Here is a 257,638-nt window from a genome sequence, read left to right as displayed (position 1 = left end):
CAGAGAAGGAGGCTCCACTACACTCCAAAGTAGTTGCTTATTACACTGTCTAACTGCTCTTACCAACAGGAACTTCTTCCTAATATTTTGGTGAGATCTCTTTTTCTGCAATTTAATTCCATTGTTACATGTCCTAGTCTCCAGAACAGCAAAAACCTGCTGACTCCAACCGCAATATCACATCATTCTGAATATTCAAACATGGCTATTGTGTCCGCAGTCATCTCTTCTCTTGGCTAAGCATGCCCAGTTCCCTAAGCTACTCATCACAGAGCTTGTTTCCCGACCTTTCACCATTTTGGTCATCCTTCTCATTCCAGCTTGTCAATGTCCTTCCTGAACTAGAATCATAGCATCATAGAATCATAGAATAGTAGAGTTGGAAGAGACCTCATGGGCTATCTAGTCCAACCCCCCGCTAAGAAGCAGGAAATCGCATTCAAAGCACCCCCGACAGCCTTTGCTTAAAAGCCTCCAAAGAATGAGCCTCCACTATGGTGCCCAAAGCTGGATACAGAGTTCCAGGTGAAGTCTGATCAAAGCAGAATAGAGGATACTATTACTTCCCTTGAACTAGACATTATACTTCTATTGCTTCAGCTCAAAGGCTTTTTAAGTTGTTGCATCATACTGTTAACTCATGTTCAGCTTGTGGTCTACTAAATCTTTCACATGTACTGTTTCCAAACCCATCTTATATCTGTGTGTTTCATTTTTTTCAGCTTAAGTGCAGTACCTTGCATTTCCCCCTATTGTTATATTTGGCCCAGTTCTCCAATCGTTTGAGTAATTTTGGATTGCGATCTTGTCCTCTAGCCTACGTCTCTTAATTTGGTGTCATCTACGAATTTGATAAGCATGCCCTCTATTCTAGGCAATGGCAAACCCTCTCTAAACAAATATTGCCAAGAGAACCTTGTAATAGGTTTACCTTAGGGTTGCCTTAAGTCTGAAACAACTTGAAGGCACACAAAACAAACAAATGACTAACTCTACAATGCAAATGATTTGCATAGCTTGTCCCTAGGGAAATTTCCGTCATTATTATTACTATATTTTCAGCACTCAGTGGAATCTCAGTTTTTACATAATCTGGATAGCTGCCTCATTCAAAGAAATGATGTCACAAGAAAGTGTATTTCCCGTGTGTTTATTTTGTGACACATCATCATCTGCAACTAGATGCCCCAGAGCAAGGGAATTATCAGATCACAGTGGTGACAGGTGTCTTCCATGCCTGTGTAGTGATGAATTCTTTATTAAGGTACATTTACGCTGTAGAAATAATGCAGTTTGACACAACTTTAACTGTTATGGAATCATGGGACTTGGAGTTTTATTAGGTCTTTCGCTTTTTCTGGGAAAGAGAAGCTACAAATCCCAGGACTCCATAACATTGAGCCATGGCATTTAAAATTGTTTCAAATGATGTTATTTCTACATGTAGCTGCACCCTTAGTTTCCAAAATACGAAAGCTTCATCTCCCAAAACAGATTAATCCCTTAGCGCAGGGATCTTCAAACTTTTTTAAACAGAGGGCCAGTTCACTTAGCCAATAGTGCTTGATACTTGGTGATAATAAAAATAAACTCGGTGATGAAATGTTAGGAGGGCCAACACAGAAAGTGAAAACATTACTCTGGAGGATCCTGGGAGTTCTAGTCCAAAACTTCTCCAGGATTTGGCTCAGCAGCATCAATTGTCATCATTGTGTGTGTCAAATACCTTGGTATGGCCCACTAGAGTTGATATTTCCCCCCATGTCAACCTGTACAATTTGCTATGAATTGATGATGACAGTGGCTCGGAAGTCACCTTTCATTTTTATTTCCCCTTGATTTCCCAGAATGCTCTTCCAGATAATGAGGAAATTAAAATCATATTAAGCTACTGCTACCTGGTGAGAGGAGCCCCCGGTGGCGTGGCAGATTAAACTGCTGAGTTGTTGAACTTGCTAACTGAGAGGTCAGTGGTTCGATTCCGGTGAGCAGGGTGAGCTCCTGCTGTTAGCCCCAGCTTCTGCTTTTTTGAAGTCCTCTTTGTTTCTTTCACCTTGTCAAGCCATAATCTCACCAGGTAGTAAAAATAAAGGTTTTCCCCTGACATTAAGTGTAGTCGAGTACAACTCTGGGGGTTGGTGCTCATCTCCATTTCTAAACCAAAGAGCCGGCATTGTCCTTAGATATGTCCAAGGTCATGTGGCTGGCATGATGTCAGGACCCAGGCTGCAGAGCACCAATAACCATGCGCAGAGGCCAGAATCTATCTAATATCTTTATTAAAGGAATATATAAAGTCAATAAAAACAAGTGAAGAATATAGTTCAGAAGTAGACCTTTCAGGAAAGGTCAAATATAATCCAGGAAAACAATGTCCAATATGAGATATTAAAGTCCAAAGTTATAATCCACTTCACCGAAACACACACTATTTGACAAGCAATAGTGTGGGGAACTGTCCATAGTCTTTGAGGCTCAACGTAAATCCGAAGGAAACTGGGAAACAAGGCTTGAATCAGAGAAGCAAGGTCCGTGGTATAAAATGCAAGGCAAGGCAAGACTTGAAACTTGGCAAGATCAAACTTGAAACAAGGCAAACATGAATCAAAAACTGAGTCCATAGAAGTCCATGGTACAAGGCTGGGCTGGAAACTTGATCCGGGATCTGGGAACTGGAGTATGAAGTCTACACACGATTTCACTCCTCAAGCCGACGAATTGACTCCGCAAGGATTCCTTTGCGGGCAAACACCTATATAGGATCTTGTTTTCCCGCCAAGGAACACTTTCTCTGGGGAACAAGAAACGAAACCTATACTGTGTCCAGATGCATGACTCCTTAAAGTTTCCCAAGGGAAGCAGACTTAATCAGCTAATTGTCTGGCAGCTATCCTGGTGCTCCGGCGAGTCGCCTCTCGAGCGCCCCTATCTTGATTATAATAATCCCGGCGAGAAAATGGGGGAGATTTCTGCTCAAGGCTTGTTTGGCTGACTTCTTGTGGGCAAACATCTTGCAGGTGCAAGGGCTCCAATTCTGGCTGAAACGGTGGGAAACCCAAGTTTTCCTCTTCATCTGCCTCAATAGTACCAGGAACGGGACTACATGGCCCATGAGTCATCACACATGACTGCATAGAGCACTGTTACCTTCCTGCCAGAGCAGTACCTATTAATCTACTCACATTTGCACGTTTTCAAACTGCTAGGTTGGAAGAAGCTGAGGCTAAAAGTGGGAGCTCATCCCGTTCTCTGGATTCAGTCAGCAAGTTCAGCAGATCAGGGGTTTAACTCACTGTGCCACTGACTAAACAAATGCCCAGCTACAAGAAAGATATTTCCAGTCGCCTGCCATCAGCAAGATTATGATAATCAGAAGCCGGATCTTTGCTGCAATTCCTCCTTGCAATGTCAGTCATTGGTGGGAGAGGACTGAAAATATCCTCCTTGCAGCTGAATAGATCCCTATATAAACACCTCTAAAATGGGGTATATCTTAGAATAATGGTGTGTGTATGTATATGTGTATATATATTGTATCTGTTTTCTGTAGGTGTTATTGAATGGTGGTGTACATCATCCAATTGATGGTGTCTTAGAATTGAGGAAATACGGTAATTATGCATATAGACCTGAGGAGCCACTGCTGGATATCTTTTATGCACAAGGCTAAGAGTCTGCCACTCATTCATGATTCTCAGAAATTCATCTCATCAAACTATTAACCATGATCAAACAACCCATTGCCTAATGATACAAAGAAGCACTGGCTATATCCCTTGAGTGAATATATACTTACCATCTCTGCAATTGCTGAAGTCCCCTTTGAAGACTTGTTTGTGAAGGTGTCGCAAGAGCTATGTTATGAAACTTTCTCATTTCTTCTGGAGCCTTTCAGTGAAAGATGGAGTTCAAAGATAAAACCCTGTAAATGTAGGTAAAGGCATCTCTCGTTCCTATCATGATAACCTGTGTAATAAAGTCTGTAGAAAGAAGGTCATTGAGATGGACAAAAACATGGTATGTCCTCTCGGAGTGCTTTATCTGGGTATTCCTGTATGCAGGGAGTAGTACTAAATGGCCTTTCCGCCTCTGTAATTCTGTGAAACCAGCTGATAGAAATCTTAATACGTACTCAATAACCCAAGTTACATCGATTTATAAAAGATAAAAACAGAAAGATAGCATGTTGGTGAACATTAAAATATGTGTTAAATTGTACTTAAGAAACTATTGACTTTGGAAACTCTATCCACTATGAGCAACAGTGATTTTCCACTATGATCACTCATCCAACCCTTCATGCAAAACTCACATTTTTCTCACCTGCTCTTACTTCTCCAGGCATTGATGCCTTTTATGGGTTTCAAAACCATAGGAATGAGGTGGTCTACTACAATGCCTACCTATCTCATCTCTTTATTACTTTCTAACCTCACCAGTGAACTCTTCACCCAGAATATGTATACCCTCAGGGCTCAGTTGAAACAACATATTCAAGAGCTAAAATTTGGTTCTAGCCATTACAAAGGCTGCCCTTGAGTCTGGCTGTATAGAAGCCTATATTTGTGGGTTATCAAGACTCAATTGTCTATTTTTAGTGAGAGACTTTCTTTCCTTCTTAGAGTCTCTGGTAAATCATTCCCACTGCTTGTGTCCCCCACCCCCATTTTTTTTTACCAGTGAGAGAGGAACTTTTTATAGTTTGTATTTTTAGTAAACATTAACTAAGTTTAGAAATTGGTAATTCGGGGCAGCAGCAAAATGTTGAAATGTGGTATGCTGCTATCCATTTCTTTTGCCTCCCCCTTATACCCAATAGACCAGTGGTTCCCCAGGCGCTTTGGCCTACAACTCCCAGAAATCCCAGACAGTTTACCAGCTGTTAGGACTTCTGGGAGTTGAAGGCCAAAAACATCTGGGGACACAAAGGTTGGGAACAACTGCAATGGACTTCTCTACCCTTCTTCCAAGCAGTCAGAATTTCCTGCTCACTTAGTGTGCACATACTCATTGGATTGTTTCTGAGCCCATCTACTCTGCAGGATTGGTTTTCTAAAAGGTTTCTTATTTGTCTTGCGCTTCTAGGAAACATTGAGTTCTTCCAAGCTTCTTAACACTTCCCTCTTGCATGGAGGGCCTAGACATAATTCTGAGCTTGATGGACTTTTCCATAATTGTGTAACTTGATGGATTTTTCTTGGTACTGACACCACAATCCATCATAGAAAAGATTTGTTCATATCCTGAAATGACTGCTATGAATACTATGTTTCTGAAAAGCAACCACCTTTTCTACATTTGTGTTGTCGAAGGCTTTCATGGCTGGAATAACTAGGTTGTTGAGCATTTTCCGGGCTGTGTGGCCATGTTCCAGAAGCATTCTCTTCTGACATTTCACAGAGAAGCCACTGAAATCAACAAGAACATGGACAATTTCAACAGAAAGGAGGAAACAATGAAAATGAACAAAATCTGACTATCAGTATTAAAAAAACTCTAAAACCAGAACAGTAAATAAAGAACAACACTCTGAAAACAGAGGAATTCCAGACATAAATCAAACAGGGGCAGCTAACACCTCCAAACAAAGGATTCCACCAAGCAGGAAGAAGCCAGGCCATGAAACTGACAAGACCATTAATGCTAATCAGGGTGATTACAACATTCACAGTAGCCTCCAACAGACAATCTGGACCACAGATATATAAACTTCCCTTGCTTAGTTTTCCAATATACAGTACCTCACAACTTCTAAGAATGCCTTCCATAGATGAGAGCAAAACGTCAGGAGATAATGCTTCTGGAACATGGCCATACAGCCTGTTAAATGCACAAGAACCAATTTTCTACATTTGTTTAATAAGCAGAGCCTGAGCACCATACAGGTTTGTTAACAGTTTTGTAAATTTGTAGCCATTAATCAAGAGATCGCCTGTTAATGTCTTGATTTTTCTCTAATTTAATGGAGCAGCATGTCTGTAATCATTCAGCCAATTATTAGCGAGCCTAGTACATATATCTTTCCTAAAGTAGACTTTAATATTTTTTCCAGATGCAACATTTCATGAGGAAAATTCTTGGAAAGTTATGTGAGATACTTAAGAAATAGACATTTAAAAGTTTCTTCAATTCCCAAGCTCAGATGTCATACATTTTAGGACTGAATGAAATGCAAAACAAGGTTTTTATTTTCTTTGATCCTGTGCTCTAATGTCTAGATGGCATAGTTCAAGGTTGCATCGAAACTGTGAATTGTGAATAGGTTCGACCCTTAGGGGCTTGCAAATCCTACCAGAAGAAGCAATAACTGCCCCTATCTTTGCCCTTCGCACCAGGTCTCCTTCCTTCTTATCTGTTCCTCGGGAATATGGTGGTTGTTGTTAATTGCTGCCAAGTTAACTTTGATGTATTGTAACCAAATAAGACAGTGTTTCTCAAACTGTGCTCCTTCAGGTGTTTTGGACTTCAGCTCCCAGAAATCCCAGCCAGCTTACCAGCTGTTAGGAACTGTGGGAGCTGAAGTCCAAAACATCTGGAAGAGCACAATTTGAGAAACTCTGCTATAAGGATTTGGAAATTCAAGGTTGCGACTTTCTTGAGTCTATCCATGTGTGGAATTCTTCTGTTCCTATTAACTCCCACTTTATAATGCACAGTCTTCATTTGTACTGAGTCTTTCCCCGCCCCCTATGGTCAACCGAATTGCACAGAAGACCAAGAGCAAACACATCACTAGGCATCATTACATCTTCCAGTGTAATACTATGGTATTCATGAGAACCATAGCATTCTTCTATTCCCACTGCCTCCCATTTTACAAAGCACTGTCTTCTTTTCTAATGAATCTGGTTTTCTATTATCAGCTCCCAGAGGCATTACAGGTTCTCCAGCATGCTTCTATGGTATTCTAACTTCTTGGCATATAAACAGAAAGCATATTCAATAAGCTTGTTTACTAAGTGGACCTACTGTACATACAAAACACCACCATTGTTACCACTGTCTCCCACTGTGATCACTACATTAGACACAGCTTGGAAGCTGGTGACTCTCTTACCATTTACCTCAACCCTTCAAACTTAGGACTGTTTTGCCCAGAATCATAGCTTTGGAAGAGACCCCAAGGACCATACAATCCAACCATCTGCCATGCAGAAGCACACAATCAAAGCATTCCCAACAGATAGTCATCCAGCCTGGTATTCATCCATTCATCCAATGCGAGAGATCCAACTGTGAGAGAAATAAGGTCGAACATTGTGAAAGCCATCCACTGCATGACTATCAGCCTCCTCCCACCAGACTCAAATCAAGGAAGGGCTTCATGAGAACCACCACTCCTCTTGATGTTCCTCCAGCAGCAGCAAGGGTGCCCCCTCTGGGCAGCTAAACCTGGCAATTCCAACTGGATGGCCCCCCATGAGGGTCTGCCTCCAGGGGCAAACCAAGAATGGGCAACTTGGAAGTTCCTAAACAGACTGAGAAGCGGAGTGGGCAGATCTAAAGACAACTTGGCAAGGTGGCACTACCTGGAAGAATATTCCACTTTGTGTGACTGTGGAGCTGAACAAACAACTCCGCATATGTATGCTTGCCCACAATGCCCTGCCTCATGCATGGAGGAGGAGTTGTTTAAAGCTACGGACAATGCGGTTGCTGTTGCCCGCTTTTGGTCTAAAACTACTTAGTTGTTTGTGATTTCCTCTATTTTTTTCATCATTTTTAAAATGTATTTGTTATGCAATGCTTTTGACACGAAATAAAGTCATCCAGCCTGTTGAAGTTGGGATGCTTTGGTTCATTCATAGGTAATGCAAAAATATCTAGTTGGCCTGCCTGTTTTCTTGAGCTCCTTTACATTCCTTATGTATCACCTAAGCATTTTCTTTTCCCCAGCAACCCTGGGGAGATGTTGCTTGCAAAGCACCAGCATTGCCCTTGGGTCTGGTTGTTCCTGTTCTCCAGTCCAGTCGACTCTGCTTTGCTTAAACTGTAATTCAAACCTTAGCCGGCATAGCGAGATCTCTTCGTCTTGGGACAAACTGATAGACCTGGCCTTTGGCCGTGTGCCTCCCATTTAGGTAGTTGAAAGAGTCTTTTTTAACTTGCTGGATTCTGAAGCCTGACTGTTTATCCTAGCATAATCAGATATAGAGAAAGGAGATTTGAATTCAGCTGGTATCAGTGAAGATCCAAAGAGTTCAGTTAATCTAGGGAATGAGTGACCTGGTTCTTTGATCTTACTATGTTCTTTCTATCATCTGTTAGATAAATTTAGGGATCCTTCATTGCCTGCACATGCATTGTGCTTAACTGAAGTTTCAAATATTTGCAGATTACCATTGTTTATATTCTATTACCCTACAATCAGATTGTTGCTTTGCTGGCATGTTTAACTCACTTCAGAAGAGAAGTCAGAAGAGATTGGTAGAATATGCTCTGGCTTGTCTCTCTTTAACAGGGAGAGTCTGGTCCCCTTCTGCTTATACAGGAAATGTAGAGACATTGATCAAAAAATGGTTAGCATGGGTCACTACATTTTTCCTCTGAGGTTTCAGTTTCTCACCATTTAGTCTTTAGACATTAAATAAATGTGGATTTGCTTATGGTTTGCACATTCTGTTTTATATACATTGACTGAGATTTTAAAATTCAGTATATTTCAATGTAAGGAGGAAGGTGTGAATCCAGCCTCAGTGTTGAGTCCATGGAATACAATTGTCCCTCCACATCTACGGTTTTGAATCTTGAGGATTAGATTATTCACAGATTTGATTTAAAATATTAGACTCAAGTGTCTTAAGATCACATTTATTCCCTTCCAGATATTGTTGATGGTAAAGCTCTCTGTGTATCAATTTGCAGGTTTATTTTTTAAAGGATTTGGGTGCATTGCTGTATGGCTCCAAGCTATTTCTGACTTACAACAACCCTGAAGTCATAAGTGGACTTTTTCATCAAGTGGGGATTTGAACACTAGTCTCTTCACCACACTGAAGAATTAATGCAGTTTAACACCACTTTAAGTATGGCTCAATGCTACGGAGTTATGGGAGCTGTAATTTTATAAGGCCTTTCAGTTTCTTTGGTGCCTTATCAAACTAGTATTCCATAGCATTGAACCACTGGAGTTAAAGTGGTGCTAAACTGCATAAATTCTACAGTATAGATGCACCCAATGTGGCCCACAAAGGCTTCCAGGGGCAGGAAATAAGTCATAAAGATTGACACATTATTCAAACAGTTTACTTTAGTTGGGAGTTGAAGTGTGATGAGGCACCAGCATTCTTTGGCATAGTTTTGGACTATGAATTAGATACATCTACATACATACTTTAAAATTAATTGAAAAAACTTGGAGGGGATGGCTGAGGACACATTTTCCTTCACCCTTGTTCACTATTGGCAACTCACTCAAAAACACCAAGTCGCCAAGCAAGTTTGGCATTCTGAATAATAGCTCAGCCTACTCAGCCTAAAGGCTAGTCCTGCTTTATTCTCTTGCTCAATTTTCCAATGGATTAATGGAAGTATATAGTGCTTAATAGAGAGCCAGCATGAGGTAGTGGTTTGAATGTTGGACTACTACTATCAAACTCAGAGGAAGGCAAAGGTAGACCCCCTCTGAACAAATCTTGCCAATAAAACCCTATGAGAGTGGTTTGTCTTGAATTGGGAACAACTCAAAGGTACAAAACAACAACATGCTTAATCCTCTCAACAGCTTTGTGAAGGGTAGTCTTCAAATCCACAACTAATCCAAAATCATCTGGGAAGCAACATGGCTGAGCTGGAGTTTTGTATTTATTCTTGTAAATGCTCCTTCCTTATTCCAAAATAATCTTGAAGTGGCAGAATCTTGACTTCTTTTTTAAAATGTTCCGTGTACTTTGCCATTTCTCCCTTGCACCTCATGTTATCAGAGCTGGGGAAAATCTACTCCAGCATTACAACTCCCACTCTGATCATACTGCCTGGGAGATTCTGAAGCAAGTTGTCCTTATTTCATTTCATTTTAAATATTTTTTTTCTACTTCTGCTCTGCCTAACTTTCCAGAGCATTGACTGAGTATCCACACTGCAGAATGATTGTATTTTGGCACTTTCACTCCCATGCCTCCTACAAAATCCTAGATCTTGTAGTTTGGCGAGGCATCAGCCCTCTTGACCAGGGAAAGTTAATACAGTACCCCCCCCCCCCCAAAAAAAACATATAACGGGATCCTATAGGGTGGGATAGGTATGGGCCCTTCAAGTGGTGCCAAACCCTGCAGCATAGAGTGCATTTACACTGTAGAATGAATGCAGTTTAATATCACTTGAACTGACCTAGCTAAATGCTATGGAATCATGGGACTTGCAGTCTGGTAAGGCACCACACTTTTTGGCAAAGAAAGCTCCAGTGATTCTTGTCATTGTTTATGACACCCTTTCACATATTTATACATGGCTATCATATCTCCCCTTAACCTTCTCTTCTGCAGGCTAAACACACCCAGTTCTTTAAGATGCTCCTCATAGGGCATGGTCTCCAGACCTGTAATCATTTTAGTAGCCCTCCTTTGATCACCTTCCAACTTGTCAATATCTCTTTTGAATGGTGGTGCCCAAAATTGGACACAGTATTCTCGGTGAGGTCTAATCAAAGCAGAATATAAAGGCCCCATGACTTCCCTTGATCTAGACACTATACAGTACTCCTTTTGATGCAGCTCAAAATCCCATTGCTTTTTTTAGCTGCTGCATCACACTGTTGGCTCATGTTCAAATTGTTGTCCATGAAAATTCCAAGATCTTTTTCACATGGACTGTTGTCGAGCCATGCATCACCCATCCTGTATCTTTGCATTTCATGTTTTCCGCCTAAGTGTAGTATCTTACATTTGTCCTTGTTTTCAAACATTCTGTAAGTTTTGACCCAGCTCTTTAATTTGTTAAGGTCATTCTGAATTCTGATCCTGTCCTCTGGAGTGACTGGCTTGACCTTGAAGGAGCTGAGGTGGCGATGTCCGATAGGGAGCTCTGGCGTGAGCTGGTCCAGGTGGTAACAAAGAGTCGGTAGCAACTGAACGAATAAACAACAGATCTCTGGAATATTAGCTATCCCTCTTAATTTGGTTTCATCTGCAAACTTGATAAGCAGGCCCTCTAAACCTTCATCTAAGTCATTAATAAAGATGTCGAACAGAACTGGGTCCATGACCAAACCGTACGTCACTCCACTAGTCACTTCTTTCCAGGATGAGGAGGAACCATTGGTGAGCACCCTTTGGGTTCAGTCAGCCAATTACAGATCCACCTAATAGTAATATTGCCTAGCCCACATTTGTCTAGTTTGCTCGCAAGAGGTTATGGGGGACTTTGTTGAAGGCCTTATTAAAATCAAGATACGTTACATCCACAGCATTCCCTGCATCTACCAAGCTTCTAATTATTGAAAAAAGGGATCTGATTAATCTTACATGACTTGTTTTTCAGAAATCTGTGTTGACTTTTAGTAATCATATCATTCCTTTCTAAGTGATTGGAGACTGCCTCCTTAATGATCTGATCCAGAATCTTTCCTGGTATTGATGTCAGGCTAACTGTACAATAATTGTTTGGGTCTTCTTTTTTTCCCTTCTTGGAGATAGGGACCACATTTGCCCTCCTCCAGTCTGCTGGGACTTCTCCTGTTATCCAAGAATTCTCAAAGATTATTGCCAATGGTTCTGAAATGATTCCTGCTAATTCCGTCAATATTCTTGGATGTAATTCATCTGGCCCTGAAGATTTGAGATCATTTAGAGCAGTGGTTCTCAACCTTCCTAATGCCGTGACCTCTTAATACACTTATTCATGTTGTGGTGACCCCCAATCATAAAATTATTTTCATTGTTACTTCATAACTGTAATTTTGCTACTTTTATGAATAGTAACATAAATATCTGATATGCAGGATGTATTTTCAGTCACTGGACCAAATTTGGCACAAATACCCAATATGCCCAAATTTGAATACTGGTGGGGTTGGGCGGGATGGTATTGTCATTTGAAAGTTGTAGTTGCTGGGATTTATAGTTCACCTACAATCAAAGAGCATTCTACACTCCACCAACGACGGAACTGAACCAATCTTGGCACACTGAACTCCCATGACTTGTGTAATTTTAAATGATGTTTTATAATTGATGTTTTAATTATCTATTTTAATTGTAATTTGTTTCTATAATTGTTGTATTGGCATCTAATGATTGCTGGTTGTGAAGCCACCTTGAGTGTTGCCCCCACCCCCAGGGGGTGAGAACGCTGGGATACAATGTATGAAATAAACAGAAAATACTGGAAGGGTTTGGTGGGCATTGGCCTTGAGTTTTGGAGCTGTAGTTCACCTGGCTCTTCCAAAAGGCCTTCGATGTTTAGTTGTTGCTGGATTGATCTATCTGTCCATTCCATAATAGTCCCATTGTTGTTGTCTTGCCATTTTATACCGCACTTTATTGTCCATTCAACTGTGAAATTTCCTTTTCCCATTTCGTAACACTCTGCATTTCGCCTGGGATCTACGAATTAGTCTCCTGTTTTTAACACTGTATCCTGCTTGTTGATTTTAATGATTGTTTTTATTGATGTTGGTGTTTTTACTGGGATAATTGTTTTATTGCTTTGTTACTGTTATTTGTTTGTTTTATCGGGCCAGGCCCCATGTAAGCCGCCCCAAGTCCCTTTGGGGAGATGGGGCGGGGTATAAAAATAAAGTTATTATTATTATTATTATTATTATTATTACATCCAGAGAGAGCACTGTGAACTGGACCAAACTTGGCACAAAACTCAGAATGCCCAAATGTGAACACTGGTGGAATTTGAGGAAAAGATCTTGATATTTGGGAGTTGTAGTTGCTGGGATTTATAGTTCACTACAACTCCACCAGTGATGGAATTGAACCAATCTTGGCACACAGAATTCCCATGACCAACAGAAATACTGGAAGGGTTTGGTGGGCATTGACCTTGAGTTTTGGAGCTGTAATTCACCTACATCCAGAGAGAGCACTGTGGACTGGACCAAACTTGGCATGAATACTCAATATGCCCAAATGAGTTTGGGGAAAATGGAGTTTGGGAAATAGAGGGAGAAAATGTGGAGGCAGTAACAGACTTTGTATTTCTAGGCACGAAGATTACTGCAAACGTAGACTGTAGCCAGGAAATCAGAAGACGTTTACTTCTTGGGAGGAGAGCAATGACCAATCTCAATAAAATAGTGAAGAGTAGAGATATCACACTGACAAGAAAGGTTCGCATAATTAAAGCAATAGTATTCCCCGTAGTAACTTATGGATGCGAGAGCTGGACCATAAGGAAGGCTGAGAGAAGGAAGATAGATGAACTGTGGTGTTGGAGGAAAATTCTGAGAGAGCCTTGGACCGCAAGAAGATCCAACCAGTCCATACTCCAGGAAATAATGCCCTGCTACTCACTGGAGGGAAGGCTATTAGAGGCAAAGATTAAGTACTTTCAGGGCTGTAGCCAAGGGGGAGGTTTAGGGACTCAACCCCTCTCCCCCCCTCCCCCCAGAAAAAAACCCCCAATTTACTCATGATTTTTTTTTTAAAAAAACTCACAAATTTTAAATGGTTAACCAAATGCACATGAGTGTCCACTGAAGTTTATGGATGGAGCCTGATTTCTCAATTATTTTGCGTTATGGAACTACTCTTCATGATTCGCTAAAAAAAAGTTTCAACACCCCCTCCGCGAATTTTTTTCTGGCTTTGGTCCTGAGTACTTTGGCCACATAATGAGAAGACAGGAAATCTTAGAGAAGAAAATGTTTTGTGTGTGTGTGTGTGTGTCAGGAGCGACTTGAGAAACTGCAAGTTGCTTCTGGAGTGAGAGAATTGACTGTCTGCAAGGATGTTTTGATGTTTTACCATCCTTGTGGGAGGCTTCTCTCATGTCCCCTCATGGAGCTGGAGCTGATAGAGGGAGCTCATCCGCGCTCTCCCCGAGTGGGATTCGAACCTGGGAGTTTGCAGATCAGCAGCCCAACCTTCAAGTCACAAGGCTTTAACCCACTACTCCACCGGGGGCTCCAGAGAGGAGAAGGATGCTGGGGAAAATGGAAGGGAAAGGGAAGAGGGGTCGACCAAGGGCGAGACGGGTGGATGGTATCCTTGAAGTGACTGGCTTGACCTTGAGAGAGCTGGGGGTGGCGACGGCCGACAGGGAGCTCTGGCGTGGGCTGGTCCATGAGGTCAGGAAGAGTCGGAAGCGACGGAACGAATAAACAACAACAACAAGACTTTAACATTTGGGAGTTGAAGCCCAAAAGACATGGAGGGCCGAAGTTTTCCTGTGCCTGCGTGAAGACACCCTAGGTCTGAGCCCTTTCCCCGAGAGGGTGGGGGTCTGACCCACCTGGCTGTGTCTCCTTCGGCCCCTTCCTCCCTCCGTCCTGCGATCAACAAGTCCTGCCAAGTGACTCGACGGGGGGCGGGCCTGGAGGCGCGCACTTTGCCCGCCCCTTGGAGGCAGCGCCCTCGGCGGCCTCTCCACTGGAAGAAGCGCCGCCTGGGGCTCCAGCCTGCCTCCTGCCCCTTCAGAAGAGCCAGCCAAAGGCTTCCCAGGGCGACCCGTCCTCCCTTTCCTCCTCCTCCGTACATATACCCAGCGCCAAAGGAGGAGCGGCAGAAGCAGCCAGGAGCAGAGGCGGCGGGGAGCCGCTGCGCCCTTGCCTCCGCCCTCTCGCTCTCTCTCCCCTGAGCGGGCTGTACAATCCTCGGCAGTGTCCTGAGACTGTATGGTCAGCTCAGGGGCGGCTCGACGGCGTCCTCCTCTTCCTCCGCCGCCCCCACCAAGCCAGCCCATCCGACGGCAAGAGCGCGGAGGGAAAAAGCGCCAAGAGCGCAACTGATCTCTGTCCTCTCCAAGCTCGACGCGCGCTCTCTTTCTCTCCTGCGCCCGGACATCTTCGCGGAGCCAAGCAAGGATCCCGACGGACGGGAAGCCCCTTCCTCTCGGGGGACCAAGCGTGTCAGCATCCCAGCAAGCAGCAGCCCCGCTTCCCAGGATGACAGCCGAGAAGGAAAAGAAGAGGTAAGGGAGGAAAGGAGGAGGAGAGAGGAGATGGAGCGGGGTGCATGGCCAAAGTTCTTGCGCCTGTTCTTTGAAACCAGGGAAGCTCTTCGGATGGTTGAATTCAGATGGGATCTCTCCCCTGTCATCTCTTTCCTAACTCTTCCCAATCCTGATCAGGGCCATCGCCAGAAAAAAATTCGGGCTATTCGGAGAGGTTGAAACTTTTTTTTTTAAGCGAATCAGGAAGAGTAGTTCCATAGTGCAAAATTAGAAATCAGGCTCCATCGATAAACTTCAGTGGACACTCAGGACAGAGAAACGTCAGTGAGCACTCTTGGGGATTTGGTTAACCAGTTAAAATTAATGAGTAAATCAGGTTTTTTAAAAATGAAAATTTTCGGGGGGGGGGGGGTTGAACCCCTAACCCCCCCCCCCCCCTTGGCTACAGCCCTGATCTTGACCAGCCTTTGAAATGAGGGAGGTTGAAGTGGGACTGGATCTCTCCTTCCCCATCTCCAGTGGGGCTTTGTTCTAACCCCAAATGCAAAATGGTCCAACCGGTGTCTTATTTTGCTTTATTTAAAGTACAGGGGAGTCTAGTTTATCCAACATAAACAGGCCCAGCAGAATGCTGGATAAGCAAAAACACTGGATAATAAGAAGGGATTTAGGAAAAGCCTATTAAACATCAAATTTTGTTGTGATTTTACAAATTAAGCACCAAAACATCATGTTTTACAATAAATTGACAGAAAAAGCAGTTCAATACACGGTAAGGTTATGTAGTAATTACTCTATTTACGAATTTAGCACCAAAACATTGCAATGTATTGAAAACATTGATTACAAAAATATGGACTACTAAAAATTGATGCCAAATAAAGACAGAATTGCATAAAATTAACTACATTGTCAGAGGTTCAATCCATAAAAGTTGAGTCCTGTGAAGATTTTTAAAAATCTGTGATCCTTGCCTGCCTAGAGAAACAGCTGTGGATCCGGGTGGGAGGCAGACTGAGTTGGATAATAGAGAACGTTGGATGAGCAAAGGTTGGATAAGCGAGACTCCATTGTACTTTCCTTCTGCGTTCTGCTGCATCCACTTCTCTGAAGCTTCAAGACCCAGCTGCATCTCTCTTTACTGTAGAATATATGCAGTGTGACACCCCTTGAATTGTGTTGTCGAAGGCTTTCATGGCTGGAATGATTGGGTTGCTGTGAGTTTTCCGGACTTTATGGCCATGTTCCAGAAGCATTTGCTCCTGACGTTTTGCCTACAACTATGGCAGGTATCCTCCATGGTTGTGAGATATATTGGAAACTAGGCAAGGAAACTAAACCAGAGAAGTCAGCCATAGCAGAATACTTGCTGAACCACCCTGGACACAGCATATTATTTGGGAACATAGAAATACTGGACCATTCCGACAACCATTATGTCAGACTACACAGAGAAGCCATTGAAATCCATAAGCATGTGGACAATTTCAACAGAAAGGAGGAAAACATGCAAATGAACAACATCTGGCTGCCAGTATTTTAAAAAAACTCTTAATTCAGGACAGTAAATAAAGAAAAACACTCTGAAAATAAAAGAATTCCAGACAGGAAACAATCAGGGGCAGCTAATACCTCCCAACAAAGGATTCCCCTAGGCAGGAATCAGGCAGGCCTTGAAGCTGCAAGGCTTTTCAGTGCTAATCAAGGTGATTAATTGCACCATTCACACTTGCCTCCAATGGACAAGAGTTCTTTCCCCCACCCTGTACCTTCCACAGATAAATAAACCTCCCTTCCCTAATTTCCAATATACCTCACAACCTCTGAGGATGTCTGCCATAGATGTGGGCGAAACGTCAGGAGAGGATGTTTCTGAAACATGGCCATACACCGGAAAACTCACACCAACCCACCCCTTGAACTACCAAGGCTCAGTGCTACAGGATTTAGGCTGTTGTGTTTTTACAAGTTCTTTAGCCTTCTCTACCTTGGCAGTTTGAGCAGCATCAAACTGCATCCATTCTACAGTGTAGATGCTTCCTTAAAGTGGATTCTTACCTTCAGTGGTTTCCTTATCTCAAAAGGGCATTTTCTAACCCAAAATGGACAAGGACAGGGTTTCTCCATAGTCCTTTTGGTCAGCCTTTTAAAGATCAAGATGGTGACTGTTGACTATGACAATGATCATATACTTTAAGTCCTGATATCTGCTGGGGTTTGGTTCTGGGATACCAAAATCCGTGGATGCTCAAGTCCAATGATATCAAATGGCATAATAAAGTGGCTTGCCCTACAAAAAGCAGCCAAATCTCAATTTGCTTTTGGGGGGATTTTGCTTATCCGCGGGCGGTGGAATACGCGAATAGGGAGGGCACACTGCATCTCTGCCTTGCCAAAGATAAAAGTGGGCCTCAGGGCGGTTTATGCACATGATGTGGAAATGCGAACAGGCACAATACTTCTGGCATACTATACAAAACGTGTCAAACCAAATATTAGGAATCGATTGAGTGATAACAAAAGAAATGGCAGTCTTATTACAAAGAAATTGTATGGGAAAATACAGGGAAAGGAAGCAAATAACTGAGTGCACACAAGCGGTTATAGTATTAATATTAGATTAGTATTTGTATAAGACAAATCAAAGTGGACAGTAAACAAATGGTATTAATATATGGTGGATCAAATAGAATTTGAAAATATGGATGTAAAATTTAATGGTTCAAAAGATAATGAAAACAGAATGCGAGAAGTTGTAGAAAGATTTTTTTCATGTCAGGAGCAATTTAAGAAACTACAAGCCACTTCTGGTGTGAGAATTGGCTATCTGCAAGGATGTTGCCCAGGGGGCACCCGGATGTTTGATGTTTTACCATCCTTGTGAGAGGCTTCTCTCATGTCCCCACACGGGGAGCTGGAGCTGACAGAGGGAGCTCAACCCGCTCTTCCCAGATTCGAACCATCGACCTGTCGGTCAGCAGTTCTGCTGGCACAAGGGTTTAACCCATTGCACTCCCTAAAGAAAGATGGAATCAGGTCAACAATTAAATTATGAATAAGTCTAGAGATCTGGCCATAAGAAATAGGATACAAATGTTACATAGTATCTAAATCCTCAAATAAGGATTAATATATAAAAGAAAATAATCCTTGCAATGGTGGGTGTTGTAAATGTTGTGTATGTGTCATAAAATTATATCTATCTATCTATCTATCTATCTATTTAATATTTTTAAAAAGGGGGGAAAGATAAAAGTGGGCCTCCCTGATCACTGGACAGCTCCAATAACATGCATTTTGGAGAGAGTGCGTTGTTTGGGGGGAGCAAGGAATTTATTTGTCCGAATGGATCGATGAATAGGTTGTCTCCCTCCCATTTCCTGCTTTGTTAATATTTACCAGGCATTTTCAAATAGCTATAGTTGCAAATTGAATTATGTTGTAACTCACCTCCAGGCTTGGAGAGACATGTAAGAAATAACATTGATGAGGATGAGGATGTTGAGGGTGATCTGGCCAGCCATTGTTGAAATTCTTTGCTTTTTATCAGTAAGATTTCAGCATGGAAAGACTCATATATCCCAGTCATATCATACAGTCAGTGTAGGTTGGGCGAAGAGGCTGAGAGGGGCTTTGATTCAGGTGGGAATCTAGGCACCTTTTGGGCATTTTGGACACCTATTGACCCCAAAGTGTGCCTAATTCATTTTCTACACTCTACTTCTTAGCCAAAAAGCCTTTCGGCATTTTGGTTGAGATTTAAGCATATTATTCTGACATTATTAAGTGTGTTATTAGTTGTCTTTAAAAGCTTCAAGGTGCCTTATTTCAAGGAGTGGAAAGAAATGCACCTAATTTAGGTTATCTTTGGGCGCATCTACACTGTAGAATAGATGCAGTTTGTATCCACTAACTGCCATGGCCCAAATTAGTGGAATCATAAGAGCTAATGGAATCAGGAAGCAGCTAGGCTTTGAAGCTGAAAGGCCATTTAATGCTAACCAAGGTGATCACACTTTCCTCAAACAGACAAGAGTTCTTTCTCCCACCCTGGATATTCCACAGGTATATAAACCCTCTGGGGCCTCTGGTGGTACAGTGTGTTAAAGTGCTGAGCTGCTGAACTTGCAGACCGAAAGGTCCCAGGTTCAAATCCCAGGAGTGGAATGAGCACCCGCTATTAGCCCCAGCTCCTGCCAATCTAGCAGTTCGAAAACATGCAAATGTGAGTAGATCAATAGGTACCACTCTGGCGGGATGGTAACGGCGTTCCATGCAGTCATGCCAGCCACATGACCTTGGAGGTGTCTACGGACAACGCCGGCTCTTCGGCTTAGAAATGGAGATGAGCACCAACCCCCAGAGTCAGACATGACTGGACTTAACGTCAGGGGAAATCTTTACCTTTACCTATATAAACCCCACTTGCCTAGTTTCCAGCAGACCTCACAACCTCTGGGGATGCTTGCCAATAGATGTGGGCAAAAGTTCTGGAGAGAATGCTTCTGGAACATGGCCAGACAGCCTGGAAAACTCACAGCAACACATAAGAGCTATAGTTTGGTGGGTACCAGGATTCTTTGGCAAAGAAGGCTAAAGACCTTGTAAAACTATTACTCTCAGGATTACATAGCATTGACCCTTGATAGTTAATGAGGTGTCAAACTGCATTAATTCTACAGTGTTGATGCACACTTGGACGTTGCATTCCAACATCTCAAATAGCGGGAGAAATGTCAGATCTTTGTGCTGTCTCTGCTGTGGCACATTTTGTGACCTGTGCACTTTCAAAACGTTTAATTTGACTGACGTTCTCTGCAATACAACCCTGAAAGCCAAGTACTTTCCTTGCTTGCAAGAGGATTCAGTCCTTTAAAGATTTCCTCTACTTTAATTTCCAAGTACGATGCCCGGGGGGGGGGGGAGGGGCATTGACAGGTCCGAGCGGCATCCCCATTAGTTGTGTATCAATAGTAACTTACTATAGTTGCTCCAATAGTAATCTCAGAGTAGCCACACTGAGGTCTTCAGCAGGACTGAAGATTTGGGCCGGATTTGTGGCTGCGAATTTTCCCCCTCAGCCGCTTAAGCTGCGGGGGAAAGGGCCTGAGGCTGTTAGCAATGGTGGGAGTTGAGTCCAAAACATCTGGAGGGTCAAAGTTTCCCCATGCCTGGTCTACAGTGTAACTTTTTCAATCTTCCAGCAGCATTATATAAGTTTAAGACTCTACACTGTAGACACATATAATGCAGTTCAGTGCAATTCTATGTAGATGAAGCCTGTATCTGAACTCTTAAGGTGCCACAACATTCTGGTTTGTTTGAACTAATAACAGCCTGGCAAAATTCCTTTTGGAGAGCTTTCTCTTCCAGGATCCTCATGCTGCTGGTAGATTCTGAGAGGTATCATTCGAAATAGAAAATTCGCCAAACTAAATAGAAATGCTGTACGTTTCTGAGAATTATCTTTTATTTCCCCACTGCTCATAATTACTAGAAAGTGCAGTAGAATGAAGGTGGATGATGGGAATGCAGCATCCAGTGTTAGATAAGAAGAGGATGCTCACATATTACATTGAATATGCATGTCAGTGCATAGTTTTGGTTGTTGTTTTCTTGGCAAGATGCATTCAGGAGAGTGCGTGTTTCTATGAGGCTGAGAGACTGTGACTCACCCAAGGTCACAGAGCCGTTGGTGGTGCAACGGATTAAACCCTTTTGTCAGCAGGACTGATGACCGAAAGGTCAGCAGTTTGAATATGGGGAGCAGGGTGAGCTCCTGTCTGTCAGCTCCAGCATCCCACATGGGGACATGAGAGAAGTATCCCACAGGATGGTAAAACATCCAGGCGTTCCCCGGGCAACATCTTTGCAGACGGCCAATTCTCTCACACCAGAAGCAACTTGCAGTTTATCAAGTCACTCCTGACATGTAAAAAAAAACCAAGGTCACACAGTGAGTTTCCATGGCCAAGTGGGAATCAAACCATACTCTCCAGAGTCATAGTCCAATTCTCAAAGCGCTATTGAATGGACATTTGTTCAAATGATTGTGAACCAGTGTGAGAAGGAAAATCACTTGAGAGAGGAAAAGTCACTTTGCAGGACTTTCCCCAAGGGAGTTGTAGTTTGGCAAAGAAGGCTATAGACTTGTAAAACTACAACTTCCATGATTCTCCATAACATTGAACCATAGTGCTAAAATGGTGTCAAAACTCAGTGGAACTCTCTGTCCCAGAGTGTGGTGGAGGCTCCTTCTTTGGAGGCTTGTAAACAGAGGCTGAATGGCCATCTGTAGGGAGTTCTTTGAATGTGATTTTCCTGCTTCTTGGCAGGAGGTTGGACTGGATGGCCCCCAAAGTCTCTTCCAACTCCAGGATTCTATGAAAATGCATTAATTCTTCACTATTGACAAGGTAAAATCATCTCCAAGGCATTTAGTTGCCTTCTTCACATTGAACTGAGTGGATATTGCTAAAATAAATTCTAAGATAACAGAATATTCTTGCTTCGTGTTTTTACTTTATTTAGAGTGTGATTGCATCAGAATTAGACATTTTGAAAGCCTATTTTTAAGCATACTTTTAAGCAAACACAGTTCAATCCTACACACACTGTTTTGGAAAGTCAATGAAGCTGGGTTGAAGGTCCTTTACTCCTAAGTAAACTGAACACACAATTGTAGTCCAAAACCCCTCCAGAATGAAACCAATGTGATATCTTTCTTTCCTAAGCCAGCTTGAATAGTTCCCTTAGTTTTGAAGCTCATTCTCTTTAGAAAAGGTTTTACTGGATATTTTATTGGTTTGACCAAGCCAGTGGAATGGAGTGAGTCAGAAACCTGATCAAATAGTAAAACTTTTAGATTACAGCCTCTCCTGTGATTGTAACTACTCTCTTGCAATGCTTTTACAGGAAGATGATTGCTTTTGTTGCCTTTTTATGCATTCATACAATACAGTTTGGGCACGTTACCAATTTTGTCTTGATAAAGGCATTACCACTCTGTAAAAGAAAAAGTTAAAGAGAGGGAAAGGGAATGGCAGTTCCAAAGGTAGGTCAAAGGTGATATGTATTACGCAAATATATATTCCTGTTTCAAGACTGGCAAATAACAACTTTTAGAGAGGAAGACGGGAATATCTAACAAAATCTAGTACTGTATATGAATACTGTAACTTGCAAGTTGTATTGCAAACCAAAGACTGGAGAGAGAAATGCTGAATGCTTGATTTAATGATTCCAGGGTTCCGATCCATTCAGATCCCAGATCTGGAATCATTATAGTTGAATTGATTGTCAATTGTTTTGGGGTTTTTTTATTGCTAATTTGCTTGTACAGTGGGTCCTTTGTACCCAGTGGGGTTCCAGGATCCCTTGTGGATACTAAAGCCTTGGATGCTCAAGTCCCATTACATTTAGTGGCATAGTAAAATTGTGTCCTTTCTATAAAATGGTAAAATCAAGGTTTGCTTTGTGGCATTTTTGAGAATATTTTTAAGCTGTGGATGATGGAATCTGTGGTTGCAGAATCTGTGGATGTGGAAGGCCGATGGTATTTTCATTTGTGAGGTTTTACTTGTGCCTGTTGACATCTTTGGCATTCCATAGGCAACATTTTAATCTTTGGTATAATAGCAGTGCAGAAATGTAGAACCTTTTTTGTCCCGTCAGAAGCGACTTGAGAACATACTGCAAGTCACTTCTGGTGAGAGAGAATTGGCTGTCTACAAAGATATTGCCCAGGGGACATCCGGATGTGTTACCATCCTTTTGGGAGGCCTCTCTCATGTCCCCGCAAGCTAGATCTGATAGACGGGAGCTCACCCTGTCTTGCAGATTCGAACTGGCAACCTTCAGGTCAGCAGTCCAGCCACACATTGCACTACCCCGGCTCCTTTTTGTAGGCACTGCCTTATATTAAATCAGAACATTATCCACTCCAGATATCAGCAGTTCTCTATAGTTTTAAGCAAGATGGCTTCCTAGCCCTACCTAGGTGGAGCTCTGTAGTAATCCATGGTGATTTCCCATCTGAATATTTATCCTGTCCTAATACTGTTTAGCTTCTAGAATCAAATGAGATCAGATGTATTCAGTGTGAGATGTGGATATGTCTCTTATGTCTTGAGTCCCTATTTTGGAAGAAAGGCGAGATAAAAATAAAGGAAATGCATAACAATTAAAATATTTGTAGTTTGGAATGCAAGGAATGATCAGAAAGTGATTCAGAAACCAATGTGGACCCCTCCCTCACCTCTTGAGGTCCAAATGGCACTGAAGTCAGTTTCATTATGATGCCGAGTTTGATAAAGAGATTATGATGATGATGATGATGATTACAGCTTGGACATCTATTATCCAGAATTCTGAAATACTTCAAAATCTAAAATTGTCCACATAAGTGGCTGAGATGTTAGAACCCTTGTTTTCTGATGGTTTAATATACACAAACTTTATTTTATATACAAAATTATTACAAATATTGTACACAAAATTCCCTTCAGCCTATGTAAATGAATCATAGGTGAATTTCTTGTTTAGACTTTGGTCCCAGCTCAAGATATTTCATTATGTTCATATACATACAGCTATTTTCAAATTGGGGTGGGGGTGTGTGTGGAGGGAACCCAATTCCAAAACATTTCTGATCTCAAAGGTGTTACAATCTCAATAACCTGTGTAGATGATTTTGGATTTTGGATTATTTTGGATTTCCAGAAAACGGAGGCTCAACCTGTAGTGTTCTGTTCTTAATATCATTTGATATTTATACAGATAATGAAGCATTATGCAATATCCTTAATACATGATTTCTTCAATCTGTTATAAAGAGCAGGATTAAAGTAGGCTTGATATTAGATATCTATATTCTGTCTAATAAATGTATGTATGAAGGGGAAAATACATCATAATGGGATTTGAGGTTCAGATCTCATATTGCAGAAAGAGTAGTTTTCAGGTAAACCATAATCTCTTGGCCTCAGTCTTTTGTCTGTGAAATGGGGTTATTAGTTTTTGGCTCCAGGGTAGTTCAGAGGATTAGCATGTGACTGTATGAAAAATTTTGCAAAAGCATTGCACAATTAAGTTTTGATATGTATTGATATGATACAGGCAGTCCCCAAATTACAAATATCCGCCTTAAAAATGGGAGTAAGACAACAGGAAGTGAGAGAACTCTACCCCTAGGAAGGGAATTTCACCATCAAGATGGTTTCAAAACATTGATCTTATTTTAACACCTGATTAATCAGTGGAAGTTATGGATTACTCTGTTAAATTGGGACCATTTTTTCTTAATCCATTTCAATTCATTTTGATTAATCCCTCAAACTTACACTGCTAATTTTACATCTACATCTTTGTAGTCTTATTATGGAGAAATGCCTTAAGCCAATCAATCCCTCAGACGCCTGTTTTCTGGACTGCCTCAAATTTCACAATAAATACCCACATAGAATCCGCCATCCCTGAAAGCAGAAATCCGGGCAAAGTCCTAAGGCAAAATAACACAACTCTGTGTGTCTAAGCAAAAGCAAGCCCAAGTACTGCAATCCAAAGCGCTTAAAGCCACAATCAGATACTCGTTTATCTGGTAGTAAACATGAACAGGATTGCAGCCTTTAAACACAGTTTGGAATATTTTCCACCAGCTTTAACAGGACTTAACTTTGGCTCAGCTGTCTTTTGAAAAGAGGATCCGACTGTTAGATTGCCTGCCTTGGAAAAATAAAACCAAGAGAAAACTTTCTAGTAGCTTCAGATCTTCTGTGTCCATATCTTGTATGTCCTGTTATCTAAGATAAACAACATAGATGTCAATTATTTCTTTTCTTTTGGCCTATTGGCCAAAGATCTCTGTTTACAGCCAGGCACACAACCTATTCTTAAACTTGAATAATAGAAACAAAGAGAATGACTCGATATACACTATGCCAAGTGTCTTCATTTTACAGAAACAGTCCTGATTAATTCTCTGTCATTTCACTTTTTCAGCTAAAGTATCCCAGTTTTCATCTCCTTTTCCCTTTGTCCACAGCTTACTTCAATAGCTATAAACTGAATTCAAAGTGCCATATAGATTTAATAAATTATTTCATCTTCTTTGCCAAAGAGTATGAGTGCCTCACCAGACTACAACTCCCATTTCCATAGCATTGAACCGTGGCAATTAAAGTGGTATTGAACTGCATTATTTTTACAGTGCAGATATATCTTCTGTGGGGAAGAGGAAAAGGGGGTGAAAATCTTGCCCTTCCTAGTTGGTGCAGGCAAATGCAAACTACTGCAGTCTCTATTATTCATTAATAATTTTTGCAGACTTGACCATACTCTGGTGTTATTTTCTCAAGTCAGAGAGCATGTTGGCACTTGATTCAGAACAGAAATATGATGATGATGGTGGTGGTAATGATGATGATAATGTATATGTATGTATAGTTTTGAAATCTGTCCAGTGAAGAAAGAAGAAAGCTGGTAGGAAGAAACTAACTCATTTGGAATGTTCTCTAAATACTGAAGATTGCTAAAAAGACAAATGAATGAAGCCTGGAATAAATTAAGCCTGAATTTTCACTAGAAGGCGAAATGACTAAATTGAAACTGTCATACTTCGGAAATATCATGAAAAGACATGACTCAGTAGAAAAAATAATAGTGCTTTGTAAGGTAAATGGCAGTAGGAAAAGAGGGAAACTACTACACTCAATCAAGAAAGCCATGGTTTGAGTCTGAAAAATTGGAGCAGGGCAGTTGAGGATAGTGTGACTTGGAGGTCCCTCATTTATGGCATTGCCATAAGTCAAAGTGTACATGACAGCAGTTAACCACACTGACACCACACTAAATAACTATCACTTGGCTACCCTTCCATGACACCCTAAATCAGCTGCACCAAACCCCATACCACAGATTTGAAACCAAGGCCTCTTGACCTCTATGTAACATTTGCATGGGATATTGGCATTGCTTCAGGACACAGCAGAGTAATTGGAAGTGGGCAGACCTGTTTGGTTGAGAGAACAGATATCTGCATTGAACTTTAACACATTTGTATAGTTACTGTGTACTGAATTATCTTCCTCCCATAACTCTACCCTTCCATGCCTTGGGACGGTACATCACTGCAAAAGAATGATAGTGATGATGATAAGTAATAAATATATAATAATTATACACCTAATTAAAATAATAAATATACTGTAATAAAATATATAAGGCTATATATCTTATATATAGTGGTGTGGTGATGCAATGGGTTAAACCCTTGTACTGCTGAACTGCTGAGCTGAAGGATGGCAGTTTGAATCTGCAGGACAGGGTAAGCTCCCGCTGTTAGCCCTAGTGCCTGTTAACCTAGCAGTTTGAAAACATGCAAATGTGAGTAGATAAATAGATATCGCTTCAGCGGGCAAAGGCAAAAAGATGCTCCAAGCAATCATGCCGGCCACATGACCAGGATGTGTCTACAGACAGCGTAGACTCCATGGCTTGGAAATGGAGAAGAAAACCTCCCCCAGAGGCAGAGACGAGCACTACCTCCAGAAGCCAGAAATGAAGGAAAAGTCTTTGCCTTTGTCTATTTGTGCATCTCATTATAATAAGCTATTGAATGTATGTGTATGTTTATATACTGTAATCCTCTCTGAGGCTCCATGGAGAGAAGGGAGGAATATTACTATTATTATTATTATTATTATTATTATTATTATTATTATTATTATTATTATTATTATGCCTTAATCTATGCTGTAGAAATAATGCAGTTTTATACCATTTTAACTGGCATGGCTCGATGCTATGCAGTCATGTGATCTGGAGGGTTTTCATGCTCTTTAGCCTTCTCTGCCAAGAGTGCTGGTCCCTCACCAAACTACACCCACCATGATTTCATAGCACTGAGCCATGCCAGTTAAAGTAGTGTCAAACTACATTCATTCTATAGTCTATATGCACCCTAAGAAATTTACCCAGTATTGCCTAGGTTGATGATTTTTGCTTATAATTTGAATGAACTAAAGTTTGGTCGCAAAATTTGTTTGAAATCAAGTTCCTGAATGAAACATAGCAATTTTAATAAATGGCAAAGTTTAGTGATCCATGGATCTATTTGTATCTAAATGCTTGCTTGGGATGCCAAATCTGAATTTAAGTATCAGCTTTGGTCTGTAACTGTTACTACAAACCAAACCATTCACCCCCCCCCCCCCCTCTGAAGTTTTGGGTCCAAAATCTTGCTACAGTCTCTGCTTTTGTCCTGTAAGATAACATAACAAATTAAGGCCCCTTCCACACAGCTGAATAAAATCCCACATCTGCTTTGAACTGGGATATATGACAGTGTGGACTCAGATATCCCGGTTTAAAGCAGATATTGTGCCTTGATATTCTGGGTTATATGGCTGTGTAGAAGGGCCCTAAGTGACCCTGATGAAGCATGCAAAGTTTAATGTGGATGTTTTTCTTAGTTGGCGATACTTCATACCTCAAAGGGTTTTTTTTTTTTACCATAAATTGATTAATAGTTAATAATTTCAGTATGTGCTTGTTGTATTTGTTTGTTAGGACTTGGTTATGGAAACCTATTGGTTCATATTAGCCAAGTCATAGGGTGCATCTACAACCTTATTTATCAGCATAATGTTTAATGCAGCAGTTGGGAAAGGTAGATGTTAAGCATTGCCTACAGGGACTTGGTTATGGAAACCTATTGGTTCATATTAGCCAAGTCATAGGGTGCATCTACACGGTGTAATTAATGACATTTGACGCCACTTTAACTACCATGGCACTGCTATGGAATTGTGGGAGGTGTTGTTTGGCAAGGTGTATTCTTTGGCATAGAAGGCTAAAAATCTTGGAAAGCTCTCCCATGACTATATAGCATTGACTATATATAGCAAGTGATGTCAAACTGGATTCATTCAACAGTGTGGATACACCCCAAGGCTGCAATCCTAGACAGATTTAGCTGGATGTAAAAACATTGGAAAATAGTGAGGCTTACTTTGGTGTAAGCATATATAGGATAGCACGAAGCATTTGATTCTTAATCCTGCCTCTCATTACACTTTGGACTAAAAGGGCCAGATTCTTCTTTATATAGACTTCCTGTTTTCTTTTGAAATTCCATTATCCAGTGTTCTGAGAATATTGTAAGCTGTCTTCTTGAGAGGTCTTGATTTTTCACTTAGTCAGAGTCCCAGGGTGCTCTTAAAACTACTTAAACATTTCGTTGCTGTTCCCAAAGGCATACACAAGGCCAGGCAGATATTGTTGCTTTGTCTACTAGGATCAAGCATTAATTTGAATTATTGGATTCAAATTGTTCCAAATGTTGGCTTGATTGAAAAGACGAAAGTTCAATGACTCTGCATTATCACTGCTCCTTGTTTTGTACTTGTCTTTTCAGTCAATGTTGACAATATCTTTTTGCTTTCCATGAAACAGTTGTTTGGGAAGATGTTAATGGGTTAGTCAAAGGAATATCAGATGTTGCAATCCAGGCTGGATAACCGTGGTTAAGCCCTGCTACAGTCCCTAAAACTGGACCCAATATATGAAGATGCTGGAAACTGCTCTTCTAAGGGTGCATCTACACCAGTGGTTCTCAACCTGGGGTCCCCAGATATTTTTGGCCTACAACTCCCAGAAATCCCAGGCAGTTTACCAGCTGTTAGGATTTCTGAGAGTTGAAGGCCAAAAACATCTGGGGACCCCAGGTTGAGAACCACTGATCTACACTGTAGAATGAATGGAGTTTGACAACACTTTCACTGTCATGGCTCAATACTATGGAATCCTGGAAGTTGTAGTTTGGTGAGGAACCAGCACTCTTTGGCAAAGAAGGCTAAAGACCCTTTAAAACTACAATTAGCAATTTTCAGTCTCTTTTAAGAAAGGAAATGATTATTATTGTGATGATGATGATGATGATGATGATGATGATGATGATGATGATGATGATTAAGCTGATCTGAGTCTCTTAAGAGAGAAAAAGCATTTCTCTTCTCAGGGTGGGTATCTTTTCTCGTAGGGGTTTAAGATCCTTTAGTATTTTCTACAGCAGTGGATAGGCGAGATTAAAGAAATATTAAAAGGTGTGTGTTAACTTGTACTGTTTAAATGGTTGGTGTCCAAAAGTCTTTTCTTTCTTGTAAACTGAATTACTGAAATGATAGATGAGTCACGTGGGTGTGAGGTAATATCTTCCAGAGATGGCATACTGATGTGTGTGATACTACAACATGCAAAAGTCATTTTAGAAATTCCATTATAGCCGCTAAACTAGTCATGTTAACTGTGCGCACTGGAATATATTTTCCATGGGGTGGGATGGAAACATAGTGATATGGTTTATCACCTCCAAAGTCCTTTGAATAGAATTCATAGCATCAAACTTGAGTGTTATTTCCACTCTTTTGTCAATGTGGGCAAGGTTGGATCTACCCTCTTTGGGTGGCAAGCTGTTGGGTGCATCCCATTCATCCTGAGGTCTGAAACCATTCCCTCTCTCTTGGTGAGCAGAACAATGTTTCCTTCTCTTGAACTAGCCTGCTTCCCTCAGGTATTGATAATTGTGGGTGAGTACTGGATTCTTTCAGCTTGCTTGGTACAGTATAATCCTTGTATTTGTGGGACCAGGACTCATGGTTTTTCCCATGTCCAAAAATCGTATATTATCTAGAGTTATTTTCTAGGTCCTCTAGTGTAATTTTATGATATGGTTCTACCAGAAGTTGATTATAGAGTGATGCTGAAGGAACTATAAATGCTGAAGAGGTGTTATTTCTAATTATTTTCTATGTCTTCCAGTGTAATTGTGTAGTGTGCTTTCAATGGAAGTTGACCATAGAGTTGCAGTGAAGGACCATGACATTCTGGAGGGGTGTTCTCTTTAGACATTTTGTAGGTTTTCCAATGCGATCCTGTAGTATCCTTCCTCCAGAAGTAGCTCCAATCAATAGGTTTCACTGTTATCTGTGGTGTTGTGTTTCTACAGTATGTCCAGAAATGGATCCCACACAATGGGGGTTTCACTATACTTAGTTTGGAATGGGGCTATGCACTGAGGTTCATCTAACATTGCGGTAAATCCTACTGTGGCCCATATGTCTGCTCATAGGCTTTGCCCATATTTTGCCACAAAAATCCATGAGTTCAGTGTATACAAAATAAAACGTCATCCAGTAAAATAATCATGAGAATTTTTGCTTGAGTGGATTCAATAGTACTTGAGTTCTAAGTGTTCTAGAATGTACAGTTTGTTCACTTGGCACATATTTGTCATCTGTGATAAAAGGGCGCCTGAAAGCCATCATTTCAAGAGGTTCTGAAGTAGTTTCAGTAAATGTCATTTTGCCCAAGTTAAGCTAGATGGTTTGCATTTGATTTTTACTCCTGATGAGGTTAGCTAAACATAATGGCATCAATAACGGTCCATGTTCTGTGCACTTTTAATTAGAAATATCATGCTGCTTAGTCTCACGCTCACTTTGTATGGCAAATCACAGGCTGATCCTTGAAATATCCCACCTCTGGATAACATTATCAATGAATCTCCTGGCCATGTGTGTTCACAATTAGATTTCCCTCCATGTAAACAAATGCTTGATGTTATCAATCCAATTAGGTTTTGTAGTATTTTAGAGCTTTAAAGGTATACTAAGGCACTGTGAGTTTTTGCTTAAATTGCATTTTAAAATGCAAAGTTCTCACCGCCAACTTAGAATATAGAGTTTTAATTTTCCAAAGATTTTTATGTACCATGTTTTCAGCTACAGCTAATTTGCCTATTTTTGTTTGCACAGCATTATCACTTAATCTTAAAATTATGTGGAATGTAAAACATGTCAAAATATGTAAAAGAGATTGTATTGGAACAGCAGTAGTAACAAAACTCAATAAAGAAAAGGAGGGTTAATCAGAGAAGCAAAAGAGTCTGTTTTGTCCATCCATCCTCTACTGCTCCAAAATGAGATAAAAACTAGGATGAACACCAGAGCAAAGGCAATTAGTAAAATAAAAGATGTATGATTTAATACATACCATCTGATTAATCATTGGCAATGGCATAAGTATTTCAAAACTCATCTTACTATGATTAAATATACTAAAGATGTTTAGCATATACTAATTAAAAAGCAGTGTTGTGGAAAATATTGTGGACTAAAGTTCAACATTGTGTTTAGATCTAGGCATTAAATGGATAAAAAAAATGGGCATCACCTCGTATAATGTTCACATATGTTAGTCTCTATAGAGCCAATGTGGTGTCGTGGTTTCAGCAGCAATGGATGAAGCCTCTGGACGACCTTGGGCAAATCACATTCAGAGGAAGGCAAAGGCAACTCTCCTTTGAAAAAAATCTTGCCAAGAAAACCCCGTGGTAAATTTGCCTTGGAGTTGTCATAATTCAGAAAGGACAACAACAGTGTTAATCGCTGTGCTGAGAAATAAAGACATACAATTGTCAATACAAAAAAACATAAGGAGTGGAAACTTTGACTCAGTAGGTTTTCCAAGTGTGGATAGTATCAGACAATTCTGATTTTTTTTCCTTTAATATATCTTTTATCTTAAAGTTAGGTTAAACCATCCTTCAAATAAAGCAAACCTATATCACTGGCCAAGACACATTTTGATGACTCAAATGTTAGACCTGTTTCTGGGTATATTTGACCTGCTGATTCCAGAAATTGTACCAGTTTCCTCCTATCAGCTCTACCATATTTTCCCAAAAATAAGACACTGCCTTATATTTATTTTTCCTCAAGAAGACACACTATGACTTATTTTCAGGAGATGTCTTATTTTTATATCCATGGCTAGTATCAAGCGCTCAGAAGGTGTGATGGCCATATGCTGCTACTCCTGTGAGGGAGGGAACACTGTGGCACCCAAACCCTGCGACAGCAAGAGATGCGGCCCACCCACTAGTGCTCCGGCATCCTCCTCCGGCATCAAGAGTGCAGTGGAGGAGCTGCGATCTATTGAAAGTCAGCCCTCTTCGCCTTCTTGCAGTGTTTCCCTTTACCGGGGCTTGCTTTCTCCTGCTCTCTCCATTTGGGAGACTTTGGAGTGCCTTGTGCCATTCCCTTGCTTGTGGAAGACCTGCAGGGATGGGACCATCCTAGTCTCTCTTGGGAGGGAATTCCAAAAAAGCCTTTCCCTTGTTCTCACCAAATGTGTTTGAATATGCTGTGGGACAGAGAGAAGGCCCTTCCCAGAGGATTGTAGATATTTGACAGGTTCGTAGAGAAAGATATGGTTCTTCAAATATTTTAGTCCTAAGATGAGTTTAGAACCTTTGTGCTTCACCAAACTATATGTCAGAGGGTTCCTTAGGCAGTTAAAGTCATATGATAGTGCTTTGGCATAATTGTGTGGTGTGAAAAAGAGTCTCCTGTCTCTAAAAGGGAACATTGCTTTTTGCATCAACCAACCCAACAGAGCTTGGAAATGTTATGTTTGGACTACAGCCCCCAGAATCCCCCAGTGGTTATGCTGACTAGGGAAAGTGCACTGAGCTATTATCATGATAATTTTTCAAAACATTGGATTAAATATCGAGCCAGTTTAATACATTTGGGTTTCCTGGACTGTCAAGTGGTTTATCTCTTATTGATGTCATAAAGATTTATATTCCTTAAAGATTTATAGTCCTTAAATAGGCTTACAGAATTATTGGTTTGTTATGGCAGAAAGATTTGATATATCATCTAATTTTATCTTGTTCACTGTTTTGGAACACACTTACTGCTTAATAAAGATTGCCTTGTGCCAGAATCTGAGAAGATGAAAGTACTGGTTATCCTATGTGTTCATTCTGCTCTCCAGTTAAGGTGTTGTGAGTGGCTTTTTTCTCACTAAATTGCTTATTTGAATTAACACGTCAGCTGTTCCATGGCATAGGTGCATACATGTAGTTTGTCTTAGTTGTAGCTTTTGATTTGCATGTAGGTGTGTTTTTACTATCTATAGGCGGAGATGCTTGTCTGACAAAATTTACACTTATTCAAAATACACAAAGAGGCTTATCAAATCGGCTAAACCCCTACTATTAAGGAGATTTAACAGCTCCAGGGTTTTGTATTATGGGTGCATCCTAGCCAATATAGATTGGATGAAAACCCCTTCCCACATATAGAGCTTGGAGAATTTATTTTATTGTATTAAAACACCCATAGTCCCCAGCCATAGGGCTGGAAGGGTGTGCAGAGCTTCAGAGCTCTGTTTCATAATTTGGAGATTCGGATGAATCGTAAATACAAATCTCCGAATTACTAATTGGAAAGAACTCCTCTGAAGCATTTACGAATCAAAAGACAAACCTCTGAAACCTTCAGAGAGATAGTTTTGAAGGTTTTATTTTCAATGTAACACTCTGTTGTCTGTAATTGTCTGGGGTGGGAGGGGGTGGGCAGATGCATGCTGGTTTTTTCTTGTCAGCAAATCAGAAGAAGAAAGCCAAATCGCACAGCTTTCTGCAAAGCTGGTCTACTTGGTAATTGCAGGAGAGAGATAAAGACATGCTCTTTGGATGTTTGTTCTGTTTCTGTGTGTTTCTTAAAACTTAAAGTTATATTAGCTTTTTGAGAATTCTGTTTCTTTCTGTCTCTTCATCCAGTCTATAACCTTCCTGTGTTGAAATTGTATCCAACTGGAAACTGCAGCACCATTCTTCTGGCACAAGCAGAATAAACGTAGTTTGGGAAGGCAAGGACCTCTGTAGCAGAGTATAAAAAAAAGCTCCACCCTAAACTACATTTACCAGAATTCTGCTCATGCCAGAAGAACCAAGCTGCCCACATTAAAGCCACGGTGTAAGTTAATCACATGTGCTTAAATGTAACTAGTATAGGGTTGAATGAGAGAGATCCTGGGAAAGCTCAATATCTCCTTTTCTAAGGACTTTATCATCCAAGGTTGATCACACACAATTATGGCAGGATAAAACTGCCTTTGAATAGTGCTTGCTGCATGATGTTGTGTTTCTTCCATCATTGCATTGCATTTGAATCATCATTTCTTTTCCATTGATGGTGAAATTTTTTTAAATCAATCCAATTCTGTTGCAGCAAAATTGTAAGAGGGGGTATAGAAAAACATATTGACAAAGAGCATGCTCTGGGTTCGGCAAACATGGAAAGGAAGTGAGACTGTGGGGGAAACTGTTCACAGAAATTCACATCGACAAAGTGCCAGCATTGCAGAATTGCAATGAAGTGTGAAAATGATTGTTCAAATAATGGTATGTTTCTGTTTGTTTGTGATTGTGACAAGATAACACACTACTGTAATAAAGTCCTCAGAGATTCTTTTTAAAAAAATCAGATTCCCTTTCTACAAAGAGAGATCCCATTTCCATTCATGTTCATCATTTTTACAATTTAAGCAACTTCTTTACCATCTGACTGTTAAAATTAGTGAATCAATAGATGTTTTGGCAAATAATAATAATAAAACTTTATTTATACCCTGCCATAACAAGGAATACAGGAAGAAAGTTCTATAAGAAACCACCATGTTTCTGGTGACAGAATTGCTTGTACATTTAATTCATTTTCTGTTGGAGAAATCAAAATTGTCTGTGGTTTTGGCCCCAACCGTAACCCTTTGTCTTGGCTTAGATATGATATGTTTGTTTGTACAGGACTCCTTTTTACAAAGCTCGCTTGCATCATGTAACCTCAGTCCTCATCTGAACCTATTACTCTCCATAATTAACAATGGTAATGGCTCATAATTGTTGGGAAGGTGTGGTTAAAGTATGAAGCCTACGCTGTCTTGCAATCTGCATTGCAACTTCTCCTCCCACCAGCCACCCGCGTTTTTCTATGTAAGCAACTGGGCAAGATTTAATTTTCAAATTATCTATATGTTGTTTCTGAATGTGACCTTTGTATAACATCTATGTAGAGATTAAATACCATTGGAAACAATTAGCTAGGTATGTTTCGAGGGCTTAAAGCAGAAAGAGTATGTCATGTAGATAAGACATATGTTGTTGTGGTTGATGATGGCCATAGATTGATGTTGTCATGTTGAATCTGTAGAATGTGATGTACAAAGTAGGTAAAACAATGCCTTGATAGAGTTGATAGTGTGGCATAGTACTTATCAAGGAGAGTGTATAAAACTCCTTTGGTGATTTAATTCAGTTGATGTTTGATTGCAGCTCTAATTGTGTATCACTTCATTTATTTATTTCCATTTAATCGGTATCCGGTGTTTTTCCCAGCATGGGATTCAAGGTGGCTTAGTTTTGATGGGGAGAACATGATATTATTCTTGAGAAGAGAACTAAACATTCCAAGTGGTGTTCATGGGGCTTAAATAAAAAGCACAAGATGAAGAATACAATTGGCTGTTGATATCTGTTGAGATTTGGTTCAAGGACCCCGTGTGGATAGCAAAATCCATGAGTACTCAAATACCATTATATATCATGGTGAGGTAAAATGGCACCCCTTTTATAAAGTAGCAAAAATCAAGGTTTGCTTTTTGGATTAAAAAAATTCAATTGATACTGAATCTGTGGATACTGAATCCGTGGATACGAAGGTTGACTATACTCATTTTTTCTGCATAGAAGTCTGTGTATGTAGTTATGTAACTATTATGCTGAACAGAAAATTCAATTACCACAAAACTGAAAATTCGCTAATGACTTTTCTGTATAATATCTGCATGGATTCCTTGATTCTTGCTTTGGTGCAAGTGCCCTTTCTCTTTACTAAAAGGAAGGACATCACTGTGGAAATGCATTTTTGGCAGGATGTGTCTTCAGATTCTGAAAACTGGATGGAAAACATTTTGGTTGATAATCATACGATTAGTGCAACTTTTCACAAAACTAATTTAAGATATACAGTTTCATCTTGGTACAGGTTGAGTATACCTTCTCCAAATGTTGGTGTATTCCAAAATCTGAAATACTCCAAATTCCAAAATTGCCCATATAGGTGGCTAAGATAGTAACACATTTGATTGCTGATGGTTCAGTTGTATATAAACCTTGTTTAATGCTCAAAATTATTAAAAATATTGTTTATAAAGCTACCACAATGTGCAAATGAAAGAAATTAATTTTGTGGTAAATGTGGGTCGCATCTCAAAGAGAACTCATTATGTATATACAAGTATTCCAAAATCTGGGGATAAAATCCAAAATTCACAACACTTCTGGTCCCAAGCATATTGTGCAAGGGATACTCAACCTGTATTCGATGCAGCATCTTTGTTTGTGTTGGAGGAAGAGGAGTTGTGAAAAGGATACTATATATTTCACATAGAATTTGAAAAATAAAATATTTTATGGATCACAGAATGGTTAGCAAGGATGTTGAGTGGGGGATTCTGAGATTTGTAATCCCAAAAAAGTAAGATCACCAATATTTCATTTCACACCTGATGGCATACTCAAGGAGGTCTAAATTGATCTTTAGATCTCTTTGAGTTTATATTTTTGTTTTGATGGAGGTGATTAGAGGCTGAAAAAAATTGTTTCATTAGTTGGATGAAGACCAAAGTTGGAATGCCTTTGTTCTTTGCTATAGTTTAGATCAAAGAAACTAAGTGCATTTATAAGGGTTTAATGAAGACATTTTCATTTTTAAAATAGCATTTTGAAGGCTTTGTGGTTTCCGCCTGAAGCACCCCTCCTGCTATACATTCTTAGTAAACTTGCTAACACTCTTCTTCCTAGTTCAAGGTGTTCATTTTAAAGAAATTCATGTTTATTTTGCTTTTTCTTCAGAGAGTTCAGAGGAATACATTACTTCCCTTTCACACATTTTATTCCCAAATCAACCTTGTGACATAGATAAAACAAAGAGATAGTGACTGATTCAGGGTTATCGTATTTGAAGAAAGAGGACACATTAGCTGCTTCAAATTACTGATTACCATAAAGATACCCCTACTATTTAAAATGTGATAATTACTGCTAGAAATATTCCCAATCTTCCTTGAATTTAAATGACAACAAGTTTGCCTCTTCTGTATCCATTGATGATCTCCTTTTGTAAAGGAAAAGCTTCCCAATGGTCTCCCACTGGGAGAAAAGCAGAAGGGAAACAATGTAATGTGAAAAGTTCCAACCAAATATGCTATTATTGTGCTGTAATTAAGATTTATAAGATTCTAGGATTTATATGTGGGAAATGGAGCAGTGATGTCATGAGATAAATCCTGTTGTTATCCTGCTGTAATAGCAATTTCCTTGCCTTGTGCGATAAGGTCCGAGGACTTATTCTTGGGAAATATATTATCCAAAGCTAGATTTTTGTCACTTTTAAGTACAACAGACCAGGTTAATTAGTTCTAGTTATATTATCCCCATTGCATCATATGTTTAATGGTGACTCAACAAATAAATACCATATGTCTTTGAGTCTAAGATGCCATCGATTCTAAGACACACACTAATTTCAGTACCACTAACAGAAAAAAAAATCCCATAAAAAAGCAAAAAAACAACCCGATCTGGGATTTTGGATCATGCCATTTTAATGTTTACATTAGGTTTTTTAATCTTGTCTTAATGTCTGTTGTTTATATTCCATTTTTATGGCCTTATTGATTTTAATGCATAGTTATAGGTTTACTGTTTTAGATATATGATTTGGTTTTACATATATCTTAGGCATTGAATTTTGCCATTATGTTGTAAACCTCTTTGAATCCTCCCTGGGGTGAGAAAACTGGTATATAAATACAGTGTGTGTATATGTGTGTGTGTGTGTGTATGTGTATATATATATATATATACACATACATATACACATACACACACATACATCCTGTCAATTCACTGGTACTGCTCTAGTCAGAATAAGCAATAGTACTGAGCTAGTCATTAGATATGTATAAAGAAAACTGTGTTACCAAAAAAGTAGAGAATCAGTTCATTTGAATTATTATCTTTGAAGAAAGTCCTTTTAAAATGTATCTGATGAAATCATTGTAGAGTTTCTCTTATTTATTACTGGTATTTATTTCCCGGTTTGCTTCAACATACAAAGAAGGAAGCATCTAACCCAGCAACCCCCTACAGTACTGCTAATAAGCTAATACACCAGCTGCAATCTTTCCTAGATTTGGAGGAACTAAGTATGGTAGTGTACACATGGGTAACTCCAAGGTTGGACATCTGTAATGCACTTTACATTGGGCTACTTTTGTATCTAGTTTGGAAACTCCAATTGGTTCAAATTATGGCAGCCAGGTTAGTTACAGTGAGTATATTACACCCATATTAAAGTCACGCCACCAACTGTCAGTTTCCAAACAAAGTATAAAGTATTGGTTTTGACCTTTAAAGCCCTACATGGTTTAGGTCCAGGTTACTTACAGGATTGCCTTCTCCTGTACAACTCACCCTGAACACTTAGGTTGTCTACGAGGCGTCTGCTCCAACCAGTCAAAATCCGACTGGTGACCATCACCCAGAGGACCTTTTCATTGGCCGCCCAAAAATATGAAACAACCTGCCAGAAGAGCTTCAACAGCTCAATGAGCTGTCAGAATTTAAAATGAATCTGAAGACCTATCTCTTCTGGCAGGTCTAACTAGACAGTTTTAATCATGAATTTTAAATGCATGTCTTGCATTTTAATCATTATTCTGTGTATTTCAATATGTATTTTGTAGAAATGTGTTTTAATATGTGTATTTTATAGACTGCTTATGATGATTATGTGTTTTTAGCTAGGTTGTAACCCGCCTCAAGCCTCAAGGAGAAATAAATTAAAAATCATAATTAACAATAAAAATAATTAACTATACAAATCCTCTTATTCATGTTTATTTTTCAAAACTGGACTCCCGTAAAAGTGAAAAAAATGGTCTCTCAAGGCATTTCTAGGTCTTCCAGCATGATTGCTAGAATCTGACCATAGAATTGCTTTGGAGGACCTAGAGATTCCTAGTCAGAGCACTTTAATCAAATTCATGAATAATCAAATCTGCAGTCAAATTGACTAATGACTGTACAATGTATGTAATCCTTTCTTGATGGAAATTCTAATCCACTATCAATAGCAGTTTTATCTCCCTGCATTTGCGGACATTACATAATACTTTCTCAGCTTCAAGAAGTCTTGTGGCATCTTCTATCAAGTTGTAGTAACTTCACTTCTAAAGGGTGTTTAAGAATAAATATAATAAGATCTGTGAGATCCCGTTGTACAATATTGCTGCTAAAATGTAGAAAGCCCCATACATATGCCATATTGAATTTTGACTTCGGAGCTACTTTTTGTTCATGTGAATAGTTGTCATATCTCGAACACTTTTTTCCATTGTGCTTTGCTACCTACATTTGTTTTTCCAAAAATTATTGTTAATGGAAATCAAGTGGTATTTCATTGTCAGGATGTATTCCAACTTTAGATCGCTGCCATTTTAAATCCATTCAATGTATATGTGGTGAGCAAATACTTCTCAACAAGAGCAGGATATGAACAACTTTGTTTGCTGTTTTGGCCATGATGCATGTAGAGGAGAAGGCTATTGTTTGATTGTTTGGAAGGTCACTGTGGAAATGCAATATTGAGTCTGTGGAAGATTATGACTCTGAAAACCACAGCAACAATTGCTCTCTTACGCAGAATGAGCCAGTGCGGTCAAGAGGGAGCACTAAATTCAAATCCCTGTTTAGTCATGCATTAAGTGGCCTTGTTAGCAGTCATATCTATAATCAGTTTATTTTTATAATGCATCCTCCATAAATACATTTTATTAGAGCAGTTTACAGAGGATAGTGTGAGTCATCTAAATACAGTAACAGCACAGATCAATGTTAACTATAATACAGAAAATATTACTGCTGAGAATCTACATTGTGTAGCACATGACGGTTGTCAATACTAACTTTCTGATGTATAACAATATTGTGGAACTGATTGTGTATCTGCCAATGAACCTGTATATTGTCCATTTGTGCAACCAAGAATGCACAAAGGTTCTTTCTGCAATCTAAATGCATAAAGAAGTGCATAGAAAGCATTGATGACTGCACCAGCCAGCAAGTTGCAACCAACCTGTTGCTTTGTCCCAGTGACACTAGACATACGAATCAATAACTGCTACATTTTGTTTAATAGTTATGTTCTTTTTTGTAATAAATTTTTACTGAGGGTTTTCAAAAGTATAAAAAAAAAGGTAGGGCAGACTTTGGAAAAAGGGATAGGGGTAAAGGGAATAGGGACATGGGTAGGAAAATGGAGGGGAAAATAGGGGTGTAGGTTTGTACTTCCATTCTTCTTCTTTGCAGTACAATAATATGTTTTAAAGTTCTCGTTTGTGTTTAAGTTTTATATATCTTCGCCCTTTTCTTCAGTCTATTTCCGGGACCATCCCTTCTTTCCATTTTTTGATTTTTTATCAGTTTGTTTTTTTCTCTTTGAACTATATTTTCATGTATTCCTTAAAGGGTCGCCAGTCAGTCGGTGCCATAGGTCTATCTATCCGTCTCTTCATAAAAAATGTTAATTTGTTCGTATTCATAATCTCCATTATTTTATAGTTATGTTCTAATTAGGACTGATGATAGTATTTAGAACCCATGTGAAACAATTACATTTGCACCAGTTCACATACACAACCATGAATCGAATATGTTAATTGCACAATAGCCAAAAAGGTTCAACTGAATGTGTAATGAAATTTTCACATGTGTATGACACCAACAGGACCCCAGACTATATTTTGTAATAGAACTCTGTCTACTGAAAACATCCATACCATTTTTAGGTACTGAAAGTTGAAATTAAGCATAGAACATACTTTGTTGGCACAGTCAATATCAGTTACATCAACACTGTTTCCACATTAAAGAATTTATTTGGCAATTCATCTTAAGAGGTTTAACCATAAAATATCTATCAACAATAAATAAATCTAAACTAGCAGCAAGAGAGGAATAAGTGCAATGCAAATATGCTTATTCCCATAGAGTTTATTTTATAAACGCTTTAAATTATTATCTGTATTTTATCATTTTATTGTGTTATATTTTATGTATATTTGCTTCTGTTTTTATAATTGTATACGGCATCGAATATTTGCCCTTTGTATGTGTAGCCTTCATCCAAGTTAGGACTGTTATGATATATTCCTGGAGCAGTCTTTATTAAAGTAGGAATATTCAGGAATGTATCCACACTGCATAGTTATATCAGCCTAGTTGCACTTTAACTGCCATGGTTGCTTCCCATGGAATCCTATGAATGTAGTCTAGTGAGAGACTTGGATTTCGTTTGCATCCTTCCCTCACCTGTAGCATTAGCATTCACTGTCACAGAATTCTGAATATTTTACTAGATTAGAAAATATAAGACTTCACAGAGTTTAGAGAAAAAGCATTGAACCCCTCTACCTTTTCCACCATGGCGCCACTTTTGGGCTTTTTTGAATGCCTAGGCAGGGAAATAGTGGTGGCATTTGTTCTTCTTCATCTCTATGAATGACCCCCCCAACCTATCCACAGGTCATAATGTTGGTCTTAAAACCTGCCCTTGACTTATTTGGTAAGACTTGGTTGCAGAGTTTTCTTTGTTCAGGTAAAGTCACTTTGAGCAGTATAAGTGAATTGTTTAGTGTTTGTAGATTCCATGAATGCAAGCAATGCATTCATGGCATATAGCAAATACTGAATGGGCACTCCCACCACTCCTGTCCTCATCCCCCACAAGAAAAACAGTTGGCACAGAGAGAGAGGGGGACCTGGGTTTATCTGATTTCCGTCAGGTACACAACGTTCTGGATCACAGCCCACTGGCAAAAACATGTGGAGCATTATCCTCTGTAGCACTAGGAATGTTCTCTGCTCAAGTTGGCGCCAATGACCGAGGTCTGCTTGTTAGCCGAAGTTCACACAGACTTCTTGCCAGGCCTGCCCAGAATACTGTCTCCTCAGACTTCCTGTGGTCTTGCATAATATTTCCTTGCTGCTTGTTATAGCTGTATGCGGCTTGGTTTGGTTGCTCTTGTGCTGTTAATGTGGCACATATCCAAAGCTTGATCCTTCAGACGTCTTAGCCAAGAAAGGCTGCCTTACCTGAAGAGGGTCATTTGTGGCAACATTGTCTCGTGAAGATGGTTACAGCTTGAGGCTTAGATTCAACTGTGTTGGCTGTAATTTTGGACCACATTTTGGGAATATTTTTAGACTGTAGCTCGCAGTATATGTTAGCTGCTCAGGGATGTTGGGAATTGAAATCCAAAACGGTTTTTTTTCTTTTTTATGAGCAATATTTTTTATTTCATTTTCACTGTTTTATGACATAAAAGAAGGGGGAACAAAGGAAGAGAGGGAAAAGATGGGCAATAGTAGAAAAATATATTATGTTGGTCATGGAGTTTTGTTAATAAATTAATTTTATACATGATTCTATTGTATTACCAAGTGTGTGAAGAGGGGGAAATTGTTATACATATTCTTTAACATGTAAAGGAGTTCCATCTACAATATCTTTCATTCCAAAAGCAAATGAATTCTTGTCATCTGGTATTCGTGGTGATTCTTTTAGTATCCCATCGTTTTTCTTATCCTCCTCTGAGCCTGGGTAATAAGTGTTCCTTCCAATTGTTTTATCAGTTTATTTATACATGCTCAATTTCTCCTTTAGTTTTAATAATATCCACCTATTAACGTATCTCAAAGCCGGTTCCTTTGTTAATATGTTAATAATTTGTATATACTTATTGTATGAATCTATCTTCTATGCAGAAGATAGACAAAAAGTTTTTATCTGATTGTGTGTGTGTGTGTGTGTGTGTGTGGTGCAGCGGATTAAACTGTTGAACTGCTGAACTTGCTGACCGAAAGGTCGGCAGTTCAAATCTAGGAGCAGGGCAAGCTTCCGCTGTTAGGCCCAGCTTCTGCCAACCTAGCAGTTCAAAAACATGTGAATGTGAGTAGATCAATAGGTACTGCTTCTGTGAGAAGGTAACGAGGCTCCATGCAGTCATGCTGGCCACATAATTTAGGAGATGCCTACAGACAACGCCAGTTCTTTGGCTTAGAAATGGAGATGAGCACCACCCCACGTTCGGACACGACTAGACTTAATGTCAAGGGAAACCTTTACCTATATATATATATATGTCTTCAAGTCACCTGCTGAATTGACCTTTGGCTGTTTTTAGGATCTTTCTGCAGTGGGTCCAACTGAGGCTGCCACTTAAATATATGTATATGTGTTTTTAAGGGTGATGCAGAGATAAATGGGGCCCCTGGTGGCACAGTGTGTTAAAACGCTGAGCTGCTGAACTTGCGGACCAAAAGGTGCCAGGTTAAATCCTGGGAGCGAAATGAGCACCCGCTGTTAGCTCCAGCTCCTGCCAACCTAGCAGTTCAAAAACATGCAAATGTGAGTAGATCAATAGGTACCACTCCGGCAGGAAGGTAACGGCGCTCCATGCAGTCATGCCAGTTACATGACCTTGGAGATGTCTATGGGCAACGCCGGCTCTTCGGCTTAGAAATGGAGATGAGCACCAACCCCCAGAGTCAGTCACAACTGGACTTAATGTCAGGGGAAACCTTTACCTTTACCTTGCAGAGATAAATCCAAATACGTTATGGCTGTAAAGGTGGCCCTAAGGCAGTGTTTTCTTGGAAAGATTTGTTTACAGAGGGTTTGCCTTTTGCTATCCTCCAAAAGCTGAGAAAATGTGACCTGTTCAAGGTCACCCAGTGGGTTTTGGTGGCTCAACAGGAATTCATACCTGTATCTCCAGAGTGGTAGCTCACATCTCAAACCACTACCTCATTGGATCTGTGCTGGTGCTGTGGTCCAGTTAAAAAAGTGACATACTGGCATAAGTCACCAGAAGAACTCTGTCATGTGCCTGTCTTTCTATGTACTTATGTATGTATCGCTCCCTCAGCTATTAAACACACACACACACACACACACACACACACACACACACACACAGAGAGAGAGAGAGAGAGAGAGAGAGAGAGAGAGAGAGAGAGAGAGAGAGAGCTTTGAGGATGTGGCATATCCTTTGTTAAATCTTCAGTACAAGGTCACAGTACACAGAATGACTTGGATTGTTCTAAGATCTACCAAACACTGGATACTGTGGAAATGATTTTGCTATTGGCAGCTAAACAAGGCAGCTGGAGTGGAAGGCTTTGTTCCTAAGCTGTAGAGTTCTAGATGTCCAGAGCCACTGAATTCATTGGGACTGCTTCCTTCCCCTCCCTGCAAAAAAGATATTTGCAAAATGGAAGAGCCAGTTTTTTTCCTGTTCTTGAGACCTTTTGTTATCTTGAACAGCCTGCAGCTTTAAGTGACGTGCAAGCTGACGGTGCCATATAAACAATAACAGCAATGTTTTAAGACTTTCTGTTTTAAAACACACCTTACTATTTAGGATAAGAAAAGGAAGATGTTTGTTTATTACGTTTGTATGCCTTTTTTAATTTCAGAGTGGGACACTTGGCAGCTTCCATAAACAATACATTAAAATATTTTCTGTATAATTTAAAATCATGTCACATGCATTGAAAATCAATTAAAACATACAAAAATCAGTAAAACATGCCAAACAAATGTTCACGATGTTCCTGAAATAATAAAGAAAATATATCTGGGTGTGGATTAATCCGATTAGTGACAGTTAGAAATGAAAGAAAGAAAGTGTGACATCTTCCTTTGTTGAACTATTTGTGAAAAGCAAACCAGGTGTCTACAGATTAAAATGTCAACAAGGTAATGAAATGCAACAGTTGTTCAGAATTCTCTCCCCGCCTTGATTAATGTCTGTACCCAAGATTTTAAACACTTTTAATAAATAAAATAATAAATATTTGGCAAATGTCAGTGTAAATATAACCCAGAGTATCTCTCCTGTATCTTATCGTTATGAAACTGAAGGTGTTTTGGGCGCATGAATTGCATAATGGTCAATGAGCTGCGACTCAGTCAGCAGTCAAACAGAGAGCTGTGTGTTGCTCTTCTGAAATGACTGCCTTCACAAGGGACAGCACTTACATGACTATTGAGGAAGCAGAATTGTTTGTACAAGTATTTTTATTATAGTATATAGTGCCCCAGCAGGATTCCAGTATAAATTCTGACGTCACCATGAGAATCCTATCACGTTGAGCATCTCTTATCCAGAATCCCCAAACCCAAAATAATCCAAAATTGACCACATGGATGGATGAGATAGTGCTTTCTGGGGGTTCAAACTTTGTTTAATGAGCAAAATTATTAAAATATATTATAGAAATTTTATTTATTTATTTACAGCACTTTTACCCTGCCTTTCTCATCCGAGGGGACTCAAGGTGGCTTCAGGTCATGTGTATAAGGTGTACATGAACCATAAATTGATTTGAATAATTGTAATGTGTGCATTATTTTTATAGCTGTGGGTTTTTATCTGTGTGCTTTACATGACTTTATTTTTTATCTGTTGTATCAAAACTATGATGTATCCTGCTTCAGTCCTTAGAGAGCAGTAGATAAGAAATAAAATTATTACTATTATAGTTTAGACTTGGGTCCCATTTCCAAGGCAACTCATTGTAGGTGTACATGCAAAGACAAGTATTCCAAAACCCAAAAAATTCGAAATCCAAAATACTTTTGATGATTCTAAGCATTTTGGATAAGGGATAGTGTACTCAGCCTGTATTTTCTTTTGATGTGAGTGATGGTAAATTATCCAGAACCAAGAGTTCAAAAAGAAGTACTAGAATTGTGTCATACTTAAAATAAGAAGTGGCAGATTGACCATGAAGTCAAAACAGGTTGTTAAAAGTGGGTCCCAAGTTTTGAGCCACAACTGAGAGTGCATTCTAAAAAGCTTCAATGATGTTACAGGCCACTCATCCTATAATGAAATAGTATTTGCTATGTTGAGTTTATACTTTGGCAGCGATCCTACATTGAACAAGGAGAGAATAGTATAGTTGCATCTTTTAAACAACACAATTCGAGGGGGAAGGAGTGGAAAAGCCTGTCAAGAGAAAAGGAATTTCGTGAAAACAGTCTTCCTAAATTTATTGGTTGATGTGAATTCTTCCTCATCAGATTGACTTACAGGTCTATGAAATTATCCCTGCTCACGAACGTACAGTCTATAGGTGTGCTTCTCAAGTTCTCAGATGTGATGAATTGGCCGTTGTTTTTTACTGTTCCAGGGACAGGTGCTAAATTTGTGAGCATTAGATACAATTGTTTCTTTCTTTCCTGGAAATTTGCCAGGGAACACCAATTTCAGTAGCAATGGTCTAAAGGACAAACACAGTACAAAAGGAAAAAGGATAATGAGGAAAAAGGAAATTAAGAAAAAGGAAAAGAAGGCTCTGGTTATATGGCTCTTGTAACGACAACTCACAATGCAGCTGTAATGCATTCTAGGAATTCTAATGCAAAATTACTAAAGTGGACCTCCATATTCAACCAACGAATGTGTTTTGGAAGGGCCTTTTAAATGCAGAGGTTAAGTGAGGTTTACACTGAGAGATGTTTGTGCGTTTTTCTTTGCTAAATATTTTTGGAGTAGTACGTAGCTAGTCCAAAATAATCTGCTTTCAAAGACATGGAAACACCCTTGTTTTGCTTATGTAATAGCTGTATTGCACTTTATGCCAGTTCTAGTTAACACAGGCATCACGTCTCAGCAGTAAGCAAGTTGTTCAAACTTTGTATCTGTTCCGAGTTTCCTTGCACCAATCGCTCATCTGTAATTGTGGCATAGAGATACTGCTGTCCCCCACAGGCCTGTTGAGGCAGATAATTCTATGTCTGAAGATGCCTGAGCCCAAAGATAAAAGGGAGTAGCTTGTTACAGGCTGGACTTTTTTGCCCATGTATTCTGACATCTTCTCCGTGATGACATTCCCACCCTCTCTTTACTGTGACTTTTAAATGCAGAAGTAAGAGTTTGGGGGGAAAGTAGAGTTTGGGAAAAATTTGGAGTGTAACTCCCAGAATCCTCCAATCAGCACAGCCAGTTGCAGCCCAAAAACATTATTTTTTTAATATCTGCGCAAAACATGGTGGTGGAGAGGGGGAAAGAAAAGATACATAAACCCCACCTGCCTAGTTTCCAACAGACATCACAACCTCTGAGGATGTCTGCCATAGATTTGGATGAAACGTCACGAGATAATGTTTCTGGAACATGGCCATACAGCCTGAAAAACTCACAGCAATCCATATAATAATCCATGGGTAGGGTAGAAATTATCTTTGCTTGTTGTGTGCCTCCCAAGCATTTCTGGCTTATGGTAATCCTAGGGAAGCCCTATCCTGGGGTTTTCTGGGGCTGAGAGTATGTGACTCTGGCTCAGAGGAGAATTAAACCGAAGTCTCCAGAGTCGTAGCTCAAAGGACTATACAATTGTGTTACCTTCTGGGAACTGTAAACTGAAGAGCTTCACGATTCCCTTAAGGCAGGGATCCCCAAACTTTTTAAACAGGGGGCCAGTTCATGATCCTTCAGACTATTGGAGGGCCGGACTATAGTTGGCCACCAAGCAATAATAATAATAATAATAATAATAATAACAACAACAACAACAACAACAACAAAAACAACAAAAAGAGAGTTGGAAGAGACCCTTTGGGTCACTGAATCAAATCCCCTTCTGCCTTTGTGCATTGAAAGCACAAGCAAAGCACCCCTGACAGATGGCCACCCAGCCTCAATGTTAATAATAATAACAATAATAATAAAAAAGAAGGTTGGAAGAGACCCTTTGGGCCATTGAATCCAATCCCCTTCTGCCTTTGTGCATTGAAAGCACAAGCAAAGCACCCCTGACAGATGGCCACCCAGTCTCAATGTTAATTAATAATAATAATAATAATAATAATAATAATAATAATAATAATAATAAGAGTTGTAAGAGAAGAAGAGACCCCTTGGGTCATTTAGCCCAACCCCCTTCTGCCGTTGTGCCGTGGGGGCCGGATAAATGGCTCTGATGGGCCGCATCCGGCCCCCGGGCCTTAGTTTGGGGACCCCTGCCTTAAGGTATCAAATGAAGTGAGGTGTAATTCACAAAAGCTAATGATATAATGTATTTGTTAGTATCTAAAGTGCCACCAAACTCTATGCTGCTTCTGGTGCAGGAAGAGAACACAGCTACTCACTGGGGGCCCATTCACACTACACAAGTGTGGTATTATATTCTACTTTAGCTGCCATGGCAACATCCTATGGAATACAGGGATGTCTAGTTTAGTAAGGCACTTGGATCCTATGGCTGTTCATCTCTTAAAGTATCGATCACAGGATTCTATAGTTTATTGTCATGGCAATTCATGTCGTGTTGATAGCTTATTGGCTTTTGATTTGGCAAAACATAATTTTGAGTAGAATTCCCACATCTCCACCTAGACCTTCTTCTCCAGGTGTCAAGGTGAGAGGAAGAAATCTCAGAGTGAAAAGTATTCTTAGGGTATAACTAAATTTGCATGGGGTGCAACGTTTTTTCTTATAAATGGCTGTTTTGATTTGTGTGCCACCAAACTGAAGGACCAACAAGAAGGGACCACCACTACCTGCATTTTTCCATATAGGTAACTAGTGTTGGGACTTGGAGTAGGAACTGAATTTTCATTGCACACCATGGTTTGAATTCTGATCTTATGTCATTGTATTGCTATGTAAAAAGCAAAAAAAAAAAAAACCCCAAAGCTCCCAGATGAATGAAAAGTTATTATTCTGCATCTTAGAAATGACATATTTTGTGGTCAGAATCTAAATCACAATAGCTTCCTTTCTGCACATGCATAGTATTTCTCTTCTATTATGCATACATCAAACAGCACTTAGACACATTATTTGCTCAGGCTTTCAAATCGTATTTGTCTGGGATGTTGCATCCTTGTTTTTCATTGTTTCAAAGGAAAATAAACCCATTCTTAAAAATGTAAGAAGTCTTTCCTTCGATGCTATCAGGAAAGGGGTTTTTTTCCTCCTCACCTAACTGGACTACAGCAATAGCTGCCCATAATTTTCATAGCCTGGCTTTCACATAAAGATAACATGCTGCGTATAATTAGCAGCACCCTGTGATATGGATTGTTTTATGAAGAGAAAGGTTACTGCCTTAGAAGGAATAAAACAAAGTTATATTTGCTTTTTCTCATATGGGAAAATCTAATCAAGCCCAAAGAGGAATTTTTAACAGGTATAGAAAGCAAGTACAAGAAAGAGTGGCTAAAAAAAATTGGTTTATCAAACTGATATACAGTCACCTATCTGCATTCACTGGGGTTAGCAATATAGGGCCCTTATGAAATTGAAAAACTTCAAATAAAGGGTTTTTTAAAACCTGAGAATCCACAGCTATAGGAATTTCTGGGTCCTCCAGCATGTGAAAAGCAGCAGCTTTCTGATTAGCTTTTTCTATAGACCCAAATTATGGAATGTTCATTGAAAGCAAAGGCAGAAATATTGCACTGGTTCATTTGAGAAGTAACATGATGGGAACTGTGGGGTGTCAGATCAGAAAATACTAGTTTAAGGACCCTGGAATTCTTCATTCTTCGTTTTCAGATACATTTATATTGTTTTGTATGGTCTGCTCTGTAGCAACTGCCCATATTTATTCCCTTAAGTGAAAACAAATAGCATCTGAAACAGTTTATTCAGGCTGTTTGGACATAGCTGATAGCTTAAGTGTATCTCTATGGATCCAGCTAGATCCCCAGGATTCAAGTCGGACTTCCAATCCTGATGAAATCCTGCCTACTCTACAGGGTTGTACAAACAAACAAGATAAGTTGTTCAATGATCTTTTGCATGCTTTCAGTGCTGTTCGAAGGATTACTAATTGGTATATCTCATAGCAATAAAAGGCCTTTGGAAGAGCGTGACTTCTGTGTACCTCGGCTATGTGTGCAAAACAAGGCAATTGGGACATTTGTGTTCTAATGTTCTGAAAAGGAGGTCACTAAAATATTAACATTGTAGAGAGGCATTGTTTGTTTATTGGATCCATCAGACAACATAACTTTTAGTTATAAAACAGTTTATCAAAAAGGTTTTCATGTGGCTGCATTTATGGAAGCAACAGAAACAGGGGCCGTTGCTTCTTTTAATGTGTGTGTGTAAAATGGAGTGGATCTTTCTGGCTTATTTGGGAATAGGTATTTTTTGCACACATGCTTGGTTCTGGTATTTCATTGCCAAACATGAGAGCTATGGATGACTCTTGGTAATGACATGCAGGTGAGCTCTTAAGATGTGATTAAGTATAATACATGAAGCGCCAACCACAGTTGCTCAGAATGCTCTGAGCAATTATGGCTTCATGTATGACGCTTTACCTTTAACACTTTATCCTTCAGATATAAAGTTAAATTGAAAAAAACAATTTAGAAGATCTGTTTTGAGAACACACACACACAAAACCTTTTCATCATTCAGTTTTTTAAACTCTACCAATTATTAGCACTTTTTTGTCTTCTTCATTCAGGGTTCTGAAATTCTCCTTCATCTGCGATCACCATAATCACCATAATATTACTATTAGCAATCAAATATTTGGGGGAAGAGGAAGCTATGCCTGTTCTGCTTCTATTTCTCCTTCCATGCCTGCCTGTGCAATCCTTCTACTCAAAAGCAATCTTGTGTATGTGAGCACCTTCAAAATGCCCATTAAACTGTGGTGACCCCATGAATTTCATAGGGTCATGAGATTTTTCTATAAAAACTGTATATGTGTATGGAGTATGCTTTCTCTTGTTGACTTATGGTGGCCCTATGAATTTTATTGGGGTTTCTTCTGCAAGAGAGGTGGTTTTGCCCGTTCTTCCTTTGAAATATATCTTACAATGCCTGAAATTGGTCAGACCACACCTGGAATACTGGCCACTGCAATTTAAGGGGGATGCTGACAAGCTGGAAAGCGTCCAGAGGAGGGCGACTAAAATGATCAAGGGTCTGGAGAACAAGCTCTATGAGGAGCCGTTGAAAGAGCTGGGCATGTTTAGCCTGCAGAAGAGAAGGCTGAAAGGAGGCATGATGAGGGCCATGCATCAAGATACGAGGGGATGTCATAGGGAGAAGGGAGCAAGCTTGATTTCCAGGAGACTAGGATGTGGAACATTGGCTTCAAACTACAGGAAAGGAGATTCCACCTGAACATTAGGAAGAACATCGTAACTATGAGAACTGTTCAGCAGTGCAACTCTCTGCCCCGGAGTGTGATGGAGACTCCTTCTTTGGAGGCTTTTAAACAGAGGCTGGATGACCATCTGTCAGGGGTGCTTTGAATGCAGTTTTCCTGCTTCTTGGTTGGAAGTTCTCTTCCAACTCTAGGATTCTATGCTTCTATGATTATTAATTAATTGGCAGTCTCCTCTCTAAGTACTCACCAGAAACAACCCATATTGCGATGATGATGATGATAATGATGGTGATGATGATGATGATGATTATTAATTCATTTCTATCCCACCTTTCTCCCATGGGTGGGATTCAAAGCGAAGTACAACATATAAAATTCAGATAAATACATTATTGAAACCAACTTGAATTCCTGAGAGTCCAACCTATCCTAGTTGGGAAATAGAATGGAAGAGACTTAAAGAAGGAAAGAGAGGAAAGCAATGGATGCAACCAAGGGAAGAAGGGACAGAAGGAGAAAGAGACAGAAGAAGAAGATAGAAGATGTGATGATGATGCCTTACGATGTATTTTATGATGATTATGTTTGGGTCTTGGTTAATGCTTTTAACTATTTTGCTCTGTTAACATGTTTTAATCTTGTACTGTGTTTTAATTTTTGATTTTTGATACGCTGAATTTTTTGTTCTCTGGGCTTCGTCCCCATGTAAGCCACCATGAGTCCCTTTGGGGAAATGGAGGTGGGTTATAAAAATAAAGTTGTTGTTGTTGTTGCTGCTATTATTATTATTATTATTATTATTATTATTATTATTATTAGATAAGGAATGAAAGTCAAGACAAAATATTTAAAGTATTGGGAAGTGGGGATAAAGGAAAGAAGACAAGTGTAACTATTAATTGCGAGGAAGGAAGAAGATATTTAGTAAAAGTTAAAGGTTTTTCCTGACGTTAAGTCCAGTCGTGTTTGACTCTGGGGGTTGATGCTCATCTCCATTTCTAAGCCAAAGAGCCAGCGTTGTCTGTAGACACCTTCAAAGTCATGTGGCCGGCATGACTGCATGGAGCGCCGTTACTTTCCTGCCAGGGCGGTACCTATTGATCTACTCATATTTGCATGTTTTCGAACTGCTAGGTTGGCAGAAGCTGGAGCTTACAGCACTCACTCCACTCCCCAGATTCGAACCTGTGACCTTTCGGTCTGCAAGTTCAGAAGCTCAGTGCTTTAACACGCTGCACCACCTGGGGCTCCATTTAGCCAAGAGTTAATGAAAGGCCTAGGGAAAATCAAACCCCCTGCCATGCAGGAAAGGAACAACCAAAGCACAGCTGACAGATGGTCATCCAGCTTCCATTTAAAAGCCACCAAGGAAGGAGTTTCCACCCCACTCAGAGGCAGATAGTTCCACAGCTCGAATGGTGAAGAAGTTCTGACTAATGTTCAACTGGAATCCCCTTTCTTCTCATTTCAATCCATTACTCTGAGTCCTAGCCTTCAGAAGGAGGAAGAAAAGAAGAGCAAGAGAGACTCAGGAATAAAGGGTGAAATGAGTATAGCAGGAGATTGTAGGGGATGGGAAAGGTGTGCGCCTATGAGATATGTCAGTTGTACAACTCACATTTCACCTCAAGAAGGAAAGCATGCTGCAACCTCAACTATTTAAGGCACCATAAGGAAAGTGGGAACAGACCTAGGAAAGTTAGCAATACAACAGGGAAAACTGCAAAGCAGAGGTCCTTTAGAACCATATTCTGCAACCTTCTGTTCCAAAAGGTACATCAGGGCGCCAGACAGTCAAATGACGTGCAAAGAAGTTGAGGCTTGCTTTGTGGCATAACTGTTGCATATATGCAAATTGGGAGAGTTACAGTTGTTTCTTGATTGATAACAATCTCCAGTGAACAAATTACCTACAACAGAATTCTTAGGGCGAGGATCACAATAGAAGGTATGAAAATATGGAGGATTAGTACTTGTTTCTAGTTAAAACTAGGGGCAGGATAGCTAGATATTAGCTCCTGTGTGCATACTTACGTCATGGTTGGAAATAATGCCTTCAAAGCCACCCCACTGAAGGATAAACATCTGGGAGAAAAAAAAATAGACCAACAATTCCTTTTACCGTATATATTCAAGTATAAGCCAAGTTTTTCAGCCTTTTTTAGGGCTGAAAAAGCCACCCTTGGCTTATATTTGAGTGAGGGTTCTGGCTGGCTAATATTCGAGTTGGCTTATACCCGAGTAGATAGGTAATCTGTATTGGACAGTATAATCTTATGAAAGTCTTATTATTATCTTAAATTAAAGTTTTATGGAAATATTCAAAAACATTTACCCAGGCCCGGCCCAACACGGCACGCTGGCCACGCCCCCGCGTTGGGCGCCACCTTCCCAGGGGCGCTATTGAGTCCCTGGGAGGCGGGGCCACACCTGGCGGAGGCGGGGCCATGTGGCGCGGCCTGGAAGGACTCCCACCTCATGCAGCCTGGCCGCCCAGCCAGGGCGCACCCTGTGGGAGGCGGGACCGGCCACGCCTCCCATGGCGCGCGCGGGGTTACGGCACGGGAGGCGGGGCCAGTCCTGGCCACGCCTCCTGCGGCGCAGGGGTTGGTGCTCATCTCCATTTCCAAGCCGAAGAGCCGGCGTTGTCCGCAGACACCTCCAAGGTCATGTGGCCAGCATGACTGCATGGAGCGCCGTTACCTTCCTGCCGGAGTGGTACCTATTTATCTACTCACACTTGCATGTTTTCGAACTGCTAGGTTGGCAGGAGCTGGGGCTAACAGCGGGCACTCATTCCACTCCTGGGATTTGAACCTGGGACCTTTTGGTCTGCAAGTTCAGCAGCTCAGCGCTTTAACACACTGCACCACCACCAGGGGCCCTTTTATTGGTAGCTATTTTTATTTTTGAAATGTACCAGTAGCTGCTGCATTTCCTACCTTCGCCTTATACTCAAGTCAATATGCTTTCCCAGTTTTTTGTGGTAAAATTGGGTGCCTCAGCTTATATTCGGATCAGCTTATACTCGAGTATATATGGTAATTTGAAGGATCAGCCAGAGAAGTCAATAGTTCTGGTATTGCTGAGCTATTCTGTTTCTGATTTCCCATCCTGTAAAGTTTTGATCTATAATTCCCAATACAGCTTAGGTTCAGGTCATCTAAAAGACAGTATCTCCCTGTACAGACCTGTCATTGAACAGAATACTGAAGGTAATGCGGTATAATCAGCATGAGTAATAGGCATTGATATCTCTATCTTCCTCAATATAACTAATTTTATAATGCCAGCACTGTTCATCATGATATACAGGGTGCAAAAAGACCATCCTTTTCATGTAGCCATGTGCCCTGTTAAAGTCAATCGTATACCCAGTTTCCTAAAGAGTTGCTGTGTTCTCTTTTTATAGTTATTTTTTTTATCAGTGTTGTCTTTTGTTTAGCCATGTGGTCTTTTATTACCTGCCACTCCTTTTCCTGTTCCCTATAATCTTGACAGACACATCTCTGTCTTCCAGCAGAGTTAAGAGAGAGAGAGAGAGAGAGAGAACTAAAAGTACTTCCACATTACACAATTAAAATGTTATGATTCCTTGTTAATTGCCATAGAATCTAACTATAGATTCCTGAGATTTGCAGTCTAAGGAGGAGTATTTTGGATTGGGACAGAGACCTTTGGTGCCTCACTAAGCTCCAGACACCCAGGGACTCTGCAAGTTGCCATGCCAGGTAAAGTGAATTCATTGTGCTATCAATTGCACAGTGTAAAGGGGTCCAGAAATGATGATGTTTGGACCACATCTAGTTTGGACCAACTAGATCATTAAGGCAGCATGGTCAGGTCCCCCCCCCCTTCTAGTTGTGATAATGGGCTGTCCCAATATCTGGGAAGCACAGTTGAAGAGTATAATCTCCCCTCCAGTTAAACAAAGTGTTAATGATGTGTTGGATTTATATTGCATCTAATCAAGACAGTATCACAAAGGAGCAACAGAGATTACAAGAGATAATGGCCTAATGAGGATGACCAGTTTGGGAAGAAGTGTTAAAGCTTCATTATTCCAAGTAAGAAGTTATAAGAGGCAGCAAGAGATGTATTCTTTGAGACTGAGGCTACCTGCCTCGTTTAGGGAGTTTGACCATAGGCCCTTCCAGACAGCTGTATAAAATCCACATTGAACTGGATTATATGGCAGTGTGGACTCAGATAACCCAGTTCAAAGCAGAAATTGTAGATTATCTCCCTTGATTTTCTGGGTTATATGGCTGAAGGGCTCTAAGTCGGGGGGGGGGGGGGGGAGGGTCCAGTCTCCCATGTTCCCATGAACATCCAAGACCCAAACTTCATCTCCATCATGAGTAAAACAGAACTGTTTAGCTAATCACAATTAGGATTATGTTCTTTTAACCACGGCTGAATATAGTTGTAAGTTTGTAATTACTCCTAAGTAACACTGGACCAAGTTAAGCGAGTTTTTGTTAGCATATCCTGATGGTAAATGAATAACTCATATTCACAAGGAAACGGGAGTTAGTGGCACACAGAAAGGCAAGGTCATAGGGTTTCCACCATGTCAAATCAGATTGCTGCACATGAATTTTGTTTAGTACTCAGTGAGTGGGTTACTATCATGCATATACGACAGAACCTTTTTGCCCTTTTTCTCTAGGATTGCTAGTCCAAACCTAAACCTGAAACCTAGGGATAGTCCCTGATGATGTCATTGCATCTTATCATTCAAACGCACACAGAGAGAACACATATTGTATGTATTAAACCAACCTTGTATATAAATCGAGGGCAGGTTTGGGGGCCAAAATTTTGGATTTTTGGATGACCTGTGGATTACTTAAGTGATCCCTCGTTGTCTGAGTAAGATGGCCCTCCAAGTGTAGTGTCTTGGCAGTGGGTACGTAGGTGGCTGTGGAGCCCTATTCTTGACCTGCATGTTCTTCCACAGTGAGGATATCGATTTCCAGGTGGAAGGTGGTCCTGGCCAGGGTTGGCTTGACGTGCCTTCCTTTTGAGACGTTTCACCCTTTCCTTTTCTCCCTATAGATTAATTGAGGGTCATTCTGCTGGATGCTACCTTTTTCAGAAAACCCAGAAGTGATCCACAGCAGAAAGAGTCCAGGTGTTTGGTGCCTCTTTCAGGACAGGTTAAGCTCTCCCCTTTCTCTACTCTACTCAGAGAAGGGATGCTTCCCTTTTTCTTTTTCTTTTCTTTCTTTTTTTTTTTTTTTTTTTTTTTGGCTAGGGGTTACAATAAAGTACTTATGTTAACTAGTGGATAAGTTGACCCAGGTTTTTTGGATGGATTTTGTGATTAAAATTTCTGTACTTATACTTGAGTATAAACAGGATTATCCTGTTTGGAAATAAATACAGAAATTTTAACTTTAAAAGGCTGTTTTCAGATCAAGGTGAAATGAGGGGAGTATTTATTTTACTGACATTAGGAGATAGGATGAGGAACATTTAATTTAGTCTACTTGTTTCTATTCAAATTTTGGATGCAACACAAAAGGTCTTCTGGCACCACAACCGCTGCATGGGAAGGAGGTTGTTAATTAAGTAAATACATAGACTCTCATGGAGAATCTTTGGAAGTTGCAAAGAGAACTCAATTAAGATTTGTAAATTGTAGCATGTTGCTGTTCTCCTAACTGAGGTGAAGTTTTGTACAGGGCCCTCTCCTCTTGCCTGCAACTGAGACCCCATCTACACTGCCATATCATCCAGTTTCTGAATCCTGATTATCTGCTTTGGACTGGATCTTATGGGAGTATAGACTCATATAATCCAGTTCAAAGCAGATAATCTGAATTCAGAAACTAGATTATAGACCGTGTCAATCCAACCTGAGTCCAGGAAAACTGGAGGATTCGCTCCATTGCTTCCTGCATGGAGGAGAGTCAGAATTAGGCCTTAAGATCTAGCATCCCTCTTCTTCTCCCTGCATACTTCTACCACATGCCTTTTCAAAATGTGTTGTGAAATGTCTTGCAATTGCAGAGGCTTCAGGTGGGACCATGTGAGTCCAACCCAATGAAATGTTTTATCAGCAGAAGGGCAGTAGTTGGCTTTCATCCCCTGATTGCATTGATTCATGCAATGTGTTTGTCTATTGTTTTATTATTTAAATCTGTACTCAACCTTTCTCGTAACAGACCATGACAGAGGTGAAATATTACACAAAATAACATTTAATGACATTACAAGATAATCACGATCTGTATCTTGTCTTCATCATATGGAGAAGAACTTTTCCATCGTTGCTGCAATAATGGTACAAAATTGGTGAAGTCATGCATGCCTACATTTAAAATAGGGGTAGTTTTACTTTTGCAACTCTGATAAGATCCTGGATACAGATCATGGCCTTTGCTTGTCTGCCAACAAGTAAAATTCACTTTGCATGGATTCATCTGATCAATGTTTATTTAAAATGGCAATGGATTCTGAAAAATGTACTTCAGAAGAATACCTTTGACAGCAGGAAAGTCAAATAATTCTCTCTCTCAAAAGCTGTAATTCCATGTTACATAGCAAAACATCTCTTTGAAATTCATTGTAAATTTCCTATTGCCTATTTTCTTACATTCTTGTGTGTCTGGGGCTGATATTCTCTCAGCAAAATTCAGTGCAAATAGCCAATCATCAAAACATGGGGCAGGTAACACTTTCTGTGGGTTTAAACATACATCATCCATAGTGCTTGTTTCCATCTTTAGAATGCAAAGCAGTTAGGTTAATTAATCCTTCTACCACCATCCAGCAGTTAGTGTAAGAATTATTAACTTGACAAATCCATCTAGCAATATGGTAGAAGTACTGAGCTTAGGCATGCCTGGAATTCCTTCTGTACTGAAAAGTACTTAACCCCCTTTTCTATTGAGATTAGTAGGATCCAAGTGCTTAACTTGGGGAGTATTATGCTTGGATACCAGAATCAGTGAATGCTCAGATCCTATTATATACAATAGCATAGTAAAATGATACCTTATATAAAATTGCAAAATCAAGGCTGGCTTTTTAAAATCCATTTTTTTGTGATGGTGCATGTAAGCTGTGGATGGCTGAACTGTATATACAGAGATCCTAACCGTATTTTCTGCTGTCTGTTATTTGACCATCATTTCCACAACAACTTGAACCTGGTATGTTTCTGACTTGGAGGAAAGAGGCATTACATTTGGGTGGAGATATCCAGATGGTACCATACTAGAATCAGAAAATAGCAAAAACTTGGAATGATTGCCAAAGAAAGAATAATAAAGTTAGAATTATAGACCACAAAGGGTATTCAGTCAACCCCTGCCATGCAGGAAAACATTAAAACATCCCCCAAATTCTTCCTAATATTCAGGTGAAATCTCCTTTTCTGTTGTTCGAATCCTATGCTCCATGTCTTAATCTATGAAGCAGCAGAAAACAAGATTGCTCCATCTTCAAATGTTTGAACATGGCTGTCATGTCACTTCATAATAATAATAATAATAACAACAACAACAACAACAACAACAACAACAACAACAACAACAACACTTTATTTGTGGACTGCCCTATTTCCCTGAAGGGTTCTCAGGGCTGTTTCCAACATATATGGCAAACATTCAATGTCATAAAGGAAAAAACATACAAACAAATTACATCAAAACTGAACACATCAAGCAATATAAAAGCAACCTAACTTTAAGCTTAATAACAGACAAAAATAACCTGAAGATGAAACTTAAATGACCCATACAAACATAAACACATAATATAAATTTATCACTCGATAAAAACATCTTAGCATTTCAAGCTAAATATACCAAGGACCTTATGCGACTCTTCATAAAGCATAGTTTCCAGGCCTTTGACCATTTTGATCACTTTTCTCTGGACATATTTTAGGATGTCAATGTCCTTCTTGAGTTGTGGTGCTCATTGCTGGACACAGTGGGGTCTGACCAAAGTAAAATAGAGTGATACTTTTGCTTTCCCTTATCTAGACATTATATTCCTATCGATGCAACCTAATTTCATTGACTGTTTTGACTGTAGCATTACACTGTTGATTCATGTTCAGCTTGTGGTCTACTAAGACTCCTAAATCACTTTCACATCTTCTGTTGTCAAGCCAGGCTCTGTCGATCCTATGTTTGTGCATTTCATTTGTTTTCTTTCTAAGTGTAGTACGTTTCATTTCTTTTAGTGAAATTATTTTGTTAGTTTTGATCAACTTCTCAAATTCCGATCCTACTGCTTCTAATTTTAATATCATCTGCAAATCTGGTAAGCATGCCTTCTGTTACATCAAAGGTGTTGAAAAGCACTGGGCCCAGGTCAGTTCCCTGCAGCACCCCACTGGCCGCTTCTCTCCGGGATCATGAGGAGCTATCAGTAAGCACCCTTTGGGTTTAGGTGGTCAACAAATTACTAATCCACCTAACAGTAGCATTATTTAGCCCATATTTTCTACCTTGTTTACAAAAAATATCATGAGGACTTTGTCAAAGGTACGCTCCATATAGACTAGTATGCCTCTCATCTACCAAGCTTGTATCTCTATATAAAAGTGAGAGATAAGGTGCATTTGGCATGACTTGTTTTTGAGAAACCCATATTGACTTTTTGTGAGCATGGCTTTCCTTTCTAAGTGCTTACAGATTGCTTGTCCATATTTGGTCTAAAATCTTTCCTGGTAGTGAAATCAGCCTAACTGGCCAGTACGGTAATTGTTTGGGTCCCCTTCTTTTCTCTTTTCTAAAGATAGAGACAGCATTTTCCCTCCTCCAGTCTGCTGGGATTTCTCCTGTTCTCCAGAAATCCTCAAAGATGCATTGCTAGTGGTTTTGAAATTGCCCTGCCAGTCCTTTTAATGCTCATCTCATCTGATCTGAATTTGTTTAAAGAAGTCAGATATACTGTACCTCTTAATCTGGAAACTATCTTGGACTGAAGTTTCCACTGTTCTCACTCTTGGCTTCTCTGGCTGCGGCTGATGGGAGATGAAATCCAACAAATGTGGAGGGTCACATAGTTCCCACACCCACCGTGTATGTTACGTCAGCTTTTATATTATGTCTTGCTCTTTAGAAGAACTGGCGGATATATGACTGTGATAATGAAGACTCATGTAAATACGTTTGGGTTTGTATATGGTTTTTGAGGTTATCCTGAACTGCTTTCATGTTCTCTCCGTGGTCACAGTGAACTCAGTGGGCTCCCATGGGATTATTAAATAGGAAGAAGGTTCAGTTTGTTCTGTATAATTAAATGTTGGGAGCTCTAAATGGACAACATGTGCACCAGGCATTTTAAGTCTTTGGGAAAGCTTTGACTTTTGAACTCCTTGTAAAGGAAGAGTGGGGCAGGGAGGAACTCAGAAGCTCAGCTGAGAGCTTAGTGCTGTAATGCTTGCCAGGCAGCAACCAAGCGTCCCTTTCCTTTTTCACTACAACTTCTTATTTTCTAGAATTTTCATTTCTTGTATGACTTTTTAAGTATATAAAATAGTGTTATATCTGAATGAAGGAAGGGGGGAATCCATGCAGAGTTTAGAAAAATCACCTTGCTAAACTATAATTCCAAGGTTCCCCACAAAGGTAACTTTTCATTAGAAAATAGAATTACAATAGAGTGTCACTTATCCAAGCTAAACGGGGCGGCAGAAGCTTGGATAAGCGAATATCTTGGATAATAAGGAGGGATTAAGGAAAAGCCTATTAAACATCAAATTAGGTTATGATTTTACAAATTAAGCACCAAAACATCATGTTATACAACAAACTTGACAGAAAAAGTAGTCCAATAAGCAGTAATGTTATGTTGTAATTACTGTATTTACAAATTTAGCACCAAAATATCACGATATATTGAAAACATTGACTACAAAAATGGCTTGGATTATCCAGAAGCTTGGATAAGCGAGGCTTGGATAAGTGAGACTCTCCTGTATCTATTTTGTTTCATATGCAGGATATAAGTGGGGGATCTGTTCTGAGAATGAGATGTATTGCTTTTTAACTTATTCTGACTTCTTACATAAATAGGAATGAACAGTGAGGTGGCTACATTTTCTGATGAAACTGAAGTATTTGGAATGAAATATGAAAGGGAGCAACAAATGACTCCACTCTCTATTACTTTTAGATTATAACATCCAGAATCCCCGATGCTAGCAGGGATGCTGGGAGCTGTTGTCCCAGGAAGTAATTACTCCATTCTCTGAAATTAATTATATCCCATTAAGTTTGGGTCTAGGTAGTGAGAGAACCCCTTTTGCCCTTTTTTGTGACCTCTTTTTTTAGAGATAAATAAGCTTATATGTTAATAAATATTAAACTTTGAGATGCCTCCATTCATTTGCATTGAAATGAATGTCTTAAAATATCTGAATTAATTTTCTTACATTCCATACATACTGTAATCCTTCTTTGTATCTTTGGGGTGTTTGCTGTGTCAATTTAAAACTTTTCAACATTTTATTGCAATTTCTTTATTACTTTATGCCAGTTTCAGATAAAATTACAAATAACAGTAGTAACGCAACATTGTATTTTAGCCAATGAAAAAGTCTTTATTCTTGAGATTTTTTTTTCATCTATTTAAGGCACAAACAAGCACAGATGGTTAATTTGCAGAATTGATAGTTTTGTAATGTAATGATCACATTGTTCTGAGGCTTTCCTGGTTCAGACCAAATGCCATTCTTATCTGGCATCCTTCACAGATTAGTCAACCACCTGTTCATTTATTTATTTTATCAACTTTATATCTTTGTGGGAGTGAAAGAAATATATAGAGGCAAGAGGGCCACCCATCAAATGCCACATCCTTCAATCTCAGGCTTTAGCACCAAAATCTCATTTTATGCAACATTGCAAGAGTCCTTTTTTGTTTCTTCTTTCATTTTGAGATATATAAAAAATTTGGATGAAGTTACACTTCAAAAATGTTCTGACATATATACCAATTCAACTTAATAACAAACCTACAGAGCCTGTCTTGATTATAACTTAGGAAATGCCTGTATATGTGACTGAAAATTATAACTAGGTTCATCAGTATAGCTAGAGTTGGCCTGTAATATTTTATAACTAGTGACAGAAGAGCAAATTGCACTTACTTCTCATGCTAAGAGAAGGTGCATCATACTCACAGCTGGCCAAATCATGTTGGCTCATGGAGCATAAAATCTCACAAGCATCTCTCACAATTTCTAGCAACATGTGCATGTATAAATGAATTATATAGCTAACAATTTATTTTTCTTTCACGATTTCCAAAGTCTGTTGCCTGAGGCATCTGTCTCATCTAGCCTAATGGGTTTTCATCTTTTGAGTATGACTTGCTAGAATATGCTTGCATCCAGTGGTCTTTTAAATGGGGGATGGCATTGTACTTGAGCCTAGCTGAAATGTAAAGCGATTCCCGGTGTTTAGTTCCTTATTGCTAATGTTAAGATGTAATGTGTTTTCCCTTAGGCATCTGGGCTTGTTTTTAACTACTCATTTAAAGCAGGACCTGGCTGGCAGAGTCCTATCTTGTGCAATTGGTGGAAATTTCCAATAGGTTAAATAGCTTTGCATCTGTGTTAGCCTAACTAGGACTCTATTAACCCAGCATGGTATAGTGTAGCCAGTACAGTGCAGTGGTTTGCATGTCAGACGATGGCTTCGGGGACCAGGGTTTAAATCAGGTATGAGTAAACTTTGGCCCTCCAGGGGTTTTGGACTTCAACTCCGACAATTCCTAACAGTTGATAAGGTGGCTGGGATTTCTGGGAGTTGAAGTCCAAAACACCTGGAGGGCTAAAGTTTGCACATGCCTGGTTTAAATCCCTGCTCAGTCTTGGAAACCCACTACGACCCCTCCTACACTGCCATATGAAATCTGGATTATGGCAGTGTAGACTCATAATCCAGTTCAAAGCATATAATATGGATTATCTGCTTTGATAATCTCTATTTTATGACAGTGTAGAAGGAGCCTAAGGTGACTTCAAGCAAGTCATATTTTCTCATAGGAAGGAAAAGATAAAGCTCCTTTGAACAAATCTTGGGGGAAAAATACTTGTGATGAGTTCAATTTGAGGTTGCCATAAAACTGCTTAAGGCATACAACAAATTTGACCACTAGAAGTAACAAAAATATTTTTCATTGGATATCCCAACTAATAGAATAATATATAATAAGTTCCTAAGGTCTTTTGCAGTAGAAATTATTAGGAGGTGGGCAATGTTATGACTAAAGTATATGTTGCCCTTGAACATATGTTACAAACAATATAGATAGGTGTTGTCGAAGGCTTTCATGGCTGGGATCACAGGGTTGTTGTATGTCTTTCGGGCTGTGTGGCCACGTTCCAGAAGTATTCTCTCCTGACGTTTCGGCCACATCTATGGCAGGCATCCTCAGAGGTTGTGAGGTATGCCTGCCATAGATGTGGGCGAAACGTTAGGAGAGAATACTTCTGGAACATGGCCACACAGCCCGAAAGACATACAACAACCCAATATAGATAGGGATAAAATGTAATGAAAAAAATATAGTGGCAGCAAAAATACAAAGAGCCCTGTCAGATTACCATAAAAATACAAGAACTGAGGAGCTGAAAGTACTGCAGTTAAGAGTTCTTACAGGTTGTAAGTAGTGGTGATGCTTTCCCTCAGCTTCTAAAATGCAACATTCATGTTTTATCAGATGCTATGCTGTTGTGTTTAAATGAAACTAATCAAACACAAGCATGTGGACATAAGCACACTGCCTCATCCCTGCCCGCATTAACAATACTTTCTCCAGAGGTGTTGAATTGCAACTCCCATAATCCAATTGCTATCTGAAGATGATAGTGATTGTAATTTAAAACATGGCAAGGACACCAGATTGCTGAATGCTGGTCTCCATAAATATGATTAAAAATTCACAAACTTTCAGAACTGTGTGGACTGGAAACACAAAAGTCCTAAGACTGCACCTAGTTGTGATTGCTGTTTACAGAATGTCCAGAACAATGTCTTCTTAAAATGTGACTTGGGAGCTATAATTGGCTTTGATTTGTCCGTGTTAGTGGATGGTACAAGTGCTGGAGCAGCTGTAAAACAAATTGGTTGTCCATGCTGTCTGTAAGAGATAATGAAATAAAAAGCTAAATTATATCCAATGAAAGATAATTTGCAGATGAGATAAAAATACAAGACAGAGCTGGTCATTTAGCAATCAGAATGCATAATACCTCCTGCATGCTTCTAGCTTGCCTTTTTTTCTTTTTCTCTCTTCCTTTTTCTCTCTTTAAAATCAGTGACTTTTTTCCAGGATGCAAATAGGCAGCGAAACATTCCCCCCTCTCTCTATTTTACATCCCAAGACAAACTTCCTGTATTTTGGACCTATTCTTAGCCTTTTGTTATCGTATCTTTTCCACCACAAGATTGTATTGTCAAAGGGAGTGGTCCCTGTGAGGTAATGAAATTAGAAAGCCATAATGAGTCTTAAAGAACCATTAAGCCAAACTTGCGGCATGTGGGAATTATGATCATGTACAGCTTAAAAGGGCAGGGTTGCTCCCCTCCAGCACTAGATGCCCCATCATGATTTGCAACCAGAAAATAGTACAGGAAAAATTACTTTATTAAATTTTATTTAGTTTACTTAATTCTTATTCTGATAAAGGGACTCAGAATATTTTGCACTGTTGAGTTCATCATGGTGTTCAGTTCCTTGAAGCACACAGCTCCATTGAAAGGAGAGAAGGAAATGTTGTATTTTAACTGGAGCTAACAGGGTATCATGTATGAAAATACAGTTTATATTCCCTGGGACAGCTTTGAGCCTGTGCAACTTGGCAGCCTGTGTCCTATGCTTGCCATTTCCCAAATGTCAAGGACAGTTAGGGTTGCATGTTATCAAGTGGCCTGCAGAGGAAGAAACCAGAGAGTGTTTATCCTTCACAAGTTTCCCAGCTTCTGCTCTTTATCCCTTTCTTTCATGCATAGGTTCATAATGTACAGAGCTTTGGGAATTTACTTCTTTAGACTACAGCATCAAGCATGTTGGCTAAAGCATTCTGGGAGTTGGGTTGCTGTGAGTTTTCCGGACTGTATGGACATGCTCCAGAGGCATTCTCCTCTGACGTTTCGCACACATCTATGGCAGGCATCCTCTGAGGTTGGGGGGTCTGCTGGAATAATAATAATAATAATAATAATAATAATAATAATAATAATAATAATAATAAAAACTTTATTTATACCCCGCCACCATCTCCCCAATGGGGACTCGGGGCGGCTTACATGGGGCCATGCCCGGGAAAAATACAATATAACAAAATATAAAAACAACATATCATAATACAATTACAACAATACAATAAAGGATCATATACAGTACAACACAAAATCCAAAAAGCAATATAACAGGGCGGGCCACATGAATACTCAGACTGCGAGCGGTCCAGAAAATCAGTGTCATCGAGGAACTCCTGGAGCTGCGTAGCAACCACCCGCTCCAGAACCTTGCCCAGAAATGGGAGGTTGGAAATTGGCCTGTAGTTGTTACATACAGATGAGTCTAACGAGGTCTTTTTTAATAATGGTTTTACTACCGCCTGCTTAAAGCAGGATGGAACTGACCCCTGAACCAGGGAGGCATTTATAATAGCCACAAACCAATCCAACAACCCATCTTTGGCCAGCTTCACCAGCCAAGAAGGACAAGGATCCAGAGCGCAAGTGGTCGCCCTCACAGACCCAAGAATCCCCTCCACGTCATCAGGAAGGACAAGCCGGAAAGAATCCCATAAGATCGCACAGACAGGTACCTCGATTACCTCCGCTGGGACCACAGTTAAGCTGGAGTCCAACTCACGGCGTATCTGAGCAACTTTGCCTGCAAAATGGTGCGCGAAATCGCTGCACCGAGTTGCCAAGTCATCAGAAAACCCTGGACCTCAGGAGGCCGCAGGAGCTCCCCAACAACTCGGAACAACTCCGATGGCCTGTTGGCTGCAGACGCTATGCGGGCAGTCGTGAAAACTTTCCTGGCTGCTCGCAGAGCCACGGAGTAAGCCTTAATAGCGTCTTTAGCCGCTATGTCAGAACCACTGGCAATTATCTTCGAGAGTTCTTGGAGAACGGGAGAAGTCCCAGCAGATTGGAGGAGGGCGAATGTGGTCCCTATCTTCAAGAAGGGAAAAAAGAACGACCCAAACAATTACCGTCCGGTCAGCCTCACATCAATACCAGGCAAAATTCTGGAAAAGATCATTAAGGAAGTGGTCTGCGAACACTTAGAAACAAATGCGGTCATTGCTAATAGTCAACACGGATTTACCAAAAACAAGTCATGCCAGACTAATCTGATCTCTTTTTTCGATAGAGTTACGAGTTGGGTCGATACAGGGAATGCTGTGGATGTAGCGTACCTGGATTTCAGTAAGGCCTTCGACAAAGTCCCCCACGACCTTCTGGCAAACAAACTAGTAAAATGTGGGCTAGACAAAACTACGGTTAGGTGGATCTGTAATTGGCTAAGCGAACGAACCCAAAGGGTGCTCACCAATGCGTCGTCTTCATCATGGAAAGAAGTGACAAGTGGAGTGCCGCAGGGCTCCGTCCTGGGCTCGGTTCTGTTCAACATCTTTATTAACGACTTAGACGAAGGGTTAGAAGGCACGATCATCAAGTTTGCAGACGACACAAAACTGGGAGGGATAGCTAACACTCCAGAAGACAGGAGCAGAATTCAAAACGATCTTGACAGACTAGAGAGATGGGCCAAAACTAACAAAATGAAGTTCAACAGGGACAAATGCAAGATACTTCACTTTGGCAGAAAAAATGGAAATCAAAGATACAGAATGGGGGACGCCTGGCTTGACAGCAGTGTGTGCGAAAAAGACCTTGGAGTCCTCGTGGACAACAAGTTAAACATGAGCCAACAATGTGATGCGGCTGCTAAAAAAGCCAATGGGATTCTGGCCTGCATCAATAGGGGAATAGCGTCTAGATCCAGGGAAGTTATGCTCCCCCTCTATTCTGCCTTGGTCAGACCACACCTGGAATACTGCGTCCAATTCTGGGCACCACAGTTGAAGGGAGATGTTGACAAGCTGGAAAGCGTCCAGAGGAGGGCGACTAAAATGATTAAGGGTCTGGAGAACAAGCCCTATGAGGAGCGGCTTAAAGAGCTGGGCATGTTTAGCCTGCAGAAGAGAAGGCTGAGAGGAGACATGATAGCCATGTACGTGAAGGGAAGTCATAGGGAAGAGGGAGCAAGCTTGTTTTCTGCTGCCCTGCAGACTAGGACACGGAACAATGGCTTCAAACTACAGGAAAGGAGATTCCACTTGAACATCAGGAAGAACTTCCTCACTGTGAGAGCTGTTCGACAGTGGAACTCTCTCCCCGGGGCCGTGGTGGACGCTCCTTCCTTGGAGGCTTTTAAGCAGAGGCTGGATGGCCATCTGTCGGGGGTGCTTTGAATGCGATTTCCTGCTTCTTAGCAGGGGGTTGGACTAGATGGCCCATGTGGTCTCTTCCAACTCTACTATTCTATGATTCTATGATTGGTCGGACACGTCCTGAGATTTCCTCCAGATGCACTCTAGTCCCCTCCTCCTACGTTTCATCACAGCCAGCTCCTCGGTGAACCAAGGAGTCGACGCGATTCTACGCAGTGAAGTTTATATATCTGTGGAAGGTCCAGGGTGGGAGAAAGACCTCTTGGCTGTTTGAGGCAAGTGTGAATGTTGCAATTGACCACCTTGATTAGCACTGAATGGCTTTTCAGCTTCAAGGTCTGGCTGCTTCCTGCCTGTGGAAATCTTGTTGGGAGGTGTTAACTGGCCCTGATTGTTTCATGTCTGGAATTTGTTTTTTGCATGTTTTTCTTTATTTACTGTCACAGTTTTAGAGTTTTTTAAATACTGGTAGCCAGATATTGTTCATTTTCATGGTTTCCTCCTTTCTGTTAAAATCAGGACAGTAAATAAAGAACTACACCCTGAAAACAGGGAAATTCCAGACATGAAACAATCAGGGCCAGCTAACACCTCCCAGCAAAGGATTCCTCCAGGCAGGAATCACCCAGGCCTTGAAGCTGCAAGGCTTTACAATGCTAATCAAGGTGATTAATTGCAACATTCACACTTGCCTTTAACAGACAAGAGTTCTTTCTCCCACCCTGGACCTTCCACAGATAAGTAAATCTTCTTTGCCTAGTTTCCAATATACTTCACAACCTCTGAGGATGCCTGCCATAGATGTGGACGAAACGTCCGGAAATAATGCTTCTGGAACATGGCCATACAGCCTGGAAAACTCACAGCAAGCCAGTGATTCCGGGCATGAAAGCCTTCGACAACACATTCTGGGAGTTATTGTCTAAGAAAGTAACTTTTTGAAACTTTCGTTGTACCATTGTAACCAAAAATACTTATTAACTTTCAGTAGTGTAGAGTTTAATTGGACTGGTTTGCTATAGACATTACTGCTTCTCGATGAGTATCCTTGGATGACCCCTGCTATTTGGACCCATACGTTGGAGTATTTCAGAAATTAACAATACAATCTCAATTTTAATGCTGTCATGCCACAGAAAGGTAGTTTTTAATTTTCCTCCCTGCTCCTAAGAGCGGAGCATTGCTGGCTTGTTTGTTTACCAAAGAAGCTCTAATGGATTCCTAGAAGTAAATATCACCTCTCAAAACAATGTGAGAGAGTGTGACAGAAAGCTGGCTGTCAGCACACAGAAGCTTCTAAGAGGCTTCTAATAATAAACAAGCAGAAGGTATTTGCAAGCTGATTATTAAAGGACAAATTTAAATTCACTCATATACAGTTAGCCCTCTGCATCCATGGGTTCTGTATACATGGATTAGACTGACCACAGTTCTGAAACATTTTTTTAAAATAATCAAAGACAAACCCTGATTTTGCCAGATGTTGATATGCCTTAATTCAATGTTCAGGCAATAGTAAACATTTTCTGAACGTCACCTAGTGGCTGTTTTAGACATTTGCATGAATCAGTGTGTGCAGTATTTACAGTGGTCTCTGCAGAAGATGCTTCAGCTGTAAAAAAGAAAAAGAAAAAGAAACTCAGTCTGTCAAGCAAGCCTTGTAAATGTTGATTTCTTATCAGTAAATGTTTGATTTGTATAACTATTTTACTAGCTAAACCCACCCACGCTTTGCTGTGGCTCAGTATATGTAATGAATGTGAAAGTAAATAAAAGTATCATAGTGAACATAGATTCACCAAGAAAACACATCATTCAATTCAGTTCCCTGCCTTGCGTTGCTGTGTCTATGTGGAATGAAATGAAAGGAAGGAAAAAGAGGTTGTTACCAAAAATAATTTTTATTGTAAAGCTAACGGATTGACTACATTTTTGGTTTTTCCATTTTCTGGATAAACATTAAGTTCAGATAGTTTACCAACTCTAGAGAATGCAACATATAATTGCCCATGAGCGAAGCCTTTGTTTTCTAATTTCAAACCACACACTTGCAAAGATTGCCCCTGCGCTTTATTGATAGTCATTGCAAACGCAAGGAATATTGGTAAGTGAAGTCGTTTGTACTCAAACACCACGTTGGTTGGAATGAGTGGGATTCCCAGGGCAATCACCCTCAACTCTTGCAAGTATGTAGAATTGGCCATGTTGGGTCTGTGTGCCAAGTTTGGTCCAGATCCGTTCTCTGCTGGGTTCTGTGCACTCTGGATAAGGGTGAACTACAACTCCCAAAATCAAGGTCAATTCCAACATACCACAGCAGTATGTTCAGTTGGTCATGGGGGTTCTCTGTGCCAAATTTGGTCGCAGTTCATTGTCAGTGGGGGTCACAAGTTCTCTGGATGCAGGTGAACTATAACTCCCATAAATCAAGGTCAGTATCGCCCAAACTTTTCCAATATTTTCTGTTGGTTGTGGGGAGTCTGTGTGCCTTGTTTTGTCCAGGTCTGCCATTTGTGTGGGTCTTCGTAGTCTGTTGAAGTTGGAGCTGAATCTGGTGAAGGACTCTTGCTTGTATGTAGAGTTGGCCATGTTGGATCTGTGTGCCAAATTTGGTCCAGATCTGTTATTGGCTGGGTTTAGTGTGTTCTGGATATAGGTGAACTGCAACTCCCATAATGAAGGCCAATTCCAACAGACCACAGTAGTATGTTTAATTGGTCATGGAGGTTCTCTGTGCCAAGTCTGGCCCTGGTCCATTGTCGATGGGGGTCACAATTTCTCTGGATGCTGGTGAACTATAACTCTCGTAAATCAAGGTCTATTTTATTTCAAAGTTTTCCAGTATTTTCTGTTGGTCATGTGGAGTCTGTTTGCCTAGTTTTGTCCTGGTCCGTCATTCGTGTGGGTCTCTATGGTCTGTTGAAGTTGGAGCGGAATCGGGTGAAGGTACTGTAAATCCCATCTTTTGTGGTTCATCCTCCTCCTATTGGCACCAGGATTTGAAGTGGGTAATGGGGTGTCTGTGTGCCAAATTCGGTCCATGTCCATCGTGGCAGTTGTAGTCATCTGTGGGAGCCAATTTGGGTGAAGGTACTGCAAATCCCATTATCTGTGGTCTGTCTTCCTCTAATAGCACTAGGATGTGAAGTGGTTCATGGGAGGGTCTGTGTGCCAGGTTTGGTCCTGATCTGTCATCGGTGCAAGTCACAGTGGTCTATACCCATATGTACCCCTACACCTGGTGTCACATAAAAAAATTCTCAGGCTAAAAAAAAGGTCCCGAGTAGAAAAGTTTGAGAAGCCCTGCTTTTGACCTATATATAAACTAATGCAGACCTAGGAGACTTTCTAACCAAAAAAGGAAGTAAACCAGAAATCACTTTTTAAAAGACTCTTAAAAGGCTAAACTCTTGATGTAAGACCCATGGGACCTCAAAAATGACTGCAGTTTGTGGTCTGTGCTTTCACACAATCTGGTATCATACCGTCCAACTGTCCTGATTTGACAGTCAGATTAACTCTCTTGATTAATCTTCTGTGTTGCTGCTGCTGCTGTTGCTGTTGCTTATGAAGATGATGTGTGCCATTGAATTGTTTCCTAATTATAACAATCCCATCACAACATTTTACTTCGCAGTATTTCTTTAGAGGGGTTGACCTTGCCACCTGCAAAGTCAGAGAGAGTGTGAGTTTCTGTGGCTCAGCAGGGATTCGAACCCTGGTCTCCAGAGCCACAGCTCAATGCTCAAACCATTACACTACACTGGCTCTCAGGCAAGAAATAGGCCCATATAAAGGTTCATCTGTTTCATTTTAGGGGGAGCTGCAGTGAAGCCAAAGTGCATATGTTAACTGTGCATTCACGGGAGATTAAATCTATTATTTGACCAAGGTTGTTCAGCTACTAGTTCTATCGGTTCTCCTTTTGGCTGGGAAGACTTTTGCCAGTTATATAGAGATTTTGCCAGTTATATAGGAGCCCCCGGTGGTGCAGTGTGTTAAAGCCCTGAGCTGCTGAACTTGCAGACCTAAAGGTCACAGGCTCAAATCCGAGGAGCGGAGTGAGCGCCTGTTGTTAGCTCCAGCTTCTGCCAACCTAGCAGTTTGAAAACATGCAAATGTGAGTAGATCAATAGGTACCGCTCCGGTGGGAAGATAACGGCACTCCATGCAGTCATGCCGGCCACATGACCTTGGAGATGTCTACAGAAATGGAGATGAGCACCAACCCCCAGAGTCGGACATGACTGGACTTAACATCAGGGGAAACCTTTACTTTTACCTATAGAGATTGAATGTTGCAGCTATAGAAACATGCAGGTTTGCACTTCCAAGACTGTTTAATCAAAAGGTTTGAATATTTAATTTTCCCAATGATTATTCTTTCAGAAGTGAATTTCCCTTCCAAGTCAGATGTTTGTAACTTGGGGACTGCCTGTACTCTCTATTATTTTTAATTTTATTTTCCACTTGAATTTACGTATATGCCACCCTGAGATTGCATGATATAAAGATCTAGCTAAGAGCTAAAGAGAGAAAGTACATTACTGTAAAAGAACAGATGCAAACATCTCTTGAAGTCCTGAAGCACTCTCGAGGGTTTTACAGGGAAATGGATAAAAAGGTTGGCACTGCCAAATCCTTGAGATAGGTTATGGTAACTGGATCTGAGCAAACCTACTTAAGTAAAATGTGAGCTCTTTGGGGGCACACATTTTTCTGGAGAGTGTACTTGATTCTTGTGCAGGTATCAGAAACTTTTATTAATTACAAGATTTAGTACACTTACATTGCTAGAGGAAAGGAGAGATTGAGAAGAAGACTCTAATGTCTCATGTGCTGGATATGATTTAGGAAGGAAAAAGTTAACCCTGCAGTAAAATTATGTAAGAGTCATCTGCAATGTAGGCTCTGACTACCTGCTCTTGCTTACCTTGATCCTTTTATTTTTTAATAGTTAAGGACCTCCTTGACATTCCCTGTTATTTACAAGTACTCCAAATTTCTAAGCAACTATTTTAGTGGTTTGTTGTGCGTTTTCTAGGCTGTATGGTCATGTTCCAGAAGCATTCTCTCCTGATCCCTCAACTTCTGAGGTTGCCTGCAATAGATGTGGGGAAAACATCAGGAGAGAATGCTTCTGGAATATGGCCTTACAGCCCGGAAAACACACAGTAACCCAGTGATTCTGGCCATGAAAGTCTTCAACAACTCTTTCAGTGTTTAGAAATCAACCCCTGTAACATATCCAATGCTGTTTATTTTGACTTTATGGCATGACTGTACTGCATACTACTTACCATATGTACTCATGTATAAGTCTAGAAATTTAGTTTAAAAAATCCAAGCCAACAAACCTGGGTCACAGGGTTGTTGTATGTCTTTCGGGCTGTGTGGCCATGTTCCAGAAGCATTCTCTCCTGACGTTTCGCCCACATCTATGGCAGGCATCCTCAGAGGTTGTGAGGTATGGCATCCATACCTCACAACCTCTGAGGATGCCTGCCATAGATGTGGGCGAAACGTCAGGAGAGAATGCTTCTGGAACATGGCCACACAGCCCGAAAGACATACAACAACCCTGTGATCCCGGCCATGAAAGCCTTCGACAACACATTAAACCTGGGTCAGCTTTTCCACAAGTCAATGTGATGTATCTTAACTCGTATGAAAGAAGGAACCATCCCTTTCTCTGAGCAGTGTGGTGAAAGGCAAGAGCTTAGTATATCCCAGGACAGCCTAAAAGAAGCCCTGACTACTGTCTCCCCCATGGTGCCATTTCTGGCCTTTCAAATGCCTGATTGAGACTGGTGGCAGCTGACCCCACTGAGGGAACATTGGTCTTTTCCCCTTTCCACAAAATGACCCTCAACTAGTCCATGGGTCATATCAAAATCCATAAGTTTGTCCTCAAAACCTACCCTCGACTTATACAAGAAGTCAACTTACATACTGTGTATGGCAATCAAATGCACAGGCTGATGTTGCACTGGGGTTTCCCCTAAACATGATTTTTCCTGCCCTATAACATACCACCATCTAATGTAGTGGTTCTCAACCTGTGGATCCCCAGATGTTTTGGCCTTCAACTCCCAGAAATCCTAACAGTTGGTAAACTGGCTGGGCTTTCTGGGAGTTGTAGGCCAAAACACCTGGGGACCCACAGGTTGAGAACCACTGATCTAATGCATATGAAAATAAAACATGATTTATTTCCTGCAGAAAAACATTCTATGAAAAACCTCCCCAGACTTGATCCATCATTCTGAGTCTTGTTTTGAAAATTTCAATAGACTTGTAATCAAAGATATGAAACATTCTCTGACTTGAGTTTCTGTTGTTTTTGTAAATCCCACTTACATTCCCATCTCATTCTGTGTTTTCATTAGGTTGTCAGACTTTGTTTTTTCCTTCCTATGTAGACATTCACATTTTTACCACATTTTTCACAACACATTTATTTATATGCTTTATCAAATGTATACATTTTCCTTATCGTCTGCAGAATGTTTATATGTATTTGGCAGCTGTATTTATTTTTAGCATTTTTAATAAACTGCTTTGCCAAGCTGGAAGACAACAATAACTATATATATAGATAGATAGATGTTGAGTTGAAGCTTCCAGTGCACAAGCCCACTGCAGTTGCTGAATGGATAATTTTCAAAACCACCAAAATACATTTTCAGCCTTGTTCATAATGGCATATTATACCAGTAATATATGGAAATGGACAGGTCGGATGGATTTGGATTTGCATTTAAATGCAAACTTGTGGTGTTCAACACTGACATACAAACTGGATTAATAGGAAGAACTCAATTCTAAGCAAACAGACAAACTTTCACTCAATCTGAAGGAGAGGTTGGAAAAGTTACTGGTTTTGACCACATTTTTCAGAATCTGCAGCTGTGGATTCTGGGAGTTGTTGCCAGAAAATATTTTCAAGCTCTGCATTAAGCACAGCTATTTCCCTTTGAGGCACCAATTTATCAGTATTTTAGAACAAAGTAGAAAAATGAACCTTAAGGGTCGAATTAAGGTAAGTTTTTGGTAAATGTTGAGTTGAAACTTCTAGTGCATAAGCCCACTCTGCACGTTTTCCCTCTATAATATTTGTAATGAGAGAATACAGCTCATATTGTGGGCTCAGTGCTCCATAGTTTCTTGCCGTGAGCCAATGTTACTGATGGATAGGTGGAAAAATGCAGAATGTTGAGATTGCAAGATACAGGTTGAGCAACAGAGTAGAAAATCATCAGTTTCAAACTTGAGTTCAAAAGTAGATCTTTGCAAGTATTTAGGTCCAAGTTAGCCTCACTGACTATGGATGGATCTACACTGCTATATAATGTTATTTTAACTGCATTGAGCTGTGTTATAAGAGTCTATGCCCATATAAATGACAGTTTAGAACCAGCCTACAGATGTAAAAGAATTGTAGAGAATTGCTCCTGAAAACACATTGCATTTATTTCAAGCTGGAGACAATGATTCAGGGGAAAATTCTATGGAATAGGCAATTGATGTTTACATATGAATCAAAGTTAATTTAATCTTCATAGTGATTTCTGTAGTGCAGCAAAGTAAGGAATCTCTTATATGTGTTGGAGAGGTACACTTTGAAAAGATAATAGGATTGTCTGAAGGAATGTTTAACTTCCTATTGAATACATAACAGGATACAACATGACTACAGGGTCACTGTATGTGATATGCACATATACAACCTCTATAAGCTATCATTCACTTTAATGAACTTCATCATATGTAGCATCAAATAAAACCAACAGGGAAGTGCTACTTCATCTAGAGACCAGTGCAAATATGAGTATGTTGGGTGGGATGTCTCTCTCACTTCCCTTCTCGGAAACAGAGTAACTCCTAATACATAGCCTAAAAGGAGGAGGAAAAAGAAAGGAAGAAATAGCATCACCACAAAGAAGATAGGCATTTGTGCAAATTGTGCATTTAGTGATTTGTCTGTGTAACCACAGATGTAAAACTACAACCATAACTGTAGTAGAAATACATCATCTCTCAACATAGTGGGGAATACAGTGGGCCCTTGGTATGTACTGGAGTTTAGTTCTGGGACGCCTGTAGATACCAAAATGCATGGATGTTGAATTTTCATTATAGACAGTGGCATAGTAAAATGGCATCCCGCATATAAATTGATGACACAACTCAAATGAGTGTTGAAGAGAGCCGGAGGATGGATGATAGGTAGATTATACCTACATATCAGCATAGTGTGGCAGACTCAATTTCCTTAGGGATTATTTCCCTGAATATTTTTGAGCCATAATTGGTTGAATCTGTGGATGTAGAACCCATGGATAGGGGACTGATTGTATTCTGAATACAATCTTGCTGGGAGGCTTCTCTCGTGTCCCTGCAAGCTAGAGCTGACAGGTGGGAGCTCACCCCATCTCACAGATTCGAACCGACAACCTTCAGGTCAGCAACCTAAACTTCAAGTCAGCAGTTCAGTTGGCACAAGGGTTTAACCCATTGCACCACCATGGTTCCTTCCCATTTCAAGGAGCCATTTCAAATGATAGCACAGTATTTAAGAACGTGAATCAGATCCACTATGACAACATAGTGATTCATGCTCTTAAATACTATCTGATGCTGCAATGAGTCCTGACTGATGAAACAGTCCTGATTAATCCTCTATCATGCCATTTTTCAGCTGCCTATACAATATAGGCCGGGCTGTGGCGCAGCTGTTGAGCAGCTGCCTTAAATCACTCTGACCATGAGGTCATGAGTTCGAGGCCAGCCCGTGGCGGGGTGAGCACCCGTCAATTAAAAATAAAAAATAGCCCCTGCTCGTTGCTGACCTAGCAACCCGAAAGATAGTTGCATCTATCAAGTAGGAGATAAGGTACCACTTATAAAGTGGGGAGGCAAGATTAACTAATTTACGGCCTGGAATGAGGAAGTGCCGTCAGTGTGGATGATGAAGCAGCTGCTCCCCCCTGTGGCCAGAATCGAACATCCCCTCAGAAGAAGGTTAACTTGCCTCTGCGTGTGTCTCTCAGTCTCTGTTTGATGTGTTTATGGGCATTGAATGTTTGCCCTATGTGTGTTATAATGTGATCCGCCCTGAGTCCCCTTCGGGGTGAGAAGGGCGGAATATAAATACTGTAAATAAATAAATAAATAAATCTCAGTTTCTGTTTCCTTCTGCCACTTTACCCTTTGTCCTGAGCTTCAATTTCTGGTGATTTCAAAGTGCAAAAGTCATTTGCATTCTGCCAACTCAGCAGGAGGAAGAACAGAGGAAGGGAAAAATCTTGCCCTTCCCAGTAGGTTTCAAATGCAAGCAAACTGTTGCAACCTCTTCTACTTTGTGTGTTCTTATTCATTAATTGCTCTTGGCCTCATGATCACACTGTGGTGTTGCTTGGACACATATCGCATTTACTCAATTCTAATGTTCACCTTTTTTGACTAAATTACCTTCTCAAAATTAGGGTGCTCATTAGATTTGCATAATATGGTAAATACTTTTTTGGGTTTCAGGGTTTTGAAAATTGAGTTACGTATTTGATTTGGTGGTGCATTAGACTCGAGTAAATAAGGCGTTCCATGCAGTTATGCCAGCCACATGACCTTGGAGGTGTCTACGGACAATGCCGGCTCTTCGGCTTAGAAATGGAGATGAGCACCAACCCCCCAGAGTCGGACACGACTGGACTTAACGTCAGGGGAAACCTTTACCTTAAATACGGATATATCCCAATTTTCAGCTGTGAAATGTTGGACGGGATTCTTATTGCTTCACGTCTTGTGAATTTATCCTTCGCATCTTCTAAACTTATGGCTTCCGTAATAAAATATGGGTCAAGATCATACTGGGGAGATATGAATATTACAGAGTACTGGTCTTTGATTATTCATTCATGTATGGAGGGTCTCAAGATGCTAATCTGAGAGCTGTCTTTCCACTGTAGTGATCACTCATCTATTCTTGACAGCTTATCTACTGCTTGGGGGGGGGGGGGGGGGGGTAGGACATCATTACCCAGAAGCTAAACCTGCATTGCTGAGATCTGCCTGCAGATAAGTCAACTATTTACATATTCTAAAAAGTACATACCAAAAGTGATGGTCAAAGTGCAGGGCAAAGGGCTTCCAAGCTGAATGTGGAGCTCTCGGGAATGAGAGGGAACGAGTTTCTATAACACGAACAGCTTGATCCTGTAAGTCCATAAGTTCAATAAGTCACCATGATTTTATCCATAGGCAAAGCTTGCAAAGATTCGTTTAGGGGCTATAATTCTTCAAATCCTCTAAAATGCATGGCCACTTGATACTTGCTACACATGCCAGCTGGGGAATTCTGGAAGTTATAGTCCTACAAAGTTATCTTTTTTTACCCATTGATAAATTGTGTGTTGGAGTCACCCATGATTTGATAGCACCAAACCATGACAGTTAAAGCGGTGTCAAGCTGCATTAATTCCATAGCGTAGATGCACCCTGTATTTTCTTTTCATGTTGTGAGATGCAACACCATAAGTTGAGCCCATTTTATGGAGCCCTAGGATTTGTAATTTGGTGAGGCATGAGAGCTCTCTGGTTGAGGATGCTGCTATCATAATTACAAATATGCAATGTGAAGGATCTGGCATCCTTCAATGGGGGAGACCATGGACTGAGATCCTTTAACAAGAAAGATAGATAACCAGAGGCTGGGATCCCTTTCATGGGAGACAACAGGGACTGAGCATAAACATGTTCTATCACTAAGATTTACTCATATACATTGCTAGGCATTTGCTTATCTTTAACACTCTTCAGTCTTGGCCATATTTGGTGTTCTTAATGTGTGTTGAACAAATAGCATGCAAGATGGAGAGAATGTTGTATGACTATCCCATCCACCAGGAGGAGGAAACCAATATCCATCTGAATGAATTATGAACAACTAAGGTTGTATTCACACTGCAGAATTATACCAGTTTGATGCCATATTAACTCTCATGGCTCGATGCTATGGCATTGTGGGATTTGTTTACCCTTCTCTGTCAGAGAGCTCTGATGCCACAACATACAACAAATCCCAGAACTCCATACAATGGAGCTTTGGCAGTTAAAGTGGTATCAAATTGTTATAATGATGTAATGCATACAGGAAGTGAGTTTGGCCATGCAAGTCCTCCATTTAATTTGCCTTCAGAACTTGTCACAAACCTGCAGTAATCCTTACTTTGTTATTTTGCATAGTCGTATGATTTCCTTAAGACTGATTTGGGCTACTGTGGAGAATAGTGCGGTATAGATACATTAGTAATACAAATAAAAACCAAATTAGTAAGCTATTACTATAAGTAATTACTAATTACTAGATATTACTAAAAGTAACTTACTACTGTAAGTAATAAGTTGAGTTACTGAGGTTGCATGATCATGGATGAGGCTATATTTTTCACCACATGCCAATGACTTGTTGCCTTTATATGTTTGTTTTTAAGTAACAAAAAGTACCTGTTTTAACTACATTGTGAAAACAGGAAATTAAAGAGTTACTTTTCAAAATGTGACATAGTCTTAACTTACTATTGAGAAAAGTTAACTGTGTTCTGTGCTTAATTCCATTTTAATGTTTTTATGATGTAAGTTTAAAATTGTCAAATATTGTTCTCAGTGTTGTAAGGCAGTCTTGTTTTAAGAGAGGAATAACAATAACAACAATAACAACAGCAACCACAAGACCAGTGTCAGTGGTTTCATTCACCCACCTCTGTAAAATTATATCCTCTCTGGGCATTTGTTAGGTTTTCTAGCACATTTCTATGGTATTCTTGGTCCAGAAACTCTTCATTTCAATAGGATTTGCTATTATCTGCATGTTTGCATATTCTACAAAGTACAGGGATATATCTCTTATTGGGGAGAGGGTTGTACAATATAACTAATTGTTTTGCCAAAATGTCTCCCAAGCACTGATGGAGAGGCTTAGCATAAGCACTATGGATTGTGATGGTTTGTGCATGTCACAGGATAATGAAACATGTTGTTGTTCTCTTGAACTCTGAAAATATCCCCCTTAAACTGCAGTTATATGATCTGTGGTTTCCATTTTGCAGAAAGCCAGGCATATTTTCCTTTATCTCTGGGTAGCATTAAAACATGCTATTCTTGTTCTGCGAGTTAACATTTGAAGTTGTGATAACAAACCTTTTGACAGCAGCATTTATTCCTGACAAGCTAATTAACTGTAGATTCTTGACCTTTGAGGTGCATGAACCAACACTATACACACACTCGCAGCACAACAAACAAAGGTAGGATGGGGAACTTACGTTTGTATAGAATCATACAGTTGGAAGAGACCCCAAGGGCCATCCAGTCCAATCTTCTGCCATGCAGGAACATACACTCAAAGCACTTCTGACAGATGGCCATCCAGCCCCTTAAAGCCTCTAGAGGAGTAGACTTTGCCATCTTTTGAGGCAGCCTGCTCTTACCATCAGCTGTAATTTCTCCATCTCCGCTTACTTTAAAGAGAAGTTTCCTAGGATCCCTCTCTTCCAGTCATTTGCTACCAGCTCATTTTTTCATAAAGTTAAGAAACAGAAAATCCTCTTCCTCTCCAGAGTGTCCTCACAATAATCCTGTGAGGCGGGTCAAGATAACCATGACAGCCAGGGAGATGGGTTTCATGGCTGGTTGAGGATTAGGGTTGCCTGGTGTCTCTTACCACTTCATCAGATGAAAGTGTCTATTTCCCGCTTCTCTGCACTGCCAGCAGAGTCCCCTGGAGCCCATCTTATGACACAGGGCTACTTCCAGTGGGGCTCCGTGGGGTTCCATGCCAACAGCATGCCGACAGTGGAGATAAATTGAACCCAGAGGAGTTCAGTGTATACCCGACTCCTCTTACAAGAAATCTAGAGGAGTCAAAGAGGAAGCGAGGGACAACGGGAAATGTTATTGGAAAGGATACCACATATCCCGATGACCCCTGATGGTAGGGAATGCAATGCGACACTACCCTACAATTTCCCCCACTGCCCCCCCCTCACACACACACTCTTTGTAAGGACCATCTGATGAGGTCCTTAATGGCTAGACATAAAATTTCTCTTATTATAAACACCCTAAACCAGTGGTGTCCAACCTTTTGCTCCTCCAGGTATTTTGGACTTCAGCTCCCAGAATTCTTCCCCATTAGACAAGCTGGCTAGGGCTTCTAAAACTGGAGTCCCAAACAACCAGAGGACCAAAAACTGGATATCACTACCCTAAACTTACCATATCCCATCTGATCTTAGAAGCAGGGTCAATCCTAGTTGCAAGCTGGATTCAATACTAAATACTACAGGCTATCCCTTCTCTTGGTTACTTTCATCACTTTCCTCTCCTTCCCCCTTTCTCTGTCTCTCCAATTTCATTTTCCCCATCTTGACACCAAGATTAGGATAGGTTGGACACTGAAGATTTTAAAGTTGTCTTATTGGAGCCTGGCTTCTGGTTAGTACTTTGATGATCAACCAATTAATTCCAGATGCTGTAAGTTATATAGTTCAGTGGAAGAAATTGGCAAAACCACCTTTTGAGTATTTCTTGCCCAACCCTATTAATTTCATGGGGTTACTGTAAATTGACTTGAAGGCTCATAAACACACAATGATTTGAGAATCAGAAAGCTTGTCCTTTATAGGGATGGCAGGTGTTCTCTATTGTAAGGGATGTCCCTCCTTGAGGACTCGAAGTATTTTCTCTTTTATATAGATTGATTGATGAAAGAACAAGACTCCCAAATACCATATTTTGGGGGTGTTGGTTCTCCCAAATGACATAAATGTGTTCATCATGTAGTTTATGAACATGAAAAGCATGCTCAAGTTACCAAACAGTCTGTTGTTTGAAGAAATTAGTTTGAAAGGTACATTGTACACCTTGCATATTGTTTGTGGTTAAACTGTTGTGGTTTGGATTATGGTTTGCTTCTACAGGAAATGTACTTGTAGACTTTTGGCCTGCAGTATCCCCAAAGGCACAGGGTAAATTACCTTGACTTGGATGTTTTATGTTCGTTTATCTCCAGAATAGATCCTTCTTTCATTCAGTTGTGGTTGTTTGTTTGTGTTGACATAATTAAGACTGAATACACTGCTTAGAGAATTATAATATTTTAAATTGGTTGATGTCTTTTGAAGATTCTTTCCTTTGAATATTGCATGGCATTTACAGTACTCACATTTCTTGTTTTTACTTGTAACTTTTTGTTTTATAAGACACAGTCATACTGGAAAAATGACTTATAAATTGATTGATTTTACTCCACATACACTGTAGAATTAATGCAGTTTGACGCCATTTTAACTGTCATGACTCAGTGCTATGGAATCATAGAAGTTGTGGACTGCTGTGGGAGGCCTTCTTTTCACAGTTGAATTAACATATGTATGAGTTCATTTTGAAACCATGACTCTCCCTGTGTATTTATTAGGCAGGTTTGGGTAGTTTCTCAGTTTGTAAACCTAGTATCTCCATTGGGCAGCTTAGCTTTTTCCATTAACCTCATTGGTATACAGATTGATTATCTTTTATCTGGAATTCCAAAAACCCAAATTGTCCATATGAGTGGCTGTGGCTGATATAGTGACACCTTTGCTTTCTGATGGTTCAGTGTATGTAAACTTTATTTTCTGCACAAAAACAATACAAATATTGTGTATAAGATTACCTTCAAGCTATCATTACAAGGTCTGTATATGAAACATAAATAAACTTTGTCTTTAGATATGGGTCTCATCAGCATGATATTTCATTATGCATATGTGATTGTTCCCAGATCTGTGGAAAAATCCAAAATGCTTCCAGTCTCAAGTATTTAAGATAAGGGCTACTCAATCTATCCTATCTTATTCTATAGGAGCCGTGGTGGTGCAATGGGTTAAACCCTTGTGCCGGCTGGACTGCTAACCTGAAGGTGGGGTTATTGATCTGAAGGTTGCCAGTTCGAGCTCCCATCTGTCAGCTCTAGCTTCTGGGAACATGAGAGAAGCCTCCCAGCAGGATCGTAACACATCCGGGTGTCCCCTGAGCATTGTCTCTGTAGATGACCAATTCTCTCACACTAGAGCGACTTGCAGTATACTCTAAAGTCACTTCTGACATGATAAAAACATTCCTATCCTATCTGATTTGTTATCGACCCACTCTTTGGCACTTCACGCAAATCTACCATTTGCCAAAATATACGGTCCTGTTCTTTTCCATTTCTGGCTGAATAGCTTAACCATTGGTTCATCCCATCGAGATCTGCTCAAGGGACACTTGTGATCTCTTGGTATCCAGTTCATAAGTCGACATGTCCATTAGTTGTCTTTAGTTCGTGCTATATGCCCTGCCGATCTTTTTGCTTCGTAGATTTCATTGACTACATCACATACCCCAATTCTTTGACGCAGCTCTTTATTGCTGACTTTATCTCTTATTTTCATACCACACATCCTTCTTTCCATTGTTCTCTGAGTCACCGCCAGTTTTTCCTCCTCTAACCTTATTGATGCCCATGTTTCAGATGCGTATAACATTGCCGGTAAAACTGTAGTATTGAAGATATCTGTTTTGACCTTTATTGGTGGCTTATCATCTGATATTGATCTTGATTAAATCACCTAGCGTTTTCTAAATATTTGGTGATGGGGTGGTACTATTAGATGTATTACATAATGGCAAAAGGTGTTTAGGAGCAATTACAGAAGAAATTGTATTTTGTACATTCTAAGACATTTGCTCCCTCTTAGAATTGAATGGCAGGTATTTGTTTGAAGAAGAATTGAATGGCAGATTGCCTGATGAAGAAATAACTATTTATTAATAGAACTATTTCTCTTAATTTTTCTTTGTAATGCTTTGAGGATAGAATTCCCAAACAGACATTATACATCTTTACACATTCCGCTCTCTGTATCCATGGGTTCTGCATCCACGGATTCTACCATCAAAGCCTTGAAAATATTCCAGAAAAGACAACTTCCAAAAGCAAAACTTTTTAAACATTTTATATAGGGGACACCATTTTACTATGATGTTGTATACAGTTGAACTTGGGCATCCACAGATTTGGGGGACCTGGAATCAAACCCCAGAAAATCCCAAGGACCCACTATTTCAATTGATATATTGGGTTGGGGCTGTAAAAGTGTGCTCAAATATTACTTTCTGACTATGAAAAAACATCTGTGTAAAATATGTACTACTATCTTCCTCTTGGTGGGATGTGAGATGAAAGAAGAGGAAGTTAATTCTGAGCTGTTACTTCAACTTTTTTGACATCCTCAGGTTTAATCCTCTGTCATCCTGCCTTTTCAACCTTTTAAAATCCCACTTCCCCCATTGTCCTCATCTTACTATAACGTGATATAGTTTAATCCTGAAACAGAAGATATTCTAATGCAAAATATCCTTCGACCAAGGAAATGTTACTCTTTTGAATATGAATCAAATTTCTCAGCCAAATTAAGTTCAAAGTTAAAAATAATAATAGTATGGATGCTGGAGAGGAAATCAGATGGAGGGCCCTTGGGGTGCATCTACACAGTAGAATTAATGCAGTTTGACATTCATGGAATTGTGGGAGTTGTATTTTTATAAATTTTTTAGCCTCCTTTGTCAAAGAGTCCAAGTGCCTCACCAAACTGCAGCTCCTAGGAATCCATAGCATTGAGCCAATCAAGTATCAAACTGCATTAATCCTACAGTGTACCCATACTCTTCTCTGTGAGCTCCAACCAAAGCAAACTGTTGCAGCATCTCCTAATTTGTGATTTCTTCTGTGTCAATAAGTTTTGCCATCTTGATCACACTCTGATATTGCTTGATCACATGTCTTTGAGTATTAATCTGTGAAATGATAGTGCCAAAACAAAATGTTTTTGCTGTTACTCCTCTTTTCTTTGGTCCCATCCACATTGATCATTTAATGCAATTTCAAACCGGTATTGAAGAAAGTGCTTTCACTGGGCATATGATTATGGAGGAAATCCTGGAACCAGTTTGAGGCTCGGATGGCAATTACATAAACCGCAGAGCACTGATGCACTTTACTGGCTTTCTATTGCATGCTTTTGTAGGAGTTTATTGTCTGGCCACCGCAGTTTGAAGCTAGATTTGAACTGCACTACATGGTCCATGTAAATTGAGCTGAAGGCCACAAAAACAAGGCCAAAGGCTGGAGGTCTCCTATCCCTTGGCCTGTGGAGTAGTATGAGATTTCAAACAGACAAGATAAAATAGTGAACTCCTTTACACTGATGACGCGTGGCCTCTTCCAAGCAAGCAAAACACTTAAGATAGGCATCGCTAACCTGTTCTGCCACAACTTGTTCTTGCTCAAAGTATGTATACAGCAGTAATCACATACACACTTGCGGTCACAAGATGAAAACAAGATCTAGCCCAAGTCCAATTTTTCATTTATTTGCAAGGAATTCTTCCAGTATGATTTATGACAGCTTTTGCAGTCTGGCCTTCAGTTTCAGGTTTGGGGGCCAAAATGCAAAATGACACAACCATAAAAAGCAACCTCATCGTAAAATGATAGAATAAGCCATTAAAGGGAGCGCGAAAGCCAGGAAACATTAAAAAAGATACTGACTAGTGTGTGCATGCATACACATAGGCATATACAACCTGCATGGTTGCCAAGTGATCTTGCTAAGGAGTGAGTAGTGCTTGGAAATACTTGCACAATTTCCATAATTCTCTAGTTGGCATGCTGGTTGAGAAATCTGAGAGTAGGGTCATATTTGAATAAGCAACCTTTCTAAGGTGGAAGGTTTTTGTCTTGTTTTGCTCTTTTAGAATTAAACTGTGTGGGTATAGCTACACTTGTTGAAGTTATACCATAGTTTTATGAAACCACACTAACACCTTTTTGTAGTGGGTGAGAGATACCTTTGTATTTGTCCTGTTGAAATATAAATTATATCTCAAGATCTTTCTTTCTCTTCTTCTGTTTTGACAAGGAGCAGCTCTGAAAGGAGGAAGGAGAAGTCCAGGGATGCAGCAAGGTGCAGAAGAAGCAAAGAGACTGAGGTTTTCTATGAGCTGGCCCATGAACTCCCTTTGCCTCACAATATCAGTTCACACCTGGACAAAGCGTCCATCATGCGTCTTGCAATCAGTTTCTTGCGGACACACAAGCTCTTGTCTTCAGGTAAGCCATGCTGTCAAAAATGATCATGTTTAAACATAATTAAAGTGCCTGACTTCTGGTGGCAGCATTCCACAGAGTTGTGTTGGAAGACCTTGGGAAGACGTATCTTCTCTAGGAATTTGATAGGTCTTCCAACACAACTTCTGGAGGACACATGCCATAAAATCTCTTTCAGGACCTAGGTAATTTCTAGAGATAACATTTTCCACCAGGTATGGATGAGTCAAATCATGGAAATGAATTCAGTGGTTATCTCAGTCTTGCTGAATTTTCTTCCAAATAGCAGAAACCCTGTAGAAGGGATAAGTCGTTCTCTATCAGTGTGACATGTTTGGGGAATGGAGCTCTTTCTGACAATTAAGCAATGTTAGCACTAGTAAAGCTTCACACATCCCGCAGACATATCTGAAGTCAGAATCTGAAAAATAGAATCAAGGTTTTAATGGTCAGTATCCTATAAGAAAGTCAGGAAAGCCAAGTACAGGAATACAAAGCAAAAGACTGATAACAATACAGGGCCATCAGCCAGCAATGCAAAACATAACAGGAATTTCAGGAATACCAATAGCCGGTTCCGAGTATGCTGCTCAGACTGACACTGTTATATAGGAATAGCTAAAGCCCCATTCCAATTCAGTGCGAGTCTGTTTAAAAATATGGGTGCAAATCTTTCAGGTATCAGCAACCATAGCTAGCAAAGCCATGGGTGCTGATTGTTAGGAGTTTCACTGCCAACATTTGAAAGGCTGCATCACTCCCACCCTTATGTTAGAGGTTTCTAGAATGAGCCTTCCACTTCAGGAATCCTTTACTTCCAAAAAGTCCTGCTGCAGCTAAATATTTCTTCTAGCCTAGGCCTGCATAATCTGTGGTCCTCTGGGTGTTTGAGACTTCAGATGGCCATTGGACAAGTTGCCTACGGCTTCTGGGAATTGGAATCTCAAACACCTGTAAGGCAACAAGTTATGCAGGCTTGTCAATCTTTCTCTCCCCATCTCCCAAAACAGCATAACATGCCTGTCTGCAATTTGTAGCAAATAATTTCAAGGGCAAATATTTCTGACATATTTTGAGTAAGAAAGCATCATGCAAGGGGCAAGATTGTATTGGTATTCCTCGACAGAATGCTGATCCGTAGTTCCAGAACTGTGTTTCTTTTGTTTGAAAATTGGAATTCTGAACATAGATTTAAGAAGCCATTTGTTATCCTCAACTGAGCATTTTAAAAAAAAATCTCCACTGAGTGCCTCAAGCTGGATATATCTGACCCCAATGAAACTTCTAGCATATTGTGAAGTATTAAAATACCCATATCCACCATACTGCTGTGAGTCTGTGTGTGTTGTGTGCCTTCAAGCTGTTTGTCCATGTATGGTGACCCTATGAATTTCATAGAGTTTTCTTAGGAAAGGAAGACGCAAAGGTGGCTTTGCCAATTCCTTTATTTGAAATAGAGCTTACACATCACCTGCCATTTGATGGCAATCTCGCAATCAAGTAGTAACCTGGGCTTAGCTTCCAAGATCAAATGAGATTTGTCTGAGCAGATATGGTTTTATCTAATTTTGAAAACTAACCAGAGCCATATCTGGTTAATACATTGATTGGAAACCAACGCAGTCATAAAATAATAGCATTGGAAGGGGATTTATGGTCCATTGAGTCCAACTCTCCCCTTCAGTGCAGGATCTCATCTCCATGAAGACATCCAAAGAATGAGACCTCATCTCCTCTATAGGCAATTGGTTCCATTGCTGAACTTCCCTCATTGTCAAGAAGTTATTTCTAATGTTAAATTGAATTCTACCTACCTGTAACTTAAAGCCATTAGAACATGAACAACAGGGATTCCAGGTAAGGACTGAGAAAGAATTCTGCTGTATACCATAGAGAGGCTTTATTGATGGACTGGACTAGATTACCAGCAGACTGACTCATTATAAAATAGCTTCCTGTAAGTGTTTATTGGACATAATCAAGACTATTTCACAATTCCCAAGCACCCAAACACCAAGATAGTTGAAGTTGTCAAAAGAAATGTGCTGAATCATAACCACTTGGAGCCAGCACATCTTTAAGTTAGGATCACCCTATTAAACTTTTTTACAGGTGAAACCCATAAATGCAATAAACAAACTAAATGTGTTGCCAAAGCAGCAAATAAAGACCAAAAAAAGCCACATAGCTTCATAAAGGTAAGGAATACAGCTAAAAATAAAAACTTTTTAATTAAAGCCAATTAAATTATTTAAGCCTCAAGAGTTTTTAATACTAATTAAAATACCAGAGATTATAAATTACAAAAGATTTCCATGCTGGAGCAAGCATATCTCAATTTGATGTGAAAACATGTTTGCACAATTGCATTTAGAAAGCAGCTGCATCATCCAAAGGCTTCACTTAAGGAGGATTATGCATGAAGCCAATCTGTTTCTCCCATTATCTGTAGTTTACCTTTAGTTATTATAGTAATCTGTAACACTGTTAGTTAATACACACATAATCACAAACATGAAAGATTTATGCATGTTATGTTTGCAAAGGTTGGGAAAACTGATTTGTATTTCCTTTGAGAAAGTGTCAGAAGAGTTTATATCTTGCCATTATTGCTTTGCGTACAGCCGCAAAGGATGCAATGACATTGCTGTTCTACCTGGCAAGGTGCTCTGTGTAACTCAAAAGCATGCATATATCAACATCAATGGATATTTGTCCAGTAGTTAGTTTAGCATTAGTTTGCAGCAGCATTTATATAGTGCAGACTTCTTAAACTTTTACACTCGCGATTCCTTTTGGCTCAGTTATATTTACATTGCCCAGGTATATAGGTACATAAAATGTGTATAAAAATCAAACATTTACTGATAACAAAGCTTGCTAAACAGGATGATTTTCCTTTTCATGAAGTACACCTGAAGCATCTTCTGCAGCATCCAGTATACTATACAACAAATTTCTGTAAATGTCTAAAAACAGTCACTAGGTGCAATCAGAAACCTTTTACTGTTGTCAGATTTTTTGGGAGCTAAAGGGACCTTATTTGGTATTGGGACCCACAGTTTTAAGAAGCAGTGTTGTAGACTGTTGCAACCATTCAGTCTATTGCAAAGAGTAGATTTAGACTGCCAATGCCTTATACTATATGATGTAGTCCTGTTACCTTCATACATGAGAGTAAGGCCACCCACTTTGCCCAGTCATGCAAAATATAGAGCTTGATACAAGACGTTGTTTGGTGGTTAAACATGCAATAGATTTAAATGCTTAACTGGAGATTTGCAAGATAGTACTGCTGATAAGTAACATCTCTGTGTTGAGCTGGTTCTCACACTCCACTATGACCAATGTGCAGATGAAAACTACATCTAAAGCATGCCTGTATTTCCTATGGGGGATGCCCATAGCTGGTAGTGGCAAAGCATATACTTTGCATACAGAAGGTTAAAAGGTTCAAACCCCAGCCGGTGCTGCCCCAGCTTTTCCTGCTGCCTGAGGTGGAAGGCAGAGTGTTCCTCCTCTTATTACCCTCATTATTTGTTAAGAAATTTGAGTTAAGTGTATACTATATATTTTGTATTTTTTTTAAAAAAACGCTTTTACATTCCACTGAAGTGAGTTCTTTCACAGAGATTTATTTTTAAAATCATTGGAAGATGGCCTTTGTGTTTATATAAATTGGCACTGTTTTCTTTTCTTTTACCAACATTAAAATGTGTTTTTAAAAAAGAAGAATATCTCATTGAAAATAATGCTTCTTGCCAATGATTTGTGTAGGGAGATGTTACATTTGAATTAAAAGATTGCCTCACCTAAGTGCTAAGTGCTTTCCTGCAATAGGCAGGGATGAAATTAAACAGTTTGGGCTACAACAATAACTATAATGATGCCTACAATATTTCCTGTTGCTCAGAGGACATCCTCTTCTATAGCCCATCCTTTGCTAAGATTGATCTGTCTCAGCTGATTTTTCCAGAGCAATTTTTAACCCTGTCTTTAAGAATGCTGCAATACATAAAAGGGATTCTTCATCTGTTAGAACAGTGAATTATACTATTTTATGTATTGAGGGAGGGTTATTATGCCAGGTATGACCTACATATATTTAAATATAATCAGAAATCATGAATCGATGTAATAGACACAAGTTCCCTTCCATGGTGGATGATATTGTCACTTTCTTGGAAAATGCATTATTTGCTGGTTTTTCCTGCTATGCTGCTTTAAAAGTGTGGCAAGATCAGCTGAAATAAATAGATCAGATCAGTTGCAACCAAAGTCCAGTCATTTTTTTTAGTAGGAACTAACGTATAGTACAGTCATGTACTTGTCTACCCAGATGCAAGGCCCCATGAACTGGCTGGAGATAAGACATAAAAGAAGACATCTGGAGGTCACCAAAGTGGAGCAGGCTGATGTACTAATACTGGTGGTTGCAATAAGGTATTTTGTCGGCTCAGGGGATGCTTGGAAGCAGCAGGGTTGTTGTGCCTTTCTGTGTATTAAATTGCTCATTCTGCTGCATAGTTTCTATCTCATTAGCTTTAAGTACTCTTCACCCTATAACCCCATGAGTTCACAGAGTTACTGCTGAGGGTTTGACATGTGATGAAGTCTGGGACTTGAACAAAAGAACATCATGTGCTGTGATGATTTTCTAATGTCCCTTTCTGTCCAACCCATGCAATGCTACTCCCTTTTCATATCTTAACAGTGTTTTCCCAACTCTCATCCTATGGGAGTTTTGGACTTCAAGTCCCAGAAGCCTCACCTGTCTTGGCCAGTGATCAGGGATTCTGGGACCTGAAGTCCAAGACACCTGGAAGATCAGAGTTTGGAAAAGACTGTTTCATTAGTAAAGATATATGTCCATTGACAATATTGTTTTCTGAGTCTAGATCTTCATCCAGCCAAAACGGCACCTTCCACACTGAATAGGGAAGTAGGAGGAGGCTTGAAGGTACTCCAAGGTTTGCAGAAGTGCAAAATAAAATAATAATGGTGGTGAATGGAAGTGGCGAGATGGAATGGTTTATCCAGAAGAGAAGGACACTTCTGGCTGCTTAGAAACCTGATCAAGAGCACCTGACGCTGCAGTATTTTGTTGCAGGTGTCCACTAGTTTCTGTTTGGCTTCCATTCTCCATATGTCAATAAGCAATGCGGACAGAAGAGTGAAGTCTGGGGTGAAGCAGCTGGTCAGATTGTGGCTGAGACTCTGCAGAAGTTGCATGGATCTTAAATTGAGAATGTTTGAGGATTGCTAACTTAAGCTGTCAAATTAAATTTGGTTATTTAAAGTGTGATCAGTGGGCATGTTCTGCCACAAATATGGAAATTGCCTAAATATTTTTGTTGCACCTCGCTTTATTTTATCCTATTTCTGGGCTGTTTGGCTTCCTGTTATGTCTCATTACTGCAGACAGCTAGTGCGATTATTTAAGTTAATGGCTTTATTCAAAACAAAAAAGAAGTCTTCAGGCTTACTTGTTGTCATTGTTGTTGTAACCCTTAAGAAGCCAAACTTCAGAAAATGAAATTAAACAATTTTAGAAAAGCTTTCAGCTGATCTGCTCTATTTTGTATTTGTTTTATGAACTGAGTTTTGACACTTTCCTTACTGGAAAACAATATCATTGCTGTCGAGCCTCAATATTGCTTCTTAATCTCTTATAAATTGTTAGCTGAAGCACGTAAATAATTCTCTGTATCCCAGCTTGCCCTCTCAAAAAGGGTTGTTTAAAAATTTTCTGTTATTTTTAGTGTTGAGTTTTATACGCCACGTACAGATATTCCCCTGACCCTAAGCAAAAATGCTTGAGTTTGGCCCATTTTGTAATAGGAAATGTTGGTCCCATGGCTTCAAGTTCAAAAGAATGCAACATACCAAGCATTGCTTTATTTTGGTTCCTTCTTTACTTAGTAACCATGCCTCTTTGATTTTCACAGTAGGCTGCGCAATGTGAGAATGCGGGGAAGGAAGCTTTGGGACTGTTAGTCTGGTCTCCAGCCTGAAATGACTATTGCAGGAAACTAACTGGAACAATAGCTGTAGAATATTGTTCCTATTGTCTGCAGGGTGTATTCTGTTGGTTGAACTCCTCCACTGCCATTCAATAACGTTTCAATGCCTTTAAAAATGAATGGAAGGCATCCATTAAGAGATTTGGATTTGATGGGAACCTTCATAGTACCTCTTGAGTTGTAGAGCCCTCTTTGCAAGCAAATTAAGCTGGTTCTGTGGCTGCCAAGATTGTTTGGAGTGTCTGTTTGCTTTTTTCTGCTGAAGCAGTACTTATTTATCTACTCACATTTGCATGTTTCGAACTGAGAGGTTGGCAGGAGCTAGGGCTAACAGATGGGAGCTCACCCTGACTCGTAGATTCGAACTGCCAACCTTCAAATCAGCAGTTGAGCAGCACAAGGGTTTAATCCCTTGTGCAACCGCAGCCCAGAACTCATAATTCTCTTGTTTTATCTTTTATGGTGTTAATGTAAATTACTTTGAATATTCATGAATGGAAGGGGTATTCAAAAAGTATGCAAATTAAAATAGAACATATATGGCTTTTTCCAGCCTGGAAAAGATAATGGGTAAAAGGTTCAAGGCAATACAAACAAGTGTCATAAATGTTTAATGCAGTAGTTGCTCTTTGTCATTAATTTGACTTCAATTTTTGGAGACCCAATGAATGAGAGACCTCAAAGACCCCAGGTCTTTGCCTGCCTTTCTCAGGTCTACCACACTAGGAGTATTGGCTTCCCTGAGAGAAGCCGTTCTCCTATAGTATGGTCACCTTTTTCCTTACTTCTTTTTACGTTGTTGTTATTGTGTACCTCTCCAACTTATGGTGACCCTAACACAAACATATGACAGGATTTTCTTGGCAAGATTTGCCATTCTGAGATTGAAACAGTATGTCTTGCTCAATGTCAACTAGTGGATTTCATTACTGAGTTGGGACCTTCCCTTGATGCACATCACCTTATCATATAAGCAAAATATAACTGCCTCTGATCTGTTATCTTGGCTTCTAAGAAAAGTCCAGGCTTGATTCATTAGTCTTTTTATCAAGCCATGTTATCTGTAGAATTCTTCTCCAATGCCATATTTCCAATTAGTTGATTCTCTTTCTGTTAACTGTTTTCCTTGTCACCTTTTCACAACCAGAACTACTATGGCCTGGATGATCGTGACTTTAGTATTTAAAGCTGAATGAATAATGCACAACAGGAAATATGAATAAAGCCAGGCACCTTATGTAAAAAACGGAGTTGGAAGACCCAAAATGCCAGCACCATTGCCTTATTTATATACATAATTCTTATTCTGTTCAAATGCTAACTATGGTTAAGTTTAGCATACATTCCATTAGTGGCTGGTGGTTTCCATGTTAGTGAATCAGCCCTTAATTTTAATCTGAGTTTTAAAGGCATTTTCAAAGAACTTTAAATGGCACTGAGCCCAGTCCTAAAAATAAATTCAATTACAGTGGATAGCTCCTTTACAATTTGGAGTAAAACTACACTGGGTTTGCTACCTACTGAATGGGAAATGTTAGTGTATTTTAAAGAAAAATATAATGGTTAATGTTGCAAATTAGGGGAGCCAGGAGGTAGGTGTTGTGTTTCCAAGACTTGGTTTAGATTTACAAGCTAAATTTTTAAAGAGCCAGTGTTAGATAAGATGATTTTCAGAGAATAGAGAGCAAAGCCCAGACTTTTCAGTTTAGTGGGGCTGGGAAATCATGTGGCCCTTCAAATGTTTTGGAACTGCTTTTCCAATGAGCCCAAGCCAACATAGCCAATAGTAAGATATCCTGGAGGTGGCAATCCAATAACATCTGGAGAGCCACAGGATTCCTAGAACTGGACTCAACAAACAAAGACATTAATGACCATTTTGTCTGGAATCCATTTTTAGCAAGCAGACATTTGTGAGGGTTTCTGAAAGTGTAATTTCTCTCTTCCTTCCTTGTTTTCTGTTTTCTTGAGCAGGTGGAGGAAACAGTTGAGTTTCCCCTCCTCTCCCCTCATGGCTATTGCTGGTAAAAGTGATGGATAAGAAACAGACAGGAAGTTTTTACAAAAAAAAAGAAAAAAAGACTACGAGATAGATTTCTTTCAAGACAAATATTAGCAAATCCAGGGAGCAACTAGGGAACAGGGTGTGGTTGGGTATGGAAGAGATGCTTACGAATGTTTTTTGTAAATGTTGCAAGCTTTTTGGGATGATGGTGGCCCATTTCATAATCTATGCACACACTAAAGACATTTTAAGTACCTGCATGTACATACCTTAAAGATAGCCTTGCTGAATCATGTTGGCCTTTGTCCAGTTGTTAGTCCTGTCTCAAATACATACATTCAATCAGAACAAGATTTAATTTGCCAAGTTCCTATTAATTCCTGTTGTTCTGAGAATCAACTGGATTTGGACCTGTGTCATCTAGGTTCTTCATAATGGTTTTTTATTTTATTTTTCTTCCTTGGAAACAAATAGGCAGTTTAAAACAATGTTGTCAGTTATAAGTCAAGTCTCCAAATGCAGTGGAGCTTAATTCTAAGGAAAGAGGTAATAGCAAACTACATACCAGAATGTAGAGTGAACAAATCTTTATTCACCCTTTTTTTCTCCTTGTGATTTGTTTGTCTTCATTCACTACTGTCAATCTAAGCAGATTTGTGCATTTTGTACCAGTTTTGAAATAACCTAATTTATAGAGGCAATTCTAATTGCTGAAACTTTACCTTCTATAGCAGTGGTTCTCAACCTTCCCAACCCCATAATACAGTTCCTCATGTTGTGGTGACCCCCAATCATAAAATTATTTTCATTGCTACTTCATAACTGTAATTTTGCTATTGTTATGAATCGTAATGTAAATATCTGATAGGCAGGATGGATTTTAATTCACTGGACCAAATTTGGCACAAATACCCGATATGCCCAAATATGAATACTGGTGGGGTTGGGAGCGGATTGATTTTGTCATTTGGGAGTTGTAGTTGCTGGGATTTATAGTTCACCTACAATCAAAGAGCATTCTGAACCTGACCAATGATGGAATTGAACCAAACTTGGCATACAGAACTCTTACAGGAATTACTGCAATGGTTTGATGGGCATTGACCTTGAGTTTGGGAGTTGTAGTACACCTACATCCAGAGAGCACTGTAGACACAAACAATGATGGATCTCGACCAAACCTGGCACAAACACTCAATATGCCCAAATGTAAACACTGGTGGAGTTTGGGGAAAATAGATGTTGACATTTGGGAGTTATATTTGCTGGGATTTATACTTCACCTACAGTCAGAGAGCCTCTTGAACCCCACCAACGATAAAATTGGGCCAAACCTCCCACACAGAACCCCCATGATCAACAGAAAATACTGGAGGGATTTGGGAGGAACTGACAGTGATTTAGGGGAGATGTAGTTCACCTAACTCTATAGAGCACTTTGAATTAATATGTGTTTTCTGATGGTCTTTGGCAACCCTTCTGACACCCTTTCGTGATCTCCCAGGGGTCCCGACCCCCAGGTTGAGAAACACTGTCTGATGATCCTTCTCCAAAGCCCACCTTCCTTTGCCAAAACAAAAAACAGTGCTTTTCTGGTGGTGGTACCTCAACTCAAGACATACTCACTAGATAGGCTTGTGTACTGCTAACGTTGCAATCTTTTCGCCCAGGGCATTTTAATAAGTAAGGGTGTTCATTGCTTTCTGGTGTAATTCTAATCATAAATAAATTCTACTGAACTTAATGAGCTTTTTAAAGTCATCTTGCCTGTATAACATTTGTATGAAGTGTTGCTTTAATCAGATAGTCTGTGGCTTCTGGCTAGGGCTGATGTAAGTTATTTCCCTTGATTAGCTGTGGGTAATAATCCCAATTTGAATGCCAGGCACTGCAGTTGTCTGTACTTTAATATCTGGTTATAGCTGCAAGGAAGCTATAAAGCATATATGGTATTATTTTCTTCTAGGGTAAAATCTACAACCCAGTATCTTCAGGTCATATGATTTGAAATGTGGTGTTATATCAAGATAGCTCTAATGTAAAATCAGCTCTATATCATTATGAATATAGACAGAGATCCTACATTGTCAACTTTTATTGTGAATGTGTCAAGTGGGACCTCAATATCCACTGGGGTTTGGTTCCAGGACCCGCCTCCCACCCCCCATAGATACCAAAATCCATGAATGCAGTCGTCTAGCAAAATTGTGTCCTTTACATAAAATGATGAACATCTCAAACAAGTGCCACAGAGAGCTTGAGGATCTGTGAAATGGTGGGGGGCTACAACAGGGCATGCCTAGGCATGAATATAGGGCACAGTGTATGACAAAATGAAGTTTTACTCCCCTCCTCCCCACAATTTATTTCCAAGCCATAATTGGCTGAATCCATGGATATGGAAGGCCATCTGTAAAAGGACCTTAATCACCAGAAATCATTCCAGGCAATAGAGGACTGGATCGAGTCACAGTAGGATGGCTCCTGTTCCAGTTCTTCATCATACAGCAGATCACTGGTGGGAGGGAGCTGGAAATAACACCCCGATCTACTCTGATACACCAATAGAATTGATCTACATCACTCGTAACAGTTGCTGTGGCTGCTAAGGTATGACAGGAGATGATATTGTGTTACAGTTTTAGGGAGCATTTATGATGGTGACAATAGGGCCAGAGTATAACAGAATACAGAGCAGTTATGGATGCAGTTCTTGGTTATGGGTCTGTAACTGTATTGTAGGATAACAGTCATGGTTGGTAAATACAAGTTGAATTTCCCTTATGTAAAATGCTTGGAAGTCATGTTTTGGATTTCTCCCATGTATTTTGGAATGTCTTGGATGTTTTGAGGTCTTGAGATAAAATGAAATATCTTGGAGGTTAAACCCAAATCTAAACACATGAATTTATATTTCATATACACCTTATATACATAGCCTGAATAGAACTTTATACACAATATTTTTAAATAATTTTGTGCATGAAGCAAAGTTTGTTTATATTGAACCACCAAAGAACAAAAGTGTCACTATCTCAGCCACCCATAATGTCAGTTTTGGAATTTGGAGTACGGTATTTCATATTCCAGAATTCCGGATCAGGGATACTCAGACAGTACATGTTTCATGTCTTCTTACTGGAGTCTACTGATTTTATTGCTTTGAGTAGGTACAATTGATCCCCTTGAATAATGAGAGTAGATACTTCTGTATGTTGGATTATGCAGTGTTGAAGTTGGATCTCACCGATGCCATTCCTTCTTGCAAAGAGAATCTCAATCTGAGCTCTTTGCTGCATTACAAGAAGACATCTAAAGGAAGTGAGCAAGCATCTGTGGAAATGTATCTTGGCCCTTTGGAACTGCATATCCTGACAGTGGGAATCAATCAAAGCTTGTTTACAAAGGATATTTTTAGCATAAAAGAATATTTTCTTGGGCTATTGTACTAGCCATTTGTCATAAAAGGGCAGTGCCACGTGATTATTTATACTTTTTTCTAACTCTGCATGATTGAGAAAAGGTACAAGGTAACTTTGTGTATTTTCAAAATGATGGAGAAGGATTTTAGTAGGTAAAGTGGTCTCTGAGTACTTTAGGCCAAGAATCTGTCTAAAATTTGGAAGATACTCTTGTTCTCTAGGATAGTAAGGAGGAAAGGGGATTTCATACCGGTGAAATTATCTGCTCACCGATGTCAATTTCAAAAATGGGCTTGTGGACCTATCCAGATGTTTAATTGGTTCCAAGATTGTGGTAAAATTTACTGAGGCACATCTCTAGCTTGTATATGACTTGCTTCTCATACGCCGTAATTGTAGCGTGCAGCCAATTTAGAAGTTGCCACCACAGAAAAAACATCAACATCTGTATCCATCTACAGAGGGAAAAGCTAAAGCTCAATGTCAGCTTTCATCTGATGCATATATAACTTCCAGTGTTAATCTTTAGTATCTCCAGACAGGTCTGTAAAAGACTACATTCTGAAATCCTGGAGTCTTGCTGTCACATAATTAGAGCATAGAAAGGTTCCCTTTTGAAATACAGGTCCCAGAATCCCCAGCCAGTATGGTCACTAGCCATACTGGTTGGGAGATTCTGGGGATTGTAATTTTAAAAAAACATAATTTACTAAGCTCTGCAGAAAATATCAGAAGGACCAATTATCTGACTTAGTATGTTGCTACCCATGGCCCTGTTTAAATAGAAGTGAAATGTGTAGTAGGGAGCTGCACAACAGTCAAAATGTGTCCTTGGATAACTTTGGCACAATTTTCTATTGTTCTTAACATACATCCTTCAAGTTATTTCTTTTCAGTGCTGAGTGTAAACAGTAAAATGAAAGGCCTTAATTACCAAAATTGTCAGCATTCACAATAACCCTTTCTCAAAGGGAGAGCATATATGTAGCTCTTGTTACAAAACTTAATTAGAAAATTGTTTGGGCAGAGCACAAGTCAATAATTGCTTCAAGAACCTAGCCTCAGCATAGCTGGATGCATGAGTAAGCTGTCTCCCTCCCTGCTAGAGTTTATTGAAGTTCATCACAGTGGCTCTGATACCCGGCCGTGAAATATGCAGTCTATTCCATCCATTCGCTTTCATTGATAATGTCTTTCATATTGATTTGAAATTAGCCTGCTTCTGATGTTAGGAAATGGAATAGTGGCAGCGGATACTGGGATAAATGTGTCAGGATCAGCCTCATACAAGACAGAGATAGCCTGGATCTCAATGGAAGTTACCGTACTTTGCTGCTGCTGCTAATGAATTTGAACTATTATTGCCTGTCTTTTACTGCCCTTTGTCTCCCTGTGACCAAGAAGGAGATTAACCTCAAAGAGATGTAGGCCTGTAACTCTCAACAGCATCACTTGTATTCTCTTGTGTGTGTAGTGGCTTGAGCGTTACTATGACCCTGGAGATGAAGGTTTGAGTCCCTGCTCAACCATAGAAACCCACTGGGTGACCTTTGGCAAGTCACACACTCTCAGTCCCTCCAAAATCCACAATAAGTTTGTCTTAAAGTCACTATAAGTCAGAAATTACTTGAAGGTACACAACAATGTGATTTTAACACCTTGACCTGATGAAGAAGCCAGTGATATATTTTGTGCTTTCTAGTTGTCCCAATAACATTATCATTTTGGGCATTTTGGATTTTGTTGTATCCAGCCCTAAAGTGTGCTCCAAATGTCTTGTGTGTCAGTGTCTTGCATTGGCTGGCCAGCCAATCATCTTGTCTGGTTACTTTGTTCTTCTCAGTAAATTTTTCTGTTTATGCTAGCACAGTACGGTTTGATAGTGCTGGGCCTGTGGTTATAAAATAGGAACACTACATTATTTTAAGAATAGTGTAAGAGAATGAGGCTCTAGCCATGATTGAGAAGTCCTCCTTCAGTCATCTTTGCCTGAAAGTATGTATAGTGGTAGCCATCATAGAGAAGACACCGTCACTACTTCTTTTTAACATGGTCAGAGCAAAAAAGCCAGCTTCTGGGGGGGGGGGGGGGGAAGGGGAGAAATAATAGCCTGACAGTAGCAGTATACAATATCAAGCAAATTAAATCAAGGGACAATTTCCAACAATTGTAGACCCAATAAATCAATAATAACATCCATTAGTCCAATGCATTTATCCTACTTGGGAATGACAGCAGGACTCAAATTATAATATCCATGAAGGTCCCTCCCTCTCTCTGATTCTCAGTCTTTATTGCCCTTGAACTAGTATGAGTTACCAGTGTTAATGCTTTAATTTCCACAACTCCCAACTCACATAAAACATAAAACCCTTGAGCAGGCAAAAAAGTAGCCATCCCAGGATGTGCATCATAAAAAACATTGTGTGGGTCACTTTGTTCAAATGTAACGTTACTCCATTGTTTGGAGTATTATTTAAGTTGGCAATGAACAGACTCCATCCAGGAAAATCAGTGTCCCAGTGATGGAAAGATATTTGTGGACAGGGCTTTTTGTGCCTAGGTGCCATAACCTTGTACCTCCTCAGGTAGCTTGCTCTTCTTGGCCACTGCATAGGATGGTGCCGAAGCAAGAATCCATTGCCTGGAGCTTTGTCAATTTTTATATGGGAAATGGATCCAGGATATTTTCCTTTGCTTTGGTCAGCATAATGTCCTTTTATGGTGCTCCAAATTTTTGAAGTCTTGTCTCCTTTTTGCTTTCATTCAGATGAAGCCTTTCTTTCAGGCAATAAGGCCTTCATTCAGTAGTGAAAAACATGAACTTAATTTACTACTATAAATCAGTGCTTTGAATTCTAGCATTTGTTCAAAGTCCTAGAATGCCTCAGCCATGATGACCAATTAAGGGGTTTTTCTTGAGCTCTGGCACTAATTTAACAGCCAACTCTGGTTAATGCTTAGATGGAAAGAACTTGTTGAAGTAGAAGTGGGGCAAGGTGAGCTCAATACTTATTTCTATAGTAGTTTCATACTATTTCTGAATGTGATTACTGTCAGTTTGTTTTAATTTTGCCTTGTAACTGATGCTTATTTCATCATTCTCACTGTCAGGCTGATAGATGTTCTGTCTCCAAGTACTGCAGTTTTCAGATCCCTTGAACATATACATAAGAGTTGGGAGGGGTACCTTCATGCCATTGCCCATGGCTGAGACACCTCTAATGTCACAGATTGTATATTTCCAACTCAAAAGATACTTCAAAGTGTCCATATGCCTACTGCATTTAAGGAAGCCAGAATTTTACCAAAAACACTTTTTATATAAAGTAGAAGCCAGAAACAAACAAGCTTCATAATGGAGAAACCTTCTACCACTCAAGCCTATTTATAGCCTCATTAAGCTTGCAGTCCAAAAGCACAACCGTTCAAATACAGGCAATCCACTTTAGTCCTTTTGTTGCTAAAAACTTAACTCCATGGAATGGTATGAGATCAAACACTTTACTTCCTGTTTCAGGAGATGTTTACTTTTTCATACGAACTTTCTTGGAAAGTCTCTTCACCAAAAATGTACATAAAGATTGCATGGGCCATTGGCCTTGGTTGCGTCAGACATGTGCTTTGCACAGAGCTTGGGAAATTTTCCTCAATCAAGGAAGCAATGGCATTGAATCTGCTAGACCTGAGCAAGATACTTACAGATTGGGAGAGAGTTGCTATAAGTAAAGTCAGCTTGACAGCTGTGAATAGCAAAACTGTGGTAACCATGTGTCCTAATTTACAAATGAATCTTCTGAAGGCCTCCTCTCTTTGAAGAGCTGATCAGTTCAAGTTCTGTTTAGAGTTCAAAAGTAGGTAGAAATAGGGGTTCCAAAGCTAATAATGAATAGTAGTACTTGGAGTAGCAGACACATATATCAAGTGGTAACTGTGGCTTCTCCACTATGGTGTAATATATTTTGTTTCTATTTATATCTATTTCTAAGTTTACATCTATAAATAAAATGAGCATATGAAATCTTATGCGGTTCAGTGTTTTAATTTGTACTGATGTTTCCCCCCTTTTTGGTGGTAGGTAAGCAGGCATCTCTAGGACCACACTAAATGCAGTGGTCTTACTGCCAAATTGGCTTTCCTAAGATTACAGTTAAAGAATCTGCAGCTATGGGTTATTTGGATGTCCAACCCACAAAGTGGGAGAAATTGCCCCAAATAGGTCAACTATCATTTCAGGAGTGATGGATACTTCTGTAACACTCTTCAGTCAAGAACACTTCCAAATGAAGAACATTGATTGAAAATGTAAAAAAAAAAAACCAAAACACACACATCAGAAAATGGCAGTCATTTCCCTTTTCTGGCTCTTTGAGAGGAGAGGAGGAGAGACAGTTGTTGGCCCCTGCCATATTATGTGAAGTTCAATAATGTTATAGCACTATGCCATAATATTCTGTTTAAAATATTTTTCCAGTAAAAGTAACATTGCAGACATTTTGTTGGATGTTACTGGAAACATTATAGGTGTTGATGTCTGGTCATGTTTTGGAAGCAATCACCTAAATGTCATTTCTGGTCTTCTTTTTTGTTCTTTTCCTCCCACCTCTTTGCACAGTCTGCACTGAAAACAAGAGAGAAATTGAGTCAGATCAGCAGATGGACAACTTGTACCTGAAAGCTTTGGAGGGATTTATCACTGTCATCACACAAGATGGAGACATGATCTTTTTGTCAGAGAACATCAGCAAATACATGGGCTTGACGCAGGTAACACATCCTCTATTAATTTCTCAAAGAGCAAGTTGGATTATAATTGCATCCGCTTCTCCCTTTTGGTGGTGTGTTCAACATAATTCAACTAATGCTCCTGTAAATCTGAGAGAGGCATACTGTAGTTGCTGAAATACTTTTCAAATGAAGGGAAAGGTATGTTCATTATCATGGGAGCAAGAAACCTGTTTGGAAACCCTAAAAGAACCAGGCCCTGTGTTATCTTAGAAACTATGAAACTATGTCCATGGTTAGTACTTGGGTGAAAGACAACCAATGAATTTCAGGTGCTGTAAGCTAGGTATTTCAGAGGAAGAAACTGGCAAATTCACCTCTGAATTTTCCTTGTTTAAGAAAACTCTATGAAATTCATGTGATTGCCATAAGTAAACAAGTGACTTGAAGGCATCAGTCTTAGGGACAAACTGAATGAAGAGAGTAGAAAGATCTCTGTTTGCAGCAATGTGATGCAACAAGTAAATATATACTGATGATTAATGTGTACATTGTTGCTCAGTTAATGTGCCATCCATTTTGCCTATACAACCATAACTTTTGGAGGGGATGTCAAAAGGGATTTGCATCACCCTTAAACACACACACTTATTGAAATAGTATTCTTAATGTCACCTTCTGCATAGAGATCCTGAAAAAAAGAAACATTTCCCATATATCCAAAGTACCTCCACAAAGACTATGAAATATGAGAAATATCTAAAAGATAATGGGAAGTTTTGTCATACAGTGTCTTGAGCCTCTGAATGGTATTTGAATGGCAACTTCTTGGGGACAGGACCCATTGAAACATAGGGAATGCAGTGGAAATGGAAGGGGACATTTAGGGATTTTATCTGCTTTAATATAAAGTGCACAGTTCCTATAGGCTTTATACTTAAAGAAAGTAATTGCATGTTTAAACAGTGCACCAAATTTTAATGACATAGCAGTTTAGTCATTGAGGGCTAATAGTAATACGAGATGCTTGGGAGCCACAAAAATTCATAGCCCATGTGTTGCTAAGACCAGGTTTTGGGGAAAATAAGATGCAGATTTGACAGTCTAGAATATTCCTGTATACAGTTATGTTGCAGTATCAGCTGTATTCCAACAGTTCTCATTTTCCCTTTTGATTTTATTTTTGTTTTGTTTTCTTATTGCCAACCAGGTGGAATTGACTGGGCACAGCATTTTTGACTTCACTCACCCGTGTGATCATGAGGAAATTCGAGAAAACCTGAGCTTGAAGAATGGCAAGTAATGTTTTAAAAAGTGGGCTTGAGGCATGGTTCACAAGAGAATGTATCTGCCAAAATGAAGATACAGTGTTTCCTCACTTATCGTAGGGGTTACGTTCCAGGACCATAAGTGAAAATCCATGAAGTAGGGATGCTAGGCTTCTCCTTAGGAAGGAAGTAGAAAGAGGGAGGGAGGAATGAAGGAAGGAAGGGAAGAAGGGAAAAAAGAGGCAGGGGAACATGGCACCGCCACCTTCTCCTCGTGCTACCAATTGGGCTCCTTCTCCGCCCTGCTGCCCGCACCCGACTGAGACCACTGCCACTGTAAATCATTATTTATATAATTTTTATATTATCTTAGTGTTTATTAAAAAACCACGAAACAGCGAGTCCGCGAAAAGCGAACTGCGAAGTAGTGAGGGAACACTGTAATGTGTTTGCTGAAGAAGAAAATATGACAGATATTTCCAATGGAAAGACCTAAAAATGATCTCAAACCTCAGTGAGAAGAAGTGTTTCCTCAAGTTTTAGGGGAGTATGGAACCATGATAGTTAAAATTGCTATAGCAGGTACATCATAAGAGAGATTGAGAGGACCATTCAATGTTTGCATGTTCACCTCTGCACATTTTCCCAGTACAAAGGAAAAATAACAGCTCTGTCAGGAAATTGGTCCTGTTTTGAACTGGATTATATGAGTCTACAGTGCCATATGATCCAGTTCAGATCTGATAATCTGGATTTTATATGACAGTGTAGAAGGGGTCTTAGATACAAACTGACAATATTTCAGTCCTGGCTTAGTGTGCTTCAAAACTCAATTTAGCCTTTAAATATTGTACTTCTTTGCTCAAAAGACCGAACAGGGTACAACATAAAATGTTTGGAAAGTTTATACTATGTGTGTGTTTATGTGTTTCATATTTTGAGAAAATATCTTTAAAAATAAGCAGTATTTTAATTAGGCATTAATGCCAAAACAGAATGGAACAGACATGTGATATTGACATGGATTGAAAACAGATTGATCTGTCCTAATCTGAACTAGGGCTGGAAAACAATTCTGTTCCATTCACATTGGAATAAGTATTTACCATGTCTTCACTTTTGAATATATATACAAACTGGAATGTCATTTAGCCTTTTGTATCCATGTTTCTCTGAAAAGTGCAAACTAATTTTCCTAGCAAAATGCTGCACAGAGAAATGCATCCTAAAACATGAATGTTAGTGGGAGGAAACCACAAAAAATTAGAATACCATGAAAAACAGATTTGGGATTTGTGAGTTTATAGGCAAACCCACATGCTAAAATGAACATGTTTGACCAATCTAAAACCACAGTGGGGGTATATGGGGGTTGAGCACTCTAAAAATAATTTTTTAAAATGTTGTTAGGCTGAGCAAATGGCAATGAGGATGCTTTCACCTTATTGGATAGACAAGAATAAATACTCAACTCAAAGAGGGGTAGTTTTTAAGCAGTACAGCAGCAGTTATATCAAGTCATTTTTTTCCAAGAAAAATCTCATCTGCCTTTTCCTTAGGTCCAGGCTTTGGGAAAAAAAACAAAGAGATGTCCATGGAACGTGACTTCTTCATGAGGATGAAATGCACTGTTACCAACAGAGGCAGAACTGTAAATCTCAAATCTGCCACATGGAAGGCAAGATATTTTTCCCTTGTATTGGTTGGGAGATTTAATATATGGGATAAAATTACTGCTTAATAATATAAATAATCTTTCTCTCTCTTTTGTTTCAGGTTTTGCACTGCACTGGACAAATTAAAGTCTACAATACTTGCCCTCCTCATGCTCTGTGTGGTTATAAGGAGCCTCTCCTGTCCTGCCTTGTATTAATGTGTGAACCTATTCAGCATCCCTCCAATACTGACATCCCACTGGATAGTAAGACCTTCTTGAGCCGTCATAGCATGGACATGAAATTCACCTACTGTGATGACAGGTAAAAGGATCCAACCGACTGCACAGGTGGGGAATGTCTAGCCCTCCAGATGTTCTTGGGTTCTTTATGTAACAGGAGAAACAGTGTTGCATTTCCAGTGTGATAAATTGTGATGCACTTCCTTGTGATTGATTTCTCAAAAAAGTGCCATAACTTTAAGTCTGTGTTTGTGCAACATGGGGCGAAAATGGCAATTCAGATATGGATACAAGCAAAAGAACTGCCCCAGTTTTGAGGGTAACACTGGTTGCATTCCACATGGATGAGCATGTTCTGAATTAATATGAATAAAGTCCCAATGTAAACATGATGGACAAATCTAATTGAATTGAATTTGTCTGGGAATTGCAAAGTTTGTGGTCCTGTCAACACTATCCTGTAGTCCTGTGATGGAGAATCCATTTAGGAATGCTCCAGATTAGAACCAGGATGAAGTTTTGATGTAGATTGTTTCATGGCCTCTGCAAATAACAAAATTAGACAGAGGATTTAGACAAAATGAGACAGAGGATTTTGAGTTTATGAAGTGGACTGTATGGTTCCAGCAAAAAAATCATTAGGAATATAAAATTAAGGGCTAAATCCAGTAAGCCCTAGCCAAAGCAGATGTACTGAAATCAGTGATACTTATAAATGTTGACTAATGAAACCACTTTAGTGGATATATTCTTGCTTTTCACTAACATTATACTTCTAACAGAACAGGAAGCAAGTTAACCCGACCTTTCCAGTTGGGTTAGAGTTCTAATTGAATCTTTCCCATTAGAAAATATTCAGAAATACCATCCCGCAATCTGAAGTAGTAGATTTGATATGGTAGATTGCATGAAATCTACCATACCATTCACTTGCCAGAGGCTTGATCAACAGATGTAAGAGGAAGAGGTGGTATGATAGAGAAGAGAGAACAGATGTCGTGGGTACTGTTTGTGAATGTTCCTCACTTTTCAAATTCCCTTTTCTTTAACATGAACTTGAACCATAATGCCCTTCAAACTGAGGACTACACTCTACTAATCTTTTAGACAGAAAATGAATCTCTACATTAGGACACATGACCACCCTATATTAAAGCAAAGCTGTACAATTTAAAAATGTTTAAATCAAGTGTAGCTGCCCAGAAATATCTTATAACTCAACATGGTAGCAACTATCATAATGGTAATTGTGTGTTGATCTGCCATAACACTCTTTTGTTGCATCTTCAAATTACCAGTTAAAGCAGCATGAGTTTTTAGACTTCATCATGAATTATGGCAGTTTTATTGCCTACAATCGACTACAAAGATATAAACACAAGTTGTCAAGATCTGGTCTAAAGTAGGCCAAAGGTGGATCTGGAGCCAGTTCTGGATCTCGGCATGATTTTCCATAGATTTGCAATTAGTGATGTGCATTCAGGACTTACCTTGTCCCGTTTCGTGTCCCAGCTTTCAGTGGGGGCCCTATTCCATTTTCGTCTGACCTCCGAAAATCAGGAGGTCAGACATTTGTTCTGTTTTGTTTTCTGGGCTGAAAGATCTGTTTTCTTTCAGCCCAAAGCACCCGGGCCTACAGGTGCATCCGGGCCTCACAGGGCCTGCAGCCGATTGATCTGAAAAGCAGGCTTGGAGCCAATACCGGCTCTTGCCTGCCTTTTGTTTTGAGCTGGTTTTTATTCCGGGGACTTGCCATTTTGTGCCATCCAAATGGATGGTATGAAACAGAAATACAAATGGAACAAATACCGCACACATCTCTATTTGCAATGTGTTTCTTACAGTGGTTTAACAATTAGCAGCAATAGAATAACACAAGTATATATGTCATAAATTATACTGCTCTTCCTATCAAATAATTTTGTTTCTTTCATAGTTTATTCTAATATCAGACCAGACTTTCCAATTTACATTGAAAAATATATAGAAATATATCTAAAACTGAAAATAGGGATGTTTATGTGCTCTGAGTTAAGCTCCTACTAAAGTGCTTCATTAGCACCTTTACAATCATTAGTTGAAAAGAAAGGCTAACATTCATCATTGTTTTGAGCCCACCATGTTTTTTGTTAACAAGTCTAGCCGTTGTGCAACTGGGATTGTAGGAAAGATTAGGCAAATGCTCTTATGACTGTGCAAAGACCACTTGTGACCGAGATCAGAACACTTCAAGATTTGGTATGCAAAATATCACATTACGTAAGGTTCCTGTATGTTTGGTGGAGCTGCAAGTTTCCTTCCCAAAACATTCACATATTTCAGAATAGTTCAAGAAATCTGTATGAGCAAAGAATACCAAGCCAAATCTGAGTAGGTATTGGAAGGGAGGAAAAGAAGGGGGAAAATACGTGCTAGATAAGAACTTTCTGTAGAAATACCCAGGCACTCCCAGATCAGGAAGAGATGACAAAAAAAGACAATGATACAAAATAAATTAAATGTATTCATTTTACTAAACAGTGTCAGCAAGAAATGTTGGTTCAGAAATCTTATCTGTTTTGTGCCTTGCTTTCTTGAGATCCCTATATATCAGACAAGACTGCAAGAAAGTGCTTCAATATGATGTAGTCCAGCAGTTGTTGCATGCTGCTTGCTTTTAGTATAATTTCTTGTTGGCTTTTAGAGAGGCAAATATTGATGCCTCTCTACAAGCCAACCGTTGGTTCCTAACCTTTGGTTCTCCAGGTGTTTTGGAGAACCAAAAGAACTTCAGCTCCCACAATTCCTAACAGCCGGCAAGATGGCTAGGATTTCTGGGAGTTGAAGTCCAAAACAACTAGAGAACCACTAGCTTGGGAACCACTAGCTTAGGCAATAAAACACCACACAGGCTCATGGGAGATCTTACTCAAACCCTTCTCCGATTCTACTTTTTTATTATGTTTGTTTGTTCATGCCATTGTATGTTGTTTTGACAACTGACTGTTTTGTATATGCTGGAAACTGCTCTGAGTTCTCTCAAGGAGATGGCGCGGTATATAAATAAAGATTTATTATTATTATTATTATTATTATTATTATTATTATTATTATTACTCATATTCTTCTTATGGTAGCATACATATTTAAAGTTGCTGTAGACTTTCTGTGCATGATTGACAGATCACTATAAATTCTAACTATAAAGATATTATACTTTCTGCTATTTGTCATCTTTAAAATATGTTTTTGCTCTTCTCTGGTCCCTTGCCATGCTAGAATGCATAGTCAGTTTTTCCCAAGCCATTTCCATATAAAATAGCCCCTTTCTCCCAGAAGATACAACACTGAAATTTCTGCTGTAAAATGAATCTTCCTGTTGGATTAATGATGTATCCAGCTGACCCACACTTGCTTGTTAAAGGAGGAATAATCCATTCTGTAAACCTCTGGTGTGGGTGAGACTAAACTTAGGAAGGATTTAAACTGGCTGCTAACAAGTGGCTTTAATTGAGTGCTTAAATTAAGTGGATGCTGAATTCAGATTTTTTAAAAGACTTATACAGGTTCCATTCAGCCAGTCGTGCTATTTAGGATACTGTTGGTCTTCAGTCCACCCTCCCAAAAGAGCGCCAATAGTCATTTATTCCAATGTGACTGAGTGAGCATGCTTTTTCCTATTTTAGGTTTCGAGGAGGGGGTTTTTCTACATACTGAGTTTGCAGGACTTTGAAAGGGCTGTTAATATCAAGTTGTCTTCTATGTCACTCATTCCTAGAATCACCTAGAATAAGTTGATGCTGGCTTGATGGGAATTATCAACAATATTAACTTTTTTTCCTTAAAAGTATTTTTTTTTTTGTTGTAATAGAGAGAGAAAACCTTTGCAACTTTTAGCATTTTCCTGAACCAGTGATGGCTAGATTGAGTAATAGGAAATAGGAAATTTGCCTATCAGGTTGAGATAATGTGACTTGCTCAAGCTCTCTCAGTGCATTTCCATGGCTGAGTCAGAATTTGACCTCCAACCTGGAGTCCCACTGCAGCACTCAAAGCACTACAGCACATTGAGTCATAATATGTAACGTATCATAAAACCAAACATAAACTGAGAAGCTCCAAGATGTATAACATGGGACTATGCTACTAACAACATCTGAGTCTGGATCTGAAACTTCTGGTGTCTTTTCTACTTCTCTTATCTATGCGTGAAACATGTGTTGCTTGAAAGGGACTTGGGCAAAGTGTGCGATGTGACACGGGCAAGACATTTAGCATCACATCTGGTGCTTAAAGCCACATGGAGCTTGCTAATGCAATTTCCATATCTGCTGTCTGCGTACATTAAGGTTTTTGGAAATCATTGGTTTGGAATATCCCATTGGTTTGGAGCAAATTAGCAACCGTGATAGCTGCTTAGTAAGCCATTTTTGCGAAATGTAGGTGGTTCAAAAAGCTAAAAGTCAAATGCCTTTAGCTAATCAATTTCTTACAAGATTATTTACTTTTTATAATGCATTAAATAAATAAGTAAATGATCATGTAACAGATCTCTTTTCTGCCTATCAGGAGCCCAAAAGCTAATGTGTACAATACATAGAAACATTGTTTAAAACCAAATTGAACAATTCAGTTCTGACTGGCAGAAGAAAGTAAAGAGCCAACCTGACTTTTCTTGAAAGAACTGAAGTGCTGCTAAAGGGAACACATACATGTACCATCCTAGGCTTTTGAGAGGATTTACAAAACAAAACAAACAAGGCACATCTCTTATTAAGGAGTAATGCCACCAGAGCTGCTGAACTTTCTGACCGAAAGCTGATCGAATTGGGGAAGCGGGGGGAGCTCGTGCTGTTAGCCCCAGCCTCTGTTAACCTAGCAGTTCAAAAACTTACAAATGTGAGTAGATCAATAAGTACCGCTCAGGTGGGAAAATAATGGTGCTCCATGCAGTCATGCCAGCCACATGACCTTGGAGGTGTCTACAGACAACACTGGTTCTTCAGCCTAGAAATGGAGATGAGCACCAACCCCCAGAGTCACACTCGATTAGATTTAATGTCAGGGGAAAACCTTTACCTTTACTAATGCCACAAAGGTGGTTTGATGAAGAATTAGCTGAAGCACAGGTATGCAAATGATTTCCTCTAGTCATCAAGTGTAGCTATTTTAAAACTTTAATCACTAGTTAATATTTCAATCTCAAATACATAATGTTTATCATTTCATTCTTTTCCCGCATTACCTGATCTTTAAGAGCATAAACACAGTTCCCTGACATTTAGCATCTAAATAGGTTTTAGTACTGTGAGAGCATACTTCTTAGTTGGTTTTGGTTTGAACCATAGGAAACACCACTTCTAATATGCAAGGTAACTTTTAATCCAAGATTATACTGATCCAATTGGACATGACATTTTCACAGGAGACGTATGCGATATAAGAGGTAATTCTGTGGTGTGAACTTTGGTGAAGTTAATGTCATGTTGAGGAGTTGGGTGAAGAATGAAAGAATGTGAAGGGATTAAGATGCTCAGGATTGGCATGAGACCCAGGAATGAATGCACAATGTTGTCTTTCAGCTGCAGGGTGAAATGCATTGTCAGACATCTATAAAGTCTGTCTGAGCTTTTCCTGCTCAAATACCCTGGGTGGTTTCATTTTAATTAATGAGCTTTTCCTAATATTTAGGAATCTCATTCACCATGTACCACTTGATTAGCTTGTGCTACAACTAGAAGTGGGTAAGCACTCTGAAACAGGTTTAATTCCAGTTTTTAGGGAATCTCTAGTTACAGTTTCTGTGATACCGCATCATTGGCCATGCTTGGTAATTTTTCCTATCCCTGGCCTTTACCCTAAAAACATCCTTTTTGCTTGTCAAGCCCCATTGCCATATAATCCAGGTTATCAAAGCAAATAATTCACATTATTTGCTTTAAATTGGATTATATGAGTTTACACTGCCATATGATACAGTTCAAACCAGATAATCTGAATTTTATATGGCAGTGTAGAAGGACTCACAGAAGACGCCTTCCAGATGGTCCATATAACCAACTCTGCCTACTCCAAGCTACCCGTTACTTTGGTAGCTGAGATAGGTACAGAGGTAATTTTTTACTCATTATCTTTTTGGGGAATAAAAGCCACTGGTTATTTTAGCAACTTTTTGTCAGGTGTGAGAAAGTCTCTTAAAACCTTGGAATTTTCATTGCCAAAGGACTTATTTTGTGCAAAATGTATGCTTAGTCGTTTTGCACAGAAAGCAGCATTTTCGATGCAAAACAGGATGTTTTCTATGGAAATCACCTATGTATGAATTTTGCACAGGGTAATGCTGTAACTGCAGTGTTTTCTGCACAGTAAACAACATTTTCTCTGACCGCAAAATGCTGTTTCTTGTGAAAAACAACCACATGGAAATTTTGTACATGGTAGGTGTGAAGATTTTCATGAGTCCAGAGTTTCTCAAAATTCAAAAAACACTTTTTTGACCATTTAAAAATATTTTTGAATATTCTCCCCATCCTGAGTAGAAAATACTACTGTATAAATAGTGTAGAAATAGGATTCATCAACCCATTGATTGCTATTGTCAGAATGGAGTGAATCATGCATAATACTAATAGTTGTGGTTATTATTATTATTATTATTATTATTATTATTATTATTATTATTAACAAACTCTCTTTGTGGTTCAAGGAGTGGTACAACTGATGCTTCAAATATCTTGTTGCAATCCTACCGATGATCCATTTTATACGCCTCCAGGTTTTGCCAAGGCAGAATATCTGTGTTTTGAGACCCAAACCTCATATTATCATGGCTAATTAGTCCCTTAAGTCTGAATCTTGAAAACAGCAGGTACAACATGAATCTTTTCGGAAACAAGGGTCTGATTTCTTGCTTTTTTTCTGCTGTACTTTTAATTTGCCTCTTTATTTGAAAAAAATAAAATTTGTGTGAAATGGATAGGGAGGAGGAAGAGCCAGACTGTTCCAATGTTGCACAGAAGTCAGCATCCTTGTGAGAATAGAGTGTTGCCATCATTAGTGATAATGGCAATTACGTGCTTGGAGGCAGAGGAGGCTGTGTGTGTTTGTTCTAGGGTTGTATTTCCTGGCTGTGGAAGGTTAATGTCAACTGGGAATGATGCCGTTCAAAGGGGGTTGCGGTTGGACGTGGGGGGAGACACGTGCATCGTAGCCTCTTGGCTTTGTAGGGTTTTTTCATCATTTTTTTAAAAAAGTGTCATCCAATTACGTTATACAGCAGACGATACAAGATGAACTCTTGGCTTAGATATGATCGAAACTACACAAAATGTAACAAGGTTATCCTGAAATGCTGAGAAAGAGGAGTGAGAAAAAAAGAAGTCTCTGTCTTAAAAGCAACGAACAGCAGTCATTTGGATATAGTAGATTTTATTATAGATTTAATTGATTTTTTAAAAAGTCTTCTTTGCAGTCAGTACATTGGTAAACAACTGTGTTTTTCCGGCCCAAATCTTCACAGCACTATTTGTTTGTAACCAGCACTTGTACATTGGTGACGTTAATAGCAAAGTCACTGTGTGAAAATCTTCATGGAATTTAGCTTAGGAAACATTATTGCATAAGTACAGCAGCTGACTCTCAAAGGGCAGGGAGACCCACTTTTAATATCTGGCCTACTATTTGTTTAAAATGTTCTCTTAATAAGGGAAATACCAAAAGCTGTGAGCTCATTCTTAGCAACCATTTCCTTTTTTTAAAAAAAATTAAATTCTTAACATAAGAAAAGGCACAATTAAATGTACAATAACACTTTTGCATACATAAACACAGATATAGCTAACTGCAATTGCATATCAAACTACACAGCATATATCTCTATTCTAATTACATATAACTCTAAACTACATGAATAAGGTGACACAGCAGGTTAAACTGCTAAGCTGCAGAACTTGCAGACTGGAAGGTCAGCAGTTCAAATCCATGGGACAGGGTGAGCTCCCGCTGTTTGCCCCAGCTTCTGCCAACTTAGCAATTCAAAAACATGAAAATGTGAGTAAATCAATAGATACCACTTCAGCGGGAAGATAACGGTGCTCCATGCAGTCTTGCTGGCCAGCTTAGAAATTTAGATGAGCGCTAACCCCCAAAGTTGGACTCGACTAGACTTAATGTCAAGGGGAAACCTTTACCTATATACATGAATTGATTTTGAAAGTGGATTTCTTGCTTCCTTTTTTCGGTTTCTTTATAATTTAGTATTTTCCTTCCAACTTATGTCCCGCCATTAGTTTACTTTTGCTTATTTTAACATTAACAAATAAATATCTCAACGATTTATATTTCCAAACCTATACATAACACCTTTCCCTTTCCCTCACATATATATTGGTAAAAAGGTTTCAATTCTTCCAAGACACTAATCCCTCAACAGCATCATAAACCTGTCCATTTCTATTATTCCCCACATCTTTACTATACAGTCTTCTACAGTAGATATCTCTGTGACTTTCCATTTTTGAGCATATGAAATTCTTGCTGCTGTTACCATGTACTACAGTATTCTTTCATGTTTCTTTTTATTTGATTGTACAACAGTCCTTGTAATGTAAGTTCTGGCTTGAAGTTGATTCTTGTTTTAAGTTCCTGGATTACCCCATGAATTTGTCTCCACAATGTCTCCTTTTTGCAGGTCCATCTCATATAGTTGTAGGAGTCTTCATAGACTTTACATTTCCAACACTATTATTTGCAACTTTACACATTTTTGACAAGTGAAAGACCTGTGGTCTAAGCATCGAATAAATCTTGACTTGACTTGATATAAGCTCATACATTTTTTATATGAGCGGTCAGGGGTGTTAAATGCCAGCTGAACATCATTTTATAGAAATTCTCTTTATTATTTTTCATTGTCTTTTTAAAAGAAGAGAAGAAAATAAAAACATTGGGTATTTATTTATTTATTTACTGTATTTATATACCACTTTTCTCACCCCAGGGGGGACCTAAAGCAGTTTACAACATAATAATGGCAAAATTCAGTGCCTAACATATATATAAAACCAAATCATAAAATCTAAACTAGAAACATAACTATGCAATAAAATCAATAAGACTATTAAACTTAAGATATAAACAACATTTAGATATGGAAACATAGAATTAAAAAGTTAATCTACCAGAAAAAGGAAGATACATGACAGAAAGTTAGATTCTATTTCTTTTAGATTATGAAGACGACAGTAGAGACAGAGCAGGAAGTGTTTATAGGGCCCTTTATTTTCCATTTCCTAATTTTTCTATCCTCGCTTCAATATATTTTATGCCCACTTTTCTTTTCTTTGGTTTTAGATTAAGTAAGAAATGTCTTTCTTTCTTTTCCCTTCCTCTTTTTCTTCTTTTTAACATCATAAAAACCTTTTCTGTATTAGATAACTATGGAAGAAGACAATAATATAAGATGCTAGAAATGTCTTGCTTTATATCCATTCTTATGCCCTCCTCCACTCCTCATATTTTATCAATTAAAATTATATTGTAAAAAAAAAAGTATTTGATCATGCAAATTTAAGTCCCTTCTGCTACATTTTTCAAATGGGACTATTCTTAAGTTAACAATGAGTATTTCTGATAAATAGCATTCGAAAATAAATACTCAGCTGATGGTGGGTACATATGCAAGTTATAAATTAAAATGCTAAACAAGCAGGGAAAAGTATGTAGCAGAAATAAAAGACAAAGAATGATACAGTACTTACCATAAAAAATTCCTCTTCTACTATTGAGTTTTACTATAGGTAATAGTATTGCATCACAAAAGGTATGATAATAGCAGCTTAAAGAGCTGGGCATGTTTGGCCTGCAGAAGAGAAGGCTGAGAGGAGACATGATAGCCATGTATCAAGATGTGAGGGGAAGTCATAGGGAGGAGGGAGTAAGCTTGTTTTCTGCTGCCCTGGAGACTAGGATGCGGAACAACGGCTTCAAATTACAGGAGAGGAGATTCCACCTGAACATTAGGAAGAACTTCCTCACTGTGCGAGTTGTTCAGCAGTGGAACTCTCTGCCCCAGAGTGTAGAGGAGGCTCCTTCTTTGGAGGCTTTTAAGCAGAGGCTGGATGGCCATCTGTTGGGGGTGCTTTGAATGCGATTTTCCTGCTTCTTGGCAGGGGATTGGACTGTATGGCCCACAAGGTCTCTTCCAGCTCTATGATTATATCATTCTATATCACTTCTAAAAGGATTTTACTTTGTTATTGGGAAAAGGAATTAATTGTAAATAACCAGCTGTTACCAGTCAATTCTGACATCAGTGCAATCCCCTCATCTATAAACTCCACCTTTTCGGAGCTCACTATGTCCATTTCTATTGTTGCCTTGTGGTTGCATGATATTTCAGGCACAACATATTCCTACTGTTAAGTTCAGCTTCCAAATCTGTCAAAACATTATTGAGCTATAGTAAGCAGTATCTGTTTTATGTGAAATGTAGAATAGAATTCCGCCTAGTTTAAAGATGCATGTACTTTGGTTACTCAATACTTGATAGGTGAGGAATAAAAATGTATTATGCCAAAGGTGATAAGAAAGTGCTGACATGTCAAGTTAGTGATTCGTGTATTAAATCCAGTGTTTGATGCACCAGTCATCCAGCAATGAAATGATGATGATGATGATGATGATGTTTCTTACCTGCCTCTCCTTGTGGCTTGAGTCAGGTTATAATATAGCTAAAAACATATAAACATAAAAACATTATAAAATACACATATTAATTCATATTTCTACTAATACTTATATTAAAATACATAGAACAAAGATTAAAATATAGTAAACACAAGAGGTGATTTTAAAATTCATGATTAAAACTTTTTCTTTTACTTATATATTAGAAATGAGTTATTAATGTCTGAGATTCTGTGCTTAAGTATACAAAGATATGTAAGAGGTCACATTCCAACTTTACATCTGCCAATTTAATGTTGAGACCAACATGGTGGTTGTAGATTATGGAAGTTGTAGACAAATGAACTAGGAGGCATCAGGTTGAGGGAAGACTGCTCGACAAATAACAAGAAGCTCAGTATTTACGAAAACTCAAAAGACAAAAGGGATTGTGGCATATCTGACTAAACATTTCAAGTGATGGCCATTTAGACCAAACAATAGAATTGTACTGCATCTAGTTGCTGAGATACTTAGAGACAGTGGACGGTTCTGGATGTGACTAGCTATATCTGACACACACATTGGCCACCTTTATTCCTAATATCACAAATAACTGGGGAGGTTTTTTTGGTAAATTAGTTTTTATTTAACTTGAGGAAATGAAACAATATGAAATGAAAGGTGTGATGAACATTCAAAATCCAGCATCTAATGAAAACCCTTTTCTCTCTAAAAACCAAGGATAACTGAATTAGTGGGATATCATCCTGATGAGCTGCTTGGCCGATCCGCATATGAATTCTACCATGCACTGGACTCTGAGAATATGACGAAAAGCCATCAGAACTGTAAGTCATACTCAAAGGCACTACAGTGTTCCCTCCCTACTTTGTGGTTTGCTTTTTGCTCCCTCACTGCTTCGCAGTTTTTTCTGAGAGGTGCACATGCGCAGAAGATGCCCGTTTCCCTTTTGCGCATGCGCCCTCCCTCTCGTTGCCGTCCAGCCGGGCCACTCTGGATGCTGGCGAGAGGGAGGCGCATGCACAAAAGGGAAACTGGCAGGCACCGGAAAAGAAGAAGCGCAGGAAGAAGGCTTGCAAAGGGGAGAAAGGTCACCTAACTACTAATATAATGTGTAAATATTGAAATAAATACAGTGCTCCTACTTCGCGGAATTTCACTTATTGCAGGTGGTCCTGGAATGTAACCCCCGCAATAAGTAAGGGAACACTGTACTTATTTGGCATAGTGTTGTAAAGAGTATTTCTAACCTTTCATGTCTTCAGAGAGATTTTCTTGACACTTGAAAAATCTAATTCAGAAGCTCAGTGACCACTTTGAGAATGTTTATGTTCAAGGACCTTTTTAGTGAAGAAATTTGCTAGGCGATTGCTTGTCAGATCTTAGAGCTGCATTATTGCAAGATAAGAAGAAGGAGTTTATGACCCTATCCAACAGTGATTATCTATGAAGGGCCCTGCAAGTTTTACAAAACTTCATAGAAACTGAATAGCCAACATTTGATGAGGCTATTTTAAAAATATGTGGTGTAAGGAACCCAAATGAATAAAGCAATTCATACCAACTGGATCATTTTGTGGCCAGGGTAGACTAATGGTGCGCTGGGATTTGTGGGATCCTTGTTCTAGCTCCCATCACACTATAAAAAGGTAGTGGCCTGACCTACTTCATAGGATCGTTGTGAAGATAATATACAGGGAAAGAAGCCATGTGTAACACCTTATGGTACTTGGAAGACCCTTGAAATGAGAAGCATATGGCAACTCCATTATTTTAGGCTGGCAGATCCAGTCTGGATTTTATGGGAGCCATTTCAAGTTTTATAGGAACTATCCAAATCTAAACTATTTTGGAAGTATGGTTCAGTGCTTTGGGTAGCTCCTATATGTATTACCAACCTGAAACTTATTTCCAACTTATGTTGACTTGGTCTAGAATATAAATGCATCAAATAAATACATACTGCAAATAAGTAAATATATATGTTAAAGCAGATAAACGGGCAAAAGAATAATCAGATATGAAGGAAATGTCACATTTGAGTCTCACAAATTCAGACAGGACAGAAAAGACTTTAAAAACAGGCACTGGTCTATTTTTGCTTCCATTCTTTCCCCCCTCAGTCTGCCCTCTCAGTTCCTTTTCTATTGTTTGTCACCTTAACATGTTGCACATTGTCTAAAAATAGCTGCTAATCTCTTTGTGGCTGTGTATTGTCACCCAGCAGAATGGCCAAATGCTGTACAACCCACATCCTCACCCCGTTCAGTGTCTTCATTTGTACCAAACAGGGTAAACTGTAGAAAAAGATTTTATGCTCCCCAGAAGATGTTTTACTGCAGAGCAATAAGGGGATAAAGCCCATGTGATATACTTCGCCAGGGAGTTAGCATGTTACAGTGGGTTGAGTGTTGGAGAATGACTCCGGCAACCAGAGCTCAGTTCTCTGCTTAGTGATGGAAACTCATTGGGAGACCTGGAGAGCGTCACACATTCTCAGCTCCAGAAAAACCCTGAGAGGTCACCATACATTGGAAATGACTTGAAGGCACACAACAGCAACAACAAATATTTGGCAGTCTTTCAGACATTTTTTTTTTTTGCTTACAATTCTTTACAAGTTCTAGCTAGCATATAGTGAGCGGGTTAAGCATTATGGAGTTTATAGCCCAAAACTGAAGGACACCAAAGAAGGGAAGAGTGCTTTCCAACTTTTAGAAAGGGGACTCTACACACTTGGTGCACTTGTTGTGATTATCTTCTAAAACAAGCAAAATGCACTCCTAGACATTATTCATTATTGGTATGTCATTAGGGAAGGAAAGTTGCAACAGCATGGTAGCCTTAATATAGCAATGTGTCCCATAGCTTTTATAGAATCATAGAGTCGGAAGATACCATAAGACCCATCCACTTCAGCTTGTGTTTAAGTCCCCACAAGTGCCTCCAAACCAGGGTTTTCCCGGGGGGGGGGAGTGTCTACATGCCATCCCGAAGCTCCACCCAAAACCCCCTAGAAATAAAATAAAACTTATCAGGCCATCATTACATCTCTCCTCATGCTCTCCTGGTGCAAGGAAATGACGCACCAGTAGACAGGACGAAGGCGGCATTGTCCCACCTCCTGGCACGTCATTTCTTTCCATCAGGAGAACATGAGGAGGGATGTAATGGTGGCCCAGTAAGTTTTATTTTATTTCTAGGGGTTATTTTGGAGCCCCCGGTGGCACAGTGGGTTAAACCACTGAGCTGCCGAACTTGCTGACCGGAAGGTTGGCAGTTTGAATCTGGGGAGCAGAGTGTTAGCCCCAGCTTCTGCCAACCTAGCAGTTCAAAAACATGCAAATGTGAGTAGCTCAATAGGTACCGCTCCAGCAGGAAGGTAACGGTGTTCCATGCAATCATGTAGGCTGCTCTTTGGCTTAGAAATGGAGATGAGCACCAATGCCCAGGGTTGGATATGACTAGACTTAATGTCAGGGGAAAACCTTTACCTTAGGGGTTATTTTGGAGCTTAGGGGAGGGGGTGGGTGCCATTCCGCACCTTTGGCATCCCGAGCCCAAAAGCTGTGCAATGGCAATGGGGACTCACCCCCGTGTTGTCACAGAACTACCCAGTAGTGAGTCCCCACAGGCTCAATACCTCATTAGACCCAGGCCTATCAGGAAGTGAAACCCTGGTTTGATCCTCATTAATTTGGTTTTACTGGCGGCGGCGTTTGGACGCCTCCAGTAAAACCAAGACAGGTACCGGTTTTGGGGCCTATCTGGTTGTGCCGTAAAATGTTTACACATACAACTTCTGTTCTTACAGCCAAGTTTGAGTTTGCTTCAATATTGAACTCTTGTTTTGTTGTCTTGTCTGTTGACTCATGGCATTGTTCTAAAATAAGCTACAGTATTGTTTGTATCTTTTGGCTTCAAATTTTAAAATTCTATACAGTTTGTAAGATTTAATTGGTAAGTCATCAGATGCTAGAAAAGGATTAAATCTGACAGAGTTGGCATGCGTTAATGCTTGTAACCATGGAGTGAGAGAGAGATTATGTCTTTGTCTTACTGCTTAACATGTTCTGATAATGTGCTATAGAATTATTATATTAAGCAATTAATTATGTTCCATAATTAATGTTCTAGTATAATTCCCAGACCTTGGAAAGCTCTACACCTGCAAGAGTCATCCAGATCTGCTCCTGTTCTCACTAAATCCTGCTATTCATCTCAATGAAAAGCCAATTGAATGACTTTACTGAACATTTTGATCAATATGTTAAAATTTTAAAGCATTTAAAGCTGACATTTTAAATATATAGGCTGTGTTGCATATATAACATTCACTTTGGGGGCATGTTAAATCAGAAGATCCCAAACATCCCATCCAGATTTGGTGAAAATCCATCCAACCATTTTTGTGAATTGTGTTAGCAAACAGAAACTGAATTTTATTTATTCACAAAGAGTAGTTTATTTGGATGGCCAATCAGGCGAGGCATGCTCTCTCAAAAGTAGTTGAGACTGATGCACAATATGGGCAACAACTGAGCATATTAAAAGATAGATATTAGAGTTGGGCCCAAATCCTGTTTCATCTGTTTCTTTTGTGGTTTTATACCATTCCATCCATTCGGATATATCCACTTGATGCTCATAGGCTCTGCCTGTTGGGCCTGCTCGGCCTACAAGCCATTGAGCGCTTAATGCTTGTAGGCCCAGCAGGCAAGACCTACAGCTGAGCGCTCGATGCTTGTAGGCCCAGCAGGCAGGGCCTACAGCCGAGCACCGGGCCCACTTGGATGCAGGTCCTGGTGCTTTGCTGCCCAAGGCCAAAAAAATCTTTGGGTTTTTTTTTTTTGGACCTTGGACAGAAAAGCTTATTTATATAGGCACCTATTTCCATAAGCGGTGGACAGAAATGGAAATGGGACCATACGAATGGTACAAATAGAAACGGGTAGTGATTCCATACAAATGCACACCTCTAGTAGATACTGGTCCTCTAAAGGAGCTGAAAATTAATGATCATTAATGATGGTTAATCATTGTCCCCAAAATGCTGGGTACACATATAAACTAGCATATGCAAATATTATGCAAAGCAACATCCCCCTTTGCTCTCTTCTAATTATGCATTTCTTTTTTTCACAATATAAGTGTCTCATTCTGTAGCTGATCCAAATGTTGATACCTGTTTTCTTATAACATCAGTCTCTCCCAATACAACTTTGAAAGAAGGGTGCAATCACTCTTTGTTAGAACATAACATAATGTGATTTATTGTTCTTTTTAAAACAGATGAAGGTAGCAAAAAGCTTTGGTAATTTAACAGGCAACTCTCATTATGACTCTTTATTGATAAGTTGATTATTAGGAAGTCAATGTAATAGTAATTCACAGACACTCCAGAATCCATTTGCTCAAATGATCTTAAGACAGGACCTTTGATCTCCTGCCCTCCTGTTTCTGCATGCAAGTAATCTGGTAATCAAAAGATAATCTTCTACAATAAATTAGAGTGGGATAATGACTGTTTTAAAATCTTTTTGTGGCAGCAATAGAGAGATACTGAGGAGGACAGTAAATACAAGACAATCACAGAAGTATCTTGGAGATTGTGCATAAGTCAAAGACATAACACAGTCATTTCTGGGTGCTAGAAAAGCTGTGTTCCAGCTCAATGTTTCGTTATCAGTGTGATAAGCTAAGGGACTTGTATAAGGCAAACCAAAATATTAGCTAGAAAATGTGAACAAATGGTTGGTGAATATGGAAAGTAACTTTAGATTAAGAAGTTTTTGAATCAAGCCTCAGAGATTTTGAAGTAAATGATTCATATGAATTGAAGTACAGGATTCAAATGTTTTACAATTTTAACAGTAATTTCCACAACTACTATCCCATTTGATTAACCTAATCCATGACAGTCCATATATTAAAAATATTCTATTTTAAAATAGGTACCAAAATGTTATATAAATTGATGTTAGGCCTTGATACATCATTAAGTTCAAAACCTGAGATATATATTGTTTCTGTATTTTCTGTTAACGCTGACTGTTTCATCCCTTACTTTCATCCCACTTTTAGCTAATGGTTAAACCCTTGTGCTGGCAGAACTGTTGACCGAAAGGTCAGGGGTTCGAATATGGGGATCCGGGTGAGCTCCTGTCAGCTCCAGCTTCCCATGCGGGAATATAAGAGAAGCCTCCCACAGGATGGTGAAACATCTGGGCATTCCCTGGGTAACATCCTTGCAGATGGCCAATTCTCTCACACCAGAAGTGACTTGCAGTTTCTCAAGTCACTCCTGACACAAAAAAGCGAATGCAATCCACTTGCACCTATCCAGCCACTTAAACACAGTATTGTTATTTCAACTCCAGCAGCTCCAATCAGAATTGAGATTTGATCTCTATGTGGCAGTTCTATGATTTCCCTATAAAAATAACAATATTGATAAAGATTTTGAGAAAATGATATTTTGTCAAATATCTGGAAGTAGGTAAATCAAAATAGTTTAGAATTTTGTTCCAAAATCCGTAACTATAGAGGAATTTTTTCCCAAAGTTTTTACAGCACTGCTCCATCTTCAGCAGTTTTATGAGATGGCATTATTAATTCTGCCCAGTTTGGTAGGTGTTAAATGGTACTTTTTAGCTGTTTTAATTAGGAGTCCTTTCAAAGGAGCAGAAATTGATGTATATATTGAGGTTATAAAAATTCAATTCAATTTTTTTAAAAATTTTGATTTTTCCAATGAACTTTGCTTATTTTTGTGTACCAAATAAATTCTCTGTGATGGCTTTATAAATGTTCAAAATTAATCCTGCAATTCTGAGCAAATTAGTCACTCATTCGCTTTATATGTAGTTAAAGCTCTTGCTTTAAACCCTTGCAGACCACAGCAGGGGAGAGGAGTCAACACTCTTATGTCTGATCTAAGATAACAGAGATTTTCTTCCGCCACTCCTTTTAGAAAAGATGAGGGAACTTCAGAGCCTGAGGCCAAATCTGACAATTGGTGTCCAAATTTGACCATCTGAAGTTCCCCAGATAGCTACTTCCCCATTGTCAAATGGTTTTGCAGCTCTTGTAGAAGATTGGAATGCCTTTGGTATGACTTAGTATAGAGGCAGTAATTGCTTTAAAATTATACATTTGGCGCTTTTGCTTTTGACCTTGTTCATCTGTGGAATGTGGCCCTCAACTTCTCTGACATTGAATTTGTCCCTTGGACTGAAGGAGTTTTCTTACTCTTACCCTAAAATGACTAGGTGTGCAAAGTTAGTTTCTGCAGAACCTTCTCCCACAAACAATCCCAGGCAAATAGAGAAGGGAAAACAGATCCACAGGGAAACTAAAGGGGTGAGGAACCCTGCCTACTTTCATACTGGATCTGCCATACAGTTAATGCATATATTTATTGCTGTATATTCTCTGTGATATAACGTATCCTAAATTCTACATGCAAACTGGAACAAGAACATAATCCTGTGATTGTGATTATGATGTCCTTTTGCTTACTATCTCTTACTCTGAATAACTTGTCCTGTCCTTTGTATTACTTTGCTTGATTCTGGTTTTCCTACATATTAAGGAGGAGCAAGTAGCTATGTAGTCCCCTGAAACACCATTCCAGATCACTAGAAATGATCTCAGTTCAGCATGCATTGCCTCAGCACCTGCAAGTATATCTGTTAAAGCTAGAAATCATTTTTTTTAAATTATAATTTATTGGAAATGTTATGTGTGCATTTTGTACTTTTGCATGCTCTCAGAACTATGTCTGTTGCCCTAGTGGTATTTTTGGAGGAAAAATGGCAGAGGAGTGGCCACGTGGCTCTATTGCCACAAAAATTAAGCAGGAGTCTTATGGAACCTTCAAAACTAACATACCTATTGCAAGACAACTTTCTCCTATTCCTTTGAAATGCTGAAGCTTTGGCCCATGGAAAATGCTATTTGTGTCAGCCTTGTTTAATGCATGCTGTTTGGGTCAATATTTACGTACAGTTGCTCCTGTTTGTTATGTTTCCCTAATCTGCAGTGTGTGCAAAAGGTCAAGTCGTCACTGGACAGTACCGCATGCTTGCGAAGCATGGTGGATATGTGTGGCTGGAGACTCAAGGAACAGTCATTTACAATACACGCAACCTGCAGCCTCAGTGTATCATCTGTGTCAACTATGTTCTGAGGTAAAACAGCTGGAATTCTACAAGACTGTTTGTTGAATGAGGATTGCCATAGCAAAGAGATAATCCAGCATTCTTGTGTAATTCCCGAGAATCCATTCCTAGTTGTGTGATTTCTCCTTGGAGTTTGGCATATAGGCTTCTCAAAATACAGACCTCTTTAAGTCAAGGATAAATACATTGTGATCCCTCAGATGTTTTTGAACTACAACCAGCATAGCCCTTGGTCAGGAATTATGGGGAATTTTGAGCCAAGAGGATCGGATCACCACTCTTACTTTAGCTTTTCACCAATTATCTACAGTTCCCAGAAGAATGTGGAAATCTTTTCTTGAATGTGACCATTTGATAGAAAAAGATCATAAATAATGCTTTGTAGCTCTAGACAAGTGCATAGATTTGAGTTTAATCTTTTTTATTGTGATTATAAAGTTCCATTCTGTTAATCTAGTAAATAAACCAACTAAAACAGAGTTTAATGCAACACAATTTCTGTTTATTCAAAGAGAAGCAGTGGTGTTCTGATTGCCAAACATTCCAAGTCAGATACTACCGTGTTTCCCCCAAAATAAGACACTATCTTACATTTATTTTTCCTCAAGAAGTCAAACTATGGTTTATTTTCAGGGGATGTCTTATTTTTATTAAGTATGGTATAACACTTATTCAAATATAGTTAAGTCATCTTCTGGAACATCGTCATAACTCTCCAACCCCGGAATTCGATCTTGAATTTCTTGTGACTCCATTTCCTTTAGCACCATTGGCCCCTATCTTTCATTTCAAGCATTAAATGAGCAGCTCTTATCTATGTAACCTGCTCGGAGTGCAGTGGCAACAACACCGTCAGTGACTTTATCCCTTCTTGATGGGGCTTTCCGCACCTCTCCAGTCACCTCCAAGACAGCAGCTGTCACGATGGGGCAGATGAGAAGGGCTGCCTGTCTTCTTGACCTCTCCGCACCAGTACACTGCAAAGCCAGGCCTATCACTATGTCTTGTTTTCAGGGTATGGCTTATATTGCACAAATGCTTAGAAATCCTGCTATGGTCTTATTTTCGGGGAAACATGATAGTTTGGTTTTTTTAAAAAAAAAATCTCTTTAACCAATTACAGTTGCCTTTTTACATTTGTGAGTTTGACTATTGCAGATTTGATTATTCATGAGTTTGATTTAAATGGGAGGCAGCCGGCTACTGGCCAGCTGCCTCCATTTAAACTCTAGGTCCTCCAATGTGTTTCTGTGGTCACCTTCTGGTGGACCACAAAGCTGTGCTGGAGGACTTAGCATTTCCTTATGAAGCGGTCTCTCAGTTAAACAAAACAATGGTTTTTAAATTTGTATTTTTCACTGCGCATTATGTGCTACTTACCCCAGTGAAGTGGAGGGCTGACTCTAACTGCTAATTTATTAATTCAAGAATGATTTCTATTTAAATAATCTAAAGCACCTAATTTTTCTATTTAGTGAAATCGAGAACAATGATATCGTGTTCTCCATGGATCAAACAGAATCACTGTTCAAGCCTCGCATGATGGCAATGAATTCAGTGTATGACAATGGTATCCCAGTGACAGATAAGAGTGATTTCTTGTTCACCAAACTGAAGGAAGAACCAGAAGAACTTGCGCAGTTGGCACCAACACCAGGAGATGCTATTATATCTCTTGACTTTGGTTAGTAGCTTTCTTTTACTTTTTCCCCATTTGTTGGGGAAGGTTGCATAATAGTTCACTAGTAGTATGTTGCTAGACTAATACATCATCCGTAAACTGTGAATGTACCAAATTAGGCTTTAGCCATCTCTATAGAGTATACACAAAATATTGCCACTCTAATCATGGGCAGTGGTGAAAGATTTGGAGAGCTGCCATTCCCCATCCCTCATTTAGATTATGATCTAAATGCTTGAAGAGTCAGCAAATCTGTGAACATTCAGACACCCAGGCTAGGCAATTGCATATGAGTCAGTATAATTTGATGGTGTCTGGCCACAGGAACATGTCAATTGCATCTGCACATAGGCTCATAGTCTCTCCTATGTTGCTATCTTCAAGATCCAATGTCATTCATATTCTTTACATTTTTAGCCACACACAAAGGTCTTGTCTGACTCACCTTTGCATAGAGTACAAGTCCTCCGATCTGCTGTGTGGAGGGAGTTATGTTTAGTGTTTGCCTAGGTGAATCACCATGAGGCAGGGCTGGACACTAGGCTACCCTGAGCTTCCAAGACCATTTTTATGTTGCTGCGATTTGCTGATGCCAAAATGTTGCTTGTGGCAATAAAATATGGAAGCAGTTGTGCACAAAGCTCTTTTTCACATTCCATTTCCTTTCAAAGGTAGGATTTTATTGAATGGAGGTTGTGAACTGGCACAATAGCAGAAATATCACTTCCGATGGTCCTACTACTGTGTTGCTAGACTGCCACTTTCCCGCAATGAAGTTGTCAGGAGCTACTGGCCGGCTGCCTTTCATCATAATGACCGGCTATATTGCACACTTTACCCATCAATAGCCCCTGATTACTCCACAGTTCTGGGACTTACCTCTGTACAATAAAGTCCAAGGGCTTTGTGGTTTCTTTGGTAGCATCCATTCCTCCACACTGAGGAAAACATATTGGGTGGTGTTTCCTTCCTCTATCACCTTAAAAAATTAAACAAAACAAAACTAAATGGGAGCAGCACAGCAGGAGGGGAGGGGAGTTTGTCCTCCATCCAAAAGTGCAGCTTCACACTGCTGAGGCAACATAATTGTTCAGTGCCAGCAGCTGTGCAATGTTACCCATCATCATGATAGTTATGTTGCAGAATGCTGTAGAACAGCCCCTTGTCTGTAACTGACAGTAATCCATGAACAAGGAACATACTCCAGTTACTGCACTGCAATTGCTATACTTGCTACCAAATTCGGAGTCCATTGTGATTATTACAATAACTTTAATAGTAACCATAGCAGTAAGCTCTGTAGCAGTGTGGCTGCTAATGGGTTAGCAAGACACTAATATGCCCTCCTTTCCCTGGAAGTTGTCAAGGCCTACCACGAGGAGAGAAGTTGTGGAGAAAATTATTTCTTCACAGTAACTTTGATGGTACTTTCTCCAGGCATGTGTCAGCAGAAAATAAAACCAAAATGTATCTTCCTTTCCACAGATGTGGGAAAGTCCCTCTTCCACCAAATTAAGGATGATTAACACTAGTATGTGAGAGTTCTTTGAGTAATGATGACCTCAAGATTAAACAAGAAGCCTGAGTGATAACTTGATCAGTCTTAACTTCTGTTTACTAACACTTAGACATGTGCTGCTTCTCTATGTGAAAGTCTCATTGCAATCAATTTCACCCTTGTTGAACAAAAAAGGCCATGATACCCAATCCTCCATTTTCCTTTTGTTTACAAAAATGTCTCAGGATTGCGGACTTCATATATGAGCTGACCTTGTTTATCTCAATTTCAGGGACACAGAAGTTTGAGGAAATCTCTACCTACAACAAAGCTGTGATGACCCCAAACAAGCCGTGGCCTCCTGAAGCAAAGAGCCAGGCACCTCAGGCGGAAAAGCTGAGTGTGCCGTCATTTACCTTGCCCCAGGTTGCACCTGGCAGTACCACCCCCAGCGCAAGCAGCAACAGCAGCTGTTCCACTGTAAGAAAGGCCTTTGCGTTGAAGGTTGACCATGTTGTTCCCATTTGCTGGCCTCCAGTGAAAACACATCCTGTGCATTGGAGCATGTGTGATATTTAAAAGGAGTCATTAATTCCAGAAGAGTAGCTGCATTAAGTACTGTTTCGGCCAAAACCAACAACAAATGCCAACAACAATTGGGATTTGGCTTGGCAAGATCTTGCTATTCAAGGACACAAAGTGGGTAGTGAGAGATTTGGGCCAGAATGGCCATCATTTTGAGTCTGGAGTACTAGATATCCCCTGGCCAAGCTGCTATGGCAGAAGTGAAACTCATTTTCATCAAGGGCCAATCCACCTAATGATTGCCTTTAAAGGGCCATGAATCTGTGGAAACAGGATGCCATAATGTTTTACATGGTGGTCACTGCGCTTTAGTTTTTACCCAGTTTGGATCCCCAGATTTCATTGAATGACAACTTCCCTCATTTTTTATTATCCACTATGGAAACTGGGGATAATAGGAATTGCAACCCAACTGCGCATGGGGCTCCGAGCCTTATATCTAAAGTCAAACTCCACTATCCTGACTAAGCAGAACAAACCAAAATCTTTGAGATGTTGCTGTAGCACAACCATCAGCAGTACTCGGGTGAGAAGGGCGGGATATAAATACTGGAAATAAAACAAATACAGGAGTTGTAGTCCAGTAACTAGAGGACCACATACAGTTGTTGTTGTTGTTGTTGTTGTATTTATTTATCTCCTCCAAAGAAAACATTAAAAGAGGATTAAATATCAACAGCATTTTAAAATTCCCAGTTAAAAGCCATTAAAACAAATTCAAAGTTAAAAACCATGACACCCCCTGAATTGATCTTAAACACCTTCATCTTTAAAAGCCTGCCTGAATAGAAATGTTTTAGTCTACCGCTGGAAGGACAAAAGGGAGAAGGCCGTTCTGGCTTCCCTGGGCAGGGAGTTCCATGGAGGGCCGTATTCGATCTGCGGGCCTTGAATTTGACAACTGTGTGCTAAGCAAATAGGTTTACTTCTTCAGTAATGAAATCAGCTCAACCATGATTCAAACCTATCCTGGAAGTGCGCTAGCAAATAGGGAAGAAGAGCCAAGAGAGAGTTTTCAGCGATTTTCATTTTACAGATAAGGATCTCAACAGCATTCTCCAGAGCATCAGTGAAGAATCTTGGACTTCTAAAATGGACTACCATCTCCCACCACCCCACCCCATTAACCAAACTGGTTTGGGCTTCTAAATACTGACATTCAAATCATTATTATTCAAAGCCAGTCATTGTGGGGTGGGGTAGCCTCAAGAAATTGCCTGGTGAGCTCCTAGGTTACCTTGCTCACAGTTCCTAGTTCAGGAGACCTCTGAGCCATCTAGCTTGCTACAGACAACAAGACTTTCTGGAGCAGCAAGGTCAAGAGTCCTCCTTGGCTTGGGGAACAGCATCACTTGCCACTGCTGGTGCTCTGATGTCAGAGACAGTTGCCTCCCTCTGTTTAAGGGACATACTGGCCCCATTACAACAAATGCTACATTATGGAGTGTCTCTGTGCAGGACTTTAACTAATGAGTGATGGATGCCCTTTTCCAAAAGACTCCATTTCCTCCAGTTTTCTGTCCCTAAAACTCAGCGTTTATGATAACTAAGCAAGCGTAGTCCTCATTGAGTTGGTTTTTGAGGATTATTACTCATTGTGGGTTTTTCCCCTTCAGGTTAAAGCTTCAGTCTATGTGCCCACACTTCCACACACAGTTTCTGGCAGAGGTTGACCATACAGCCATCCTGGAGGACCTAGAGATTCCTATTGAGAACATATTAATCAAATAATCAGACCTGGAAGGCTGACTACATATGAATCAATCATTTCTTACTTGCTAGTGGCTGAATCTCCCACTTATTTCCTTTCTGCCCTGCTTTTCTCTAAGGCTTACAACAAGATTAAAACAAGATAGAGCTAAAATACTGGTGATAAAAATATTAAAACATTATTAAACAAGCGATCATATTTATTCATAACTAATTAATCATTAAATGCCGGTTTAAATATTTAAGGCAACACTTTACCTGCTGATTAAATCAGCTTCCACCAACTAATTCATATATTGTATGCTATCAAGGTTTTCAAGATGTTTTCCTATTTTTTGGCAACACTTCACAGAATAGATTTTATTAACACCACAAAACTGGGGTCATGTGTAGGTACACAACTCAGCATCTGATCTTAGCTGTTTAATATTCTATTTTGTTGGGTTATGTGTTAGATTTATTTTTATTCTTTACTCTAAGATGAGTAAAGCATATGGAAAAGCATCATGCCCATTACATGCTTTTAAACAAATGAATAGGCCTTACGCATTTAGATGGTGCATTTCCAGTAGCCTCCAAGACTTTTTTATACTTGTAAAATCAGTAACATCAAAGCTGCAATCCTGTCTATACTCATCTGGGCTTAGTTTAAGTCACCTGAAATGAAAAAAAGAAAGAGCCAAGTCTTCTTTATTTTAGCAGATGATGAGACTTAATACTCTTTCAGCTTCCGTTTTATGCTAAATCAACCTCATAAATATAGCCTCCAAAATGACCAGTCTGCTTGCCTATACATACCCGTGCCTTTCTTTTTTAAAAAGTGAGGTAAATTTTGCCTGTCAGTTTTCTAGATAAAATTCTTCCTAGCCTAAGAATACTAGACATGAAACTGGTTGCAAAATTTTGAAAGGCCATTTTGTCTTTCTGTTCTGCAGCCAAGTAGCCCAGGAGACTACTACACGTCCTTAGATGAAGACCTGAAGATTGAGATGATCGAGAAGCTTTTTGCCATGGACACAAATGCCAAGAATCAGTGCAGCTCACAGGTAAAACTTACACCTTATCCTAAAAAGGCTTTATCTTAAAAGGCAGGTGCAACTCTCTGCATCAGTATATGAACACTATAGTGAAAATATATTACAAACAACATAGCATTTCAAAAAGGAACTATACCACCTTGATGTCTATTTTAGAGTTGATTGATTTTATTGTGGTATTGTTTTATGTATTGATGATGTAAATTATGTTTTATTTTGATATTGATGTATCTGTATTTATTGCACCGTATGCATTGTTCTATTATGAGTGCTTTGTACATGCCCAAGTCCCTTTTGGGAGATTGTGGCGAGGCAGAAATAAAGTATTATTATTATTATTATTATTATTATTATTATTATTATTATTATTATTATTATTATTATTATACTACTACTACTACTACATGGATACATTTTTAAAAAGTTCCATTTTCTAAACCATCCGTCTCTGAAGTCATGAAATTGGATGTTTGTTCTAAACATTGGAGATCAAACTAGAAAGAAACCTGAGATTTTAGAAGAGGTGTTCCCTCAGGAGCTGAAAGACATCTGCTTTTTGTAGTAGGTGGTTTTCCTCACCTATGTATTTTGAATTTACCATTGCTTTGCTTTATTTATAGTCATTGGAATGTAAACACAGCCTTCAATGGCAAATCTGATTGCTGAGGCACTAAATCAGTTCTGTGGCAGGGAGGAAAATTGGTTTAGAATGGAGTATATACTTTCCCCTTTAACACAGACTTTGACCCAATGTGACTCTGCTATGCCAGTATTATACCTATTTACCTAATAAAACCCACTAATGGCACTGGGACTGATTCCTCAGCATAGATATAGGGTTTCTCTGGATCCTTCTACAATCTGGAATTAATACAGTTTAACCTCATTTTTATTGCCATGGCTCATCCCGTTTTCATGGCTCAATGCTATGGAAAATCATGGGAGTTTAAGTTTGACAAAGTTTTTAGTCTTCTATGCCAAAACATCCTGGTCCATCACTAAACTACAACACACAGGATTCTGTAGCATTGATCTGTGGAAGTTCAACTGAGGTTAGATGGTATTAATTCTATGCTGCAGATACACCTCTAGTTAGAGATTGTCTTATGACATGAACAGCCTGTCTCTTTATTATCCATGGTTTTAACAGGCAGTTTTTTCTCCCAATCCATTTCTGGAAACCCCATGTTCTCTTTTGATAGACTGACTTCAATGAACTGGACCTTGAAACCTTGGCACCTTATATTCCCATGGATGGAGAAGATTTCCAGCTGAGTCCAATCTGTCAAGAGGAGCGCCCACTCTCCGAAAATGCCCAGCTCACTCAGCAGAGTTTAAGTAACATGAACAGCCTCTTCCAGCCCCTGGCTCCTCCTGCACAGAACCAGTTCCTCTTGGAGAAATATTGCCCCCAGATGTCAGACAAGAACATAAACACAGGTCAAGGGACTCTGCCACCAGCATTCTTCAACAATGGGAACCAGTCAGCCTCCTTGTTGCCCTACTATGCGCAAGCCACCACTCCGCTGTCTTCAATGGGTGGGAGACCAAACACACAGTGGCCACCTGACCCGCCATTACAATACACCCCTACCAAATGGAGAGTTATGGGCAACAAGATCTCCAGATCCATGGCTAGCACTCCATCAGGGCCACCACTGCATTTGCCAAATGTGAATCTATATAAGAAAAGGTAACTCAGGGTGGAAATCATTGTCGCTACCATAGAATGTATGTTGAATTTGTGTTGTGTGTTGAATTTAATATTCAGAAACCGAGCTGTGTCTGCTTCAGCATAAAAAGAGAGAAAGTAATTATATTCCTTTAGTGCTCCTTTACAACCATGGTTCCCAACCTTTGGTTCTCCAGGTGTTTAGACTTCGACTCCCACAATTCCTAACAGCTGGTAAACTGGGGGACCAAAGATTGGGAGCCACTGCTTTACAAGCAATGTAAAAAGGAACAAAAGATGCTGTTTTTTTCATCCTATAGTCTTATCAGTGCACTGCAGCAAATTTCTTCCACTATTCATGTTTACCTGCTTATCTTAGCTTGTATGTAAACCTGTAGTATCCCATTTTGTCCATTTAACTCAGGAGTGGATAAAGTGTGATCCACAGGCCACATGAGCTATGAAACCTTTTTGTCTCCAAATGCCTTCTAGAGGTATCGGGACATTTTTGCCATATTTTTGAGACCCCTTGGGCCAGTTCATGCTTAAGATATACCTTTATTTCGGAAGTAGTCATTTCTGCTCACTTTTTGATATTAAAAAGGCCTTTATTTGGCCCAAAATTGTTGGAAAGGCTGAAGGCCCCATGTCCTCTAAAAGATGTCTGGCCCACATTTGTCTGTTCCCTTATGTCAGAGCTAAAAAAAAAAAAAGAAAGAAAGAAAAAAGAGGGGGACTATGGGTGAAAGTGAAGTGCCAGTTTGTTTTTCATCTCAGCATACATGGGAGGCAAATTCAGTTTATTAAAAATGGCTGGAGAGGTGGTAAGCTTAGTTATCCCGTGCCTGCAAACAATGGCATTGATCTGAATTGGGTAATTCAAACTTCGTATCTATATATAAAGGAAAATGGTTAAGAGTTGCATGCTACCTTTTCAATTGAAATGGTTTAATCTTAGTATACTGCTAAAGGAAATGATTAAAAGGAATCAAAGGTAACATTTGTATTGTCCTATGACATTGGAATTGTTTCCTTGCAGACCTTAAACAATATATCTGCTCTTAGATAAAATTGATAAAGTTGTGAGACATCATGACAGCTTTTTAGTTGTATTTCTTGCAGCAATTAGTTAACTTTCCCTTGATTCAAGTTGGTCTTCAGTAGTTTTGAAAATGTAGAATAATTAGAGGACAAATCAGTGTTAGCTTTTTTGAGAGTCACACATGAATTTGTTGAGATGATCGAGCACAGTTAATTGTAATTTCATACTCACCTCAGAAGAGCAAGTGGTTGAATCCAAAAAAGAGAACAGTAACCACAATATATTTAATGGCTACAGAAGTGGAAACCTCATGAGGAAGTCTTTATTCTCCCATAGAAGTGGAAGCTTGCCAGCAGACGTGTTGGTCTAAAATATGTCAAGAAGAGGTCAGCCTTGGGTTAGCAGCATTCCTCCAATTCAGCAAAATGTGACAATAAACAGGACTGTGAAATTTTAAAATATTACTGGCATTCTATAGGATAATATGCTTGTACATGCCTACACTATGCATCTTCTCATATTTAATTGTGGGCATCTTTCCAATCAAAATTGAGAGGAAGGATAGAAATTTAGGAGCATTTATGCAGCTAGATGTTTTGGGCTGTGGGGACAGAAGTTCCTGGTAATTTCATAATCTGTGTTTGTCTCTTGCCCTCCTTGCTCTGTTCCCACAACCCTCTGGGGTAAATCAGATGGTGTCAGTATGATTGATCCACCTGTATTTGCTAGGAGCCATAGTGGCGCAATGGGTTAAACCCTTGTGAACTGCTGACCTGAAGGTTGGCTTGCTGATCTGAAGGTTGCTGGTTTGAATCCGTGAGACAGAGTGAGCTTCTCTCTATCAGCTCTAGCTTGCGGGGCAGGAGAGAAGCCTCTCAGTAACACATCCAGCGTCCTCTGGGCAACATCTCTGTAGACGGCCAATTCTCTCACACCAGAAGCGACTTGCAAGTTGCTTCTGACACGATAAAAAAACCTGTATTTGCTCAATAGGGACATGAGGTAGGATCTGAAAAGTCCTAGTCCAGTGGTTCTTAACCTATAGGTCGCCTGATTTTTTGGCCTTCAACTCCCAGAAATCCTAACAGTAGATAAACTGGCAGGGATTTCTGGGAGTTGTAGGCCAAAACACCTGGGGATCCACAGGTTGAGAACCACTGTCCTAGTCCAATAGTCTGGTCACTTTAGAAACACTTGCTGGCCCCATGGGGTGGAAGAATAGGGGGAAAAAACTGAAAACTAAAACCAGCTTGCCTCGTGTTACAACTGAAGAATTAACATTCCCACCCCCCTAGAAAAAACCCAACTTCCCTTTGCACAGATCTTCTGGGAGTTTTTTTTTTAATTTCTGTCCCCATCTGAACCTTCCAGATTTTTAGGGGGAAAGAAGGATAAAGGCAGCTAATAACAACAAAATACTGCAGAGAATTAATTATTTCTCTTCAATGTTTGGTCATTTGGGTAGGTTCCATCCCATGTAAGCTTTTGACCCATTAGTATGGATCGTAGTTACATGGGAAGGAACCACATGTGGTTAGCATCATCCAAGGGGTTTCAATCTTTGAAAAAGGAATGCCATTAAAAACAGTTCTTGCTTAATCTTGCATGACCAATGAATCCCAAGAAAGACACGCTGCTTCTGCTGATATAATCCTTCTGATATCAATGGGGTCAATGCCAATAACACAGGGCAGTCAATTGTCTATGAGACAAAGATCAACAGTGCTGTGGCAATAGATGCAGATGTAGAAAACAGCTGTAGAACATAGAAATGATGGAATCTCTATTATCTTTCCCAATATTTTATTTATCTGTCTAAAGTATACTTTCTCTTATTTCTGCTAGGAAGTTTTATGAAATAAGAAATAATATTGCACAGTATGGATAGTTAATAACAGAATTTATATTTCATCATTTGTTATCTCCTACAACTGTATTCTACAATCATCATCATCATCATCATCATTTAATTACTTATTAATAGCCCTCCATCCAAGATGCTCTAGGCGATTTACAAGCTAAATTGTAAAGGATAAAAATACATACATACAAATATTGATAAAATTAACATAGATCAAAAGCTCTAGTAAAAGGCCAGGTCTTGAGTGCTAGGGTAAAAGGCCCTAACTCACACATGGCTCTCATATAGGGCAGCAAGGCATCCCATAAAGCAGGGGCAGAAAAAGAAAAAGCTCTGCGTCTGGTCCTTTCCAAGTGCACTTCTCTAGGACCCGGTATATAAAGTAAGTCGCATTGGGATGGTCGTTGCGATCAGTGAATTCTCCTCCAAGAAAGCTATTTCTGACCTGACTGCCAGCAGTGCAAAACCATATAAATGGAGATCAGAATTCTGTCAGTCAACATGTCTCAGGCCCCTTCTACACTGCCATATAATCCAGATTATCAAAGCAGATAGTCCACATTATCTTCTTTGAACTGGATTATATGAGTTTACACTGCCATATAATCCAGTTCAAGACAGATAATCTGGATTTTGTATAGAAGGGTAGAAGGGGCCTCAGCATGTTATTTTGAAATCAGTCTTGGTCAGACAATAGTCTGTTCTCAAAAAAAAATTCAAACTATTTAATTTTTTAAAAGAATTGTTTTGTTTTGACAGGTCATTGGAGAGTTTTGGCCAGCGAGGCATAGATATAAATCCTGCTCGGATTGCTCTCGCCAACAGTTTGAAGCTGAAGCGGCACCTGGAATATGAAGAACAAGCTTTTCAGCACCTGAATGGGGTAATCCATCTTTAACTATGGCTATCATTTACTTTATGTGATATTAGAAATGAAATAGAATACAAGACAATTCATCCCTTCTCTTTCCACCTCTTTCTTGTAGCCACAAGGAGACACATCTGGCATTAATCCAACCCACTTAATGTGGAAAAGGATGAAAATTCTCAGAGGTGAAAACTGTGCACTGCTCACAGAAAAGAAGTCACTCAGCACAAGTGTCCTTAACGGTAAGACTTTAGGGAAAACGTAATATTGAAATATATCCACCTTGTCAAATGTGTTCATTGTCTCCACTGAAGAACATTTGTGTTTGCTAGTAAGCTGACTATGTAGGTGAGGAGCTCCTATTTCATTGTTTTATACCTGAAGTAGCCTCTTCTTCTGGCCAGCATCTTGTTGATTTCATAGATGCAAGTATGCTACCCTACACAAACGATTATAGTTTTTGGTCCATGAATGTGCTCACTTCATGACTATATATGCAGAATTCTGCGAACATAACCATTTTATGTGGACATTAATCCATTTGTTTCTCTTTGAGTAGGGACATAGAATCAACTGGATTTCACTTATGTTAAATATCAACATTTCCTCATCATTTTCACGCCTGAATGTATATTTATATGTATAACTATGTAGGTTTTTTAATGTAAGCTCTCAATTTCAATGTAATTTTTAATCTAAATGGATTTTTAAATGTGATATAAATTGTTTTAATGTATATGTTCATGTTGTAAGCCGCCCTGAGTCCCCTGGGTGAGAAGAGCAGGGTAGAAATGATGTAATAAAATAAAATAATAAATCATTCAGCAATTAATTCAATGGGCCAACTATGATTTACCAACAGGCTTCCAGCCATGCCTTTGCGCATTCTTAGATAGAGTATAACTATTTGTCAATGTCTGTAGTTCTCCACTTTATTTAATGAATTGCAGAAACAGCTACAGAGTATTTTTCCACAATACAATGGGACAATGAGCAGGCCCATTGAGTAGCACAGTGCTGCTGAAAAGTGATGTTCCTTGGACCAGTGCTGGTCTATAAACCATCAGCTGCTTATTATTCTGGTCCCTGACACATTGGGAGAATATTCCAGGGAACTGTTTCAGATAGACTGAGGGGTGCTGGTATAGCATAACCACAATGTAACTAATACATAGGTAGATTTACAACCCATAGGTATGGTAAAGGATCTCAGACATAATGCAAATGTCTGAAGGCCCTTCTTCCTGCATACATTTCATCTTAACAGTGATTACCACCCAAAAAGAGGTTGTGAAAGACTTTTTGAATTTGCTGTGTCCTTTCATATTTCAGCATCAAACTATAGATTGATGCTCCCAAGCAAGCCAACTGCACCCTGCTGTCATGAACAACATATTGCCTTACAGCTGTTGTTGGACTTCAAAATTTTGCCAGTTTATGCAATGGAAGTTTAGTCTAATAAGATCAGAGGTCCACATGTTTTCACCCCAACTAGTGACTATTTGCAACCAGTTTTCTCCAATGTAGGAAACCATTCATTAAGTGTAAGTCATCATTGTTAAAACGGCAGCCTTAGGAAATCATGCCAGAAAAGTCCCAGGCTTGAGTGGAGAATCCTTTCTCAGCAAAATGTGTGTGTTGCAACAATAAGAATGTGAGAAAAGTGATGCTGAGTCAATCCAAAGTTGATAAAGTTTAGCATCAAGCCTCTGACAGCAAAAGATATTTGCTTTTAAATTCTACTTTTTTCTTCCTTTTTATTTGTAGATGAATTTCTTTGTAACCCACAAAGAGGTCCAGGACAACCAGTGAACATGGTGCATCAGCAGCAACCACAGCATCCTCCACCTTCCTCTGGAAACTCTGCTAACAACCCCAAAGCCATCTTCTCCCCCAACTTTTATAATCCCCCTTATCAGGACTTCAGTGTGCCACAAGCTCATAGGATGTCGGGTAAGGATCGTGGCAGTCTATAAATCTAACTTGGAAGTAGATGAAGTTGCTTTGAAGAACTTTAGTAACTATGCACACTTGGTTTGTGCCACTGTGTATCCATATTTTATAAATCAATGCTCAACTGTGCTGTGTGATTTTAACTGAACAAGTGATAACCTTATTTGAATGCGATGTCCTGCTTCTTGGCAGGGGGTTGGACTGGATGGCCCATTGAGGTCCCTTCCAACTCTAATATTCCATGATTCTATGATTCTATATCTTTTATCGTATAACTTCCAACTCTTTGTGATGTGACTAAATTGCAGAGGAGTAGTACGTTGTGAGTTAAGGGCTACCTCCTGCTATAGGTTATTGAGTTGAAAGGGAGATAAATAGGACCTATCGCATCCATTTAAAAAGCTACCTTTATCTGTGGTGTTGCTCTGGGTGGTAAAGGACAGCTTTACTTTTTAAAATTCTAACTATAATGGCAACTGTTTGAGGATGTTTTAGATCTGTAACTGCAATGAAATATTTAAAAGTAACTTTATAGAGTTTAAATAAACAGAAAGTCCTAGGAGAGATCAAATCAAGATTTACAGTGTTGAAATAAGGATTTAATACCTATAACCTTTCAGCCATATTGAAGAATTATAACTATTCGAACTAAGCAAAACATAACTCATTACACAACTTAACAAAATTATTTTTGGTGTCTTGATTTTTAGGCCTGTTTCTGGAGTTATTTGGGTGTGCTGATTCAGAAATTGCATTGGATAGACCACAACAGCTCTAGTTTCTTGGATATGTTTAGCATGATTTCTTATGGTCGAGCAGATGAAGACTATGGTATATGGCATATGTTCTGTAGAGCTTATAGGGGAAAAGTGGTGCCGTTGTTAGAATCAACTGGTCAAATATACCCAGAAACAGGTCTAACATTTGAGGCACCAAAATGTGTGCTAGTCAGTGTAATCAATTGAAGTTCCCCTTCCAGTGCAAAAAGCAGTTGTTTGGGTTAAGCCAGCGGGACCATAGCAAGGGCAAAGTTGTTGTAATCTGAATCAGCCAGGAAGTTTATGATGGTTGTAAACTGCCTTTAAGGTTTTTGGGGCAGGGCATAACTGAAGCTTTAGTATCAAGTCACCCTCCGAATCTTTATGTTTCAGGAATGACAAGTCGTCTGCTTGGCTCATCGTTTGAACCTTATTTGTTGCCAGAGTTGACCCGATATGACTGTGAGGTTAACGTCCCGATGGTGGGCAGCTCCATGCTTCTGCAAGGAAGTGATTTGCTTCGAGCTCTGGACCAAGCGACCTGAGCCAACCCTGTGGCTTTCCCTGGCCTATACTGTTCAAAACAGCTGCAGTTTTAAAATCTATTTTTGCAAGTAGACAATTTCTAATACTGATTACACTTTTACAAGATTTTACTTACCTATTGAACTTGTCCACGTTACCAAATAGTGGCCTTTCTGTGAAGTTACTCACTTTCTTATTCGTATTAAAAGAAATATGCATCTACTGTATTTTCCCCTCTTCTATTTCGATAAAGCGTTTCTTAGAAAAAAATTATATTATATGATTCCCCTTGTGTGTAATTTATATGAAACTTCCTCAGTATTCATGCTAATAATAAAAAGCTATGATGTGCTAATGCCTCTATGTAATACTTTGGCTCCATTTATTGCGAAGATTTTTTTTTATTTTTGCCAAAGATGAGTGAAATGAACCAATCTTTTTCCTAATTTTGTTGGTAGTGTTGTATTCTGAGAAAATATACACATTGCTTGTCCCTAGTGTCTCTGAATGTTCTTGGAGCAAAGAAATGTAGTCGATAGTCATCTTAATGATTTTAAAAGCAACAAAATTTTCTGAGCCCACCTTCTCTCTCTGCAACATGCCAAAATTATGGTGATTTTGGGTGGACACTGTGCAAATTATATGTTATTGGATCACAAATCTCATACTTGGTCCTGCGTCTTTCTCTGATGTAAATGAAACTCAACTGCATGGATTGCAACCAGCAGTGTAGGATTAATTTTTCTAAATATATAGAATGAACCATGAAGCAAGTGTGAGATCTGGACAATGTGCCCTTTAGTATTCTCTGTAATTTGATTTTTGGGTGTAACTCACAAATCATGTAGTATGCTGTCTGGTAATATATAGTCGTCCTTCCACATTTGTGGTTTTGACTTTTGCTGATTTGATTAACCAATTTGATTAACTATGTCCTCTTTAGAAATATCTAGGTCTTCTAGTGGGACTCCATTTTCAATTTCCTTCAGTCGTGTTGGAGAACCTAGAGATTTCTTGAGAGAATATCTCTCTAGGAAATTCTAGGTCTTCCAATGCAATTTTATGGTCAGCTCCAGCACAAGTTGGCCATAGTTTCATGTTGAGATCTAGAAATGTGTTCTCTCAGGTAAAAAACAAAAAACAAAAGTTTCTTTACTCATTTTCATGGGGGGTCCCTTAACTCCAGCGGACATGAAGGGCTGAATGTATGTCTTCTTCTGGCCAGGATTTGAGGATTGGTGAGTTTTTCCTTCTAGCAGAAGAACCAAAGCTACCAGGCAAATAACTCCTACTATTTGGATTTTGCAATAACAAGGTGTTTTTCTACTAGGCCATATCCAATGCCCAAGATCTCAGTATTCTTTTGTTTCAAACCGATGGAGTGGTTGCTGCCATTTTAGATTTAGAGCATGGTACTGCAAAATAATCGAAGAAGGCAGACAACACTTCTCATTTCAGTCAGTGCCACCCTCCTATAACCTCTCCAATTATGGAAGGAGTGTGAAAACAAAGTTGAAAAGAGTAGAAAGAATTATTAACACTGTTTTAATTGTCCTTTTAAAAAGTATTCAAAGTATAACTGATCCTTTGATGCTTTTCTCCAAGTTAAATATTTGTATTGGTACTTTGCTATACCTGTTAAGGCATGGTCACAACACTATGTAGTGTCTTTAGAAACTGTTTTATTTGCAGCTGGTAATTTTATGATGCTGTTTCTGACATCGTGGGATTAGTCCAAAGAGCTAATTAATTGCTTGTTAAGTTTTATTTTCCTCCCCAGCCAGTTATAGCAATATCCCTGCACTACTGAATTTTGCTAAGAAGTAAATTTAAATATATTTGGTTGCCATCTTATTATACTGGGGGGAAATCAAATTTTATAGGCTCTAGAGCCATTGAGTGGGAGGATTGTTACTGGTCATTTTAGCTTACTTTTTAATTGTTGATAGCTTTTTGAGTGCAAATCGTCTTTCGCTAGGTCATTAGAAGGGCAACCTGAACTTTCAGAAACACTGTGTTGGTGCTCAGGAATTTATTTCAGTGGAAGGAGTTCATGTCATTCCATGCAATATTGCTTGCCTTTACCAGGCACACTTATCTATTCAATCCAGCAATAATATAGTTTAAGGACCTGGGGTTTGTGTGTAGATTCTATAATATTTATTAAAGCTTAGCACTTCAGTGGGAAGAGCAAGATTGGGAAAGGCAAATTCAGAGCAAGGGGAAATATGACGCTGTCAGGCCTCGTACTGAAATCTGCAGAGCTTGCTACATAGCTTTTTAACCAAGTAATTATTTAGAATTGTAGTTCACAAACCTGGAAATTTTAGTTTCAAATTCAAAATAATTTCCCCATTTTCCAAAGTAATTGTAATAGTAACTATAGCTATGTCTATGCTTTTTTAATCCAGTTTTATGGAGCACAGAAATTTTCTCCTCTACCATTTGAGGTAGCCAAATCCTGCATATAGGAAAGTAACTAAAATTAACCCTTAACTCCACAAGAGGCATTATTCTTGTTAAATTATGCAGTTGGCCTTCCATATCCACAGATTCTGTAACCATGGGTTCAACCATCCATGACTTAAAAATTTAAGTCCAAAAAACACCAAAAAACCAAACCTTGATTTTGCCATTTTATATAAGGGATACTATTTTACTACTCCATTGTACAAAATGGCACTTGACCATCCATGGATTTTGTGCCCATGGGAGGTCCTGGAACCAGTCCCCAGCAGATACCACTATCTTCCACTGTCTAGTCACAGTGGAAGATAGTTAAAATTTAACTGTAGGACAGGTGTCTGACTCAATTCTCTGGGTGTGTCGGACTGCAACTCCTAGCATTCCTCATCATTGGCTATTCCAGTCTTTCTCAATCTGTGGGTCCCCAGGTGTTTTGGCCTACAACTCCCAGAAATCCCAGCCAGTTTACCACTGGGCTATTCCATTTACGCCTTCTGGAAACTGCAGTCCAGTGATTTCCACAAGGCCATATAATCTAAGAAGAGTGCCCATTTCCAAGCTCCAACCAAAATGCCAATACTCACAGGTACATGGCACTGGTGTCATATGCTGAAACCAATACTTCAGTTTGGATGCTGCATTCCCATGTGGACATGATCCAGCCAAAAGTAAGCACTAACTGAGTGTTAAGGCATTTCTTGAACCTTTCCCATTTTGAATGAATGGGAATTGGAGTAGCTTATCGGTAACTCCTGTTTGAAGAATAAGGGGATGTAATTCCAGAGAGGGCTGCTCATAAAAGCTATGATATAAGGAAAGGACTGTGAGAAAAAGTGTTCAAGAATCTTTTATGTTCAGCAGTCTTTCCTTCAAAATCCACAACAAGTTTTTTGTTCCATTTGCTCATATTTTGATGTTATAGTTCTCATGATTACAAGAGTGAAAGATGAAGGAAAAAGAGGGACAATTTCATGTCTGCTTTCTAGAATCCTTTCAGCTCAGTGTCCACAGCTTTTCACTTAGAAAACAGTTGTGGTTCCTGGATGAGCTCTTCTTTAGCCTCCAAATATCACCCCTCCAAATGTTATGGCCTGCAACTCCTAGCCAAAATAGCCAATCATGAAGAGTGGTAGATTTGTAGTCCATATTGGAGGGCCATACTTTTTTCACTTGTACAATAAACCCTGCACATGTTTGGATAGTATCCTAATTCTGGTTGTTAAGTCAATCAGAGAAACTCCTCCAAATCAATTGGATTTACCTATTTTGGAGTCTCGCCACGTAAAATTGATTTAATTGGTAGATCTCATCTACTTGGGACTAATCAGCAGGATTCCAATGAATACATCTCTTAGCAGCAAACTCCAGATAGTCCAGCCAGAGTTTGTGCAGAATTACTAGTCCATATCTGCCATAGGATACAAAGCTCAGGAAGATTATGCAGATCGTGTTTTTAGAATTAGGAGCCACCGCACTTCTAAGCTGATTTTTAAGTGATAGTATATTGTCTTCTGTGCCTTCAAGTCATTTATGGCTTATAGATAGCATAACAGGACCTATCATCCAGTTTGTATTGGCAAGATTTTTTCAGAGGGGAGTCGCCTGAGGGTGCATCTGCACTACAGAAATAATGCAGTGTGACTCCATTTTAACTGACGGAGCTCAATGCTAAGGAATCATGGGAGCTGAATGGTAATAACTGTGAATGACTGGGAAGAGGCATGGACTCTGGGCAGATCAAGACCTTCAGTATGCCAAATGAAGCCCATTGTTCTGTTCTTTTCTGTTGAAGAGAAGTTAATAGGAACACAAGAAGTTGGTTTTGACCATTGGCCCATCTAGTCCAATATTAGAAGCTCTGACAGGCTGTAGCAGTATTCTAGTATTTGAAGAAGAATCCTTTCCTAGTCCTAGTCCTTGATGAACTCCCATGTAAGCATTTACCAGGCCTGACTCTTATTTTGAAATTAGAGAAGATCAGTCCTTTGAAGGAGTGGTATGATGGGTCCTCTTTTTTTAAATGAAGGGCACACTGGTGCCAGTGTTAAGAATATGTGAAAGCAGGGAAAATATATTTGCAAATGTGTATCATTAAGTAGCATTGGTCAAAGAATGGGTCCAAGCTTCCCATGGATTACATTCAGCTGGGTTAAAAATATTGATTGATCCTTTTGGGTCATACCTTGAGCTAACTTGATAATCTTATAGCAAAGCTTTAGAAAAGAAGTGTTAAGTTAAAATTGTCAGTTTTAGCCTGTCATCTGCAAGCAGTTCGCTCAAAAGCAATTCCATTGATTTCCAATTGCTTCTCTAGAGTAAATGATCTGACGCAGATGTGATTGTGCTCATGGCTGTGTACTAGAAGGCTTAATGACACTTAAATATCGCTATTTTATCTGTATTCTCTATTTGTAGTTCCAGTGTTAAGATGTACCCTAACCATTTACTAAAACACACTGGGGAAGGGAGGTGGGGGTAAAAAAAAAGCATTGTTAAAAATATTAACCATAACTATTATGTTTTTCATGCTCTCTATATTGTTGGATTTCTTATTGATAATCTTGTAACTCTATGGGAACTTTTAACTTGATAAGGAAATGTATTTTGACACTGATACCTTATTAAAGTATACTGATCCTTAAATGTCTTTTGACTCATGTTTCTGGTAAAATATATATATTGTCACTTATATGTATCATTGTAAAACAAAAATATTTATTAAATTATTTATAGAAAATAAAGATTTGCACTGATCTTTAAATTCATGAAACAAGGGAAATGGCCCATACTTGAAAGCTTTTCACAAGAATATTACACAGAATAGGAAGATGAAGTACTACTTTATGATTACTAGTATTTTACATCAACAACTTACCAAAACTAAGAACTGTCTGATGATAATAATGATGATGATGATGATGATAATTGTATTTCTTGCCTGCCTCTCCTCATGGCTCGAGGCACGTTACAGAACAATTACAACACATAAACACTGCAAAAACACCACAAATATACATATTAAAAATGTAGCTCTATAAAAGCCACACACCAAAACATATGTCTATAAAATACATACTAAAATACACAAAACAGAGATTAAACAAAGGACCCGCATTTAAAATTCATGCTTAAAGACTGACCCATTTTTCCCTGTCAGTCCACCTCAACAGCCAGCAGTGGGATTGGATGAAAGAGGTCTGCTCAGCTGCCAGTTTGGATGCAAGGAGGAGCGTGTTTTCAAAACCCTTCCATGCAAGCACCAAGGCTATGAAAGTCAGAAGCATGATCCCCATGCCAAGTCCTTTTCCCAACCTCACTCACTAGCTGGAGGAGGTTGGAAATGTCATCCTCCTATGCCTTGATCATTAGTTGACAGAGCACCAACCAATCCAGATGCTGGCTGTTAAGGTGAACTGAGGATCATCAATGTAGAATCATAGAATCATAGTTGGAAAAGACCACAAGGTCTACTCAGTCCAACCCCGTCATGCAGGAGCGAACAATCAAAGAATTGGGTTGTTGTGAATTTTCCGAGCTCTATGGCCATGTTCCAGAAGCCTGGAAAACTCACAACAACTTAGTGATTCCAGCCATTAAAGCCTTTGACAGCACAATCAAAGAATTATCAACAGATGGCCATCCAGCCTCTGCTTTAAAACCACCAGGAAGGGGACTCCACCACACTCTGAGGCAGTATATTCCAATGCAAACACTTCATACCATCTGGAAGTTCTTCCTAATGTTTAGATGGAATCTCTTTTCCTGCAATTTGAATTCATTCCTCTGTGTCCTAATCTCTGGAGCAGCAGAAAACAAACCTTGCTCCCCCGCCCCCCAATATGACATCCTTTCAAAAATTTAAACATGGCTATCATGCCTCCTCTCAGCCTTCTTTTCTCCAAGCTAAACATACTCAGCTCCCTTAGCTGATCTTTGTAGGGTTTGGTTTCCAAACTCATGATCATTTTGTTTACCCTTCTTTGAAAATATTCTAGCTTGTCAATATTGTATTTGATAATTGAATCTTTAACCTCGATATTGAATACAAGCCATTATTTGAAATGATGAGCTGTGTTTCTATATCACCTAGTTTGCTATATAATTCTCTAGTTGCATAGTTAAGTAGTGACTCCTGTCCAGAAAACACCACGCCACATCCTTATTTACCATGCAGCAGCTGCTCAGAGCATAATGGGCCTGTTCTCTCATTTAGCAAGCAGCTGACCCAAATTCCCTGCAAGTGGGAGAGGGAGAATTATGATAGAAATCTGTGCTTCTTAAAGTCACACCAAAGATTTATCAGAAGCAGGATACTACTTGTAACTGAACAGTGAATTGCTTCCTGATTGGTAGGAAAACAGACCTTTGTCGCTCACAGTGACTGCTGCGAAGTAAACTGGGATTAATCATTAAGTATTCTCAGAACTAGTGAATAAATATGAATGAAGGGGGATAGGTAATTCTAGCCAAATGCACAGTGATGCTTACGATATATTAAAATTGATTTGATATTGATTTTTTTAAAAATACATTCTTGATAAATTTTAGTTTTCAAGGCATATTGGTGACATTATCACTTTACTACTTATAAAAACAATGTGGCAGGTAATGTAGCATAATGGTTATAGTTCTAACCAGGGGAAATCCTGGTTGTGGACCCTTTGGGCCACAAAACTCACTAAGGCTAGAGAATATCAGGTTGGTGGTGGTATACAGCTTTATAATAGTATTGAATATACAATAAGAGGAAAAACACTACAGTATGCTATAATCTAACATTGCATATGACACAATATGAAAACAACTATGCCAAATCTCCTACAAAGTACACCATCAACACCAACAGAAAATAAAACATAAAAAAATTGACTCTCCACCCTCCAGGCTGAAGGTGTGAATGAAAACATATCATTTTGTTTTCATGGGAGGGGGGAGGGTGTGTGTGCAAAAATGCTGGTTGCTACAACTCCCTTAATCGCATTGAGTCATGGCAGTTAAAGTGGTGTACCCAGGACCTATACTTTTAAAACATTTTTTAAAAAGTATAGATCCTAGGTTCACCACTTCAGCTGCCATGACTCAATGTGATTAAGTTAAGGGAGTTGTAGTTTGGGAAGGCACCAACACTACTTGGCAGAGAAAGCTAAAGACCTTATAAACTATGTCTCCCATGATTCCATAGCATTGAGCCATGGTACTTAAAGTGTCATCAAACTTCATTAATTCTACAGTATAGATGCACCCTTAGAGGAACTACCATATTATGTTCCCCAAAAACCCACAGACGAGAGCCTGAAGGGCCAGTTCATGTGTTCTGACTACTTACTGTTCTGTCTTTGACAAAGAGCTCTCACTGCTGTGAGAAAAACACAATATTTTTGAGGTCCCTTACATTGCAGAAAACATTGCCTTTGCCTAGCACCTTTTGGGCTGAAATGACTAGAACCTGTAACAAGCCTTACCTGAAATCAATCTGCAAAATGCTCCGAGCTCCCCTCCTCCTAGATCTGGGATTTAAGGCATACACAGGCATTCTTCCAGTGTTTTGAAGTTATTAATCTTTTCATAATGATTTTCAGTAGCAAACTGACAGTACATCAATTTACGTGCCTTCATCTCTCGATCTGTGTAGCATTTGGCCACAACAATCTTCCTGAAAGATTTAGTGCCTTTCTTTTGGCAGGTATTTTATGTTGCAAATCATGGCCTGTTTTTCTTGTGCTGTTTCTTTTTAAAAGCAAAGCACAATAAAAACAAGACAGAGCCTTTCAATAATTACATAAAGGCTGTGTTGCCCAGAAGAATCAGAAAAAAATGTGTTGTTGTGCTAATTTAAAAAAAAAGAATTAGAAAATGCAGTGTTGAGTGCATTCTCCTTGCAACAATGTCCCTCATCTTAAAAGCATTCTTGTAAAGATCATCAGGGCATACTCTTCAAATGATATCCAGGATTGCAGGTGAATTGAAAAGAGTTTCTCACTAAGGTTTTTGGCATCAGGGAAGATGTCAGCAGCGAAGTGGGTGAACTTTTGGTCAGGGGAGGAACACAATTGGCTGAGTCCCCTTAATTGGTGCACTGTTTTTTCCAAGGGCGAACCCATGAATTGGTAGAGTCCATTCATGATCTCATTCCTCTAATTGCACGTCTGCTCCATTTTCTTCATGTTGCACACTTCCTCCCAGGAAAATAAATGAAAGAAAAACTATTTTCAAAGCATGAGAGCAGCCATCTTTGAGAACAGAATAACAACACCGATGGCATTCACTTCGCCCTTCCTTCCTTTAACCCTCGCAGCTGCTTTCTGCCTTCTCTCTGGGTTTGTATGCAAGTATTGTGACCTCACCCCAGGCCAACAGGGGGTTCTGTGATTCGGGGCAGGGCAAGCCAAGGCCTGACTCAAGGATCACCATTGCCCTACACTCTGTCCATTGTTTCCCCTTCTGGCATCTGAGAGGCTGTTTATCACTCAGAACCCTCTACTCCAAAGCACCAGAGGATGCTCTTCCAACCAGGACAAGCCCCATTGTGGACGAGACTGCACTAAACTCATTCGCATCATTCCATAAGACCTTTTCCAACCAGAGAAGCCATTTGGAAATTTAAGCAACTTCCTGAAGAAATCTTGGAGGTGTCAAAATTGCACACAATACCCTAAATCCTATTGTTAGCCCTGACTAGAAGAGATCTGTTGAATCATAGAATCATGGAGTTGGAAGAGACCACAAGGACCATCCAGTCCAATCTCTGCCAGGCAGGACCACATATTGGAAGCACTCCTCACAGATGGCTATCTAGCCTCTGTTAAAAAACTCCAGAGAACGAGACTCCGCCACACCTCGAGGCAGAATATGCCACCATTAAACAGCTCTTACTATCAGGGAGTTAATCCTAATGTTTAGGTGGAATCTCTTTTCCTGCAGTTTCAATCCATTGCTCTGTGTCCTAGTCTCTAGAGCAGTAGAAAACAAGCTGACTCTCTCCTCCATGTGACATGCTTTCAAATATTTAAATGTGTCCCCTGTCAGATATCATGTCCCCTCTCGGCCTTATTTTCTCCAGGCTAAACATACCCAGCTCCCTCAGCCATTCCTCATGGGGCTTGGGTTCCAAATCTTTGATCATTTTATCTCCCTTCTCTGGACATCTTCCAACTTGTCAATATCCTTCTTAAATTGTGATGCGCAGAACTGGACACATTATTCCAAGGGAGGTTTGATCCATACAGAAGAGCATGGAACTATTACTTCTTCAATCTGGATTACTGATGCAGCCTAGAATAGTGTTGGTTTTTTTTAGCTGCCACATTATACTATGGTGTACTAAGCTCCTGTATCTCATTCACCATTCACTTCAACTGAATTTATTTATGTGCTAATTCAACACTCTGCTGTTGATTCAACGAGTCCATTCTACCATTATGATTTCATCCAAAATATGTCAGGTTTGACAATTTAGGGAGCAGAACATAACTGAGAAATAATAATTATAATTATATGTACAGTATTTATATCCCACTTTATCTCTCCCACAGGAGACTCAAAGCGGCTTAACATAAAAGCATCAGCATAAAATTTAAAATATTCAAATATGCAAGCATTAAAACAGGATTAAATATAAATACTATTTAAAAATCATTGGCCCTACACATTCCACCAGTCCCAACCAGCATAATTGCTGCTAAAGAAGTTGTAAGCATTATTCTAAACATACAGGGAGCCAACAACTCCCCAACTCTGGTCTAAATAATAGTGAGCCATCAAATACAACTAAAGATCTGTACTCAAATAGCTTGACATTATGCAGGCTCTATCACACCCTATACCATATTTTGAGTATTCAGGTTTTAGTTACTGGTATCAATGTTTAACAGGAACAGAGAAATTTTTCCAATGTATAAAGAAACCGAACCACAGCAAATACTAAGGGCCCACTGAAATTTTATACACAATATTTTCAATAGTTTTGTGCATCAAGCAAAATTGTGTGCATTGAACCATCAGTAGATAGCAAAGATATTTCTCAATCACTCAAGTGGCCCATTTTGGATTTTGGAGGATTTTGGAGTTCAGAATTCCTTTATCCAGTTGGACCCTGGCCATTGAACTGGGCTGGTGCTGATGATTAATCATTTTGTTCAGATCACATTTGTTAGGAACTTTCCAAAATTTGCAGATTTCTTCTGAATATAACATAAGCAAGGTGCTGTCATTTTGAAGAGGTCTTAATGTGAGTGCAAACACACCCTACAAACTCAATATTTTTTTCCATTAAAGTGAATTTGCAGTTATGGCAACCCCAAGTGGCTTGAAGATTGAGAGCATCCAAGCCACCTCGATGTCATGTTTCATCTTTTATGCTTCACTTCCACAATTCTTTCATCAGACTAATGAGATCTGGTGTGAAGAAGCTCTTTTGTTTCTTTTTCAAGTGTCCATCCCACCCACAAAACCTAGACTGAATACCTAATGAGCTTAGTATAGATCATAATAAAAAACTATATTTATTAGTCCTATAAATTAGTCTCACTTATCCAACACTCGCTTATCCAACGTTCTGGATTATCCAACGCATTTTTGTAGTCAATGTTTTCAATACATCGTGATATTTTGGTGCTAAATTCGTAAATACAGTAATTACTACCTAACATTACTGCGTATTGAACTACTTTTTCTGTCAAATTTGTTGTAAAACATGATGTTTTGGTGCTTAATTTATAAAATCATAACCTAATTTAATGTTTAATAGGCTTTTCCTTAATCTCTCCTTATTATCCAACATATTTGCTTATCCAACGTTCTCCCGGCCCGTTTACGTTGGATAAGCGAGACTCTACTGTATTTGCAAACATTACAAGTAGCTATGAGCACCAGGAGTACCGAATTCACCCTGCCATCCATAATGGTGTTTTTCCACAGCTTAAAAACAATATTTGCAGTCATATATAAGTAGAGGAGGGGCTGGAGGACAACAGGTTTGGAAATGAGATAATTAATATGATCAGGCAGCATATTTAAGACTAAACATTAAAGGGATTTCCTGTAAAGGAAAAAGAAATTAATATGATCCATCCAAAATTAAAAAGTTCACAATTCCATAGATTTAACTCCAAGAACATTAAACATATGTCACTAAAATATTCAGGACACAGATGTTCTTAATTTTCTTTCAACCTGGTTCATCCTAATTTAATTTGACACAATACTAGCTGGAGTAAGTATCTGAAATATTCCAGTTAATTCACATTTCCTAGATTCAGTACTCCATGACTGGGAATAGACTTCAGTTCCCATAAAGACTCAGTTTTTTGGAATGGAACGCCTATAATAGTTTGGGCTACCAAATTTTGATCTACAAATCTGCAAATGCACAGGTTTTGGACTAAATTACTCAGAATCCCCAAGAGTCATAATCCCAAGGACACAGAAAACCAACGCTGCAATGCTGACAGAACAAAGCTTGGAGAAGTTACCTTTTAAACTACCAAAAATATGATTTTTCTAGGCTCTCGTTTGGAAACTTTTCAGGGATATAAGAAGAATGTCTCAAATATGTAAAACAGAAGTGGTTGCATTGAAATCAAGGCGTTCAACTGGGGAGATAAGTTTGGAATGAGAGTACAAAAGTGAGTTAAAACAATCACTATTACAAGAAAAGGTGACCAGGGTAAAAGACAAACAAGACCTAAAAATGCTTTCTTACAAACCCAGGCTCAATCATGAAATTGTATTTCAAAAAATGAAAAAGAAATACAATTGAAATGTATCCAGAAGTAAAAGATCTGGAAGCCAATCCCAATAAGGAGCGGCTTAGGGAACAGCTAACTTTAGCAGGTGGAGGGCGAGGGGAACCCATTGGCCCATGCCTGTCTTCCGCCCTACCTCATCCCACAGGGAGAAACATTTGCTGCCCAACTTCTCCCCGTTGATTCAAATGTAGCATGGGAAGCCTCCCGTGTTGCTGCCGTGGAGGCATATGCTGAATCTTCTATAGTTTTACGAAAGAGCCCCACCAGAAGTAGTTCAATGTCACGGGAGGGGAGCCAACTGGTTCTGTCATAAATATATAGAAGATCTGCCACCGAAAATAACCTCTGATGACATGGGACATGGAGCAATGGATTCAAATTTCAGGAAAAATGATTCCACCTAAACATTGGAAAGAACTTCCTGACAATATGAATCTGTTTGACTGTGGAATACGCTTTCTCAGAGTGTGACGGAGTCTCCTTCTTTAGAGGATTTTAAACAAAGGCAATTGCCATCCAGGCAATTTCTTGGGACTGCTTTGATTAGATGTTTCTGCATGGCATCACAGAGGGTTGGACGGGATGGCCATTGGAGTGTCTTCCAATTCTATGGTTCTATGAACAATAGGAAGGGCATTATAATAATATCAATGCAGGTTTAAAATAGTAATCCAAGGAATACAGAGGTATCCCTGTACAACACCAAATTTTCTTCTAAAGTAGCAATCCCAGGAACGATGAGATATACCTGGACAACACATTGCAAAGAAATATCACTTGAAATTGAAACTGAGTTGACAGTTCAACTCAGTTCAACAAAGAGATCAACTCAGATAGTTTCACAGTTGCAAGCAGAGTTAGATGAGCTGCCTGTCAGCACACTTTCTGAGAAATGCAACCCCAAAAAGATATTTTCAGCAAAAGTGGCACACACAAACACTAATTACTTGCCGCAAGCAAGATGTGTGACTAATGAGAGAACAAAGGCATTGTGTATCTCTCCAAAACACCCCACCTTTACAAAAGTCTTCCAAATGTTTGCACTGCCAAGTTTTGCAAGATGGGAGGGAGACACTCCCAGCACTCAGATCAATTTGCTCATGGGTATCTTCGACAACTGCATTCACCATTCTCAGCAAACAAGAGATGTGCTAGATGTGGATTATGGAAATTCTAGTCCTGCAAGGTTGCAATGTCGGTGGCCTCTGATTTACAGGAAGATCATAAAGCAGGCTTTCCAGATGATCACTACTCTAATTTAGGGATGAGGAAAATATCCACCAAGTTTCACTTTCCTCCACATTTAAACGTACTAAACCTCAAGTACTTTCCATCCAAATTATGAAGTCTGTGACTTGGTAAATGGTTCAGGAATGAACAATACATACTTCTGCTCCATTTCTACAGACTAAATTCAGAAGGTAGAGCGTTCCCAGCAGGTAGAAGGGGTTGAGCCAGATGTGAGAACTAATTTTGAATTTCTGACATATTATGTTTGAGTCTAGCTATAAATAATCCTTTAATTTGATAACAGTCCTCATTATATTACATTTCTACTCTTTTTACTATACTAATACTTTTAAGGAGAAAAATCTCAAAGTGAGCTAAATATGGTAAAACCATGTTAAAGAAATCAGTCTGTTAGACTGTCTGTTGGTTTAGAGATTTCAAATTAAATTAAATGTGTACAATATGTTCTGAGTCATGTTCCAAAACATCTTGCCATGTGCCTACTGAGACAAAGAGACCCAGAATGCTAAAATAAACAGGTTTTAAGTACATCATTTGGGAACAGTACTTGCTCCTTGCACCACACATGAACCTCAGTTGCCTTTTTAAAATCCCCTTTGGCTTATTATGGGGCACTGTACAACACTGATATCCACCTATTCATTTTTGGTATATGAGTAGCATGTAGCCCAAGTGCAATGGGCTCATCCACATCAGAAAATATACCATACAAGAGAGAAAAGAGCAAGATGGGAAGACCATGGTGGTCCACGCTCTAGTTACCTCAAGGATGGACTATAACACACTCTACATGGGGCTGCCCTGGAAGACGGTCCGGAAACTGCAGTTGGTACAACTGTCGGCAGCTAGGTTACAAACCGGAGCTGCTTACAGGGAGCGGTCGACCCCCCCTGTGCAAGTGGTTCCACTGGCTGCCGATAACTTTCCGGGCCCAATTTAAGGTGCAGGTTATTACCTATAAAGCTCTAAACCTGCTTTTCTTTCTTTCTTTACTATTCACCAGTTTTTTTTTAACCTGTGAGTAGGACTACACTGTTAAACAAGATCACAGATTTCCTGGTAAAACAGGAGAACAATTCTAGGGAGAAATCCCAGTGGTTTTTTTTGTTAAAAATAGAGTTGCCAGGTCTCAAGGCCTAGCTTTGAGTGTCCAGTTTCCAGGGGGCACCTCCAAGCAGGAAAAAAGTTGGCAAATTCACCAGTTTTAGAGGATTCCACTCTAAGCAAGAGGAAAGTACAGGATGCAAGTCTCTGGCTCAATTAGTAGAGCAGGAGCATGGTACAATGTCCTGGGTTTAACTGATTTGATGCTCCAACAGTCTAGGACAATGGTCCCCAGATGTTTTGGCCTTCAACTCCCAGAAATCCTAACAGCTGGTAAACTGGCTGGGATTTCTGGGAGTTGTAAGCCAAAACACTTAGGGACCCACAGGTTGAGAACCACTGCTCTATGAAGTCTATGTATTTACTAAGGAAACCTATATTTATTAGATATTTAAATCCTACTTTCTGTCTAAGACTTACCTTCCATTCTCTTCTACATCTGCTTTCTTGGTAGAAGTAAGTATTGCTAGATCAAATTTCCTTATTCCCTCTCCCTAAGAAAGATGAAATAACTGCCTCATTTCAGCTTGATCTCATAATAGTTCCTCTTGTGCAGATTTCTGTTCTAATTTCCAATCAGGAAAATATGCTGAGTTTCAGTGACAAGCTGTGAGCCACTGTGGTGGGTACTTTTGATACCATTGGTGATACCATTAAGTGTTAAACATTATGTCCCAGATCTCAGCTTTTTGTCTGGAAACATGAAAACCTAAGATTATATTGAACTCACAACCCTTTTTATTAGTCCAAACTATGGTTTACCCATTGAATTAGAGGGAATTAGCTACATAATAATAGATGGCCCAACAATTGATTCAGAAAGCCTAACTCTAGTTAGGAAGAACCAATAAAATTCAAGTCAACGAAAATAACTTCTCCCACCATTGAAAAATCCCAAAGACAAAAGCTCTATTGGTCCTCCGACCACACAGATGGTGGAATACACAAAGCAAATCTACATTTCTGTGTCTTGTTCCTCTCACATCAGTATGTGCACAACTCATCTTGGGATTGGTTTATTTCCTCCCACTCTGACTTGTCCTACCATCACCAACTGGATGGCATGAATGGCTGCAGTGTTCCTGAGAGTCAACCTCTTTTGCATTGTTTTGGAATTAAAGAGCAAACAGCACACTCACACAGAGTATCTCATGGAGTCACAAAGGGGAGTGCAAGAGAATACGGCTTCTTCCGCACAGCTGTGAGGCCAACAACCTCACATGACAGTTGCCTCAGCAGGCACCACGTTCCACCCGCAGCTGTAGGAGCAGGCAATGTGGAGTGGTACAGCTGGTGTTGAATAGTGCCATGCCATTTTCTCCCACAAAATATAGCCAGCTGGGCAGGGCAGATGGGCAGGGAAGACACTGGTGAGAAGATCGGTTTTGCCCAACCATGGGTCAAAGCACACGGAGACAGGGACTGGGGAAACCCAGTGGAAGAGAGAGGTCAAACAAAGGACATCCCAGTGCTGTGCCTTCTGCAGCCAGGAAGGCGGAGTAAAAGACACATGCATCAGATTGGTTGAAGTCATTCTGTAATGACACAACAAGGAAGTGGCGCAAAGGGAGGTCGCCAAAACAGTACACACTGTACAAAAGAAGGTATTTGTTCAGGATGTTGTGGCAAGAGAAGCAAAGAAGAAGCCCATCCCAAAGGGGTTCCTCCACTATATCACTACAGACATATTAGTAGGGATCACTTGGTTCCAGACCTATTTCCGATTATATGGCTGTCATCAGACAACCATGTTTACATCCCAATTCAACAATGTTTGTCACTAGGATAAATCATCTGTGTGTTATCATTCTCATGAAGCGGGATAACATCCTCCTTTGGCCACCTGTGGCCATACCTCTGCTTAATCCTTTCTCAAGGAGACATGATGTAACTTTACACTCAAAGAGTTAACATGACACTTGCACAAGGTCATCTCACTAGTTTATGGTGTTTTCATGAGATCTTAAGAATTCCTTACTCATTCACAGCCACAAATAGGGCCTTAATGCAGCCTTAAAAATGCACCCTATGATACAACCACTGCTTACTAAATAAATCCACATATCTGAAAATACAGTAGAGGGTGGCTTCTTCGAGAGATAGTCACATTGGATGGTACAAAATGGCAGAGAACAAGGATGCTGCAACAAAATATTGGAGAATGGAGCTGTGTATAATCTACCCTTCATCTCCATAGATAATGCATCTACACATTCGACTATACATTTGAAAATATTTTTTAAAAAATTCCGAAAGCTAAATCTGGAGTTTACCATTTTATATATGGGATACCATTTTGCTATTTCACTGTATTAATGGGACTTGAGCATCCATAGATTTACTATCAACTGGGGTCCTGGAACCTAACCTCAGCCAATACCAAAGACACACTATAAGTCACACACTCTGCCTTGAGTCTATACGTTTGCTTGCCACTTTTAGGTGCCATGGAGTATGATGTTCCATTACCAAAATGGAATCAGTACTTGAGAAAGTTACTTTTTGGGGCGTCAGTTCCCTAAATCCCCCAACTAGTATAGCCACTGAGTATGCTGGTGGATTATGAGACTTGCAATCCAAATGTGTAGTTCAAAAAACTAATTCTGTGATTGAAGCAAGATGCAAATCCCAGTTTGTTCAGTCACTTTTCATGGACTGGGGTGGATTATAGTCTTGCTATTTTGCCTCAGGTGTCAAAATGCCCAGGCTTAGCCTTTGAAAACTTCCCTTCCGTTTTTAAAAACCGCAATTCTATAGAAAGCTGCTACATATCAAGATTATGAATGAGCCCAGTGTTGTCACAAAATCAACACCCTAAGTACCAACTTACATTACAGAAGAAAGAGAATAGGTGTGAGAGTTCTCCCTTGAGTTGTATTAGACAGGATTAGATGGGGTTGACATGATTTACACTTGTATGTAAATAATTGCTGAGGTAGCAGTACCATGTTGTCTCATCAAGAGGTAAGCCAAAGCACTCTTTCAAAAATACTCTCTACCTTATGGCTAAATTTCTCCAATAAGAGTGGATAACGAGAGTGCATCACTGCCAGGAAGATTTCTATGTGTGGCCTATGCTTGATCACTGGGACTTCCCAACATCAACCCAAAACAATAGGTTGTGTTGGTTCACAGTTGGATGGATTTGTCAGTACCAAAACTGAGACAACAGAGAACCTTGCTATTATTTGCCATCATGTTGGCTTCAACTTATGACAAATGTATAAATATCCCAAAGGCCCCAGATCTCATCCATCTTGGAAGCTAAACAGGACCAACCCTGGTTGCCAATGAATGTGAAGTGCTGTTGATTATACTCTTGATGGGAAACGGGTGGGATTTGCTTCCTGGATTTGTTCCTCCACAGTGTTCAAAAGGTGAAACAAAACCAGCCATCTAGCCAGGTAGCTTTTGCAAGCAATTTTGTTCCTCCTTCATTTCTATTCACAAAAAAGATAAGAAGAGTCAAGATAAGAAGGTCTCAATGACATCAGTGAGCATGGCTAATAAAAGATCTTTCTCATCCCTGTTACTTGTTTGGGTTTTTTCTTGTGGTTACATTAATACTTTGCTTTTGTATTTAAATGAACTATACTCCTGGTAGAAGCTAAAATTTGTGTACATTTTTTCAGGACAACTGCGTGCACCAGTGAAAATCCTTGAGGTTATGAAGAGCCACAGATATTTACTAGGCCTTGATCTTGGCCCCAGCTGGTATCTGGGCATGTTATGCCTTGAGTGCCCAGATGCCTGAATCCTTGAATCATGGCCCCAAGAGCCACAGCCTAATTGAGTTGCTCTTGATTTCAACAGCCTGCCTCACCACAGGTAACCACTTGAAGCTCTGCATGCTCAGGAGGGAGATTGGCTGGTTGGATAACTGCCATCAACTACTCTGAATGGTTTGGAAGATTAAAACAAGCACACAAATGCATGGGTGTGCTGCTCCTTCCTGTCTATTGTGTCATTTTTTCCCTCTATGGAGCCAGGAAAATAACAACAGCCAAGAGAATGTTCGGCTCTACTCATATTTCAGAGCCCATAATGCACAAGTGACCCTATATACTCATGTGTAAGTCTAGAAATTATGGTAAAATCAACTAAAAAACTGGGTTGACTTATCCAGGGATCAATATGAATGCTGCATTTCGGCTCTTAACAAAATATGAACCATCCCCTTCTGAGTAGAGTGGCAAAAATCAAGAGCGTAGTCCAGATGAGAATTGGCTGAGGGAGTTGGTTATGTTTCGCTTGGAGAAAAGAAGGCTGTGAGGAGATATTATAGCCATGTTGGGATATTTCAAACGATGTCACATTGATGTGGGGGAAGGCTTGTTTTCTGCTGCTCTGGAGACTAGGACATGGAGCAATGGAGCCAAAATGCAGCGAAAGAGATTCCACCTAAACATTTGGAAGACCTTCCTGATGGTAAGAGCAGTTTGGCAGTAAAATATGCTGTCTTAGAGTGTGGTGGAGTCTCCTTCTCTGAAGGCTTTAAAGCAGAGGCTAGGTGGTCATCTGTCAGGAGTTCTTTGATTGTGTGTTCCTAAATGGCAAGAGGTTGACCATGAGGTCTCTCCCAGCTATTCCATGATTTTAAGGAGAGTCTGAAAGATGCACCAAATCCCTCGACTCTCTCTGCAGTGGTCTTTTTGGTGGGAAAATGGTGGCAGTAGTCAAAGGCAGCTAGCTCCTAAGGTGATATAGGTGCTTTCCCTCTCTGCAGAATGACCTTCAACTTATTCACAGGTCATATCAAAATCCATAATTTTGGAAACAAGGCATTTATTTGACTCACACATGAGTATAAGTCAGTAGGTTGCGGACATCATTACTATGGGGAAATACCGTAAGATCCCTGTATCCAGTATCCATACTGTGGAAACATGAAACAATGAATAGCAGCAAACTCAACTGAAATGAACAACTTCAGCCAGAATTTATCATAAAGATATCCAGAGGGTATTGAACATTCCTAGAAGTATGCTCTCCAATGCAATTCTGTGGTGACTTCTGGTGGACAAAGACCATAGATTCATAGATTTGGATGATGGGATATTAATAACTATTTCAATATTGCTGTTATTTTTTGGTTTCAATGTACCATCTACTGTAAACTTGAGTATAAGCCGACCTGAATATAAGCCGAGACACCTAATTTTACCATTAAAAAACTTGGAAAACTTGTTGACTCAAGTATAAGACGCGGGTGGGAAATGCAGCAGCTACTGGTATATTTCAAAAATAAAAATAGATACCAATAGCATTACATTAATTGAGGTATTAGTAGATTGTATGTTTTTGAATATTTACATAAAGCTGTAATTTAAGATAAGACTGTCCAACTCTGATTACCTATACACTTGAATATAAGCCAGCCAGGAGCCTGGCTCAATTATAAGTCATGGGGGGCTTTTTCAGCCCTTAAAAGAGGCTGAAAAACTCTGCTTATACTCAAGTATATACAGTATATGCTTGTTTTTACTGTATTTATATGTATATATGGCATCAAATTGTTGCCTTTTGTAAGGCCACTCTGAGTCCCTATTCTGGGGTGAGAAGGGTGGGATATAAATGTAGTAAATAAATACATAAATAATAGATTCACCTAGAAAATTTGCTAGGACTCTATGGTAACTTCCAGTGAAAGCATATCATGACATCACCTGGAGAAAGTACCCAGAGAGGACATATTTTGGCAGATGCAGGTAGGTGAAACTATGTTAGACTTATATCCCACCTTTCATCCAGCTAGCTCAAAATGATGCACATGGCTCTACTCTTCCTACTCTGATATCGTATTCACAATAACTCCATGAAGTAGGTTAAGCAGCGATAAAGTGACTGACTCAAGGTCATGCTGTAAATTTAATGGCTCAGTGGGAACTAAAAGTCTGGATCTCCTAAGTATCAGGCCAACATTTAACCATTGCATTTAACAACCTCTCACAGTACTCTTATAATATCCTACTAGAATTTATAATCTAATATATTGACAGAGATGATTTCCTTCCCATGTGTCTCTTTTGTGATTACCTTGCTCTTGTTTGTTTCTTTTCCGCTGGCATAAAAGCTCACAAACATCACCAGTATTATTAAAACCAAAAGGTAAGACCTGCCATTGCTTTTCCCATGAGAATCTTTCTCTTTGTGGTCTCTTGAGGAAGTTGACTTCAACGATTTAAGACAAGCTGGCGGTTTTCCTTTTTTCTTAAAGAAAGACATGCTAACCATAGATACCAAAATATCTCTGAAACTTCTGAACAAGTATGATAGCCAACAGGGAAACCTCTGTTCGGGTTAGAGATGGGTCACACAGATAACACAACCCTTTGCGGTGTCACACTCTCTTAGGTGTCTAGCAAGCAAGTGTGGTGCTGCAGTTAGTGCTGAGTTAAAGACATTCAAACAAAATCCCTGTTGTGTTTGGAGGACTGAACTTCAGAAAAGGAAGCTTGCTCTTTTTTCCTGCTATTTTCTATAAAACATGTGACATATCAGCTACAACTGCAACTCATGACAGTGTTGAAGTGCAAGCAAGAGTCTCAGCTTCGAAGACTATTTTTCAGTATAGCTAAAGACCAGAGCTTGGGGAGTGTTGATTTTTGGATAACAACTCCCATAATTCCTCAACTAGGAAGATGTTGTCCAAATTTTTTTCCAAGTTTTCCAAAGCTGTAGAAAGCTGTTTTACTCTGGGACAATTTGCTTATTTAATGCAATGGTGTCCATTCTGACTGGCAGCATTTGTACAGAGTATATGGCAGAGGTTTTTCTAGTCACCGGATCCTTCAAAATATTTTAAACTAATGTTACATATATACATGAGAACTGTGGGGGGTTGAACCTGGTCTTTTTATCTGCCAGTCTTGATCTCTCTCACTGTAATACAAGGAGAGATATTATCCAGGATCCAATGTGGGGTAGTGGTTTGAGCATTGGATTATGACTGGAGAACACACTTTGGATTCCTACTTGGCCATGAAAATCTTATGCGTGATCTTGGGCAAGTCACACACACTTAACCTCAGAAAAACCTGTGATAGGGTCACCATAAGTCGGGAATAACTTGAAGGCACACAACAACAAGGAATCGTGCAGTCATCCAAACATTTTGGGGCTGCAATTCCCAGGATCCCATATCATTACTCAATACTGGTTAGGGCTGATGGAGATTGCAGTCCAACCACATCTGGGGAACCTTAGAAAGCTCTGCCATTGTTCAAGGGAGTGCATGGAAACTCTAACAGAGAATTCTAAGTACCTCACCAAACTATAGAGCCTTGGATCCCCTTGAATGGAAACATTATAATTAAAGTAGTATAAAACTGATACAAATACGCAGTATAGATGCACGTGTAGCCATAGCAGTCAATTCAGACAAATATGTTAATCTCATAATAGATTCTTTATTGAGGGATCATGGGTTTTGGCAACAAATCCTAAGAGCCAGCTTGTACCCGGAGACAACTATCTGTATTTTAGCTTGATATTTAAAAAGTTAGGTAGGAGGTAAAGGGCAAATACCTTTAATAAATAGAGTAATGAGCTAAATAGGTGGTTGTATTCCAATGAGAGAAGAAAAACAACATTAGGGCTAAACAACACCATGTTCTCTGGCAGTTAACACATGTTACCTTTCAACTCATCCATGGTGTGAAAGGATTTGTTTCCATCCTTAAATGCAATATATCATTTCCATTCATCTGCCACTTGAAATATATATCTCAAGTGCGTGGGTTGGTTCTGGAATGCTTCACAAGTTCAATGTGTCTTTGTTGTCATTTGTGCTTCAATGTAAAATTTCAGTTTGAAATATGCTCTGACGCTCGATGGTATAATTAAGGTGAAAATACAGAGACATAATCCCCTGCTATAGTGAAAGCATAGCTAGACACCAGATGACTATAATAGTCAAGTCCTTTTGTCAAGTAATCTGTTTTGGGTAGGGATGGGGAGAATATTCTACAACATTTTAAAAAGGTCAAAAACTCATTTCTCAATGTGAATTTTCAGAGTTGGAGACTTACTCTGGTTTGCATAGAGTAGCAAATCACCAAGGTTATTCTATAAAAAAATTGCATGTGATCGTTTTGTACAGAAAATAGCAGTCTTCTATTCAAAAATATTCAAGAACAGAAAACAGCCTTTTTCTGAGCTAAACAATAATTTAGAGTGGGTTTTTCGTGCAGAATGATTTTTCAATCGTCCTCAAAAATTGCACTGCTTAGAAAGATTTTGCAAAGAAAATTGGAAAAATTACTTGTTGCTTTGAGAAGAAAATTAGGAATGTCAGTGTGTGTGTGTATGTATGTTTGTGTATGAAAGAGAGAGAGAAAGAAACCATAAGAATATCCTATAAGGAAAAAAAAACCTAACTCTCTCATTGTTCAGAAAGTTGCCATGAAAATTCTAGTAAAGTTAATGTTGACAATCGGAGTTGATTGCTCTGGGAATTCTCTTATCCAATGTACTTTGATCTAATTTGAATTTTAGTATTGTTGTTTATATTTAATGTATTGTATTGTATTTTAATGGTATTAAATTTTAATATAAAAGATCGATATGCCAATAATTGTATATAGCTGTAGTAGTATTAGTATTAGTAGTAGGAGTAGGAGTAGTAGTAGTAGTAGTATTTAACATGGTAGTATTTATATCCCATTTCTCCCCCCCCCCCCAAGGCTACTCATAGCTGCTAACACTAAAAATCATACAGTTCATGTAATAGTGCTGCAATTTTACATCACAGCTATTTATTTTGTATGTGAATAGTCTATGGTCTAAGTATTAATAGCCTGCTGCTATTATTTCTATTACTGAGAGCATTGGTCTAGCTAGCTAGGTTTTGTGGTATGTGTGTATATGAGAGAGAGAGAGAACAAACAACAGACAGGATTCCATAGTTAAAGTGGTTTCAAACTGCATTAATTCTACAGTGTGGATGCACCCTAGTTTCTGCTTTTGCAACCAATAGTATTGCTGTTGCAGAAGAAAAGGTACAATTTCAGCCAATTCCATTGTGTATCTCTCTTGTAATGGATTTTAGAAGCCAGTCTCCTTGATTTTTATGAGGCGCACTTTAAAAAATTATACCTATTCATGTTTGTGTCTGTAATGAAGGCTAGAAAGTGGCAATGCTCTGTATTATCAAGGTCTCTAATGTTGCTATTTTTAAAAGAGGCTTTTTAAGAGGCTAGGTACATTTGCAGCATGTAAATTCAAAATAAATCTGCCAGTTATGCATTCTATAGGGCTCCTCCAAAAACAATGCTACAAAAGAGAAACTAAATCGGAAGACTAGCGGAACTACGGAGTTTAATTTTTGCTAGGACGGACTGCCGCCTTGTGGTGATCTGAGCAACTTGTGCGGATTTATCAAACATCCAGATGTATGTAATCTGCGAACAGTGACATTAGGGTGCAGATTGTGGACAGTGGTTTTCATAGTCATAAACTGTGTATCTGTTGACATCTTCAGATTGTTCTAAAGAAACCTATATCCTAAATTGCCAACTTTCCTTGTATAAAGTGTTCACTTTACCCCTGGTTCTGTGATATTTTCAGAATGAGATGAAATCTGAAAGCTTAATAGATTATGACAGAAAGGCAAAAGCCTGCCAAAATGCTCAAATTTTACCTAGAAAAGGAATATTATGTGCCTTTATGATTTAATTTTAATAAAAGGTAAAGGTTTCCCCTTGACATTAAGTCTAGTCATGTCCGACTCTGGAGGGTGGTGCTCATCTTCATTTCTAAGCTGAAGAGCCGGCGTTGTCTGTAGACACCTCCAAGGTCATGTGGCTGGCATGACTGCATGGAGCGCTGTTACCTTCCCGCCAAAGCAGTACATATTGATCTACTCACATTTGCATGTTTTCGAACTAGTAGGTTGGCAGATGCTGGGGCTAACAGTGGGAGTTCACCCCGCTCCCTAGATTCAAACCACCAGCTTTAATCTGCTGCACCATTGGGGGCTACTTTACATTTAATTGACAATAAACTTTTTGTTTCAAATCTGAAGATTTGTTCCAGTTTAGTTACCTTCTCTGAAATCCTTACTGCCAATCTTCCAATTAATAATAGTGTTATGGTGTGCTTTTGTTACTGACATGTGGCAACCTTAAAGCGACCCTATAATGGGGTTTTCTTGGCAAGATTTCTTCAATGGGGAATTGCCTGTGTCTTCCTCTGAGGCTGAGGAAGTATGACTTGCCCATGTGAGTTTCCATGTCTGTACATGGATCTGAATCCTGGTTTCCAGCATCCAACACACAAACCACTTGTTATGCTGGCTCTCTCTGATTAATAATGAAGATTTGTATGGGAGATCAACTTCTACATTCAAACAGCATCAAAACAAGGCATGGAGAATTATTATCCCTTTGTTCCAGGTGGACAACTGCATAAGGTGGTCCTGAGCATGATATGGTGTGATAGGGACCATCATCAAGTGCAATGGTCCTGCTTCACTGTTGGTTTCCGCCTGTGTGTGATAATGTCCTGTGTGAATGTCACTTCTAGTTAGCTGTTAACTTAAGGCAACTTGATTAATTTCAATAGGCTTTCTTGGGCAAACTTAAGAGAGAACAATGTATAATGGTCTGAGCACTAGACAACAACCCTGAAGACAGGATTGAAATCTGCATTTAGCGATGGCGACCTCCTTTGGGCAAGTCACACTTTCTCAGCCTCAAAAGAGGTAAGGGCAACCTGCTTCATTACAAATCTTGAAAAGAAACTTTTGTAACAGGTTCACTTTAGGAACACAATAAGTTGGAATCTGCCTGAAGCCATTCAATAACAGGTTACAGCACCTGGTGTTTTTTGAAACAGTCATGTTTTGAAATGCCAACCAAGATTGCATCTACATTGGAGAATGAATGCAGTTTGACACCGCTTTAACTGCCATGGCTCTATGCTATGAAATCTTTTTTTTTTCATGTCAGGAGCAACCAGAGTTGCTTCTAGAGTGAGAGAATTGGCTGTCTGCAAGGACGTTGCCCAGGGGACACCCGGATGTTTTGATGTTTTTACCATCCTTGTGGGAGGCTTCTCTCATGTCCCCGCATGGAGCTGGAGCTGATAGAGGGAGCTCATCCGCGCTCTCCCCAGGTGGGATTCGAACCTGGCAGCCTTCAGGTCAGCAACCCAACCTTCAAGTCACAAGGCTTTTATCTCCTAGGCCACCGGAGGCTCCTATGAAATCATGAGAGTTGTGGTTAGGTGAGACACCAGCATTCGTTGACAGAGAAGGTGAAAGACAACTCCTAGGATTCTACAGCACTGAGTCATGGCAGTGAAAGTGGTGTCAAACTGCATTAATTCTACAGTGAAGATGCACCTTAAGTCTGATTCAAAGAGCAGATGGTATCTGATGCCTTAGGAGAGCAGAATTCCACATGTGGCTCTTACATGAGTAGCCAAAAAAGTGAGGTAAGCAAAGGTTTACCTTTTATAAGAAGTTTATAAGAAGTTAATTGGAATTTTGTTGTTGTTGATTGAAGGTGCAGGATAATTGAACACCTTGTTGAGATGGTGCAACTTCCATGATCCTTGACCATGGGCTATACTGGCTAGAAAATTGATGGGACCTGCAGTTCAACAACATTTGGAAGGCAAGAATTCCTCACTGTTGTTCCACACAATGAGTGGCAACAGTTCTTGGGAATCTTAAATTAGAGACTTTTGCAAGCCTCCTTGGATCCTCAAGGATCACAATGAAAAGTGTGTGTAAAACCTTTGCTCTACCTCTGAACTTGGATCAATGCACCCTCTCAGTCCAAAGCCAAAGATGTTTCTCTCTTTGCTCTCTTTTTGCCCCATGCTAGCAGGGTGCAATGTCCAGCCAGAGGCAATGGTTCTGAATCAGGGAGTTTTAGAAGGCAGCTGTGAAGGAAATGAAAGCCAAGCTGCTTTTACCAATTGTCTTGGAGTTTGATGGAACCTCAGACTGCTTTTCAATCTGTTGGGACTTAAAGTCACCCTGCAGATTTAACAGTCAGATATTCATGACTCGGAACACAATGTAATCACCTGTGAATTGTACTACTGATTGAACTGCACATAAAGGGGGAAAATACCTACATTGGTGACAATTGTGGAGTCTCAGGAATAAAAAAAGCTGGCACCCTTAATTTTGTGTAAACATGATTGAATATACAGGGATTCAAATCCAGATCTTTAACATTTCGGCACTCAGAGCCCCAGGGTGAAATGCACAAACCTGTGGTTATTCCACACTTAGGTTTTTAAAAAATATAACCACAACCCTTTTATCCTGAATTTGAAAAAAAAATGTAAATAAATATTGCAGTGAGCTGAAAAAAACCATGCATTTCTGACAATGATAATAATCAGTTTCAAAGGGAAAGTGAGATGTTCCTGCTAAATCAGCAGAGTTAGTATGTTGACGGTGCCCTTGGTATACAGCTGATAGCTTTCGAAATGGTAAGGATTGCATTTTAATCTGTAGTATACAATTCACAGGTGATTACATTGTGTTCCAAGCCATTCATAGATTATTGCTTCTTCCACTTTAATGCAGGTTTAACAATGTAGAAGATTTTTGGTTTATTTAATAATCATGCTGAAAATAATCATGGTGAAAAACTAGGCTTTTCTAGCAACCAAACATCTTGTTGAATTCTGTGCTACTGTAGGTTTAGCTTTCTCCAGCCAGCTTCCTTCCTATGTGTTTGACTGCATTTCCCACCTTTCCCTAGCCATGGTTGGTTAAGGATGAGGGGAAATGCATATTAATACACCAATAGGAGAACAGGCTATGGAAAGAAGGAATATTCGGGAAAGAAGTTAGTAGTGGAGTGTTGCAGGGTTCCCTTATAAACCTGGTGAGTTTAACATCTTTATTAATAACTTGGATGAAGGTTTAGAGAGCATGCTTATCAAGTTTGCAGATGACACCAAATTGGGAGGGAAAGCTTATACTCCAGAAGACAGCATCAGAATTCAAAATGATGTTAACAGATTAGAGAGTTGGGCCAAAACTAACAAAATGAATTTCAACAAGGAGAAAGGTAAGATACTACACTGCGGAAGAAAAAAATGAAATGCACAGATATTGGATGGGTGACACTTGGCTGGACAACAGAACTTGTGAAAGATTTTTGAGTCGTAGTGGACAAGTTGGACATGAGCCAACAGTGTGATGCAGCAACTTAAAAAGACAATTGGATTTGAAGCTGCACCAAAAGGAGTATAGTGTCTAGACCAGGGGTCCCCAAACTAAGGCCCGGGGGCCGGATGCAGCCCATCAAAGCCATTTATCCGGCCCCCACAGCACAAGGGCAGAAGGGGGTTGGGCTAAATGGCCCAAGGGGTCTCTTCTCTTACAACCATTATTATTATTATTATTGACACAACGACATTGTATGACACAGCAAACAAGATAGATATGCTGGGTTTCGTTTCACAAAATCACAAGTCGAACACTTCCCAAGTGTCTAGGACTGTGTGATGTATTTTCGGATGATGCGTGCAGATCCCAGTAAGGTGGCCTTTTGCAGTTGGCAGATCGTAATTTTGTCAATGTCTATTGTTTCCAAATGCCGGCTGAGATCTTTTGGCACGGCACCCAGTGTGCCCATCACCACCGGGACCACCTGCACTGGTTTCTGCCAGAGTCTTTGAAGTTCAATCTTGAGGTCCTGATAGCGGCTGAGTTTTTCCTGTTGTTTTTCTTCAATGCGACTGTCACCTGGGATGGCAACATCAATGATCCAAACCTTGTTCTTTTCCACAACTGTGATGTCTGGTGTGTTGTGTTCCAGAACTTTGTCAGTCTGGATTCGGAAGTCCCACAGTATCTTTGCGTGTTCATTTTCCACAACCTTTGCAGGTTTGTGATCCCACCAGTTCTTAACTGCAGGGAGGTGATACTTGAGGCATAGGTTCCAATGAATCATTTGGGCCACATAGTTGTGCCTCTGTTTGTAGTCTGTCTGTGCAATTTTCTTACAGCAGCTGAGGATATGATCAATGGTTTCATCGGTTTCCTTGGACAGTCTGCACTTTGGGTCATCAGCTGATTTTTCGATCTTGGCCTTGATTGCATTTGTTCTGATGGCTTGCTCCTGGGCTGCAAGGATCAGGCCTTCTGTCTCCTTCTTCAGGGTCCCATTCGTGAGCCAGAGCCAGGTCTTCTCTTTATCAGCTTTTCCTTCAATTTTGTCAAGGAACTTTCCATGCAGTGTTTTGTTGTGCCAGCTGTTAGCTCTAGTTTGTAGTGCGGTTTTCTTGTACTGGTTTTTTGTCTGCTGTGCTTTGAGGAGTTTCTGATTTTTGACTTCAATCAAAGCAGGTTCTTCACTTTGCTTGACATATTCTGCCAGGGCATGTTCTTCTTCTTTGACTGCTTGTTTTACTTGTAAGAGTCCTCTGCCCCCTGATCTTCGAGGCAGATACAGCCGGTCAACATCACTGCGAGGGTGCAGTGAATGATGAATGGTCATGAGTTTTCTTGTTTTTCTGTCCAAATTGTCCAGTTCCGCCTGTGTCCAATTTATAATGCCAGCAGTATATCTTATGACAGGTATGGCCCAGGTGTTTATGGCCTTGATGGTGTTGCCTCCATTGAGCTTGCTTTTGAGAATTTTTCTGACCCTTTGTGTGTATTCTTTACTGACCACAATCTTCACATGTTCATGCTTGATGTTGTCCAGCTGTAATATGCCCAGATATTTATAGGCCTCTGGCTGGTGACACTTTATTGTTTGGCCATTGGGCATATTGATGCCCTCACTTTCAATTATTTTTCCCTTCTTCAATGCCACTGTCGAACATTATTATTATTATTATTATTATTATTATTATTATTATTATCATTATTATTATTATTAAATTGAGGCTGGGTGGCCATATGTCAGGGATGCTTTGTTTGTGCTTTTGGTGCACAAAGGCAGAAGGAGTTGGACTCAATGGCCCAAGGGGTCTCTTCCAACCCTCTTTATTATTATTATTATTATTATTATTATTATTATTATTATTATTATTAATAACATTGAGGCTGGGAGGCCATCTGTCAGGGTTGCTTTGCTTGTGCTTTGTGCAGGCAGAAGGGGGCTGGACTCAGTGGCCCAAGGGCTCTCTTCCAACCCTCTTTGTTGTTGTTGTTATTATTATTATTATTATTATTATTATTATTATTATCATCATCATCATCATCATCAAGGCTGTATTTGTTCCCGTTTTGTTTGGGTTTTTTTACATCAAAATGAGGCATGTGCAGAGTGCATAGGAATTTGTTCATAGTTTTTTTTTAAAAAAAAAAACTCTAGTCTGGCCCTCCAATGGTCTAAGGGACCATGGACTGGCCCCCTGTTTAAAAAGTTTGGGGACCCCTGGTCTAGACCAAGGGAACTCATAGTGCCCCTCGATTCTGCTGTGGTTTAGCCTGCAGAAGGGAATGTTGAGATGAAACATGATCACTATGTTTAAATATTTGAAAGGATGCCATAAAGAAGAGGGAGCAAACATGTTTTCTGCTGCCCTGGAGACTAGGACTCGGGGCAATAAGTTCAAATTACAGAAAAGGAGGTTCCATCTGAACATTAGGAATAACTAAGAGTTGTTCAGCAGTGGAACTCTCTACCTCAAAGTGAGGTGAAGGCTCCTTCTTTGGAAGCTTTTAAACAAAGACTGAGTGGCCATCTGTCAGGGGTGCTTTGATTGTGCTTTTTCTGAATGGCAGGGGATTTTTGTGTCAAAAGCATTGCATAATAAATAAATTTAAAAGTGATGAAATAAAGGAAATCACAAGCAGCTAAATAGTTTTAGACCAAAAGCGGGCAACAGCAACCACATTGTCCGTAGCTTTAAACAACTCCTCCTCCGTACATGAGGCAGGACATCGTGGGCAAGCATACATATGGCAGGGGATTGAACTGAATGACTCACGTGATCGTTTCTAACTCTATGATTCTAAATTGCTTTAGCATTTTGGTGTGTGGCTTATAGCAACCCCATACATTTTATATGGCTTTCTTGAGCAAAGAATACTCCGAAGTGGTTTTCCTATTATCTTCTTGTGAAATAGTGTCTAGAATTTGTTGTCATCCCCGCCCCCCATCCAAGTTCTAATTAGGGCAGACACTGCTTAATATGCAAGACTAGATTGAACCTGGTTCCTTTAGGGCAAGAGTCCCCAAAGGAAGGCCCTCTAAAATTGTTTACCCGGGCCCCGCCCTAAACTTTAGACTTAGGCCCCTTCTATACTGCCATATAAAATCCACATTATCTGCTTTGAACTGGATTATATTGCAGTGTAGATTTATATAATCCAGTTCAGAGCAGATACTGTGGATTCTCTGCTTTGATAATCTGGATTACATGGCAGTGTAGAAGGGGTCTTAGTCTGAAATGACTTGAAGGCACACAACAACAACAGTCCTCATAAACTTAACTATCTCATCAGCCAAAAGCAGCCCCACACTTCCCATTGAAATACTGGGAAGCTTATATTGGTTACAATTGTTCTTCATTTTAAATATGGTATTGTTCATTTTTTTGCTTACTACAAATAAGATATGTGTAGTGTGTACAGAAATTTGTTCATTTTTCCCCCAAACTATTGTCCAGGTCCCTGTTTATCTGAGGGACTGTGTGAACCAGCCCTTCTGCTTAAAGAGTTTGAGGACCACTGCTTTAGGGTATTTAGAGTCACTTATTTTTAGATTATGGTGGCACACAATTATATAGTAAGCATCCAATCAACTGGTCATTTCTAGTAACTGACCTCTCAGTTGCCCCACCTTGCAATTTCTTTAACAGTTTCATTCTAGACTTGGAAGGTATCCGAACGGTCATCTAGTCCCACCTTCTCCCATGTAGGACTGCATGACTTAAGAATCATCCAACCTCTGTTCAAAGACTTTTACCACCCTCCAAGGCAGGCTATTACATATTTTCTTAGCAATTATGGTCAGGAGTTCATGCTAATGTTGTTTCTAGTGTTCCATGTTTCACCTCCCTTAATCCATGTAAGTTGGTGACAAGTGATGTTGATATACCTCTCCCCTTCTTTGTGTTTCAAACTTTGTCTTCATTACTCAAGCCTAATATCTAGGAATGAGAAACTCACCGAATTCAGAACACAGATCACAATATCCTTGTCCTCCAGAGGTTTTGGACCACAATTCTTTCCCATTGCCTATACTGAATGGAGCTTCTGGGATAGAAGCCCAAAATATCTGGAGGGCCAAAGGGTTTCCATCCCTGGAAGAGAAAATACAGGAAGAGTATATGCATAATTGGGCATAAACATATTCAGGCCAGAAGCAAGCAGGGTCTTGAAAACATAGTTGGTCAGACATGGAACCAAGAAGTAGATTTCCTCCCGTGGCCTAGGGGATAAAAACCTCATGACTTGAAGGTTGGGTTGCTGACCTGAAAGCTGCCAGGTTCGAATCCCACCCAGGGAGAGCGTGGATGAGCTCCCTCTACCAGCTCCAGCTCCATACAGGGACATGAGAGAAGCCTCCCACAAGGATGTTAAAACATCAAAAAAAATCCGGGCATCCCCTGGGCAACGTCCTTGCAGACGGCCAATTCTCTCACTCCAGAAGCAACTCTGGTTGCTCCTGACATGAAAAAAAAATCTCAGCACAACCATCGAACTCACTAATTGTCCAAGTTTGTCAGAGAAAGGCCCAATTAAATTCATATGTCATTGCATCTACACTGTAGAATTAATGCAGTTTGGCATCACTTTAGCTGGCATGATTCAATGCAAGGGAATCTTGGAATATGTAGTTTGGTGAGGCACCAACCATCTATAGCAGGAAAGGCTAAAGACTGTAAAACTACAAGTTCCATGATTCCATAGCATTGAGCCATCACAATGAAAGTGGTGTCAAATTCATTGGGGGGGGGGGGGGCAATTAGCATCTTTATAATACACCAGGAACCTTCATAAAATATTTAAGGGAGAAGGGTGAAAAGTTAATTTTTGCAGACTGAACCCTTTGTGATGTCACTGAGAAAAAAAGGTAAAGTGTATAAAGTTAAGGGAAGTTGCCAATAGAGTCAAGCAAAAGCAAACTGCTGCAGCCTCTCCAAATTTGGGTGTTTTCACTCATTGATAACTTTTATTATCTTGACCAGGCTCTAATACTGCTTAGGCGCATGTGTCCCCTTTTTATATATGAAATATTGGAAGGTATGCAGCCACCTTTCAGAGGGTTGTTAATATACTAAACTTCTGTGTAATGAACTACAAGTGCCAGAAGAGGGCATGCTTAGATAATTCTGGTGCTAGCAAGTGATACTCTCTTTATCATTATCACATTTCACAGGTTTTGTGACATTTCCAGGTATTTGGGAGACAGCAAAACCAACATTTCACTTGTGAACTTTGGGAGAAAGGGGGATTACAACTGCAGGAGAGGGAGAACATCAGCAGGTGATTTACCAGCTTCATCAACAAAGCTTCATATAATATTTTATATGACTGATTCGAGGCATTTGTTTATTGCTTCCCAACCCATCAGGCTCTGGCCCTGAAAAAGGCAGAATCATTATTTTCGTGATCTAACAAATCAATACCATGGAGCAAGCAGACCAGGGGTGCATTTACCTGGTAAAATTAATGCAGTTTGATACCACGTTAACTGTCATGGCGCAATGTTATGGAATCATGGGAATTGTAGCTTTTACATCTTTAGCCATCTCTGTCCAAATGTGCTGGTATCTCACCAAACTACACCTCCCATGATTCCATAACATTGAGCCATGGCAATTTAACAGGTGTCAAAATGCATCAATTTCACCGTGTAGATACACAGTTAGAGCTATTATTGTCCATTTACCTTCCTTTAACCCCCATGGCAATCACTACCACCAGCAGAAAGTCAGGCTAACCCCTTTTCTCCAACAGTTGCCTTCAAAGAAAATTTGCCACTGATTCATCACGAGTCACCACAATTATACATTCAACAGAATAAATACATTATACCATATTCATAATAATATGCAGTGTAGCTCCCATATCTATAAAAGATATGTTCCTGGAGTTTTTGTGGATATGTGGAATCGTGGATAACTGCAACCCTATTATTTCCAATAGGACAAATACTGGAGGTACCGAGAAGAAAGTATAACTTGTACAGGAAGCTAGAAGTGAAACCATGGGAAATGAAACCACGCCTATCAGTTCTGTGGATATGGAAAATATAAATCCTTGGGAATCCCATCAATGACCTTGTAAGTCATCATTATTATTTTCATAGTCCAAACAGGCAGAAAGAACACAACTCATGTTCATTGGAAAAAATAATTTACAAGTCAAAAAGTGATGTTTGCAAGCAATTATCATTTATACCTCCTGCCAACCTAGCAGTTCAAAAACATGTGAATGTGAGTAGATCAATAGGTACCACTCCGGCGGGAAGGTAATGGCACTCCATGCAGTCATGCCGGCCACTTGACCTTGGAGGTGTCTATGGACAACGCCGGCTCTTCGGCTTAGAAATGGAGATGAGCAGCAACCCCCAGAGTCAGACATGACTGGACTTAACGTCAGGGGAAAACCTTTACCTTTACCTATCATTTATACACCATGGCTAGATAATATTATCTTAGTGATCAATACTGCAACATTGTAAGATGTTAAGCATGATTATCCTGGGAGTTGTAGTTTTGGTGAGCCACCGGCCCTCTTGAGTACAAAAGGCTAAAGTCACTGTAGTTATAATGGCACATAATGATGATTATCCTGGTAGCTGTAGTTTGGTGAGCCCCTGGCCCTCTTGAGCAGAGAAGACTAAAGTCACTATATCTTAATTCCCATACTATAAATAGCTGGGCAGAGAAAATGCAGCTTATTCCTTACAAAGAATAGTCAAAAATTGAAGACTGCCAAACTGGAAACAAAACAGTGTTCCTGTACCTTTAAAGATTGTGTAACAATTCAGCAGGTGGGGCCTGGGACACAACCAGGTAACAGACACCTGGAATTCTACATAACAGGTACAGGAACCCTTTCCACTTTTTATTCTGGCAATCCCACACAAATGACAGACTAAGCATTTCTTTGCCATTTCTATACCTTATTTTAGTAATCCTAACTACTACTTTGTAGGTGAGCCCTTATTTTTAATTCCCATACTACTGATGTGTAGGATGAGAAAATAAAGCATGATTTACATACCCTTTTAAAAGTCAAGAAGAGGAAGAAGACGATTGACTTTTTAAATGACTGACTTATCTAAGTTACTAGTTAATGTTATGCTGCATTATTATTGAGAATAACAACAGCAACGATGCTAATACTTATATTATTATTGTTGGTGGATTGATGAGCATATACATTGCTGGCTATATTATTTACAGGTCATTTCTCCCAACAGTGTGTGGCTGTGTTTGGCACATAGTTATACCTATGAAGTAATTATCTTAATAATTATTAAGCAATTATCTCAATATTAAGTAATTATCCTCACAATCACCTGGTAAGGTAAAACACTGTTGTCGGTGTTCCCATATTACAGGTGGGTAGGCTTGAAAACAAACCTTACAGCATATAGGGCTGTCAGCTGCACAAGAGCAAGAGGCTCCTATTTCGTTAGCAGTGGCATCCAAGAACTGTTTTATCATGAGACCCAAACTACTTAATTTTTTAAATTTTGGAATCCTACAGGAGCCTGACTCCTCTTCTGAATGAGGAACATTCAACTCTCCTTGGGTCACACCAAAAGCTAAATTTAAACCTGGGACCTTATTGTTTACTCTGTCATTGCATTGCACCAGTTTAAACTTCGAGCTCAGGCTGGCAGACACTGCTGTCTGAAGGTTGCTGCTGATTCCTTTCCTCTTTGCCTTTTTGATCCATGCAACTTACCTTTTGCTGACTTGTCCTTGGAAGCTCTATAGAGGCAATGGTAGGCATCCAGGAGTCCTTCTTTATTATTCACTGCCTTTAAGAGCAGCTTAAATCCACCCCTTTGAGGCTCTGTGTCCACCAGATACTTCCCCTCTTCCTCTCTTGCTTTCTTAAAGAGTTGCTGATCCTGCTGCTGCCTTTGGCTGCTCAGGGGTGGAGTTTCTTGACAGCTTTGCTATGCTGTTCACTGAAGAGTCCGCAGACAGCTGGCTTTCTGCAATGATCACCTTCCAGCCAAGGAATCATAGTCAAAAGACCCCCAAGGGCCATCTAGTCCAACCCCATTCTGCCATGTAGGAATAGACAATCAAATCACTTCCCACAGATGGACATCTAATCTCTGTTTAAAAACCTCTACTGAAAGAGACTTCATCACATTCATAAAATCATACAATCATAGAGTTAGAAGAGACCCCAAGCGTCATCTAGTCCAACCTTTCTGCAATGCAGGAAGCACTCTAGACAGATAGCCATCCAGCATCTATTTAAACACCTCCAGAGAAGAAGACTTCACCAGACTTCAAGGCAGTATATTCCACTGCCGAAGAACACTTACCATCAGGACGGTTTACCTAATAGGTGGAATCTGTTTTTCTGTAGGTTGCTGGTTCTTTTCCAAACCATAACTTCCAGGATTCCACAGCATTAAGCCACGGCAGTTGGTGTCAAATGGCATTAATTCTACATTGTAGATACAGCCTGGGTCACAGAAACCTTTGGCAGGAATCTTCACCTCATCCCCAAAAGATTTCAAGAACAAGTTGGGGGCAGAGATAAATTTTTGGATGCAGGTAACAGAACAACCACTGCAGAAGTTATTTTGGACTGCAACTCTCAGAATTCACAGTAATAAAAAGTTAAGGTATTCCTTGACACTGCTTTAACCGTCATGGCTCAATGCTATGGAATCCTGGGATTTGTAGTTTTGTGAGGCATCAACATTTTTTTTTTTTTGCAGGGAAGCCTAAAGACCTTATAAAACTAAAACTCCCAGGATTCCACAACATTGAGCCAGGGAGTTAAAGCAATGTTAAGTTGCATTAATTCTACAAACTTTTGAAACATGTGTTCCTTGAGCATTGGAAAACTCTGATGGGGAAAATCCTTGATTGGTTCTTTACTGTTTGGGATTTATTCTACAAAGGTCACACTTGTTGGTATAGAAAACATCATTTTTAGGAAATACAGAGAAATATTTCTGCATTGAATATTATATGTACAGAAAAAAGCTGCAAATTTGGACAGAACAACTCTCAAACTGAGAAGTTGTAATGTGCTTGCAACAGAAAGAAAATTCCTAAAATTACTTATTGCTCATTTCATTATCAAAGGAAGCAAAGGATTACATCTCTACAACATTGTGACAGCTTAAACCAATCCCTATCCCACTCCCCCAGTGTTACAGGAGGCCCTGATACATCCTGAATGTGCCAGGTTGAAAAAATGTGTTTCAATTTGATTCTATTATGCTATTTTAGAGCTCCATAAAATGTCTTTTTGGAGGGTTAAAATTCCAGAATCTTCCAGTCCACTTGGCCATAGTGTTTGGAAGATTCTGGAGACTACAGTCTAAGGCAGTTTTTTCCCATTTTTGGGCTATTATATCCATGCATAATGTCTTTTTTAGTATAATCAGGGTCATTTAAAATTATCTTTGATGGTCTGCTTTGAGTCCCATACCTTTAAAATAATATCTTTCCCAGGGGCACTAGACCCAATTTTAAAAATAATACATCTGTATGCAGATACTGAGCCCCCAATGGCACATTGGATTAAACTGCTGAGCTTCTGAACTTGCTGACTGAAAAGTTGGTGGTTTGAATCCACCAAGTTGGGGTGCTTCCACTGTTAGCCCCAGCTTCTGCTAACCTAGCAGTTTAAAAACATGCAAATGTAAGTAAATCAATAGGTACCGCTCCGGCGGGAAGGCAGCAGCGCTCCATGTAGTCATGCCGGCCACATGATCTTGGAGGTGTCTACGGACAGCGCCAGCTCTTCGGCTTAGAAATGGAGATGAGCACCACATCCCAGAGTCAGACATGATTAGACTTAATGTCAAGGGGAAACCTTTACCTTTATGCAGATATCATTTTTAAAGCACAGGCCCTTAATATAACCATGCTGGCATTTGTATTTATTGTTCACCTTAGGAAAGAAGAAGTATAAAGAAGAAAGAAGAGAGGACAGAATTGAGATGGAAAAACATCAGGGATTCCTTTGTCCCTTTTTCTTTACAGTCGAGAGTCTGCTGCTATTTCTCAATTAGTTTTTCTGGCCTTTGCAATCCAAGAAGATCTTCTTGCAAAGGAAATACAGCAACAAGACAAAGCAGAATAGATGATGTTTGGTAATAAAATAGAAAGCCAGCTCCTTGGCAGTGTAAATAACATGAATAAAGATGAAGCAGAAAAAAAATAGGGCATACTGGTTCTGAGGCTGGAATAATTCGCGAAGCTCTTCTCCAATCTACACAGGAGAGGAAGGGAAGGGGAAAAGGAAGGGGGGACAGAAAATCATAGGTTGGCTTATAAAGTAGTCCCTTGTATCAGCTAGAAGGAAATAAAGGTACTCATAGGAATACCTACTCAGAAGTAAGTTTTATGGAGATCAGTAGGACTGATGCCCATGTAATAAGGTAACTAGGATTGCAACTTCAGCCATTTTATATGTGCCCCACTCAGGGATTAAGCCCCATTAACATATCCAAAGAAACAAAGTATGTATAAGTATATAAGTATGTATAAGTTACTAGCTTTGCCCGGCCACACGTTGCTGTGGCTTATGCTTTCAGTGTTGCTCTTTATTTACTGTCCTGATTTTAGAGATTATATTGTTCTGTATATCACAGTAATTATATCACAGTAATTATTACATATTTATAATCTTATATTATCTGCTCAGAACTGGATTATATGAGGCCCCTTCTTCACAGCTGTATAAAATACACACTGAAGTGGATTATATGGCAGTGTGGACTCAAGATAATCCAGTTCAAAGCAGATAATATAAGATTATAAATGTGTTATATAGCTGTGTGGAAGGGCCTTGAGTCTACACTGCCATATAATCCAGTTCAAATCTGATAATCTGTATTTTATAGGCAGTGTGAAAGAGGCCTAACTCTGCCTGTCCCCTGGGCTGAGTGGGTTGCTAAGAGACCAAGTGGGCAGAGATTAGCCTTCTAACTGGCAACAATTGGATAAAAACAATTATTCCTCTCCCTCTAATTAGGACTTCATTTTTCTTTTCTTTTTTATTGTATGAACATAGAGGCATGGATGAGGGGTTGTGCTGCCAAGTTTAGTGTTTCTGAGGTGTGTAGTTTTGTTGTTTTGTCCTAGGCCGAAATTTCATTACCCTTTTATATATATATATAGATAGGTATATATGCATTACTGGTTCATTAACATATCCCCAACTGCTCTGATTTGAAGGGACAGTTCTAATCAACTCTCTCTTGTTCCATTTTTTTCAAATGTCCCAATTTCTTTCTCCTCTTCCCAATTCACCTTTTTGTTCTCAGCTTACTTCCATTGCTGCCAACTATGGCCCCATCTACACTTTCACATGATGCAGTTTGAAATGGCTCAATGTAGACTCATATAACGTAGTTCAATAACAGCCTGTCTGAGATTGTCTGTTCTTCCTCATTAATAGCCTTGGTGATCTTGACTACACTCTGATATTGGCTAAATATGTCTTGGTTTTCATCTGTGAAATGTTGCATGTGTGCATCAAATTCCTCCTAAATAGATATGCAACCTGGAAAAGACCCCAAGGGCCATCCAGTCCAGCCTCATTCTGTCATGCATGAGCAACCAATGAAAACACTCTTGACAGATGGCCTTTCAGCCTCTGTTTAAAAGCCTTCAGAAAAGGAGACCCTGCCACACTCAGAGGAAGCATATTCCACTGTCAAACAACTCTAACCATCAGGAAACTCTTCCTAACGTTTAGGTGGAATCTCTTTTCATGCAATTTAAGTTCATTATTCTGTGTTCTAGGGCCCTTCCACACAGATATATAACCCAGAATATCAAGGCAGAAAATCCCACAATATCTGCTTTGAACTGGATTATCTGAGTCCACACTGCCATGTATTCCAGTTCAAAGCAAAAATTACGGGATTAAATTCAGCTGCAAATTCAAGCTCGATATCATGTGGAAGGGGTCCTTGTCTCTAGAGCAGCAGAAAATAAGCTTGCCCCCTCCTTAGTGTGACATCCTTTCCAATATTTAAACATGACTATCATGTCTGATATCAATCTTCTTTTCTCCAAGCTAAATATACCCAATTCCCTTGGCCTCTCCTTATTTGGCTTGGCTTCCAGACCTTTGGCCATTTTGGTTGCCCTTCTCTGAACACGTTCCAGTTATATTTCTGTTTCACTGCTTCAGGGCAGACTTGAGACTGAGTGCCTTAGCAAGCATTGTTTTATCTTCACCTTGTGGTCACCTTTCCCTGTAATAGCGAGTGGGTTAACTCTCTTTTTTACCCACTCTCTTACTCTGTTTGTTTCCCCATGGTTTTGTCCCACTTACTGATCGAGATCTGGCCTGGAGACGCAACTGTGCCATTCTTTCCTCATGCTGCCTCTGCTTTTCGTTGTCCTCTTGTCGGTACTTCAGCCGGGTCATGGCCCCTTCCAGTCTCATCTTCTCCAAGTCAAGGTCGGCTGCTGTGATATGCCTGATGCTCAGCTGACCCATTCCCTCTAAACTGCTGGCCTCGCCAATCCTGGAGAAGGCTTCTGGCTGCAAGGTACTGGTCCCTCTTGTAGCACTGACTGCTAGCCGCACAGCTTGGTTCTTATTGTCCAAGGTCTCCATTATATCATCGTGGTTGAATGAAGAGCCTGGGGTCTCTATCACTGCATCCTGTAATGACAAAAGGGCAGGAGAAACAGTTGCCTTTGCCCAAGCCAGTCATTGGTATAGTGAAGCCAGGGTTTGCACAGCAAAAACGTGGGCACCTATTGCCGCAGGTATTCTTGTTCCCTTGAGCTGTAACTCTTTAAAATGAAATGCTGACTGTGGCTACAAAACGGAGACAAGATGGATTTTCCAAGCAACAATACATTGCTGGCAACTCCTCCCTATCACAACACAATGTATGTTGATATGACTTGGACTTGAATGGCATAAGATCAGTCCTAAACAACCTAAAATCAACAAATCCCATCTGACTTTGAAGCTAAGCAGTTAGCACATGGATAGGAACTGCCAATGTCTACCAGGTGCTATGGGCTACATTTATTTATTTATTTATTTATTTATTTACAGTATTTATATTCCGCCCTTCTCACCCCGAAGGGGACTCAGGGCGGATCACATTATAACACACATAGGGCAAACATTCAATGCCCATAAACACATCAAACAGAGACTGAGAGAGACACACGCAGAGGCAAGTTAACGTTCTTCTGAGGGGATGTTCGATTCTGGCCACAGGGGGGAGCAGCTGCTTCATCATCCACACTGACGGCACTTCCTCATTCCAGGTCGTAAATTAGTTAATCTTGCCTCCCCACTTTATAAGTGGTACCTTATCTCCTACTTGATAGATGCAACTATCTTTCGGGTTGCTAGGTCAGCAACGAGCAGGGGCTATTTTTTATTTTTAATTGACGGGTGCTCACCCCGCCACGGGCTGGCCTCGAACTCATGACCTCATGGTCAGAGTGATTTAAGGCAGCTGCTCAACAGCTGCGCCACAGCCCGGCCATTTCAAAGTCATTTCAAGGAATGAAAGGAATGAATTGGCAAAACCACTTCTGAGTATTCCTTGCCTAAGAAAACCATATTAATTCTGAGGCATTGACATAAATTGACATATTAACATGAAGAAACATACATAGAGACATAGAACTACAAAAGACTTTAGTTGAGATAAAAATGCCAGGATAGAGCCAGGCTTTAGCACAGCAGGTTAAACCACCAGCTGCAATAAACCTTGTCAATCAAGAGGTTGACAGTTCGAAGCCTGGGTCAGAGTGAGCTCCTGGCCTTTAGTCCAGCTTCCACCTATCTGGCAATTCGAAGGTATTTTAAGAGCATCCATAAGGAAATGCCAGAAAAATGCTGGTGATTAGATCAAGGAGGAAAGTTTACGAACAAAGCTCTTCGGCAGGAAGATGGAATGACAGCACACCCCTGCCCCAGTGACCAGAACTGAACCTCCCAGATGCCAAAGATGGGAAAAGCTTATATATGTACAATTGTCTGTCTTGTCAGTGTAGAAATGGTATTGAATGTTGGCTGCATATGTATGTTCTGTGATCTGCCCTGAGTCCCCTTTGGGGAGAGAACGACAGAATATAAATACTGTAAATAAATAAATACATAAATACAATACTCCTGTGGGTTTTTGTCAGAACCCTGGCAGCAGAGCACCAATAACCATACACAGAGGCCAGTCTCTATCTAATATCTTTATTAAAGAAATATATAAAATCAATAAAAACAAGTGAAGAATATAGTTCAGAAGCAGACCTTTCAAATGAGGTCAAATATAGTCCAAAAATGTATTGTCCAATAAATGATATTAGAGTTCAAAGTTCTAATCCACTTGACCGAAACACACACTTTGCCAAGCAATAGTGTGGGGAAATAGCAGAGTCCTAGAGTCCAATGACGCTTGACAACAAGGCTGGAAATAAACTTGATTCTTGACTAGATCCGTGACTGGAGACAAGGCAAAACATGAAGCATGAAGCAGGGTTCGTGGTAAAACCGCGAGGCAGGGCAAGGCTTGAAGCTTGATCCGGGAAGCAAGGAACTGGGATTATGAAGTCCACACACGATCTCTCTCCTGAAGCTGATCAATTGACTCCGCAAAGAATCCCTCGCGCCAAACACCTATATTGGGTCTCGTTTTCCCGCCAACAGAACTCTTTCCCTAGAGAACGAGAAGTGAAACCCAACTCTGTCCAGATGTGTGACTCCTTAGAATTTCCCAAGGGAAGCAGGCCTAATCAGCCATTTGTTTGGCAGCGATGCGTAAACTCCTCCGTTGAGCTTCCCTGACTCCCCTTTCTTTGGAATAAGATTCTTTCCTGGGAAACGGAGGGGAGTTCTGCCCAAGGCCTGTTTGGCTGAATTCTTGAGGGCAAACATCAACATCCTGCAGGTGAAGGGACTCCGGCTCTTGCTGAACCGGCGAAAACCCCATGTTTTCATCTTCATCTGCCACAATAGTACTAGGAACAGGATTACAAGGCCCATGAGTCCTCACAGTTTTGCGGGTGGGACTTTGGGGAAAGGAGGGGATGTTTAGCTTTTAAATGTAATTTTAATTGTATTTAATTTTTATATTCATGACACAAACACATGGTTTTTTATTATTTTGTTTTTAAATTCTATTTGGGTTGTGTCATGTTATTGTTAGTCACCTTGAGCCCCTATGGGGATAAAGGTAGGATTAAAATCATATAAAATAAAATAAACTGATGTGGAGCCACACAGTTCCTAGTCTTTATCTGCAACTATGAAGACTATGAGGATTATCAGAAGGAACATGCACAATTGGTAACCCTACAGTACTAATGACATCCAATAGTCATTTCCTGCATTTTCGCTCAACAGACTCCCCAGTTCAAACCTAACTCCTTTGGTAATTTTATTTTAAAAATTTTAAAATTCAACAACTCATTGGGTAGCTGGTCATTGAAAATACATTTTAGGTTGCTTGTATTCTATTTTTTGTGCAAGTCTGTCGTTTATTCGTTCAGTGGCTTCCGACTTTTCTTGACCTCATGGACCAGTCCACGCCAGAGCTTCCTGTCGGCCATCGCTGCCCCCAGTTCCTTCAAGGTCAAGCCAGTCACTTCAAGGATACCATCCATCCATCTTGCCCTTGATTGGCCTCTCTTCCTTTTTCCTTCCATTTTCCCCAGCATCATTATATTCTCCAAGCTTTCTTGTCTTCTCATGATGTGGCCAAAGTACTTCATTTTTGCCTCTCATAGCCTCCCCTCCAGTGAGCAGCCTGGCATTATTACCTGGAATATGGACTATAAGTGGGTTTAAAACTTTTGTCATCACATGCCAGCTCATTTTAATCCATGTTATTTTAGCACATGCCCTGTTTTATTTGTTTACAAAAATATTTTGCTGTGAGCTGCCATGGGTCCTAAACCTGGCCAAGTATAAAAGGTATATATAAAATATAGGTGCATTTGATATTTAAACTTGGGTCCCATTTCTCTTTATGTACATAAAGACAAATACAGGTATACTCAAATCCAAAAAAAAGACCTCTAGAAATCCCAAACACTCCTGATCCTCAGCATTTTGGATAAGGAATTCTCAACCTGTACTAAAAACAAATAACAATAAATAGTGGTGAGATGGGATAAGGGATGGAGTTTTGTCAGAGAATCCTCTGGTGGGTTTTTGTCCTATATTCTATTCATAGGTTTCAATTAAGGCGAGATGATACATTAGACCATAAGGCTGAATCTACACTGTAGAATGAATGGAATTTGGCATCACTTTAACTGCCATAGTTCATGGGAACTGAAGTTTTACAGGATATTTATCATTCCTTGTGAAGAGTTCTGGTACCTCATCGAATTACAAATCCTGGGATTCCATATCATTGAGCCACAAGAGTTAAAATGGTGGTCAAATGGCATTAATTCCCTTTATTTTTTATCAACAAGTGATTTTCGCAATTCTATTCCTACTGTGTGAATGTCTTTAAAGGTTTTTGAATGTAATATCATTATGCTTTCTGGGCAGAAATAACGATTTATTGCCTTTGTGTGACATCCATCCTGAGGCAGCTTCCTTACTTCACCCAAACAACAACTTCCTTCCTGTAAATAGCTGTTTGTCCCCACTTACCGTCTTTTCCTTGTGGTTTTTTGATTCTTTAATTGGTGATATCTGCACAGCAAACTCAATTCCTGCTTGCATTTCCTTGAGTTCTGCGCTGCCTTCTTGATAAGAGCCTTCCATATTGCTGGAGCGATCCATGTCTGCTTGAATCTCCTTGTCTGTGTGATTAACGGACTCAGCCCCATAGTTGGAGAACTCCGATGAGGAATGAGACTCTCTGCCTGTTTCCTGGGGAAGATCAGAAGTTGGGAAGAAGCTTGTATTTAATTAGATGTAACAGAAATTATATTTACAAGAGGGTTGAAGAATGGGGTGAACTTGCCAAGGTGAATTGCAAAGGTCATGAATTAAAGTAAATCAATTCATGGCTTTTTCAGTTTATTTCAGAGCTTGGAAGGTTCCTTTTCCTAGGAAATAAACAGGAATGTGTGTGTAGATGCCTTCAAATCACCTCTCTTATGGCAAACCAATGAAATTCATAGGGCCTTCTTAGGAAAGGAATAATCAGAGGTAGCTTTCCAGTTCCTTCCTCTGTAATAGAAATACATCTATCAAAATCAGTTACTGAATGAACAGTTATGTGAATCACATTGATGCATTGTGTCTACTTTAGGTGGCCTATGAAATGAAGTACGTTGTTACAAAAATAATTCCAAACTTCCCCCCAAATAAATCATCATCATCATCATCATTTAATTACTTATTAATCGCCCTCCATCCACGATGCTCTAGGCGATTTACAAGATAAAATTGTAAAGGATAAAAATATATACATACAAATATTGATAAAATTAACATAGATTAAAAGCTCTAGTAAAGAGCCAGGTCTTGAGTGCTAGGGTAAAAGGCCCTAACTCACGCATGGCTCTCATATGGGGTGGCAAGGCATTCCATAAGGCAGGGGCAGAAATAGAAAAAGCTCTGTGTCTGGTCCTTTCCAAGTGCTCTTCTCTAGGACCCGATACATAAAGTAAGTCTCGTTGGGATGGTCGTTGAGACCTCCGATGATGGGAGAAGGAGAGACGGTCCCTAAGGTACAATGGGCCCTTTATCACACAAAGCCAGCATTCTGTGGCACTTGCGCAATCTCAATTTGCACAATGTGACTTTGCATCTCAACAAAGATGCTTCTTAGTGGGGGGTTGGACTAGATGGCCCATGAGGTCTCTTCCAACTCTACTATTCTATGATTCTATGAAGAGATGAAGAGATGAAAACAAGATATAAATATCATAATTATCATCAACAACGCTAGTGGGAACTATCCAGGATGATTATCCCATGGTATGAGCCACTTCAAGTCTCCTTGTGGAGAGAAAAAGCGGGATATAAATAAACATAATAATAATAAAATAATAATATTGCTTTTTTTCTTTTTTCTTTTTTCTTTTCTTTTTTGCAACAGCTATGATTCATGGTTTCAGCACTGTATTAGGGAGACAAATCTGTCCTCTCATAACTCCAACCACCATAATGTTTTATTGAAACAACTTTATAATTCTAGCAAAATTTCATTTTAATCTCTAATTACTGGGAGTGGGAAAGGGCGAGAGGGAGAGACTCCCACTCCCTGATGTCACGTCTGTGCTGGCAGAAGAGTGTCACAGAAGACAAGTTGCAGCACTGTGGCACAATCGTTGGCTATTGATAGGCTTTGCCTGGGGTGGGGTATGTTGCAGGGAGGTAGCAGTCCTAAGTCTCTCCCAAATTTGGAAAATGTATGTTGTAGCTGTCATTCTTTCATGTCACCCCTTAAGACTTAGATATTCTCCTCTCTTTTGTAGAAGAACATTGTGGAGACAATGTCTTACCATAGCAGCTTTAATCCTCAGAAGAGAATGGACACCACTATTCCTGCTCCAAGCCAAGACACCAGCACTTCTGCTGAACTGCCACTAGTGATGTCAAAAAGTTCCATTCTGTGATGAGGTCATAATTTTCTTGTCACTACAATAGTTCAGATGAGCGTTACTAAGGGCTCTTGTGGACTGTTGAACCACCATTTTATGTTATTTTAAAACCATGAGTGGAATAAATAGATAAGTATCCCTGTGCTTGATTTTTATTTTACCTTCCCCAAGAATGGGATTCACAGGGACTTTCAAATTAAAGGGAAAACTCCAAAAATGTGTATAACAGTGCCAAAAATATAGAACACGATTAAAATCCATCCCACTGAAATAATGTACTGAATTTTCTATATCTCATTTTTGCTGTGCTGTTTTGTATTTAAAACTTACTGCACTATTTTTTGTAATGTTTTGAACATCAAAGATGTTTAGAACTTCTTGTTTTGTCAATATTATTTATTTATTTATTTACAGCATTTATATTCCGCCCTTCTCACCCCGAAGGGGACTCAGGGCGGATCACATTACACATATAGGCAAACATTCAATGCCTTGACATAGAACAAAGACAAGACAAATGCAGGCTCCGAGCTGGCCTCGAACTCATGACCTCTTGGTCAGAGTGATTGGTCTCAGCTGGCTGCTCTCCAGCTTGTGCCACAGCCCGGGCCCATTATCCTCATTCTCTGAGGTAAGTCATAAACATTGTCATTTAGCATTTAGAATGGTCATTGAGAGACAATGATCAAGACCAAAGCATAAGGCTATAATAGATTTCTCCCCTCCCAGTTTGTCCCATGTGCCTTTTTTCTACATATATTCCTATGCATGAATTTATCAGACCATAGCAGCCACAGGCCTTCAATATATGAAAAGCACCAAAATGAGTTTGGGGTAGGATGGGGGAACAATACTATACAATACTACTTTGTGTAATACTCAGGGTGCCTGCTTTGACAGTGTTTGCCGCTTCAGTGAATATACATTTTTAATTAAATGGGCATTTTATATTCTGGAACCAGAAATATTGCTTGCCCCCCACATTGCGTATCTGAGAAGCACTGCTTTAAACTACATTGTATTCTCTGTTGTAGAAGTCCCACTTCACTAGGCATCCACTCACAACACAGAAATTTAGCACTATGATTCTAGCACATGCACGGAACAATGGATTCAAACTGCAGAAAGAAATTCCACAGGGAACATGCAGATTAAAACTGGGGATTTTTTAGACAGAATCTGTGCATTCGTGCTGATTCAATGTACTGAAAAATTGGTTGAATATAATTCTTCTTAAAATCCTGATCCATCCTGTGAGTCTGAGTGTCTTCTTGCTAACATAACTACATCCAGCTCTGTGATTCTCTGATTCTATCCTCAACAATAAAAGCCACTATTCATCTTGCTTTGTTTTACCTGTTTTTAGCACAAACAGATTGGGGACCTTTGAATGTTTCAGCCCAGATCTCCCAGGACACACACACATTTTTCAAAACAAAACTGTTCAGGATATTTTTCACCCTTTCCTATTTGGTTTCCAAGCTATAAAGCTGCAATCAAAGGCCCTTGGTCCTGCAAAAGTATGAACCTTCCAAATCCCGAGAGAATGCCTTTTTAAAACTTCAAAACTTCGTAGCTGCACAAAATTTTTAAAAAATTAAAAGGGGGAAGTGAGGGGGGAAAGGATGGATTGGGAAGAGCAAACCAATCTGCTGTGCGATGGGTTAAAGCACTCTATTTCTAAAAGGTACAGGAAGGGTGTGATGGCATCCTGTGTGCAGGTAGCAGTCATAAACTACACTTTGCATATAGAACTATTGTTTCCCATCTTGAGTGTGATGAGGTCTTAAATACATTTATCCCTGTTGAAATCTATATTTACCCAGCTTCTGATCTGTTAAGGTCATTTTGGATTCAGATTCTGTCCTCTGGGGTATTAGCTATTCCTCCCAATTTGATGCCATCTGAATAGCCAAGAACAGACCACTGGTCACTTCTTTCATGGATGAAGAGGGGCCATTGATCAGCAACCTTTGAGTTCAGCCAGTTAACCAATTCCCAATCCACCTAACAGTAGCATTGTCTAGCACTAATATATTTTTTTGTGAGAATATCATGGAAAACTTTGTTGAAAGCCTTGTTGAGCCAAGTGTGGAATTCTGTGACCTCACTATGACAGTTGGCCTAGAATGTGAATTTGATCAATCCAGTTTTGTTAACCAGGGCAGCTGGGTGTCCAACTGAGGGAGGCTGAGAAATAAATCCGAGCTGTGGTCAATCGGCTTCTTTGCCTGAGCTCAAATTTTCCATGGTAAGTATTAAGCCATGTTCTAGTTTCTTTGTCCTTCGTTTTAATTATGTTATTTTATGATCCTGTGATATCTTGCCTTCCTCCCCAGAAGGAAATTCTTTTGAACTCCCACCATGAAATAAAGAGCCAGACACAAGAAAATGGATCTAAAGGGCCATTCTCTGACCTATTTATTGAAAGAACTGGTAATAACCTGTAGAGGGAAAATCTGTAAAAACACACAGAATGTAAATCATGGGTGAATGGCCACCTAGTGAGCCTCGTCCCGGGTCCAGGTGTCACTCCCTCTGACCACCTCCAAGGACATGCGTGCACCAAGGATCCCGAAGGCCGACCAAAAATTCTTAGTCTGCACCCTCGGCCGATCATAGTTGGAAGGCCATCCTGAGGGCGCTCTCTCCCAAACCACAGAGTCTTTCAAGAGTGAGAACCCTCAATCCAGCCCCAAGGGTAGCTCCCATTTTATGAAAACTTATGGTGACTTTTGGGGAGTCCACCCTTCACCCCTAAGGGGGGGTGCCACGGTGCCTACCATACCTATTTAACCTTAAACATGCCTTGGAATCTTATTATATACTCATGGAAATCTATTTATATGACGCCACCAAAGCCAATTCCCACACCCCTCTGAAACAGTGTGGGGTAGGCGAAAAACCACCCAATGCAAACTCGGGGGGAAAAAATTCCTACCCGGCCCTTGCGCGACCAGTCTATACTCACACTGTCCATAGGGTGGGAGGGTGGGTCACGCCATCAGGAGGAAACTGAAAGAGGGGAACAGAGGAGCCTCCTCCCACTTGTTGCTCCGCCCCCTCACATGGATGGGCCAACAAACCAACCGGCCTTAGCAAGTCTGACTCATTCATGGGGTCTTTCAAACTGCCCTCCCGCGCCTTAAGCTTGCTTGGCCGCGGGTGGGGCTTGAACTCCCACCATGAAATATAGAGCCAGACACAAGAAAATGGATCTAAAGGGCCATTCTCTGACCTATTTATTGAAAGAACTGGTAATAACCTGTAGAGGGAAAATCTGTAAAAACACACAAAATGTAAATCATGGGGGAATGGCCACCTAGTGAGCCTCGTCCCGGGTCCAGGTGTCACTCCCTCTGACCACCTCCAAGGACATGCGTGCACCAAGGATCCCGAAGGCTGACCAAAAATTCTTAGTCTGCACCCTCGGCCGATCATAGTTGGAAGGCCATCCTGAGGGCGCTCTCTCCCAAACCACAGAGTCTTTCAAGAGTGAGAACCCTCAATCCAGCCCCAAGGGTAGCTCCCATTTTATGAAAACTTATGGGGACTTTTGGGGAGTCCACCCTTCACCCCTAAGGGGGGGTGCCACGGTGCCTACCATACCTATTTAACCTTAAACATGCCACTAAAAGGGTCAGGCGTCTGCCTCGTCCCTTTTTCCCACTAGGCTGGCCAACATATCTTTTCTTCCCTCTTTCAAATCGCTCACAAACACAACATTCCCCTCCTCTGAGAGGTGAACTCCATCGGCCCTAACACTGGCCGTTTCTGTGAGTGACTCAACAGCCCCCACTCTGCCCCATGGCAGTTTTCATCTCTCGATTGACCTTCCTCCTGGCCACATAGAGCTTCTTGGGATCACAATCCCTTAGCCACTGCCATCGTGGCAACAGTGCCGACCAGGCAATCAGAACTCCAGGCCACCGTTGCCTGATGAGATTGAAATCTTTTAGGGCTTGAGGAAGAGACCCAAATCATTGCCGCCCAAATGTACAATTACCATATCGAGAGGAGGTCCCCACCTCTCCTCAACCTGGTTACTCAAACCCAACTGGGTCCCAAAGTAACTTAGTCGGGCATTTCTCTCCGCCCAGAACACCAAACTATGGCCACAGATGAGGACACGCCTGCAAAGTGGTCCGCATCTGTAAATAAGAGGGTCAATGACTACTGATTTGTTGTTGTGAATGATCACACAGAACGCCGATATGCGTTTGAGTGCCATCTCCCACTGTGCTGAACATCTTGGTCTTTACATCCCATGACTGCCCTGATTCAAAAGGAATGAGTTCCAAAATTGACCTCACCCAAACCTGAAAATTGAAGGGCCTTTGATGTAACCCTCCAAAATTGAGATTTTGCAAGTGGGAGGAAGTTTGCATGCCTAAAAAGAATGCCTGGGTCTCTTCCTCTTACCACTATGTATGGATGCAGGGCTCTCACTGGGCACAAGGTCTCATCTGCACAGGCAAGTAACTGCACTTTAGTCTCCTTACCCTTTTGATCCATTTTGGAATAGCGTATGTGCAAAATTGCCTGTTTTGCCCCTAACTCCAGGTCTTGCCTCATCAGCGCCTGGCCCAAGCCATCTCTGCGTGATCTTACAACTACCGTAGAGTCTCACTCATCCAACAAAAACGGGCCGGCAGAACCCTGGATAAGCGAAAATGTTGGACAATAAGGAGGGATCAAGGAAAAGCTTATCAAACATCAAATTATGTTATGATTTTACAAATTAAGCACCAAAACATCATGCTTTACAACAAATGGACAGAAAAAGCAGTTCAGTACACAATAACATTATGTAATATTTATAAATTTAGCACCAAAATTTTGCAATTTATTGAAAAATTGACTACAAAAACATTGACTACTAAAAGGCAAACTGCCTTGAATAATACAGAACCTTGGATAAGCAGAGCTTGGATAAGCGAGACTCTACCGCAATTCGCTTACCTCTAGGGCCCCAAAGAAAGCTGTCAGAACTGTAGCCTGGAAAAGCAGGGCCTCGAAGTGAGAATGACAAATTCCAGGCCAAACATTTTGCCACACCCCTTAGGGTTGCTGGCCCCCAGTGGTGCCTGAGTATCTTTTACTGTGCCACATTTACGAACCCTGAAGTTCTTGGGTGAGTTTGGAGAAGAGGTTGTCTTGAAGCAGGCAGCTGCTGATCTGCCCTTCTTCAGGCCTGATGAAGCTTCCTCCCTCTGTCCAGGCTGGTAACTATGGAGTGGGGAGGGATGAGCTAGGCAAGCAGCAGTTCTGGCTGCCCCTTGCTCCAGCACCTTTGGCCTTGGCCCCATCAGGAGCCTTTTGGGTGCCCTTAAGGGGCTCCTTGCCTCCCCTCATTGCCCCCTTTTGGCCTGCCCTCTCCTGCAGTGGAGCCAGCAGTGCCAGCCCTCCCCTCTGCTTGATCCCTTCATTCACCCTCTTGCAGGGAGGGGCCTTTGGGTGCGCATCCTGTGGTGCCACTGAGGGTCCCCTTGGCCCTTTGCCCCCTTAGAGGGGCCTGTTCTGCCCATACTCAGGGAAGGGAGGGACCTTTCTAGCAGGACTGCATTTTGAACCCTGGTCTTTCTCTTGTCCCTTTGGAGGCTCCCTGGGCCTCGAGCCCCCTCAGAAGGGCCTTTTTGCACAGTGCCAACTCCTCCTGAATGAAGGCCTGCTTGGCAGGAGCCTAACTCCCTGGGAAGTTCTCTCCCCTTTAGCAGGGTGGCCATTTTTGATTTGGGCCTAACCACATGGCCAGCAAGAAGCCTGCCTAGGAGTATGGTGGCCATTTTGTCCTCCATACCTTTGCTTGGCAGGGTGGCCATTTTGATTTTGGGCCTAAGCACAGGCCAGCAAGAAGCCTGACTAGGAGTATGGCAGCCATTTTGTCCTTCATACATTTTGATTTTGGGCCTAACCACATGGCCAGCATGAAGCCTGCCTAGGAGTGTGGTGGCCATTTTGTCCTTCATACCTTTTGATTTTGGGCCTAACCACATGGCCAGCATGAAGCCTGCCTAGGAGTGTGGTGGCCATTTTGTCCTTCATACCTTTTGATTTTGGGCCTAACCACATGGCCAGCATGAAGCCTGCCTAGGAGTGTGGTGGCCATTTTGTCCTTCATACCTTTAACAGGGCGGCCCCTTTTGATTTTGGGCCTAACCACATGGCCAGCAAGAAGCCTGCCTAGGAATACAGTGGCCATTTTGCCCATACCTTTGTTTGGCAAGGCAGCCATTTTGATTTTGGGCCTACCTCATGGTCAGCAGAGACCCTGTTTGGTAGTAGGGTGGCCATTTTGTTGTATCTTTTTAAGTCTGATTTTATGGCAGCCATTTTGTACCATTGAATTTAACCTTTTCCATTGCATTTGGCAGACAGTGCCATTAGGGCATAGGCCATCATTTAGGAATTGACAGCTTTATTTCCTTTACCTAGAGGGGGAACCTCTGATCCAGCGAGAGGCCCCCTCAGGAACTGCAATAGTTTCTGAACGACAGGAGGCTCCTGTGCTCCAGCAGCTGAGCAACGTTGCGATGGGAGCAGCTTCCAAGGGAAGCCCTGTTGCACAGCAAGTAGCCACTACTGCCTCTCGAGCAATGGCTGGGCAGCAGGGGGCACCACAGGTTCAGCAGGAGGCTGCAATGGGGGCTGTACCGGTACCCCCGCCGTCTGCATAGATGGCCCAGCCCGGCACTCAGCAGAGTATGGGTGCAGCCACACTTTCTCAGCCACAGTCCCTGGCAGGGTCAGCAATATTAAGTCTTCCATTGCCCTCTCAGCATTTGCCCCCCCAAGAGCTGTAGCAGGGGCTTGGCCTTGGGGATGTGTGCAGGCCCCTGTGGCCCCTTCAGTGCTATCGCAGTTGCCTCAGGCTCTGCTTATTCTTAGGTGGCCCCTGCAGTGCCTCAGGTTCCTGTTTTCTCCCCTACAGTACTACCAGCACCGCACCAGCCTCCTTCCTATTTTCAGGTAGCGCCATTGGTGACCCAGGCTCCTGCCATTTCCAGCACTATGGCTTCTACAGTGCTCCAGACTTCTATCTATTCTCAGGTAGCACCAAGGGGGCCTCAGGCACCTGCCCTTCCTAGAGCAGTGGCCCCCGCAGGAGTTTCTCCAATGCCTTAGGTTGCACCAGCGGTGCCCTACGTGCCTGCCTTCATGATTACAATGCAGCAGCATTATCAGCTCCCCAGGCCCCTACGTATTCTCAGATGGCATCATCTATGCCCCAGGCCCCTCCTTACGTAGGTGTTACGCCCTCGGTTTCTACAGCAATAGGCATGCAACCAAGCTTAGTGGTAGGACCTGAGTCACTTTCTGTCGGAAATGCTTTGGCAGCTCCGACATCAACAGTTTCATTAGGTGGCACCACTGTACACACCAAGCCACCAGGAGTCCCTCAGCCACGACAATTTGTTTATGGGCAAAGCTTGGTGGGACAATAGCCCACCTTGCAAGCCTACTCGGCCATCCCACCAGATGACCTGACTATGGAGCTAGGAGATCACCTTACTCAGGGAACCATTGATAAAATCTTGATGGGTGAGTGTGTCAATATATTCTCATTATTTCATAGGGAAATAAAATTAAAAAAAGGATCGGGAACTACTGGATGACAAAGAAAGGCTAACAGTGAAGAAATGAAAAGTGGATAGAACCTGGAATAACTGGCTAGCAGGTTATGTTATCTACATGGGAGTCAGTGTTAGGGTTCAGCCATGCCGGGCTTACACCCTGACCAAATACTTAGACATTATATAGAAAGCTTACACAGGCTATCAAGGCCCCGCATGGCTCTCCTATGAAGAGGCTTTCCGTATGAAGGCAACCTCCTTTCCTACTTTGCCGTGGGATAGGCCATTTTCTGAGATGTGGATGAGGATCATGAACCCGGCACGGCCCATGCTAAAGGACATGTCACACAGTGGCCATTTGTTGGCAAACACTAGTTTTTTTCCCTAACAATGCTAGCTTCAAACAAGGGAAACAGAATAAATGCTGCTGGAAATTTGAGATTCAAGGTAGTTGCAATACTAAGGTGTGCCGATTTAAGCACGAGTGTTCATTGTGCAAAAGACCACATTCCTTTCGTAACTGTTCAAAAGAACGCAGCAAAGCACAAGTGTGGATCAGTCAGGCAAGAAACCAAAGTGATGCCCATTGATATCAGGGGACACCCCAATTGCCTGCTAAAGGGCCCCAGCCCAATTAAATTGGAAAACATGATGGGTTGGTTGATGGAGTACCAGATCGTATTCCTGCCAGTTATTTGCTATGGGGATTTTTTCTGAAGGTTTTTCAAATTCCATTTCATGGGGATAGGTGGCCTTTCAGTTCAGGTAACCTCCCGTCCATTGTTGGAATGGGAGATGCAGTTCACCACAAAATCAAAAAGAGGTTTGGGAAGGATAAGTAGTGAGTCCCTTTGTGAACCCCCCCCCCCCTTCTGAATTTGCGGGTCTCGCCATTGGGAATTGTCCCAAAGAAGGCCCCTGGAGAGTTTCGCCTCATACATCACCTCTCATTTCCCAAAGGTGAGTTTGTGAATGATGCCATCCTGGCTGAATTGTGCTCAGTGCGGTACACACCATTCGATGATGCTGCCTTGAGAGTTAAAAGACAGGAACCCGAAGCAGAACTAGCAAATGTGACATTAAGTTAGCTCTCTGTCTGCTCCCAGTGCACCCTCAGGATTTTGAGTTATTGGTTTCTGTTTTGAACAGGCATGCTATAGGGACAGAGCCCTGCCCATGGGTTGTTCTGTGTCCTGTAATGCCTTTGAGCAGTTCAGTTCATTCTTGGAGTGGGCTATTAGAAATCTGGCCAGCCAAGGGTGGCACACTGAAAGAGGGGAACAGAGGAGCCTCCTCCCACTTGTTGCTCCGCCCCCTCACATGGATGGGCCAGCAATCCAGCCGGCCTTAGCAAGTCTGACTCATTCATGGGGTCTTTCAAACTGCCCTCCCGCGCCTTAAGCTTGCTTGGCCGCTGGTGGGGCTTCTCTGCACATATTTTATTCTAACAAAATTATCTGAGAAAAGGATAGCAGACTGAACCAAAGACACACATTGAGTTTTATTGAGGTGAATCATGGATTTAACAAATATAATACCTTCTTTGCTGAATATAAAGGTTCTGCATATTTCACAGATGAAAATTGAGACATATGATCAAGCAATATCAAAGTGTGGTTAAGATGGTAAAAGTTATTGGAGAGAAAGACTAGACAAGCTAGGAGAGGCTGCAGCAGTTTTCTTTTCCCTGAGCATACTGGGAATGGCAACATTCTGCCCTTCCTCTCCTTAATTGAACCTACAATTCCCTACAAGTCCCAGCTAGAGCAGACATACTGAATCAATGGAATTTACATAAATGTGGATTCACCATTCAATAGGATAAATTTAGTTGAGGCTACCAATAGGATTGATCGAGGACATTTGTTTCCCTGAAGGAAAGAACTAGAAGGCAGCTTCCATGACATATATAGACGTTGACGGGACTTATAGTTGAAGCACTGGGAATGGAATAGGGTTCTTTCCTAGTCAATTTAGAGCGTGCAAGACAAATTGGCTGAGCCACTACATCAGTGGTTCTCAACCTGTGGGTCCCCATGTGTTTTGGCCTACAATGCCCAAAAATCCCAACCAGTTTACCAGCTGTTAGGATTTCTGGGTGTTGAATGCCAAAACATCTTGGGACCCATATATTGAGAACCACTGCACTACATGGTTGCACAAAGTATAAGAATTCTGCATATGAAACGTCATATGACTCCCCTATCACCAACCTCAGGACTCATTTCTCCATTTTGATAACCATTTCAACACCATGAACTTGCTGAAGTTGGTGGAGAACAGGGGGAATCAGAGAAGCATTGCCAGATATAGAACAAAGACATGTTCACTGAGATCTGCTAGTGTTTCATTAGACAAGTTGGGGCAGCTGCAGCAATTTGTTTTTTCTTGAGCTCATTGGGAAGGACAAGACTCTACCCCCTCCTCTCCTGTTCTGCTGTGTGAATTGATAGAATCATAGAATCATAGAATAGTAGAGTTGGAAGAGACCACATGGGCCATCTAGTCCAACCCCCTGCTAAGAAGCAGGAAATCGCATTCAAAGCACCCCCGACAGATGGCCATCCAGCCTCTGCTTAAAAGCCTCCAAGGAAGGAGCCTCCACCACAGCCCCGGGGAGAGAGTTCCACTGTCGAACAGCTCTCACAGTGAGGAAGTTCTTCCTGATGTTCAGGTGGAATCTCCTTTCCTGTAGTTTGAAGCCATTGTTCCGTGTCCTAGTCTGCAGGGCAGCAGAAAACAAGCTTGCTCCCTCTTCCCTATGACTTCCCTTCACATATTTGTACATGGCTATCATGTCTCCTCTCAGCCTTCTCTTCTGCAGGCTAAACATGCCCAGCTCTTTAAGCCGCTCCTCATAGGGCTTGTTCTCCAGACCCTTAATCATTTTAGTCGCCCTCCTCTGGACGCTTTCCAGCTTATCAACATCTCCCTTCAACTGTGGTGCCCAAAATTGGACACAGTATTCCAGGTGTGGTCTGACCAAGGCAGAATAGAGGGGGAGCATAACTTCCCTGGATCTAGACGCTATTCCCCTATTGATGCAGGCCAGAATCCCATTGGCTTTTTTAGCAGCCGCATCACATTGTTGGCTCATGTTTAACTTGTTGTCCACGAGGACTCCAAGGTCTTTTTCGCACACACTGCTGTCAAGCCACAAACTACTTTCAGCACATTGAATTACTTTTTCAGCAATTGAGGTGAGCTGATGACACAGGAAAAATGTAGGAAGAGAAAAACATGAATATATAGGTTGGGGAGGGCTGTGTAGATTTAACTGTAGCTTAACTGTATTTTATTGTTTTTATGTTTGATGGCACAGAAGATTTACTTGTTTTTAATATATGTATATATTTTTAACCATTTTCCCTCTTATTAATTGGCATCATGTAAAGTTGATGTTAGCAGCCTTGACTCTGTATATAGGATGCCATAAAATGTTTTTTACGTAGGATGCCAGTGCTGACCTGCCAACATCTCAAGTCCTCCCTGTTGGGGCAGCTGATGCTCTGGGCGATGGAGACCAGCAAACACCGCTAGAGACCCGGAGGCATATGGAGGCCTCCAACAGCCCTCTGAGCTTGGAAGTGGTTGCCCAAGAGGATCAAAAAGATCACAAAGGTGACAAGAGTGACCACAATAAGGAGCAGGAAGAGAGAAACACCAGAGAGACACTCTGTGCTGATAGAAACATTGAAAAGATGCGCTTGGATTTCGAGCTGGCCATGGTGAAGCGCCAACATGAGGAGAATGACAAACAGCGGCAACATGAGGAAAGGATGGAGCACATCCACCAGCAGTTGCTATCCAGGACCGGAGCTCGAGGGGAAGAGGAGACACATGGTGCCAGGCTGGACCCTATCACCGAAATTGAGTTGGAAAAAATGCACATGGAGTTTGAGCTGGCCATGCTGAGGCACATCTCTGAGGAGAATGAGAAACAAAGGGATCATGAGCGGAAGATGTACGAAGACAAGGAGAAGCAACGGCAGCATGAAGAAAATATGGAACCTATGCGCCAACATCAAAGGAACATCAGAATGGTAAGTCAGAAAGTTTCCACCAACAGTATGGCAGAAACACTGACTGACGCACTGTCTGGGGCCTCTGCAGAAATGGGGAAGGTGAGGATTGAGCTCCAGCTTGCTATAGAAATGCACCTGCCAGAAATGAAGGACAAAAAAAGGCTACTCTGTGAGCAGAATAGCCTTCAGGAAAGCCCAAAGCCTGAGGAGCAAGTAGAAAGTAAACCTGAGGCAGGCAAAGCTCAAGCACCTCCTGAACAGCAGAACAATGGCATGACTGAGCACCTGGGTCTTTATGTGCCTCACACTGTGGTCAATGGGGCAGAGTCAAAGTGGTCAAGCAGCAGGCTGGACCTAGCTATTGAGACTGAGTTGGAGAAGAGGCGGATGGAGTTTGAGTTGACAAGGCTGAAATATGAGCATGAGGAGAATGAACGGCAGCGTCAGCATGAGGAGAAGATGGAGCAGCTGCGCCAGCAAGGAGTGCTGCCCCGAAAGGTAAGGTCAGGTAAGTTGGGTGGGGATGGTGGAGATTAAAAAAAGTGCAAGGTTGCATCACTTTTCCTTCCCTCTTGTGTATGTGGAACCTTGCACTTGTTGTAAGCCTTCAAATCGTTTCCAGTTTATGTAGACCCTAAGATGAAGCAATTATAGCGTTTTCTGAGACAAAGAATGTGTGACTTGCAAGTAGGTTTTGCTGGCTGAGTGAGGATTAGAACCCTGGTTTCCAGAGTCATGATCCAATGTTCAAACCACTACAGCATGCCAGCTCTCATAATCTTGCACTTGAGGGATAATGAATTATAACTTGGGGAATTTTAGCTTGACATTCTCTCTTCAGCAATCCCCATGTTGCTGTTGTTTAGTATACATAGAATAGTTTTAGGATGAAGACTATTTGACCCTCCAGATGTTTTGTCCTGTCTTTCAATGGCAAGAGACTGTGGAAATAGTCTTTCTTGACATTTTAGGGACCAAAAGTTTCTTGATCTGGCTCATGAAAGCTTCCCTCCTCCAGCTGCATTTTCTTGTTATACTTATATCCCATCTTTCCTATATCCCAAGACAATGTGTACCACTCTACTCCTCCCAACTTTATCTTCACACTAATGTGAAGTAGATCAGGTTGCAAGAGTGACAGGTCCAAAGTCACCAAATTCCATGGCTAGGTGAGACTATATCCCAAGTTATAATACAGTTCTCTAACCTCTACACCACATTGACCTTAAATAGGTCAGATTTCATTATTTGCCCTTGGAAATCTGTCCATGCAACCTAATACTGTTGTTGCTATTGCACACACACACACCGTCAATTCATCTTGGTTTTTAGACCTGTTGCTGGGGTTAGAGGGGTTGCTGATTCAGAAAACTGCATTAGATAGACCACATCAACTCTAGTTTGTTAGATGTGGTTATCATGATTTCTTATGGGTGAGCAGATGAAGACTGGTATATGGTATATGTTCTTTATCTCAAAAACTAGAGCTGTTAGAGGGAAATCGGTACCATTTTTGGAATCAGAAAATCAAATATATCGAGAAACAGAGCTGAAATCTGAGGCACCAAAATGTGTGTTGGCCAGTGATGTTGTTGTTTATGTTATTGTTTTCTGCCCACAGTTTCTGAAGGAAGAACCCGTGTCATGATCATTGGCTGCCATTCTTTCATATGCTGTATCGTCATCACAGACAGATGCTCAGAAAAATAATTTTAATTATAACTATAAACTTCGTCATATTGACAATATTATATCATATTTCATTGGAATACTTCAGTACCTCTTTCAGGGTTGGTGTTTTTTTCATGAGAGCAATTCTATTGGAGACAAAAATATGGTTTGGAATCACTGTTTTAGCATAGTTCTTGGAATCCCCCAGTCCCAGTGCAATTAAAGTCATGAAATTCTGCGATTTTTTAAAATTGCACAGAAATTATATTGGGAGCAGAGGGAGACAATAAATACAGGAATTAAAAAGTAATTAAACAAAATTAATGAAAAATCAGTCGGTTGACAATAAACTGAAAATACATGAATGAAAAACCATGTATGCATAGACTTCTAAACAAAATGAAAAATATCCAGATATGTATGCATGTGAAAATATGTCTGTATGCTGTAACAGACAGGGGATAATGTGGCCTTACAGGTGTTATTGCACTGCAACACCCAGCATTCTTCGTCATTAGCCATGCTGACTAAGGCAGTGGTGTGTTCAATATTTGAAGACAAATGCAATTCCTCCCGGTATATGTCCAAATGTTGAAAGGTTCATCATAAAATCCTCCATCAAGTAACAGCATATGGCTGTATTTGCTGTGGGATTTAGGAACTGTTAGAACCAAGCAGTAACTTTTCCAAGTTCTAGATTAGAGCATAATCGGTGTCTATTTCCTCTAGAGTCCAAACTCAATCTTTAAGAGTTTATTGAACTCTTTATTGAACAATTAAACATTGGACATGATGTCTGCGATAATCATCTAGATCAGAGATACTGTATTGGAAATTTAGGTTTCACATTTACACATTCCTTTAGTCAATGGATGCCCCTACCTTCTCATATCGTACAAGGGAACAGTTAAGGATGTGATACTTAATTAAGGGCTTATCCATTGAAAACATGGCCCAGAAACCTTTTAGTGTAATACACGTTTATATATAATCCTATAGAAGGTGTTGGACATGTCTGTCCAGTACAAAATGGCTATAGTCACTTCAAGGTTATGAATCCAGAGTTCACATTCACTCACAATCCATATATATTCAACATACATACTCACCATCCCTCCTCCATTTAGGCCTACTCCTGGGGAGAAAAGAGGCAGGTGAACAGATGTTGTGTATCCCTGAAGTCTGACACACTCAATAAGGAAGACCTTCACCTTGTGTATTTTCTCATCCATCAATAGATTGTTTTGATGGTCACTGTCCATTCTGCTCTGACCAGGTGGAACTTCATCAATCACAGAACTAATGTGTTGTCTCAAGTTCCTTAGTTGTTGTCTCTGACATAAACATATCCGCTTGTACCCAAGTTCTCAGTTCAGTTCATTGGTATTTCTCTCATAAGGAATTTTTGGGCCAAAGTGTATGGACTTTCTAAATTCTCTCCTTCTTTGCTTTCCCATAATGCAATTTTCTGGTTCCATTTTTGAAATGGTGATTTCAGTCTTTCTAGGTCTTAGTAGGCTCAGCCAGACCACAGACATGCAATCAATTCAGTTAATTTATTACATTCGTACCGTAGTCACAACATCTGAGGATCAACGTAAGTGATGTATTACCCAAAATTTCCTTATCAGAATGAAAACTAGAGATGAATTCTGTGCCTTTAATGGTGGTATGCAATATGGGATTTCAGCAGATGTTGCTTGTTGAGGAATCAAGTAACCTGTTGAAATTTCAGCTTAGATACAACCAGTAAAGGGACAGGAGCCAATTCCAATTTTCTCTTTGGCAACCCCAAGGCAAAGCAGCCTTTGATCATTATAGATAAATTGCTAAAATTTATAGGAACCTTGCTTCAGCAGGCAATTCTGGGTGGGAGAGGCATGGGCCTACTCTGCAGACATTTACTTCACTTGTTCAAGGCTGGGGAGTGTTTGTTCATTGACAATAGGCATTAGGCACCTACACTCAGGAAAGGTTTGGCAAATCATGTTGGGCTTTGGTGAAATTCCAAAATCACAACCTTCCTTGTGTGTATATTCCACCTATTCTAAGAAATGGAATGAATGGAGAAAACATTTTAAAAATACAAAGTCCAATAAATAGCAACACAAAAAGAAGTAAATAACAAGGTAGAAGAACACATCCATTTTAAAATTGAAGTAGGTTAAAGGGTGTTGTAGGAGATGACCCATTTATGCAATACACAGAGACAATGAAGAATGCAATTTTCATTCTTGCAAGATCAGCAGATACACAGTTCCATGTATTTTTATCCAGTTATTGAATCAGCACACAAAATGATGGTGATAACTGGAATATGAGGAAATGCAAAAAAAAGTGGAGAAGAGAAAGGAAGCTCAAGTCTTCAGCATGATCTGAAGCCAGTTGGGAGTCGGAAGCGATTATGCCAACTGAGCCATGAATAATCTGTCCCTGTTCTCAAGGCTTGTCCAGTACAGAATATGCTACGCAGCAGTGGATGGGAACAATGCCAAAATGAGGTGAGGTTCGAGACTTTACTGTCTTTGGAATGATACCCAACACTTTAGAAGACATTTCTGAGAACATCAAGCCAATGATGTGGCCCAGCACAAGGCAGCTTTCAGTGTTCCTATGAAGAGTTTGGGAAAGTTGTCTTTTTAGCAATGACAGCTAGCGGTTCTTTTGTCAGGGGGGCAGTGGCTCTGCTTTGGGGTTTGCACTGAAATTTAAAGGATTTATCCAAAATGCACCCATTTAGAAGATAGCATTCAGCACCTTGGATAGCTAATTTAAAGTTTGCCAGAGTGGCTTTCCTATGTCATTAATCTGGAAAACCACTAGCTGCTACTAGTTTGGGATTACAATGCTTAGAATCCCCAGCCACCATGGTTACTTAGGGAATTTCACATATAGTCCAATGGAGTAACTCATCAAGCTTTGTTCCTAGGTTAACATTGACTCTTTGTCTCTGCAAATTTTTCCAACAAAGTTGAAACACTATTTAATTTTTTTATTCTGGAATTTCTTAAAACAATGAATGGTTATTCATGCATTTGCATACACAAAGTGGGATATCAACCCAAACACACCCAACCTCCCCTCCGTGCATTCATCAACATTTTCTTCCCTTCCCCCTCTGGCGAAAAAGCTAGACATAATTAAGATAGATGCTAGCAACAGAGAGGGGAAAGGGAGGGAGGCACGCTACTCACTTGTGACTTAGAACATAAATCACAGCATTGTTAACCCAGAGAGAGCAGCAGAAAAGAAAAACAGATAAATATGAAGTAAGTGGACACATTCAGGATGCCGAGGACCGCTTTTCCCAACAAAGGGGACTTTTGTCTTCATGGCAGTTTGTCTGTATTCAAGGAAAAGGACAACAAATGCCTTTCAAGATACAGACTCTGCCTATTATACATACAGCTGGTCATATTGTGCCTGCAGATCACAAAAAAGACTGACAGAACAAAGGGTCTACTGGCACCTTAAAGACTGGTCAATTTGTTCCATGGACTACTATCCACTTCATTGCATGTATATAAAATACTATGCTAAGTTGCATAAAAATGCAACACATGGTAAATGAGAAAACAGTGGGGTCAGAAGGGAAGGAAGTGCAAAATGTGTGGCCAGTGGCAATTGTGTGATCAAGAACAGTTCTTCCAGACTGTTGAGCAATGGAAAAGTAGGAGAGACCTTCAGATATTAACCCACGAGGAACTGCGAATTCCCAGGTATAATGAATGCACCAATCATTTCACCAGGTTAAGGAATCTTCTTTTTGTTATTATGTCTTGATATCATTACCAACTTATAGTGATTCTAAGCCTTAGAGTCTAAGGCAGTGGTTCTCAAGCTGTGGGTCCCCAGTTGTTTTGACCTTCAACTCCCAGAAATTCTAACAGCTGGTAAACTGGTTGGGATTTATGGGAGTTGTAAGCCAAAACCTGGGGACCCACAGCTTGAGAACTACTGTTCTCAACCCATCATGGGGTTTTCTCAGCAAGATTTGTTTGGGAAGAAGTGCTTTGGCCTTCTTCTGAAGCGAACAGTGTGACCTATTTAAGGTCACTCAGTGGGTTTCCACAGATGAGCAAGGATTCAAACACTGGTCTCCAGAGCCATAGTCCAATGCTCAAACTACACCATACTGACTCTTGCAATACCTTATTTTCCTTTTTGAACCCATACTTGCTTTCCTCGCATGTTGTGTATTTTATGGACTGTCAGTCTCAAACCAGCTCTGCTACAGAGATGTTTCTTCCTTTTTATGATCTCAAATTTTGGACCTGAACTTTCAGGGCCTGAAATAATCCTCACACAACAACTCTTATTTAAAAAAAAAAAAAAACAGACGGGTCTTGTGGACACTCCTGAGGAGGAGGGGTTTTTTGGCAGTTCGTGCAAGGAGATGTCATTTAGGTTTGCTGTAGTTTTGCATCCATGAATTATAAGTAGCAGCCAAGGCAAAGAGATTTGCTTTTCAGTTTACTTCTCTCTGCTGCAAGGCTAAGAGATAATAAACTGATATAACCCCTTTCCAGAGTTTGGAAGACTTTTTGGACTACAATTACCAGAATTCCCTGACTAATTTGTAATTGGATTTATAGTCCCCAAAATTAAATCTTCCAAGCCACGTTCTTATTTTTGCCAAACCACAATACAACTACAATGACTTTTTTTTAAGGTAGGTTGTTATTTGACAACTGTTGATCATGCTCAAATGTTGAGAAGTTGCTCAACATTTCATGAGTCTTATAGTTGTCTTTCTAAGGTCTGTGAAATACAGATGATCTGAGTCACTTGTAGCATCAACCAGACTATGATGTCACAGTATAGAATCAATGGCATCATCTATAAGTCCAGTATTCTTATTTCCGCATCACGCATTGGCTGTGACAACATTGAAGAAGTGCATCATTAGAAAGTGAGTGTCCAGTTAAGCCAAAGAATATGTCTATTCTGGTTTATTGCATTATGCTTTGCCAAAAATCAGAATGGAACCTTTTTCATCCTAATACATTACACTGACTGGGGGACATTTTTGGTCCAACAGTTTTTGTTTCCTTGGGATGGGGGTGGAGAGGTGTGCATGGCAGGGTTTTAATTTCAATAATTTTAATTGTTGCATATTTAAATTATTTTTAATTCATTTGTATTTCACCATTATAATTTGGTTAACTGTGGTCAGGTTCTTACATTACAAACATTTAGCTTAAAAGTTCTGCATAAAGAACTATCTTGCATCTCTTTTCTCTCTCACTTCCTCCTTACCATTTTTAGCTGCAGGAGCATCCCCATAGCCACTCAGAGGATGGTGGATATGGATGTGGTATCGGAGGAGTGCCTGGCTAGTCCCTATGCCCCATGCATGGGCAAACTTCAGCCCTCCAGGTGTTTTGAACTCCGACTCCCAGAAATCTCCCAGGACCTTCTCAGTGGTGGCTCCCTGTCTATGGACCCCCCTCCCCAGTGAAATCAGGTTTGCCCTCTCCCTCCTGTCCTTTAGGAAACAACTCAAAACATGGTTGTGGGACCTAGCATACGAGCAGCAGATGCAGCAGTAACAGTGAGAGTGTTTTTATGTGATTGACAATGGATAGACTGTGAACTTGTGTAATTTTAAATGGATTTTTTAATTAATGATATTTTAACTATTTGGTTTGAACTGTAATTGCTATTTTAATTGTATGTGTTCAGCATCTTATGGTTGCCTGTTGTGAGGCCACCCTAAGTCCCCCTTTTGGGCTGAGAAGGATGGGATATAAATTTATGAAATAAATAATAAATAAATAAATCCCAGCCAATTTACAGGAATTGTGGGAGTTGACGTTCAAAACACCTGGAGGGCTGAAGTTCGCCCATTCCTGCTATAGCCAGATACAGAACAATAAGATCATCTGCCAAGACCTTCAGAGAGCCCCCAATGTCTCAAGAGTTGTCATTGTTCTACGTCTGGCTACATTGGACACAGCCATATGGTTTTCCAATGTCCCCTGCTCTCCACTAGTTACTAAATAGTCATGAAATACAGTGGGATGGGTTCTCCTGAAGCTAAAGGGTGGATTGGAGGAGTTCTGGACCATTACTGTTTTGATTTCCATGATGACTGCACAAGTGACTTACAATGCATACGTTGCACATGGCACCATAATTCATTAACAGTGTACCAATCTGCATGTTAACATTTATAAGTTAACATTTTCATTTGATGTATTTTTCTAACCTTCTTGTGAGCTACCTTCAGCACGTTTTGAGACAGGCTATGGCATCCTGGCAGTTGTACATTTATAAAGTCTTTCACATTCTCTGACAAAAAGTACTGGTGCCACACTAAAATACAAATCCAATAATTGGATAGCATTTAATAATGGCAGTTAAAGAGGTGTCAAACTACACTCATTCTAGAATGTAGATGCACCCCATGGAGTCTTGCCTATGGAGAAGGTGCTTCACTTAAAAAGAATAATATCACTAAATGTTTCTGATATACAGTATCTTGTATTTGTGTCCTTTCTTGTGTTACAAGATGGATAGCTGGGCCACAAAACAGCGCCCCAGCAAAAAGAAGGGCCATAACACTTTGGAACTCCAATTGAAGAAGATGCGTCTCAAAATAAAACTCATCATGATCAGATACTACTATAAAGATAGGGAGAAGAAAAGGCAACACAAAGAGAATATGGAAGAGATGCGCTTGCTGGCCAAAGCAACACAGGTAAGAACTGGCAGACAAAGATGGGGGACACTCTGGGGAAGGCAGAAAGGAAATTATCATCATCATTGTGTTTATGGCTTTATGTTGAACTGAAACCCATTTTCATTTGTTTTAATGGGAACTTCAGAAAAAAAGTTTGCAAAGAAACAGAGAACATACCTCTGACAATATTGGCATCCCCATCAAAACCAGAATCCTTTGATGGATACAATGACCATCATATCAGAACCAGGAAGTGTTATATTTTATGGACTAGAACTCTCAATATCTCTTTAAAAATGCATGCCCATTGGGGATTCTGGAGTTGTCTAAAAATATAACTTTTCTAAACCTACTTTTTTTCATGTCAGGAGCCAACTTGAGAAACTGCAAGTCACTTCTGATATGAGAGAATTGGCCATATGCAAGGACTTTGCCCAGGGGACACGCAAATGTTTGATGTTTTACCATCCTTGGGGGAGGCTTCTCTCATGAACTGGAGGTGACAGAGGGAGCTCACTCATTTCCCCTGAATTCGAACTGCCGACCTTTCGATCAGCAGTCCTGCCAGCACAAGGGTTTAACCCATTGCGCCATCGGGGCATACTAAACATAGAGAAACTATTTTGAGAAAGATGTCACATCAACACCGGTAAAGAGTTTGTTTCGAATGAGAAGAGAAGGAAGCGCCTTTCCTGCAGTTTTTAGATAAATCTCTACTGTCCAAGATTCTCCAGACCAATTATATATTAGCTGAAATGGTGAGGGCTTCAGTCCAGCAAATCTGGAGGGAGAACCAGAGCCAGAACCAGACAGAAAAGAAGCCATTTGAATGGCCAGCAAGTACAGGAAGAGTGGACGCATCTACTCACTTTCCAAGGGTGGATCCACACAACCCTTTAACGCAGGAACAATCGTGTTTTAAAAATGCAATTGCACCCAGGTTTAAGTCTGCAAACGCCCCAGAAAGTGCATGCTTTTCAGGGGGGAGGGGGGTGGTGTCCATATGACTTCCTGGAACCTTCCGGAAGGACAGGGCGACACTCACATCCCTTCCCCAAACCCCCTTAAAACCAGGGGGGGGAAGTAAAATAACTTACCCGGCCACCATCAAACTGCTCCCGGAGCTCTCTTGGCATGTCATTTCTACTCCGGCAGCAGTTTAACGGCAGCCAGGTTAGTTATTTTACTCCCCCCCCCCCTGTTTTTAAGGGGTTTGGGGGATGGAGTTAGAGCCCTTTTGTGTTTTCTAGGCTGATCAGCCTGGAAAACACGAGAGGGCTGTGTGGACAGTCCCCTCAGAAGACCCACAGACAGCAACCATACTGGATTTGACCTGGATCTTTCAGGAAAACACGGGTCTTTCCAGTATCAAATTAATTTTGCACAAAGCAGGGTTTTCCTGCATTGTGCCAAAGGCATTCATTTTTATGTGGGGTGTCGTTTGGATGCCCCATGTGAAGCTGAGGAAGCTCCTGCTTTTAAGGGGCTGCCTGGATGCACCTTAAATTGATATTAAAACGAATCAGAACAAAACCTCTCTGAATAAAAGTAGATAGTGTGGTCCAAGCTCTGTGTTACCTCATTAGAGTACTGACTGCCAGATGATTAATGTAATTCAAATCTTCCAAATACAACTATATTAAATCACTCGGTTTTATTTCTGTCTCTCTGCAGCCTTCTGGGAGAGGTGATCACCTCCTCATGCTTCAGGATCATCTTACCTTGTTCCTCTACTGCTTCATCTTCATCCACATCATCTATATAGTGAAAGCACTGGTGTTCTTTTTCATTAAGAAGCATGTTGGCCATTAAGAAGCATGTTTGCCTCATATATGCTTATTAAAGCATTATTGAAGTAGATCCTTTGGGCACAAATGTTCATTCCTTTTCCCGGAGCTCCTCAGTGACTCTCCGTCTTTTGTCAACTTTATTTAGCTCAATCCTCTTTTTGCCATCCTCTTTCTAAAAGAGGCAGTCTCCAGGTTACAAACAAGATTTGTTCTGTAAGTTTGTTCTTAAGTTGAATTTGTATGTAAGTTGGAACAGGTACATTTTTATTATACCTCCAGCTATATATATATATATATATATATATATATATATATATATATATATAGACACATACACACACACACACATACATATATATACACACACACATACAGTAGAGTCTCACTTATTCAACATAAATGGGCTGGCAGAACGTTGGATAAGCAAATATGTTGGATAATAAGGAGAGATTAAGGGGAAGCCTATTAAACACCAAATTAGATTATAATTTTACAAATTAAGCACCAAAACATCATGTTATACAACAAATTTGACAGAAAAATAGTTCAATACGCAGTAATGCTACGTAGTAATTACTGTATTTACAAATTTAGCACCAAAATATCACGATGTATTGAAAACATTGACTACAAAAATGTGTTGGATAATCCAGAACATTGGATAAGCGAATGTTGGATAAGTGAGACTCTACTGTATATAGTTTTGGATAGCATAGGGAAGGGATAACACTCCTGTAACATTTGTTTTGCTATCTGTGTGCCTGTTCAGAAGATTTTGCCTCATTTTCTGTCCCTGTGAGAATTGGGTTTTGAAAATTTTGGTTTGTCATGGAAACAAGGATTGGTGATAAAGCTTGATTGAAAACATCTTTTCCCCATGATAACTCTTTCAGGAGCGAATTTCTCTTCCTGGCAGAGCCGGCCCTAGGTATTTTTCAAGTGTAGGCGAACAGAATTTTGGCGCCCCCCCAAACCAATCACTGAAAAATAAAAGCATTGGATAAGCGAAAATGTTGGATAATAAGGAAGTATAAAGGAAAAGCCTATAAAACATCAAATTACATTATGATTTTAAAAATTAAGCACCAAAACATCATGTTTTACAACAAATCAATAGAAAAAGCAGTTCAATACATGGTAATGTTATGTAGGAATTACTATATTTGCAAATTTAGCACTAAACATTGAACAGGGATATAGGGCAGTGTGGACTTAGATAACCCAGATAGCCCTCAGTATTAAAAAAAAAAAAACCTCTAAAATCAGGACAATAAATAAAGAACAACACTCTGAAAACAGAAGAAATCCAGACAGTAAACAATCAGGGACAGCTAACTCCTCCCAAAAAAAGATTCTCCCAGGCAAGAAGAAGCCAGGCCTTGAAGCCACAGGGCCATTAAATGCTAATCAAGGTGATTAATTACAACATTCACACCTGCTTCAAAGAAAAGTTCTTTCTCCCACCCTGGACCTTCTACAAATATATAAACCCCACATACCTAGCTTCCAAGTTCCTACAGACCTCACAATCTCTGAAGGCCCCAAAGGTGGGCTTGCGTGGTGCGAAGGTGGGTCTGTAAGTTGCCGCTGGAAGGCCCGAAAGAGAAGGAGGTGGAGAGTGGTGCCCTCCTCCCAGGACGTTGGTGCCCCCGGGACGATGGCGCCACAGGCAAATGCCTATTTCGCCTTATGGTTGGACCGCCTCTGCTTCCTGGGGTAGATTTCCTCTGACTTCCTGTTGTCTCACCAAGTCTCTTTAATGGGTCAGTTTTCCCGGCATGGTTAATACTGGGAAACAAGACCATCTCTCAAAGAGATCCAAATGCAAAAAGTTTCCACTGTCCTGTCAGGAACAAAAAACTGGGAATTAAACAAAACTAATATGATGTATGAGTTCTCTTGCATTGACACCCCATCTACTCCCAGGCAAAGCTGCCCTGCTACCTGGAGATTGAATTTGTTATGTCACCATTTCCCAGTAACCAGATCACAAGAACTGTGCCACCCAAAATCTTAATACCTCTCTCATACAGAAAAAAGACCCAGGTTTTTTTTTTTTTGGCAAGCTTACTCTCTAAGCCAGTGGTTCTCAGTGGTCTTAACAGCTGGTAAACTGGCTGGGATTTCTGGGAGTTGTAGGCCAAAACACCTGGGGACCCACAGGTTGAGAACCACTGCTCTAAGCCATGCCAACCAGTACCCAATTTAGTTGCTGTCTGTGGGGCATGGAGGAATTGGGTACTGGTTAGCATTTAGTTGTTTTTAAGCTTTTCATACCTACAGGAGATGATGCCCTTCTGCAACAACGGGTCCCAGTGCTGGCCTGCACCTTGAGTTCCTTTGGGGGGACAAAAACCCTGAAATGCAATCCTTGCACCCAATATGTTACCAACTGTGAGTCCAAGTCAAACATCAGAGGAAGTCAGCAACAAACATCCTCTGAACAAATCTAGATAAGAAAACCCTATGATGGGTCACCATAGAATCATAGAGTTGGAAGAGATCACATGGACCATCTAGTCCAACCCCCCGCCATGTAGAAAAAGCACAATCAAAGCACCCCCGACAGATGGTCATCCAACCTCTGTTTAAAAGCCTCCAAAGAAGGAGCCTCCACCATGCTCCAAGTCAAGGAGTTCGACTTGAACAGCAGCAGAAAATAAGCCTGTTCCCTCTTCCTTATGACATCCTTTCAAATATTTATACATAGCTATCATGTCTACTCTCAACCTTCTCTTCTGTAGGCTAAACATACCCAGCAATTTTAGATACTCCTCAGATGTATTCATGGTCTCCAAACCTTCATTCATTTTAGTTGTCCTCCTGTGAACCCATTCCAGCTTGTCAATACCTCTCTTAAATTGTGGTGCCAAGAATTGGGCACAGTATTCTAGGTGAGGTCTGACCTCACCTGGAATAGAGGGGCACCATTACTTCCATTGATCTAGACATAATACAAGTGACTTGAAGGCACAACAACAAATACAACAGTAACAGAAGGTTGGGAATCCTCCTTGGCCCCTGTTCTGCTTCTGCTTTGGGCTCTACTTCTTTGCTGGGACTCGGAGGCAGCTCTCCCTTTTCCTTTCCATTAACTCCTGGCCTGGCTCAGACACCTTTCATCCTGGAAAAGAACAAAAGTGTCAGTTTCACTACAGCAACAAAACCCTGTCCAATACAACGAAGTATTTAAAAACAGCATATTAATGTATACTTGAGTCTGAATAAATAATTTCCATCCAATAGTTAGAATGTTTTGGTTGTTGAATTTGGTGAGAATCAGGGGAGCCTGAGGAACGGCAGTGTAGTGTAGTGATTTGAGTGCTGCTTTTTTATCGTGTCAGAAGAGACTTGAGAACATACTGCAAGTCGCTTCTGGTGTGAGAGAATTGGCCATCTACAGAGACATTGCCCAGGGGATGCCCGAATGTGTTACCATCCTGCTGGGAGCCTTCTCTCATGTCCCTGCAAGCTAGAGCTGACAGATGGGAGCTCACCCCATCTCACAGATTCAAATCAGCAACCTTCAGATCAGCAAGCCAACTTTCAGGTTAGCAGTTCAGCCAGCACAAAGGTTTAACCCATTGTGCCACCGCAGCTCCTTTGAGTGCTGGTGGCCAGGGTTCAATCCCTGCTCAGCCGTCAAAGCCTATTGGATGGTTCTGGGGAAGTGATGTTCTCCCAGCTTCAGAGGAAAGCAATGGCAAACTGAAGAAACCTTGTCAAGATAACTCTTGGATGTGGTCACTTTGGGTGCATCTACAGTACAATGTTCCCTCACTTATCGCGGGGGTTAAGTTCCAGGAACACTAATAAGTGAAAATCTGCAAAGTAGGGATTTTAAGTCTTTACCAACCAATTGTGTGTTGATTAATCGCCTCCTTCTCCTCCCGTTGCCGCTTGGGCACCTTTTCTCCCCCTTTGGCTTCTCTTTCCTCCCTTCCTTAGGCTGTAAATTGTATTTTTTAATTATTTATAGAGTTCATTGAAAAACTGCGAAACAGCGAATCTGCAAAAAGTGAATCGCGAAGTAGTGAGGGAATACTGTATTGTGAAACAAATACACTTTGACACCACTTGAACTGGCATGCACTCAATGCTACCCTGTTTCCCCGAAAATAAGACAGTGTCTTATATTAATTTTTGCTCCCAAAGATGCGCTAGGTCTTATTTTCAGGGGATGTCTTATTTTTCCATAAAGAAGAATTCACATTTATGGTTGAATTTTTTAAAAATGAAAATTTATTATCTACTGTACAGTAGTTGTCATCACAAACCAGCATAACCAAACTGAATCCTTTCAATAATTTCTATATTATATTTTATTGCTATACTGTTTTTAAATTACTGTTTTAAATTTCTGTTCGTATGTAAATTTATGTTGTTGTTGGGCTTGTCCTTGTGTAAGCTGCCCTGAGTCCCTTTTGGGAGATGGAGGTGGCATAAAGAATAAAGTTATAATTATATTAATATTATTTCTTGTTACTGCCTTTATTTCCATGTACAACAATCTATGGTATGTTCATTAACTGATCCTTCCAAACAAAAACTTTGCTAGGTCTTACTTTCAGGGGAGGCCTTATATTTAGCAATTCAGCAAAACCTCTACTAGGTCCTATTTTCTGGGGATGTCTTATTTTCAGGGAAAGAGGGTTTGTAGCTGTCCGATTTGCACTTTGGTGTGGCACCAACATGTTGTGGCAGAGAAGGCAAAACACCTTGTACAACTCCAACTCCCAGGGTCTCATTGCCTTGAACCATGGCAGTTAAAGCGATGCCAGACTTCATTCATCCTACAGTGTAGACTCTGCACGGCAAGTTGTCTCCTTGGCAACTGTTTGGGGGCCTTTGTTTGCTCTCTCAGGCGACCAGACCTGGCTTCTACGAGAGAGCACTCAGCCCTCTTCTTCCTTTGACTGACGCAAAAATAGCCCAAAGGGCCTGCCACATCCTCCCTCTTCGGTAGTGAAGTGGAGAAAAGAAGCCGACGTGACCCCAGAGGCGGCAGCACTTGTGCCAGGGAGGAGGCCTTGGCTACGTGCGCCTCGGACCTTCCCTTTCCTCAGGCTTTGCTCGCTCCCAGAGGCTCCTACGTGAGGCCCAGCAGACGCTCAGCCTGCGCCTTAAGCCCCCCTGAAGGGCTGGCAGTGGCCTGGGGTCATGGGGTCCTCCTCCTCATGAAAGGATAAAACACACCCACACACTCACAAACGGGCAGACTCACAGAAGCACAGACACGCAAGCATACACAAATACAAACATACCTCAGTGTGCAGACACAAATAGGCATACACATAGAGAGGCATACAAGCACACACAAATATATACACATAAGCATACACACACACAAATATAAACATATATACACAAGCAAGCATACATAGACACACAAGCACGCACAAATATAAACGTAAATATACACACAGAAACAGGCACACTCAGACACACAAGTACACACAAATATTCACATGGAGACACATAAGCACAAACAGATATAAACATACACAAATATACATATGGAGACACATAAGCACACACAGATATAAACATACACAAATATATACACAGAAACAGGCATACCCAGACACATAAATATAAACATACACAGAAGTACACACACAAGCAGGCATACACAGACACAGAAGACACACAAATATAAGCATATAGAAAATTACATACACAGGCAGGCATATTCAGGCACACAAGCACACATAAATATAAGCATACAAAAATGTACACACACAAACAGGCATACACACAGAGAAAGACACAAGCTCAGATATAAAAAATACACACATGTACACACCGAAGCACATAAAATATGCATGCACAAACATGTACATGCACACACAATTACACATACAGAAGCACTCACATAGAAACATATATGCACATACATACATATGCAATCAAAAACACATATATCTACACACATACAAACACATATTCAAAACCCAGCATACACACACACAAATAGGTAAAGGTAAAGGTTTCCCCTGACCAGTCATGTCTGACTCTGGGGATTGGTGGTCATCTCCATTTCTAAGCCGAAGATCCGGCGTTATCCGTAGACACCTCCAAGGTCATGTGGCCAGCATGACTGCATGGAGTGCCGTTACCTTTTCGCCGGAGCGGTACCTATTGATCTATTCACATTGGCATGTTTTCGAACTGCTAGGTTCGAAATAAATAACACACATACAAATAACACACACATCCACACAACCACAGAGAGGCACAGACAAACATTCACACATACTCAAAAACACAGAGGCATATAAACACACATATATACAGGAATATACATGCAAACACATTAAAAACACATACATATACACACATACAAACACAGAAACCTACACACACACACACACAAATACATGCATGTAATCATAACAACAAATATGCAAACACATAAATACACACATGAGCACACTGAAAACACATATATAAAAATACAGGTCCATAAACACAAACATGCATACAAGCACACTCCCATATACAAAAACATACACATATATTCACTGAAAACCACATACAAACACACACATACCAACACACACCCAAACATGCACACATGCTGAAACCTAAACACTCAGCACAAACACACAAATGCAAGCATAAACACTCAAAAACATAAAACACAAATACACACACAAATGCACACACATACATACAAACATGTACATACACATACAGATACACACACACATTTACACAAACATGTACATGCATACATACACACTCAAAAACACACACAGGAGGGAAGTGTGCAAATGTGCCTTTGTTTCTGTGTGCAATCCTGTCACTCTCTTTTTAAATATTTATAGTGTTTTTACAATGCACTAAAATGACAGTATGGTGCAGTGGTTTGAGTACTGAACTACGACTCTGTAGATTTGTGTGTGTGTGGTTCAAATTGAAAGCATTCCAAGTCTAAACATGAAATTTATGTGGATTTAAATTTATATTTTATTCATACATTTTAGTCTCATAATACTTACAAGAAACGATAGACTATATAATAAGTGGGCTGAATTAGAACAATTGGCAATCATACTAAAAGAAAACTACAAATCTATCTAAAAAGCTGGCAACCTTTTACAGACTAAGGAGACACTGTAAATAAGCTTTGATATATAGAGAAAAATATTGTCTTTACTATGAGGAAAGATAGTAAATGTAGATTTAAAGAGAGGAAGAATATTGTGTATAAGTTAGCGTACTGCAGTCAGAGAAGAGTGGAACTCAAAGTTAATGGTTGGTGGAGACAGGAAATTGTACCGTTTGTTTCTTTTGTCTTGAAATGCATCTATGTTTCACATACAACTTTTGCTAATAGGTAGTTTTAAACATAATCTTGTGATTGGGTTACCATAAGTTTTAAATGACTTGAAGGCACAGCAGCTACAGCTGGAAAGTTACCAGCTTATGAATTATTGTGACCAGGTTCCCTATAGCACTGAGCCATAGCAAGTGGTGCCAAACTGTAGTCATTTTACAGTGTAGATGCAGCCAGAGATGGAGCCAGGACTTCTTCCAGTGGGAGTGCAACTTGATCCAGGATAGATCCCTTATCCAGTACCGAGATGTGTGATCCACCAATCCACAGAGATGCCATATTGTGTTGTCAAAGGCTCTCACGGTCGGAATCACTAGGTTTCTGTGAGTTTTCCAGGCTGTGTGGCCATGTTCCAGAAGCATTCTCTCCTGACGTTTCACCCACATTTGATAGCCAGATTTTGTTGTTCTTTCTGTAGTCTGTGTTTTCTGTGTAGCCATTGAAATCCACAAGCATGTGGACAATTTCAACAGAAAGGAGGAAACCATGAACATGAACAAAATCTGTCTATCAGTATTAAAAAAAAAAACCTTCTAAAAATCAGTAAATAAGTAAATAAAGAACAACACTCAGAAAACAGAGGAATTCCAGACAGGAAACAATCAGGGCCAGCTAACACCTCCCAACAAAGGATTCCCCCAGGCAGGAAGCAGCCAGATTTTGAAGCTGCAAGGCCATTCAATGCTAATCAATTAATGAAGCTTGACACCACTTTATCTGCCATGGCTCTGGGTTCCTAGGATTTGTAGTTTGGTGAGGAACCAATAACCTTTGCAATGAAGACTAAAGGTCTTGTAAAAAAAATACAGTTCCCAGAATTCTGTAACATTGAACTATGGCAGTTATAGTGGCACCAAACTACGTTTATTTTACAATATAGATGCACCCAAAGCTTTTCTACGAACCTATCTATATGCTATAAGTTTCAGAGCTCCAGAACTCTGCCTCTCATTCAGGCACCTTGTAACATCTGTATATTTATCAGCAGGACACTAGAGGTCCCCAGTAGACAATTCTTGCACCACTTAATAACCATTATCTGGGCAATTCCTAGGAAAGGAAAGATGGTTAAAGTGTTTGGTCTACGTTATCATAGCTTGTTTTGGTCCTGGTTCTTCAATATACAGCTTCCGAATGTGTAATACTTCTTCCCCCATAATCCCACAGTAGGAATATGGACACTGAAGGTCCAATATACCTGGAAGACCCCAGGTTGAAAAAACCAAGAGTGCCACAGAGTTCTGTCCTGGGCCCGGTTCTGTTCAACATTTTTATTAATGACTTAGACGAAGGACTAGAAAGCATGATCATCAAGTTTGCAGACGACACCAAATTGGGAGGAATAGCTAATACTCCAGAAGACAGGAGCAGAATTCAAAACGATCTTAACAGATTAGAGAGATGGGCCAAAACTAACAAAATAAAGTTCAATAGGGACAATGCAAGATAACAGGGACAATGCATTTGTCCCTGTTGAAAATGAATGCAAAGATACAGAACGGAGGATGCCTGGAGTCCTTGTGGACAACAAGTTTAACATGAGCCAACAATGTGATGCGGTGGCAAAAAAAAAGTCAATGGGATTTTGCCCTGCATCAATAGGAGTTTTGTGTCTAGATCCAGGGAAGTCATGCAACCCCTCTATTCTGCCCTGGTCAGACCACACCTGGAATACTGTGTCAAGTTCTGAGCACCACAATTGAAAGGAGATGTTGACAAGCTGGAATGTGTCCAGAGAAGGGAAACTAAAATGATCAAGGGTCTGGAGAAGAAGCCCTAAAAGGACCATGTTTAGCCTGCAGAAGAGAAGGCAGAGAGGAGACATGATGAGGGCCATGTATAAATATATGAGAAGCCACCGTTGTCATGTTAACCACGACACTGGTTGAGACTCTCACTCTGTGAAGACTGTGTGTTGATCGGCCATGCACCGACCTCCACATATTAAGAAAACTCACGCACACATCTTCCAAGAACTTGGAAGGCCACCATGCTTGGACAATGAGGCCTCACCTAAGTAAGTAAGTAAGTCTTATCAGACAAATCACAGGTTAAGGGTTTGAAGTCTGCAGTCTCATGTGGCCTTCAAGGCCAAATATGAGGTCCTAAGACCTTACAGCATCTCTCCAAAATTAAATTTGCTATATTTTTTCCTGGCAGGGTTGCTTTGTCTTTAAGAACTCTATGACATTCAGATGATTTGGTTTCTTCCTGCACGTACAAAGGGTGAATCCATACAGTAGAATTAAGTTGCCATTGGTTTTGAATACAGGACTTTTTAATTGCCTGTGACTTTTTAGTTGCCTAAAATGTACCAACTGAATTGTGTCTATACTGTAGAATTAATGCAATGTAATTAATGACACCCCTTAAACACCATGGCTCACTGCTATGGAATCATGGGAGTTGTGGGGCAGCAGCATTGTCCGCCTTGAGTCCCCACAGGGGAAAGGGGGGGGGGTATAAATAAAGATAATAATAATAATAATAATAATAATAATAATAATAATAATAATAATAATAATAATAATATAATAATACATCACACAGTCCTAGACACTTGGGAAGTATTCAACTTGTGATTTTGTGATACGAAACCCAGCATGTATATCTCATTTGCTGTGTCATACTATGTCTTTGTGTCAATAATAATAACAATTTGGCAGAGATAGCTAAAGACCTTGTAAAACTACAATTCCTACAATTCCACAGCATTGAGCCATGGCGTTTCAAGCGGTGTCAATTGTACAGTGCAAACACACCCTATGTCTCTGTCCCAGAAAGGGATAGGCTTCATCAGCTCAGTTAGTACCTTTTAGGCAACCCAAAAAGTCACAGGTAACAAAAAAAGGTGTGCATTCAAAACAAATGGCTTTTAAATGTAAGTCTAGATTTATAGATATACTGTACTAGCTTTGCCCGGCCACGCATTGCTGTGGCTTATAGGAATCATTTGATGGCCAGGTGGAACAGCAGTGAATAGCCTTGCAGCCTCAAAGCCTGGGTGTTTTCTTCTTATGGGAATCCTTGTTTGGTGAGCTGGAATGCAATGGAATAGGCTTGCTGATAGGAAGGCTGGGTACTTGCGTTCTAGGAAAATGGGTTTTTGGGCTGCTAGGATTGCAACGAATAGCCTCACTGCTTCAAAGCCTGGCTGCTTGCTACCTAGGAGAATCTTTGGTTGGTCAGCTTCAATAGTACAGAGTAGTATCGCTGCTTCAAAGCCTGGCTGCCTTCTACCAAGGTTAATCCTTTGTTGGTCTGGTTGAATTGCACTGAATAGCCTTGCAGCTTCAATGCCTGGCTGTGTTATAACTATTGGAATCCCTGTTTGGCGAGCTGGAGTAGCACCCTCAACCAAAGAGCCACTTTGAAGCCTGGCTACGTCCTTTGTAGAAGAATCATTGTTTGGCCAGATTGAATTGCACTGAATAGTCTTGCAGCTTAAAAGCCTGGCAGCTTTCTACATAGGACATCCTTGCTAGGCCAGGTTGAATGGGACAGAGTAACCTCCTGGTTTCAAAGCCTGGGTTTTTTTCACCTAGGGGAAATCTTGGTTAGCAGGTTGAATAGTACTGAATAGCCTTGCTGGTTGCAAGCCTGGCCGCTTTGTACCTTGCGGAATCCTTGGTTGGCTAGTTTGAATAGTAATTAATAGTCTCGATGTGGCAGGTATGAATGCTGCAATTAGCCACCTTGATTAGCATTTAATGGCCTTGCAGCTTCAAAGCCTGTCTGCTTCCTGCCTGGGGGAATCCTTTGTTGGGAGGTTTTAGCTGGCCCTGATTATTTCCTTTCTGGAATTCCCAATTTCCCTGCTTTCAGAGTGTTGCTCTTTATTTACTGTCCTGGTTTTAAAGATTATATTGTTCTGCATTATTATACCACAGTAATTATTACCTATTATATTTATAATCTTTGTGATGCCTCATGGGCCTTGTAGTCCTGTTCCTAGTGCCATCGTGGCAGATGAAGACGAAAACATGGGGTTTTCGCCGGTTCAACAAGAGCTGGAATCTTTTCACCTGCCGGATGTTGATGTTTGTACCCAAGAACTTAGTAAAACAGACCTTGGGCATTCCTCTCCTCCGTTCCCTAGGAGAGAGTCCTATTCTGCAGACAGAGGAGTGAGAGAACAGAATCGCAGGAGTTTACGGATTGCAGCCAAACAACATTAGACTTGCTTCCCTTGGGAAATTCTAAGGAGTCTTGCATCTGGACAAAGTTGGGTTTTGCTTCTCGTTCTCTAGGGAAAGAGGTTGTTGGCGGGAAAACGAGACCCCAATATAGGTGCCTGACACGGGAGAATCTTTGCGGAGTCAACAGAGCAGCTTCAGGAGTAAGATCGTGTGTGGACTTCGTAACTCCAGTTCCTTGCTTCCCGGATCAAGTATTCAAGAATTGCCTTGCCTTGCTTTTAACCACGGATCTTGTTCCAAGAATCACTGTTTGCCTTGTTCCTAGTCACGGACCTTGTTAAAGAACCAAGATTGTATCCAGCCTTGTTGTCAAGTTACCTTGGACTCCTAAGACTCTGGCATTTCCCAACACTATTGCTTGGCAATAGTGTGTGTTTCGGTATTGGATTAAAACTTTGAACTCTAATATCATTTATTGGACAATACATTTTTGGACTATATTTGACCTCGTTTGAAAGGTCTGTTTCTGAACTATATTCTTCACTTGTTTTTATTACTTTTATACATTTTCTTAATAACGATATTAGATAGAGATTGGCCTCCGTGTATAGTTCTTGGTGCCCTGCTGCCTCGGGTCTGACAATCTTATATAATCTACTTAGAGCTGGATTATATGAGGCCCCTCCTACACAGCTGTATAAAATCCACACTGAACTGGATTATATAGCAGTGTGAACTCTCGATAATCCAGTTCAAAGGAGATACTGTGGATTATCCTGCCTTGGCATTCTGGGTAATATAGCTGTGTGGAAGGGCCTTGAGTCTACACTGCCATATAATCCAGTTCAAAACAGATAATCTGTATTTTATAGGCTGTGTCGAAGAGGCCTAATTGCCTGTGCCCTGGGCGCCATCTTGGCTGAGGGAGTTGCTAGGACACAAAGGGGGCGGGGCCTAAGGCAGCACGGGGGGCGGGGAGTTAAAGGCAGCAGAGCCTACCTTTCTAACTGGCAGTTAAGGGGAGAAAAGCTCTTCCTCATCCTCTGTAATTTGGACTATTTTTCTAGGTTTTTTTTATTGAAAGACATATTTTGGATGATTATGTCTTTTATGGCCAAATTTGGTGTGATTGGGTTCAGTGGTTTTGTTGTTTACTCCATAGTAAAACGAACATTACATTTTTATATACAGTAGAGTCTCACTTATCCAAGCTAAATGGGCCAGCAGAAGCTTGGATAAGCAAATATCTTGGATAATGAGGAGGGATTAAGGAAAAGCCTATTAAACATCAAATTAGGTTATGATTTTACATATTAAGCACCAAAACATCATGTTATACAACAAATTTGACAGAAAAAGTAGTTCAATACGCAGTAATGTTATGTTGTAATTACTGTATTTACGAATTTAGCACCAAAATATCATGATATATTGAAAACATTGACTACAAAAATGGCTTGGATAAGCGAGGCTTGGATAAGTGAGACTCTACTGTATATAGATTTTAAAAGGGCGCAATTTTACATAACTAGCAGGGCAGTCCCAATCTCTATCCTTTTGCTTTTTAAAATGTCCTAGTTTCACTCTACTCTGCCAAATAGTGCTACCGCATCTATAGTTCCATACATAACCCTATATCATAATCACATTTAACCATGGTGGTTAAAGGAGTGTCATGTTGTATTAATTCTACAGTGTAATGCATATCAATTGGTACCTTTGGTACAATTAAAAATCCATATTCAAAACCAATAACAACTTAATTATGCACCCTTTATAAGTGGAGGAGGAAATCAAGTCAATTGAATATAATATAGTTCTTAAAAGCAGAGCAGTCCTGCCAGAAAAAGGGGTTGTAATTTTAACCAGGGCATTAAATATATGTGGTTGCTGTGGCATGCAGAGCAGTTTTACCATTGCAAATTATTTCCAACAGTGGCAGCAATTATGAAAGAAAGACTTTCAAGCAGGACATGAGAATCTTGTATCCAATTTGTCAATATTCTTCTAAAAATGCAGTACAGTTGGCCCTTGGTAACTATCTACTGAGGTCTGCCTGGCTCCAAGACGTCCTGTAGATACTATGGGGCTCAATGTCAAATATACACAATGCTATAGTAAAATAGGAGCCCCGGTGGCAAAGTATGTTAAAGTGCTGAGCTGCTGAACTTGCTGACCGAAAGGTCCCAGGTTCAAATCCCAGGAGGGGAGTGAGTGCCCGCTGTTAGCTCCAGCTTCTGCCAACCTAGCAGTTCGAAAACATGCCAATGTGAGTAGATCAATAGGTACCACTCCGGTGGGAAGGTAACAGCGTTCCATGCAGGCATGCCGGCCACATGACCTTGGAGGTGTCTACGGACAACACTGGCTCTTCAGCTTAAAAATGGAGATGAGCACCAACCCCTAGAGTCAGACATGACTGGACTTAACGTCAGGGGAAACCTTTACCTTACAGTAAAATTGTGTCCCTTTGTTTAAATTCGTCTCCTGTTTTTAACATTTTATTTTGTATGTTGGTTTTTTTTATGACTGTTTTATTGATGCTGATGTTTTATTGTTTTGCTGTTTTTGTTATATTGTTGGGCAACGTCCCATGTAAGCCGCCCCAAGTCCCTTTGGGGAGATGGGGCGGGGTATAAGAATAAAGTTATTATTATTATTATTATTATTATTATTATTATTATTATTAAATTGCCATCATCAAAGTTTACTTTTTGGATTGGGGAGGGGGCTGTTTTCTAGCCATTGATGATTGAATCCATTGATATAGAAGCTGTGCTATGTATAAAAAGTATCTCTTCTGGGCCAAAATGTTACCAAATTTCTCCCAAGAGTGTCGGGAGCATTTTGAAAATAATATAAATTTTTCTCCCATAATTTTGGGGAAGTTCTGTAAGATCTTAGGACCTGATAGTTTGCCTTAAGGGCCACATAAGTCTACAAACCTCAGTTCCTCCATCTGTAACTTATCCTATAAGATCCTAGTGAATAACAGGTAAAGTAGTGCTTTATGTCTATTGACTTAGGGCCCTTCCAAACAGCCATACAACCCAGAATATCAAGGCAGAAAATCCATCAATATCTGCTTTGAACTGGGTTATCTGAGTCCACAATGCCATATAAAAGGTAAAGGTTTTCCCCTGACATTAAGTCTAGTCGTGTCCAACTCTGGGGGTTGGTGCTCATCTCCATTACTAGGCCGAAGAGCCGGCATTGTCCATAGACACCTCCAAGGTCATGTGGCTGGCATGACTGCATGGAGCACCATTACCTTCCCGCCAGAGCGGTACCTATTGATCTACTCACAGTTGCATGTTTTCGAACAGCTAGGTTGGCAAAAGCTGGGGCTAACAGTGGGAGCTCACTCCGCTCCCCGGATTCAAACTGCCAACCTTTCAGTCAGCAAGTTGAGCAACTCAGCGGTTTAGCCTGCTGTGCCACCTGGGGTTCCTACACTGCCATTTATTCCAGTTTAAAGCAGAAAATGTGGGATTTTATACAGTTGTACGGAAAGGGCCTTAGGCTTTCTCAATCTGGGGTCCTCCAGACGTATTGAACTTCAGCATCCATACTCCCACTGTGGGATTATTGAAATCTAACATGCTATAAATTGGAAAAACAGAACTGGCTCAATCTATGATAAAGCAGATCAAACACTTACCTATCCTTTCCCAGGGAGAGTCCAGAGAATGTTTATTAAGTGCTGCAAGAATTGTCTACTGGGGACCCCTAGTGTCCTACTGATAAATATACAGGTTTTACAAGATTCCTGGAGGAGATGCTCAGTTGTTCTGGAGCTCTAAAATTGATAGCACAGATAGGCTTATAGCAAAGCTCCATCTTTCTTGTGGGAGCCCTTTCTTCAGTGTTCATCTACGAGATCACTGCAGCTCCCCAAATTAAAGGAATGATGTAGGTAATACTGTATACAATTTAATAAAAATGACATCAAAATGTAGGACAGTGACCCAGAAGGTAAAGGAGCTAGACACTAAGCCTTGTGAGGAATCGTTGAAAGAGCTGAGTGTGTTTAATTTGCACGTACACTGTAGAATTCTGGCAGCTTGAGACCATTTTAACTGCCATGGCTCAAAGTGATGGAATTCTGGGATATGAAGTTTGATGAGTCACCAGAACTCTTTAGCAGAGATGGCTAGATACCTTGGAAAACTACCTCTCGCATTCTGAAACTACATTATATGGCAGTGTAGATCCATCCTGAGCCATGGCATTTGGTGTCAAACTAACCATCTAGAATATATTCATCCTGATAATAAAAGGTTAATAGCCCAAGATTTTGTGAATTTTGCTTCCTTAGATACAACCTTAGTCTCACAGTTGTTGCAAAACCTGTCCCAAACTCTAGTCCTCCCAGTGTTTTGCATTTCAACTCCCATGAAGCACAGCTGCCTTGGCCAGTGATGAGAGATCTCAAGAGCTGGAGGCTAAGACACCTGGAAAACCAGAGTTTGGGAAACATTGTCCTAGGCCAGTGGTTCTCAATCTGTTGGTCTCCTGATGTTTTTGCCTTCAACCCCCAGAAATCCTAACAGCTAGTAAACGGGCTGGGATTTCTGGGAGTTGTAGGCCAAGGCACCTGGGGACCCACAGGTTGAGAACCACTGTCCTAGGCTAACACAGCTATGCAGGTGAATTTTGACCTTTGACTGTGGATACATCAACATCGTAGAATGACTGCAGTTCAGCACCACTTTAGCTATCATGGCTCAATACTGTGGGATCCTGGGAGCTGTCATTTGGTTGGATCCCAGCACTTTAACAGAGAAGGTTAAGACCTTGCAAAGCTACAACTCCAAGGATTGCATAGCATTGAGCCATGGCGGTTAAAGTGGTATCAAACTGCATTAATTCCACAATGTAGATGTACACATAGTGACCATATCCTAGCGCTTTCTTGGCAGGATTTGTTCGGAATTGGTTTGCTATTGCTTTCCTCTGAGGCTGGGATAATATGACTTCTCAATACCATCTAGTCGGCTTTGATGCCTAAGCAATGATTCGAACATTGGTCATCCAAAGTCCTAGTCTGACACTGAAACCACTATACCACATTGCCTTTTATTATGCTCCCTCTAATGCTAACCAAATTAAGCAACCAGGAAATTTCAGCTCTCAATGGAAATAATTTATTCAAACTCAAGTATATATCAATGTACTTTATTTAAACACTTTATCATGTTGCTGGGGTAGAATCGACAGAATGATGTGGCCAGAACTGGCTTACAGATTCTTTGTACTAGAAAGGGGATAGCAAAGGGAGGGTTGGGTTAAATGAAGTCTATAAAGAACTGAGAGTCACTGAGGAGTGCTGGGAAAAGGGAAACACATTCATGCTCAAAGGCTCTACTTCCAAAACGCTTTAATGACACATATGAGGAGGAAAATGATGGTAAACATCTCATGCTTCTTAATGAAAAAGAACACCAGCTCTTTCAGTATATAGATGATGTGAATGAAGATGAAGCAATACAGGAACAAGGTGAGCTGATCCTGAGGTACGAGAAGGGAATGACCTCTCTCAGAAGGCTGCGGAGAGAAGGAAATAAAGGGTGAACTTCCAGTCGTGCTTCACACATGAGCCCAAACTGGCTTAGAGAACAAGAGTGGATAGTCATCCCTCTTCAATTAGAGTTAGACATTTGCAGATTTGATTATTTGTGGATTGATGTATTTTTTATCACCTCTGCTGTTGCCCTACACATCGGCCAAAAATAAATATGTATGGTTTTGAGGTATTCCTTGTGGGAATGAAAAGTATTTCAAGGGTGACTAGTTCTCAAATTGGACATTAAGACAAATTGGCTTTACACAAAAGGCTTTACACAGAGATGAACACTGGTATGTTCTTATGGATTAACACAACTTCATCCGGCATTTTTGGTTCACTTTGGAAATATATTTACAAGATGAATCAGGATGAGGATTGACATGTCAACATTTACTGCTTCCCCAGCAAGATTTTTTTTTCTTGACAGCATTCTAAGCTATTAGCACCCTGGGGAGCTATCTTACTCTCAGGTGTATTATCTAGTTTAATACTATCAGTTCTGATTCCAGTAGTTGCTCTCTACGGTTTGGACAATATTCTTTCCAAGCACTGTCTAAACGTCTCCTTGGTGGTCATTTCTTGAAGTATCAAATAGGGCCAACTCTACTTATTTTCAGAAATCAGACATAGTGATTAACTTTTTTCATACGAAATAGTCCCAACTCTATTTATCTTTAGAAATCAGACCTTGACTGGGTATGTTAAACTGATATGCTGGAATATCAAGGATGTCTTCTCCCTATATACTCCCCTCCTGAACAACTTTCATGTATGGCTCCTCTCAGCTGAGTGATTTAATATTAGTGGTATTTGAAATGTCTGAATTACATTAAGCAGCTGGTAAGTCAGTGTTTTGGGGTTTGTTTGTTTTTGTTTTTTTGAGCTAACAAGGTTTAGATTAGACTCTTTTGTTTTGGAGAGGTTTTGTTCTGATTCACTTGTATCCCCAGTTACAAAGTGAGTAGATACTAAGGCTGTGCACAATAGCGTTTTGGTGTCCCAAATTGGTTTGGAGAATATTGGGGAATACAGATTTATCTGATAATTGCAGGAAATGTGCTTCCTGCTCTTCTCAGATGAAACAAACTCCTTACCAGTGTTGATATGACACTCTCTGTGTGATATCATCCAAATGTTCTCTCTTAGTATGCTGGATATAACCAGAGTCTGGACAACAAACCCCAGAATCATGCAAAATATAACACTTCTTGGTTCTGTCATGATAGTCATGGTATCCATCAAAGGATTCTGGTTTTGATGAGAATCCTGATAATGTTAGAGAGAGATTTCTGTTCCCTTTACAGAATTACAGGCCTGAAGTAACATGCTGGTGGTTGTTTCCTTTCTGCCTTCCCCACAGTTTCAGCCATCTCTGCCTGCTGAACCTTACCTGTGTTGATGGGGCCTGTAGACGTATCTCTTCCATTTTCTCTTTGTGCTGCCTTTGCTTCTCTTTATCTTCATAGCGGTATCTGGTCATGGTGAGCTCCATGTCGAGACGCATCTTCTTCAGCTGGGGTGCCAAAGCGTCATGGCCCTCCTTTTTGCTGGGGTGCTGTATTGGGACCCAGCTGTCCAACTCACGCTCCGTGTTGGGATGAAGGCTTTCCAACCCCAGCTGTGCCTTTGTCCTCAAGTGTGCCTCTTCCTGTCTGATGTCTAGAGGGTCTGTTGCTTCATTTGGGGTACAGGGGGGCTCAGTCAGGTCATCAGGAGCCGATGTTTGCTCTGTCCCATTGTCAGCAGTAGAGGAAGCATTTTCAGGGTTTTCCTCCTGGACACCAGAAGAAGGTATATGAGACACATGTAGCTGCATTGTTGTTGTTTTTAAAAGTGAAGATTTCACAGAAACATATGTAAGACTACATGGTCGCATTTATAGTGTAGAATTAATGCAGTTTGACATCACTTTAATTGCCATGCCTCAATGCTATAGAATGCTGGTATGTTTAGTTTGGTGAGGCATCCGAGCAGCCTAAATTGGCAGAGCAGACTAAAAACCTTCTAAAAATGACAATGCTCATGATTCCATAACATAGAGCAATGACAGTGAGGAGGTTTTTCCTAATGTCCACCTGAACATTAGGGAGAACTTCCTCATTGTGAAAGCTGTTAAGGTGGAACTCTCTGCCCTGGAGTGTGGTGGAGGCTCCTTCTTTGGAGGCTTTTAAGCGGAGGCTGGATGGCCATCTGTTGGGGGTGCTTTGAATATGATTTTCCTGCTTTTTGGCAGGGGGTTGGACAGGATGGCCCATGAGGTCTCTTTCAATTCTATGATTCTATGACAATTGAAATGGTATCAAACTCAGGGCCGTAGCCAGAAATTTTTTTTGAAAATTTCGGGGGGGGGGGGGGGCGGGGGTTGAACCCCTAGCACATACCCCTCCCCGCTACAAACCTGTCAATATCTGCTTGAGATAGTGCCTGGAGGGACTCTTAATGTTTTGCATCTCATAGACTTAGCATGGGGATTTGGTTAACCAGTTAAAATTCATGAGTAAACGAGATTTTTTTTTATAACTTGAAAAATTTCAGGGGGGGGTTGAACCCCTAAAACCACCCCCTCGCTACAGGCCTGATCAAACTGCATTAACTGCAGTGTAGATGCACCCTGAGCTATTCCTTGTGTCCTCAGAATATTTCACAAGTTCTATTCCTGTTTTAAAAGTTCTATGTTTTCTTTGCTTATTTGATTTATACTCAATCTGTCTCCCAGAACTGGGGCCGAGGGCAGCTCACAACAATGTTTGAAAGGATATAAAATTAAATGGTTAAGCAATTTATGATCTTAACGCAAGTTGGCATGCTGTTTATTAATTATAAGGTTAAAAGTAAAATATATGCATTGTAAGTCGCTCATTCAATTGAATGTAGAGGTAAAAATATTCTTCTGACCTTAAGTAATATCCCAGATCTCCTCCAACCCACCCTTTGGCTGCAGGAGACCTCTTCCCCTGCCTTCATGCCCATTTAATGACCAGTGGAAAGTGGAGGACGTTGGAAAATCATATGGCTGTGTCCATGTAGGTGATCTTTCTCATTGTTCTGTATATGGCTATACTGCAGTGGTTCCCAACCTGTGATCCTCCAGGTATTTTGGACTTCAACTCCCAGAAATACCAACCAACTTAACAGCTGTTAGGAATTGTGGGAGCTGAGGTCAAAAATACCTGGAAGAGCAAAGATTGGGACCCAATGAACTATTATGGATTCTTGTTTTGTTCCAATCAATGTAATGCATTAGGATAAAAAGTGTCCTGTGCTATTCTTTGCCAAAGCTCAGTGTAATAAATTTGAACTGATTTGAGAGAAACTGAATTGTCTTCCTTGGAGTTCTCATTGGAGAGTGTTGAACCCAAATCCTGACCTCAGCCCAGGAGAGAGAGGAGCTTTCCCCTTTTGCCCCACCATGGTTCTAGCACTTTGCATGAGGGTGAAGGAGAGCTCCCTGCAAGCTGCTTGCTGTAAGGTTAGAGCAGGTTAGATTTATAATTCATAGATTCTTACCATAGGGAATTTAGGCTCTAGCAGTGAGAATGGAAACAAGAATTATACACTTCTCCAATGGTTGCCTCAGCCAATGTGTGTTGCGTCAATAAGAATACCAGGCTTTCAGAACCAACTGTCAAGATGATATCATGGATTCTGCAGTGTGACATCATAGCCTACCTGTTGTTAAAAGTGATTCAGTGTATCTGTATTCCACAGACCTTGGAATGACAGCCAAAAGATCCATGAAATATTGAGCATAATATTTTATATACATGCAATGAAGTGGACGGTAGCCTATAGAACAATTTGACTAGTGTTTTAGATGCCAGAAGGCCCTTTGTTCTGTCTGTCTTTTTGTGATCTGCAGGCACACTATGATCAGTTGTATATATAATAGGCAGAGTCTATATCTTGAAATGCATTTTTTGTCTTTTTCCTTTCATAAAAACAAACTGCTGTGAAGAAAAAAGCCCCCCCGCCTTGTTGGGAAAAGTGGCCCTCAGCATACTGAATGTCTCTACTTCCTTTACATTTATCTGATTTTCTTTTCTGTTGCTCATCTGGGTTAACAATGCCTTGCTTTACGTTGTAAGTCACAAGTAAGTAGCGTGCTTCCCCCCCCCCCTTCTTCCCCTCTCCATTGCCAGTATGTGTCCTAATTAATTATGCCTAGCTTGTGTTTGTGTTAATGTCCCACTTTGTGCATGCAAATTTGTGGATTGTTTTAAGAAATACCAGAAAGAAAATAAATGATTCCTCAACCTTGCTGGAAACATTTTCAGACAAGATTCAGTGTTAACTTAGGAATGGAGCTTAACAAAGGTACTCTTTTAGATTGCAGACCCCATATGTAACATCCCTAAGTAGCATAGTGACTTGGCATTCTAAACATTGTAGTCTTAAACCAGTAGCAGCTGGTGGTTTCCAGATCAATGGGATGAGAATTCCACTCTGGGTTTTAGTATGAACTTTAAATGAGCTATCCAAGGTGCTGAATGCTAACTTCAAAATGTGTGCAAACTCCAAAGCAGACCCACTGCCATGATGACAAGGAAACTGCAGTTGTCATTGCCAAAAGGTAACTTTCCCAACCTCTTCATAGAAACACTGAAAGCTGCCTTAAGCTGGGCTGCATCACAGGCTTGACTTGCATCATGACAGCATTTCAGGGTGTCTTGATGTTTTCCCCTCATTAAAAATACCAGTGACTGAAAATCAGGACGTTTTCTTCCAACATATGTGTGGATGCTTTCAAATATGTGTTTGCAATAGTCATGCCAAAATGCTGAGAGGGCATGGCCTGTGTTCATGTGTCCCTGCACTTCTAGAAATTTTGAAGTGCCCCCCTCCCCGCCCATTATTTTTAAACAACAGTACAAGCATGTAGTACTTGAAACAAAATAAAGGTGGGGAGGGAAGACACAGAATATGCAACATTTGGTAGATGTTTCAAAGGAAAAGGAAAGGAAAAACTGCAAACGACGCATTCAGACTATGGGCAAAAGCCACATCTACTTTCCTGAACTCTTCCAGAAAGATGAAAAGAGATAATGGGGAGGGAAGTGCAAGAGAGATGGGGATGTGGATGGATGGAGAAGGAGTTAAAGTAGCTAATGCTGAAACTGGCCCTCTTGCTGTGAGACCTGGAGGAAAAAATGATTGTTTTGGACTACATTCTTTAGAAACCCCAGGTAAGTACTGGCTGGAAGATTCTGAAAGTTGTAGCCCAGCATTTCTCCCCAGAGCTGCACTAATTTCAAAAGCCCTCTTGCAATTGATTTATTTTAGACTTCTGGAATTGCTAGCTGTCCATCCCTGGCTGACATCTAGGCAGGGAGCGGCCGGGGGGGGGGGGGGGGGTGTAGAGAGAGAGAGGAAGCAAGGGCAGTGAAGTCTCCAACCTCACCTAATTTTGGCTTTGTTCCCATCCACTGCTGTGCAGCGTATTCTGTACTGGACAACAGGGCCAGATTATCCATGGCTCCATTGGCTCAATCACTTCTGACTTCCAAATGGCTCCAGACCAATGCTGAAGAGTGGAGTTTGCTTTCTCTTCTCTGGTCACTTTCTGCATCTCCTGACGTTCTCGTTATCATCAGCATTTTGTGTGCTGTTTGAATAATTGGTTAAAAATACATGGAGCTGTGTATTGCTGATATTGCAAGATTGAAACTGCAGTCTCTGTGCGTCACACAAATGAGTGTCCAAAATTAATAGGCCATGCCTTTCCCACCCAGAATTGCCAACGGAAGCAAGGTTTCCTCTAAACGTTAAGCCAGCAGTGCCTTGGTGGTTGGTATAGTGGCATGCCTAGCAATTGGGGGTGGTTAGTATATAAAATGTCTGGCAGTCTGGTGGTGGTTAATATAGTATCATGCTTAGCAGGCTGGTAATGGGTAGTAGCTGCTATGAAATGCATGGAAGAGATTTATCTTCCTCCTGGTTCTAAAGGTCAGAGTGATCTGTATGTGAGGACTCACAGGCAGTAGTGATGAGGGGAGAGGCCTGAGGAGATAGGATACATCTGTGATCAGCTGCATAAGAAGAGCCTGGTTGGAGACAGCTGTTTGGGGAAAAAGGTATCTGTAGTAATTGGGTGTAGATGTTGGCTGGACTGTGGTATCCTGACCTGTGTCGTGAAGTCTTGTGATGTACCTTGCTGAACCTTGCACCTTGGTGAGAACGTTGCTTTGAACACTGCTGGTCTTATAATCTTGTCATGGACCTTGATGTACTTTGAATCCCCTGACTCCTGGCTTTTGATTTATGGATTTTGGATTTCCCTTGGACTCTTGCTTATATGGCTTGGTCTTTGGAACTTTGACTATGGTTTGTACTCCTGAAACCTCGCACATTACACTAAGGGACTCTAGGCTCTGGACTCTTGTTTATCTGGCTCGACTCCTGGAACTCTGACTACAGTTTGTACTCTTGCCCCCGGAACATTATAAATGAACTCTCAGCATTTGACTCGTGGACTGCAAACCTTGGCTACTGTTTATTCTTGATCCTGTGTCGGCTTGTAGTATGCTCATTGTTAATGAGACTTTGCTTTGTATCTTCAGCTGTATGCTATCATTATGTTTTGAAATCGGATCTTGAAACGGCCAAGTATTTAAGTTATAGCTTTAAGTAAAAAGGATTTGGCACAAGCCAGGTGTTGTTTTGGTTAACCTCTGCTTTCATGCTGTTAGAGCCCTGTATCCTGTTTATTTATGTGTTGGCGTCGAATTGTTGCCAGTTGTGTATGCTGCCCTGAATCCCTCCGGGTGAGAAGGGCGGGATATAAATGTTGGAAATAAATAAATATCCTGACAGCCACTGTCAAAGAGAAAAGTGGAGTGGACTCCTATACCTTAATTGGTTGTGTAGAAGGGGGGATTTCAGTAGGTTCTATTTGTTACCTGATTGCTCAACAAGCAACATCCACTAAAATTCCCTCTTGTATACCACCATTAAAGGTACAGGATCCTTCTCTAGTTTTCTGTCTGAGCATTTTGAGTGAGATATCACATACATTGATCCTCAGATGCAGTGTGGTACAAACCCATGGCAGGAGTGGTTTGAGCATTGGGTATGGAATTGAAATCAGGGAAAAGTAAATGCCTGTATAAACATATTAACCCATATGTATTTCCATTCTAAGGACTGGACCCATATAGATTTGTTTTTTCTACAGCATAATCACAAATACAAAATATGGCCATTTCTGTAGGAGAATTTGCATATAATGAGAATGTTGAGTTTAAAAAAATTGCCCTTTATAGCAAACACAATTAGTTTTATGACTGCTGCTTAGGTTCTGATTCTTGGGATTATCTGGCTCCATCTATGTTGCAGGAATGCTTTGTATTAAATTTGGTTGGTAAGGTGAGTGCAGGTTTTTCTCACAGAGGTGAACCACCATTTGTGACTTGAGACTAGATTTCATGGCAGAAGTGCACCAAGAACAAATCTTGGAAAAGTTGTTTTTAAACAACGATGTTGTAATTTAAACCATAACCTTTCCAAACACCAAAAAAAAAAGAACATCATGCTCAGTTCAAGGCACTGGTTGTCATCGACAAAGCTCCAAATACTTTGAGTTCATCATTATTTCTTTTAGTCTGCCTTTATCCCAGTATTCCCTCATGGCCTTTAAGGTCAGTTGTATTTACTCTTTGAAATGTACTGATTATGCATATCAGAAAGATGCTTAGGAAGACTGTAGCAAATTATTGAAAAGTTAAAGACATCCTACAATTTGCCAAGTAGCTAACGTGTTGGTGATTATAGATCTTCTAAATTGATCAGACTGTACATCAAGAGCACAGAACAGTTACACTCACTGAATTATTTGGAATTTGCACATTGTTTCCTCAATGTGTTGAGTTGTTGTCTGACCGAATGCACATGTGCAATGCAATACACAAATGCATTGGCATATCTGCAGCTCTGGTTTCACAATCTTTAACTGAAATCAGCTATTTTGTACTGGGCAGAAATAGAAATGTTCAGCTGTTTCTGTAGGGTTGATGTATGAATGTGTAAGACACCAAAAGGATTCTGCCCCACGTTTTCAATGAACAAGTCCTTAATTCTGTACTGCACCCTTAATTGTTCCATCATGTGATGGAAACTTCCATGGTCTCAAAGATTGTGTAAATGTGAAAACTAAGTTTCTACTGTGGCATCTTTGATCTAGAAGATGCTGTGTCTAGAAAGGCATGTGTTACTCCTACAGAACAATCCAGATGTGAATGTCAAATGTATTTGTTGATAGTTTAGTAAATTCTTAAAGACTGAGTTTGAACTGGAAAGCAAATAGTCTGCTGTAGTGATGCTCTAATCTAGAACATAGAAAATTTACTGCTTGGGACTATAGTTCTTAAATGCTAAATCAAATATGTGTTACTTTGGATACATATCTGGATAATTTTCCTTTTTTCCTAGAAATTTATGCATACATGGTTTTTCATTTATGCATTTTCAGTTAATTGCCAGCTGGCTAATTTTTTCATTATTTTGTTTCATTACTTTTTAATTTTCATGTTTCTTGTCTCCCCCTGCTCGCAATATGATTTCTGTGCAATTAAAAGAAAAAATGCACCAAATGTTATGTTTTTAATTGCACTGGGGCTGGGAGATTCCAAGAACTGTGCTTAAACATAGTGATTCCAAGCCATGCTCTAGTCTCTAAAAGTATTGGTCTCGTGAAAATAAATCTGAAAGCAGACATACTGAAGTATTTCAATAAAGTATCATATAATACTGTCAACATGGAGAAGAGATCTATAGTTAGAATGAAAAGGCTTTTCCGTGTACATCTCTCCTGGGTGATGATCCAGCATATGAAGGAAAGACAGCCAATGATCATGACATGGGTTCTTCATTCAGAAACTGTGGACAAAATAACAATAACATGAACAACAACAGTAATAGCAAAAACAATAATATTACATCTGACCAGTTTAAGGTTAGTTGGGTGTAGAGTTTATATAGAGCTGATCTGGGGTTTGGATGATCTAGTCCTTACTGAGCCATGACACTCAATACAACCTGATCTATTGATATATCACAATATTATTGTAAAGACAAACTAGAGAGCAGCCTCATCTACCTCACAATATTGTTGTGATGATAAAATATGGAGGATGAGAGCTGTGCACATTGTTTTGGGTACATTGGAAGAAAGGTGGGTTATAAATATAACAAAAAAGAAGATGCAGCTTGAGGGGGAAATCCCTCTTGAGCTAGATCAGGAAATCTTGGATCCCTTTCAATTCCCACACTTTCTTGCAATGGGCCATATTGCTTTGATTGTGCTTTTCCTGCATGGCAGGGGGTTGGACTAGATGGCCCATGTGATCTCTTCCAACTCTGTTATTCTATCATTGTATATGGGATGGGGCCAATGAGAATTACAGGACAAAATGTCTAGAGGGCCAAGGAGTTTTCATCCTCAAGCTATACTATACCAAAAAATAGCACCAGGGAAATTGCTGAAGAGAGAAAACTAAACTAACATTACCCAAGCTATAATTTAGACCTCAAAGTGCAAGGTTATGAGAGCCAGCATGCTGTAGTGGTTTGAGCATTGTGCTATGACTCTGGAGACCAGAGTTCAAATCCCTACTCCATCAGGAAAACAGACTTGCCAGCCAAACTCTCTCTTCCTCAGCAAACCCTGTAATATCTTTACCTTCGAGTCTCCATAAGCTGGAAACAATTTGAAGGCTCACAACAACAAGTGGAAGGTTCCACATAGGGAAGGAAAAGTGATGCATCCTTGCACCTTTTTAAAATCTGCACCGTTCCCACCCCACTTACCTGACCTTACCTCCCGGAGCGGCACCCCTTGCTGACGCAGCTGCTCCATCTTCTCCTCATGCCGACGCTGTCGTTCGTTCTCCTCATGCTCATATTTCAGCCTTGCCAACTCAAACTCCATCCGCCTCCTCTCCAACTCGGTCTCAATGGCTAAGTCCAGCCTGCTGCTTGACCACTTTGACTCTGCACCATTGACCACAATGCGGGGAACTTGTAGGCCCAGGTGTTCAGTCACACCATTGTTCTGCTGTTCAGGGGGTACTTGAGCTTTGCCTGCCTCAGGTTTGCTTTCTACTTCCGCCCCAAGCTTTAGGATATTCTGCTCACAGTGATGGTTCTTTTTCTTATCCTCCATTTCTGGAAGGTACACTTCCATAGCAAGCTGGAGCTCAATCCTCACCTTCCCCATCTCAGCGGAGGCCGCAGACTGCGCCTCAGTCAGTGTTCCTGCCATACCGTTGGTGGAAACCTTCTGGCTTACCATTCTGATGTTCCCTTGACGTTGGTGCATCTGCTCCATCTTTTCTTCATGCTGCCGCTGCTTCTCCTTGTCTTCATACATCTTCCGCTCATGATCCCTTTGTTTCTCATTCTCCTCAGAGATGTGCCTCAGTTTGGCCAGCTCAAACTCCATGCGCAATTTTTCCAACTCAATTTCGGTGATAGGGTCCAGCCTGGCACCGTGGGGCTCCTCTTCCCCTCGAGCTCCGGTCCTGGGTGGCAACTGCTGGCGGATGTGCTCCATCCTTTCCTCATGTTGCCGCTGTTTGTCATTCTCCTCATGCTGGCGCTTCACCATGGCCAGCTCAAAATCCAAGCGCATCTTTTCAATGTCGCTATCAGCACAGAGTGTCTGTCTGGAGTTTCTCTCTTCCTGCTCCTTTTTGCCTTCACTCTTGTCACCTTTGTGGCCTTTCTGTTCTTCTTGGGCAACCACTTCCAAGCTCAGAGGGCTGTTGGAGGCCTCCATCTGCCTCCGGGTCTCTAGCGGTGTTTGCTGGTCTCCATCGCCCAGAGCATCAGCTGCCCCAACAGGGAGGACTTGAGATGTTGGCAGGTCAGCACTGGCATCCTAAAAAACATTAGGTGGGCGGAGGGCTATAAGGCATGCATTTCTGAAAGAAAATTGATGAAATCATACATCCCTTACAACTTTTCCTTTTTGGCAGAGATAGTTCTTAACCCTCTGCAGTTCCACTTTTTAATTTGGTTTTAAAATATTGTTTATTTACTTACTTTATTCTATTTTTCCTATCTTTATAGAGACTCGGAGTGGCTAAAAAGCAACTTTACTTTGTGCAAATGTAAATACATCAAAAACAAAAATAAAAACAAGCATATCCTCCATCTCATCAAACCTAAAAACAATCAAATACAGTTGAAACATAATTTAAACTACACAGCGCCCCCCAAAACTCAATATCCCCATTTCTCTCTCCTCTTCCTGCATTGTTATTAATAATATTTTATTTGTAACCCACCCTATCTCCCCAGGGGAACTCAGCACGGTTTCCAGGCAAAAAAATGGTAAACATGCAATGCCATAATAAGTGAACAAACCAAATACACAATAAAACAATACATAAAATAAACTTCAGTGTGAACATATAATAATTAACACACAAATAAATAATTAAATTAGTCCTTTTTTCTTGGCTCACTTCAATCATTACAAAGTTCCAAAGTAATTCATGATCAATTCACACAGTAGAACAGGAGAGGAGGGGGTAGAGTCTTGTCCTTCCCAATAGGCTCAAGAAAAAACAAATTGCTGCAGCCTCTCCAACTTGTTTAATGAGACACTAGCAGATCTCAGTGGACATGTCTTTGTTCTATTCCTTGTGTTGCTTCTCTGATTCTCCCTGTTCTCCTCCAATTTCAGCAAGTTCATGGTGGTGAAATGATTATCAAAATGGAGAAATGAGTCCTGAGGTTGGTGACAGGGAGTCATAGTGACGTTTCATGTGCAGAATTCTTATACTATGTGCAACCATGTAGTGCAGTGGTTCTCAATATATGGGTCCCCAAATGTTTTGGCCTTCAACTCCCAGAAATCCTAACAGCTGGTAAACTGGCTGGGATTCTGGGTGTTGTAGGCTGAAACACATGGGGACCCACAGGTTGAGAACCACTGATGTAGTAGCTCAGCCAATTTGTCTTGTACAATCTAATTGACTAGGAAAGAACTCTATTCCATTCCCAGTGCTTCAACTTCCAGTCCCATCAACTTCTACTCATGTCATGGAAGGTGCCTTCTTGTTCTTTCCTTCAGGTAGACAAATGTCCTGGTTCATCCTGTTGGTAGCCTCGACTAGATTTATCCTATTGAATGATGAATCTACATTTATGTCAATCACATTGATTTGGTATATCTGCTTTAGCTGGGACGAAAGGGAAATACTAGGTTCATGGTGTGCTAAATATAAGGCCACTCTTGTCCTTTTTGGATACCACCAGCAACTGAAAAATCTACAGGGCAATGATAAGTAGAAGTTTCTTGACCCCTGTCTATAGTAGTGTTGGGCTAAGACATACGGTTTAAATGCCTACTCCTCGCAAATGAAAATTATGTTAGTAAGGTAAAGGTAAAGGTTTTCCCCTGACATTAAATCTAGTCATGTCTGACTCTGGGGGTTGGTGCTCATCTCCATTTCTAAGCAGAAGAGCTGGCATTGTCTGTAGACACCTCCTAGGTCATATGTTACTTTTCCATAATTAGGAATAAATACAGATGATGCTACCTAAAGACTAATTTTAAGAAGCTCATTATTATAGAGATGGAGAAGGTCTTGTGGACAACTGTTTAACATTATTAAATACAACTGAGGAAGACAAAGTGGAAAATGTCAGTTATCCCGACCAGAAGGAAACATTCTAAAATCCACACACACTTACTCTCCAACTGTCTCTATTTAGCAAGGGCAGTCTGAATTAATACTCTGTCAGTGCACTCTTCAGCTGCTTTTTAAATGCCCCAGCTTCTCATTCCTATTCCCATTTGGCTCCCTTAATTACTTCCATTGCTACAAACTGAAAGCAAAGTATAAAAATAAGTTCACATTCAATTAAAAAGGGCGGAATGTTGCCATTCCCGGGACGTTAGGAAAAAGCAAACTGCCGCAGCCTCTCCTAGTGTGATGACCCATGGGCCTTGTAGTCCTGCTCAGGACATTGTAATTCCTGATGAAGATGAAAACTGGGGTTTTTTACCTTCCCAGTCTGAACTGGATTCTTCTCAGCCAGATCTTTCCCAGGCAGATCTGGGAACCTTGCACCTGCAAGAAAGTTGTCTCCCAGAAGTATGTCAAACAAGCCCAGAGCCTACTTCTCCCGTGTTCTTGCGCCGGGAGTTTTGTAAACAACAGAGAAGTTTGGAATCAGCTTCGCGCAGGAGTGCGAGGATTGCAGCTAAGAATGTGGCCAATTAAGACTGCTTCTCGTGAGAATCTTTGGGGAGTCTCACATCTGGTCTCAGAGTTTAGCTTTCGGTTCTGATTCCCAGAGAACTGCTTCGGCGGGAAAGTTAGACTCTATTTAGGTGTTTTACCCGCGTAGTAACTTCGCGGAGTCAATTCGTCAGCCTACGGAGCGAGTTGTGTCTGGACAGCGCGCTCCGATTCAAGCCTCGCTCCTGCTCAAGCCTTGCCTTGCTATCCAGCCTTCGCCTTGCTTCCCAGCCTTTGTTTATCTACGGACTTTGCCTTGTTTCCCAGGATCAATCTTTGCCTTGTTCCACGGATTCTATCAAGTGATTCCACGGACCTTGTTCTTGTTCTTAGTTACCCTGTTCCACGTTCAAGCCTTGTTTCAAGTATCAAGTTATTTCCTAGCCTCGCTCAAGTTTCATGGACTAAAGGACCTTGTCATCTCCCCTCACTTTGCTTGGCAAAGTGAGTGTTTCGGTTATTGGATTACAACTTTGGACCTTAATATTTCTTATTGGACATTGCTTTTTTGGACTAATTCTGACCTTTCCTGAAAGGTCTAATTCTGGACTATTTTCTACACTTGTTTTTATTAACTTTATATATTCCTTCAATAAAGATATTAGATAGATTCTGGCCTCTGTGTATGGTTATTGGTGCTCTGCAGCCTGGGTCTTGACAGTTTGACTCCGCCACCCTAAGCACCAATTAACCTCGGCCAGAATGTCTACCGGAGTCGTACCTGGGCCGAGCGGCCAGCCGATTACCTACACCATCGACAAGGATGAGGTGGACCGAATCCGTGATAAGCTCAATGCACAGGATGGAGAAATAAGGGGTTTGAAGGAACGCGGAATTCGTCTTCCGGCCATGGCGTTGCCAACCAAGTTTACTGGAGAAGCTTCTAAGGTTCATGTCTTCCGTCGCCAATGTCAAGCTTATCTAGAGGCCCGTGCTGCCGAGTTTCCCCAAGAAGACATCAAAGTGGCATGGGTTTACAGTCTTCTAGACGGGCCAGCGGCCAGCTGGGCGACGGCACTGTACGACCAAGCCTCTCCACACCTAAGATCAGCGCAACGCTTCTTGGACCACCTCAAGGAGACTTGGGGAATCGAGGACAATTTGGAGGCAGCCGGTCACAAACTCCGTCGCCTTTTCCAAGGAGACAGACCTATGTCTCAGTATATAGCCGAGTTCCGAGTGCTGGCCCACAACACCGGCTGGAACGATGTAGCCCTCAGGGGACAATTCCGGGAGGGTCTCAACATTGAAATGCTGGAAGAAATCTCCAAGGTGGATCCTCCCCAGACCCTCGAGGCACTCATTGATCAATGTTTACGGGCTGAAGTCATGATTGCCAACAGGAAACAGTGGGTTCGAGGCCAGGGCGGTAGAGCCGGGGCAAAACCCCCCGCTCCCGCCAGCATTCAGCCGCGTCCGGTCTGGAGACCCCCACCGCCAACCCCATACCCCAGAGGAGGCGAGGAGGTGCCGATGCAGTTGGGCAATGTGCGTCCCAGACTAGATGCCGCCGAGAAGGCCCGTCGTCAACGCTTAAACCTCTGCTGGTACTGCGGGAACGGGGGCCACTTCGCCAGAGAGTGCCCAGCCAAAGGGAAGCCTGCCGCCCGTCTTGCGGCGGCGTCCTCCACGGAGACGAAGACGTCTGAGCCGACTGGCACACAACCGGCGGGGGAAGCCAACGACCGGGTGTAGAGAGGCTCGCCAACCCGGTCAAAAAATCCATCCAAGAGCCGCCAACCGGGGTCCTGTTCCTTCTCGTGGTCACATTATGGTCAGCAAAAAGGGGACCCGTCATGATCCACGCCATGATAGACTCTGGAGCTACCAACAATTTCATCGATAGAGAGTATGCCGACTCTCTGGGATTACAATATCATGATTTCAAGAATGCCCGTGTGGTGCAAGCCATAGACGGCCGCCCCCTCAAGACGGGCCCCGTAAGTCAGTGGTCGGAACCCACCAGGATGTGGATAAGGGAACATATGGAAGAGATTTCCTTCTTTGTTACCGAGGTCCCCCATTTCCCTGTGATTTTGGGAATTCCATGGCTGACTCTCCACGACCCTAACATCTCCTGGTCCAACAGAGAACTGCAGTTTGCTTCACCGTACTGCCAAAACCATTGCCTCGTAGCCAAGGTATGCCACGCCACAGACACCGAGCCCATCATCACCTTGCCAAAGAAGTACTCCGAGTATTGGGATGTATTCAATGAGAAAGAAGCCGAAAAATTACCCCCACATAGACCTTATGACTGTGCCATTGACTTGGTGGAGGGGGCCCCGATCCCGCGAGGGCATCTCTACTCCCTGACTGAACCAGAGCAAGAAGCTCTCAGGGAATTCTTAGAGACAAACCTTCGCAAGGGATTCATCAGACCCTCTCAATCCCCAGCCGCCTCCCCAGTGATGTTTGTGAAGAAGAAGTCAGGGGAACTACGCTTGGTGGTGGACTACAGAGCATTGAACAATATCACCAAGCGGAACAGCTATCCCCTGCCCTTAATCTCGGATCTACTGGATCGGCTTCGAGGAGCCAAGGTTTACACCAAGCTGGATCTTCGGGGGGCTTACAACTTAGTTCGCATCAGGGAAGGGGACGAGTGGAAGACCGCCTTCCAGACCAAATTCGGATTATTCGAGTCCCGAGTTATGAATTTCGGTTTATGCGGAGCCCCCGCAACGTTCCAGCATTTTGTCAATGACATTTTTCAGGACTATCTAGACAGGTTCTTGATAATCTACCTGGACGATTTTTTGGTGTTTTCTAGATCACAATCAGAACATGAGAACCACGTCAAAATGGTGTTACAACGATTGCGGGATCATGGACTTTATGCCAAGCTGGAAAAATGCGCCTTTGATCTACAAGAGGTAGATTTCCTTGGTTACCGCATCTCGCCTCTAGGGCTTTCCATGGATCCAGCCAAGGTTTCAGCAGTATTGGAATGGCGGGCGCCAACTAACAAGAAAGAGGTGCAGCGTTTCTTGGGGTTCGCGAACTATTACCGCAAGTTCATTCCAGATTTTGCCCGCTGGTCCGACCCCATCACTAGCTGCATCCGTGGAAAGCAGCCTTTCCGCTGGACTGATCAAGCAGAGAAAGGGTTCCAGCAACTAAAGAAACTATTCACCTCCCAGCCAATTCTACAGCACCCAAATCCTGGAACCCCTTTTGTGGTGCAAGCGGACGCCTCTGATGTGGCAATTGGGGCTGTACTCTTACAACCGGTGGGAGATCACCTCCATCCCTGTGCCTTTTATTCTCGTCAACTAACCACACCAGAGAGGAATTACACCATTTGGGAAAAAGAACTACTGGCCATAAAGGCAGCCTTTGAAACTTGGAGACATTGGCTAGAAGGGGCCAAATTTCCCATTGAAGTCCACACAGATCATCGTAATCTAGAACATTTAAGAACTGCCCGCAAACTAAATCAGAGGCAGCAACGTTGGGCTTTATTCTTTGAACGTTTCAACTTCCAGATCCATTATGTGACCCCAGCCCAAACCAAGCAAGCAGACGCCCTGTCACGTAAACCGGAGTACGCTGCAGGACGCAAGGAGACCTTTGAATCCCAACTGCTACAACCCGAGAACTTTGCCACGCTCACGGTGGGGAACACCAAATCCATTCCCATTGGTTCAACTTCCCCTACTCCAGGACTCATCTGTGCTCAAGAAATCAGGGCTAGTCAGCAAGCAGATGCCTGGGCGCAGGACCAACTTCGCCAAGGTCTGCACTTTCCCTTTTCGCTTAAAGATGGGCTGCTCTGCTATAGAAATCATGTTTATATCCCACCCGGACCGGGCAGGGAAAAAGCGCTTCGTCTGTGTCATGACTGCAAACCAGCAGGACACTTCGGACTATTTAAAACTATGCATTTGATCCTAAGGGATTTTTGGTGGCCCAAGATCCGCAAGGATGTGGAAAAATATGTCAACACCTGCCCAGTATGCCAGCGCTCCAAGATACGAAGGGAGAAGCCCTCAGGGCTTTTACACCCCCTTCCTACCCCATCTCGCCCATGGGAAATAATTTCCGCGGATTTCATCACTGACTTACCACCTTCCTGTGGATTCACCACGATCTTGGTGGTGGTGGACCTTTTCACCAAGTTAGCCCATTTCATTCCCTGTGAAGGCCTCCCCACGGCCAAAGAAACTGCGGATCTATTTCTTCAACATGTTTTCAGACTACATGGTTTGCCCAAGAGTTTAGTCACAGACCGTGGATCTCAATTCACCTCTCGTTTTTGGAAGGCACTACAAAAACTATTGGGCATAGACTCTCGCTTATCTTCAGCTCATCATCCCCAAACAGATGGGCAAACGGAGCGCACCAATGCCACTTTGGAGCAGTATCTTCGCTGTTATGTAAACTACCAACAGGATAATTGGGCTTCTCTGTTACCACTGTCTGAGTTTGCCTACAACAATGGAGTTCAAGCTTCTACAAAAGAAACGCCGTTCTTTGCAAACTACGGCTTCCATCCACGTTTCTTCCCCCCTGTCATTGAAACTTCAGAAGTTCCCGCAGCAGAGGATTGGCTGCAGGAACTCACAGCGGTGCAACAACTTTTGCTCCAGCAACTGGACCAAGCCAAGGAGGACTATAAACGCCACGCTGACAAACATCGCCAGCCGGGCCCCGAAATCAAGGTAGGAGATCGGGTTTTTCTGTCCACTCGCTTCCTGCCCTCCCACCGCCCTTGCCGGAAGTTAGATGCCCGTTTCATTGGCCCCTATCCAGTGGTGGCGCAATTAAACCCCGTGACTTTCAAACTCCAACTTCCGCGTTCAATGCGCATTCACCCAGTGTTTCACCGTTCCCTGCTCCTTCCGGCGGATGGTGTGCGACCTGATACAGACCAACCAGCCCCCCCTCCTGTTTTGATGAATGGGGAGGAGGAGTTCGAGGTTGAGGACATTTTGGATTCTCGCTTTCACCGCCGCCGCCTACAATATCTCATTGACTGGGTGGGTTTTGGCCCTGAGGAACGCTCTTGGGAAGACGCCTCCACAGTCCATGCTCCTGATCTAACCCGTCGCTTTCATCAGACCTATCCCACCAAACCGCGACCTCGCGCCTCGGGGAGAGGGCCCCAGTTTGGGAGGGGCCTTGAGGAGGGGGATAGTGTGATGACCCATGGGCCTTGTAGTCCTGCTCAGGACATTGTAATTCCTGATGAAGATGAAAACTGGGGTTTTTTACCTTCCCAGTCTGAACTGGATTCTTCTCAGCCAGATCTTTCCCAGGCAGATCTGGGAACCTTGCACCTGCAAGAAAGTTGTCTCCCAGAAGTATGTCAAACAAGCCCAGAGCCTACTTCTCCCGTGTTCTTGCGCCGGGAGTTTTGTAAACAACAGAGAAGTTTGGAATCAGCTTCGCGCAGGAGTGCGAGGATTGCAGCTAAGAATGTGGCCAATTAAGACTGCTTCTCGTGAGAATCTTTGGGGAGTCTCACATCTGGTCTCAGAGTTTAGCTTTCGGTTCTGATTCCCAGAGAACTGCTTCGGCGGGAAAGTTAGACTCTATTTAGGTGTTTTACCCGCGTAGTAACTTCGCGGAGTCAATTCGTCAGCCTACGGAGCGAGTTGTGTCTGGACAGCGCGCTCCGATTCAAGCCTCGCTCCTGCTCAAGCCTTGCCTTGCTATCCAGCCTTCGCCTTGCTTCCCAGCCTTTGTTTATCTACGGACTTTGCCTTGTTTCCCAGGATCAATCTTTGCCTTGTTCCACGGATTCTATCAAGTGATTCCACGGACCTTGTTCTTGTTCTTAGTTACCCTGTTCCACGTTCAAGCCTTGTTTCAAGTATCAAGTTATTTCCTAGCCTCGCTCAAGTTTCATGGACTAAAGGACCTTGTCATCTCCCCTCACTTTGCTTGGCAAAGTGAGTGTTTCGGTTATTGGATTACAACTTTGGACCTTAATATTTCTTATTGGACATTGCTTTTTTGGACTAATTCTGACCTTTCCTGAAAGGTCTAATTCTGGACTATTTTCTACACTTGTTTTTATTAACTTTATATATTCCTTCAATAAAGATATTAGATAGATTCTGGCCTCTGTGTATGGTTATTGGTGCTCTGCAGCCTGGGTCTTGACACCTAGCTTGTCTATTCTTTCTCACCACTAACTTTTGCCATATTAAACACACTCTGATGTTGCTTGGTCACATATTCCAGTTTTCATCTGTGATATGTAAGATGGCGAGCCCCCGTTGGCTCAGTGTATTAAAGTGCTGAACTTGCAGACCGAAAGGTTGCAGGTTCGTATTCTGGGAGTGGAGTGAGCGCTCGCTGTTAGCACCAGCTCCTGCCAACCTAGCAGTTTGAAAACATGCAAATGTGAGTAGATCAATAGGTAGCCTGGGCTGCAGCACAGGCTGGTGAGCAGTCAGCTGCAGCCAGCTGAAACAAATCACTCTGACCAAGAGGTCATGAGTTCGAGGCCAGCTCGGAGCTGCGTTTGTCTCTGTCTTTGTTCTGTGTTAAGGCATTGAATGTTTGCCTTATATGTGTAATGTGATCCGCCTTGAGTCCCCTTCGGGGTGAGAAGGGCCGAATATAAATACTGTAAATAAATAAATAAATAAATAAATACCACTCTGGCTGGCCACATGACCTTGGAGGTGTCTACGGACAACGCTGGCTCTTCGGCTTAGAAATGGGGATGAGCACCAACCCCCCAGAGTCGGACACAACTGGATTTAACATCAGGGGAAACCTTTACCTTTACTTATGTGAGATGGCATGGTAACACAGAACATTTATATTCAGCAAAGAAGGTATTATATTTGTTAAATCCTAGATTCACCTCAATAAAACTCAATGTGTGTCTTTGGTTCAGTCTGCTAACCTTTTCTCTCATAATTTTGTTAGGATAAAATGTGTACAGAGAAAAGAATTTCCTTCTCGGAAGAAAGGCAAGATACCACAGGATCATAAAACAATGGAATTAAATTGGAGGACAAAGAAACTAGAACACAGCTTAATACATACCATGGAGAATTTGAACTCGGGCAAAGAAGCCAGTTGACCACAGCTCAGATCTATTATTCAGCCTCCTCAGCTGAACACCCAGCTGCCGTGGTTAACAAAACCCAATCATTCAAATCCACATTCTAGGTCAACTGTCATGGTGAGGTCACAAAATTCCACACTTGGCTCAGTAAGGCTTTCAGCAAGATCTCCCATGATAGTCTCATAAAACATAAATGAGGACTTGTTAGGTGGATGAGGAACTGGTTAACTGGCCGAACCCAAAGGGTGCTGAGCAATGGCTCTTCCTTATCCTAGAGCAGTGGTTCTCAATCTGTGGGTGCCCAGGTGTTTTGGCCTACAACTCCAGAAATCCCAGCCAGTTTACCAGCTGTTAGTATTTCTGGGAGTTGAAGACCAAAACATCTGGGAAACCACTGGTTGAGAACCACTGTCCTAGAGAGAACTGACCAGAGGAGTGCCTCAGGTGTCTGTTATCGGCTTTTTTGTGGGCTCGGTGCTATTCAACATCTTTATCAATGACTTGGACAATGGGATAGAGAGCAGGCAGATGATGCCAATTTGGGAAGGATAGCTAATACTCCAGAGGAAAGGATCAGAATCAAAAATGATCACAATAGATTAGAGAACTGGGCCAAAAGTAACAGAATGATTTTCAATAGGGATAAAAGTATCTTGATACTTTTTTGATATTGAAAGCTTGTTGCTGCTTTTATCTGATGAGTTCTTGCATTGCTGGCATATAAATATATGTAGAAGAAAGCAATATAGAATAAAATGAGGGTGGTGAAAATCCATGATAGCCTTATCCTTTGGTCTTGATCACTATCTCTCAGCCACCATTCGGAATGCTAAATGAAAATGTTTGTGACTTACTTCAGAGAATGATTATTTACAAAACAAGAAAGTATTGTTTGATGTCCTAAACCTTACTAAATATAAACTAGCATTTTGAAAAATCCGAACCAATAAAAAACAGCACAGCAAAAATAACATATGAAAATTCAGCACATTTGTTTTAATGGGGCAGATTTTAATTGTTTTCTATATGTTTGGTATTTTTATTCATGTTTTTGGTGTTTTCCGTTTAATTTGAAAAGCCTCATTAATCCCATTCTTGGGGAAGGCAGAATAAAAATCAAGCACATGGGATAGTTATCTATTTATTCCATTCATGTCTTTAAAATAACATAAAAGGGCAGTTCAACAGTCCACAAGAGCCCTTAGTAACACTTTCTGAACTATTGTAGTGACAGGAAAATTATGACCTCATCACAGAATGGAACTTTTTGACATCACTGGTGGCAGTTCAGGTTAAGCACTGGTGGCTTGGGTTGGAGCAGTGTGGATGCCTGCTTCAAACTGGGACAGCTGGTTTCGCTCTTTCCACATGGGGCAGGTGGGGAAATAAGAGGCTTCTGCCTTGGGATCCAATACCAGTGTCCATTCTCTTCTGGGGATTAAAGCTGCTATGGTAAGACATTGTCTCCACAATGTTATTCTATGAAAGAGAGGAGAATACCTAAAACATAACAGGAGCCCCGGTGGTGCAGCGGGCTAAACTGCTGAGCTGCTGAACCTGCTAACCGAAAGGTTGGCAGTTTGGATCCAGGGAGCAGGGTGAGCTCTTGCCATTAGCTTCTGTCAACCTAGCAGTTTGAAAACATGCAAATGTGAATATATCAATGGATACCTCTTCAGCGGGAAGGTAACAGCACTCCATGCAGTCATGCTGGCCATTTGACCTTGGAGGTGTCTACAGACAACGCCAGCTCTTTGACTTAGAAATTGAGATGAGCATGAACTCCCAGAGTCAGACACAACTAGACTTAATGACAGAGGAAAACCTTTACCATAAGAGGCGACATGAAAGAATGACAGCTACAATATACATTTTTTCAAATTTGGGATAGACTTAGGACTTTATTGTGTGGTCTGCAGTCTCCCTGCAACATACCCAGCCCAGACAAAGCCTACCGTGTTTTCCTGAAAATAAGACAGTGTCTTATATTATTTTTTGCTCCCAAAGATGTGCTAGGTCTTATTTTCAGGGGATGTCTTATTTTTCCATGAAGAAGAATTCACATTTATTGTTGAACAAAAAAATGAACATTTATTATATACTGTACAGTAGTTGTCATCACAAACCAACATAACCAAACCAAACAAACTGTGACTCCTGTCAAGAATTTCTTGTTGCTACCATTATTTCCATGTACAATTGGTATGTACATTTACCAATCCTGCATGCTCTGGTGTTCTGTTTGGTGGGCACCGGGCATGCTTCCAAACAAAAACTTTGCTAGGTCTTACTTTCGGGGGAGGCCTTATATTTAGCAATTCAGCAAAACCTCTGCTAGGTCTTATTTTTTGGAGATGTCTTATTTTCAGGGAAACAGGGTATTAATAGCCCATGATTGTGCCACAGCACTGCAACTTATCTTCGGTGACACTCTTCTGCCAGCACAGAAGTGACATGAAGGGAGTGGGATTTTCCCTCACTCCCAGTAATTACAGATAAAAATAATTTTTTGCTGAAACTGTAAAGTTGCTTTAATAGAGCATTATGGTGTATCAGAATTGCTGGAGGTGGGGTGCGGGGGTGAATTTGTCTCTGTAATAGGGGGCCCCCAGTGGTGCAGTGGATTAAACCCCTGAGTTCCTGAATTTGCTGACCGAAAGGTTGGTGGTTTGAATCAGGTGAGTGGAGTGAGCTCCCGCTGTTAGCCCCAATTTCTGCCAACCTAGCAGTTCGAAAACATGCAAATATTAGTAGATCAATAGGTACTGCTTCAGCGAGAAGGTAGCGGCGCTCCATGCAGTCATGCCAGCCACATGGACTTGGAGGTGTCTACGAACAAGGCAGGCTCTTCGGCTTAGAAATGGAGATGAGAACCAATATTGGGAAAAGCTTTATCTTAATAGGACATATGGCCCTGACACCACGGATCGACTAATCATAGCTGTTGTGCAACCACACATTCCTGTTTAGTTCTTAGAGAAAATAACCTCTCAAGCTCTGAAAAGGCCAGGAATTGTTCTACCTTAATTAATGACCTTTGCATCTTGCCTTGGCAAGTTGTCAAAAATAAGTGTCCGACAGGCAAAATAACTTCCAGAAAACAAGTTGTTGGAGCAAGAACTTTACTTTGCAAGTATGTTGAGTTGGGTGTCCTATGCAGAGGCACACTGTACAGTTATGCAAACATAAGATTTATTCCCCATTCCCCGCTGCGCAATCCCTCCCTCATTTCCCCATTGGTGTGGATACTTTGAGTTCACACTCTTCCAAGACACCTATTGTATGTTTTCCCCTTTATGTGTCCCCGCCCACCCACCACATATTATACGTGTACAGAAAATGGCTATCAAACTCTGACTTGGCCATAAAAATTAATATTCATTAGCTTATTAAGCATATATAGCATTCAAAGCCTTATCTGGTCAAGCAGCAGTTTCTTAGTGTCTAAATTGGTTTCCAAGATTGCATTCTATCCTTGTTTCTTTTCTTCAGAATTTTTTTTTTTGCCATAAATCAATAGTTCACCCCTTCCTTGATCATTTTAAAATTTTGTTTTCTGTTACATCTAATTAAATGCAAACTTCTTCCAAATTTCTCCCAACTTCTGATTTGTCCCAGGAAACAGGCAAAGAGTCCCATTCCTCATCGGAGTTCTCCAACTATGGGGCCGAGTCCGTTCATCACACAGACAAGGAGATTCAAGCAGACATGGATCGCTCCAGCAATATGGAAGGCTCATATCAAGAAGGCAGTGCGGACCTCAAGGAGATACAGGCAGGAATTGAGTTTGCCGTGCAGATATCACCAATTAAAGAATCCAAAAAGCACAAGGAAAACACAGTAAGTTGGAACAAATGGCTCTTTACAAGAAGGAGGGTGTTGTTTGGGTGAAATAAGGAGGCTGTCTCAGGATGAATGTCACAAAAAGCCAATACATTGGTTTTTGGAGAGAGGACTCCTAATTTTGCCTTTGGAATATGGTTGAAAATAGGGATAGAAAGAATATTTGGGGAAAAAAGGTTGAAAATGTATTTCTTGGGTGTTAGGGAACCTGGGAGAGAAGAATTCTGGGTTTGGCAAAACTCTTTGCAGTTGGGACTTAGTCTACACAAAGTTTGCACAATGTTATTTTCTGCAGAAAGCTATTTAACAGAAGAATACACTGCCTTGGAGTGAGGTGGCGTGTCCTTCTCTGGAGGTTTTTAGACTGCTTTGATTGTGTATTCCTGCATGGCAGAATGGCATCGGCCCAGATGGCCCTTGTGGTATCTTCCCATTCTTTTTTATGAAATAACTTAAATACCTTTAAAATTCAGACTATCGCCTAGAGCAGATTCACCATCCTACTGATATGGGGGTCACTGGCTACCACTGTGCACAAGATTCATGCAGAAAGCTGAAGAGGCATAGATCTCTTTTCAGCAGATTTCTCTCAGCAGCAGGACCTAAACTGGGGCATTCTAAGTAGAAATTTACTGGATGAAAATCCTTTCATTCACCTAAGAGACACCTGGAATTACACTTTAAAATGTACCTGTTCCAACTGACATACAAATTCAGCTTAGGAACAAACTTATTCATAACCCAGGGCTGCCTGCACTTAATACAATGAAAAGCCTTGGAGGTGGGACCCAAGTTTAATCAATACAGCTTATATACATCATATTGCCTAACCTATTGGAAAATAACTGCACCCTAAGGGCACATATCTTTTTGGCAAATATGAATCTCCCTGAATATGTGGAGACCATTAGTCAAGAAAAACATGACCTTGTTAGAAGTCAACTCTTTGAACAAGTGATATTCACAAGCATTAATGTAATGGCACAGAAGTAACTCAGCTGTTAAACTGAAGAAACATGTCTTTAAACTGCCAAGGATAAAGACATGCCACTGGACACATACATCTGCTTTCGTTGAAGATCAAACACATACTTTTCCATTGATGTCCAAACAGCAACCTGCTTTCATTGAAGACCAAATACATATTGGAGACAAAATGGAGTCTTGAGTCTGCACATACTCAGTCCAATTACAGGTCTATAACCCCTCCCACACCAAAGAGGTATAAACTGGCAAATTAACATACCCATAGACTACAGGTTAGCAAATATATACATTAACAAATAAATGGTGTAGGCTTGGGAGGTTGCTATTTCCAACATATCATAATTTTATACAATATTTTAAATACTTTTGTGCATCAACTAAATCTGGTGTACTTTGAACCATCAGAAGGCCAAGGTATCAGCTTTAGGTGCCATATGGACCATTCAGAAATTTTGGATATTTCAGATTTTCAAATAAGGATGTCAATCTGTACACGGAAGGAGGAAAGTCTTTTTTTGGGATCCTTCTTGATTTGTCTAGATTATTGGAGAGCTCAGATCAAATGTCCATGCACAACAAACATACATTTTCTGCTTGGAGACAGTGGCAGAAAGAGACAATTCCCCCCAACTGCCACAGTTTAGCAGAAACAGTCTCAATTTACCCTCTGCTTTTAAAATGTCTCAGTCTCTTTCTCCTTCTCTCTCCAGCCCAGGCATGGGCAAACTTTGGCCCTCCAGGTGTTTTGGACTTCAACTCCCACAATTCCTAACAGCCTCAGGCCCTTTCCTCTTCCCCCGCCCCCCAGCCGCTTAAGATTGATGTAGGGCATCGCCATAAGATACATTAAATACATCGCCATAAGATAAATACGTATACATTAAAACACACCACCAGAAAATACATTTATTGAAGTGCATAATGCAAGGATTAAATACAATACAAATACATATATTAAAACACAAATAGAATGTAAATTTAAAAGTCATTGTTTAAAACAGACTGAATAAGCCAGTACTAGCAGGTCCAAGTTGTGCCAACATACTTAACATTAGGATAGAGAAGAGTTGCCAGCAATGTATTGTTTCTGGAAAAATCCATATGCCTCTGTCTCATAGCCACAGTCAGCATTTCATTTTAAATGGTTGGAGCTCAAGGGGAACAAGGACACCTGTGGCAATAGGTGCCCACGTTTTAGCTGTGCAAACCCTGGCTTCACTATATCAATGACTGGCTTGGGCAAAGGCAACTGTTTCTCCTGCCCTTTTGTCATTACAGGATGCAGTGATAGAGACCCCAGGCTCTTCGTTCAACCACGATGATATAATGGAGACCTTGGACAATAAGAACCAAGCTGTGCGGCTGGCAGTCAGTGCTACAAGAGGGACCAGTACTTTGCAGCCAGAAGCCTTCTCCAGGATTGACGAGGCCAGCAGTTTAGAGGGAATGGGTCAGCTGAGCATCAGGCATATCACGGCAGCCGACCTTGACTTGGAGAAGATGAGACTGGAAGGGGCCATGACCCGGCTGAAGTACCGACAAGAGGACAACGAAAAGCAGAGGCAGCATGAGGAAAGAATGGCACAGTTGCGTCTCCAGGCCAGATCTCGATCAGTAAGTGGGACAAAATAATGGGGTAACAGAGTAAGAGAGTGGTAAGAAATAGAGTTAACCCACTCACTATTACAAGGAAAGGTGACCACGAGGTGAAGAAAAAATAAGACCTTACAATGCTTCCTAAGGCACTCAGGCTCAAGTCTGACCTGAAGCAGTGAAACAGAAATATAATGGGATGTGTACAGAGAAGGGCAACCAAAAGGATCAAAGGTCTGGAAGCCAAGCCCAATAAGGAGAGGCCAAGGGAATTTGGTATATTTATTTAGCTAGGATAAAAGAAGGCTGACAGCCATGTTTAAATACTGGAAAGAATGTCACACCGAGGAAGGGGCAAGCTTGGTTTCTGCTGCTCTAGAGACTAGGACACAGAGAAATGGACTCAAATGGCATGAAAAGAGATTCCACCTAAACATTAGGAAGAACTTTCTAATAGTAAAATCTGTTTGACAGGAGAATACACTCCCTCCTACTGGTGGGGTCTCCTTCTCTGGGTGCATTTAAACAGAGGTTGAATGGCAATCAGCATGGCCCTTGGGGTCTCTTTCAGTTGTAAGATTTGGTATTGCATTATTCTGCAGCCTATTCAGTACTGCACTGTACTGCATTCAATAAACTGCATTATATGAGTCTACACTGCCCATATAAGGCTGTGCCCATATAAGTAAGCCGAGGGCAAAGGGGAGAAATGGGAGGTGGAGAGAGAAACTAGGTCATTTTAAAAAATGTGCCTCCAAATCAGAACAATTGGAGGGTACAGAACAAAGTGTTGGTTTTGACCTTTAAAGCCCTACATGGTTTGGGTCCAGATTACCTACAGGATCGCCTTCTCCCAAACAATCTGCTCCAAAAATGTTGGTCCTCTGGGGGTGGTTATTCCAACCTGCCAGAGCTCTACTGGCAACCGTCACCCAAAGGATCTTTTCATCAGCTGCCTCGCGATTGTGGAACAACCTGTCAAAAGAGTTCCAACAGCTAGATAAGCTGTTGGAATTTAAGAAACAATTGAAGACTCATTTCTTCCGGCAGGCCTACCTGGTCAATTTTAAGATGTGAATTTTAATCTGCACTTTATCAATAGATTTTACTTGTATTTTAACTCTGTGTATTTTGTTGAATGTCTTTTAATAGTGTCTTATCACTTGTTTTAACAATGTTGTATCCCGCCTTGAGCCATAAGGAGATGCGAGTAATAATGTCATTATTTTAAAATTATTTTTTATGTACAGGCAGTCCCCAAGCTACAAACAAGATTGATTCTGTAGGTTTGTTCTTAAGTTTAATTTGTATGTATGATGGAACAGATACTTTTAAAAGTGTAACTCCACCCGTGTTGTGTGTGTGTGTGTGAATGAATGTGTATGGTTGTACCTATGATCATTGGATTTTGAAAAAATTGACTTGTTGTGGAAACATGGATTGGTGAGAAAGCTTCAGTAGAGCAACCTTTTCCCCATAAGTCTTTCAGGAGTGAATTCACCTTCCTCACTTTCTGGAGGCGAGGAAGTGGTGGTGGAGGAAATGGTCTCACTCCCATTTGTAACTATGAGACATTTGTAAGTCAGATTTTTGTAAGTTGGAGACTGCCTATTTTAATGGGACTTAATTCCTAGGTAGGCATATATTTAAATGGCTAAAGTGCAATTACATCATTCCCACTGATCTCCATGAAACCTACTTCCGAGTAAGTATTCCTGTGAGTACATGACATGCTTTATTTCCTTTTGTGTTAAAATCAGGGCAGCTGATCCAAGGGACTATTTTATGAGCCAACCCATGGTCCGATTGAAGGCAGAAACATGAGGTTTTTAGACAAATTGATGTAATTTACATATGTTTTAATTGTTATAATGTATTTTAATGATGTATTTTTTATAGTTTTAATTTATTATATGTACTGTTTTTGTTTTATTATTATGTTCTTGGTATTAAATGTTGCCAACTGTTGTAAGCCGCCCTGATTCCCCCCAGGTGAGAAGGGAGGGTATAAATGCTGGAAATAAATAAATAAATAAATAATACCTGTGTCCCCCTTTCTTTTCCCCTTTCCTTCCCTTCCCTTTCTCTCCTGTGTAGATTGGAGAAGAGCTTCGTGAATTATTCCAGCCTCAGAACCAGTATGCCCTATTTTTTTTCTGCTTCATCTTTATCCATGTTATTTACACCGCCAAGGAGCTGGCTTTCTATTTTATTACCAAACACCACCTATTCTGCTTTGTCTTGTTGCTGTATTTCCTTTGCAAGAAAATCCTCTTCAATTGCAAAGGCCAGAAAAATTGACTGAGAAATAGCAGCAGATGCTCAACTAGAAAGGAAAAGGGTCAAAGGAATCCCTGATGTCGTTGCATCTCCGTACTGTCCTCTCTTCTTTCCTCTTTATATTTCTTCTTTCCTAAGCTGCACAATAAATGCAAATGTCAGTGTGGTGTCTTAAGGTCCCAAGAGGTTCCTCTGTGTTGCATATTGGGGTTTCCCCACTTTGTTATTCACGTAAAGGCTCTTCGACTTCATCACCAGTAGGAATAAACTGACCTGTGATTTTAAAAAATTGATATCTGCATACACGTGTATTATTAAAGAAGGCGGGTTTTTAAAAGTCAATTCAAATGGGATCCTGGTTGTAAAAAAGACAATGTGCATGGATATAATAGCTTGAGCATGGAAAACTTGCATCCTTGGACTGAAGCCTCCAGACAATACGACCAAGCAAACCAGAAGATTCAGGGATTTTGACCCCTAAAAAAGACATTGAATGGAACTCTGAAACAGCATAGTAGAAGATGTTTTCAACTTTTCCTACCTGGCACATTCAAGATATATCAGAGCCACCTGTAACATGGGGCCAGTGGGTTAGGGAGAGGATTGGAGGTGCCACAACAAAGTAGGGATGTAGTTCTTTGCTTTCTTTGAGAGTGAAATTCGCTATGATTAAATTTAGTAATTTTCTTCCTGCTGCAAGATAGTTTTTGCCTACTTTGTGAAGACTGTACTCGGTTTGGGAGCTATTTTTCTCAAATGTGCAGCATTTCTGGCATAACATTGTTTTCTGTACAGAAACTATTTATTGCAGAAAATGCTGTTTTCTGCACAGAGTATGTTGTTATGTATACCCAAAAGAGTGTTAGTTTTGTATAGAATAAGCCCCAAATTGTAAACTGTAGGATTTTCCTAGCCAGGGTTTTCCAATGCTCAAGAACCACACTTTTCAAAGGTTTGGAGGCAGGGTACATCAACACTGCAGAATTAATGCAGGTTGACACTCTATTAACTGGCATGGCTCAATGCTATGGTATCCTGTCAGTTGGAGTGTGACAAGATTTTTGGCCTTAGTTGCCAAAGAGTGCTGTTGCCTCACCAAAGTACGAATCCCAGAATTCCATAGCATTGAAGTGATAACAAGAAACACTTTAATTTACTATTAATTGCATGATTATCTTCATTTAGTACATTGATCTCATTAAGAGCATACAATACTTTTTAAAATTCTAACTTTCTCATAGTATGCATAGAATTCTGAGGAGTTGCCTTGTAAAATAACTTTTCTGCCATCCCCTAAAAATCTCCCCCCCCCCCACACACACACGTTTTCTTGGGGGGGGGAAGCCCTTGTAAAATCCTTTGGGGGTAATGTGAGAAACTAAAAAAATCCCTGTTTTCTGTCACCAAACTGTATTTGCTCTGAATTAATGCAGTTTGACACCACTTTAATTGCCATGGCTCAGTGAAGTGGAATCATGATTGTTGTAGTTTGGTGAGGTACCAGTACTCTTAGGCAACAAAACCCAGAAATCTTGTAAAATGACAACTGACAGGATCCCATAGCACTGAGCCATGGCACTTGAAGTGTTGTTAACCTGCATTAATTCTACAGTGTACATGTACCTTGAGACAGCATTAATGGGGGCAAAACAAGATTGAGGAATAAGTACACTTGTTTTCTGTTGCTCCACTGGTGAAGACATGGAGCAACACATTCACAGTACAGGAAAAAAATCCCCTTAAATATTGGGGGAAACTTCCTGACAGTAAGAGCTGCTTAACAGTGGAATAAGCTGCCTCTGCCAAAGTCTCCTCCTCTGGAGGTGTTTAATAGATGCCTATCTGTGAGTTCTTTGATGGTGTCTTCCTACATGGCAGAATGGTGTTGGCAACTCTGATTCTTTGGCTGGAAGGTGATCATCACAGAAACCCGGCTGCCTGCAGCCTCTTCAGTCATCAGTAGAGCAGAGCTGTCAAGAAAAGTGATTCCTGAGCAGCCAAAGGCAGCAGCAGGATCATCAACTCTTTATGAAAGCAAGAGAGGAAGAAAAGTATCTGGTGGAAACAGAGCCTCAAAGGAGAGCTACTCTTAAAGGCAGTGAATGGTAAAGAACGACTCCTGGATTGCCTCCATAGAGTTTCCAAGGACAAATTGGCAAAAGGTACATTGCATGGATAAAAAAAAGCAAAGAGGAAAGGAATCAGAAGCAGCCTTGAGACAGCAGTGTCTTGCTCTCTTGTCGGCCAGCCTGAGCTCAAAGTTTAAACCTGGTACAATACAATGGCAAAGAGAGTAAGCAGAAAAGTCCCAGGTTCAAATCTGGCTTTTGATGTGACCCAGAGAGAATTTAATGTTCCTTATTCAGAAGAGGCTCCTCTATGCTCCAAAATTGTGAAAATTAAGGTATTTCTATATAGGTGTCATGCTCTTCGGTGCCACTACTAAAGACATTTCTTTAGGAGCCCCATGCTCTTTGCAGCTGACCGCCCTATATGCTGTAAGGTTTATATTCAAGTCTACTCACCAGTAATGTGGGAAAAACAACAACAACAATAATGTTTGAACCTACATGGTGGTTGTGATGATTACTAAGATAATTACTTAATAATTAAGATAATTACTTAAAAGATATATGCCAAACATACACTGTCAGAAGAAATGACCTGTAATTAATGCATCCAGCAATATTCATCAATCCATCAATAATGTATATCAATCTATATATATAAAAGGGTAATGAAATTTCGGCCTAGGACAAAACAACAAAACTACACGTCCCAGAAACATTAAACTTGGCAGCACAACCCCTCATCCATGCCTCTACGTTCCTACAACAAAAAGAAAAGAAAAATAAAGTCCTAATTAGAGGGAGAGGAATAATCGTTTTTATCCAATTGCTGCCAGTTAGAAGGCTAAGCCCCGCCCACTTGGTCTCTTAGCAACCCACTCAGCCCACCCAGCCTCTCAATAATAATAATAATAATAATAATAATAATAATAATAATAATAATAATAATAATAATAATAATACAATCCTAAGGTTAGCAGACACCCCTAAGGATCACCCAGTTCAACTTCCTTATATCATGCAGCAGGACACAATCCAACAACTCCTGACAGATGGCCATCCAATATCTGCACAATAATAATACACATCGAATCATAGCATCATACAGTTAGGAGACACCCCTAAAGGACATCCAGTCCAACCCAACTCTGCCATTGGACGGTACAATCCAAACACTCCCAACAGATGGCCAGCCAGCCTCTTAATAATAGTAATACTACTACTACTACTACTACTACTACTACTACTAATAATAATAATAATAATAATAACAACAACAACAACATCATACAATCCTAAGGTTTGGAGTGACCCCTAAGGATCATCCAGATCAACTTCCTTCTACCATGCAGGAGGACACAATCCAAGCACTCTTGACAGATGGCCATCCAGCCTCAACAAGTTCTCACCGACACCACCAGACAACGCCACATCAACGCGTGGCTGGGCACAGCTAGTGGTATATAAAGGCTAAGTATTATTATAATCATCATACCCATCAGGGTGTTGTGCAGTTTCCAGGCAGTATGGTTGTATTCTGGCAGCATTTTCTCTGGATGTTTTGCCTGCATCTCTGGCTGGCACCTTCAGAAGATCTGATGGTAGTCAAGCAAGTAGAGTATATACACCTGTGGAATGTCTAGGATGGGAAAAAACAAACCATTGTCTGTTAAACAGTGGTTCTTTCCTCCCACCCTGGACATTGTCTGCTGGGGAGTGGTTCTTTTCTCCCACCCTGGACATTCCACAGGTATATATACTCCACTTGCTTGACTACGATCAGATTCTCTGAAGAAGCCAGCCACATATGCAGGCAAAACATCTGGAGAAAATGTTAGAACATGGCTATACAGCCCGGAAACCACACAAAACACCAGTGATTCTGGCCGTGAAAGCCTTCGACAGTACATCATCATCATAATTATTGTTGTCAACAATTACAATAATACTTAGCATTTATATGAAATGGGTTAATTTTTATGCTACATTAGCTCATCCTACACATTAGTAGAATGGGAATTTTAAAAAATGGGTTACCTACAAAGTAGTAGTTAGGATTTCTAAAATAGCAGTGGCATATACAAATGCTTTGACTGTCATAAATAATCATAGATTTTTTTGTGGGAGTGTGAGAGAGAATCAAAATCTGAAAAGGTTTCTGTACCTTGAAAGGTTGCGTAGAATTTCACAATACACATTTTGGTGCCTCAAATGTTAGGCCTATTTCTGGGTATATTTGACCTGCTAATTCAAAAAATGGCACAAGTTTTTCCCCTATCTGTCCTAGTTTTTGTGATATAGAACGTATTCCGAACACCAGTCTTCATCTGCCTGCTTATAAAAAGTCATGATAATCATATCTAAGAAACTAA

The 257,638-nt window shown here is 40.5% G+C and overlaps 6 protein-coding genes and 1 long non-coding RNA gene across 13 annotated transcripts; 4 read left to right on the top strand and 3 right to left on the bottom strand.

Annotated features, from left to right (window-relative positions):
• Positions 1-14,679: 14,679 nt before the first annotated feature.
• epas1 (endothelial PAS domain protein 1) lies at positions 14,680-144,317 on the top strand. Of its 2 annotated transcripts, none has more exons than XM_062971230.1 (16): positions 14,680-15,081; positions 85,646-85,830; positions 101,893-102,044; positions 103,213-103,297; positions 104,830-104,948; positions 105,047-105,249; positions 116,556-116,662; positions 123,880-124,027; positions 125,494-125,702; positions 127,490-127,677; positions 130,428-130,538; positions 131,732-132,222; positions 135,864-135,987; positions 136,091-136,214; positions 137,740-137,925; positions 139,077-144,317. In XM_062971230.1, exons 1-16 carry the CDS (start codon positions 15,056-15,058, stop codon positions 139,226-139,228), a joined length of 2,610 nt encoding a protein of 869 aa, XP_062827300.1. In that variant the 5' UTR covers positions 14,680-15,055; the 3' UTR covers positions 139,229-144,317. The 2 variants fall into 2 exon arrangements, with proteins under 2 accessions (XP_062827300.1, XP_003225226.2); XM_003225178.4 differs by having other exon boundaries at positions 14,681-15,081; positions 85,640-85,830.
• On the bottom strand, positions 112,791-116,560 carry LOC134296401 (uncharacterized). Its single transcript, XR_010003133.1, has 2 exons — positions 115,839-116,560; positions 112,791-115,020 (listed from the first exon to the last, which is right to left on the bottom strand). It is a non-coding gene; the product is annotated as an uncharacterized LOC134296401 (long non-coding RNA).
• A 32,465-nt stretch (positions 144,318-176,782) lies between the features above and the next one.
• Positions 176,783-190,520, bottom strand: LOC100552677 (transmembrane protein 247). Of its 3 annotated transcripts, XM_062971261.1 has the most exons (6): positions 190,385-190,510; positions 189,925-190,081; positions 185,324-185,459; positions 183,519-183,740; positions 179,214-179,549; positions 176,783-177,137 (listed from the first exon to the last, which is right to left on the bottom strand). In XM_062971261.1, exons 3-6 carry the CDS (start codon positions 185,324-185,326, stop codon positions 176,934-176,936), a joined length of 765 nt encoding a protein of 254 aa, XP_062827331.1. In that variant the 5' UTR covers positions 185,327-185,459; positions 189,925-190,081; positions 190,385-190,510; the 3' UTR covers positions 176,783-176,933. The 3 variants fall into 3 exon arrangements, with proteins under 3 accessions (XP_062827331.1, XP_062827334.1, XP_008115619.2); XM_062971264.1 differs by lacking the exon at positions 189,925-190,081 and having other exon boundaries at positions 190,385-190,520; XM_008117412.3 differs by lacking the exons at positions 189,925-190,081; positions 190,385-190,510 and adding an exon at positions 187,245-187,407.
• Positions 190,521-190,831: 311 nt separating this feature from the next.
• Positions 190,832-198,774, top strand: LOC134296389 (trichohyalin-like). Its single transcript, XM_062971241.1, has 2 exons — positions 190,832-197,519; positions 198,643-198,774. The coding sequence occupies exons 1-2, from the start codon at positions 196,551-196,553 to the stop codon at positions 198,667-198,669; spliced, it is 996 nt and encodes a 331-aa protein (XP_062827311.1). The 5' UTR covers positions 190,832-196,550; the 3' UTR covers positions 198,670-198,774.
• Positions 198,775-203,511: 4,737 nt separating this feature from the next.
• On the top strand, positions 203,512-207,237 carry LOC134296396 (transmembrane protein 247-like). Of its 3 annotated transcripts, none has more exons than XM_062971273.1 (3): positions 203,512-203,604; positions 205,207-205,395; positions 207,052-207,237. In XM_062971273.1, exons 2-3 carry the CDS (start codon positions 205,207-205,209, stop codon positions 207,187-207,189), a joined length of 327 nt encoding a protein of 108 aa, XP_062827343.1. In that variant the 5' UTR covers positions 203,512-203,604; the 3' UTR covers positions 207,190-207,237. The 3 variants fall into 3 exon arrangements, 2 of the variants coding, with proteins under 2 accessions (XP_062827343.1, XP_062827347.1); XM_062971277.1 differs by lacking the exon at positions 203,512-203,604 and adding an exon at positions 203,617-203,763; XR_010003132.1 differs by lacking the exon at positions 203,512-203,604 and adding an exon at positions 203,952-204,159.
• Positions 207,238-223,810: 16,573 nt separating this feature from the next.
• Positions 223,811-244,601, bottom strand: LOC100568065 (involucrin). The gene is made up of 5 exons (XM_062971237.1): positions 244,473-244,601; positions 234,029-235,090; positions 229,616-233,088; positions 225,608-225,991; positions 223,811-224,195 (listed from the first exon to the last, which is right to left on the bottom strand). Exons 1-3 carry the CDS (start codon positions 244,473-244,475, stop codon positions 233,062-233,064), a joined length of 1,092 nt encoding a protein of 363 aa, XP_062827307.1. The 5' UTR covers positions 244,476-244,601; the 3' UTR covers positions 223,811-224,195; positions 225,608-225,991; positions 229,616-233,061.
• Positions 230,286-253,490, top strand: LOC100566926 (uncharacterized). Of its 2 annotated transcripts, none has more exons than XM_062971248.1 (4): positions 230,286-230,385; positions 248,113-248,334; positions 250,603-250,938; positions 253,015-253,490. In XM_062971248.1, the coding sequence occupies exons 1-4, from the start codon at positions 230,359-230,361 to the stop codon at positions 253,216-253,218; spliced, it is 789 nt and encodes a 262-aa protein (XP_062827318.1). In that variant the 5' UTR covers positions 230,286-230,358; the 3' UTR covers positions 253,219-253,490. The 2 variants fall into 2 exon arrangements, with proteins under 2 accessions (XP_062827318.1, XP_062827323.1); XM_062971253.1 differs by lacking the exon at positions 230,286-230,385 and adding an exon at positions 245,775-245,946.
• The last annotated feature ends 4,148 nt before the right edge of the window (positions 253,491-257,638 follow it).

This window comes from Anolis carolinensis, chromosome 1 (genome assembly GCF_035594765.1).
Source record: "Anolis carolinensis isolate JA03-04 chromosome 1, rAnoCar3.1.pri, whole genome shotgun sequence".
NCBI lineage: Eukaryota > Metazoa > Chordata > Lepidosauria > Squamata > Dactyloidae > Anolis > Anolis carolinensis.
The sequence above is the reverse complement of the archived record's forward strand: the minus strand, read 5'-3'. Positions and strand labels throughout refer to the sequence as shown.

What these genes read in the sequence shown, in the direction of transcription:
- epas1 (XM_003225178.4), top strand. Translation starts at nt 15,056, where the DNA reads ATGACAGCCGAGAAGGAAAAGAAGAG. An exon ending in AAACCTGAGCTTGAAGAATG is followed by an intron (nt 103,298 to 104,829) that starts GCAAGTAATGTT and finishes CCTTTTCCTTAG; the next exon opens with GTCCAGGCTTTGGGAAAAAA. An exon ending in TATTATATCTCTTGACTTTG is followed by an intron (nt 125,703 to 127,489) that starts GTTAGTAGCTTT and finishes TCTCAATTTCAG; the next exon opens with GGACACAGAAGTTTGAGGAA.
- LOC100568065 (XM_062971237.1), bottom strand. An exon ending in AAGGGGTGCCGCTCCGGGAG is followed by an intron (nt 233,089 to 234,028) that starts GTAAGGTCAGGT and finishes TTTTGTCCACAG; the next exon opens with TTTCTGAATGAAGAACCCAT.
- LOC134296396 (XM_062971273.1), top strand. Translation starts at nt 205,207, where the DNA reads ATGGATAGCTGGGCCACAAAACAGCGCCCCAGCAAAAAGAAGGGCCAT. An exon ending in TGCTGGCCAAAGCAACACAG is followed by an intron (nt 205,396 to 207,051) that starts GTAAGAACTGGC and finishes GTCTCTCTGCAG; the next exon opens with CCTTCTGGGAGAGGTGATCA.
- LOC134296389 (XM_062971241.1), top strand. Translation starts at nt 196,551, where the DNA reads ATGGAGGCCTCCAACAGCCCTCTGAGCTTGGAAGTGGTTGCCCAAGAG. An exon ending in AAGGAGTGCTGCCCCGAAAG is followed by an intron (nt 197,520 to 198,642) that starts GTAAGGTCAGGT and finishes TTCTGCCCACAG; the next exon opens with TTTCTGAAGGAAGAACCCGT.
- LOC100566926 (XM_062971248.1), top strand. Translation starts at nt 230,359, where the DNA reads ATGTACCTTGCTGAACCTTGCACCTTG. An exon ending in AAAAGCACAAGGAAAACACA is followed by an intron (nt 248,335 to 250,602) that starts GTAAGTTGGAAC and finishes TTGTCATTACAG; the next exon opens with GATGCAGTGATAGAGACCCC. An exon ending in TCCAGGCCAGATCTCGATCA is followed by an intron (nt 250,939 to 253,014) that starts GTAAGTGGGACA and finishes TCTCCTGTGTAG; the next exon opens with ATTGGAGAAGAGCTTCGTGA.
- LOC100552677 (XM_062971264.1), bottom strand. An exon ending in AAAACCACAAGGAAAAGACG is followed by an intron (nt 179,550 to 183,518) that starts GTAAGTGGGGAC and finishes TTGTCATTACAG; the next exon opens with GATGCAGTGATAGAGACCCC. An exon ending in TCCAGGCCAGATCTCGATCA is followed by an intron (nt 177,138 to 179,213) that starts GTAAGTGGGACA and finishes TCTCCTGTGTAG; the next exon opens with ATTGGAGAAGAGCTTCGCGA.